The sequence below is a fragment of the Acipenser ruthenus genome, chromosome 15 (genome assembly GCF_902713425.1).
Source record: "Acipenser ruthenus chromosome 15, fAciRut3.2 maternal haplotype, whole genome shotgun sequence".
NCBI lineage: Eukaryota > Metazoa > Chordata > Actinopteri > Acipenseriformes > Acipenseridae > Acipenser > Acipenser ruthenus.
This window is the reverse complement of record NC_081203.1, coordinates 7,373,511-7,597,005: the sequence shown is the minus strand read 5'-3', so window position 1 is coordinate 7,597,005 and position 223,495 is coordinate 7,373,511. Positions and strand designations below refer to the sequence as shown.

Here is a 223,495-nt window from a genome sequence, read left to right as displayed (position 1 = left end):
AAGAAATATTTAGCACAGCGCTGTGAATAAGCAGATCACCCAGACCCCCGTCATTCATACACAGGTCATGATAAAACCCTAATAAAGTATCAGACATTGAGCCTTCAATAGCTCAGACAAACCCATATATAAGCAGAGTGGTTTAGTGGGAGTTTTTTTGGAGGTGCTCAGTTTGTCTGCTCGTCAGGAGCGGTGACTTATGCAGTTCAAACATCTTAACTAGTAGGATCATTTAGAGAGCTTCCATGTTCCGAAGCCAGTGTGACACAGTAAATAAGTGTTGGTACTAGTAGTGCTAGGGGAAAGTGAAACTGATAGCTTGTACCTCTGTGCCTGAAGCGGTTTGCCTGCAGTTTGTATCCTGTGAAGCTGTGCTATGAACTGGTTGTATCCTGTGAAGCTGTGCTATGAACTGGTTGTATCCTGTGAAGCTGTGCTATGAACTGGTTGTATCCTGTGAAGCTGTGCTATGAACTGGTTGTATCCTGTGAAGCTGTGCTATGAACTGGTTGTATCCTGTGAAGCTGTGCTATGAACTGGTTGTATCATGTGCTACAGAATAAACATTCTAGTTATCTACTTACAACACCAATGTGCGAGTCTCCACTGGTTTCCATCCTCCAGTTGACGTGACTGTGGTGGAGAGCAGGTTGCAGGCGTTTCCACTTCTTCACACTGACAAGCAATTCTGAACATATACTGCAGCCTTTACTACAAAATAAGGGTCAGAGAGTGGCTTGCACTTGCTAAAGCAGGGCTTCTAAAACTCAGTCCTGGGGACCCCCTGTGTCTGCTGGTTTTCATTCCAACAAAGCTCTCAATTTCTGAAAACAAGTAAAAAGCTTGAATTAAGCAAATTATCTGTTCAATTAAGGGTCTAATTAAGTAATTGAGAGTTCGGTTGGAATGAAAACCAGCAGACACAGGGGGTCCCCAGGACCGAGTTTGAGAAGCCTTGTTAAAGAACATAAGAACATAAGAACATAAGAAGGTTTACAAACGAGAGGAGGCCATTCAGCCCATCTTGCTCGTTTGGTTGTTAGTAGCTTATTGATCCCAGAATCTCATCAAGCAGCTTCATGAAGGATCCCAGGGTGTCAGCTTCAACAACATTACTGGGGAGTTGGTTCCATATCTTCACAATTCTCTGTGTAAAAAAGTGCCTCCTATTTTCTGTTCTGAATGCCCCTTTATCTAATCTCCATTTGTGACCCCTGGTCCTTGTTTCTTCTTTCAGGTCAAAAAAGTCCCCTGGGTCGGGGGCTCCCGAGTGGCGCATCCAGTAAAAGCATTTGCTTAGTGTGCAGGATTCACCCTATAGTCTGAACATCGCGAGTTCGAGTCCAGGCTATTCCTTTGCCGACCGAGGACGGGAGCATCCAGGGGATGGTGCTCAATTGGCCAAGCGCCGCCCGGGGGGAGCCAGGGTGTCCTCAGCTCACCGTGCACCAGCGACCCCTGTAGTCTGGCCGGGCGCCTGCGGGCTGGCCTGCAAGCTGCCCGAGAGCTGCGTTGTCCTCCGACGCTGTAACTCTTGGGTGGCTGCATGGTGAGTCCGCAGTGTGAAAAAAAGCGTTCGGCTGACAGCACACGCTTTGGAGGACAGCGTGTGTTCGTCTTCGCCTCCCGAGTCAGCGCGGGGGTGGTAGCGGTTAGCTGAGCATAATAAAATAATTGGCCATTCCAAATTGGGAGAAAATAATAAAAAATAATTGGCAACAACTAAATTAAAAAAAAAAGTCCCCTGGGTCGACATTGTCTATACCTTTTAGGATTTTGAACGCTTGAATCAGATCACCGCGTAGTCTTCTTTGTTCAAGACTGAATAGATTCAGTTCTTTTAGCCTGTCTGCATACAACATGCCTTTTAAACCCGGGATAATTCTGGTTGCTCTTCTTTGCACTCTTTCTAGAGCAGCAATATCCTTTTTGTAACGAGGTGACCAGAACAAAACACAATATTCTAGGTGAGGTCTTACTAATGCATTGTAAAGTTTTAACATTACTTCCCTTGATTTAAATTCAACACTTCTCACAATATATCCGAGCATCTTGTTGGCCTTTTTTATAGCTTCCCCAAACTAGATGAAGACATTTCTGAGTCAACATAAACTCCCAGGTCTTTTTCATAGATTCCTCCTTCAATTTCAGTATCTCCCATATGATATTTATAATGCACATTTTTATTGCCTGCGTGCAATACTTTACACTTTGGATGTAAAGGAATGCCCGTGTGGTGTGCAGGGTGGTTCACACAGTCCTGGGGACAAAGAGGCAATTGGCTTGGTCGTGGGATTGGAGGATTCCCACTGACCATCAGTTCTCCTGAGCTGTGTGGGGAGGAAGCTTAATTGGTCATTCTAAATTGGGAAGAAAATCAGGGGTAAAACAGTTGGGCACAAAGTATGTAAAATAAAGAAATAAAGAAATAAAATAGGTCACCACAGACTCAAGAACTTGCTCTTGAATGTCCATAGCAAGACAAAGCTGCAATTGGATCAGTGGTTCTCAGGATGTGGCAGAATAGCATATTCTGTCTCTGAAGAAGCAACCTGAGCTCTCAATACTATTATCTCACTGCGGCTGCCACTGGTTCTAGCTGCAATCTGAATTCATCTAAAGTCAGAGATCACCTGTATATAATCACAGCCTTCTGTTTTTTTTCTGTAGGCTGTGATTTAAAACCAGTCATTACACAACTTCCCCCATCAGTGTGGAAAGATGAACCTCTTCTATAAGCCCACAGTTGTCGTGTAGGATTGCCTGGACTCCTGGTATAAACAATCCAGTCTCGCTCAGTAGTCTAGTGGCAATATCTTGCTGTAAAGTTGACTAGTGCCAGTAGGTAGGGTGACCAGACATCCCAGTTTAGCCAGGACAGTTCCAGCTTTCCATCAAATGTCCCGGTGTCCTGACATTTTGCTCAGATTCTTATTTCAGCTACTTCATGAAGCACGACACACTAATACCTTTTGTCAAAATAACGTAAACAAGTGCTTTTAGTTTATGGCACCTGCAGTAAAAAAAGAAAGAAAGAAAAATGCCAACACGTAAATGTATTTAATATATTATTATTATTATTATTATTATTATTATTATTATTATTATTACACAATGTAACACAATTTTTGTTCCTGGGTAGCAAGTGTTATTTCCTAATTGCTTATGCCTCAAAAGTATAGAAAATGGCTATTATTCCCCACAAACTTTGCTTTTGTGACCAGGACAGTGATATTTTGAAATGTACCTATTTCCAATGAGAAAACGGGCGAATTTGTGTCTTTTCGTTCACATAAAGTCAGAAAAAAACAACATATGAATCCAAATTAACATGTATTCATACTAAAGTAATACACAAATGACTACAAAAGATTTAGAAGTGAGTAGTTTTTCGAGATTTACGATTATGCTGTAAATCACTTTCACGAATCAGCCCCAAAATGTAGTCTCCCATCATGTTCTCGTTATACTGTCCTTCATTGACAGCTCATCCAGGAGCCTCAAAGCCGTGCTGCTCCATAATGGTAACAAGTACCCGTCTCTTCCCCTGGCTCACTCGGTGCACCTCAAAGAGGATTACAACAGCATCAAGACCTTGCTGGACGCCTTGAAGTATGATGAGTACGGCTGGGACCCCCGGAAGGTGCTGATGCCACCACTGCACATCAAATTGGGCCTTATGAAACAATTTGTCAGAGCTCTAGATAAGGAGTCGGCAGCCTTCAAGTACCTTCAAGACTTCTTCCCTAAGCTGTCTGAGGCAAAGGTCAAAGCCGATGTCTTCGTCGGACCACAGATAAAGAAGATCCTGGAGTGCAATGAATTCCCCAAGAAGCTCACTAGTAAGGAGAAAGCGGCTTGGAACAGCTTTGTCGCAGTGGTTCGGGGCTTCCTGGGCAATCACAAGGCAGAAAACTATGTGGAGCTGGTTGAGACTCTGGTGAAGAACTACGGCACAGTGGGCTGTAGGATGTCCCTCAAAGTCCATATCCTTGATGCTCATCTTGATAAATTCAAGGAGAACATGGGAGCGTACTCGGAGGAGCAAGGCGAGCGCTTCCACCAGGATATACTGGACTTTGAACGCCGCTACCAAGGACAGTATAACGAGAACATGATGGGAGACTACATTTGGGGGCTGATTCGTGAAAGTGATTTACAGTATAATTGTAAATCTCGAAAAACTACTCACTTCTAAATCTTTTGTAGTCATTTTTGTATTACTTTAGTATAAATACATGTTAATTTGGATTCATATGTTGTTTTTTTCTGACTTTATGTGAACGAAAAGACACCACCCCGTTTTCGCCCGTTTTCTCATTGGAAATAGGTAAATTTCAAAATATCACTGTCCTGGTCACAAAAGCAAAGTTTGTGGGGAATAATAGCCATTTTCTATACTTTTGAGGCATAAGCAATTAGATAATAACACTTACTACCCAGGAACAAAAATTGTGTTACATAGTGTAATAATAATAATAATAATAATAATAATAATAATAATAATAATAATAATAATAATAATAAACTTAATATAAAAGTACGCAATACGTATACACAATGTGGCTACTTAAACTAGAAAGCCACAAATTATACATCCGGGAGTGTTCTGAAATTAGCTAGCTGCTTCAAAAAAAGAAAGTGAATACTAAGAGGGAGAGGATGGCTATTTAAATAACCATTAATATAGCTTACATTTAAATGGTTTAATTAGTCTCATTAATTATTTAACAATGTGACCTGGTTTTGAGCTTTGAAAATCTGGTCACCTTACCAGTAGGCCAAATCAGTTCATTATTCACCGGCTCAACACTCGTTGACTTTTCTCTTCCTTCGATGGCGATCCAGTTGGTCGAGTTTCTCTTTATGTCCTTTTTTATTATTTAAGTGTCTTACAATTTAATCAAATTATTGGGGTTCCTTTTCAATATTGCGAACAGCTATAGGTTAGGCTGTTGTCCTGACTGACTGGAAGATAGGCTGTCCTCCCAGGACAAGTTATTATTCATTTTCAACATCTCACCTTGAAGTTCAGATGCACACTAGCTCCCTTTCACTTGTTTATTTAGGGCCTCCAAAACTAAGGAATTTGGCTTATCGGTGTTACTATGGTGACCAGGCCATTTCATTCATTTATCATTCTGAAGTCCTTATTCCTCCCTGTTCTATAATGTTAAAATTCCTTAACTTCTGTTACATTTGCAGGTGCTATACAAGTATACCGAAGTTAAACTTTGTAACTTCTCTTACGGTCCTACAAGTAAGTCCCAGAGTCAGATGGAAACGTAGTATTCTTGAGAGTGAGTGAAGCTAGGACAGATAGGAAAGAGTTGTGCCTGAAATGCAGTTAAAAACTCAATGGAAATCAATGCTTTTGACAGGAGTCCTGCAGATCTGACTGCATTGTGGAGATGTGATCCTGTAAGAAGACATGCGGACGCTGCAGTTCACTCCAGAACAGAGGGCAAGCCTGGGCAGAACAGAGCCAAGGATCGATACTGCACACAACACTGCTGTTCACAGTAATAGGATTCCAGTTAATGTGCCATATGCAGTGTGAAGGACAGACACACAGGTGGACAGAAGGACAGCAGACAGATGCAATCCATCTTTTCAGTATACTACACAATAAAATCGCTAGGATCAAAGTTCAAGACATGCAAGACCATAAAATCCTAGTTTAAAACAAAAACTATGCAAGTATGACACAAGGAAGGATTGTATTCATCCCTTCCACAAAACGTGCATAACCCTTTCTAGCCTTGCACTATGCAAGATTAACACTTCCATTTTTATCCTCATGTCATCTTTGCATATCTATTGCATGTCGTGCATGAGTCCGTCATTGGTCGTGGTGTGGGTGGGCTTTGTTGATTTTTTTTCTCATGCACCACCAGGGGAATCTGCGGCAAACCCGCTTTGGCTTTGAAAACACTACCATCTAGTGTATCGATTTGGGTATTGCAGATAAGTCACTTAAAAAAAACTATTCGGAAAACTCTCCTTCAAGCAGTTATTGCTAAAACAAAGTAATTCCACACATTCCCCATGTCCTCTTCTACTCACTGCCGCTGTCTTTTCCCAATGGAATTCTGTTTTTCTATGTTCATTTATGTATTTAGTTATTTGTTTATATATATATTTTACTATTTTAATTTTTCTAAATGGCTTTGAGCTGTCTTCATTATTCCATTTATATCATGTGAACACGTGACCTTCCCGCCCTGAACTGTCGCAATGTCACAGCACACTGAATTCTCCACAAACTCAAATCACAAATTCCAAATTAGTTGGAGAGATTTAGAGAAAAGGGATTTGAACTCCGTATCGGAGCTGTAGAACCTAGAGCCACTCAGAAGGATTTCTAACACCGTAAATGAATGTTTAGACTCTATTAAAATGACCTTTGAAGTCATGTACCATGTACATTATTACAGGTCCTCCTTTTTTTTATTGTGCTGAGCACATTTTGGTCGTGTTTGTTATGATCATTGGGATATGCAGCTGTAAGGGTGGACCCTCAGTCAGACTGCCCTCCCGTGACTGTTCTGTGTGACGGGCAGCTGTCCGGTCATGTGACTTATTTATACATATGAAGTATTTCTATAGATAAATTAATCCAATTTAACAACTACGTCAGATATTGAAGCAGGTTATATATTTATAGTCTGCTGGTTATTTGAAGTTTGCAACAACAATACCACTACACTACTACTACTACAACGACTGTAGTAAGTTATTTAGTTCTGCAGTTTTACAGTTATTTACTGCTTCGGACACAAATTACATCAAATGGTAACAAATGTTTCAACATGGTTCAACTGTCTTCTATAGTGTTACACGATGACGAATGTAGAAACATGTACCTCTGTAGAAGCTGGCGGCACAGCTAGCGAAACGTTAGGATTTTGTCTAGCAGCACAGTTCGGTGTCGTCTTAATTTGTGGATTTATTTGACATTTTGATATTAAATGTCATAACCTGGTAAAATAAATACGAGAAAGATTTTGCTGTCCCTCCTTTAAAGTAGAAATGTCGTTCATCATTCTGTAGCAATCCACTCATGAGAAATCACTTTGGAACACAGTACTGCTGCATGTGATGTGCGCTAATGACACTATACATCCACCAGAGGGCACCATCGTCTGTCAATTCCATTCATACACTCTGTATGGTTTACTCATTGGGGATTTCGAAACCTGTTGACCTCAGTCAGAGCACATTGTCACGAATCATATTACAGGAGCTAACTAATGTATGAAAACAACGCCATCCACTGGACACATCTCATCGGTTGTCAGGCCAAATAGAAGAACGAAGCCCAAGAGGTCTTTTAAACCCCTTTCATACTGGCATGATCTACCCGGGTCAGAACCTACCCGGGCAGGACCCGATGTCATGCGGGTCGGGTGCGCGATTTCACACTGCTTTTGATAAAGCAGGGTTGACCAGGATGATAGACGCAAGTACAAAATGCGCGTATCAATGCCACAGAAGCAGCTTATTACTGACGTTATTACTGATCCAAACTTATCTGGATTGAACCGCCGGTCACATAGAGCAAATGTTTCTACATCCCTGCTGCAATCTGACTCATGCTGTCTCAATCAACACCTCACGAACAGCCGTCAGGCATTTTGTCTCACTCAAACCGGGTCAAAGCGTGTTAACCCACATCCTGAGGTGGGTCACTGGGACCCAGGTTAACCCTGGTCCGACTCAGGTACTGGTTTCACACTACGCAGGATTTTGACCCTGTTAGCCAGGCCCCGTGTCCGGACCCTGGGTAGGAGTGCCAGTGTGAAAGGGGCTTTAGAGAAATAGTGGATACATAACACAACTTTCGTAGAGTTGAGAAAGTTGTTACAGCACCTTAATTATAATGTGTTGTGGTATCAGCATTGCATCGGGGGTCATGTATGTAATGACTTCTTTTCATGCATTTACTTGAACAGTAAAGGTTTATACTCAACTTTGCAAGTGTACAAATCTTTATACACACTGGAATATCGGTTCGACTCATATTGAGGCCCATCAATGCTCATCCAGTTCTCAGTAGCTGATTGATCTCAACACTTTGTCAAGTCTGCTCTTAAAGGTTGATTCAGCATCACACTTCTCTTTGCTCAAAAGTGTCTACTGCCCTCCGTTCTAAGTCTGTGTCCACTTCATTTTCAACTTCTTCTGGTCCTGGTTTCTGTGCTGTGTTTAAAGTATTGGCTCAGTTTACGATTTAAAAAAACTTTAAACAAGTCCCCCCTAATTCTTCAACATTGGCCTGGAGGATGGAGAGACAGACGGATAGAGAGAAACCTAATTATTAGCCATTAGTGAAGTATAGCTTCCAAGACATTGAAAAGACTTCTAGTCGAAACTTTGTTATTGAATTTAAGTTTCTTTTAGTATTTCTATTAAGTGTTTAATAGTTATAAATGAACTAAAATGTGCTGTAGTGTTCTATGCACAGGATGCCATGTGTACACAGCACGTAGTGAAATTTCGACAAATCCGTAACTGATAGACGGATTTCTCTTGAAGTGATTTATAACATCTAATTGTTTTGCCAAAACTTTTTTTTCATGCCAATAAAACATATTGACGTGAATTGAGAGGGATTGAGGGCAGGTGGAGGACGAAGCGAGGGCAAGAGAGGCCTTCTGCGCCCTTACCAGAACAAACAATGGAGTCAGTGACATGGCTGTAGACAGGGGGCTCGTCTCAAAAGCCTCTCCATTCACTCCGACCCCCCAGCCCCCTGTGAGTAAACTCACCCCAGCATCAGGGCACTTTCCCAGCCAAGCAGCAGCAGAAAGGCTGTGAAAATTCAGCCTGGGATCCAATAACTTTACACAGCGGGGTCAGGGGTCAAGCACTCAGGGCAATGGCTGAGGCACGCTGGTTTGAGCAGAGAGAACGGGCCCGTTTTCAGCATTTATTTAGAAATAATTTCCCCTGGACAACCAGGCTGTGAGGTGCACACTCCCATGCCTGGTGGGGGGTCGCCCCTCGTGGGTTACAGATGTGCTGGACTGAAGAGACACAAAGAGAGCATGGGACTGGGAAACCTGTCCCCAACACAATGGAGTCAGACAACAGTATGCGTCCAGCTACTGAGCTGGGATTTGAACCCAGGACCTTTAATATAACATTACCTAGAATTTAAAATCATTCAGTCAGAATTCTTCGAAAAACTATAAGAAGCATGTGACGTAAATATGACATCACCTTGAGCAACATTTTGTTGAACTGTTCCCTTATAAATGTCTTTTAATTTGCGTGGTATCTTTTGTTTGTGTTTTCCTTGGTTATACTATGCATAGTTAACCATGGTTTGCCATGTTTTTGAATATGTGTTAGCATACTGTACCTCTCTGAGCTTTCTCACACGTCGCTATGCTTGTACTTGGGGAGTCTGTATAAGGGGGAGGATGCATTCGAAAGTTGAGTAGAGTAAGAGGGTATGAAGTTATTTTTCACACAGATAGGGTGGGTGTATGGAATGGCTTGCCAAGCCATGTAGATGCTGCCAACTAATCAGGATCCTTTAATAGCCAACACCTGAACTTAATCAATATCGAACTGGAAGCAAATATTCTGTAAATGAAAGTTCTGTGAATAGTGTCTGTAATTTCTATTTAAACTGCTTCCATTGAAGACTTTAATAAGTTGCCTTTGAACTCACTATAATAACCCTTAGAAAATATTTCACGTTGCAAAGGCATAGAAAAGTTTAATAAAGCATAGTGAAAACATACCAAAGTATAGGTAAGCACTGTCAATGTGAACAGGATAGGTCTCTTAAGCACTCTTTCTTTACCATGGAATTATTTTTTTCCTTTGAGGAAAACTTGGGTCAAGCAGACAAGCATTCATGCCTTAATCAGTGCTGACATTAGATGACACAACTATCTACCTGACTTACAGTTTTAACTCAGTATTGAAGTTACAGATGTGCTCAAATTTGTTGGTACCCCTCCACAAAAAACGAAGAATGCACAATTTTCTCTGAAATAACTTGAAACTGACAAAAGTAATTGGCATCCACCATTGTTTATTCCATTTTGATTTTTTTTTCAACATAATATTGTAAATAATAAAACAAATGAAAATGGCATGGACAAAAATGATGGGACCGCTAACCTAATATTTTGTTGCACAACCTTTAGAGGCAATCACTGCAATCAAACGTTTTCTGTAGCTCTCAATGAGACTTCTGCACCTGTTAACAGGTAGTTTGGCCCACTCTTCCTGAGCAAACTGCTCCAGCTGTCTCAGGTTTGATGGGTGCCTTCTCCAGACTGCAAGTTTCAGCTCTTTCCATAGATGTTCGATAGGATTCAGATCAGGACTCATAGAAGGCCACTTCAGAATAGTCGAATGTTTTGTTCTTATCCATTCTTGGGTGCTTTTAGCTGTGTGTTTTGGGTCATTATCCTGGTGGAGGACCCATGACCTGCGACTGAGACAGAGCTTTCTGACACTGGGCAGTACGTTTCGCTCCAGAATGCCTTGATAGTCTTGAGATTTCATTGTGCCCTGCACAGATTCAAGGCACCCTGTGCCAGGCGCAGCAAAGCAGCCCCAAAACATAACCGAGCCTCCTCCATGTTTCACTGTAGGTATGGTGTTCTTTTCTTTGAAAGCTTCATTTTTTCGTCTGTGAACATAGAGCTGATGTGACTTGCCAAAAAGCTCCAGTTTTGACTCATCTGTCCAAAGGACATTCTCCCAGAAGGATTGTGGCTTGTCAATATGCATTTTAGCAAATTCCAGTCTGGCTTTTTTATGTTTTTCTGTCAAAAGTGGAGTCCTCCTGGGTCTTCTTCCATGGAGCCCACTTTCGCTCAAAAAGCGACAGATGGTGCGATCAGAAACTGAAGTACCTTCACCTTGGAGTTCAGCTTGTATCTCTTTGGCAGTTATCCTTGGTTCTTTTTCTACCATTCGCACTATCCTTCTGTTCAATCTGGGGTCGATTTTCCTCTTGCGGCCGCACCCAGGGAGGTTGGCTACAGTTCCATGGACCTTAAACTTCTTAATAATATTTGCAACTGTTGTCACAGGAACATCAAGCTGCTTGGAGATGGTCTTGTAGCCTTTACCTTTACCATGCTTGTCTATTATTTTCTTTCTGATCTCCTCAGACAACTCTCTCCTTTGCTTTCTCTGGTCCATGTTCAGTGTGGTGCACACAATGATACCAAACAGCACAGTGACTACTTTTCTCCATTTAAATAGGCTGAATGACTGATTACAAGATTGGAGACATGTGTGATACTAATTAAAGAAACTAATTAGTTTGAAATATCACTATAATCCAATTATTTATTATCTTTTCTAAGGGGTACCAACAAATGTGTCCAGGCCATTTTAGAATATCTTTGTAGAATAAACAATAATTCATCTCTTTTCACAGCTTCTTTGCTTTATTCTATGACATACCAAAGGCATGCAAGTGTACATGATAAAATAGCTTTTAATTTCATCACTTTTCAGGAGGAATGAAGCATTATTTCAATGAGCTGTAAGGGTACCAACAAATTTGAGCACGTCTGTATATTGTCAGAGAAAGAATCTGTCAGTTATAATCTCAGAAACAAAACGTATTTTTAAGTTTCAAAACGTGGCACTTATCATGAACTTCCACAAAGATATACTGAAACAACATCTTGTAATAAATAACTTGTAACTGTACTAAAAATATGTTTATAATTGGAATAGAAGAAAGAAACATCAGAGTCTAGTTGACAACGTTTTGTCTTTCTGCCTTTCTTGTGTCATTTTGTATTGAGGTTTGAGGATTTGGATGATTCCTCATATAGATGTAATGAACAGAGCTGTGGTCGTGCTCCTGTCTCCCTCTTGTCTGTCTGTCTGTCAGTCCAGTGATGCTGGAATCAGGTCAGCCATCCCGGGATCCTCTCACCTCGGGGCACAGACTCCCCTCAGCTTCTGCTCGTCTCTGAATGGGGTTGCTGGGTAACTCCAGGACCCTGGTGAAGGAATGCTCTTTTTGTTTTAAGTCAAACAAACCGGGGAAAGCCGGAGAGAGTCAGGAGAGAAGGCAATTAAAGAGCCAGAGGATTCCCCAGGTTTATAAACTCCCTGTGCTATGGAATGCAGTTTGGGTCACCACAGACCAACTTAATAAAATAAGGGTTCCTTTGAACTTGAATACTGCAAAACAGGTGTAACATCTGAATGACAAACGAAAAGGAAAATAAGTAAACATTTTAAACAACATTTCTAGATCATAACCTTATTTTCAGTTTTTAATTTAAAATACAATTTTATTAAAAAAAAACCTGAGAATATAGTGTCTTGATTATGTTAAAAATGTTCTTTAGATATAAATGAATGGGTACTAACATGGGTACTGTTTTGAGTAACACAGTGTTCTTATGGTTTGTATTATATTAATATGGAACAGCTGTACTGCTGGACCCTGACTAAAGTCAGCTTCTCCTAGATGGAATCTGGAAGCGATTCCAGTGTTTATACTCACACAAAGTCTCTGAAAAGTCTTATAGAGATAAACATGAATCAGCCCCCATGGCAGGTTGTAATGTTTATATTCTGTCGGCTCTGCCTGCTCTATTGTATAGAACAGGAGCCGATGCAGTTACACGGGCACACACTCACACAAGACATGTATGCAATGTCACGTCATGTGAATCACTAGACATATATAAGCTGTGAGAATTGTGTGCAAATTTCAGCAACGCTCATAGAAAAGCAGACCGTGACTTCACAATGGCTAGTGAAGGGGGAGCCCGCGCCATTGGCTTGTCCCTCAGCGCAGTGAATGCAATGGCCAACCTGTCCATCAAGGCATTTCCTGGGTGCAGCGCTTGCAGAAAACTACAGCTCTGTTTGCAAACGGGTCATTGTGGATCGTAGGGTAGAACGACTAATTTGACAGTCGAATAGTTGAGGTTAAAATAGTCGAATAGGTCGACTATCGCATATTACTGGTTGCTCTACTGGTGCTCTGTTTGTGAACGTACTGTTTCATAATTCTTTGCTGTTTGTGCGCTATATTTTAAAACTTCTTTCTATTTATTAATGTTCTAAAATGTTACATGTTAATGGGTTGCAACCGCAACTGTACTTCCGTCCATCTGAAACCACACACTTCACAAGTACTTCACAGTCACGTGACCTGCGATTACTCGACTACCAGATTCTGAGGTTGACTGTCACTTTACTATACGACTAGGGGACATTCGGTGCTAACCCTAGTGGATTGAAACTGCTGAGGTGAGCTGTGTATTTGGTAGCATAGACCCACGCAGAGTGCATAATACATGCATCCGATACAGGGATCTGTCCCCCTCATATAACCAGCGCTTAAACTTGCAACAGCGCGTGACAGATATCAGAGTAGAAACCATCAAAGGAAGGACCGGAAGGAGCATGGCTGAAGATGCAAGGATGAGAGTTAAAACGTGATCTTGAAGAAGTACAGGTCCTTCTGGCTCTTTCCTTTTAGTATGTCCCTTAGGCCACAGAAGTTTTGGCTCCTGTTTTGACCTAATGCATGATTTCATACAAGAACATGTATCATTACTTGTTTGTAAATTTCAGGTGTGAGAAAAAACGTCCTTGGCAGCAAGTGACATATTGTCACAGTATAACAGCGCTCCACTGAGAAAATGTACTATTGATTAGTCTTCTGCCTGCAAGTCTGTAACTGCTTTTGATTGCTTATCCTGCCCACTACTTGTACAATTATCCCTGAAGTAATTTTACGATTCTCCACATATGCAAGTTTAGCTGAGGATCCAACCCCAGACTTCGAGGGGTCATTCTACGATTTGCACCTTGTAAAAACATTGAGAAGCAACATGTATTTTTTTCAATAAACTTTTTGTTATTAGAAAAACAACATTTAAAACATATTTAAAAATATGCTTTTGCTGAACTTAATGGCAGAAAACCTGTGAATAACAAACCATAAATCCCGGTCTAAACTATAGTTTGCATCAACTATGTTACTGACATATAAGTAACAATTTGACAAAGTGTTCAAGCTGTTTAAATTTGAAAAGAAACATTTGTAGACAGATACCATGTCTGTGAATGCAGTTCTTGAAACATACAATAACTGTTGTCAAAGACCTCACTTTTTAGTTGAAATAATATTGTAGAATCTACAAACTGCACTATGAAGCACTCTACATTTGTATAGAAAAGGGTCAGATATGAATATCACTTCCACAAAATATTTGGGATGGATCATTCTCTTTCCTTTTGTCAATCAACAAAGCAAGTTATGTTATTATAAAATATAAAATAAGATATTGTGGAATAATATATTTGCAAGTAACACAGCTGACCAAAGTAACAGACTTGACAGGACAATCAGTGCGATGGCTATTGTGTTCATTTTCAACATGTGTTCACATATATAAAGGTGTCGTAGTCACAAATGTCATTGTGATACAACCACTAGACACCTTTTGCCTTCAGATGGGTTACAGTAAACAGGATTTTGACACACTGTTTCAAGCTGAGCCAAGAGTTTTTGATTTTGCAACTGCTGTACAACAAAGACACTACAGTACAATTAACAATGTGTGTGTTTTTAATTAGTGAATTGTAATCTTTTCACAGCTTATTATTTTTAACACAGAGCTGTACTTTAATCTGATGTCTTATTATCAGTGTTGATGTAGAGCAAGAGCTTTACAATGTTAACACACAACAGCATTGAACACACCCGAATAGAAAACCTAACATTTTAAAGTTATCAAAGTGGAACAGCTCAATTACATTTTTCTATGCAATGTAGATTTTGCTTTTCCATAGTGTATATTTACACAGCTAATCTGGACCATATTTCTTTGGAGATCTCTACATGGTGGGCAGTCACAGACTGTGGAGGTGGAAACATACATATATTTTGTATTTATACCACAAGCGGGGGTACATCTAGTGTGGGATACATTTTAATAATATGCTTAATGAGACTAGTTTTAAATGTGTCTTTGCTTGAATTCCAATCCAGTGGTGTACTGTTGAAATTCAGGACAGAGCTGTGCTTCGTTAGTTCAAACAGTACGGTCACCGTGTTTTATAACTACTTTAAAATGTCTGAAATAATGTCTGATTTCAACTGGTGTTTTGATTTGGACTCCGATTTCCTTGAGAAGGAGTGTAGTCATGAAATGTCAGTTACTAATCTGCCAGTACATTATTTCAATTCCAGCAGATTTTGTCTCAGAGAGATGTGCACCTAGGCTGCAAATTGACAGTTCTCTACTGTATCTAAAAAGACGGTTGTGAAGAGGCCATAATTAGGGTTCCAACTTAATCCGCGTTCAGCACAAAGTTGAAAAAGTTTTTTAAAGTAAAGATCCACCAGGTAACATAATCCCTGAATTAATATATTGAACATATATTGCAAAGAGTTTGATATATACGTACAATACAAATACATTGATACATTTAAGATAAATAAATGAATAAATAACTACAGTCCATCCTAGATTGTGTATACTGATGCGCTGGGTAGGCCAGGTAGATCCTCAGAGCCAGCAACACATAAAAATATAGTGAGTTACTGTAGGTTAAATTTAATTCTAATAAATAGAACTTTAAAGATGCAAGTACAGATGATGTTGCAACCTATAGAACAGAATTACATCGGTAAGAACATTCCTTAGATTCAAATTTAAATCATCAAAAACCATTAAATATACCTCTGCTGTTTGGATTCGAAATGTTTGTGTCTTGTTATCCTGTTCGAGGGTAAAATACATACACCACATGTTTAAATGCCTGCTGTTCACACAGGTCCACTTCTGACAACAATTGTATATGTAATAAAACAATTAGCAACAACTGGTACATTTTTTATTTAAAAAGTCAACAATGTTACCTTCAGTCAACTCTGTTACTCTAAACACGTAACAGAACTGACCAGTAACACTAAAATGTGTCCTTTGTGTTCCATGAGGTCAGCAGAATGGGAGCACATGGTGTGCTTCTGGTAAAGGGCTCATGGGGTTTATAAAACAAATGGTATATTTCTGGAAAAATGTAGGTTTTCTGATTTACTTCATGTAACATGGTTTACACTTATAAAGTACCCTATGTGCCTCAAGACAAGTTAGCTTTAAAAAATATATGAACAATTGCTTAGACATGCCTGCAGGTGTTTACATGTACAGTAAACCGTCTCGTATCCGCCCGTCACATATCCGCCCGTCACATATCCGCCCTAACCATTTACCCGCTATGATCAATCTCTTCAGCAACGTTAGTTTACTATTCAACAGAGATTAGTTCAGAGATTGTAGATACCAAAGCTTCTGTACACTGTGTTGTATGTACTCTGTGCGATCCCATTGCTGGTAGTGCCATGTGAGCTTTTCTGAGCCAATAGAATGACTGGCTCAGTTGGGGGGCAGTACTTCACTTCCTATGGGAGTGTTCTAGGGAAGGAGAGGGGGAGGGGGGGGTGGGATTCTGGGACTGCTGCCAGCAATACATCCAACATTTCCAAACAGCAATTGTTTTAGTTCATTAGAAAGCAGGATAGAAATCAATACTTACAGTGCGTTTATGGCACAACTGTGTAATGGTCATGGAAACAATTAGCGGGTGCAATATCAGGATTGTTGGCCGATCAATCCCAGAGTTCTTTTCACTCCAGTGACATTTGGAAACGAGGCACGTTATGATGTCTTGAACTGATTCTTGAATTGATCAATCAGTCTATCGGGAATTCCATCTTGTTCACTAACAGATCTTTGCAGACATTCATAGCAACAGTTGCTACAGTAACAACTTGAATATGCATCATAAAATAAACTGTAATGCTCCCCATCACAAAAACTCTGTGTTTTATATACATGCGTGCAATATACAGTTTTCTTCATATTTACCCATGTTTCAGTTGTACAGTTTTATAGTCTCTCCTGCTGCTTTTTTCACACCTTGAAGGTTTTATTCCTAATGTAACCCCCTCATTTGGGATTACCATGTTACTCTGCAGCCTCACTGAATGAAATGTAGTGTCGGTTGATATGTGTTTAACATGAATTGCTTATAGAATGTTATCAAAATCATTCCATAAATCTGTTAGCTACATGGGGCTCAAATGGGCAGTTTTGACACATGCATGTATTTTGAAACATAATATCGGGTCTACATTTGGTTAGAGAAAGTTCTTAGTTTTATGTCGTATTCTCAGGAAGCCTGGCACTTCCCGGGTTTTCACCTCTTAGCTGTGTAATGTGATTCTCTTATTACCGGGGTGAATGAGGATGTCTCCAGAGATGATCAAAGACAGGTTTAGAGAGAAATTATTACAACTCAGTTTGGAGAAACAGAACCAGTGATTGCAATCACACCAAAATATATAAAAAGGGAAATGCTGAATAGAGCTAGAATACAAAGAAATAGGGAAGCAGGCAAGGTGACACATAGGAGGTGTCCTATCATCTTCACAATGAAGAGCACAGCAGAAAGCATGCACAGCAACTCTCATACACATTGCAATATCCACATGCTGTCAGTATTCACAGTACATCACAAGCTATTTTTTAACTGAATTTACAAGCAATAGCAGTTCATGAAACACAAAAACAATAAAATACTTCTGTGCTATACTCTTGGGTATAATCATAAGTAAGGGGTAAACTGATTCAACACTTTGAGTTGCTTATCATAGTTAAGACATTTTTAATTCAACTGATATTCATTCAAAACGCCATTGCAGTTGAGATTCCACCTCTTGGCAATTAACCCATGTTAGCATTCATAATTCAATTGACTGGAACCATTCATAAAACCTTCACAAATGCTGCATAACACTGTATAAGTCTTCATAATGTTTCACAAGTTGTGTTACTACAATTCTGCAAAAGTATATCATTTCATAGATCTCAAGAATGCCAATAGAGTTGAGGTCGATAGCTATTAGCCACATAAATAAACACAAGATGTTAAATGCTCAATTCCAGTATTTCTGGTTTGTAATAAGTGTTGTAGAAGCATGCTATGAATGATATGCATGTCAGTTTTCAGAGTGGTTCTGATGCTGGATTATGTACACAGCTATACAGTGTTATCAAGCCTTTATCAAGGTGTTAGAAATGCCTCATTTTACCCAGTTCAAATAAAGTGCTAACAGTTGACTTTCTCAGAGCTGAAAACTAGTAATTGACTACTGTGGAATCGGTGACTGTGGTTTCTTTGACAAATCTAGTTTTCCCACCAATCCACTTTTCTCTGTGTTCTCTTTGACTAATCCACAGTTCTCAGTTGAATTGGAAAGTTAATTAAGATCAAAGGATGGTGTCACGTTTTAAAGGGAAAAGCACGATAACATTGATTAACCCTCTCTTCTCACACTCCTTCCCAGGCACCGCTCCAGGAAAGGAGACATTGTGGGATGATGTTTCTTTAAGAAGTCACTTCCTAACCTGCAGCTGTGGCATTATTACATTATTGTTACACATGAAAAGACCACAAATAAATCCTGTTAAAACATTGCTTGAGCTGCAGGAAGGCCGAAAAATCAGAAATATTTTTTAAACAAATAGTCCCTTTTATAGAGAAGTGAAAACAATGTTAAAAAAACAATTACAGCTATATCATTTTCTGACAAACTTTCTATTGACAATTTCTAATTGGTTTCTACTAGTTAATTCCAAACTTGACAATTTTCCACCCCAGTGCAGACTGGAAATTATAAGTACAATTGTCATAAAATAATGTATTGTTATATATTTGCACTAAATATATGAAAACTCACTTGCTTCATTTTTAAGTGCTTGATATATTTTAATATTTTCAAACTTTGCAACTAATTTTATTACTTACACCTGCAAAACGGGTGTCTGATCTGCATCCATTTTACAAGGTATTCAGGGTGCAGCCTGGAATATTAATGGCATCTAAAATATCTGAATGTAACTAAATAACAATATAAGAGCATAAGAAACATTTGGGAACAAGAAGAGGTCGTTCGACCCCCATTGCCCCTATTAATGGGACCTAGTTTAATAGAACATACTCTAAATGTTCACAGTGTTTCAGGTTCTATACTTCACTTGGTAGACTATTGCATGCATTTATAATATTACAAAAATAATGGTCTGTTTAATGTGAATGTAAAAACAAAGAGTTCTATTCCCTCTATTCAGGGATTACAAATATGAAGTGTTGAATGCAGGAACCCCCAAATATTTTTAATATTCCAGTTTGGTTCCACACTGAGACCATTTAGCAAACCCCTCTTGTTCAGAATATAGAAAGTATATATTTTTTAGCCTCAATAAAATGTATAGAAAAAGGCATTTTTTCTAAGAGTACATACTGAAGTACATATACTCAGTTAAACTTAGCAGTCTAGATATTTGTGTATCATTGCATATGGACTGAATTAGCATTGTGTTTTTGTATGTGTAATTGAAATGTGTGTAGACACAGGTCAATGGTAATATGACAGGGGTTGAGGTTTGCTCATCCATTTGGATGAAACAAACAATTTTAGGAAAAATCTTTTGCAGAAAAAGTTTTGCTTTTGTGGATGAAGAAAAAATTATTTCAGCATTTTTTTTTGCAAAACTCCAAAAATGCTAATTCAAAAGTATTCATATCCTCTGATGTTATGATAGTATTGTCTACAAGGTGCTAGAAATTTCAATATGAAAATGCAGAACCTAATTCTAGAAAAGTATAGAAAATGCTGGATTGTAGGTGAACATTCTTAGAGAGTATAAAAGGGTTAGGCATAGGATGATTGCTGTCATTACCAATAAGTCAATATGGGGAAAAAGTAAAGAGCTATCTGAAGACCTTAGGCATAGTACAAGACTCGCTCCCTCGGTCTGGAAGAAAGAAGGTTCTTTCACCAAGAACAAGTAGAAGAAGTGTGAGGAAGGTTAATAACAATCCAAGATTGACTGCCAAAGATATTCAAAGTGAATTGGCTGCAAGTGGGACTGGGGTTTCCATTTCAACCATAGGTCGAGTATTGCATGGTGAAGGCCTCAATGGTCGCAGGCCAAGGAAAAAGCCACTCTTAGGAAAACGTCACAAAGACAATTGCTTAAAGTTTGCAAAATGATGCAAGATGGATATGAGTTCTGGTCAAAGGTTTTGTGGAGCGATGAAACAAAAATCCAGCTATTTGGTCACGCTGATAGTCGTTACGTTTGGAGAAAGTCTGGTGAGGCGTACAAAGAAAAGAACACCATACCTACTGTCAAGCATGGAGGTGGTAATATCCTTCTATGGGACTGTTTTTCCTCTAATGGCACAGGAAATTTAGTTCCAATACATGGTAAAATGGATTCTATAGCATATCAAAAGATATTGGCCAATCACCTGAAACCCTCTGCTACAAAACTTGGTTTAAAGCACAACTGGACGTTCCAACACAACAACGATCCAAAGCACACATCAAAATCTACTTCAGAATGGTTAAAAAAGAATAAAATCAAGGTTCTGGAATGGCCTAGTCAAAGTCCTGATCTAAATCCACAAAAGCAAAACTTTTGCTACAGAAGATTTTTCTTATAATTATTTGTTTGAGAAATTTCTATTGGGGTATGTAAACTTTTGACTGTATAATACATTGAACAGTGTTTCTGTTTAATAAATAATACCAATAAGTTTTTATTAACTTTACATTAAAAGAAAAAAAAAACTTTAAATATATATATATTTCAAGTTTATATATATATATATATATATATATATATATATATATATATATATATATATATATATATATTTGAGAACTATGGATAGGATGCTCTTGAAATAAAGTATACTGAATCATTTTACTCACACGTTATACAAAGACTATGGGCCATATTCACAAAACATCCCCCACCGTGAAACGTTTAAACGGAAAAAAAGAAAAAAGAAAAGAAAATGTTAACAAGCTTCAAATAAAAATCTGAACAAGTTAAATTAAGGGTTCCAGGATTCAAACACTTCTTGCTAGTACATTAGCAGTTTAATTGACGCTTCACAAAAAATGGTGCAAACTGTATTACCCTATAGTGAACGTTTACAAAACAAAAAAAGGATTCAAATATTAAACATCCTCTCCTGTTTCAAAACACTACAGTTGGAAATCAATTCAAATAAACGTATGGGTTAAATTTGACTGGAGCCCATGTACTGCTGTAATAAACACACCTCAGTCACTTCTGAGCTCCTAGTCTATCTAATGCATGTCTCACTAAATTATTTTGACACGGAGGTGAATACGCGGCAGCGGGCTGCCTCTGGGAGAGATGTACGCGCATGGGAAGCGGGTGGTGGGAACTTCTTTCCAGCAAAAGAAAGGTTAAAGTTACTCTTTCTTTTGGAGAAGCTCTGAGTAAAACCAGCGAGGTAGCTTTAAGTAGGAGGGGCTGGGCGATGGGACCGGCGGTGTAAAAATGATTTATTACAAAAGGGTTGTGCGGAGTGAAAGAAGAGCTCATTCCAGGGTTAGCGATAATATACGACGCACACACATGACATATCATTCCACCGTTTGATTAAATTAATCACGACTAATAGATAGCGCGGATGGCATAATGCTTGGTTAAATTCGCCCTCCTTAATGAGAACGGGTCTAGCGTTTATGGCAAGGGAACAGTCCGCAAGATTTAGTGCAAAAGGTTAAGCTGAGAGTCATATTGATCTAACTATTTGTATAATTGTGAACATTCGCAAAACATTAACGTCGTGTTCAGGCTAAATATTGTTGAGCAAGAAAGAGACATTTTAAACAATGTAGGCCTACCGGTAACTGCATTAGCGGGGCTGTACGATGGAGCGTTCCAAGGCTAAATGCATCCTAGTGCAAATATGAGAGAATCGCTGAATTATACAATGAGATTGTGTACAGCAAAGTGCATTCAGTTATTGTTATATAGAACAATTTATATGCAAGCATTGAAGTGTTTCCATCTTAAGTGAACAGTTTCACCTAAGTGTCTCTTTACAATCAAACGCACACCTACAGTATATGGGAATGCGGATTGGTAATTTGTGACACGGCTATAGATGCACCTTTTGAAACGGTGTTGTTCATTATGTAACGGTGTCCCCTGTACAGTACAATCTGTATGTAGCTGGCATTCCGTTTAGTCTTCTCGGTTGCATGTTATTTCCTTATAAAACTATACCTTAGCATTAAATAAACTTTAAACACACACATATATGTATATATATATATATATATATATATATATATATATATATATATATATATATATATATAACTTCTCGATGTAGCCTATCAGACATGCTAATTTGATGATGTAATCGTGACCCCGAAAACAGCTGCACTCTAACCGTACAGGGCTATAAATAACAGATAGGATAAGCTCCAGTGTGACCTGTCTGTCTGTCTGTCTGTCTGTCTGTCTGTCTGTCTGTTGTTGTTATTATTAGCACTAGTTTGGAATAGGACTACAGTAATTGTTGTTTAAAATGCAGTCGAAACATATTTGTGTGTTATGTGTGTTTTATTATCAGGGAGATAAGGCAGCGCCACAGCTATTATGAAGTATGTTGCCGCCATACACTCTGATTTAATTCAAGACGATCGTCGATACATTTTTATTGTAAACATATATAACCAACAACAGCGATGCATTAACATGGTCACACTTTAAAAAAACAAATTGAACCAAACTGAACAACCATCCTATTAGCATTTTGTGTTTTATTTACTTCTGGCCATAGATTTGGAATAGAGCAACACTGGCCAATTTAAAAATATAACTGCTAAACCGCAGTCATGATACGTCAAATACAGCCATTTCTCTGCTTGCACTGGCAGCATTATGTGAAATGAGTTACACATTACATTGCACGTATCTATTTGCTGTTAAGTGTGTGTGTGTGTGTGTGTGTGTGTGTGTGTGTGTGTGTGTGTGTCTGTGTGTACATAAACTGTCTTTCAGCTATACCGGCATCTTAAAACACCGAAATGGTGGCACAGCTCTCCTGAGACTGAAACTTATCAGCTGTAACGTTAAAAAAGATTACTGCAACGAAAAGAGCAGCCGTGTGAGGAATAGGCCAATGATAGCAGCACCGGGAAACAATATGAACATCTTTTAATCAAATATAAACAGCTCATCTTTGCTATTGAATGATAAGAGTTAATGTAAAGGTCAAGTAGTTTTTTAAGTGCATTATTTTCAAAGAAGATTAAAAAACCACATGATATGTATGTGCGTAATGAGGAGAAATTAAAGACCGCTGTGTCTTTAAGAAGGGCCTGGTTACAGCAGCACAAGTTTTGAAAAGAAAGAAAGGAAACAAGGGTCATGTAGTTTTTACAAGACGTTTACCGTGAAATAAACAGTATGTGAATTGTGAGTGCGTGGAGATAAGAAAAAATGAGTGTTGTATCTTTAAGAAGCGGTTTGCAGCTGCTGGCTTGTGTGCTGCTATAGAGACAGTGGAGATTCATTACTACTTCAAAAGCACAATGGACATTTATCACCCCGTGGTGTTATTCAAATTCAGTACCAATTGAAGACCATCCCCATTCCCTTTCTCCGTCCTCCTCAGCAACGCACTTATTGTTCGGGGGACTGAAGAAAAACCCCTCTGGAAGCGAGTGGCCGTTCAGAGCTATTCCAAAATAGACGTCCCATCAACGAACAGCAGCCTCCGCGTCGCAAGATCTCAATCTTTCGAATATATCCCGTGTACTCTGATCTTTTTCGAGCTTTCTTTGTGGAACCACCGGGGTGAGGATACGTGTTACCGGGATGGAGAACTGGAGAGAGGAACACACAGAACACAGATATGCAAAACGAGGAGATCAGCGTGACATTTTTCACCTTTATTTTCACCCTACAGAATTCCTTCTCTCTGACTCCAGTGACTGCGTTAATGTTGTTGTTGAAATAATGCAACCACGGGTATTTGTGTATTATAGGTCTGGAGCCACCTTCTCTTCTCAGTATTGAATGCCTGGGTGGAAATAGAAGTCTATTTATGTACAGGTGCTGAAATGGCGAGACGCGCTCTAACGAATTTGTCGGAGAAATCCAAGCCGATCTTTTCCGTAATTGTGTGTTTGCAAAGCAGTATTAATGCAAAGGCACTGATGGAGAGTTAGAGATATATTTCTAGCGCTGAAATAATGCAACTAGTTTTATGAGTTGTTTATATATTAATATAAAAAGGGCAAGTTGTTTTTGTGAAATTCTTGAAATACTGATTTCTTTTTTTTAAGAATGGGTTATGTATTTATTTACTAAGAAAAATTTTATTGAAACGAGATATGCAGGCATGGACGGGGGCACATACCAAATATGAATGAAAAGAGTTTAGCAGTAAAAATGCAACTTTTAAGAATGAATTATTATCAATATGAAGTTATTGGTTTCTATCTCGCTATATCTCAGCTGTATACATATTAGAAACCCGCATCTGGGTTAATAAGTCACGTCTCTTTAACATGGGGGACTGGGCGATGGTGCGTCCTCTGCAATTGATGCCAATTCATACTGTTTACATCATCCATATGTTACTGATAGTTAACCAGTTTGTATACGGCAGGTAGTTTGTTATATTTTTATTTTACAGAGGAATATTGGGTGCAATTTGGAAAACTAAAAGAAAAGATGACAGAGTTGTACATTAGAGTGGGCATTAGTGATTATTCTGTTTAAATGCATGATCAAAATGTTTTGTTATTTATTTATGTATTATTTTTTATATATATATATATATATATATATATATATATATATATATATATATATATATATATATAGTGTATATTTAGTTGCTTTGAGCTTTTTAAGGCTATTGCGCCATATACAGATTGCATTTGATGTTGTTGATGTTTAGTGAGATTTCGGAAATATTTCAAAAGCACAGTTTCTGTGCGTGTGGACGGATTCGTGGTTTATAATGCTTGGAAGCCTAGCCGCTGATTGTCCAAACGCAATTCTTGTGCATTTTTTAATGATAATCCAAGAATTGTGGCTGGACATCTGTTGCTGGAGTTTCACATTCATCGTGTTTTTTTTACGTTTCAATAAGAAAAAAAAATGTTATTTTGTTTAATCTGTTTTTCTCAAATGCGCAATATAGGTGGTCATAAATTTTTGCTGTCAGGTTGAGACAGGGAGAAAGCAAAAATGATATTTGGATCTGTTAAAATGGAACAATATTCAATGTTATTACACCCATCATTACTAAATATCCAGGCTTTTATAGGTGCGTGCAATTACAAGTATGTGTTTTGAAGAAGAAGAAAAAAAAAATCTGCCCATCTATACTTTTTACATAAATACTTTCTGAAGTGTAATTACTGGGCGTTATGTAATCAAATATTTATACATTTTTATACCTATTTTGTTTTCATAAATAATAGGTTTTGTTTATTTTTCACTACACGTCGATCACTACACATATTCCTTTTTTAAATTTGGATGTAATTGTATGTTTAATACATGCTTTAAGCCCTATATATATATATATATATATATATATATATATATATATATATATATTGCTCTTTACAAAATCACATATAAACTATATATATATATATATATATATATATATATATATATATTGCTCTTTACAAAATCACATATAAACTATATATATATATATATATATACACACACACAATTGGATACAATTATTGTTTTGTTTAAATGGAAAATCTATATATTTTTTAATTACTCAATTTATATTTAGTAAAATGTACGGCTTTAACCGATTTCCTTAATGTCATTTGAAATATTTGTAATTCACTTATTTGAACTATGTTTAGGGAAAGGGATGGAAAAATAGCATACTATGCTCAAACTCAAAAGCAAATCACTTTGACTTGCATGTTGTGGGAGGCCAGTAAAGTGCAGCGTGTTTGGCACACGAGAAAGGCTCTTTATCGATTCACTTCCGATTGAAAATTGAATATTCTCTGGGGTTATATTAAGCCTTGAATAAACTGTGGTTTCCATAAAAGAGAAGAACACGGAGTTTTCAACAAGTGTTTGTTTGGTAGACGCTTCTCGCCCCTGAGCAGTGTGATTGAAACTAAACCAGTCTGTTTGTAAAGTCAGGTCAATTGTAATTTAGTTTGCCATGTTTTAACGAAGCCTATAGCATGTTTTGTTTTGTTTGTGGTGTATAACATTATATTCAATATGTGTTGCGTTGTTAACTGTTTAATAATGCATTTTTTAAAGAGTAATCCAAACCATTTAGTGCTCTTTCTTAAGGTAAGGTTGCAATTAAATTCAGTTTGAGGTAAACCATGCAATCAATAGTCTGGAAAAAATAATCATAAACAATACAAAAACATCGGCAGATGGTTTTTATTTATTTTATTTTATTTTATTCAGTGCGTTGTGTAGTTCTGTCCTCGATGCTTAACTTGTAACTGATGTACAAAAAACTGATTGGATTGTGTTGTTATCTTTTTTTTAATGGTTTTAATAAAACTGATAATGGCAACCTTTTGTCAGCCTTTGTAATGCTTGCATTCTGAAGAGCTGGTTTTAAAATGAGGAAGAAGTAATGGGCGGTAAATCTGCGAAGGGCGCACTTGGCTGTGGACGTTACTTTGCTAACGAATGCTTGGGGATGAATAGCTTATTAAGCCACGTGGTCCCTAAAATGGTGGCTTACATAAGTTTTTGATGGCCACAGGCCACCACAAAATTGATTTGTTTTTTTTTAATTATTATTCTTAACGATTTGGCAAATAGAGATAATACAGTGTTTATTTTATAGTAGGGTATTCTTTTATTAGCTTTCTTTTGTTCATGTTTTATGTAAAATAACCGGGACACGCGTTTCGGAGTCCTTCTGAATTAGCAACATTAACATAGAATAATATATGATGTATGAATCTTGTATGTTTATTTATTCCCCTCATCCCCTCCTCGGTTCTAACACAATGCAGTGTAATTTAGCCCAAGAAACCAGTCAACCGTTGCCAGTGACGTTTGCAGATCTAAACCATATATGCGGTAGAATATCAATAGGAAAACAAACATGCTGCGTTGTGGAAATACTAGCTGTGTTTTGTGTGTAATGTTTATTCCGTTACAATAGAATGCTATGTATATTAGTCACACTGTTAAGGCGGTTTCTTTTTCACGGATAACTGCTTTGATGGCCGTGCACCATGCTGAACTGAAAGCGATACAAAATGGAGTCAAATATTACAACATGAACCGGAAACTGAATTATTATGGAAACGAAGTGCAGAAACAGAACATGCGTTCTGATAACAGGCAGTTCAGAATTAAATGTCTTGAACTGTCTATTATAAAAATAAATATCTACTTAATTGTCGACACAAAAATGCGTTTGTAGGTATCACCATTTTTCGCACTTGCGCGCAGCACGTACAAAAAAGATGATTTTGTGTACAGGCAATTGTACATTAGTATTCGGAACGCTCTCCCAGTGTTTGTACTAGACAAGTGAGCGGTACGCAGATAAGGCATGTGTCGAGTGAAGTCTGTTGAAGTCTGCTCGGCAGCCCTTACAGCGAATATTAGCGAAACAGGATTTGAAAACGGCCGTGGTTTGAGGTACAGTGTAACGTGCGCAGTACATCAGTCGTCCTCTATTTGTTGCCCTTTGTATTCTCTGCAAGTTTAAAATGTTAAATACAAAGTTTGGTATAATATAGTTACATAGGCTTTAGCGTTGTACTGTATTATTTACAGTAAAACCACGAATTAACTGTAAAAGTAGGCTACTCACATACTGGTAGTGAATATAAGAATACTCACAAACACAGCTTGCTCTCTTGTGGGCCAGACCTTGCCTGAGCGTTAAATCACATGCAATATAAACACGGGATGAAGCTAATTAAATAAAATTGCTAGTTTTTCGGACTCTTTGCACTTCAAACTTTATCTAGCAGAAGGTGTGAAATTTAACACATTGGACATGTGTGGCTCCAAACTGATGCGTTCCTTGAATAAATTTTTCTCTCAGTACCTGTACTGGGTCCATACTACAAAATCAGGTCAAACATCGAAATGCTGATCCGATTTTGGTAAACCAAGATTACCCTGTAGTTTTTGGCACGCAGCCAGCTTGTGCCCGCCGCCAATAACGCTCCATTCATTAATGCAAGCTTGGAGGCGCCCATTGCTGAATGTAGCAGCGCTTTGAAGAACAAAATTAGCAACTATGTAATCATCTATTTGTATTTATTTAGGCCTCTGCGTTAATTGTGCTCCACATAACAGGAAGTCACGATCAGATCAGTTAAAAGGAGTTTTTTTTTACTAAACGTTTCAGAAAAAAATAAAAGTGAGTAAAAAACGTTTAAAAGTACGACGTGCATGCTCGCGACCTAATCGACACACCCCACATAGCCTGCACTGCCTGTCTGCGGTGTAGACTAAGCTTCCGGCAGCAGACAACAGTTGTATAATTAGGATTATTATCTCAAAGTCTGTAAACTTTTCATAATTCAACATTCGATTATAAACACATTTTAGTATTAAAATATCGCAAATAATATTTATATTTGTAGCATTTTGTGTTTTTGAGCATCTAAAATAGCAAATTGCGTTAATAAGCTATTCATTGAGAGGTTTAATGTGGTGTCACTGTGTACAGTATACTTAATAAATCAGGCAAATTGTGCTTTGTGGTAATGTAGCCTTAAGTATTGCAATTTCAGAAATAATATACCCGACTGCTTATAATAATAATAATAATAGTAATAATAATAATAATAATAATAATAATAATAATAATAATTACACACATAAAATACGAATCAACATGAATCATAGACTAATAAAATTACGTTTTGCAAAATACATAAATACTGAACTTGTATATAGGCTATGGCTATTATGGGATAGCTGAGAATGCAGAAATGAGCAGTACCATAGAAACAGCAGGCAGGGCTGCTGTAAGAAGCAGATAGCTCGAAAATAATAGAATCTGGCCTTCAAGTGCACAATAAAGGCCTATCCAGCCATATAGGCAAGCAGAGCAACCCCACAGAAATATCACGCGTATTCTGAAAATAGTCTATATTAATAATAATAATAATAATAATAATAATAATAATAATAATAATAATAATAATAATAAATAGGCTGAGAATATAGAGAGTAGTTGCTAATATTTTTTTTTTGTGTGTATTTTATTTTATTAAATTGTACCTTGGTATTTATAGGAAATCGAGTAGCCTATGTCGTGTCGCGTCACAGTGTCCGCAACAATGTTGTGCTCATATTTGTTGTTTTGTGTGTGTAGAGTGATGATGTTATTTTGCTGTGCCCTGACATTTTTACTACGACAATGACCTTAAATAGAAAACTCCAGTTGAGCTCACACCTCGCATGTACGCGTCACCTTGTTTTTGTTTTAAATGTACATGGTATCAGATTTTTTACATACTGCTTCTGTGCGTTAATTTCGTTTCAACTGAATAGCAGGATGATCCATCACGGATAGGGCTAATTTCATCATACAGCAACCAAATGTTTAAAAAGATATATTAAAGAAAAATAGATTTTAATAAAAAATGGTATATACATCAATTTAAACATTACCAAAAATCTTACTGATTTGTATTTAAGAAGTATGTCACCCAGGCTGGCGTTTCCATTATTTCTCAAAGTAAATGGCATACACATACATTTTATATTTACGGTCTTATATCCCGTCTTACTATTGAACTCGATTTTCTTCTTCAGTTAATGTCTCGTTTGTTCAGCACAATTTTGCAATCCTTCCCGAGTTTAAAACTGAAGATGTCTTTTAATCACAGGATTGCGACTGCGTCACTTTATCTTTGCGGTGTGTGGTGTAGCCTATACCCGGACAACCCAGCAGGGACTGTTTACGGTCGAACAGTCACAGTCATATTGGTAATATCGTGCTTTTCGTTTGTGAGGGAAACACATTTCCAGAGGGTAGCACAGTCACAAGGCCAATGTCTAGTGAACGAAAATAAATATAATTTTTACCATTTGGCTTCATTTCCCCCAGTTTCAAGGTCTAACCCTCGCATAAATTGCCCGCTTGGGAAACTCAGTTACCACACATGGAATGAATGCACTTGACAGGCAAATAGAATCCTGCTTCTTCCCGTGGATATTAGCATTTGTATCATATCACTATCAATCCCTTCCCCGTTTCAAATCAAGTCCATTGCCTTGAAGAGGTCGCTCTGATCACTGACCGCTTGAACACAGTCAATGGCAGGCATCAAATAGCAAGGTCAGTGACCTCCCACCAGGTCGCCCACTTTTATTTTCATAATGAGTCTGAACCAGGAGATAAAACCGCTACAGTGCACCATGTTCAGCACAGGTCGCAGGGTCTGCTGGCGCACAACCATATGCAGTAGCCAATAAATCACAAAACACCCATTCCCTCAAAATGCAAAGGACGTCTACACTGTTAAATCACACGTTTAAAACGTACAAAAAAAACCAAAAAAACAAAAAAAACGTAGGCCTATAGCATATTATTATGAAAATGTGTTTAAATGGTCTGGTCCTTTAAACATTTGTTTTACAGGAGATATAGGCAACTACATATTTTCTATTAATACAGACTATGGAAAATGTATACATTTGTCCTGCTTATCAATTATAAATAATTAATAATCATTATAATATTAATAATTAAACAACTATCATTAACAACCTCACATTTACATTTAAAAAGTGACCTTGACAGCAAAAATGCAATTACATAACCGCTTCAGTGTTATCTGATGACTCTGTTAAAACAGTATCTTCTGCACGGCATCCTTGATAAAAACTATAATGGTGGACTCTAATAACAACATTACTACAGATCTCAGTAACATTGCATACACACACTCCTACTTGATAATCATAAGCTCATGGTACTTTGTGGTGAGTGTTATTGGGGGGCGGGCAGTGCGTTCTCTTCACTTGATATCATTATTCACCATGGGACTGAGGTGTTGATGCACACATTGTAACGGCTTACTAAAACCATTTGACATTATTCAGCCAGGCTCGGACAGGAATAGGGTAAGTATGTGTCTGCTTGATAGTTCTCAACTGTGAGGAAAGGATGTCATTTACAGGTACGGGTTAAAGATTTAGAACAAAAGGGTAATTTAGTCAAGAATAATAATAATAATAATAATAGTAATAATAATAATAATAATACAGTTAGCGCATTTTGCTGCAAGTCTGAATCCCATATTACAAAACACACATATGAAGACTATATAAAATATCAACACTGATGGTCATAGTAGAAATATGCATTATGCAGAAGATCATATTGTAGTTACTGTTACCTTTTTACTCGGGTTCCAATGATTTACAGGAAAATCATTTCTTTGTGTCTGTGCCTGTGCGTTTGTATCTTGCATGCATGACTTGTGTGTGCTGTGGTCATGCATACAGGGCTAACTCAACCTATAGACCTGACACAGCAAACGTGTTCAATCGACACTGAGGCAAATTTAAGCATATCTACTCCTCGAAGTGCAAAATAAACACTTTTTGCAGAGATCCCCCAAAAAACGATCATGGTGTTCTGCGAGAGTCATTCTGACTGTATTAAATTAACACTGTTAATAGTGAAGCTATAATAACATGTCAGCTTTAAAACAATTATAGTTTGCAAGCCCAGCGCTAGTCAGCTGAACACAATCTCCATAGGGCAGCCCCAAACAGAAACAATTCCTAATTCAAAAGCGAAACCCAAAATTAACATCCCAGTTTGCCTTCACTATTAATAATTTAAAAAAAGAATGAAGAAAAAAATTAATAAGCAACCTACTAATCCCAACAATAACACAAGCTAGCGTGCATCATGTGAGGTGTATGTAGCAATCAGACATACAGGTACACAGATACACTGATATGATACAGCAACTGGACTAATAGACAGGCACCTCACACATGCAAACAAGGCGTTTTTGTTATAGTACTTCATTAATAGAAAATAACAAAAATTATTCCAACCATTTTGGAGGTTTTAGATACTGGCTGATCAGATTCAGTATAAATATTGTCGTTAACGGAATCATTGATAGAGATTTTTTCATTGTGTCAATGACACTAAACAATACGATTGAATAATCTGTCAAGCTACCTATAAGGTCATTTTGAGGTGTGTAGTAGTAATCGCCAACAGATTTAGCAGATCCAGAAACAGCTTGGCACTTTGTTTTGAGCAATTCCTTGAGTTTTATACTGGGATTTTTGTGCTAAATAGGGCACAACTAGTTAACTTTTTAAAATGAATATACAGTATGTGTATATTAAACCAGCTATATTACAAATTCACTTCTACTTGGTTCTAAACATATGAATCAGGTATCATATAGAAACCAACACTAGCTGTTAACGTTGCAGTACTTGTTCTGTCCTCTTCAGTCTGGAGGGGACTGCTCTACATACAATGCAAACGTTTCCTATTTTTTTGCTTTGTGTGCAGCCGAGACCAGAGCTCATCTCAGAGAGAGGATGTTGATTGTTTTTAGATCATCAGTTAATTTTACATACCGTAGATGTTACTCTTGCGACAAAAAAAATCGATTGGAAAAATAATTCTCAAAATATAAATACATTTTTTTTTTTAATAAAAACTAAAATCATAAAAGATAATTGTTTTGTTTAAAGAAACAGAAAGAAAAAGGTACATCCAGTCTATTGCCTTACACGCATCCACAAATAAATATGAAATACTATTTTAGCATTATTTATTTTTTTATTTTTTAAAAAGCAACTTTGAGTGAGAATTCTATGATTTTATCACCTTAATTGTAACACACTTAAATCTAGAAATATTAGGGCTGCTCCGATTAACAGATTAATCGGAATGATTAATCAATTAAAGAGTTGGTTGCAGACAGATTTTTTTTTATAATTTAAATCAGCAGAATTGTATTTTTATATGTAAAATAAAATCAACCAATAGAAGATATGCATTTTCTCCACTGCAGTCCAATCATAAGTGAGCGAAGGCGGGACTAAACAGTTGAAGGTATTCTCTGCCTCGGCTGAAGGTCTTGAGTAAGTTTAACCAATGGCAATGTCAAAGATCTGCCCTGTTTTTGCAGCTGTCCAATCATTAGTGAGCAGAGGTGAGACAAATATGCTAGGGCAGGGCTTCTCAAACTCGGTCCTGGGGACCTCCTGTGTCTGCTGGTTTTCATTCCAACCGAGCTCTCAATTACTTAACTATACCCTTAATTGAACTGATAATTTGCACAATTAGACCTTTTTACTTGTTTTCAGCTCTTGAACAGTTGCATATTTCAAGTTAGCTGTAACATTTTATAAGTAACTTGAACTGCAACTGTTTAAGAGCTGAAAACAAGTAAATATGTCTAATTAAGCAAATTATTAGTTAAATTAAGAGTCTAGTTAAGTAATTGAGAGCATGGTTGGAATGAAAACCAGCAGCCACAGGGGGTCCCCAGGACCGAGTTTGAGAAGCCCTGTGCTGGGGTAAGCAAAGAATAGCAGAATTTTGCGCAGTTTTGCTTATTAAGGAGTGTTACTCAGAATTACAGTAAATTGAGAACACTGAAGTAATATTTTGAATTACTTTTTACAAATTAAAAAAAAAATGTCATCAGACAACGGAGTTGGTTACGAATACATTTTCAAGCAGAACTTTCTCAGATAAAATTGGAGATTGTTTAAAAAAGGAGGGATATACCACAAATACTCGAACCAACATAGGAAGGGGAGTGACATACTCACCACTTCCAAAATTTAAATTATTAAAAAGCTATCCGTGGCTTACCGGTAGCTGTCAATTAAAAAATAAAAAATACTGCTGGAATTGTGTTTTCTTCAGTACAGAAAAGAGATATGAACAGCACAGACTACAGCAATCTAAGGATATCGAACAAAGTCAGAACAAAAACATGAGCATTCCCAAAGTCACCTGCGAGCCACTGTAACACTCAAAACTTTTGGACAAACCTGGATTGATGTTCAAATGGATGAGCAGAAGCACAGGGATACAAGGCATCACAATAAGCAAGCAAGAACTGGCTTGATGAAGGTACCAATTCCTCAAATAGAGGTAATTATGTGGAATTACTTTTTCTGGTACTTTCTACGACAGCATGTTAAGCAATCACTTGTCAATAGCCACAGTATTCTCGGGTACCTCTAACAAGATTCAGAATGACTATCTCTTCGGTGTCTCAGGTTTTGCTAGATGCAATAAAAAGGAGAAGGAAGCCAAGTGCGTAGCTGTAATGAGAAACGCAGCTCAGCTGTCTCATGTTTTCAGGTATGTGACTGACAGTGGCCCGAATAAACAGTTCTGTGAAAATGTGTTACATTTACTAAAAAAAATAAAAATAAAAAATAATAATAATAAAAATGCTTTTAAAAAGACCACATTCCCATTGGATTTTTTTTTTTTTTAGATTCTATTCATTTAGAAGTATTACTATGCAGGACAGCTGCTATAAGATCGTTACCTGGACGGATTAATCTACCGATTAATCAACTAATGCCCATAAATTAAGCGATCAAAAATTGTAATCGAGTGACAGCCCTAATAAATATACTATTGGCTGAACATTTTAGAAATAATACAAAATAAATGCAACACCACCACCTGACAACCCTATGAAAACCCCTTCCATAACACAGTCACAATGAGGTACAGGGATACCAAGTCTGTTATGCAGAATGGAGACTGTTCCTATCAACAAAGCACCTGCCCACTGAGTATCTTTAGATCGGCCACTAGAATCTGTCAGTAGCGCCCAAGCAAAGGGCTTTCAAAATACAAGTGCCTGGTAATTAACCAATCCTCACCATTAAGCAAGAATATGTGTAACAAAGCAAGGAATGGCATGCATGGCAATAGAAGGAGAAGTATGAATCTTAAGAACATGACCTTGCAGACCTAATAAACAACAGATACCAAATTCCAAATAAAAGCAAGCTTTAATGACTTCATTCTTCCATTTAAAATCATCATAAGTTTATTTTATGTGCAGGCATATACACAATATCTTCCTATTGTTTTGAAGTAGAAGACAATTTGTTTTGTTTTTAAAGGCTGACACATATTTAAAAAGAAAAAGGTAAAAATGGCTACATGTTGCAGTAAAGAAAAGAGCAACTAGACCAGTGTCACTATCAGGTCACCTGTCTGAACTCCTTCACTGCAGAGCACAGTGATCCTCCAAGAATCCCATTCTCACTGCCTCCTTCCAACGGCAGAGTGTGGGGGCGGGGCGGTTATTACATTTAAAGATCACAATATGGGTTACTGTCCTTTAATCCTACAATACTCTCAAAACTAATTTCCCAAACTATGCCTGTAATCCCTGCGCTTAGTGGGTGAAATAATTTGTGAGAGGGGATGGATCATTCTGAAGAGCAGGGTGTTGCATTGAAAAGCATCTGCTTTAACTTGACACAAAGGGCCAGAGATGCCTTGAAGTAACTAGTGAGTTCAGTCCTTAGTGCACACTGTCTGGCTATCCTAGCCTCCATGCAGCGTGGAGATGAAAACCACGTTGTCCTGGTCTTCAAGCATGTAGTCCAGTTCGCCCTACAGTAGTAACAGAAAATACGGTTAATATTATGGATTACTTGATTGTCATGAGCAATAATATATTTTTAAATGCACTAGAATAAATGCCCTGGAAAAGGTGAGTCAGCAGTTGCTTGGTATGTTATCCAACAACCATAGCCATAGGCTGTACTTTAAAATCAAACAGTTTACATCTTTAATACTGTATAATGTAATGGACTAGTTTACTTTTATATCGATTTTGGCTGTCAGTGTGCAAGTCGAGGGCTGAGAAGTGAAAAACACAAGTCAGGGGTCAAGCTCTTCTATTGTTCTTCTAGCTGATAGTCACAGCAGTGGAAACAGAATGATCTTTGGAAGGTGTAGGCATGTTCCACAGCATCAACAACATGTACAGAGCGGCTGTATTTGCAATATCAATTTGGATTTGTTTCACTTTCCTCTTTTGACTTGGCATCTGCGATGGGTCTCAATAGAGTATTTTACACACATGCAAAAGAACATTAAATTCAACAGACTTGCTTCCAGGAGTTACTGAATGCAAATGAAAGGCAGATGAGGTGTATAAAAACACAGGGACTTTGACAGGGTAGATACAATTCGTGTAAAACTGTTAATTTCTGTGAATCCCACTGGAGATCAACCAAGTGAATGCAAATATTAAATAACAAATCAAATACTGGCCATGGGTATCTTTACCAGGGTCCAAAACTGGAAGACACTAACCTGCATGAAACTGCAGCGCGGGAATCCGCATGTGAAGAAGCTAACCTGCCTGAAACTGCAGTGCAGGAATCAGCATGTGAAGAAGCTAACCTGCCTGAAACTGCAGTGCAGGAATCAGCATGTGAAGAAGCTAACCTGCCTGAAACTGCAGCGCAGGAATCAGCATGTGAAGAAGCTAACCTGCATGAAACTGCAGCGCGGGAATCAGCATGTGAAGAAGCTAACCTGCCTGAAACTGCAGTGCAGGAATCAGCATGTGAAGAAGCTAACCTGCCTGAAACTGCAGTGCAGGAATCAGCATGTGAAGAAGCTAACCTGCATGAAACTGCAACACGGGAATCAGCATGTGAAGAAGCTAACCTGCATGAAACTGCAGTGCGGGAATCAGCATGTGAAGAAGCTAACCTGCATGAAACTGCAGCGCAGGAATCAGTATGTGAAGAAGCTAACCTGCATGAAACTGCAACACGGGAATCAGCATGTGAAGAAGCTAACCTGCATGAAACTGCAGTGCGGGAATCAGCATGTGAAGAAGCTAACCTGCATGAAACTGCAGCGCAGGAATCAGCATGTGAAGAAGCTAACATGCATGAAACTGCAGCACGGGAATCAGCTTGTGAAGAAGCTAACCTGCATGAAACTGCAGCGCGGGAATCAGCATGGGAAGAATATCATGAAGGGAAAGAGGTGTTTGTACATGTTTACTATTAAAAGCTTACACCCTCAAAAGACCTTTTAAAGAAGAGTCAGGGATTACTATTAAACATTGAGGCACAGTCAAAGCTTTCTGAGGAAGCCAACACTGGATGCTTGACTAGCATGTGCTATCAGATCACTGACATTCACAAAACAGTGCTTCCACACACCTTCAAAGGGGTCATGAAACAAAAAACAAAATTTCTGTATGAGAATCAATCTCATATTTCAACCAGTCACAGATTGATTGTAACAAGGCTAAAGTCTTTCAATCAACCAGGGCATCTGAAATTATAATTAAATATGAACTGTGCAGTACTAGGGCAGGTAGACGTGCACAAGTGGTACAAACCATGAGCTCCCAGTCTGCATCGTTGATCAGCACGAGAATTCCAGGTCTCCTGAAAAACACGAGCACGCTGTACGTCAGCACCATCATATCTTAATCCAATATCAAGGCACTGGGGATAATACATGGCACTTGTACAAGCTTTATAGAAACAAAAGGTCTTTAACAAAGTGATAATACTAATAAAGTAGACATCAGCAATTCAAATGTACTAACAAAAGAAACTCAATATATCCTATTTCCGTTCAATTTATATGCAGTAAAGAACCCATCAATCCATGACACATGATGATATTCAATACAAGCATAGTGATAACAGCACTTTACATCATTCACTTTGTACTGCATCAGCCTTGGTGTACTTATTTGGGCCAATACCCTTTAGTCACGGAAGGCTAAACAATTAAAGAATGTTATAAACAGACCCCAAGGCATTCTACTCCAGCGTAAAACTGCACACGACTGTGGGAAATCCTAGTTTGGCAAGCATTACCTTGTTTTTCTAACTTCACCTAATGCGATATTCCCTTCCCAGGGTGGTCATTTAGCACAAGGTAATGCCTGTTAATAGGGTCTAATGCTTACAGTAATTACATTGGGGAGGGAGTAAAGGGCTGGTCACATAAGCGTTAAAATATTATCAATATTATCAATTTAGAGCTGGTCTAGCTAAAGAGGCAGAGAACAAGAACAAACAATTGGATGAGGATATTAGCTAATGATTGGAGCTGGAGGAAGTCCCGTTTGATCTCCTGCAGGCTGTAATTGTCTCCATTTTAAACGAGATGGCACACTTGACAGCGTTGTGTGTCTGTGTTGAATCCTGAAGCCATTTGCCAGCCTTCACAATCAATGTGCTCTTATTTTCATTCCTTCCTGCATTTGAGTCTTTTAAAACCTGACAAACGCCTTCATATTTTTGACTTCATGCTGCCGAATAATATGGTTTGGGGGTGGGGGGGGGGGGGGGGCTGGGGAGTCGATCACTCAGGTGGACAGAGGAATTCCCGCAGCGCAGTGCTCCGGGCTGCTGCCTCTGCTTCCCCTGCTTTTGAAAAGGGAATCCCCTCTGTGATCAGACACAATCCGGGCCTCTCAGGAAAACCACCACTTAATCAGACACTGGGAACTCACACACAAACACACACAAGGCAAACCCGCACACAAAGACAAACAGCTCAAGAGTCTACAGAACACACACACATACAGCTTAATACTGACACACACATAGAGGATACTGTGGCAGGGTGGATGCCTGCATGGGTAAATAGTGTGTGGGGGGGGGGGGGGTTGGTTTGTGTATTTTGTTTGAATCTTTATTTTGGCCAAAAAACAAACAAACAAGCGTATACAAACACTGCTGTCTGGCTGGGCAATTTGCCTTCACTGAACAGATAGAAACAAAATGCAGTTTCACAGTTACACTCACATAACGCCCTCTCCCCCCCAAAGGATTTCTACTGCTTTTATACCATGTGGCTGAGACTTAATGATCAATCATTCAATCAAGACCCAGCCCCATTCCACATGTGTATTCAGCATGGATGGAATTAACCCCGTCCCTGCCAACAAATACCCCCCCCCCAACACGACTTACCCGTGCAGGATTCCACCCTGCCACAGATACATATGCAAAAGCAGGTGATTAAAACAAACATTCATTTTATATTACTGTTTTTATTTTAATCTAACAATAATTAGCAGTTCCCAAGCCCATGCTGCAATCATCAAGTATAAGGGGGTTTCTGGTAAAATATTGTCAGTAATCCCCTCTTAATTTTTGTTAATTTTTCCTGGACTATTAAACATTTTTAAGATGTGATTAAACCAGTTAAATAGGAACATGTCTATCTGGGTCACAGAGAGATGAACAGGAAACTAGTGGGACAGTTATGAAAAAGTATAACTATGTAAAAATAAAAAATAAAACACCCAGTTTTCCACTCTCATAAAATTGCCCAGCATTCCTGGTATGATTTAATACATTTCCATTGCATCTTTTAAGAATACTGCCATGACAAAAGTAGCTTTATTTAGTTTAAAATAGAAAGGGGTTGACCATTCCCTTCTGCCTGCACTGACGAGGAGAAGGAGAGAGTGTGCTACTTCATGTGCTATGAAATGTAAAGAGGAAAACAGACAAGCAGGTAAATGCTATGATGAATGGCTAAGATAACCATGAACCTGACTGTGCACAGAATGCAAAGTTCCAGAAGCAGCTATAGGTGAAGGGGAGATCTGTCTCTCAACCTTCCATTTTACTGAGCAGAATGGGGGAATGGATTTCAATGTAACCCCCCTTTGGGGGGTCACCACACTGCACATTTTTTCTTTGTTTTTTTCTGCAGAGAACAGAACCTATGGCATGTTTTTTAAAGATGTACTAAATAATGGACATTTGGCCACTTTTACAACACACTCACTGACCAAATTTAATGAAAGGCTTTTTTTTTTTTATCCCGTGCAGAATGTGCACTAGCGAAAACCAACAACAAAAACAACTTTGTCAATGGTAGCAAAATATATATACAACACTTACACTGTGTCCCCCTGGATAAACAGTTCTGGTCTCTCTCTCAGCAGGTTAGTTTTAATCCAAGCCAGTAGCTGCTTCACATTCCCTAAAAAATATAAGTATTATTATAATTAACAAGAAAAACAATAGAACAGACAATTCTACTATTAACAAGACATGACAGTAGACACACATCCCCTTCCATATACTGCATACTAGTACTATCTAACAAATGCAGTGTCACCTCCATGACCTACACCCCAGTATATGAAACAGAAGGGTCCATTAAATTGACATACATCCCACAGCATTTTACCCTTTTAAAAGATGCAACCGCACCACTTTGAGTTTGCCCAGTCTTGGTAATTTAGAAAGACAGTACTTGCATGGGAGAACGCCTTGGAATACCAATACTGCAGGCACCCTATGTTAGCCTTTTAAAGCCATGCCACACTTGTGAGAGTCACCTGCATTGTTAAAGATGTCGGTTTTCTGAACCATGGTACATCTATTTGGTGGTGGTATTTACATCAATTATAAAGTTCAAAATCTCAAAACAAATGTCTATGCACACACAGGCTCAACTAAATCAGACAAGCGATTCCCAAGACAACGCCTTAAATAGCTAATCCAATATGTATGGTGAATTGCTTCATGTAACAAATGTAACAACTTGAAAGCTGGGCATGCCATTGTGAAGCTATAACCTTAACTATCACAAACCAATCAGATGCCATGGAATTGTGATATCACCAAGAATGTCCATACAAAGCTTAATCACAACAACGAGTGAGCGTCTCTCAAGTTACACATTTCACCTCTGATAATCTGGTCCTTGAAATGGAGAACTGAACAGAAATGATTTTATATCAGCGTTACAGGTTTGTGACGTCCGAGATACATAAATCATCAGTGGTGTTCATGTTAATGTACGAATTCATCTGAGATTAGCACACCATTCTGATCAGAATAATCAGGTCCTCAAAAAGCCAGGCAGCACAATCATTAGGTTCTGACATTTGGAGTCTATTGTTACCTCTTCATCAGGGATACTGCAATCTGAAGGACGGGTGATAATTAGTGGATTGTGTGCTTACTCAAGTGAATTCACTCAGGTATAGTAAAATGTAATAACCTGGAAATCCGTGCCAATAGTCTCATCAAAACTGGACAAATAGTTTCCAAGCTATAACCTTATCTTGCTCAACCAAGACCAGAACTGATCTAATAAATGGTCATGGTAATTTTAATTAAAACTGGATGAGTGAGTCTTATAAATGTGCTTGTGATTGAGTTTGCGTGTTGTAAATAAGAAGTTATATTTATAATTATTATGGGCAACATTTGTACAGGAGATAGCAGTGACTCACCTGTTGTTGTATTATAATCAATTTTGTAGCTCACGGAAGGTGCTGGATTAGCAGCAGTGGAGACTGCAGTCTTCTCCATCAACAGGGCAAAGTGGTGGCAATATGAGTGTCCCCGCACCCCAGCAAACACTTTGAATGTTAACTGCATGTTTGCATTATACACAGTCGAGAAGATGGAATAGCTGTTATATAAATAGTAACAGATCCATTTGCTGATAAACAGAATAAGTTAAAATACACAATCTCAAATATGACAGACTTTGGTTACTGGGAAAATGCATGTACAAGTGTCATTGTTACTTATGGAATATTTTTAAGAATAAATAAATAAGTAGTGGATTTCTTGGCTATTCCCCCCCACTGATTGGGTATTTTGTTCCATGCTCATCCTGTTAGAAACACTAAAAGAAATGTGTTCTGTTTTGAGTTTTGGTTCACCTAGCGGTACATGCTGAAGGATCCTCTAATGGGCCCATGTGCTAATTTTGCATGTATTAGATTAACCTTGCATAGATACAATTGGTCAAGTAGGCAAGGAAGCTAGAAAAGGTAGAAGGCAGAGAAAAGATAATTTCATATTTTGAGGGACAAATAATTCAGAAAACAGAAAGGGGGGGGGGGGGGGAGGAGGAGGCAGTGGGACCAACACAACCCCAAACCACCAGAAGAATACAAACATGAATCAGATGTTTTATTTGTTGTGAGCAGTAATAAACTGCTACCATCATCATAACATTTAATTGTGCCAGCTGATGATTTTCTGGCAGTTAGTTATGCCATCTGTTTTGTATTTTATACGTATTACTGGTTTACTTGTTTAGATTCTCCTTGTTTTTTATATGTATGTGACAGGATGACATGGGGGGCGACGTCAGACCAGACGAGGAGATACACACGACACAAGTACTGTGGGGCGAGACGCAAATGCGCTCTTTTTTAAATTTAACACAAAACACTAAACACAAAAATAAAAGTTACCTTGAACAAAACAAATAGTAAACAGACAAATAAAACAAATAAATTGTCCGGAATGCATAAATAAATTGCTCTCTCTCTCTCGTTCCTCCTAACTCAAACAGCCTGCTGTTTATAGTGATGTGGCTGTCCTCAAATTGGCAAACAATTAGCCACATTTCACACAAGTTTTTCTGGCAGGGAAGGTTTTTAACTCCTTCCCTGCCAAACAAAACAACAATAATAATAAAACAGGTTATTCGCACAATACATTGAAATAAATAAATAAATAAATAAATAATGACAAAAATAGTACAAATAAACATAGGGGCGGGCGTACCCTGCAACACGTATTATTGGGTTTCGTGTATAGGTTCTTGTTTTTTATGCGTATGTGGCAAAGTGGTGAGTGGATACAGGTGAGTGCAGTGCAGGTACAAATCACACGGACAATTACTAACAGGTGCAAGGGTGTTTATTGATAAATTACAATGTCCAGAGACTTAAAGCAAACGTCTGTAAATAATAATGATGGAGTGATACAGCGGCATGTATCACTCGGTATTTGTAAATCCTCGGGTTTGACCCGCAACCAAAAAGCCCAGTTTTACACACCAACACTAAACACAAAACACAAACACAGTTCTTAGTGATAGTGCAAGTGGTGTATTACAGTTCTCCGTGAAATGCAGGGGTGAAAGTGATGTCCGGGTTTATGCTGGCTTCTGCTACAGCTCCGGATCGTGTTATAGGAAGTCTAGTTTAAAACAAACAGACAATTATAACAAACACTAACAGACAAAACAAACTCACGGTTTACAGTACGGTAACACAGGTTCCTTGTAGGTTGTTTCTAACCATTTACCAAGGAACAGATCACATCAGCTATGACCCCTATTTATATCCTCGCTCATGACCCCTAGTTTAACAAGCGCATCCGCTCCTCCAATCCTCAGATGCCACACCGTTTAACGTCTGGGTCACTGAGTTTGGATACCGTAGCTGTGCCCCTTTCCTAAATGACCAACTTCCACCTACCCTACAGAATAAATTGTCATGCCATTTAGTTAAGGGTACTCTGTTCCCGTTAAACAGTGCCCTCACAGGTCGAGAGGGAGATCTAACACCAAGCACCATTCGATCTCTATCACAACATATTACTGGGTTACTTGTTTCGGGTGTTTTTTAGACGTATTACTGGGTTACTTGTTTCGGGTGTTTTTTAGACGTATTACTGGGTTACTTGTTTCGGGTGTTTTTTAGACGTATTATTGGGTTACTTGTTTCGGGTGTTTTTTAGACGTATTACTGGGTTACTTGTTTCGGGTGTTTTTTAGACGTATTATTGGGTTACTTGTTTCGGGTGTTTTTTAGACGTATTATTGGGTTACTTGTTTCGGGTGTTTTTTAGACGTATTATTGGGTTACTTGTTTCGGGTGTTTTTTATACATATTATTGGGTTACTTGTTTTGGGTGTTTTTTAGACGTATTATTGGGTTACTTGTTTCGGGTGTTTTTTAGACGTATTATTGGGTTACTTGTTTCGGGTGTTTTTTATACATATTATTGGGTTACTTGTTTCGGGTGTTTTTTAGACGTATTATTGGGTTACTTGTTTCGGGTGTTTTTTAGACGTATTATTGGGTTACTTGTTTCGGGTGTTTTTTATACATATTATTGGGTTACTTGTTTCGGGTGTTTTTTAGACGTATTATTGGGTTACTTGTTTCGGGTGTTTTTTAGACGTATTACTGGGTTACTTGTTTCGGGTGTTTTTTAGACAGATTTTTGGGTTACTTGTTTCGGGTGTTTTTTAGACGTATTATTGGGTTACTTGTTTCGGGTGTTTTTTATACGTATTATTGGGTTACTTGTTTCGGGTGTTTTTTATACATATTATTGGGTTACTTGTTTTGGGTGTTTTTTATATATATTATTGGGTTATTTGTTTCGGTTCTTGTTTTTTCACGTTGCTGTTTGGTCTTCATTATTCTTCAGGGTGTAATAGCTAATGAAATAATTCTACAGCTCTTACCTGCTCTGCATGTCCATTCACTTAGTAGGTCTCATTTAAACAGTTTTAAAGTATTTTCATGTCTGATTGGTTAATGGCAGGAAAAAAACGACGCTGTTGTGTAACAGACTACCTGAAAATAAGTTTTGCAGACTGAGAGCTGTCTTCGAACAGCTATTGCAGCAGACATGCTTTAACCTTGTATGGTCCAATATATTTTGTGAAATGAAAATCCAAAATGATGTTCTTTCTTAACTGCACATGTGAGCTCAACATAGCAAATGGAAGTGCACACAAGATCAGATTTATGCAATTATTTAGAAATGTAGGCTTAAAGAATTTTCTATATTCAAGCAGGTTGCTACCTTAAAAGTCTGTGTTGAAAATATCAGCTATACACAGCAAGCATATTTCAGGAAAGGGGGTCACATCGAACCTCAGGGAGCTGTAAACCTTGAATGCCGTAGAAAACGATGAAACTACTGAAGTATGTGGTAACCAAAGAAGGATCATTCACAATACATTGGAATTGATAGCTTGGTGATTTTTCCTAAATACCATAACAACAAGAAATGAAATAAAGGAACAGAATGTACTCATCGATGCAGTGCTCAATGCATGCACAATGCAAATGTAAATGTACTCATCGATGCAGTGCTCAATGCATGCACAATACACATGTAAATGTACTCATCGATGCAGTGCTCAATGCATGCACAATGCAAATGTAAATGTACTCATCGATGCAGTGCTCCATGCATGCACAATGCAAATGTTCTACTTCAATTCATTGTGCCGCCACCTTCTGGTCAAAAAAAGACCATATATAATGTAATTAACTTTTACCACATCAAGTAGACAAATTGTACCAGCTAATGCCATCATCAGTGTAATGATTTTGTATGCATGCACGAGTCTGCTAGCTGTGCACAAAGCCTCTGTGTATGAGAGCTGGCACTGGTTTTGCGAGTGCATATATCACCTGACACAATACACACAACTTCTATACATGTCTGTGTGCGAGTGTCAACCAGCACGGCATGTGAGCCAGAACTATACACAGCTTCTGTATGTGTGCGTCAGCACTGTACACAGCCTTGCACTGGAAGACAAGAGTGAAGCTGTAACTGCGGCTGCTCCCCCCGCCCCCACCCCAAGAGTTCTGCCTGCCAGTTCCAGCCAGTTTGTTCGTCTGTGCTGTGGACAGAGACGAGCACAGAGCGAGAGAGAGAGAGACACACAAAATATATCAAACGCAAGAGTATAAAAGACAGAAAGTGTTGCAGCCCACACCCTGTGCTGCCCTCCGTACAATTGCTTTCTGTTCTCGTGGGTGTGTGTGCGTTTGTGGTGCAGGCCGGTGGGTTGCACTAACCCCCAACACGACCACAATAGCCGTGATGAGCTCCAATCTCAGAGCTGGCTGGTGCTATCCGAGGCTGGCCACTCAAAGGCGAAACATCTGGCTGTTTTCTGGCCTCTGCTGTCCAGAATTCGAAAAATTAAGGTCTGCTCCCATCTGGAAAATGCATATTCAGTTTCAATAGAAAATAACCGCACACCAAACATTACCGTAACTCAAGCTGCAGCCTGTTATATGGGTGACTACCTTTAACATGTGTCCTTTAACACTGGTTTAGGCATACCTTCTACTGTCAAGCTGTTATTCTTTGTTATTAGTCTTTTTTATTTTTTTATATATATACACAGAACTGAAATAAGACCATACCGCACAGTATAGTATGGATACTGCAAACGTCTGAATCATTTCTGGTGCTACAGACAAGTTTGCACAATGCTGTTTCATTACAATCTTTCTTTACCACCTAAAGGAACACAATCACAACTGAAATAGGTGGTCTGACTTTCAATGTGATGAATAATATTGTTTATTAAAATCTTTGTCTATTTATTTATTTAATTTATTAAGATTACACTTATTTATTCAGGGACACCAAGATATTAAGTGAATGAGTGGTTTGGTTTGATTAGGGTTAAATGGGCAACAAATCCCCCCCAAATAAAAGGAAATGCTACAGTGGTTTTATTTGAACTTACTTTTTTGCCCAAGTGAATAATTTTAGGAACCCACCCTGCACACAAGTATGGTATCAAGTCTTCCTATGCTCTACCACCACAGACGGGCTTAAAAAACAGCACAATGATCAGGAGATGAGTGGAAATGGTACGAATGAAAGGTGTTTTGACTTAATAGGGATTTAAATAGGGAAGTGTGTGTTTTTTTTGTTTTTTTTTTAAACAGCAAAAATCTGTTAGGGTAGTTTAAAGTTTATTTTCCACAGGGAACATTTTATACAGTATATGGGAACAATGCAGAATCTCAACAGTAATACAAATGCATGTATGTCTATTTGAGATTTTCAAATTCCACTTAACAGTGAAGCTGTAGGCCAACAACAGTACCTTGGGCCCTGCGGTAAATTAATCTATAGGTTATGTCTTAAAAAAATAAAAAATAAAACACAATGTGCTGAACTGCGATTTATTATTACAACCACTCAAAAAGATTATTTTCTTCAGTTAAGAAAACTATTAGGCGAGAGAATCTAATAGACCATCAACAAAGAGGGACAGGAACCCAGTTCAGCATCGATCTACTGCTCTGCTGAACACTCTGGTGAATGGAGAGTGCATAGCTGTAATCAAAAAATGAGCATGTTCTAATGCTGCACAAAACGATTACCCTTGCTCCCCTGTAATGGTTAGATGACGTGTCTGCCACAGTTAATTATCAGGGCATGGTTCATGTTTTCTAGTCTAAATGTCAGTATCAATCTGCAATTTAAATTGCTTTATTACTTCAAATAATAATTGACAAATGGGGACATAATTTGGTCATGTGTGCAGGCTTTTGAAAACGTATTATTGTATGATCTAACTAAAACTGGATTTCCCTTTACACTCCTGACAGATCAGATAACATAGGCTACAGGCTGCACAGAGCTGGCTTTTTTGGATTACTGATTATGAAAATAATCTATTAACCGTAATTAGCAGTTATCTGCTAGTGTTACCTTACATAAGGCAACACTAGGTATTCCACGATTAGTGTATATAGTTTCAGTGTCATACACAGAAAATAAATTAAATGGGATATTATATATTGTATATATTTATATATGACAGTACGCAACAGTACCTATAATGTAATGCTCTGAGTGGAGTTAGCTTGCATACACTGCAGTGTTGAGAGAGTTAATCATTGCACTACAGTATAACTATGCATTTATATTCTGTTAATACAATGCAATATTGATGGCCCTGACAATGCAGCGTGGAGGAGGAGCTGAAATGTCCCGGAAGTTGTTCCTTGTAACACTGAAGACAGCATGAATAATCCCCCTGGTAATCCAGACACTGCTAATTCTCCAGGGACCAAGGACATCACTTTCACTTAGAAATCTCTCTCTTACTGGAGACAGGGAGAGGGGTTAACAAAGGGCCCTATGTTATAACCCTGTGTGGCACTGCACCCAGTGTACTGGATATTTAAAGAGGAGGGGCTTCGAAATGCGCTAGAAAACACAGAATTTCCCATCTGTTTATAAATACGAAGATTTAGCAAGGATTGATATGCTTTGATTCCAAAACTAAATGTGGTCATTTAGGATAGGAGGGGTGTGTGTGTTTAGAGAAAGTGGGAGTGGATTCGAGATCCGCTCATATTCCCTAGACAGAGCTCGTGCAGATTTTAAAAAGGAGCTCTGCACTTAAGACAGACCGAAACTAGCCTAACCCTTAAAAAAACTAGGTTTATATTAAATAGTGTGCTTGTATGACGACAATGTTTTCTGTACTGAGAGGTTGTTTGTTTGATTGTAATACAAATATGAGAAACTAAATTATCTCTATATATAATGCATGACAAAAAAAATTGGGTAGGGGTGTAAATTATAGGTAGAGTGGTAACTATGATAAAAGGGTCCAGTTACAATACACAGTTAAACAGAAAGGAAAACCAGGCTGTTGCCTTAGCGCTACTGGCTGAGAAGTTGTACAAGTATTTTAGCTGGGACTTTTTAATGCATTGAAGTGTGTGCTTTAGAACACGTCTGATATTTTTTACAATCTAACTAACATTATATTCCCAAAACATTATTTCTAAGCATCTTGGTGGTACAATGTACAGTCATCATGGCTAATCCTCTGTTAACAGAATATGTGAACTACTGAAAGTTTCTTGTTAAGATGGAATCCTTTACAAGCACATGTTGTTTTTCAATAATAAAGAGTAAAATGCTGACAGCTAACATCAAGGTGAAACACAGACACACACAGTATATAAAAAAAATAAATAAATAAAAACTCCTAATCTTTTTATAGAGACTCCTCAATTAAGAAAACACATGATTTACCAATTTCTAAGACACAGCTCTACAGGGGGCCATGTCTTTCTTACAATACTTTTTTTAAACGTGATTGCATTCCCTACAGCTACAGTGTTTAGAATGTGTCAGAGCACAGTTTCAAACACTGAAGAGTATGCTGGGGCACACAAGGTTGTTTTACTATTAATATTATTGCTGTGTGTGTGTTTTCTTGAGATTGGGAAACTGATTATTTTCTCTAGAAGGAGGGGGGGGGGGTACTGTCATTAATCATAAAGAGGTTTAGAATAAATATCATGGCTCTCTCCTTGTTGATTATTCATGCAGCCTCTCTTCATGTCTCATCATCTGACCAGGATGCTAAGCGCTACACACCAATAGTCTGTCATTTATCACTGACCATTCTGTCCACCAGTCGGCCAAGGTCATACTCTCAGACCGTCCCTCAATACCCCTTCCCACATTCCCCATAGCGGTCACCTATTGTGGACAGGTTGCTGTGGAGACCTCATCGCTACAGCAGAGGCAACCCTTTGTTCTGCACTCGGGTTTGGGAAGGAGGGGGGAGGGGGCAGGAGGTAAAATGTCAACTAATCCCTTTCACCCTCCCGTTCCCACCAGGTTACAAGGGTAGAGGTTGCAAAGAATGGACTTATAGCACATTGTGGATCTAAAAAAGCACACATTCTATAACCTTCTAGTTAAGTCGCTCTCTTTGTAGCAACTGGCTAAATATTTCAATACACTACTTTAGCTAAATACTTTTTACAACAAGACTTTTTTTTGCCTTGCCTGTTACAGTAGAAAACATTAAATAAATAAGTAAAATGCAGAGGCCAGCTAGCATTGTTTTATGTTTTTAATCAATATTTAAAAAAAAAAAAAAAAAAAAAAAAAAAACACAAAATACTAGGTCATGCTGGTTGGGCAAAAAACTGTGCACTGCCGAAAGTGTTTTCTGGAAATATTTTACATCTATACCAGCAGGATAAAGTCACCCCTTGCAAATGTGCACAGTATTTTGCATTCCAAGTATTTGGTATTTATGCTTACCACAGCAACTACTACCATGACACATGCATATACCCTTACTGGAGGCAAAGCCCACTTCAGATCCCTCTCTCCAGTTCAATCATATCAGTGAAATGAAGCAATTCATAAAAAAGAATGAATTGTTTCTTAGTCATGTGAAAGACCACGGTTATGGAAACTACCCATTAGTGCCAAGATACGCACTGGGGACTGTTTATTAAAGCTGATACCTGGACGTGGAATTTTAGATAAATTGTTTGCCCACAGGACAGTCTTCAGATAAATTGTTTGCCCACACCAGGGTTGGCTGATTTAAATCAAGTCGATTTAAAATCAATGACTTAATTTGTTCTTGTACTACCTATTTTATATAGTTTCTCAAAGAAAATACATGAAGTATGTTTTAAAAACCTTTCATTAATTCACTAACACCCTAAACTCTTACTGTCTATGAACTAAAATGTGCACCAAAGTTTATATTAAGGCCTAATTTAATTTAAATTCTTAAGCACCTGTAGTTAAAGTGATCAAGTAATTAAAGTGAATACACATGGTTCAGTTTTGTATTTTACCCGTCTGCTAAGGATCTTTCTGGAACCTATTTACTTTGGATTTAATGCTTTGAAAAGGAAAACCAACTTTGACTGCAACAGAGTCCACCTGATGAAAACACGCTCCACACCAGCAGAGGAAGCTACTGCTGACAAAAGCTGGTACACTGCAGTGAGAATTTCACCATCTACCATGTCTTCATGCATCTTCCACCACTCAGCAGCTGACACACTTTTCGTCACCTCCTCTGTAAACTTGAAGGCTTAAAATGCACGGGACTTGGCTTGAAACTTTATGATGACTGGGATGACGGGAATTTTTCACTGCCATACTCCATCGCTAAATTCTTCTCCTCTTCAGTGAGGGGTTTCCCTGAAGAAATGGATGATCAGATTGGTGAGTAGGTGAGATGGTGTTATCACTGAAGAGATGGATGATCAGATTGGCTAGTAGGTGAGCTGGTGTTATCACTACTGTGCTGGATGGCTAAGCAGTTTACCAGCAAACAAACACACTTTCATGATACCTTTTTCAACCACACAGGTCTCTTCAGCAGCTGGCTTGTGCTTCATCAGCCTGGCTGCATATGGTTGCCTTTCCATCAGCCTCGACTGCAGGGTTTCACTTTCCTTTATGCAGGCTTTAATCAGCCTCAGGTGCTTCTTATTTCCTGCAGTCCCGTGGCATTCTGGGAAATGCAGTCCTTGTTTTCTCTCGGTCTACATTTTCTCCTCTTCCTCCCCCTACTCTGCCATATATATATATATATATATATATATATATATATATATATATATATATATATATATACATACATATATATATATATATATATATATATATATATATATATATATATATATATATATATATATATATATATATATATATATATACACACATACAGACACACACACACTGCTGTGCAAAAGTCTTAGACTTGTTGCATTTTTCTACTCTGATGCATTATGAGCATCAACAATTTACTCAAAGCCTCCACTAGTGTTTTCTACTATTATAACAACCTTGGCTTGCATAAAGGAAAAACATTGAGTGAAATAGCTCACATCACTCGATTTCACAAAGCATAATCAACAAGTACAGAGAAACATCATCTGTAATTGACAAACCCAGGACTGGAAGACCCAAAAAGCTGTCTAACAAGGATGAGCAATACTTGAAGATAATATCCTTAAGGAATAGAAAGAAGACAAGCGTTGAATTGACAACAGAACTGGCAGAAGGCACAGGTGTCATTGTCCATCAAATCAACAGTACAAAGGTCACTCATGAAATCAGGACTTAAAGGATGTGTTGCAGTAAGAATACCTCTGTTAAGAAAGGGGAACAAGACTAAAAGACGCACAATAACACAAAAATTGGAACAATGGTCAAAAGGTGCTTTGGACTGTTGATGGATGGACAAAGATGTAATAATAATGACCTTGATGAAACTCCAGAAAGCCTTTTAGAAGGCAAAATATATTATAGTTCACATTTAGGAGGATGTCACAATGATAAATAATTTGCTTTATTTATGTATTCATTTAAGATTGAGTAATTTGGTTTGGTATGTAACTATTCACAAACTACCATTTGCCTTAGCGTTTTTGTCCATGCGCAGGACAGTCTTCAGATATATGGTACTATAATGTTTCCATAAATTTGAAAGAAATTGACTTAAATAAAAAAAAAATCTGATTAAAAAATAAAAAACGCAACCCTGGCTCACGCTCAGGACAGTCTTCAGATAAATTGTTTGCCCTTGCGCAGGAGTCTTCAGATAAATTGTTTGCTCACGCTCAGGACAGACTTCAGATAAATTGTTTGCCCACGAACGGGAGTCTTTTTGTCCAAAGACTACTTTTTTATGGTGAAGTCACACCAAGGGTTCAATTGTCAAAACAAGGTGCTCTATTTAGCTCAATTAAATTATGTTGTTGAAGTAGGCCTTAATATGCAAAAAGGTGACTTGCTTTTTTACTTTCAGAGCTTTATTAAATCAAGGTTTACTCAACATAAGTTACCAAACTTTTAACATCAGGCTCTTACTGTATGGAGTTGAAAGATACATTATTGTATTAAATCCTACAAAAAGCAAATAAAAACATGCCAAACACCAGGTCAGAAGGGCTGCCAGACATGTTTTTTTTCTTTTGTACTGTTCATCTAGACTTGCATTAAGGCTAAGCTTTACAAGTAAGCCAAAAACGTACATACAGTACTGTGTATACATATTAACAAATAACGCATACTGACTTTACTCTTGTACATTAAAGTGAGAAATGATGATTACAAATGGATGCTTATTTCTTATTAACATTAGCAACATTATCAGTTATTTGTTGTTTTTTACTTTAATGCAGATTATTTTTTAAATACAACCCTTCAATTCCTGTGCTGTAATGTTAGGTACCAAGAATCAGCAGTTTACTTTGAATCTAGCAGGCAAAGAACCAAAATATCTGCAGCACATCGGGAGGGGCCAGCGATCATGCAAACAAGTATGTTAGCAGCACAGTAAATAATAACACATCTTTTTTTATTTAGGTGTGTCCAATTGATTTTCTCCCAATTTGGATTGCTCCCTTTTCCCCACATGGCTCAGGAGACCCAAAGATTCAGTCAGTGTCCTCGGATCCCACGACAAAAGCCAGCTTCCTTTTTCACCCAGGAACTCGAGAGCGGATGTCAACGAGCTACCGACTTCTAGAGCACAAAGGCCAGCCCTGCAGGACTTCACTGGGCGTCTGGCCAACAGGGTTTGCTGTAGCGCGATGAGGAGAAACAGTCCCTGCCGGTTTTGGTTCCTTAACCCACAGGAGCACCGCAGCCAGTGCAACTCTCCGTTCACAGTCCCCAGGAAGCAAACCTGCACTGTATCACCCGAGGACCCCCAATAAATCTGTTTTAATCAACTTGCTGGAAAATCTGTTTGCAAAGGATTTTTTTGCATCATACAGAAAATTAATTAAGAATTCATAAAACCTCCCTGTATCCATTACTTTTTTTCTCCAGGACCTAAACATGCCTTCACACTACCTATTGAATAAAGGAAATGTAACACGAAGAAATCGCTGGGAGGAATTTTCTTGAGTCTTTGCTGGTGGAATGTGAAGAGTGGTCGGGGGGTGGGGGGGTCACAGTTCTTCGCTTGCCCTTGCAACGGTCCAAAATGATTGCACACAAAAAGGATTTTATTCTTTGACACAATTGTCCCTGCAGCACCCCCAGCCCTACCTTTCCTCTGACCCCAGAGCTGTGTATAAAAGGCCCATCAGCAGTATCAGTGACTCCATTTACAAGTGAATACCCGGCCATAATGGAGCAGTTAGGAAAAGAATGGGGAGGCAGAAGGGGGATCACAGATGTTGGGAGGGAGTTGCAGCCTATTGTTTAATTGGGTGGAAATGGAGGGTGGGGGGGCCAGCTTCTTTTTAACTACGATTTGTGACGGAGTTCTGAGATCGGCAAACAGTGGCTGTGTTGGGCTGTCACCGAAAGGAACAGCTGGCGCTGAGGAGCGTGTGAAAAGCATCTTAATGAGGTTAAAGAAGCTGAGGGAGGGAGGGAGGTTTGGAGGGTTTTTTTGTGTTATTTCCCTTGTATTGCATTACAGCGCTCCCTTCCCTTTTCACTGCTGTATACAGAAATCCAGAAGTGAATCTTTCAAAGGGACACTCATACTCCTTTCACACACCTACTTTAGCTTGAATTTACACAGGGAGACAACGATAGCCTTTTTTTTTATTATTTGGTTCTATATTTATAGATGCCAATTAAGAGACAGGAATTTGTTCTAGACTACCTAAATAATTGGGAGTACAGTACAAATTCAATAACAGGTATTTTTAAAACTATACCTAGGCTATTTAAGTAAAATTTAAAAAAAGTTACACCTTAAAATCACTTTAGATTTAGAATGTATTGAAAAAGCTGCTTTTGTTCTGGTATTACAGGGCTTAGTTTCAATAAGATGACTTTTACATCTTATTGATATGTTTGTAAACAGAAAATGTACTGCAAGATACCTTACTATAATCAACTCAAGAGAGTTTAAGAGAGCAGGTTGATGAGCACATGTGTGTAAGCTGTGTGCAACATGCTGGCCACTGTGACTGGCGTCCTGAAGGCCTGCGTTTCATTTCACGGATGGTGCGGATCAGCTGAGGAAGGCTTGGGATAACAGAAGGGTGATGCAAACTCCCAGCCTAGATTAAACCTGAACACAGGAGGGTGATGCAAACTCCCAGGCTAGAATAAACCTGAACACAGGAGGGTGATGCAAACTCCCAGGCTAGAATAAACCTGAACACAGGAGGGTGATGCAAACTCCCAGGCTAGAATAAACCTGAACACAGGAGGGTGATGCAAACTCCCAGGCTAGAATAAACCTGAACACAGGAGGGTGATGCAAACTCCCAGCCTAGAATAAACCTGAACACAGGAGGGTGATGCAAACTCCCAGCCTAGAATAAACCTGAAAACAGGAGGGTGATGCAAACTCCCAGGCTAGAATAAACAGCACAGAACCAGGAAATCAAACTCCACTACTTTAGATAGGCTGTTTCAGAACAAACCACTTTGCCCCTTAATTTGTAAACTAAAGGTAAAGGGTTGGGTCAGAGAAAACTGGCTCACTATAGGCTATTTGGCCATGGCAGTACTGTCACAAAAAACGGAAACACAAACACTTAAATTGTAGAGTTCATTGCTTTTTGTCATAACAAAAATAAAATAGTTCAATTAAACAATATAATATATTTTTTTAGAACACTGATCTTGTTTTTTCAGTGGAGCATTAGAGTATGTGAACAACATTAATTAGATATTTCCACAAACTAATACTTTCAGAACAAAACTACACAAGTGTTTTCTCCTGTCTAAAATGTCTACCACCTTGCTAATCTATTATTCTCATATATTTGCAATAATTGAATTACACTTTAATGTATTAATCTGCATCTTCCATTAAATCCACTGGAGAGAACTGCAATCAATACACTCACATTTTAATTTAAGCTCCACACAGTTTAATGTTATGAAGTTAAAAACAAGTGCAAGTTCCTTATACTGCTACAAAGCTTAACATTAAGGTTGATTCAATTGACTGGACTAATGTTATTACCATTGATGATCCTAACTTCAGCATACCAAAAGTGGATTACAGCTCATTGGGATCAGCAGTTAAACTAGAGTAATTCCGGTCCTGATTGCAGTGCACTAACCAGACCCTTGCTGACACAAATGGGTAGTTTCACAGATCTCGAGCAGCACTAATCTTTTACTATCTTATCTAAGGTAACATTAGGTAAGGTATGCTACAGTCTGGTGCATCCCAATGTTAGGTTGTTTGGTAGTATACAGCATCTGCTAGAAAAAGAAGAAAAAATGGAAGGTGCTGCAGAATACTTTGGATGTTGGCAAAATAAACAGAAACAGCATTGCCATTTACATTGTCAATTGTGAGCATACCCAGGTTTTGCAAGATCTTTACTAGCTGCGACCTTTTTAAAACACCTTTTCTATTGAGTTTTCAATCTATGTAGTAATCAAAAGCCATACTGAGGATAATGTCTTTATTCGGACAGGAAAGAAGCCTTCATTTGTTAGTGAATGCTAAGTCTCTCCACACCGGTCAATAAATCTTACTAACTACCAAAATTCTGTGTTTTGGTTATTGTGCACATTGATTGATGCTTTTTACAGTCAATGCCGCAGTCCCCTTGCAGGCGTAATCTTTCCCTACCAGTCAATATCCACAACCAACTTCCCTGAAGGAATCCAAGGCAGTTACAGTCACCTATGCAATCCATCCTATGCAAGTGTAATGGCCACTGTAGACCGGAGCAGTTGCAATCTGGGATACAGATGCACCAACTAGTCGGCACACACTATGATGCCATTGCTTGTTACAAACAGGAATACATCTTTCTCCCCATTTTACATTTAAATAATGAATGTACCTACTTTTATTCCTAAATAGCTCCCAATAAATTGTCTGCACACTGTGCACTCCACACCACTGGGCTGAGAAAGCAATACTTACAGGGCTCAGACTGGCTTGGTAACTTCACATGGTGGTCCTTAACACCTCCAAACAGCAGTTCAGCTCCACCTCTGCAAGAGAAAGCATTAATTACATCACTATAAGAATTGGTAATGTCTTCACATTTCTAGGCATCATTCATCAAGGCATTAGAGAATGCAGAAGACAGCTTATGGCATCATGGATAATTTTTATAAAGCATTGCCATGCAGTATGTAAATGTAACGCAGTCCTATATATTTATTGACACACTAATGCTTCATGAACAGGTCACCCCACATCTGGTGTTCCTTGGAGGTCTACCATCCATGCACTGACCAATCCAAATCTCTTGAGATCAAAGAAGATCTGATTCCAAGGTGGCATGGATTATAAAACACTCAGTGGTACTATATATACTACTACTGAAAGAAACATATACAATTCTTTGATAGATGTTTCGACTAGAAGTCTTTCTCAATGTCTTTGTTGTATGGTTGTAGACTAAAATGATTACATCATGGCAAAGCACTGTGTATCCAAGTTGTTGGGTTCATCCCATCTTCCCCCAAAGACGTCCCTGACCTTTGGTGACAGTGATGCACAATGAATGCCTGGGTTCCACTTAACCCAATAGATCTCCATGACTGCTGGATTTCCACTGAACCCTCCCAGCTTGTGTGTGTCCATTTATCCCACATCAACATGCAATGCATTGGTCTGCATTTAGGGGTGACCTGGGGTCAGGGGCTGAGATCAATCCCCCTTTGCCAGCTATGCAATAATCTCCATTGATGCTCAAACGTGGGAGAGAAGGATGCTGGGATTAAGAGGAATAAAGAGCAAATAAAGACTGCATCGTAACTGAAGCCCACAACGAAAGCCCAATCCCAGGATTTCCATTAATGAACATGTTGAATGGTCGCTGCGGTACAAACCTTTATGTGCAGTTGCTTTACTGTGACACGGCTCATTCTAGGCAGGGTGGCTGGACCAACCATACAATAAAGTGAATGACCGTCTGAACAGCATAGAAGTAATGGATCATTTTGTCATGCAAAACATAATCAAACCCTGGTATGATTATAGATGTAGGTGTATAATGAAATGAACTTGTTTTGATCTACAGTATATACCAGCTATAATCAGTAACTTGTACACAACAAATATACAAAATAGATATTGGTAAACATAGAGAATCCATTGTGGGTTGGGGGTTTGTTTTCACTATGCAAGGCTTAGTCAGAAATAGAATTTAAAACTAAACGTGACTGAAAATAACAACAAAAAAATCAAATTTAAATCAGTAAATAAACATTCTCTTTGCCATACTAGACACCTCCCTTTGGTTTTAGTTTGAGTGTCTTTCAACTATGCTTGAAGTCTTTAATATTGACCTTCCTTATTGCTATACATTATACAAAATATGTGTTTTTTCAAGCGATTATAAACTGTAGTAGGCCTATCCAATTCAATGGCTACAGATTGTCTATTGAGAACCCCCATCCCCTCACAGATGCACATTAAGGCACAGCATGCAGCGGTTTGCTAAACTATCAATTATTAACACTCATCAGCTGTAAATTTAAACGGCTTACTATTAGTTACTGGAGAAATGTGGCTTCTAGAATGAACGAGTTGAAAGAACAAAGGGACAGCATAATCATTAAAAAACATCCTGTTTTTATAACAAAAGACAGCAGCATGCCATTGGTGCCTTCATCACAGGAGGTATGGGAGTCTGCTATGGATTTAGCCATGGCAGGGGTGAGGCTTACCTTCCTAAAGGGGTTACAGCAAGTAAAATAATGACATAAATCTAGCCTGGGGTGCACTTTAATGTGCTACATTTGTATGTCTCTCATGTCCAGTTTTAATAGAAACACAGGCTTTAGCAATCATGCATTTTTACTTAAAAATAGAATGTGCATTTCCTATAACCATACTAAGACAGCACAGTTTGTATGCTTTACTTTTAGGTAGCAGTACACTTCCTAGGTCATTTTGCTCAGACAGTGAAATTGTCCACATCCCTTCAACGCCTTCTTTCCTGTCATTAACCAACTGGCTGGTTTCCCTAAAATAACTAACACACCTTGATCCAGAACACACTGAAGGTGAAATGACTCAAGACGTGAAACAGTAACACGCTACATAAAGTAAGGCATGCAAACTGGAAGCTTTCTAGCATGGTGGAAAACAGAATTTTCTCAAATGGAATTATTGAAATACTTGTTTGCTTAAACAGGTGCTTCTGTCTTATTTGGCACAAAGAAGAGCTACATACTGTAGCATGACAGGAAAGACAGAGAATTATTTCGTAAGCCTTACTTGATTCTTCAGTCATAAGCTTTTAAAATTTAATTTTATCAAAATAAATTAAAACAGTACCATAAACATACCAATTTTAAAAATGGTTCACCTCGATATCTTCAAGGGGTCAACTATCTATTTATAAGTCAGTCCTAGGTATGAAAGTTCCTGGTATTGCTGGCATAATTGACTTCTTGCCCTTTCATGTATTCACTTAAAATTCGATACCCAAATAATTAATACTGTATTTAAAGAAGGAATTAGGCTGACACTTAAAGGATTATGTTAAATCCCTCAATGGATAGACCCCAGTAATAGCCGAATAAACAATACAGAATATCCATGGACGGTTCCTCCCCATTTTGCACAGTCTCTTCAAAGGGAGGGACCTCCCTCGATCTTCCTTAAACCTACTTTTCTGTAACAAAGCCTTGTAAAATAACAGGTTTGCCCTTTAACTGCAGGAGGTGGGGGTTTCATAGAACATGTTGAGGAATCCTAAAGCTCCCTCCCCACACATACACACAAGCGGCTGTCGTTTGCTGTGATGTATTGGGTTTAATTAGTAAAAGTGAAAGCTGTTTCTCAGTCAGCATTGATTTCTAAAGAATGCTAAAGTACCTTCTTTGAAACGATCAGCTTTGGAATAGCAATCAGGACAACTGTGGCTTTCACTTGTGTGCACAACAAGCACTCCTCAGATTAGAACGGCTAGTGATATTATTAGCAGTAGTAGTCGTAGTATTATTACGGTCATTCCAGCTCAAGTGGTCCACATTCTGGGTAGGTGTTTCCTCCATTGGTGGTTGATGATATATACCTAGCTTACATGTGAATTTTGCATGGGTAGGTGTTTTGTTTAGGAGCTGCCCCTCTATAAATATCCACAGAGAAATTACAAGCCCAAAGTGATTCTAACACCTTAAATACACTGTTACTTATTCAATTACAATACATACATTGGCATGTGTGCCAACTGTTCTGACCCTGAAATCAGTGTTGGGCTGAGCAAAAAACAAATGAACACTGTATAGGAGCTGCCCCTCTACAAATATCCACGAGAAATTAGCAGCTCAACGTGATTTAACCTCTTACATACAAAGCCAATCATTCAGTTTGGAGCAGATCAAAGTCTGAATATGAAACGACCAATAAGAAACAAGCGAATAAGAAGCCAACATCAGCCTCATATTACCGGGATCATCTGATTGGTGCGCTGCATTCAGGATTAAGTTAGTACTGATTTGAAGTATTTTCTAGTTCGCATTTTAGTCTACTTGATCATGTGGACTGAATCACTGGCACGCTGCAATTGACCCTCGGTGTTTACCTTTTAAATTATGACGGTGTTATTATATACAGTTATTTTAACTTCTTAAGAGTCCCCACAGCTTCAATTCATTTAAGAAAATGTCCCTTTTTTCCATCTGGGAATCTGGTAACCCTAGGCACATACCTATTTGTAACTCAAACGTAGCAACGGTGTTCCAGATCCATGTAGGTTTTTTAAATTTTTTTATATGTAAATTATTTTAAAAGTGTACTAATTAATTAGCTTTTTGTTTTCTTGTTTTAAACACAGACAATTAAGAACTCTCTCCTGAACCAAAACCAAAACGTGATGTAGAATTCAATGGGATATCGGTTGTTGGGATACTTTCTTATTGTATACCTTAATATATTTCATCTCGAAAGTTTCTTCACTGTCAGCAAGCATCCGCGAATTCGCTGAAAAAAGCTCTATATATTAGCGGTAACTACACGTGCAACAAAACAGCAGTTTCCTGTCGTGTTTTCTAAAGCAACGATGACATCATTAAACAAAAATTGATCTTTTTGCGAAAAAAATGTTTACTCACCCAAATTCCAGGTGCAGGTCTATGGGCGCAGCCATCTTTGCTCGGTATCTAGGAGGCCTCCTCTCAGCAACATTACAGAAGCGAGGTTCCTCTTCCGTCTCCTGGCAAGATGTCATTCTCATGGGCAACTGCCAGGGTGTTTACATTTAAAGCGGCAGTGTCCCACAATAAAATGTAATTTTAAAACAAATATAATTCACTCCTCTCTTGGTATGTACGTCAGACTAAAATCGGCCACCCTATTATGGTGTTCTGTGTATTCCTAATAGAAGGAAGTTGCCCTGTTGACAGGCCACTTTGTTTACATTCCCTATTGGTGTAGCTGTAGGGACACTTTATTTATCTTAAACCTGTCATTATACCCCTCTGTTATACTCCTGTTATCACTTGCTGGAGCAGCAGCATATACAAGTTATCTTATAACTCACAAAGAAAATCATTCATAAATAAATTTAAACAATGTATAGAGTGTTAGCATCAAATACTTGCAGTTATTAAAGTTTGTGTTGTTTGGTATTTCTTGAAAAAGGGCAGCGGCACCATAATTAAAAATTTAACCTTTTAGTTTATGGAAAACTACCTCCCTTCTCCCCTTCAACATTCCTCTATTTCCTCTTCCCCTATCACTATCCTTCAACCCCCTCCTTCCTTTCTCCCCGTCTTTTTCAAGCGCATTCCTCTCCCTCTCTCCTAGCCTGGCGTGAGTGTTTTCTTGAGCGCTTTTTGAATTGCAAATCTCTTGCCTTCTGTCGGGATGGAGCGTACAGCGCCGCTGCCCTTTGCAGGCGTCCATTCATGTGGTAATAGGGTGTCAAGGCAAGATCAGTGAGCGTCCGACCCCGGGGGCACTGCCCGGGTTAAACTCAATGAAAATAAAGGATTAGCCGGGCCCCCAAAGCCACGGCCGACAGAACGGCACGCAGGAAGCCCCCCTATCCGATAGAGCCACTTGCTCGTCGTCGGAGAATTGTGTTTTAATTAAAACTGCAGTTAAACGGTAGCAATAATAGAAGGTGTGAGGGGGATGGTAACAGAGTTTAGGAGTTTAGAGTTCACACAGCAGCCAGCTTTCACGAGCTTGTTTCAGCTAAGAAGACAGCCACACAAGTGTGAATCATGCTGTGTCAGGATTTTGTTTTGTGTATTTTTTCTGCATCCATAGTTGAAGGTATGCTTTACGTTATGTATTTGACTTGCTTGTAAGTTAATTGTATTATTGACTTTGCAATGTATGTGAGTAAAAATCACTTGCAACAGGGCGCTGCAGCTTTTATTTAAACAAATTATTAGGAAACTAGGTGAAGTTTCTACAGGAAGCAGTGATGTATTTCTATTGGAGAAAAGTATTTTCTCTTTTAATGATCTTTCTTGTAAATTATAGTGTTCAATGATATTCAGATGGAAACAATCTTTCTCATTTCTAAATCAGCATGGTCAGACTTAACTAAAGCGTAGAATTCATCACTCAGTTGAAACATAATTAAAAAGGTGCAGTTTATTTAAATAGGACATCTGTACAGATTTTTAAAAAGCTACAAAACACAAAAGCCTAAACAGAAACACTACAATACTATTGTCCAGGACACTAACACAAGCTATAAGAATGACAGGACTTCCAATACAATAGGTATGTTTTAGTGCATTTCATAAAAAGGACCCAGTTATAACAAAAGAAAAAACACCCTATTTCGACAAAAAATATCTTTAATGTTGACTAAACTTTTCTTTATTCTGTGTAAGTCATTTTAACTAAGCCATCATATGCTTTTAATAGTTATTTTCAGTATAAAAATGACAAAGTATCGCCATAGTATTTGGGTTGTGAATTAAACCAACAACCATCATGTAACATGGTATTCTGGGCTATACTCGCAGATCCAAGTGGAGGACTGAAATACTGAGTTCTAATGCATGTTCCACCTGAATTTTTGTATACAAACAATTTTCACCATATTTATATTAAAAAAAAGGTTTTAAATGGTTTATACCAACATTTTTAAACGCAATACAACTGCTCTTCATGTGTAAAATGTTCTTTTCTCCCATAGTCTCGCATGATTTTGCTTTGAATAAGATAGTATGGCAAGTGCTCCATTAAGCCTGGAACTTGCTGGAATTCAAATTTCCAGAAACGTATGCACATATCACATAGCATATGTAAAATGCATGTTTTGAGGTAATTCCTTATTCTTCATGATAATGAAGAATGATAACCAAGGCTTCGGAATCAATGACCTCATTGACCAATGGACAATTTTTTGTTTAAATTGTGGATATGATTTTTTATTTTTTTAAATCAAGAGCCACTTTATAGTTTTGTAAAATTTAAACTGTTTCCTGGTACACTTTTACTTACTTTGTCACATGGCACATTGGTCACAGGAAGTGTTATGGTACCAGGAAAAAGGAAGTCTAAACTTTCATTTTTAACAATGTGAAGCTGCATAGTCCCAATTAAAATGAAAGAAAAAACACACAAAAAGAGCACAATAAAGATCTGTGATAATGATGTGAATGCTAACAAGAACTTGTTTATGAATGGCGTTTATGAGCTGGTAAATCTATAATTATTACAGCACTTTTAACCGTCTCCTTCAAATGGTACAGAATAAATGTTACGGACGAACAAATATCATTGAAGGACCCCTCCCCCCAAACAAGGGTGATCTCACAGACTGGCACACAGCTGGCACCACAGCTGCCTGGCCCTCTCCTCTCTGCCACACAGAGACACGCACAAACCAACAGGCACACAGAGAGCCCACTCAGAGCTGAGAGAGATAGCCTCACATTGATAATGACAACCGGACACATCTTTTTTTGTTCTGGGTTTCATTGTTTGGGAAGCTTACATTCCACGGTCTTATAAAACACAAAAGCACACATTCAAATCCACATACAATGTGTGTGTACTAAATACATACACACACACACACACACACACACACATATTAATGCATACACCAATGGTCATGCAACAATGCTTATTAATTGCATAAAAAGCATATGCATACATTAAAAGTGGGAATTACATTACAAATCTTATAAAATGTATCAATATAACTTAATATAAAATAAAATATATTTCCACACTGCTTCCCAGTCCACTAACCACTGGGCTGCACAACAGGGATGGAAATAAGACTCCTATTGCATAGCAGTTCCTGGTTTAATAAGACACTCCTGAGCTTGTTACCTAAACACTGGGGCTAATCTAGCTCCTAGTAAAACCCAGAATGGGTGAAACTGCTATGCATTATGCATCTCATTTCCATCCCTGCACATTTCTATCCCTGTCACTCTACAGCCCAGTGTAAAATGAAAAAAAGGAAGCATCAATCTGAAATAGATAGATAGATAGATAGATAGATAGATAGATAGATAGATAGATAGATAGAGATAGATAGATAGATAGATACACACTTGATATAACACGTCAGGGCTATATGTAAAATATATTTCTAAATATGAATTTACATTTAATATACTACAGAACCAAATATCTATATTTGAATTATAAAAGCAGGAGGTACCCCCTGGATTTGAGACATCAAACATCGCCTCATACCTAATGCACATGTGCCTCTATAAGACAACTGCACCACCTGCTGGCAAAACCCTAACAGGAGTTGTATTAACCTTAATTTTTCCATAACGCACCCATGCAAATCAAGCCGAGTAGATTGCAATTCTAAAGCGCTCACAAGAGTTTCAAATAACTAGTTTTAATGCTGCATTAAAAACAGCTGTAACCCTACGACTAAATTAGATTCCATACCCTATTTCACTTCCCCCTGACCATTCAGTAAGTTTATATGCATTGTACATCCTGTCGGGGCATGTTGACAATAATCCTCCACAGACACACTGGATATGACTGGATATACTTTATGAAGTAGCAATGTGTTACAAGCAAGTATTAAAATACAACCATTCCCTTGCTACTGTACATTGTGAGCAATAGGGGGACTTTCTACTGAAACCAAAATAAAGTGCTCCTCCTTTATATAGCTCTCTAGTCTGGAGCTATAGGTAAGAGACTGTGCAATCTGTGTTCCGCCTAAGAACGATAATACAAGTGCTAGTGTAATGGCATTATGGGGCATTACACTAGCCATACTGCTTTATAATGTGGAAGCACAGTACAGTGTACACCCATCAATATCATCAAATAACCCACAGTATTTTGCAGTTTAATTTAAAATAAAACCACCACTTTGCTCCCGTTAGGTGATATTCTCACAGTACTGGGTTCAGGAGCAAAGCTTAACATAATTTATTTCAAACCATTTATTAACAAAATGTTATCCATTTAATGCAACACATCTGCTCCTCATCCACTTACATGAAACATGTCTAGGGCTGTCTGCATGTGGCATTCTCGCACAGCGTTGCATGATTTCTGCATTGATAAAGATGTCAATGCTGATGAACTGGTTCTGCGGCAGTTAAAATAGTACTCAGGCTACTAAAATAGACTTCAAACCCTTAGGAATTACACATTTAATACTGAAGCATTCACTTGTTTGTTCTTGCAGCAGCTTTGATTGGCTGTAGTTTTATATAGGTTATTTTTACCATTCTTATTGATTAGCTATAAATCCCCTTTGAGAAGACAGTCTTAAAAGGCACTATACAAAATGATGTTACCTTTGTATTAGATCCCAGAGAAGCACTGTTTTGCATGGGTTTTCATATCTAGAAAAGGTGAAGCAGAGTCGTTTTTCAATTTTAGAAAAAGCTAGTTAACCATTTTAATTATGTCTACATCTGCAGGCACAGTTGGTTACAAAGATTATTTTGTAGCAAACACGATTGCCTTAGTAGTTCTACTTTATTAAAGGAATACTTTAGACCTCTGAATTAGCTTTTTCTTTTTATTAGTCAGACATATGTTCTTAATCATCACTTATTACTGTTTCTGCACTTGTTCATATTTGGCATGTTTAAGTCATCATCATATTTTATGTATAAAGTAGAACGAAGGTAATTATTTGTTAAAAAGATTTGCAATGAAAAATATTAAATATTAAATATGCTGGGGATTTTATTAAACATGCCAAATATTGTGCGGAAAAACAGTAATAAATGATGATTAACAATGTATATCATAGGGTCATAAAAGCATAACAAATATTTTGCAGAATTGTGCTTTGCTGGAGAGCACAGCTGACATGGGGAGGCAAAACCATGACCCCAAACTCTGTGACTGGGGTACTGTCTTTCAAATTCCAGTTTACATGCAAAGTTTCAGCTCAGTGATTCACAGGCTGTTATGCACCAATAACAGTATTCCCTGGCTCTATTCTGGGGGGACTGAACTGCGATGCACGCTGGTGTGCTGAAATTACTGTGCTTTACCCTCCATTTGGAGACCACCATTCACAGGCACTGAATTCATCCCGGAATGCAAGCCCAGTGGACGGACAAGGCTCTTTTGCTGCTCTCAGGTTCTTCCAAGCTTCTTGTTGCTGTTGCAGACTCTCAGAGGTAGTAGTTGACCTTGGCGGGTACAGTCTTGCAGCCGCTGTGTGAGAAGAGCCGCTCTCTCTCGGGGGAGAAGGTCATGGCCCCCGTGATTGCCTCGATGATGTCATGACGGTGGCATTGCCCACGCAGGCACAGCTCACGGCGTACGCAGCGCTCCACGTGACGGCGAGTCAGGGGCAGGAAGGGCACAAAGCAGTCGACCAGCTTCTCCTGGATAATCTCCGAGTGATAGAACCCGTCTGCAAGGCAAGAGAGGAGTCACAGCCCAGCCCAGCGGCCCACTCAAAGCACAGGAACGCTAAAATATGTTCTTAACAGAGCAACATTCTCACAAGGTGTCCTCAACTATGGGCCTTATTTTCCACAAAAATATTCTTAGAAGAATTAAACAATTATAAAAGGTACTGTATAAAAACAGGTTTAAATGATAGTTCAGAGAAGATTCTGCTTCAGTTTCAAAACAGTTTGGTTCCTGTGTTTCATGAAATGGACCCTACCGCAGCCCGATCTATGGGGCACATAGGTAACCATGTGCGGTTAGGTAGGATCCTTTTACTTGTAACACAGGAAGTGAATGGAGAGAGAAAAACAAGGACTTCCATCAATGTGTTGCACTGAGGCAGGAGAAATGGACTTCAGTCTTCATTGGACCTTTTGATTCTTACTACATGATTTCTATGTTTTAAGTATAGCAATACTGGGGTCTGACTAACTTCAGAAGAAAATTGTGAGCCAAGATCGCCATCTAGGTAACTCACAATGGTATTGCTGCGATGAAGCATCCTGCAAACACATCCAACCTCCTAATACATCTGTATTGGGTCAATTACCATGAACTACACCCACGATATACAAATGTACGTGTGAAATACAGTCAATTGCCTTCATATACCCCAAGATTCAAGTTCCACTCTGCTCTCAATGCATTGTGCTAAAGATTGTCCTCAGAGCGTTTCATTAGAACTGGATTATCTGGATGTATGTTAAACTCTCCTTGTTGCCAGGAATATGCAGCTCCAGCTGGGATATTTATACAGTTATTTCCTTACAAAACATGAATTTTAACAGTGGAATTGTCTACTTATGTATTCAGAAACTGGATTGGCAAGTCTGGAACCAGAGGCAGATTAATCAGACTTGGAGGGTAGGCTTTGCAGAGCTGAAGCACTAGTGTGTCTGGATTAGATAGTTTATTACAAGCCTGACAGTGGAGGGGAGCAGAACAAAAATACAAGCCAAGGAGATTTTACACTGCTAACAATTTACAGACAACACTAAGGGGCAGAGATTAAAACTGAGTCAGTAAAATAAAACTTTGAATGTTACAATGTTTCTTAATAAAAAGATGCAAATACTTAGATCTGGCCCTAATATTTAATAACGGATAACTTAAAATAGTTGATGCAAACAAAATACATAAATCTTACCAATTTTGCTACATCTCAAATGTGCAGCAAATAGATATCTGGTACTCTACTAGGTTAAAGAAAGTTTTCAGCTTGCTTTGCTGTGCCTTCCAGGACGTCTCTTACTGCTTTACATCCCTGGTCACTTCAACTAAGCCGTGACTTTTGGGTCAAAGCATGTTACTGGATGAAAGCATGTCAGTGGATAGGGCACCAGCTGATTACTGGCTGGAAAGACGCCAGTGAAGGGGTGAGGACCCTCCAGGTGAAAAAGACCCAGGTTTGTTATGACAAATGTTTCTTTAATAACTGCACAATGAGACCTACATAATGAATGGAGGTGCATGGTGGAGAACATTGATGGAACTCTATTTTGTTAGCGAGAAGTACTTTAAACATGTATATAAAAACGTAAGGGGCTCTACACCTTTAAACTGGGTTCCCTCCCTGCTCTAGTCTCTAGTACACAGTCCAAGTGGGAACGTTGTCTTACTGCAGCTCTTGTTGAAGACTGCCTGTGCAATGGCGTCCTCTAGCTCCTCCAATCGGATTTCCTCCCGGTCGCGGCCGGCCCGCCTCGCCTCCAGAGCCAATCGGTTTATCTGCTCCTCACCGGCGGTGCTGAGAAAGGGTGAATCAACACGAACCAGCCCCCAATCAGATGCTGTCTACATATCACTGGGTCTGTATTAGAAGTATTCATATACAACAATTTGTGACAGGGTCAAATGTTTATTGCCCATTAACGCCACTAAATATCTTCCTCTGAATACATAATAGTCCCCTCTTCAAAAAAAAGCACAATTTAAATAAGATGTACAATTGCAGTGGCATCCCTGAATGTTATCCACTTAACCAATGCAGAACTGGCTGGGATGTCTATTGCTTTCCCCAATGAAATGACTGATCCAGCACTGTCCAGTGCGATACCTGTCTTGCAGTCACCATTGCAGAAACACTCTGTTGTTTTGCTTTGGTAGTAAATGCCATTGTGGGACGTCTTGCCTATTAAAATCCATTGCCTAGTTTTTGAAGAGAGATTGATTATCTGTTCTGTATTCCATGAAACCGCATTACATTTAATCTTTAAACAGTAGATTATTATCTATTTAGTGATACCAGGATATGGATAAGTAATGGATCTGAGTGGAGTACAAGGGGTGGTAAAATCCCCACCCACAGCCAAAAAGGCTGACAATCCATAATTTAGCAGGGCAAGAACAGCCTAGAAACAGCCATGTGAATGAATTCAACCTTGAATTGGGTTGAATTGAGTTCTAATAAAAACAATGCTTTTTACTCAGCCAATCGCCAGCTCTTGATAAAATACTGGGATCTGCAAGACTTCACCAGCCAAGAGCACCATCTAGGGGACTTTCAAAGATATTACAACTACTGTACAAATCAAGCAAACACAGAACAATGCACATCCACTGTGGTTGTGTATAGGGTTAACATGGAAAGCACATATTTATTTTGGTGCTAGATTGCAATACAACACTTGTGCTTGAAGAGTCTCAGGAAGATCTTTGTTTGCTCTCCACTGTGTTGTAGGGGTGTCTAAATGACAAGGGAGCAAATAAAGGGCCTGCTGCATCCCTTTCTTGAAGGGTACAAGCAGGGTAGCAAATACTTATAGAGTCCAAGCGAAGATAAAGTCAACATATAGCATGGAATCTGGAATGACTAATAAAATTTGTGGGGTTTTCTATAATGTGTCAATATAGAAGAACAAATAGCTGCATTTGGCATTCAACAGCAAAAAAATATATTTCTATTCAATAAAGTCTATTAAAATAATTATATCTTGTACAGACATTATTTTCAAAGGGTAAGATGTAAACAAAAGTGACATTCTTCCTCCACAAAATTAAGGGGTTTCAGTAACATGAAAAAGTAGATCCATTATCCTACATATATCCACTATATACAATGTAAAAAAGTGACAGACTGACAGACTGGTAGATGCTTTCAACTAGAACTATATCAGTTTTGTGACCTGAACTAGCTTTAAATGTTCTTCGTTCTTTTCTTTTTCAGATGTTTGCAATCATTCAGGGTGGTTCTTATTGCAATGATCAGATGCTGACATACGTACATGGCAGGCAGCTAGAACAAAGCGAAGCCCCTCAAAGTGATTCTAACAATACAATTCCATCAATCTCACCTGTCATGCATGTTTGTTCACTATCCAGGTCTCAAATGTGCAGTTTCCAAAGAAACTCATATCACAGCAGACATGTATTTGAATTTTAAAACAGGTATCTGGTACTACATTAGATTAAAGAAGGTTCTCAGTTTGCTTGCCTCGACTTCTAGAAAGTCTGCTACACTTGAACTTCCTGGGTCCTTTCACCTCAGCAGTGTATTTTAGGTCAAAGCATGTTACTCCTGCATAGGAGTTTTGCCCATTTGAGGATCTACTACGAGCTAACCACAGTGTATAGGTAACTAACAAGCGTAGGGTTGTGTTAGTAAACTCATAGTAAAACCAGGGAATCGTATTAACATCCCTGCTGAAAGCAGGTCAGTCATTAAGGGAACTAGCCAGTTGCCCACTGACAGGAAAGAAAGCCCTGAAAGGTTTAGGGACAATTTCACCCTCCAGGTGAATGACCAAGAAAGTGCCAGACAATCTGAAAGCAAGGCTTGCAAATTTTCTTTAACTGCACATTTGAGACCTATGTAGTGAATGAATGCACATGGCATTGAACTTCATTATCTCAAAGCCATACCTGATGAAGACGTAGATAGCCTTGCGGTAGTTGGTCTGGTAGACCACGTGGGACGACCCCAGGAAGGGGACGAGGACGTCAATGAGACCAGGGGGCATCTTATCCATCTCATCGAAGACAAACACGGAGCGGGCACAAGCCGTGAGGTTCCCCTCCACCCAGGCCTTCAGCTCCTTCTGCAGTGCAGAGACGTACAAGCGGCTACATTAACAGAACTGTGGGGACTGTCCAGATCAATCTGCTCATTCCAGCAGGAGGACTATGCTCTACACTACAACTGAGGAATGACCAGATACTATAACGGGAAGTAATTAAAGCTCACTCTTCTAGTGTTTAATAAAAGTGGTAGTTTCAATATTCCTATACGGTAATCAGATGTTTTTTTTTTTAGTGATTTATTTATTATTTTAGGAAAGACTTCACATTGTACAGTTCAAATATAACAATAATACACAGTAATGTGACATTAAGTGTGTCACAGAAAAATAATCCATTGCCATTCTGCATTGTAGCTAAGCTCTCAGTGAAATCTGGAACGACTCAAACTGACTTGCAAGGGAAACTAATTCTAGTATTAAAAGAAAGGCTCCATCCAGGAAGTACCTTGTATTGCGGCACCCTGTGTGGGTAAGGGAAGTGCAGGGTGGGTATGAACCGGTGCACGTGGGGGATGATCATGGCTGAGCCGTACAGGTACCTCCCCAGCAGCCAGCTCACCATGGTCTTCCCTGTGCCAGAGGAGCCATGGAAGGACAGCACCAGCGGCTTCTCCGGGCTCGCATCGTTGATGAACTCAGCCAGCCTCTCCGACACGGCCTCCTGAGCGAGGTGCTGCCCGTACACATTGCGGTACAGCTCCCACTCCAGCCCTGCTGACACAGACAGCTACACTCAACTCAGCTAGAAATCTCTCTGTATACCAATACAAACTCCACTGTCTATAAGAAACCTCAAAGACTGCGGATAGTAGTTTATCATGAGGGCAGGTGAAAGAGAAACTTTTTTTTTTTTTTTTAACTGGGCAAAAGTTTAAAGAAAAGGTAAAGGGTAGTTATTTTAAGAATGTGTGTAGCTACTGCCAGCTGCAAAATTAGCTGCCTTAGTGCCAGGGAAAAACACACTGCCAGTGTGGAGTAGTGGTTAGGGCTCTGGACTCTTGACCGGAGGGTTGTGGGTTCAGTTCCAGATGGGGGACACTGCTGCTGTACCCTTGAGCAAGGTACTTTACCTAGACTGCTCCAGTAAAAACCCAACTGTATAAATGGGTAATTGTATGTAAAAATAATGTGCTATCTTGTAACAATTGTAAGTCGCCCTGGATAAGGGCATCGGCTAAGAAATAAATAATAATAATTTGAAGTGAATTATAAAGTAAAAATGATTACTGAGGCTGCGCTGTCCCACAGTCATGTTAAACATGACAGTAAAACAGCCTAGTACTTGGGTGCCTGCAGACTACATCCTGTGTGTACTTCTTCTAAAAGCAGACCTGTTGACAGCCCAGTTTGTTTACATTGTCTAACTATGTGCATCAAAAGGAGGCTACCTGGAGGATAAACGAGGGCTTTGTTCATTAGCCTCCATTAGATGACTTGTTCTCATTGGCTTATATATAACTGTAGGGCTGTGCACCTTTACACTGCAGGATGGTCAAAAGTACCTTCGATTACAATGACAGTATGGAATTTCAATTTATCAACACCCCTATTGCACTTTTAGATTTACCTTCAATTAGTACTTTATAAAGTTTCTTACATTTATAAAGTCAACAGAGAAAAAAAGACACACAGTGACTAAGCCCATAAATGAAAATGAAATTGCACGGTATGTGTTATCGGAGTGATTAGAATAAGCAGAGAATCTACCGGCAGTAGTCTTTTAGATGGTTCTTCTTAATAAGGATACTGCCCGTATGAATTGAAACCCCACAAAGACTGCTGCCAGCAGTTTAACATCAGAGCAGAAGAAAGAGAACGGTTTCTGTTTCATTGTAAGTTTAGAGAAAGGGGAGTGGGTAGATATTAAGTTTAGTTTTGTGCAGCTACTGGCAGCAGAGAAATCAACTGCCATGGTCAAAATCCAACAAAATCCGCCATTGGTTAATGTTGTGTGTGTGTGTGTGTGTGTGTGTATATATATATATATATATATATATATATATATATATATATATATATATATATATATATAGATAGATAGATAGATAGATATACACACAGAAGTAGGACTAGTAGGTTATAGTTTGTTTGTCAACTTACCTTGAAGGTCCGGGTGGAAGTCACAGTCGCAGTTGTTAGATATCGTGCAATAAACAGCCTTGAACTTAAAAGCAGAAGCCACTGAGCTGAGAGAGTTCGAGAATAAAACAGACAATGCTAGAAACACCGCTGTCATTTTCTCTAGCACCTCCATGTCAAGCAGAACGCTGCGGTCTGGATGACTGTACACAGAGATTCCGTAAGAAATACCGCGCACTGGGAGTTGTAGTCTTTGGGGCGCGCTTTGCGTTCTGAACGCGCATTTGGTTTCTTTCAAGGACACTATCTCCCATAAAGCACTGCATAGAGCAGTTTTAAAGAGGCAGTACTAAATCCAATTTTGCTAATTCCTAACAAAAATACAGACATTGTTCTATTAAATGTATACTTAAAAAATACCAAAAATAAATAAATACGTGTTTTCAGCCATACTAATATTAATAGGAAAAACTACTGCATAAGGGAATTAATTTACTTAACACCCGTGGATAGGTTGCGGTTGTGATGTATTTAAACACTCGAACTAACCTGCTTAATATAGCTCGTACTTTATTAAGCCAGCATGCAGACTCTCAGCTGAAGTGTCCTATAAGGCTATATTCAGTTCACCACAGTTCATAGCAACAATAAAATGATGCAACAAAACAGTTTTGAAATACCGTAAGCTATTTAGCCAGCTGTGCAATAGGCAAGTTACTCCAGTTCAAGTTTTAGCGCAAGGAAAAAAACTAAATGCCAATGGTACAAAACTTTAAAAACCCGGTATGTGAACTTAAAAAGGTCCTTACAGACACATCTTCTAATGCATTTCTGACCCGTTCTGTAACGCTACTAAAATACAGAAAACAATGTGAAGTAAAGCATAATTAGGCATATCCAGAACGAGCTGAGAGAGTTCGAGAATTGTACGTCGCCATGGCAGAAAAAACATTTTTTGGGAGTAAAATGCATTACACATGACCATCCAGTAATTAGTCAATAAGTGGTCCGAGTGGTGGGCAGCCCCCTAGCCATTCCATTCATTCATCTGTTTCAAATGTCATAGACATGTACATGTCCCGGTTCCTCATTGTGAGTGGTCTGGGTTCCTTGAGCCCCACTTTCCAACTTATCTAGCCTCACCTACTCCGATTACACAGAGAGAGTAGGTGGGCTGACTGAATTCAAAGTTCACGTTGTCACATGATTTGAATGGAACGAGGAAGGCTGTTCAATCCTGGCACTTCGAATTCTCTGGACAAGCTTAAAGCAGCTCAAAGCCAGGTAAAGGGCAAACATGGACTCGGTATTGCAGCAACAAAACGCACACATACACTATTGATTGCAATAAAATAGTACACGAACAAAAGTAATCTAAAATGATATTTGATGATACTTATTCTATCTTTTTCTATTGGTAATTCTTAGTAGAACTGTGTGATGTAACTGCCTCAATATCCTGGCTATTGTACTGAAATTAGCTTGGACTTTGAGGTCAATGATTAACAGAAGTTCCAGGAGTAGGCATGAGACACGCCAGCGTGTTTACAATGGCTTTCAATGGGCAGAGATCTTCATTATCTCAGCCAGGTAGTGTTTGGGTGGAATGAACTATAAAAGGTCTCAGCTGTAGAAAATGCACTTTGAGAGTCTAGACTGCACTTTCTAGCAGACCTTTACTCCATCACATCACCACCGTGGTTGGAAGGTTAACTCCTCACATGGGACAAAGGTTGATGATGATCACCATATGTTATAATAACTGTAGAAATCCAGGTTTGATCAGCCTGAACCCTTGCAGGATAAGCACAGCTGGGTTTTGTTAGCACGTTATACACTTTTATCTGACGACGGGAGCGAAGGTCTTGAAAGCTTATACATTTCCAATGTAGGTCTGATAAAAGGTATAGTGTTCCACAGTGTTTCTTCACTTTAAAGGAGTAATAACATGTTTGTGTCACCTTGTGGGAGAATGGTCTTATCGTTTCGCTGGAGTTTGTTTTGTTTTCTATACTTTATTATCACTTTGACTCTGGGGAAATTCATTCATCTTGCCACCACGTTATAAATGTGCTTCCTGTGCAACAGGTATAAGAGTCCTAGACCATGACTGTGGGCCCAATTCACTGTAACATACGAAGCTAATGGAGAGAAAAAAAGGCCTATTCTATAACACTACGTAACACAATTTTTGTTCCTGGGTAGTAAGTGTTATTTCCTAATTGCTTATGCCTCAAAAGTATAGAAAATGGCTATTATTCCCCACAAACTTTGCTTTTGTGACCAGGAGTGATATTTTGAAATTTACCTATTTCCAATGAGAAAACGGGCAGATTTGTGTCTTTTTGTTCACATAAAGTCAGAAAAAAACAACATATGAATCCAAATTAACATGTATTTATACTAAAGTAATACAAAAATGACTACAAAAGATTTAGAAGTGAGTAGTTTTTCGAGATTTACGATTATACTGTAAATCACTTTCACGAATCAGCCCCCAATGTAGTCTCCCATCATGTTCTCGTTATACTGTCCTTGGTAGCGGCGTTCAAAGTCCAGTATATCCTGGTGGAAGCACTTGCCTTGCTCCTCCGAGTACGCTCCCATGTTCTCCTTGAATTTATCAAGATGAGCATCAAGGATATGGACTTTGAGGGACATCCTACAGCCCATTGTGCCGTAGTTCTTTACCAGAGTCTCAACCAGCTCCACATAGTTTTCGGCCTTGTGATTGCCCAGGAAGCCCCAAACCACTGCGACAAAGCTGTTCCAAGCCACTTTCTCCTTACTAGTGAGCTTCTTGGGGAATTCATTGCACTCCAGGATCTTCTTTATCTGTGGTCCAACGAAGACACCGGCTTTGACCTTTGCCTCAGACAGCTTAGGGAAGAAGTCTTGAAGTTACTTTAAGGCTGCCGACTCCTTATCTAGAGCTCTGACAAATTGTTTCATAAGGCCCAATTTGATGTGCAGTGGTGGCATCAGCACCTTCGGGGGGTCCACCAGTGGCTCCCACTTGACGTTGTTCCTCCCCACAGAGAACTCGGTCCGCTGTGGCCAGTCCCGCCTGTGGTAGTGCGCCTTGGTGTCCCTGCTGTCCCAAAGGCAAAGATAGCAGGGAAACTTGGTAAAACCGCCTTGGAGACCCATCAGGAATGCCACCATTTGGAAGTCACCTATGACCTCCCAGCCGTACTCATCATACTTCAACGCGTCCAGCAAGGTCTTGATGCTGTTGTAATCCTCTTTGAGGTGCACCGAGTGAGCCAGGGGAAGAGACGGGTACTTGTTACCATTATGGAGCAGCACGGCTTTGAGGCTCCTGGATGAGCTGTCAATGAAGAGGCGCCACTCATTCTGGTTACAGGCGATTCCGATTGCCTCGAACAGACTGGTCACATTGTGGCAGAAGCAGAGCCCATCTTGACGCAGATATGTATCTACTTAGGCAGCTGGAACTAAACTGAACTGGTGGGCTTAAGGCCCCTGTATTTATACTACTATTTATATTACTGGAAAGTTCTAGAAAGTTCTAGAAGTTACTCCAAGGTTACTCAGCACTGAATCTATCTGGAATGTTCTGGAAAATAGGTAAATTTCAAAATATCACTGTCCTGGTCACAAAAGCAACAAAAGTTTGTGAGGAATAATAGCCATTTTCTATACTTTTGAGTCATAAGCAATTAGGAAATAACACTTACTACCCAGGAACCAAAAAAAAAAAAAAAGTGTTACACAGTGTAATATGCACAGCAGTACATGCAGTTCCAGTAACTAGAGTTCCTAATTGTATGTTGCACTGGGGACAGGTTTAATTGCAAGACCGCAGCTCAGTTGTATGTTCTTGTCTCGGTTCACTGTTATTAAACACAGTTCAATGTAATCCCAGCTAGTGTATTTTAAAGCAACGAATGGAGTCCATTCAGGGGGTAATGCAATATAACACCAGCAGCTCTGATCTTATAATCAGCTTGTATACGTTCTGCTGGCACGTCTCTAATAAAACTACTGCTCTAGCACTCTCAGCCAAGCATGTTAACAAGATTAACAAAGAAAACCAATCAAGACCCGCATCAACACAAGCTTACTAGATTTTATATCTCTTAGCAAAAAAAAAAAAAACAAGGAAAAAATGACATATGTACATAAGAAAATTATGTAATCATGTTTTTTTTTTACAAGTACGAAATGATGTAAGAATGACTATGTACAACAGGAAATGACACAGAATTCTGTACAACAGGAAGTGAGGCAGATAACGCTTTGTACAAAAAAGGAAATGATGTTGTTGTTGGCGATGGACCCTCCCAGTAGGCAATGCTGATTTCCGTCAGCGATGGGCTTTGAGCGCAGTGAGAAGTGACTGAAGGGTTTGAAGGTGTTATGTTGACTTTATTCCTGGCATGTTGAAATGTGTAAAACACTACAGTTGGGGGTATATAGTAACTAAACCTGCAACACTTGCAGTAGCAGTTCATTCTTCATTTTGATTCAGTTCATACATTATAAAGCAGACACTATATGCAGAGGATCCACTCGCTGAATCAATCATGCATGACTGAAAGAGAGGCTCAGCACTTCATTCCTCTAATCATTCTGTTTTAGGTGCTGCTGCTCCCTCAAGCATGGCTTGATATCACCCCTAGTGGAAGGAGAGAGAGCTAGAGCATAAAACAATGGGGAACTTTGTTGGCAATATCTGCATTTTGTTTAATAACCTACTGCGCCTGCACTAATGTTAGCTGAACCTGAAACAGAGCGTAGCAAGCCTACTTTCTCTTTTACAGAGAATACACCCTCTGCTGTTTGAAAATAGCATTGCAGTCTTGAGCTGTCTGTTGTGATTCAGAACTAATCAATTTGAAGGGAAAATTAAAAAGCCTTGGTGAAAGAGCAACTTTAGATTCTGGTAAACTCAGGTTATAGTTGAAACATTTGGTTACTTGACTCATTAAAAAAAAAATTAAAAAAATTAAGTCACTTTTGAAAAGAAAATTCCCCTTTTGCAACAAAATGCTATCTCCAGGTAATCAATCAACCAATTGCAATTCATATAGGAAATCAAAGTATCATAATAATTTCACATTCAGAAAAGAAGAAAGTTAATAAAAGCAGTCCCAGCTAGATTTGATCAGATACCCAGACTTATAAAAACAATCACTGTACACATAAATTTACACAGACAGAAAGGCAAGGAGACACATCACCCCTATTCTCATGTTACCAATCTGTCTGGGAAAAATAAACAACTCTTATTAAACTCTTTCTAAAAGATACACCAGCGGCTGGACTCATTTCTAGGATACACCCTTACCCAAAAGTACTGCTCAATCACTGTACCCAGTAGTATTAGCAGACTGGATCTATTTCAGCACTACTTAAACTGCTTCTATATTACTGAATGGTCACTACTTACCTCAATCAGTAAATGCTGCAGAACATAGAAGTACCATTCTATAAACTTGGTGCTACTAACCCGGTCATTTTAATGAGGCGCACTATATATTTGTAATTTCAAAAGGGCATAAAGAAATGTGAGGCTATTATTTCATCCATGACTCAACAGTGCTGAATTTAGAAATATTAAAGGAAACTCAAAACATTTTGAGGAATTTCTTCAAGTTCCTTTTAGTATTTCTAAACTTATTTCTGCAGGCAAAACAAGTACAAAAATACACATCAAGTGGTATGACGACATTTTACTGTAGTTCAGAAACTGAAACGGTGGTCCTCGCATTTTTTGGCATTTTTGAATTTATAATACAAATATCTTAAATTCTTAAAGTATGTTCTGATTTTTAATATTCTTTAAAATGAATTCTCCTCCACAGTACATTTTTGTAAGGGTGTCTCCATTTGCTGTAATGATATCATCATGCCAGCTTTGTGTGTAGCCATCTTGAGAAGGCCTTGCATACTGAGTGTTGTCATGACAACAGTTAAACCCCCTGGATACAACATCAGCTAAGATTCCTGTTGAATGAAAAGTGTTTCTGTTCAGTTTCCTTGTATCAAAGTTGTCCATTTGAAAGTGAAACACATTGTGGTTTATATGAGCTACTGCAGCTGGTTTGGGGGGGGGGTGTTAATCTTCATGAAACCCCTCCGCAGGTCTGCACGCCCCCCAGGTCCAAGAGTGCTGCCTCCTTGTCCAGTGCACAGTCCCTGCAGGGGGCGCTATAACTCGCTGTGTCTCACCGGAGGCTCCAGCTTGTTAGACAGCGCTGTCAGGACCTTGTCGAATTTCTCGTAGCGCTCTCCCTGGCTGCCCTCGGCCCCCCGGCTCCCCCACAGCAAGCGCATCTGAAACTCTGTGCAGAAAACCTCCAGCACTTCAGCTCGCGCCTGGAACCCTGCAGGACAGAGAGAGAGAGAGAGAGAGAGGGGTGTCAGGATGCAGTACCACCAAACTACCACCGGATGGCAGCAAAACCATTCTCAAACACCCCTACACAGGCATATCTGTTTCTTTCCGGGGAGATTATATTGACTCCCATTATACACCCTGTAAACCAGGCATCATTTATCTGGATTCATTCCTCTTTGCTTACACAATTTACACCTAAAACAGAGACAACCAATATAAATAAATGCCTATGATGGCTTCCTTATGAGACACCTTGTATTCTTTTGTATGATTCCTTCCTACATAAAAACTCGCCACAGGTTGAAGTATAGGGGGAATGAAAGATGTTCGAACTTTTAGTTTGTTTCCTAAGCAAAGCAACATTTTTGGGGATATACACATAGAACTTCTATAGAGAGAGAGAAAGAGAGAGAAGTCAAGCCTCCTGCTTATGAAACTTCACCACAGTAAATCTGCACTGTAACTGTACAGTTTTCCCATGCTTTTCCCATGATTATACTATGCCTTTACCATAGTTTAATATGGCTTGCCATGTTTTTAATATGCTTTACCATACCTCTGGGCTCTACATGCTTCACCATGCTTTATTACACTTTGCTAAGCTTTTACTATGGGACTTTGGTGGCTAGTCCCTAATCTCTAAACTTGAGGTCTATATATTTTAAAAAGCAGTATTTAAAAAAAGAACAAGAATATTTCTAACACGCTACAGCATAATGCATCCACGATTAAAAGTAAAAACACAACAGGATCTTCTGCACAGCAATGCCTAGAGATAATGCTGCAAGTGCCAGTAAGGTTTTAAAGTCTTGGTTAGAACACTCTAAGGTGTAAAACCAGAACTAGAGATTAATTTGCTGTTAAACCAAATCACAGAACTATGGCTGGTGTTGGTAGGGGGGTGGCAGTCACCTACCTTGCAGTTTGGTCTCTGCATTGGTGTGGTAGATCCCCCCATGGTGAGCGATGGTTCGAGCCGCCTCCAGGTGGCTCATCACCACGTCCACTCCGGCGTCGACACTCTCCCAGGACTCCGCCCCCTCCACCACGGCCACGCCCCTCTCCAGCAGAGACAGCAGAGGAATCATATGAGGGAAGGAGGTGTTCGAGAGAGGGCAGCTTTCTGAAAGAGGGAGGAGAGTGTGAGGGAGAGAGAGAGAGATAGGGGGCTCCCGAGTGGCGCATCCAGTAAAGGCGCTCCTCGCAGGATGTGCTCTATAGCCTGGAGATCGCTGGTTCGAATCCAGGCTATGTCACAGCTGACCGTGACCGAGAGTTCCTAGGGGGCGGCGCACAATTGGCTGAGCGCTGCCCGGGTAGGGAGGGCTTAGGTCGGCAGGGGAATCCACGGCTCACCGCGCATCAGCGACCCCTGTGGCCGATAGGGCGCCTGTGGCTCTGCAGCGGAGCCGTCAGATCTGTGTTGTCCTCCGGCACTATAGGTCTGGTAGCATTGCTGTGGATCTGCAGTGCGAAAAATGACGGCTTGGAAGGAGCACGTTTCGGAGGACGCGTGTTTCAGCCTCCGTTTCCTGAGTCGGCGGGGGGGTTGCGAGCGGTGAGCCGGGGATACAGATAATAATTGGGCATGCTAAATTGGGGTGAAAACCGGGGTAAAAATAATTGCCGACGACTAAATTTATAAAAAAAAATAAAAAAAAAAGAGAGAGAGAGATAGGAGAGACAGCAGAAGAACCACGTGAAGGGAGAGGGAGTGTGAGGAGGAGGGAAGAGAAAATACTATATAAGGGCAGAATGGTAACGGAAAGGGAGAGAGAGAGAGAGAGAGAGAGAGAGAGAGAGAGAGAGAGAGAGAGAGAGAGGACAGGAGGGCTGTACCTTTGCCGTCATTCATGCTCTTCATAAAAGGCTTGAGTTTTTTCTCGTAGAGAATGGCGCCTTCTGTGTGTCGCTGGCGGAGTGTCATCCAGGTCTGCTCCAGCCGAGAGATCTGAGGAGGAGAAAGCAGGAGTGAGGAGGATACACTTCAGTGGAGTGAGGAGGATACACTTCAGTGGAGTGAGGAGGATACACTTCAGTGACCAGGTGCACAAAACACCTTACTTACATTCCAGGTTCATTTTTAAATGTGAGGGTGCTGTAGGAAGCAACGTAATGCATTTCAAGAGTAAGTAGCGGGGTTCCGAAAAATGTAGCGTTCTATGTCCCCATGTGCTGCTACAACTATTTAAATAACTTACCTGTCAGTTTTCTTTTCGTTGTTAACATCCTGACAAGTTTTTACACTTCTAAATTTGAAGTCTCTCTCAAAGGTATTTTCAAGATGACTCGTGTTTGAGATCAGAGATGTGTCCTCTCTCCAATCACTGCCAGTAGGCGTACATTTTTACTGGTACTCCTGCAGAGACGAGGGTGTGCTTTTTCTTTATCTATCTTTCTATATAAGGACCCCAAGCTGAAATACGACCCCACCAGGATGCAGAAAACACACTTTACCCAAAGCCGATCAGAAGATCAATTTTTGTACTTTTGAAATGTAAATAAATAAAATAAAATAGGATGATTTGATCATTTTATTTAAACGCACATAGGTCGGCAATGTAATTATTAGGCTACCACATTAACTTTTTTTTAAAATTTATTTATTTTTGAACAATTATTTTTATTCATTTTCCAATTTTTTCTCCCAATTTTGGAATTTCCAATTATTATTCAACCCAGCTCACCGCTGCAACCCTCGAACTAACTCGGGAGAGACGAAGAAGAGTACTCGTGTCCTCCGAAATGAGCCGTCCCCTTTTTTCACTCTGCAAGCCCGCCGTGCAGCCATATTCAGAATTTACAGTGTCGGAGGACCACGCAGTTCTGAATTGCGTATAGGCCAGCCTGCAGGCGCCCAGCCTGCCACAGGGGGCGCTGGTTGGCAGTGGCATAGCTTGGATTCGAACTGGCGATCGCCAAGCTATAGGGCGCATCCTGCACTCTGGGCAGATGCGCCACTCGGGAGCCCCAAATTCTTTTTTAAAATAGTTTGACACAATTGGGGCTACCCTGGATAATAATTCCAACGAGTCTTGTTTTTACATGAAGAGATGAAAACAAAATTAACATGGTCTATTGGTAGAATTGTACACAGTTGTTGTTTTTTTCATAGTTTAAGTAAGATGTATAATTGCGTGTTTAAAGCTGTGGATGAACATACCAAATACAATACAGCACGTCCCTTTCTTAAGCTCATTTCTCTTCATACAGGATCTTCTTCAGTTTCATACATTATTAATACATAAATAAGTACATTCCTTCATGTCAAAGTGAGACTACTTTGAATTACCGATCGGGGTAATTGTGTCAAACTAGGCTAATTAATGCGGTAGTAAATTGGTATATTGCATGCCTATGCTTTTAAATATAATTATCTGATTTATTTATTTAGGTATTAATATTGTATGACACTGAAGATGATCCTGCATGAAGAGAAATTAAAGCTATCTTAAGGGAACTGTATTGTATTTTGTATGTTCAACTTTAAACACTCAATTATAAATCTTATGTAAAACTATAAAACCCATAGACCATGTTTATTTAGTTTCCATCCCTTCATGTAGACTAGCTGGAATTATTCTCCAGGGTAGCCCCAATTGTGTCAAACTATTTGAAAAAAAAAGAGAGAGAGAGAGACATTGAAACCACACCGTCATCACTGCTCAAGCTTCATTGTGTCTCTTCAGGAATTCACCTCCCAGCATGATCAGAGAGAGGACACACCTCTGTTAACAATGAAAAGAAAAATGACTGGTACATTATGTAAATAGTTGTAGCAACACGTGGGGACGTAGAATGCTCTAGTTTTCGGAACCCCTCTACTTAATTTAAGTCAATACCTTAGACAAGGGAAAGTGTTATACTTAAGCTGAGGGAATACAAACCACTTTTTCAGGAACAGTGACTAGAAACCTGGTTCCAGGGGATTGGGAGACCTAGTTTGAGGCAACTTTGCTGTATCAAACTCCAAGTCTCCCCTTGTGCTCATAGCCTGAAACCTAGCCTCTTGAAACCAAGTTCCAAGCCACAAAGCTCCTGGTTTCACAGACCCCTTGGTCGCCAAGTAGTTCTTGAAAGATTAACAAGGTATGCAAGCATTATACATATCCTGCCATGGACATATCTCATTACAGGTGTCAGCACAAATAAAACGTGGGCTATCATGTCGTACATCTGCAGCATGTGGAATACAATCTCAAAGCAAATCCCTAGCTGGACAGTCTCAGATTCATGACAGTGGGACCGTCGTACCTGTGGCAGCTCTAGGGCCTTCATCACAGCAGCAAAGCCGAACATGTTGCCCAGGTTGCTCTTGAGCTCAGCTGCCAGCTGGATGGTCTTGTGTAGCAGGGCGGCACGCTCCTCTGTACTGCCAGTGCAGCCAAGCAGATCCACCGCCATCATGATCGACATGGTGTGGAACCTGGGGGGCAATGACATCATCGTTAGAGACACGGAGAGCAATGACATCATCGTTAGAGATGAAGAGCAATGACATCATCGTTAGAGACACGGAGAGCAATGACATCATCGTTAGAGACACGGAGAGCAATGACATAACCACCTCACTCAAAAAATCAGCTTCTGAGGGGTTCTTTCTGAAGCCGTCCTCATGGTTGAAAAGTCCTAGCCTAGCAAATACCTAGACCCTGAAGCATGGGCAACATGCACACTCATACTGCAATGGGCAACTGAACAGGACTGAGCTGGCATGTGACCAGCGATCAGACCACTGCAGCTTCCCTGGTAGGTTAGTTCACTCAGGCTGAAATGATTTTTGCAAGCTTCACCTTTATGCATCACAGCAAACATTTTTTATATGAAACACAACTCAGTACCGTAACCACAAATACTTCTTTCATCTCCAGCCAGAGAAGACTATTATTCAAGTCACATATTTGAAGTGTTAAGCCCAAACCCCTTTTCAGCACAGTAAATGAGAATTCTGGGCTTTAATGGCATTGGAAGTGACTGCCTCTTTGCAGTGCTGTATTGGGTCTGTTCATAGACAGACTGCAGCCCTCTCACCTCTCCAGCAGGTCCAGTCTCAGCTGTCTCCCGTGGGGGAGGGTCAGTAACTCCAGCCCTGAGCTGACCCCCATCATCCTCTGCATCTCCTTGGTGACACCCAGGATTCTAGCAACCTGGAGACAGAGAATATGAGGACCATTAATCAGCTATCCATGCTGTAGGAGAGAGAGACAGAGACAACACTGGAGAGCGTCTATCTGTCTAATTCCTTATGGGTTTTAAAAAAGTGCAAATCAAGGAACAATTTCCTTCATTATGTAATATGCATTTTTGAGTTTCAGAAACTAGCAGAAAATTTCACCCTCCTAACATATCTACACAAACATAATGTTCCTTTTTTTTGGCCATTCATTTTTCATCACCACCCAATCCACACTAATTCTTAAGATATCTGTGTTCTGACAAAATGTTCTGCCACAACAAAGGTAGTTCACTTCCTGTTTCACAGGAAATAAGACCCCAACTGACCGTTCTATGTTTTACAGTAAGCTACTCATAGAAAACGATCAGGTGGGGTCAGGTGGTTTGGGCTGTAATACAAGAAGAGAATCAATTACAAGAATCAGTCCAGAGCAAACCCAGTTATGACTAAAAATCCTTGCAGAAACTAAATTGGTAATAGTAAACTATGCAATTAAAATCTATAAATCACATCACCGTAAATTGGCAGTGAAGTCATTTGAATGCATAAACTCTTGATAAATGTGTAAAGTGTGGTGTGACAGGGCCGAGACCCTGCACATGTCTTGTGTCGAGTTGGCAGGGAAGGAGTTCATCTCTCCTTACCAACTCCATGTGAGAACGTGGCTGGAAGTGAATAATTAATGATTAATTAGGCTCCAGCCACCAGTCCTTTGTTAGGGAGAGCGAGTTTGGGTGAGCTGCCTGGGTGCTTTTGTAAAACGTTAGTGAAGGCAAAGGCCCAAGCTATATTGTATTGTTTTGTTTAAACCTTTTATTTTGGCCCTTGTGCCATTTTGTGTTTGTTTGTTAACATGTATTCATTTGTGTAATAAATGTGTGCAACAGCACCTTTAAACTACAGCTTCTGTCGGGTCTGCTTCCTGACATTTACCAGCCTTGGCTGTGACGCTATCCTTTCACATATGGCTTTTTACCATACCATACGGAAACAATATGGGCCATATTTTGAAAGTGTGTACTCCAGTCTTTAATTAACCCCTATTTTTTGACAAAACACCATGAAAATGCTTAAGAGACCTTTAGTCACATTTCTTAGATGTTTGGTACTAGTTTTGTAAAGTAAATGGGTGTTTCTCTCATTTAAAAAAATAGGCGTTAATTAAAGACTGGAGTAAACTCCAGTAGAATATAGTCCATGTGTCCTCAAAGGTAATGCAGTACCCAGCCATATACCCAGATATCTGTACTCTGTAACATGTTCTACCTGTTTCAAAGTTGCTATAACAAGCTTGAAACAAGCACAGAAGCAGGATTTGTATTAAAGATTATACATGTAGTTTCATTCGCATTCACAGACGCACCGTGCAGTCGGCCTGGGTGAGGTGCATGGCAGTGGTCTTGGCGTCCACCTCGGCCAGCAGCTCCTTCACCCTCTTGAGCACGCCCATCTCCAGAGGCTTGTTCTCAGCGGGCATCAGTAGGGAGGGGTAAGCGTTGGGCTGGAATGCAGAGGCTGTCTCAACCATGGGCACAGTGAAGCTCTCCTCCACAGACTCTCCCCTCGGCCACCTGCCCGCCTCCTCCACTTGCAGACGCTCGACATAGCTCTTGGCGGGCAGCGGGAAGGGCATGGTGGGGCCAGGGGGCTGGCTGTACCCATGGGCGGGGGTGGAGTGGGTGCTGGGCAGAATCTCAGGGCAGGGCACGTTGTTGTTGGAGGACGGGCAGAGCTGCGGTTCACTGGAGCGACGCGTCACTGGGGAACTAGGCACCATGCCCACTACCCGCCCCACTGCTGGGCTCTTGTGTCGGGTAACTGGGAGGGGAAAAAGAGAGAGAAACCCAGTTAGTGCTGGGCCTTTAGTATAACTCTGGTGCAAATAAACAACTAATGAAGTCGTCTTTTATTAAGGGTTTTGCTTTAAATCTTGTGGTTAAAGTATTCTAGGCAAAACCTAGAAAGCTCCAGTGAAAAGTCTGCATCACTTTTTAAAACTGAAACTAGAAATACACTCAGAAGTGTTCATTTAAGGGCTTCTGTATACACCTCAGTTTTGTATTCCTAAATGGTAGAGCACACAGAAGTATGTTAAAGCATGGTGAACTGCAAAGGTACATAGCACATGTATTAGGGTAGAAAGAAGCTTGGTCATTCTGTCCCAGTATTGAGAGGGGTTATGTGAATGGACTCACTGGTGCTGTAGGCAGGGGAGAGCGGCGACTCACTGACTGGAGACATTGGGCAGCGGTAGTCCTGGATCTGATCCATGCTGAGAGCGCAGTTCCGGATCGCCTCCTTGTGGTGAGGGACGGAAGGGCTGTGTTTGAAGAAAAAGGGGAAAGTTAGAACAGACTGACACTTTCTGTTGTACTGTATTACTCGAGTGGAGTTCAGCACCTGTGTCTGTGTGTCTGTCCAGGTACAGCACAGGCAGTGATCTAGAGTCTGTGAAAGGGAAGGGACAGCAGACTGAAGCCCCTGTGTTAAACTGGATGGGCACAGCACAGTTTTTCACATATTAAAGTGATTATAGCAAACAAAATAATTCCAGCAATCTTCTGTGTCATGCATTTCCATCCCCATGTAGGTCTCACAAGTGCAGTTATGAAAGAAGTGCGTGTAATTACATGCATTTTAATTGTAACCATGCTAAAAGGTTAAAGCAAGCTCTATTTGCCTGTCTTACTTTCAGGTAGTCTTCCTAGGTCCTTTCACCTGGAGAGTAAAACTGACCCCCCCCCCCCCCCCCCCCCACCCCCCCTTTCAATGGCTGCCTTTTCATTAACCAGCCAGCTGCTTTATCTCTGTATGGGTGCCTTAAACTTAACAAATTGCCTGTTAAAGTAAGGGAGTGAATGCTGAAAACAGATGTATGTTTCTAATTATTACTCATGCACTCAAACATCTCAGTTTACGAAGCGAGAGAACAACAGTACAAGGTGCAGTGACTGAACCAGGCGTGACAGCCGCTGCTTGCTCAATATAGTCCACAAACAGCTGTGACATGTGCCGTGTCAGTGGCGATTGTAATGCTCTGTGATATTTGTGATCTATGGTATAAGCCAGTGTCCACTCTGAACTCGTTTCACCTGGTCCCCTCACCGGACTCCACCTTGCTTGCAGAGGAGATGACCGCTGTCCTGAGCAATGACATTTCTACTTCACCACCCAAGCTATGTGCCCTATTGGAACACAAGTCATTGGAAATGAGTTCCTGCCTGCAAAGGAACTTCTACAAACTGCTGATTTGTAACTGTCTGTACTGAATGTAGGTAGGAAGTTAGTAGGGGGTATAGCTCCCCTGTAAGAAAGAAAGACCCCCTTTAGCACATAAAAATAGGATCTTAGGGGGGCTTTGATCAAAATGATAGACAATGAGATAATTTGCCATGATTTTATTTGTTTTACGAGTCATCACATTTTGCATGATTCAGTTTGATTATCCAAAAAGCCTAATAAAAGTGTGTATTTTGTGGGTTTAGCTGGTGAACAGATGAAAAGAAAAGAAAAAAAATGAATCCTTTAAAATGTGAAGTTCCAATATCAACTAAAGGATTAAGGAGAAAAAATTAGATTTGAGGGAGAACAAATTTAACAGATTAAGAACAAAAGTTGAAAAAATACAGTTCAATTAATACAAATAATACATTTCAGTTTTGTACCTGTGTGGTAGTTTCTCTGTCGTCAGCCCGTCTGTCATGGTGACGCTCCGCCTCTTGATGTACGCCCCCCTCTGATTGGCTGGGGAGTGGCAGAGACCGTGCTTGCCATTGACCAGGGAGAAGCTGGCCTCCAGGTAGCGCAGGGGCAGTGTGCGGTTGATGGGGAAGTGGATTTGGGCGCCGCCCTGCTGGGAGAGCGGACGCCGGTTGCCCGTGTAGAACAGCACAAGGGCGGGCAAGGTATCAAAGCTCTCGCGCTCCAGCAGGTACTGCACCCGGGAGGACGAGTCGCTCGTCTTCACCAGCACCTTGCTGATCTTGAAGTGCAGCGCCTCCTGATTCCAGCGGCTCGTCAGCACGTAGTCCCCCACGCTGGTGAGGGAGTCCCGGACCAGGAAGTCTCCATTGCGAACGACCAGTGTCTCTGAAACCTGCCCAGAACGACAAATACAACCTTTATTTTCAATCACCGGTCAGTATAGGTACCATGGTTAATAGAAAGCTTTAATTTTGAATGCCTTAATTTCAGGTACTCTGTTACTGTTTCACTTCCTAGCCCACTGGCTGCAAAGTATGTCAGACATTTAAGGGGTGGGGTGGGGTGGGGATGGGGGCACAATTTTTTCTCCAGGGGAAATTACCCAGTTGAAATCTACCTGAAAGTTAGGCAGCAAATACAGCTTCCTTGAGCTAGATATACAATTAAAATATCTGTTTGCTATAACATGCGGTTCTCTCAAAACTGCAGATGTGAGACCTGCATAGCTAGTTGAAATGATCTACAGTTAAGAGATGTGGAAGAATTTCATTAGCTATAACCCCTCTAAGTGATATTAATTTTGTAATGTAAATCATAATTGCTGACAATTCCCCTTTGAGGGGGCATATAAGGTTTATAATTCATTTCATGACTCTGATGAAGGCATTAGGCAGACTGCTGAGTATATGCTGCAATAGAGAACTGCAAAGTAGTGAATACAAACTGTGGCACAACAATTCAATTAACTTTCTCATGTGAGTCAGATTTGAGCTTAATCTCATTAGCGTTGTGAACACGCAGTCAGGGTTATCTAGATTAGATGAACATATCACTCAGTGAACATTGGAGTGGACAGTTAATGGAAAGAACACTGCGGTCAGTTTGGAGAGGTGACCATCCCTTCCTACCCGGGGCTCAACAATAGCAGCGAATTCAGAAGCCCCTTCAGATTGTACAAATCTAAAGCAATCTATAGAAACACTGTGATGGTGTACCTTTTGGAAAAATGCTATGATTTTCCTATAGTAATATATATGGTTTTATTGAAAGGGAGAATACAGTGGTACAGACACGTGGGGAAGCACAATGACAGTTAAATGGTCCAGTTTTGACTGCATCCTTTATTAAAATGGAACAGAAGTACCCTACAACATAAAGGAAAAGTGGGGTTAGAACTTAGAAAACAGAAAACAAAGTGTTCTTTGAAAGAACTAGCTACCCTAACTGTAGGCAGGGAAAAAAAATCCATTTGATTCCATTTGATACAATCTAGATTTTGTGAATATTTCTCGGTGACCTTCCTAATATCCTGTGATGTATGGTTTGTATGATGTTATATTGATGTGTCTGCCGAGATCATTGATTCCCAGCTTTTATGTGTTCTTTCAGCCATGGGGACTGAAAGGATTTCTTGAAGCTTAAGCTTCATTTCTTGACAGACGGGCTGACGACAGAGAAGCATATCCTTTGTGTTTAGCCTCTACTGTAATTCTATTAAAAGACTTTGACGATCTGGAGCTGAGAATCTGAGAATCAAGTGTCAGATCATGAGATGGGGCAATCTCTTACTGCAGCTGACCTAGCCTGTTACATGCATCCATAGCAGACCACTTTTATAAGTAATTTTAATACGAACGGATCAGAAAGATTGCAGAAAAGGGACAGTAAAAATATAAATGGAAATTCAATTTGAAGCTATTCACTCTTTTATCATTTAAACAGGATCAATATTGTTGACTAGTAATACATTATAAATGAGTCATTTGAAAAAGAAATGCCACTTTTTAAAGAACATGTTGTGAAAAAGAACAGGCTGTTCAGCCCATCAGGACCCATTCCAGTTTTTCTTTAATTATATGGAAACTACAAAGCGGTATGTAATTCAATATGTTCACGTAACATTATTCAGCAGGTTTCATTCGACTTTACAAAGCAGAATGAATGAATTCTATAGGGTGATGCTTTTGGCCAGAGCTGTATATCCCTGGAATATAAAGTATGATTGAGCGTTGGAAAAGCATGGAAAAGTTCGACAGGCATACATGCATGTGTTCTTTTTGTTTGTATATATATTTTTAAATAAGAAAATCTATTAATTTAAGTTGCTGTAATATTTAAATGTATTCCACTAGTTTAATTTCACCTTTTACCAGCAGAGGGGGCAGCATATAAAACAGTTGTAAAACTAGAAAAGAGGGGATGGGTAACCATGGTAACCTCATACATTGTTTAGACACGATGCAGATTTTCTTGTTTATCTCTGCTAAGTATCCATATTAGAATACATTATGATAATATGCAGTAAAATAGGATTAAATGCAGCTTGATAGACACTAATTGCAGAGGTTCTAGGGAAGCTTTACTGGGGAAGTTGCTGATGTTGAATGCAGGCTACTTCATCTCAAACTGCTCTCTGTTCCCAGAAGGAATTCAATTGAATTCCTAATGCATTCTTTTTGCTGTTTTGTCAGCGCATTCCACTGCTGTCAAACCATAATGCACAGTTCTGATCTCAACCATGAATTATGAGTCAGAACTGTGAAGTCATGTTTAAGAGAGTGTGGGTTGCAGAGTTTCACAGCCATGAAACCAGAGGATGCCACATCAGAATTGTACTCTTATACTCTTGGTGCCCTGCCATTATGTATACTGTCCCGTGTCGCTGAGATGACATGAGGTTAAAGCTCTACGACCACAAATGCAGACGAGCCTGGCTCTTTTGAATAGCGGTTCAGACGCTTGCTTGCAGGGTCGCTGGTTTGACGAGCCCAGCTCTTTTGAATAGCGGTTCAGACGCTTGCTTGCAGGGTCGCTGGTTTGACGAGCCCGGCTCTTTTGAATAGCGGTTCAGACGCTTGCTTGCAGGGTCGCTGGTTTGACGAGCCCGGCTCTTTTGAATAGCGGTTCAGACAGTTGCTTGCTTGCAGGGTCGCTGGTTTGACGAGCCCGGCTCTTTTGAATAGCGGTTCAGACGCTTGCTTGTAGGGTCGCTGGTTTGACGAGCCCGGCTCTTTTGAATAGCGGTTCAGACGCTTGCTTGCAGGGTCGCTGGTTTGACGAGCCCGGCTCTTTTGAATAGCGGTTCAGACGCTTGCTTGCAGGGTCGCTGGTTTGACGAGCCCGGCTCTTTTGAATAGCGGTTCAGACGCCTGCTTGCAGGGTCGCTGGTTTGACGAGCCAGGCTCTTTTGAATAGCGGTTCAGATGGTTGCTTGCTTGCAGGGTCGCTGGTTTGACGAGCCCGGCTCTTTTGAATAGCGGTTCAGACGCTTGCTTGCAGGGTCGCTGGTTTGATGAGCCTGGCTCTTTTGAATAGCAGTTCAGACGCTTGCTTGCAGGGTCGCTGATTTGATGAGCCCAGTTCTTTTGAACAGCGGTTCAGACACTTGCTTGCAGGGTCACTGGTTTGATGAGCCTGGCTCTTTTGAATAGCGGTTCAGACGCTTGCTTGTGTTTGGTCTTTGACAAATGGAGGAAATGTACCAACACACACACAAAAAAACAACATATTACATATTGTGGGCTGTTTATTCCAATTCGTAGGGAAATAAAACGAGATGTATAAACTTTGGAATAACTAAAGATGTACTGTGTGTTTCACCCATAGTAACAGACCACATTTTCAAGTGTATAGTTAGGGTTCTTTCTTTTTGGTTTTTATTTTTTGATCACATGATTCTGTTTCATTGATAATGTAATAAAAAAGGCAGCTCCCTGTTTGTAATTCAAACCAAACACAAAAAGCGAGTGAAGTTAAATAGATTTTCCCCGATTCAAAATCTTAATGACTCATTGCAAATAATAGTTTTTCTCAATTACGACTTACTTAAATCAACTTAATTAGCTTTTTGTGCATGGTTGGAATTAAAAACAAGGAGTTGGCTTTTTTTGTACATTGTTATCAGCGAAACAGAATCAGTCGCATTCAAGTTACAGAGAAAAAAACTAAAGTGGTCAATATAATACAATCAACATTTATCCTAGAGAAACAGAGTCGGCTCAAAGACCCTCAGCTATAGTGTGTGGAGGTACGTCTCACCTCTCTGGGGATGCGCCCGTGGTACCAGCCGTGGCTGCGTGGGTCGCTGCTGCTCAGCTTGAGCTCCTCCTCCAGCTCACGACGCAGCTTCTCAGGGGGCGAGTCGATCAGGTACTTCTCCTTCGAGAACTGGGGGAAGAGAGAAGGAGGACACAGCTTAGTCAACAGGAGACTCTCACTAGCAGTTTATACATCATATTGTTCCATTTCTCACAGTTTGTTATTTTAACCTGGAGTGGTTGTAGTAGAAATGATATCCTGTGCATGGCGTAGTTGTGAGGGGATCTTTATTAAGTTACTTTTATTACAAGTAGAATCAATCCCACGAACACAAATGAGTTTAGACCTGCCAAGAAATCCAGGTTAAAAAGGGTAAAAGGCTCTATAATGACATCATGTAGTAATGCCTGGAAGTGATATGAAACCTGGAATACTTGCTAGTGTCCTTCAGAATGCCCTGATATCCAGTATAAACCCCTCCTTGTTAGTCCCTTGCTCAGGTTCTTGGAACTGCCCACTCAGTAACGTCTCCTTGAATTTATGAGCAGTGTTGTGGTTCCTACTGTACCACCACAGAACAAGCAGACACAAAGCAGAAGCTACATTCAATCAATTCCCTTGCCTGGGGTCTTTTTTTTTGGTTTTACTTGCAAAGATAAATTGATTAAGTTGTTCCCTTTCTCCCTAGAGGGAAGGGGCTATGAAATTGCTGTTGTTTGTTCTCAAAGTTAATTTGATGCGTTTCGTTAGCGCGGCAGGCGTGAAGAACAAAAAAGTGAAACGGGGTCAAGCGGTGAGCTAGCGGTGTACTCACGTCTCCGAGCAGAGCGAGAACAAGATCTGCTTCACAGGCCGTGAAGCCCGGAAGGCTCAATTGTTCAATTCTACGGTTCTACCCTTAAGTGAGTGACCATTTCTTTAAAATACATTTCCCTACCTCTTACTAGCTTTAGAAACGTCATTGCCTCCCTCTTTGTTCTGCTAAAGATTGTGTTTGTTCTTGTCGTATTTCAAACCTGCTACTTCCTGGTACACTGTCACGTCCTGTGTTGTAGGTGTCACAGTCTAACTGAAGACTAGATATGCGCATGTGTGTTCCAGCATCGTGTTGCCAGCAAGGCTGCTTTTGGTACCAGAGAATCAGCACACTTCTCGAGGAACAGCTGCCCTGAATATCAAAGCTTTTCCGACCGTCGGGAGAACTTTTGTGGTGGGGTTTTAACTCTCCGACTGTTTCATGTTCCGAGCAAAAATCAAAACTGGCCAAGAAGAATGAGAACAGTCGCAAAACCCCAATTCCACCAGTATGAGGAATGTTATGCAAATGAAGTGGGTACCTAATTAAAATCCCCCCCCCCCCCCGGTGAAAAAATCAAAAGGTTTGATGTGGTTGGAATGAGTAGCTTCCGTCTAAAATAGTTCCACCTGTTTTAAAGAATTCTAATGGAGATGAGAAACTATTTCAAACAGCTCTGTTTAAAATAAACCACCTGCTTGGACCAGAAGAGCACATGCTATGAAGATATCAAATGCAAAAGGCTATGATATTGTGTTTATGTGATGAAGCACCCTGAAGGGTCATGCATTGCCAGTATCACTCACAGCCCTGGCATTCTTTGCCACAGTTGTTTGTATCCTATTCACGTGTTATTAATTTTCATGTGTGCAACTGGGTATGGAGGATATTTTATGCCAACATGAAAAATAAATAAATAAATAAATAAACAAATAAATAAACACCTGTCTATATATTTCTATATTTATATGTCGTTAATTCGTTTATTTTTCATTTTGGCATCAAATATCTGCCAAAACCAGGTACATGAAACTATAATTGAATTAATACAGAACATACATTCAAAATTAGGCTACATTAAACTTACCTATCTAAGTTTATTTTTTCTCTGTCCTGAAGCACTTGCTTTATTGTTATGTTCTATTAAATGTTTCAGCATATCTCCTGAAACACATGTCTGTTCTGTTTTTCTCTGTCTTTACTACATTTCAATCCCACCTGTCCATTGATCAAATCCTGAAATGACGTAAAAACTGTCATTTGCATTATTAACATACAGGTTTCTCATTTAAATACTGACAAGTTATTCCGCCACCTTCATGTAAATTGCATCCACTCCACCTGTCTAGGTCCCCTGCGTAGTGTTTCTACGGCCATATATAGTTTACACTTTTGGGACTGCACTCATTATAGGGAAAGCTATTGGGTCAGATCCGGGTCTATTTTATGAGTTTTACTTCCATTCGGATTGGGTCGGGTAAAAATGATGACGGTTCTGGGCTGGGTTTGTTATTTTTGACCCGTGAAGACCTCTACACTAGAGTACACATGACCTACAGGCCAGGAAGCCACAATAAGTAAAATAAACCAACAAAGCAAGAAACAGAATGTGATAATGTTTTAAAAAGATGTCAGGGAATTAATTTTAAGGCCCTGGTTACAACTCAATAAAGGATGGGAATGTCCATTATATTACACACTGTTTTCATTTAAATTTGAGCTTATTTTGTTTTATTATTTATATCCTACTCAAGCATTGGCTTTGTTAGGAAAGGAGCTTTATAAAAGTGAGTTGGGGTGGAGCGTTTACTAATATCACAGTTGAATAGTTAAGGTAAAAATATTCAAATAGGTCAGTTACATTTTTTGTTGATAAATCATGCATTTGTGAACGCATGGTTAAACAGTTTGCTGTTTTGTGCACTATATTTTAAAACTGAGTGGAAAATAAGTTGTTAATGGATTACAACCAATCCATCCATCTGAAACTGCACACTTCACAATTACGTGATGTGCGATTAGTCGACTATTCGATGCTATCCCTACAGCTACCTACACTCACACATAGCACCTCAATAAACAAGCACACTTGTCCCTAATTGCTAGGTATTATGAATTATTAGCAATCAATTAATCAATCTTTATTTTATATAGCGCCTTTCATAGTGGACCACCATCACAAAGCGCTTTACAAGATAGTGAGGAACAATGCGTAATACATTAAATTCAGTGAAATACAGGGCATAGTACATTAAATACAAACAGTAAAAAACAATGCAAATACATTAAATACAGGCATATTACAATGCAAATACACTAACTGCAGGCATATTACATTAAATAAAAGGCTAGGATGTGAGTTCTAGACATTGTGGATGCGTGTGTCATACAGAATCATACGAATAAGATGGAGTGAAAAACCTGAAATAGCAATTTAGACAACAGCTAATAACAGATATCAAGCTTGAAGCGCATTGAAAGCAAGAGAGAACAAGTGGGTCTTGAGAGTTTATTTGACGCGAGCGACTGTGGGAGCTACACTCACTAAAGCTGGGAGAGAGTTCCAGAGTCAGTGCCATGAAGCTAAAAGAGCGCTCTCCCAGTGTGGTGCACTTCTGCTTGGGTATAACAAGCAGGCCAGAGTCAGAGGACCTCAGCTTGCGTGCAGGGACATAGCGGGTCAGCAGGTTGGAGAGATACTCTGGACTTGTGTGATGAAGGGCCTTGTAGGCAAGCAGGAGAATTTTTAAAGTAATCATGAACTTTACAGGTAGCCAGTGCAGCTGGGCAAGATGGGGTAATGTGATCATGATTTTTACATCTGGTAAGGATCCTAGCAGCGGCATTTTGAACCAGCTGCAATCGGTTTATGGCGCGTGACGGAAGACCACCATAGAGAGAGTTGCAGTAGTCGAGTCGAGAGGAGATGAATGCATGACAGAGTATCACTGCATCCGGGAGGCAAAGGTAGGGAAGCACCTTTGAGATGTTTCGGAGGTGGTAGAAGGAGGATTTGGGCATCAAAGGAGAGGTTACTATCCAGAAGTACACCAAGGCTTTGTACAGTGGGGGAAGGCAGCAGCAGACAGTTCAAGGAAGCAATATTGAGATTCTTGAGTTGAGTTTTAGATCCTATTAGAAGTTCAGATTTGTTAGTGTTGAGCTGAAGAAAATTGGCAGACATCCAGGCCTTGATGTCTTGGATGCAAGCTGAGAGCTGAACCATGGCAGAGGGACATCCAGGGTCTAGTTTTAGGTAGAGCTGGGTGTCATCTGCATAGACCAAGGATACAGAGTGTGGCATGCAGAAATACACTGCTAACATTCTTGAAAAAGTAGAAAAAAAACGAACAGTTGAAGCAGTTCATTTTAGTTTTCTGTGTGTTTGTGTTCAGGATGTATATTTTGCATTTGTGTGGGAGCGCCAAAGCCAATGAGACACTCCCTCCAGAATCCCCAGCAAAGACCAGGACTTAGCACAGCGAGGTCTCAAAATTACCTTTATCCTTTTCTAGAATTGCAGTTTGCAAAGTACATTGTTAAGCTATTTGGTGAAGGCAGGGGGTAATCAATACCGCTACAGTTTATATCATTACAACAGGCCCTGATGTATACGGTATATGTGTGCGTCATTATCTGTATGAACTCCTGCATCAACTATGCACATCTCCTAGAAAAACAGGAGTAAAAACTGCTCCCAGAGACCAGACCAAGACAACCCAGTGCTGTATATCTTTACATCTGTAATATAAGAGCAACACTAGAAATAGGATTTCAGTTGATTACAGAGGTACAGAAATACTGCACGGCCCATCTCCCCGGGGACTGCTAAACAAATTCTGCGGTTCAAGCAGAAGCAGGCCACTCTGTAATCTCTGTCTCGCAGCTTCACTTCAACACAGAACTCTGCCAGCCAGGCTTCACAGAGACTCCCACTGAAAGACAGGGCCAGTATAGACATGCAGCATTCAGAGGTATGCCCTATCAGAAACTAAAGACTCTCTGTTAAATTTCACTAAGCTGGAGGGAATTCAGCAGGGCCACAATTTATGAATAATTAGAAGGTTTTTCACTGTGTTCCTGCATTTAAACAAAACTTGAACCACGTTTCAGCAATGCGGCTGCCCAGGTCCTCTGCTTTAAAAAAAGTCACATCTGAGGCATCTCTCAATACTCCCTTCAACTACAAAATGGTGACATCACAATCAGTCACGTATCTCAGCCACTTAATTGTATCCTCTTCATCTTCATCGATCGTTTCCCTCTTTTCAATGAAAACTGACTAAAGAAAGGTTGGTAATAAATAGAAAGCAGTATGGATATAAACAACAAAGTAGTGTGGAATAGAGTTACAGGACTACACGAGTCTGTGTAGGTTAATCAGCACCTTGGCTTTCAGCCTCAGTCTGTTCACTTCTACTTGTGTCGATATTCCCTGCCACACAGACGCTCAGCGTCCTACTATATCTGCTATTTAGGATCACAATACAGCAATGCCATTGCATCAGACAACAGCTCTATTAAGTTGATCCTGTACTCGCACAACCTTAATTGACCCACTATTAACTAACCCGTTTGAACTGCAAACAACAATCGCACACTTACCGTTATTTACTGCCTGTGACGTTAATTGCCGTTTTCACTGAATTAAGACCCGGTTTTAATTAGCATAAGCATAACTGCTTCATATATTTATTGCTATGCAAATGAGCCTGCTTCTACCGAAAGACTGTTCCTTACACAGTGTGTTTGTGCCCGGAGAATGTGTGTTTGTGTGTGGGGGTGGTGCATTGTGTCATTTGTGTGTCTGTGAGTAATTGTGTGAGAAATTTTAATTGATTGATAAGTGGGGACCATGCTACAGGGTTAGGAACTAAAGTTAGTAATCATAAACGCCCCAGTGCTATGCTGTATTGTCCGAATCTATATGCTATACCAGACTGTTTTCTCTTAGATTCATTTAACAATTTGATGTGTGTTTGTAAAATGCTGTGACAAAAATTGTATACAGAATGATGCAAAAGTGCTATTTTTACAGCAATAATTGGTTATGTCAATTTTTAAATTGCCGTAGTCCCCATTTTACCTCTTAAGACAGAACTAGGGAGTCAGCAGAAAAAATGATTTTCTGTTCAAATTCAAACTAAATAAGATGCCCAGGTCAGTAACCTGTCGACCCGGCATCAATATATTTTCATTAATGATGTGGAATAATGCCTACTTCGGCTGTTGTCATAGAAACAGCCCATTGTGTGTAAGATGCTGATGAACCCTGCAATGTATAACAAGCTTCCAGTAGGTAATGGTAGAAACTGGGTATATTGGGTGATTTTTAATATTTTGCTTGTTGTTTTTTATTAAGATAATTCCAGTGGGGCCTATGCAGTGAATGGTGCTGAGAGTGCACTGTTATATCAATTGTAATCCATTACAGAAGTTGTGAAAAAAATCTAGAACTCACAATTTATAATTTGCAATGGTTTAAATCAAGAAATGTAGCATCCGGGTTATTTACCTAGTCTATAAACTGGAAAAAATGCCGGCCGTAACGCAAATCCACTCTTCCAGAAATATCCTGTCGGGACACCATTATAATCCCAGTGAATTACCCTGAAGAAACATTAGCAAACGACAGCATTACCTGCAATGGCAACACAATATCATTGGAACAAATATTCCAAGCCAGTAACACGCTGGGGCTTAATCATTGATCTGAATGGTGGTAGAGCTTGGTTCAGATTTGTTCAGACAGAAATGCACCCAAGAGAACACGCCCTGTTAGTTGATGCTCAGAGCTACACAGTCGATTGCTAGCAGTGTTGGTTCATACCGTTGTGATTCTATTAGCACGTCTCTATATGAAAACCTTACCACAGTGGTACCATTTTACCACTGGCTGATACCATAGTAACTGCGCTGGTGATACTACTGGCCCAGATCCATTGCAAACTAAATTAGTACAGAACCATCGCATTTAACTGAATGCAATGCCATTGAAGAACATTGTTTTATTTTTTTCAGCATTGTGAGGTAAATACCTTGGATCCTTACTGAGGAAATGAAACTGTGGTGCCGACATCTGGTTACTGGTTTTCCATAATACACCTGCTACACCAGTGAGATTCAGCTTTTGTATATTACAGAATCCATGTCAGTCCGGTTAACAAATGAATCGATCATGGGAAAGACAGCGTATTTACCCCCCCTGTACTGAAGCTGCAATTCATAACACTAGCTTGCAGAGGACCCAGGCCCCAGCCAGGAAAGAGTTAACCCCGCTGAGAAGCTGCACCTTGTTGTTTTGCCCCCTGCTGGTGCTATGAATATTAATGAGGGTCATTATAGAGATTATGAATGAGTGTTCACTCAGGCACCTGAGACTAGCAGAGACCAGTTGGAATCACTCATATCAACACAGCCAAACCCCCGTCCTTCCTCCCGACCACACAATCCCTGTGCTCTCTGGCACCTGCCCTGCTTCTGTCACCCAATCAGAGCACATCCTACCATGGGCCCTCATGCCAGTGCCTGTATGTGATAACAATAATCTTTTAAACATGCTTCAATCTAATCCTCATCTAATCCTTTTTTAATGCAGAACACGGTGTTGAAAATGCAAGTCCTGATCTAAGAAAAGTGGCAACATTAACAATTGCTTTTATTGCACCTCTTCATATTTAAAAAGAGCTGGCCATTGCTGTGTGATTCCTACACCAGTGTACATTGCATTACACCCCCAATACACAATGTAAAGTGTAAAGAGCAGGTTCAACTTCCTGTTTTTTTCTGTCATTGCTAGCTCATGTTTCAGCAGATGGCTGCAGTTTAGTTGCAATATAAAAAATTACTTGTGAGTAATACCAGAAAGCAGCATTACAATCACTTTTGAATTTAAATAAAAGCCCTCACAATCTCAGACTTTTATGAGAGGGGACTATAAAAAATAAATAAATTACATCATTTAAACTAACTGCAGCACCTAAATACAATTATGAATATTGAAACTTTGTGTCTCAATAATATGAGGTGGTGGTACCACTATATTTCTAGGTTCTGGGGTTTAATTAAAACAATTAATATTTGGAACACTAATCTATTTTTTCCAAGCTACAGCATTTGAACTTCAAAAGTAACATCCAGCACGCTACAGGCCCCACATGTCAACACCCCCAATCCCAGAAACCTAGGGACTCTTCGAAGGAAAGACAAGAGTGCAGACCTCCTGCTGAGTGCCTGGCTTAATTGGCCTCTCTGATCAGCACAGAAGGGTGGAGAAGGTCCTGGGGTTAGGGGGTGAAAGTGCCTGGAAGCTGCTATCTGAAATTCCCCTCCGCTCAGCTGAGTTCCACATCTCTGGGATCCCCCAAGGGAGCCCTCCGCACCTGCTAGACTCTTCCAAACAAATCTCTGTGTTCACACAATGTTTAGCGGCACAGATTAGGATGTAAGCCAGTCAGATCCCCCTATCTCATCACAACCGTTAGCCTAAGCCTATCGACTCAGCACCTCTTCCCAAATGAGGGCCGTATGCCTCAATGGGAAACCCCAGCCGCTGGCCTCTCCTTAGGGCTATCGGTCATTGTAATCTGGTCAGTCAGAGCCTGTGCATCAAAAGAACCGTCTGTCTGTTTATCTAGCCACATGGGCAGGTACAGCACAGGGATGGGATCGGTGAAGGGTAAGGAGACTGAAGCCTGCTATCGTTGTCACGGTCTCTGTCTCTCTCTCTGTACAGGAGCTATGAGTCACAGCTCAAATACCACCTTCATTATATTGACTGTTTTGTTATAGATATGATTTTTTTCTTCAGTAACCTCACCCCACCATACATTCTGAAAACAGTTCTAAATCATACCATACAGCACAGGGAGGGATTCAATGGCTGTAATGGCTATTTTGATGAATTGACAAATTCTTTATAGTAATGCCAAGTGATTTCCATGTTATTTTAAAAGTGAAAAATGACAAAAGATTTTTAAGAAGGTAACCACAGCATTATTTCACTGTATTTTTGCAGTTTTACCATGTATTTTCCATTATTATTATTATTTATTTCTTAGCAGACACCCTTATCCAGGGCAACGTACAATTGTTACAAGATATTTTTTCATACAATTACCCATTTATACAGTTGGGTTTTTTTACTGGAGCAATCTAGGTAAAGTACCTTGCTCAAGGGTACAACAGCAGTGTCTCCCACTGGGGATTGAACTCACAACCCTCCGGTCAAGAGTCCAGAGCCCTAACCACTACTCCACACTGCTGCCCATGACTATACAATGCATTTACCATATTTTCTCCTGGTTTGTCATGTTCGTGAATATGCTTTGCTATACTTCGCTGGTCTTTACAATGCTAACCTATGCTTTAACTATGCTTTATTACAATTTACTGTGCTTTCACAATGGGAAGTTTTTAGAAGGGAAACACTGGCAGAGATCCATCACCACTTTTGCTTACAATTAAACAGAAAGGTTTTGAAATTTCAACAGCAATGAGCTTGATCAATGGCAGCCTCTGTGTTTTTGTCCAGCTCTGTGACACACAGATTCTCAGCGTATTAATGCAGCCTGCAGGGCCCGTCTATTCCACAGCAGATGCTATGACAGTCGGCAGCTTGATCAGGTCTCCTCTGCAATCCATTCCTCAGTCCCAGTAGGAACTCTCCAGACAGGCTGCAAGGCTGCCTCAGTGCAGATTTTAGGCACCGCCACTTCAGAGGGCCACAGCATACAGCTCTGCTTCTGTAGACGCAGTTTAAACTGTGACACGGCTCAGTGACATAAAAGAAAAGAGAAAAGACTGCTGAAGCAAATCTCCGGGACTGCAGCTTTTAATCTACATTGCTTTCCAACTGTAATGCTTTATATAGCGTTATGATAAACCACATATACAGTATATAACATCATTTCAGTTGTAAAATGGCAGGCTTCCATATACCACAATAAAAAGGACAAAACACAAAAGCATAATATTTGCTGATAATATCTAAATGTCCCTATTCATTCACATTGCCCATTAAGGGAACTGACTCAAAATGCATAAAGTACTAAACCTGTAACACTCACACTGCACTCTGCAAAAAAATATATGAATGATTACTGTGTTGAATTTTTACTGTTTTCTGATGGACACTTTTGAAACACAGTCATGGACTATGTTTTAGGCATTTTAGGTAAATGAGAAGTTTTATTCTCGGCATCGCCACCGAGATCTTGTCTTCATGTACGCTGTGCAGCTGGCCAGCGAGGGGAGGTCTCATCAGTCAATCTTCAGTTCATGCTTACAAACTCAATGACTTATTATAACAACATAACAGAATTGCACAGAGAACCATACGCTCGTAAGACAAATTGCCAAGCATAATAAAAAAAGCATGCGGCAAAGAGTGGCTAGCTGCTACATCATTGTCAGGAGTGAAGTAATCAGTGGGGTTATAGATGAGCCTCCAAGAAATTATACAAAAGATCACTAGGCAAACTGACTGGGAGCTTTTAGCGAGACTAGGAGAGACACACTGTCCTAATGTATGGCTGACTACAATTGTGTCTGGTGGAAGACATTTCCAGTCTCTCGACAATAAAAGCATTTATTTTCTTTTTTAAAGATAACCAATTGTGTATAAGTGTTGAGCTAGAATAAGTGTTCCTAAGGGGTTTGGGCAAGCTGTAGTTCTGGAAGGCACAGTAATTGAGTTAATATTCAGGCAGAATTAGTTCAGATCAGCAAGGCCATGTTAACCTGTGGGAAGGGTTGTGTTTTTCTGGGATTGTAGGTGAAATATCTCAGAATTTTTTTCCGATTTATTTTATCTTTTAGAAATTTGAGTGTGCCAAATTTACTCCAGTTTTACTCCCCGACTTAAAATGCCCACTTATGCTCCCTCACTGTAGCAATTCCCCACAACAGTTTAGGAGAACTGAAGGTCAGTGGGCGTCCTACAATCCCTATGAAAGCCAATTGCTGATTTACAACTGGGATACATTTTGCTCTCCTAACTGCGCGAGCGACAGAGCTAGTGCACCATAGAAGATCGTTAATTGGACCAGCCTGGACGCAAACCTGTGCTCACCTGACTGTACGACTCCCTCAGCAAGCCACTCAGTGGTGCATTTACAAGGTGAGCCACTAAGGAACCCATATCTCAGATTTCCAACAAACTAAAATATTCTAAAAGCACCCTTAACGAGACATGCATTAATGACATGCATTGTTAAACAGGACACAGAACACACAAAGATATTAAACTGCTAGGAAAGTGAATGAAATTTGCAGCTGTTGTGGTTGGTATCTATATCGATTGGGGGTTTGTTTTTGCACAAGAAACACACTGGCAAGCGAGGTCATTGTCTCCTGAAGCTCTCCCAAATAATCCAGCTAAAACCTTATTTTACTGCTGCCTCTGATTAATTTGGCAGATAAATGATCCAATTCATGAGGTTAATGGCGTCACACCGCTGGCTGACTCAGCACACCTCTGATCTCTGCTGTCAAGTGACCAGGCCTCGGATTTAACCCTTCATTGCACGGCCATGTATTGAAACTGTTTAAATGCTGGCAAGATCTGCTAGAGGCAAACATCACCGCCAACCCATCCCACCCATCCCAAGAGTCAAACAGTGGGATCAAATATCTACTGTAATTATCTGCCTGTAACCTAAAGGACAGCTTGCAGAACATACAGTAAGAAGTAATTTAAAGGAATCACTGACACTTTAAAATCAATTTTCCTTACATATGTAACATTATCGCCACTTTACTGTGCTAAATATCGAATTGTGCTTGCTGATTTTACTGTAATGCAGATATATAGATTTCTTCTTAAATACAATATGACAGATTCAAAGTTGCTGTTGCTTCCTGGAATTTCAGATTCGTGCCAATAGACTTACTCAGATCAGATCATGTAACGGAGAGAAGAAGAAGGGATTAGGTACTTGGAAGCAGGAGTTAAACGTCTATTAGTTTGTATTTGAAAAATCTACATAAACTGAGAAAAGCAAGCAAAAAGCCAAAGGGATACAGGCAGGCAGGTGGGCTTGTGTATGTATACGACACATTTAACATAAACTTGCTCAGGATATTCTTTAGCACAAGTTATTGATTGATATGAGGGTATAAGGCTGTCTGATTGGCTGACTTCAATTGTTCTATCTAGACAACTGCTTACAGAGTTACGATGAAACTTGAAAAGGGCATTCTTTCGCTCAACTTATTAGGCGTATCAGAATGTGGGGCCGTAAGGAGACGTCTTTCATGATACTGATGGCTTTTATTTTGTATTTACAGTATGGCAGGGGGTGTGTGTCACAGCACGCTTGTGTTAATCACTTGAATCGGACGTTCATTCTCTTCTCTTTTTCACTTTGCGGAACGTAAATAAATGCAATACATTCAGCAACATCCCCCGAAGCTGTTTGTTATTTCCTCATCTGTATACATGTATGGGCTCAGATCTGGTACGATGGTCCCTCAGGTCTCATCATTCATTTGAATTCCCAGCAGCAGATACAGTACTGTAGCTGGAACGTGCAGAAAGAGTTGCTTTTGGGTGACATATACCATTCGTCAGCTAATTAAAAATGAAAGATCCATGTTTGCCTCAGCGCTCATTATATTTTATTATACAGCGATTGAGAAGTTTCACCACTACAAAGAAACCTTGCATAAATCTCAGCATCTCATGAAAAACCTTGGCATAATGATCTTCTTTCATCTGTTGCACCAAAAAAAATCATTCTGCTGAGACTAAATACAGAGGCATCAAGAGCCGCCTGGTTTATTTGTGGCATAATGTTCAGGACTCAATGAAGACACAACCTTGATTTATTATGACATATTAAGTGATTTTATACTGTAAAATCATACGTTGTATAGGATTTTAAAAACGAAATATAAAGTTTTTGACACAAAGAGAAGGAGAGGTGATACCTTTTTATTAGCCTAACTAAACAAGAATTCATCACCATTATGTTTTTAACAAATGTAACTCAAGTATTAATCTGTTTTTTTTGCTATTTCTTTAAATGTTTCAAATTGAATCCTGTTCTGCATGACGGTTTCATGTTGTACTGCTGTGTTGATCATTCAGACGCTTTTGTGACCTTATTTGGCTGGGTCACCATTGTAAATGAAAACTTGCACTAAATGGTTAAATAAAGGAATTGATTTCTTGACTGGGCGTTGGAGAGAAGGGAAGAATGTATTGGATTTAAATTTGCCAGGTCGGGGAGAAATTTCTCCAGTCCTACGTTTGATATGTACAGGAATTTAGAAGGCAGATGGCACCTCCAGCACCAGCACCAAATAGCAGCGTGGTCTGTGTTCCTTTGAGGTCCTTTACAAGTATAAGCAGGCAGGGCTGAATTGAACCCAGGTTTATTCAGATGTCAATCAATATTGTGATTAATCCCTGTAGCACAACTCAAAACTCAAAACTGAGGAAATAGCAAATGACAAACAAGATGCTGTACTGAAGCAAAAGCAGGTGTGTAATGTGTCTGTAAGTTTCACAAGGGCAATCTCTCCCCACAACAGTGAAAGAAAATGTTTCTGTATATTACATTTCCTGGGCAATCAAATGGGAGATTATGCGAGGCTAGGTTTTTATGGAAGCCATTTTGCATCCAGTTGAATATTGTGAAACAGCCACTCACTCACATGCTCACAATCTCGTATGCACATAACTGCATACTACAGTACAGATCAGTTCAATCCAAAATGGTGCCAGATGAAAGGCTTAGTACGTTCAGGATGACGTTTCTAATCTCCTCATTCTATGAACCTTGGGCCACATTTATCTACATTTTCACTCCAAAAAAAGAATAACTAGTAAACAATCTAGACACACTTTTGAAACCTTAAACTAAGCTTACAAGTTGGGGCGTTACTTGCTTTTTAAGTGTAATATTTCTACTTGGTAAATTCTCTAATTGAATTGTAAGCGGTGGTTTATATTTGAAGTCACAGGTGCACCAAAGGACTTGACAAGCCCATTCTTTGATAGCGAGACATTGTGATGGACAGCGTCTCTGACAGGCCGTGATTGTAACAGGAGGTTACATCTTTTTGCTCTGACTTGGCACCATAAATACTGCAACTCAAAGGGGTTTGGTTCTTGACACATAAAACTGCTGCCTATCATTTGAGCTGTTTACTGGTAGAATAAGATAACATGTACCTGTACTGACGGCTTCATTCATCTTCATTTCTTAGAATTTGTATTACAGTGTGGAAAGTCGCCTGTGTTAATTTGCTCTGGAGTACTGATGTACGTTATCCTGTTCATCGACAGTCTGTTAATAAATATGTATGCTGGATTTTACCTTTTATTTATTAGTGTGCACGTCCATTCAGATTATTTTGTTAGTACTAAAATGTAACACAATCAGATTAATAAGTGTGACACACCCCTAATGCTTGGGCTTATCTCTGCTTCTTAGATCTGAACTCTGAATCCACGTGGTTCTGGCTGTTCACAGGGTGGTTAATACTGCGAGGTTTATGGTGGGATAAACACTGATTATTAAGTTAACTACATCATGTTTTTGGCAGTCAAAAACACACAAGCTTCATTTTCAGGATGCTGATTACAGTCCAAAAAATTCAGGATGGCTGATTACCCTTTGAGGTTTTGACTGGTCTGCATTACATAGTGTAAAATCTGGAAACTCTGAAGTAATACTGACCAAAACTTTAGGTAAAAAGGTTTTGACAAGTAAACGCTAATAACATGTCTGGCGGTTAGATTTACAAAATGGGGACTGCCTTTATTATAGTTTACCACGGTAAATTGGCAGTTTTCCCATGCTTTTCCCATGGTTATACTATGCATTTACCATAGTTTACCATGTTTTTTTTTTTTAATATGTGTTACCATACCTTTTCTTTACCATGGTTTTACTATGCTTTAGTACACTTTTACTATGAGTAAAGCAACACCAGCACATTATACTAATTGTCCAGGTTGTAAAGTCACAGCTACACAACTGTCATTGCTCTTGTTAGAAGCAGTTAGAAGCAGTTTACCAAGCAGGCTTTATAAGTAGGTTATCTTCTTTGGCTTCCTAGCAGAAGGAATCCACACAATGCCATAAAAGAAGGGGGAAGCGGGTTGAACTTTTGATAATAAACTAATCAAATGGCTATTTCGATCATGAACCCCCCCTCCCCCCCAAAATCAAAGCACCACCCTGGGGCCACTTTAGACTCTTCCTGACCCACTCCAGAGGGTCAAAAAAAAGCAATGAATAATGATGAAGCCAGGCTTCCAATAAAGCTGGCTTCATCAGCCATCCAATAAAGCTTGGATGCTGCCAGCAGGAACCAGGAAAGGCCTAGACTCCGCTTCCTCCCAGAGGAGTTCGCTAGGCCTCACCTGGGGATGCTGTTTCCACGGCAACCCCCTCTCGTCGCTGGCTGGTGGAGGTTGGGTGAAGGAAGCAGTAGCATGAATGTTTTATTTACAAGGGCGATGCAGGCAGTAAAATAAAAACAACTTTAAAGTTCATCGAGGGGGTGAAATACAGCCTAGGTGATGATGATTTCTTGACGTTTACAAAGGGTTTTAACCTTGAAGGAACTGCCGTAAAATCAACTCAGTGATTGCCTTGGGGAGAGGCCAGCAGGGTATGTGGATAGGTTTATAATGGTCAAAACCTAGATCTTAATGGATATAAAAAACCTGAATAGTTTCTACACCTTCCCCTCAATTAACAGTTCAGACCAATTATGTAGAATGTACATACAGTACACATTTGTATTGCATTAGGAATTGCAAAAACAAGAAAAACAATTGATATCTTTATAAATATAGAGACATTGTATTTACCTATACATCCATGTTAACGCTAGGGTAAATTTTCAAGTTAAGATGCAACTGGAAATGCAATTTTGAAGTTTACATACAGAATACAATTTTTTAAGCATAACCCAAGAGCCTTGAGTTCTAATCCCATTTCAGTTTCTTTAGAAAATTGGGACCACTGGACTAAACCTCAAGCTTGCTGCCTTAGTTTACGATGTAACACTGTCCACTGACAGATACAGCCGGTTTCATGGTGAGGTAATGGAATCTTACGTGAGTAATTTCTACCGTGTTTTTTTTTCCAGCTGGGATCCCATTATCAGACAATTTCAAAGGTCGTGAGGTGGCAAAGGTGAAAGGTCAAGGCTGTAATGGATTGTGTGCTTTAAAGTGCACGTCAATGCTAACCTGTTTGTAGTGGGGGGGGGGGAGTGGTCATTTGGCCAGAAAACTGCTGGCTATGTGTTGCAATGCCTCCCCCTATGTAGCCAGCACCCAGTTCTAGATGTGTGACTGTTAATGTCTGCCAATAACAATATACTATACACACTGAGCAGCTTTTCTATCTGTAGCTCTTACAAACAAACCACTACCATTTTCTTCACTTGTGTTTAAAGCTCAGTACTAGAAAAAATAAAAAGACATGGAAATTCAACCAAGGAATGAATGATAGAGACTCTGAACGGTTTATACAAATAATGATAAAATTCAGAGACGCTTAAAAAGAAACAGAAAAAAGAAACTGCATAACTGCGCATAACCACCTCGAGACATATATTATAGTGTTATAATATATTATGAACCATATATTATTACAGTTATACTATATGATTGAATACAAATAATTAAACAGTGTAGCTAATTTTAATATTACAGAATTTCCATCCGATACAAACTATCTGATTCAAAGAAATTTCAAGAAATGAATATCAGGGTCTACTATATAATATACATCCTCACAGGCATACATACATACATACAGTACTTCTACACAAGGTTTTATCTAAGCTGACAATTTGAAAAGGACATATAGTCTATGTATGTCTCTATATAAACTTCTTTTAAGATCGCTTAGGCAAACATGAATAACACAGAGCGTTTATGGTTACTCTACAGACACAATGTTGCCTGTTAACGTCTTCTGTCCTTTCCAGTTTTTAAACATGCAAACAAACCCTAACCTTGCTCTGTCTGCATCATGAATGCCGACGCATCACCTCCCTCGTCCTTAAATGACATACTTGAATGCACAGATAAACACAGACAAATAAGCAGGACAGAAACATAAGATTCATCGATGTACTGAGGATCAATAAGGCACATAGACAGATCAATCACTACGGTTTGTAGACAGGTTAGTCAATACAGTTGATAGATAGATATCATTATCTTACTTTGGGTACTTCTCTGTCTACCTGAGCCATTAAAATGAAACTCAGCTTCAGGGATATGAACTATGTGAAGCTGTGAAAAAAACACTCTTAACCCTGGATATCTAATAGGACATCCTGCCCCTCCATGGCGGTACATACACAATACAGCTATCTGTATACTGAGTCACCACAACCTCCAGCCCCTCTTATGCAGATGTTAAATATCAAGCAATTCTGATGTTTCTCCATAACTGCTTAAGAGTTTCCTAATAAATCGTACTTGGATAAGCGGTTCCTTATACAGTATATATAAAAAGTGTGCATACATACATAGAGATATACATATGGGCGTGTGCGCTATAACTCATAACTCACTGTGGGTTATCTTTTCCAAGTTTAAAAATAGATTCACTTTCTTTGTACATTAGGCACACAGTAAAGAGGTTACAATAGTTTAGTTTCTCAAAAAACAGCTGTACTTCAAGCTAACTGTATGTACTATGTAAGACCAAATTTAACACAGAGCATCCTCTTCCAAACCACTGTAGGACTGCTCTCCTATACTTTACACTGCAGCTTCAGGAGTCTCCCCCCTCCCTCTTCCCTGCCAAGGCTGCTGCAGAGTCTTTCTCTCGAGTGCTGCAATTGGCTAGAAATTATGTCATTGTTTCAGGCTGTCAGAGTGGCCTCTATTGGCTGCTTCTGCAGATGCTATCGTCAGCTCTGAAATGTCATTTTCATTCATGCAGGGGTTTGCTTTGTGTCAGCCGGGATGCTAATAAAAAGAAAAGCGATAGTGATAACACAGACATTAACCCGTTGGGGACCTATTTCACACCTCTTCTCTCAGCAGCTGGCACTGTGAAGAAGAGTGGTGCACTGAATATGCTCTGAGCTCGCACTACAAAATATTTAACATTACAAAAGAAATATCTGGCTTTTTTAAATCCTCCCACACCTTCCAAACTAATCACTGAGCTACTCAAACCCACTACCTTCCACACTGCAGCCCTGCACTCTATACACTGAGCTACTCAAACCCACTCCCTTCCACACTGCAGCCCTGCACTCTATACACTGAGCTACTCAAACCCACTCCCTTCCACACTGCAGCCCTGCACTCTATACACTGAGCTACTCAAACCCACTCCCTTCCACACTGCAGCCCTGCACTCTACACTGAGCTACTCAAACCCACTACCTTCCACACTGCTGCCCTGCACTCTATACACTGAGCTACTCAAACCCACTCCCTTCCACACTGCAGCCCTGCACTCTATACACTGAGCTACTCAAACCCACTCCCTTCCACACTGCAGCCCTGCACTCTACACTGAGCTACTCAAACCCACTCCCTTCCACACTGCAGCCCTGCACTCTATACACTGAGCTACTCAAACCCACTCCCTTCCACACTGCAGCCCTGCACTCTATACACTGAGCTACTCAAACCCACTCCCTTCCACACTGCAGCCCTGCACTCTACACTGAGCTACTCAAACCCACTCCCTTCCACACTGCAGCCCTGCACTCTATACACTGAGCTACTCAAACCCACTCCCTTCCACACTGCAGCCCTGCACTCTATACACTGAGCTACTCAAACCCACTCCCTTCCACACTGCAGCCCTGCACTCTATACACTGAGCTACTCAAACCCACTCCCTTCCACACTGCAGCCCTGCACTCTATACACTGAGCTACTCAAACCCACTGCCTTCCACACTGCAGCCCTGCACTCTATACACTGAGCTACTCAAACCCACTGCCTTCCACACTGCAGCCCTGCACTCTATACACTGAGCTACTCAAACCCACTGCCTTCCACACTGCAGCCCTGCACTCTATACACTGAGCTACTCAAACCCACTGCCTTCCACACTGCAGCCCTGCACTCTATACACTGAGCTACTCAAACCCACTGCCTTCCACACTGCAGCCCTGCACTCTATACACTGAGCTACTCAAACCCACTGCCTTCCACACTGCTGCCCTGCCCACCTGAAGGATATTTTCTTTGTCTTCATTCATTTTACAATATATGAAAGCATGTACAGCACACACGGTAGAACAGAACAAAGCCCCTGTAATACCCTGTAAATTACTATGACACAGTGAACCTGCAAAACAGCAGTGTGGGCAAAATCTCAGCGGGACACGTTCTATAAACCCTAACCCTCTAAAACACAGAGGCGTACTCTTGCAGGTCAGTGCAGTGTGTGCCCGCTCCATTTTCAGAATGGGATGTTTGTTTACCCTCAAGCCATTTTGCTTCAGAAAAACAGAAATGATGTATATAGAACAGCATACAGGGTGCTGTGCGATGCACGCTGACACCCACTCCACAGGTGGTCAGAGCAGCTACTGGCCGCTTTCACCCTGAGTGGATGAAAATCAGCTTGTACGTACATCCAAAGTATGTGCCTGTAATAATGAGTAATGTATGTAATAAATGTATGTATGTAAGTACAGTATAATCAACATACCATGTATGTCTCTTTTCTTTATTCTGCTGTGAAATGTGTCTGTCTACCATGTACAGGTGAGTTAGGACCTCTGCCCTTTACCCTGCCTGTAAACATCCCTGTCAATACCCTCCCTGAGGCTCCAACTTCAAGCCCTGTGAGTACCCAAAGCACTGAGAAAAGAGCTGAGTAAGACACTTGCTTCTGACTGAAATAACAATCAATAGAGCCCTGACCACTGTCAATAGAGCCCTCTGCTATTCCACAGTTTAACAAGGTTAAGGAACTGCTGGTAAGGTACATCCTGAACATAATACAACGTTTTAGTGCCAATAAGACACACAGAATATGAGTAAAACTAAAGCTACTACAAGTCATCTGTTACAAAGGTGTGTCAGTACCTGCAGGATATAAAGATCACATTACACATGTCATTACCTAGAACACATAGATCACCGGGACCTAGACACATGTCTAATCTCATACAAATCTGAAAGTGGCTCCCAAGATATAGCCTTGATTAGCCCAACCAATGCGAGGCCAGGGCTCGTTCTGATCCCATCATGGTCTTTGGAACTTACTTGAATAACAATCAGATGAGATTTGAGCTTTCATCCATAACTACAGAACACTACACTGGTTGAAGATGCAGTGATACTGCAGTAGCTTTGTAAAGATTCTTTGACAAATGTTCTTGACTAGAAGGAACACAATGAGAAAGCCTTCTAACACTTACTTTAGTAGAACGCCTGTGGAGGAGTGGACAGCAACCTGGACAAACACATCAGGACAGTCCCCCGGACACCCCTGCCATGGTCAGTTGGTGCTTGTCTGAGATACGACTCTATTGGTAGCTCTGAACCTTGCCCTTTGTTTGTATGGTTCTCAAGTCCCCTCTTTATACCTACACACTAACAAAGGAAGAGGCTGGTTTTGTATCTGGGATACAAGTTCTACTAAAGGCATGAAACCAGCTTTTACTGTACAGCTCCAGGATAGAACGGGTTCCATTATTTGAGAAAAAGAGATGTGTCCCTTGCGGGTTGTATACACTTTCCTCGCTCACAGGGTTATTTTTTGCCTTGCTCATCACATTTCCTCCAGGTCTGTTCTGTGAATTGAGGAGAACTGGTGCTGATGGCATGTGGCTCCAGCGCGCAGAGGTCAGCTAGCCCCTCAGTCACACACTCATGAATGAATGGAGGGGTTTAACTTGACAAACAATGACCACATTAGAAAGGGATTAGACCGTAGCTCTCACTGGGTCTGTAACGCTAAGACAGGACAGCTAGCACAGGCTGCGCACTTTGTTCAGTTTCTTTAACTGGCATTTTTTATTTTATTTAGTGTAAAGTCAGAGTGATTTTAGAAATATAACAGTTATAACTGCTAAGAATGAATATGGCATCCTACTGTCTGTCTGAATAACAGAGTGGCATGAGGAAAGCAATCTCTGCAGCTGTCAGCATATGTACATTGCAATCACTGTGAGCAGCTCTGGGTTCTGTTGCTCCAATATGGAGTTATTATCATTGTTCTCTAATTCTGCCTTTACCATCTTTGAACTGCTTTGAGCTCGTCTGGAGCATTCTAAGTACCAGGACTAAACTGCCTTACTCATTCCATTCAAATCATGGGACACTATGTATTTCAAAGCTGTCAGTCACACCTAACTTCCATTTATATATCCAGAGAGAGTAGGAAATAAGGAGTAATATTTGTTCCAAAACTAAAGTACATAAAAGGTTTAAAAAAATAAATAAACAAATGGGCAGCCAGAGATACAGATGGATAAGAGGCAGATAGATAAGAGGCAGATGCTTTGATGACAAAAAGACAGATTCCTCCAGACAACGAGACTGAGAGGCAGATTGAGAGTGGCAGACCGCACGACTCAAACAGAGAAACGGGTAGACATAAAAAAAAAATAGAAAAACAGAACGCTAGATATATTTAAAGAGACAGACAGACAAACAAATCCGTCGACAGAGACAATAAACGAAACAGATAAACAAACAGCCAGGCAGTTATTGGGGGGCAGTCTGGCGGATGGATAGTTCAGCACAGACATGCTGTGGAGATACAGCCTATACAATCAGTTTCCTTACACCCTAGCCAGGCTCTGAATGACTCAGTCGAGTGCGCAAGAGTAAAGCAGATGTCCCTTTGCACACACACACACAAACTCCTCGTAAATGCTAAAACCTCAGGTCACCACTATGACCGTTGTTTAGTGCAATTCGTGTTACAGACCGTGTGTAGTTTACCCAGGATTGTATTTGCCCCAGCAACATTATCACTGGCCCCTTTTTTTCTTAAGTTGAAGATCTTCTGCTTCATATGCAGATATCTCAAACACAACGCTGTTGCTCAAGTTTCTTCCTGCTACTTAATGAATTCCTGCGCTACGGTCTAGCTGCAATTAGATCATGTGACCTACAGCACAGAATGGGTTTAAGTACCAGGAAGCAGTAGTTATTTTAATAATGTAAGCATAAATGGAGAAGAAAAGAAGACCTGTTGTGGTCAAGCATGTGAGCGTCCTTTTCCACAGCCTTGGTGATCAGGCAGTGCAATGCATTGTGGATGGAACCCTTGAGTTCTTCTGTCACCGTGGCATTCCTGTCTCTTTAATGAGACTCCAGAGACTGCTGTGTGGTGGCTCTGGAATATTATTCTGCTGTTAAAGCACTGTAGATACCTCCACTCCAAGTAAAAATCTGACCACTGTACCACCTGTGCCACTTGCAACATAAAATATCAGCATAACAGGTATAACACTCAAACAGCAATGTCATTATATTAAACTTCGAGAGATTTTATTTTATTTTAATAATGTTGTTCGGATAAAACTATTTGTGCGATCATTTAATTGGGGAAGGCAGTACAATTACACAGTGCAATTACACATTCCCCCAGGCATACGGTACATCATAAAACAAATCATTAAAATGGAAAATATCAGTATTCAAAATGGACTATTAGGCACAATGTATCAGTAAAGCTATTCACAAAACCATTCAAATCTCTAACTGAAGCAGAGCTATTTACAGAGCACATCAGCGTGTCCCTGAATGCAAAGGAATAGTTGACAAGCCTTTACTTACAGTGGAAGGAACATGCTTGGGGTGGAGGAGACACACAGCTTGCTGGTCAGGTAATCAGAAGACTGCTCAGTAACCCAGTTAAAGACAATGGCACTTTGAAGGATAAGCTGTCACAAGCAATAGTTAACCACCACACATCCAGTTTGGGAATGATCGTATGAAAATGAACCGAAACTATTAAACACCTGCATTAACGAAATTACAGACACTGCCTAAAAACGCAATATTTCAAAATGAACGACAGATCCTAAACAAGCACAGATTGCAGGAGTTTTGAATTCTTGCCTCTCAATTAATTCACTCCCAAGAAATTTAAACTTTACGGTGCACCATCTCGTTTATAACAGGGTCCCATGGGACAGCAGGATTCACTCACAATCAATTACTTTCATACTGTGCAATTTAAAAAATACATTTTCAAATATATTTTACAATCCAACTCAAACTAAAAGACTCCTGACATACGTGTACACATCCAGATTTTGCAGGGCCAATACAATCCTCTCATTATTTTTGCTTGCTTCGTTTACTTCTTATATTCTCTGGTGCGCTACTGTATATGAAGATGAAAGCTCACGGCACACCTGAATCGATCTCATTGCGTAGTGTTGGCTGTAGCTTCTTATGTCTGTTAGCTTAAACTGGCGAAGGCATTTCCGAAACATAGGTCAACTTGACTTAGTTTCTTATAAGTTTTGGAGGAATTGGCTTCAAGATAAACTGGAACTTTACAGTCACGCACTCAAAGAGAAACATATACCAGGGAAATGTCTGTCTGAAACATGCACTCATCTAGTCTATTGTATTCAATGGAAGAGCAAACCTGCAGACAGCAATATTGTGCACTACATCTAGTCTTAGCATTGCTGTCTTCGAAGCATACAAAAAACACAAGATACACGAAGATCAGCAAATTGATTTGCAAGTTTTAATTAATTGTAGGATGTGACATAAGATAAAATAACAATTTTGTTTAAGGTAAAACTTTAATAAGATATTGCAGTGGAACTGTTCATACCAATTCTCTAAAACACCTCATCAAGGAACTGGTTCTCTTACAGCGCATGTACTGTGGACCCCACTGGTTCTCTATACAGCATGTGCTGTGGACCCCACTGGTTCTCTATACAGCATGTGCTGTGGACCCCACTGGTTTTCTATAATGTGCTGTGGACCCCACTGGTTCTCTATAATGTACTGTGGACCCCACTGGTTCTCTATAGAGCATGTGCTGTGGACCCCACTGGTTCTCTATAGAGCATGTGCTGTGGACTGCTTTTGCACCATTTTAAGGCATTCCTCTCACTCTTAGTTCAAGTTGCTTATGTGCACAGAGCAACAACTTGCCAATACATACGATGAACTGTCACAGAGGGCCATGTTATATATCTCAATTACCAGGAATTAAAGCTAGGCTAACCCTAAAAGTTTGCTGATCATTTGTCCATTATCCTACAAATACTTAATTTCCACAATGAAGACTATGCTTCCCAGGTCCTAAGAAAGTCATGCTGTTATATCTGAATTAAATATAGTTAGAGGTTTTTCACCTACTCTTATACCTCTTAGACAAAATGGTCTAAAATAATCCATACTTTTCAACAGGAAGATAATACGATCTTAATACCCTGGCCCACTGGCAGATAATATTACTGAAAATCCAGTTCAAAGAAATATAGTCCTCTAAAGGGTGGAAGGTATCTATCATATCATTTTTCTCACTTAAAAAAAATTTTTTTTACTTGTGATCCTTTATCCTAGTGCATGCACACACATGCACACACACACACACACGCTCCAGATCCCAGTACTCAGTGGTAGCTGGTTACTAGCTAGTTTGCTTGCTGGTTGTTATGCCGGTAGGCTGGCATACAGGCACCTCTCTTACCTGCACCTGCATGAACGATCCCCGGTAGAAACAGCAAGCTGCTGCTGAGATGGCACTCCACAGGCTGCAGCGCTCCGTCATGATGCTGGGGGGAAACGGGGAGCTCAGCCAGCTAGAGGGGGTCGAATCCGCTCTCTATCGAATAATCCCGCTTCTGTCCACAGCTTGGGGTTCAGTAAAATCCCTGGCAAATACCCTCACAAAAAGAGTGCTACTGTTTCTACTGCTCTTGCTGCTGCTGCTGCTGTCATCATAGGCAACTGAGATCTTTGATTCCCGGCTCCTGCTCACTCCCCTCCCTCTCCCTCTCCCTCTCGCACGCTTGCTCGCTCGCTCGCTTCAGAGGGGATGGGAGGAGGATTACCTCATCTTTTTCTGTTGAAAGGGAGGGGGGGGTGGGAGGGAGATGGAGGGGGAGAGATGCTGAGAGGCAGCAGTGGTCTCCTAGATAGTAAAGACAGTCCCTCCCCCCTCTCTTTACAGAACAGCAAGACAATGCTGTAGTTCTATAGAGCTCCAGTGCTGAGCCAGGGAGCTGGGGGGGAAAGGGGTATTCACAGTTTCAGCACCTTCTCCGAGGAGCCTGGCTGTTTACAGCACAGCCAGAGCAGCTACAGGGAGCAAATACAGCACAGAGAGGCAGGAGGCGTAGGAGTAGTGTGTGTGTGTGGTTGAGACAGATAGACAGGTACATAGCAAAGCAATACTGTAAATAAAAGTACATTTAAAATACTGTATAATCATGACTGTGTGTGGGAGAAACGTCTATACAGATCTGTGCTGGGGCTTATTTATTTCGAGTGGAAGAGAATGGAGGAATGGGGGCGTCAGTAGAAATGCATCTACATGGCTTTTTGGTCTTTCAGCCTTGAAAACAATTCCTCTGTCACAAAATATCATGTCATAGAGTAATACAAATGTCTAAACATCTAGTAGTCTTTTGCATTTGCACCGATCCATAGCCAGGCAAGTGCTCCTGTCAATGTCAGTGAGATTTGCTCATACACGGATGTTGACGCATGGGCGGCTATGCAGTAGGAAGCCAAAAGAGTAGAAAACACAGAAAACACAGAGTTTTCCAATATAAGTTAATGCATGTAGCATGATTATAAAGTACCTGTTTACGTGTGTGGTCACAAATGTCACAAAAAGATCATAAGTCAGTTCATATCAGTTAGAAACACTGAGTGCACAATACTGCATTGTACTTGCAATTTAAACTCACTGATACAATTCAACTTTTGTCAGCCCTGCACCTAGCCCTGTTTAAAGAATTTCATTGAGATGTGCCACAAAGACCATCCTAGAAATCTGAATTATACGTCTCCTGCTCTGAACAGACCAGTACAGTAAGAAGTCTCATGCGAGTCTGCAGGTCTTCAATTCAATAATTGGAAGAGATCAAGACAACACCAGGAAGGGGGTCTACCTTAACCAGTTCAGAGCAGATTTAGCATGATCCTGAATGCTTGGATCATTCCCAGCTGATCATTTCAGTAACAAATCTGAAAAGACCCATCCCTCACTGTGCAATTGTGTATTCGCTAGGAGAGCCAAACCTTAAAGCAATGTAATCAATAGGAGACAGCAGGGTTATGTTACAGTAAGTGCTGTGCAGCCCCTCTCCTCTCACACACCCCTCCCCCTCCCTCTCCGGGACGCCCCTCTCTCCCGCACGCACCAGCTGGGTTTGCAGTTCCTTATTCCCCTGGGCCCCTGGCCCACAGCGCTGTAATTAATGTTGCTGAGCAGGCAGTCAGCCGTTTGCAAGCGGTCCGTTAATTATCACAAAATAAACCAGCCATCGACCACCACCCCCCACCCCGTAACAATGCAAATATAGGTCAGCTGCTGCTTAACCCCATTCCAAAAGTGAAAGGAAACAGTGGACTAATGAGGACCTCGCAGACCTGCTTGCTTCTGAAGCCGTCCCAGGATGAATCCAGTGCAGTGCATAAGAATGTGTGGAGGAGCACGCAGGAAGCTCCCTTCATCCCTTAAAGTGATTGCAGCAAACAAAAAAAAACCTTTATAAATCTCACTAACTGGAGCACTTCCCCATTCATTATATAGAGAATATGATGACAATATGGCATATATTTTCATTTTAAAACATGACACCTGGTACTACTGTACACTGGCTAAAATAAATCTTAGTTTGCTGCCTTGCCGTCCAGGAAGTCTGTTACACTTGCACTTCCTAGGTCATTTGACCCCAGCAGTGTCTTTGGGGTCAAAGCCTCTTACTGGCTGCAAAGCATGTCATTAGGGAAAGCAGCTGGGTGGCTGCAGGATAGAAGGCCCTGAAGGAGTGGGAACAATTTCACTCAGCAGGTGAAATGACCAAGTAAGTGCTAGACTATCTGAAAGCTTTATCTGTAGTATCAGATATCATGTTTTAATAGGATTTTTGATAAAATATAGTGATATATTTATCCAGCAGCAAGTCTCATCAATCTACAAATCCTCCAGCTAGTGTTGAGTGGTTTTAATCTTTTATAGGCCCAGGTGAATGAACACTTTCCAAACATGTTTCATTTCTATAATCTTTTACAATAGGATGTGTATTGAATTTTATTTGTTTAATACTATGGATAAAACTTTTTTTTTAAAGAAATGTACCTAGATAAGGTACATCATAAGACTGTGTCAAATAATTCACATAAAAATATCTTACACAAACTACCGACACCACTTCATACTCCGTGACCTCTTATTCACTGGAGCTCTTCGCTCTCGTTTCTGACCAGGCTCCAAATGAAACCGTAGTGCAGGTAGTCACATGTCTTTGTTAGCTCCAGATATTGCAGACCCAACATTCCCTGTAGATCCCTGTCCTCACCTCACACACAGCGGGCCCCTCCATCAGCACATTTCATTCCACAGCTTCAACTAGATTGTCTGGGGTTGAAGAAATCTGAAGGACAAGAAGTCCTTTTGAAGATCTGGCCCACAGCTCCTCTATATCCTCTGTGAGGTAATCTCTCCCCCCTGCATTCCACAAGACTAACATTTGTAAGTGACACAGTTATGGTTTATAACATTGTGATATCACAGGTCTGTTAAAACATGCTACCACTGTGGTGGCATTTTACCAATGGGTCCCTATAGTGTCCAACAACTGCACTGTCCGTGTATATTTGATCAGAGTGCAGAAATGAATTAATGACAGGGAATGGATTTTAAAACCTTAGTTAGAACACCTTTAAGCGACCTGAAACTATCAGATTCTCCACAAGTCTGACCTTTTAAATCCCTTGAGAAACAATCAGACTGGCCTATCGGAATTACAGCAACACCCTCTCGCATCATTCCTTTCTCATGATTCTTATTGATCTGCTAAAGAATACAATACAGCAATGCAGTGCCACTTAAAATACATATACTGATACATCTTTAAATATATTTATTTTATTTTAAATACCAATAAGAATTGAGTCAAGCATGTTCGGAATACACGTATATTTGCAACAAAGTTCTGATAACCAAGGCTTTAAAATCATTAAGGCTGGGTTGATGCATCAATCCAACATATTGTTTGATCACCATCGATGGTCGCGCATGTGCAGCATTTTTGTGTGTGTTTCTTTTGACACTGCTTCCTCTGCCTTTTTTTGAGTATTTTTTAGAAGAGTTATGCATAACCTGATGTCATTTAATTGATGTAATAGTTTTCAATTATTAATAGCTATTCGGTATATTATCAGCAGCTCTAAATGTATTCTCTTAGGTTTGGTGACTTTTTTTAAGGACAGCAATGCATCGGCTGTTTTGGAAAACAATGCATTGATGGTAAAAAAGGAGACATTTACAGACATTTGCTCAAGAAAGGACTTCTATGGTTCCAGGTATTCCTTTCAAAGAGAATCATTTATAATTAGTGTCCTGCTACCCTGTAAAATGAGTTGTGTACACAGCGCAGTCTGGTTCACTTGCTAACAGGGCTAGTTGTGTGGCTGGTGGTGCTGTGTATCAGTGTGCAGCTTCTCTTCTCAATGTGCATGCCTGTCTCCCCCAGGGCCTTCCTGAAGAGGAGATGCAGGATCTTATTTACTAGACTCCAGGTTCAACACGTTGTAAATAATTAAACACAGGGTTATTATTAGCTCCACACAGCGGTTCCTGCCTGTGTGACAATCTACCAGACTGTACTGAATGTGAAAATTCAGAGGAAAACTGCAGTAGCTTGTCATTTAAATTGAGGTTTTTTTTCTTTTGTATGATTTAAATTAAATGAAATGATGGTTCAATGTCCGGCAGTTAGAACTGTCCAAACAAGCGTGCCCTTTCACATAGTAAAAGCATAGCAAAGTGTAATAAAGCACAGTGGAAGCATGCTAACGTATACTTAAGCACTGTAAAACTCAGAGGTATATTTAAAGCATATAAAAAAACATGGTAAGCATGGGAAAACTGCAAAATTACTTACAAATTACTGCTTATAAGTGTGGTAATTGAGAACAAATCTAATAACCCACACTGGACCAACAGACTGATTACAAACAAAACAAAATGAAAATGTGAAATGATAATCAATTAAAATATTCCATAAGATGTTGGTTTATTGGTGGAGCATTGTTATACTCGACACACAGGGAGTGTTGCCTTTTCAAACTATGTGTATAAACTCTGCAACTCAATCCTAAACAGTATTGAGACCTGTGACAGGCTGGCTGGTGGTGGTGGTGATGTCAGCGCTCCGGAAGCAGTACTCAAACACAGGAACACAGGGCAAAATGGCACTGCTGCGCGTATATTTACTTAATACAAAAATCAATTAACAAAAGGCCTTTAAATAATAAAAGAAAACAGCTTGGTGGCCATAATAAACAAACACAAATAAACAAACGATACAAGTACCTTTAGGATGGTTCAAAGTAAGTAGCAATCATTTTGTTCCTTTACACGTTACACGTTACACTTTACAGTTTACATACAACTCAGACTCACACACTCTGAGAGCGAGACCTTATATAGCAGGTGGTCAGGAGCTAATGAGACAATTGGCGATCATTTATCTCCTGACCACCTGCATTCCACACATGAAGGCAGGGGAAGGAAGTTAACCCTCTCCCTGCTAAATCAACACAATATTACATAGCGGACGGCTTTCGTCAAAACAGGGCTTTTCACTGTCATATTTTAAATATGATTATTATTATTATTATTATTATTATTATTATTATTATTATTATTATTATTATTATTATTATTATTATTATTATTAATAATAATAATAATAATAATAATAATAATAATAATAATAATAATAATAATAATAATAATAAATATTATGCACAGGGTCGGGGAGTACCCCGTCACAGGACCCCTTAAAATCCTTCAAAATGGACTTCCCCTATTTTCATAGTCTGACCTTGGGCCTGTGTTTTATAATTGTGTTTCTATACAACGGTCTTGACATTAAAGTTCTTTAAGCGCTGTCATTTGCTGCTGTTGTCTGAAGCAGTGTGAATGGAGCGACTCTTTCAGCACAGAGACAGCACATTGGTTTCTAAACCTGAATTACGGGATACAATCCTTGATGACATAATTCCCCCCAATTCCTTACAATTCAGACCTTTTTTTTTTGGAGAAGGCCTCTAAAAGTGCTGTAAGTGGGAATAACACATCACTAAGTCAAAAAACAAATCAATACTAAGTCTGGTCAGATAAACTCCCTGTGCAAACATCTGAAAGGAAGCCCTGAAACACTAAACAAGATCAAAGGCTTTCCAAAACACCGTTCATTGTTTTTCATACAGAGCACAAATGAAAAGTGCATCGCTCCAGGGGAAAATCCTGATATTATTGTAATATTTTTCTCTATTAAGCATTTAAGCGTGGTCTATTCATTTATCTAAATAGTGATGGATCATGTTTGATTTACAAAGGCTTGATTCACAGACAGCTGGATTTCAATGTAAGCTGTGATCAGAGCGATTCAGTAGACCCAGGTGTGTTTTATTTTTCTTTATGAAATGGGGAGGGGGAGGAGTCCCCGCCATGCAGTGAATGTGAGACGTCTTCATTTCCCAGCCCGGTGGAAAGACCACTGTCTTTATTCAGGTTTTAACTGTTATTTTTCACAAGGTCAGAAAACAGTTTCCTTTTACGAGATTGCCTATTACAGTATTGTTAATCGCAGTGCTCTGAATGAAACTTATTGTGGGCATTTGCTTACTAAGAAGTATTTTCATTTTGTATTGTTCTTTAACCACTTAGTATGGACACATAGGTTGCTTTATGTGGGCAATTTGTTTAACCCAGGCACAGGATAGAAAATATGTGTGTGTGATGTGAGTAATGCTGCTATTTTTAAACCAATTTCAAGTGCTGTAAGGCTGTAAACCAACAAATACGGATCCCAGTTTGGTGATAAATTGGGTTCTTTAAAAACAGCCGTAAACGTTGAAACTGTTTTCCGTTTTAACTACCAAAATGCAGTATTTATAGTCCTCTTTATATCTTCATTTTGTATTTGTGTCAAATATTTTATTGATTTTCACATGCAGCATTCAGCTACAGTGGTTTACAATACTTCAAGATATTAAAAATATGAACCATTCTGAAAAAAAAATAAATTTAAATCAATGTGCAATTCCCATAATGGTTAAACATTTAGTAAAATACAATGGCGTTTACATGTTGCAATTATGATACAGTAAAAACTGATTACCCTGTTTGATTTGTGACGTGTGTGCATTTCTGCATGCAACATAAAAAATAAATTATTGTTGGATGTAATGCATTATTTCTTTCTTGCACTTTAGTTATTGTATAGGAGGCTGTGTGGTCCAGTGGTTAAAGAACAGGGCTTGTAACCAGGAGGTCCCCAGTTCAAATCCCACCTCAGCCACTGACTCATTGTGTGACCCTGAGCAAGTCACTTAACCTCCTTGTGCTCTGTCTTTCGGGTGAGACGTAATTGTAAGTGACTCTGCAGCTGATGCATAGTTCACACACCCAAGCAGTTTAATATGATCAAAGGTTTTTGTCCTGAGGTGTGGGAAAATGCTGTATTTTTTAGATGCAGCTCTGAACTGGAGTAATTAAACCCAGTCCCAGAGCGAGTGGGCTGGGGTCTGTGCAGATGCCCCCTGTTCACAGTATCTTTTCGACTTGCTGTTGCCACCTTCTGTGATTTGCATGTGAAAGACAGAGCGACTGGCAGACAGGAAATCAATCCCTGTTCCATTACCCTGTTTTGGAATAAGAAAACAGAGAATCTCATGGGACTCTACAGTGGGAATAAATGAAGCAGGGAAGCAGGGTCCTTCTGGAAGCGGGCGGCAGTCAGGCCGATGGTTATCAATTAGGGCTCAGCAACAGAGACCAGTGGCTGGGGAGAAACAGGAACAGGTGGGGAATCGACTTAGACACTAGCCTTCGGAGGCCCAGGTTTGAATACAGCAGCTCAGGTCACAATGAAATGAGTTTTGTGTTGCTGCCCCCAGTGGTTATTATCGACCTGGATATTGAAGATACTGCACAGTAAATCAGTACCCCCTAACTGCCATCTTTCTTCAAGAGTCTAAAGTGGCAGGAAGCCATTCCAAACACAGGCGCAGTCAAAAGGATTAGTATAAATGTGCAGTACTCAGGTAGTACATTCCACAAATATTCATTCCCTTCAGTTTTTAGAAATGTGATGACATCTAGAACATTAGATATTGGGACATTTTTCTGCTATCCAAAAACGTGTCTCAATGAAGTTATCTCTGCACATCAAAGTCATTTGCATAAAACTTCATTACTGACTTTAATAATTGACTTTTTAACAGCTGCAGTAGCTCTGATTGTGAAGCATCCACACTACAGTTTGACTGAGACTGAGAAAAAAAAAAGTATTTGCACTCTGCGGGACGTTTTCATGTTAGCCATTTTTTTAAAGTTTGATTTCAGGCAACATTTTTAACATCAGAGATCATTAATCACCTTTATCGCATAAAACCAAACCTGTTGCGAGGAGGGTGTGAGCACCTGCTCATTATACCCCTATGGGTGCTTGAGCCCCGGAGCACCACGGAGCCGACGCCTATGATTCCAAACACACCTTTATGCACACAACAAGCCGCTGTACAGCAAAAGCAGACTAACACCTTGGGGAAGCACTGCATCTCAACTAGTCGGATAGGAAAAGGGACAGCTGACCTTAGAAACTGGTAGTGATCTCATTGCATGTCACGTGATTGTGAAGTAATGGTGTTGAATATATACCTTGTGAACCTTATATCAGGTGCAGGACCCTGCTGCATCTTTTCTGCATCTCTGTGCCGAGTACTAAGAGCAGCCTCACCCACAATGGTTAACTGCTGAATGCTTTTGTGAAAAACACCCACCTGTATTCAGACACAAAGTCGAACCCTCCACGCCTACGCAAAGCCTAAACAGACAAACAGTGTGCTGTGCCTGCCTCGTTGTTAGACGGAACGAAGAAACCTTGAGTCCCCTGGGTTCAGTCCTCTTTTACAGACCCTGAACCCATCCCTGTGCTGTACCGTAACTGTGGACAGAGGGCTTCAGTCGCCAGTCTGTCCAGTACTAATGTACTGTATCACTTAACAATCCCCAGACACACTACTAAACCCGTTTAGTAAATGCGCCGAATAATAGAGGCGACCACTGTCTGCTGTGTGTTGGAGACACATCACCTGACATTCTTAGTTTGCAAACAACCCCAGTGCCTTGGAAACCACTCAGATCTGTTGCCTCAACTTGGATCTAGGAAGAAGGTCACTGACTCCTCCTTGTGGCATCTCAAGGTAATGTAGTTTTAAGTAGCTTCAAAATACATTTGCTTGATTTTCTTTACTCTCCTCTTTTTTATGTATTGCAATTACTCCAACGTTGTTCGGTTTTATTTTAAGTCCTGAAGTGGATTTCATTAAAATTCTCATTAGAGTTCTGTTAAATATCTGAAGGCAACTTTCTATGTTAAAAAAGTAAAATACACAAGTTCAAATGAAAAGTCATATTGGTATTGCAGCTGGTTAATGTAGTGTAAAGTAGGATAGCCATACAATAATGAGAAGATTTGTTTGCAAAATATTATTTTCTAAAATGTATCCTTCAATAGTGCAATCAATTAGGGGGACTGGTTAAAAATGTCCAGACTTTATATTGAAAGGTACTTGTGCAGTGATACTGTAGCAGTTTAAGCTATATTGAACTAGCGTATAAAGCTGTGGCCAGGAAGTCTAAAGCCACAGTCAAACTGCCTTATAACAATAATGTTAAGTGCAATTGCATTATGGGGCAAATGCAAGCCAAGACCCTAGTGCTTTCTAACCTGTTTAGTGTTAAAATGTGCTTCCTTATACTGAAGGTGCACTGCAGTTCCTGTGATCTCTAGAATGTACCTATAAGCTCAGGTGTATCTAATTAGGATCCTAGTAAAACCTGAAACGCTGTTCTGCTATGCAATGGGAGTTAGACCGCTGTACAAGAAAACAACCAATGCATCTAACACGAAGCTCGACTCCGCTCGTAATTATTGTATAGGAATACTGAAGTGCTCCAATATGACAAAACATTTCCCTCTGAAACTACAGTAAAATAAATATGGGAACCTGCATCAGCTTGCATTATTGTGCTTCCCTCTAGTGGTGACAAAAGATATAGCATACAATGTGAACTACACATTTTGTGGTATGCAAAGAAAAATGAATAAAAAAGAAAACGAGAAAAAGAACTAGAATGGTGGTTTGACTTTTCAGGGAACCCCCTTGTTCTATAGAAGCCATGCCTATTGAGTGTTTCGTTAACACAGAGAGTTTGAAAGCGATACAGGCACTGGCAGGTGTTCCAGGGATCTGCTTGGACAGGGGTTTTCCAACCCTGGGGGGCCGCAGCACATACACAAATACCACCCCAATGACCCTGACACCTGTTCCCCAGGCTGGGGGTGAAGATGTGGGCGATGTTATGAATGTAATACTTTCTACCTTGACTTCTGCAGAATTGTACCTTTCTATTGTTAATTTCCAATGCAGTAACAGGGGATTGTAGGGGGGAAACGTCACAAGTCTATTGTTTTATTTAGTGACGGTCAGGGAACTTTGGGCCTAGAACGTTCTGTGAAACCAATAACACATGTCAGGGAGTTCCAATATAGTCCAATAACCGCATGCCTACGGGTGCTGTTTGGCGCAAGGCCAAACCAACTGTACAGTTTTTTGCAGTCTTCTTTTTTATAGTATGAATGGGGGTGTTAAAAATCATGTATTCAGTTTTAGCAATCTGCCATTAAAGATGGATCTAACAACAGAATATAAAGGGCAGATCAGAAGATACTCGAATTGTTCCCTGCTGAGCATACCTGCAACTGCTTGGAATAGAACACACATTCTTTTAAATGTACCTTTACTGGTTACCCAGCTGGTCTATAAAACAGCACAGACTGACAGCAACTGAGTCTATTTAAGACACCAATAAATTCTCTTCACTGTTATTTTAAATACCATATTAAATAGATTATAAACATGTAGCCACTCAAAACAGAAGATTTTGGAATAATTCGGTACGTATTATTCTGCCATAATTTTCCAAAGACATAGATAACAGCATTATGTATTCCTCTTTTACAAGAAAACCATGATAAGTTAATATGTACAGATGAGCCTCTTGTGGTCTTCTCGTTTGGCACTTCAGGTGACAAAAGTGCTCATGAAAAGTCAGCTGTACAAAAATGTGTCTTCCAGTTTGATATTTATTCAAAGAGCTGTTCTAACAGTATTTGTGGTGCTGCCTTTGGCAAAAATACAGAGCATAACAAAGTTGTCCAGGAACACTTAATATTTTTTTCTAATGAGGAACAGTTCATTTTGAGCCTGCAGCACCCCACCCCCCTGCACTCGCCAAGGCTTTGACGCTGAAGGTTAGTTACCCAGGCAACTAGAAGCTGGACCAAACCAGATCACAAAAACAACAGCCCTCTCCTGACAGCAGCAATGACAAACAGCCAGGACTGCACACTATTCAGCAGTTTCAGCTCCAGCAGTGGGGGTCCTGCCATACGATCAAAGGCTATCAAATACAAATACAAATCATACTGCCATCGCAAGCCACATCACTTCTGGAGCAGGCTCACATTTCTGTATATACCACAAGAAATCTCGAGAAAACAAAGATTAAAAGGGTGGGTGGTGGTTTTAAAAATATGACTTGTATAAAAAAACAAAATTGTATTAAATGCTTGTCGCATTTGTGACTAGCAATATAAAACCTAGCAGAACTACCACAACTAAATGTATAATCTTCCTAGCATAAATAACATTAAGACTTTTAAAATTAGAAAACTCCTGTTAAAAGTTACAAAAATAGAAACAAACTCTGCAGGTATTCGATATAAGGTATTTAGTTTAATTCGGTAACTTCAAAGGGCTATATTATTCATTTTTTCTCTTTGTTAATAAAATGAAAAGATATCCGAACATCAAACATAATCTTCCCACCCCCACTAAATAGTATATTCTAACTATGACCTAAGAAACACGGAGCTGTGTTTTCATTGGTCTAAAATGAATGGGTAAAGTAAATATGGCCAGTAAAAACAAACACTATCACGTACTCCCCCACCCCCCTCGCTTCTCACTCTGTGTGCTGTCCTGATTAAAAGTATGAGCTCTCTCAGATCGGCCCATCAAAATGAGGGGACATGAATCAAGAATTAGAGAAACAATCGCCCAACTGTTTGCCGATCCAAAACCTCTTGTTTCTGTGGCGCTGACATCTAAAAGAGCTCCTCCCTTCCTCTCCCCCTCCTCTCTCATCCCCTCTTATTCAGGCCCCTGTCTGCTTTTCCAGCCCCGAAGCGGACCCAAAAAAGAGAGGATATGGGAACAAAGACGCCTTGTTCCGCTCTCAAGATGATGAAGCGCTCGCTAGCCTCTGCCTTCCGCAATTAAACCGATCCTCTGGGTGGCAACAGCTTCCTCCAGCCCTGTCAGTGCCTTTCATCACAGGCCTGGCAATCACAGTAGACAGCTAGCGACGCACTCAATGGTCTTGCTAAGGCAGCTCAGCCTTGGAAACAAGCTGGGAAACAAAAGTATGATTTGTACGGTAAAGAAATCTTTTAAAAATAAACATGGAACCCCATAAAATGACCTATTGAAGAAAGGAGAGGAAAGCTCTTCTGTGTAGTAGAATGTGTGTTGTTTATTTTAGAAGACAGTCATGCATTTTATTAATTTACATGATATAGTTCTTCTGTTATATGAATGAATACAAACAAGCGTGATATGTTAATGTGTTTGAAGGTATTGTAAGGATTTTGCTGCATTACTAGGCTGTGTGAGTCTGACACAGAAGGCTTCAGTCACTAATGTGGTCAGTCTTGCACTTTCACTGGCATAGGCGGCGTGTGAGTCTCGTTTGGGAAGGCTATTCCACACTTTCCCCTATGCATTTATTGAACCCAACGATGTACATTAAGATACACACACATTATATATATATATATATATATATATATATATATATATATATATATATATATATACAGACGTGCTCAAATTTGTTGGTACCCCTCCACAAAAAACGAAGAATGCACAATTTTCTCTGAAATAACTTGAAACTGACAAAAGTAATTGGCATCCACTATTGTTTATTCCATATTTAATAGAAATCAGACTTTGCTTTTGATTTTTTATTCAACATAATATTGTAAATAAGAAAACAAATGAAAATGGCATGGACAAAAATGATGGAACCGCTAACCTAATATTTTGTTGCACAACCTTTAGAGGCAATCACTGCAATCAAACGTTTTCTGTAGCTCTCAATGAGACTTCTGCACCTGTTAACAGGTAGTTTGGCCCACTCTTCCTGAGCAAACTGCTCCAGCTGTCTCAGGTTTGATGGGTGCCTTCTCCAGACTGCAAGTTTCAGCTCTTTCCATAGATGTTCGATAGGATTCAGAACAGGACTCATAGAAGGCCACTTCAGAATAGTCCAATGTTTTGTTCTTATCCATTCTTGGGTGCTTTTAGCTGTGTGTTTTGGGTCATTATCCTGTTGGAGGACCCATGACCTGCGACTGAGACAGAGCTTTCTGACACTGGGCAGTACGTTTCGCTCCAGAATGCCTTGATAGTCTTGAGATTTAATTGTGCCCTGCACAGATTCAAGGCACCCTGTGCCAGGCGCAGCAAAGCAGCCCCAAAACATAACCGAGCCTCCTCCATGTTTCACTGTAGGTATGGTGTTCTTTTCTTTGAAAGCTTCATTTTTTCGTCTGTGAACATAGAGCTGATGTGACTTGCCAAAAAGCTCCAGTTTTGACTCATCTGTCCAAAGGACATTCTCCCAGAAGGATTGTGGCGTGTCAATATGCATTTTAGCAAATTCCAGTCTGGCTTTTTTATGTTTTTCTGTCAAAAGTGGAGTCCTCCTGGGTCTTCTTCCATGGAGCCCACTTTCGCTCAAAAAGCGACGGATGGTGCGATCAGAAACTGACGTACCTTCACCTTGGAGTTCAGCTTGTATCTCTTTGGCAGTTATCCTTGGTTCTTTTTCTACCATTCGCACTATCCTTCTGTTCAATCTGGGGTCGATTTTCCTCTTGTGGCCGCGCCCAGGGAGGTTGGCTACAGTTCCATGGACCTTAAACTTCTTAATAATATTTGCAACTGTTGTCACAGGAACATCAAGCTGCTTGGAGATGGTCTTGTAGCCTTTACCTTTACCATGCTTGTCTATTATTTTCTTTCTGATCTCCTCAGACAACTCTCTCCTTTGCTTTCTCTGGTCCATGTTCCGTGTGGTGCACACAATGATACCAAACAGCACCGTGACTACTTTTCTCCATTTAAATAGGCTGAATGACTGATTACAAGATTGGAGACATGTGTGATACTAATTAAAGAAACTAATTAGTTTGAAATATCACTATAACCCAATTATTTATTATCTTTTCTAAGGGGTACCAACAAATGTGTCCAGGCCATTTTAGAATATCTTTGTAGAATAAGCAATAATTCATCTCTTTTCACAGCTTCTTTGCTTTATTCTATGACATACCAAAGGCATGCAAGTATACATGATAAAATAGCTTTTAATTTCATCACTTTTCAGGAGGAATGAAGCATTATTTCAATGAGCTGTAAGGGTACCAACAAATTTGAGCACGTCTGTATATATATATATATATAGACTTGCATTATTTTTTTATTACTCTGTTACTAGTGAGTCTGAAAAATAGTCAGACTGACAGACACAAATAAAAGCTGTAAACCGGATTCATTCTCCTGCGTCTTTTTGAGAACTTGTATAATAATTTATAGCACAAAACAGACCTCGAAACCACTCAGGGATGCTACATATATATTTGACATTGTTTTTTTTTCCAACATGAGGCAGCCAAATAAATGAAGTTTAATATAGCACTAGTTTGTAATTTAAAACATGTTATGCCTATTTAAGCAAATTAGAAAAACAGTAACAATAACCTGCTAAGCTGCAGTTTTTTAAAACCTTTAAATCTGTTAACCTGTTCTGCAGTCCTACAATACCTACACCAATTGTGAACACCATTTCCATCACTTCACATCAATTTAAATCAATTATTAATACTGACTATCCAAAAACTGTCTTTGGTAAACAAAGAATACCAGAATATTAAAATACGTTTTCATATTTAGAGTACGACAGTAAGCAGGCAGATGCGGTTTTCTGCTTTCCTTGAAGACACTTTGTGAAGGACTGGAAAATCTAAAAAAAAAAAAACTTCAGAAACATTCATAATCTGGCACCACAAACAGTGTTCTGAAAGGTTGAATTTGTTCAAACAGTCAAAAAAAGCATGTTCTGACTGTAGCGTCACAGTTATCACATTCTCACAAAATGGTGGTGCTTGAAAACAGACAGTATGCTACAAAAATATTTTGCCACAAGTTCTGTAAAATCAGATTCGGATCAAGCTGTTTCTATAGATGTATAAATTGTGAAAAGGATGTTCCAGACAAGGGAATGAGCGAAAAGGACTCAGAGTTTTCATTGGCTGCCTTCTGCAGCGGTATGGGGGGCTCAGATCGGCGGGAAGAATTGACGTTAAACCAGCCAAGCATTTTCTCCTCCAATGACATTGAAATATCCCAGCTACCCTAGCGGTCTGGCGGTTGCGCAGTAGGAAAACAAGAAATATTTTTTAGACCTGCTTTGCGTACTTGCGGGGAAAAACAATCAATCTTCTTCTCTTACAAATATTTTTTTGTGTTAGTCTGAACAATTTCTTGTGAGTGTTTGGGCAATTTATTTTGGGCAGGCCTAGCCTCCCCAAGCCTCTTATACACACCGCCTATGTTCACAGGCCCTGAAGCCATCCTGGTGCTGTGCTGTTTCTCTCCTCTCCTCTCTCTCAGCTGGCTTTGCCTGATTCAAGCACAACACGGAAAGCATTACCCATGGCAACTCAGCTCCCCAACAACTATTTTCAAGGAGCTTCCAGATATCAGAGCCATTTTATGTGTGTGACCCTAATCTAATTACAGCCTGGTCACTGTGCACTGAGGAGCTCAGCAATCCTCCTGAAGAAAGGAAACTTTCATAAACAACATTAGTGCAATCCTCACATTCCCTTCAGCAGGCAGGGGCACTCTACTTGTTGACAGAGAGAATCTGTTGGGTTTTAAAAAAACACTAAAGGGATTTTGTTTAATTTCTTCTGAAAGGTAATCGTGGTGGAAATTGATCAGAAGAGTTGATACTGTTGGTCCGATTAAGTATTGTATAAAAACACCAGCTTTGAACACCTCAAAAGTCTCTTCTTCAGGCTTTTGAAGTCTTGAAAGCTAGTGCTTAATTTCTTTTACATATTTGGAACCTATGCTGCCAACCAGAATAGTCTGATTGAGTTGAATGACTGCAAGATGAATGTGTAAAAGACTACATGATGAGTGTATATGACAAATGACTGCTGGCAATAGATACTGCATTTATATTAAAGAAAAATGTACATAAAACACGGCTACATTGACACTAGTTAAAGATTTAAGCTGTGATTCTATAATAAACGCATCTACTAGACGTGTGCTTGTGTGTGATGGGTAGATAGTTCAAGAACCAGAAGACCAAGCTTCACAAATCCTCTTGTAAAAACTTCAGTATTACAATGATAACTGCTTGATAGAATCACTGGTTAATTTAATCAACTGCTATTGTAATGTGAAATGACATTCCCTTTGCTATTCACCTGATACAAACCCTAGCGCTGCATTGAATTCACTGATGCATGTGATCACAATGAAGCTCTACAAAAACTGTACTCACATCAAGATCATCATCAAGAAAGACTGGCTTACCTTCACATACTCGCCTCTGGAATCCATATTGTCCAAGTGACTGGAACAAAAGAAAAGGAAGAAATTGAGACATATAATATATATATATATTATACCACCAGTGCTAGACTGCCGCATCTCACAACTATGTAATCGCACAGTATTTTCAAAGTGACTTTGGACCTTGGATAACATAGTGGAACTTGTTTCTGGTTAGCCCTTTGCGATCAATGAAAAGTCATAGAATGGTTACATACATAACCACATCAGGCCCAGTCAACTGATCTGCTGTGTTATTTTTAGAGGAGCAGTGTATAATTCACAAGCAAAATAGTTGAGAAACTCAGTTGCAACAAATAACAACATTAATGAATTGACCATCTCACTCTGTGTCTGTTGCAAGAAATGTTTTATTTTTATCTGGGAGTGTGAAAGAGGCTAGGAGTCTGTAATAAAAGTATGGAGAAGATTCAAGGCAGTTTTTCATCATGCACAATCCGTGCGTTAGGGTCAACCTTTTTTTTGGAAGGCTGCAAACGTTTAACCAAAAATGTACTGGTTTATATATGCAAAAGTCAAACATAAAGATTATCCATGACTATTAAACACTCAATTGTGCTGAATGTACAAATGCTTTGAAGACATTGAAAAAGACTTCTAGACTAGTCAAAACGTTTTCCATTGAATTTAAGTTTCTTTCAGTATTTGTAGAAATATAAAAAGGACTATAAAACTAAATCAAGTCAAGCTTTTTCACTGAAAACTTCTATGATTATTACAAAAAAGAAGAGCAAACAGACATTTACACAGAAGGTTTACGTAGATTTACAGCCTTCATTTTGAATGAAAATCCTAAACTGACCCAATTGGATTCTGTTTTAGTGTAATTGTGATTGGGAGACACTGCATTCTTTCCACATGCGTTTGATCAGCAACAAAAATATGCATAACTTTAGGAGGCATCCACTCACAGGGAATTCTGGGATTTGTAGTTTATAAGGGGAGATGCAGCAGGCAGGAGATCCCCTGGGGAGGCTTGACCGTCTGTTTGATCAGTGCAGGCTACAGAGGAAGTCATTGCACAGGCTGAATGTGTTGTGTGAGCACGTTCCCATGACCCCACCATCCGGAAGAATTCAATAGGTGGAAGCATTACATAATAACCCCCCCTCTCTCCAGACACTGCTCCCAACCCCCCCTCGCTGAAACCATCTAAGTGATACTGCTTGAATAGCTTTGTGTCAGCCCAGTCCCATTAGAAAAGGTTGTTAACCAAGTTTTTGGTTTCAGGCTGCTCTCCATTTCGCAAACCCTCACTCTCAGTGCCGCAACGGTGTATAAAATATAATAAGGCTGCTGTCCACTTCTCCCAGAACCCAGGTCTCCAGTGGTGAAAGTGTATCTATTGCCAATGACTTCTGGGCTACAGCACTTTTAATAGGTAGGTCTGAACAGCTTACAGAACATCGACTATTTATCCAAATATAACGGGCAGTGTTGTGTGGCACACTGCCATAGCGGATTCTGTCCCTTGTCCGTGAGAGGAGATGGGGTTAAAAGCTCTAACACCACGAATGCAGATGAGCCGGCTCTTTTTCATAGTGGTTGAGACACTCGCTTGCAGTGTGTGTGGTCGCCAGCCACCCAGTTGCCATCCTGATACACAAGGAAATTTGCATTGCACCATTTTTGTTAATGGGGAGATGTCACAAAACCAGTGAGAAACAATGCCGATGGTTAATTTAAAGATTCTGTCTTCTATTACACAAGAATATATTATAAAAACAGGACCATTGGCTTTTGAGTTCAGTGTGCAATTTGTGCTCTTTTTTCTGCAACAAAAAATGGACGAATGAGCAACAACTTCCAGTTCTGTACAGCCGTGCAAATGTGTGCATGTACAGTACTGGATTGTGTATAGCAGTTGTATTTCAAAACCACGGCAGCTATATGTAACAGGGCACAGGCAGGGTGCGAACTGACAACCCCACACACCGCCAGCAAACGTCTGAACCGCTATTCAAAATAGCATTCATGGTTATAGAGCTTTTACCCTCATCTCATCTCACACACGGGACAGGGTACAAGTTGTCAATTAGTTTCTTGTAAAAACGACACGCTGCTCTGCACTGTATCATTTTAAACGCTCCCTGATCCCAGCAAACCCAGGACATCTGGAATTCCTGTGCGAAGTCCCAGCTTTGTGGTGCTGTTTCCCACCACCTTTCCCCATACCAGAGGGATCCCTGGAACTGAGCCAAAGCAGTTGCTGTCTGCAGCCGACCCCTCCCTGCCAATCCCAAAAAATCCAGACCAGCATTCCCGAAAATCCGCACATATCAGCAGAAATATTCAAATAACCTCGTCTTCATCGCAAATAGCCCAGGAAATATATCAATTATTTTTAATGTTAGGAAAGTACACAGACAATTTATTTTAATAATGTCAGTACTTTAGCCAAACTGTTGTTGTACTATACATACTGTACTTATTAAATCATGTTTAATACAAAAAAAAATCCACACAGGCCATGTAGCTAAAGTGCACAGTACAAAGCTGTTGCCATTGTGGTTTAAAGATCTTTCATGGTCTTACCAGGATGATGGTACCATACAAACATGCCAGGCGTAGTGTTAACCCAATTTCACTTCCATTTACAGCACCGATTTAAAGGAAGCAGTTTCGGAGCAGTATAATTGTGTTATTAGTTTTAAAGCCCAAACTAACTAAATACAGGATATGAATGGTAAAAAAAATGTCCCGTTGTTTTTTTGTTTTACAACAGAGTAAAGACTAAAGGGATAATTCCCCTTGTCAATGGTGGCTTCACCTACCCTACAGTAAAGTAAAGATATCAAACTACAGGAGCTAAAATGAAGACCCCACCCAGTTATTCTGCATTGCTAGTGTAATGGATCACTTTTGGGATATAATTGCATTTATTATTAAAGCATTTTACCTATTTTTGAGGCATGATGATCTATTCAAGGATAAACAGGCAAAAGGTCTGTGGGGTAAAACGAAGACGCAAACGTTCTGCACCAAACATCTCCAAATGAATTTCAAGACTTTTGGAGCCTTGTATGATAACTATTAAACTTGTAACACTGATCAACAAAATATGAACAATGGAAACAGAAAGTTGAATTCCAAGGAATTTTAGCAAACCAGGATGGATGGTGTCCCAGTGAACTTGCCTCGTTGGTGCTGCATGTGGAGTGCAGGCTGTTCCCACACTGGGACACTCAGCACATTCCCGCACTGATTCCACACAGCTTTCAGAGGCATTCCTGAGGGACGGTTTCCATCTGGTTGTCAGTTGTTATAATAAATGGCAACCATCTTGCAGGAGCCGCATTCTAAACACTCACGGAATACCGGCTGGGGTTTACTGCAGCTCAAATGGCCCTGCTGTTTCAGCACACTTTCACTCATGGCATGGCACTGAACAGTGTGAACAAAGACACAGGCCAAAAGAGTTGAAAACGGACTTACTAGCCCACACTGCGTGACATAATGATTTGAGTGTCTGATCCAGTGTTTCTGTGGGCCACTCCAGCAGGTCGGTTTCTTGTAGGGTTGATCTGTCAAAATCCGCTTGCAACCAGAGCTTTCTTTCCAGTGCTGGCTTTATGCAAACCGTTGCAATAAGACTGTCTTGACTGACTCGTTGGGTTGACCGAAGGAGCTTGTTTATCATTGAGGAACAGTCACGTATCCCAATTTAAACACCTTGCAGATTCGTCACACCAACACAGTGCCGTCCACAGACCCTTCACCCTATTGACAATGTTGGGACAGATGTTTCTAATATCTTTTCTAGCCCTGTTTATAGCGCATGTATTGCTCTTCAGAGCACTTCACAGTCATTTTTTAGCATATGCATTACCCTATTACCTCCCCTGTTCTTTACTATCATAGTATACCACAGTAAACCTTTATAAAACATCCAAAAATAGAATCCATCTGACTTACAGTGCCCTATGAAACACAGTTAACACCCCTGGTAAATGCATCAAGTACAGTAGACATACTGTATATCCTTGCACAGAGCAAACATGCTCTTTAAGTTTACCTTTCACACAGAATGTATACCGAGCACACCTGCATGCGTAGTGAGAACTTCTCTCAAAGTCTTTTCCCATGTGAGTGCTCTGAGAACGTTTTCACGCTTGCAGTTCTTGTAACAGAAATTCTACACAATGATAGGATGTTCTCTTTGCAGTGCATGCAGAATAAAGCTTGGAGCAGCAGTACAGTCTCCAATGAGCAGTGCACTTGTGTTTGTCCTGCACCGAGTCCTGTGTACATCGGCTCTTAACTAGTAAAGGAATCGTTTCTCTGCACGATTGTCTGGATCTCTTCAAGTAGGTAACTGAATCTAAATGAACTGCAGACATGAATAAGGAGGCTCTGCTTGGCTGTCTTGAGGGCTCAGATTGCTGGTACCTAAATATACTGCAGTGCATGAATATTCAAATATTTGAAGAAACACAGCTTGAAATGTATTCAGTGGCATTGTGGACACAAATCTGTAAATGATGTCTGAAATAAAAAGCACCCATTCTACTGTACAGAAGAGTGTTTCTGTCCTTTCTTTAACAGGTCATTTTCTATCTAATGAAAAAATGTAAGAACAATGGGATAATCGTTTAACCATGAAAACTCCATGTTTGTCTAAGCTCTAGACTATAATCACCTTGTACAGTATGTTTCCTCTTTGATCACCTGGAGGGGTGGCGATTGCTTTTACAGCCCATACTGTAGAGCTCGGTACACCACAGATCCAATACCGCACTGATCCGACAGAAAAGGTGTACAATTTGGAATGCAGCAGTAGAGGGATACAGTGTACCATTCAATCGTTCTTTTTTTAATATTCCCTAAGTGTAGAAGTTTTAAGTTACACTGCCAACTCCAATAGAATGCTGATACCTATGCATTAGACCATGCCACTGTCTACATTCTTTCAATAGAAAATCCTGACTTGAAGGAAAATCAGGCAGAAAAGCCGTTTTGTGATGTGTTTCATTTCCTGGACTGCTGCTTGTGGTGTTTTGGGCTTGGCGTTGGAGGCTCTGTGGTTTCTTACTGTGGCTGGGTGATCAGCCGCTTGATTCCCTCAGGCTGTGCTTCTCTAGTTCACATGGCACCCCCACAATCCCTCTCTCTCGCTCTCAATCTCTCTCTCTCTCTCTCTCAATCCCTCTCTCTCTCTCGCTCTCTCTCTCAATCTCTCTCGCTCTCTCTCCCCCTCTCAATCTCTCTTGCTCTCTCTCTCGCTCTCTCCCTCTCTCTCTCTCTCTCATTCTCTCGCTCTCAATCCCTCTCTCTCTCTCTCTCGCTCTCTCTCACACTCTCTCACTCTCTCTCTCGCTCTCAATCTCTCCCCCTCTCAATCTCTCTCTCTCACTCACTCTCGCTCTCTCGCTCTCAATCTCTCTCCCCCTCTCAATCTCTCTCTCTCTTTCTCAATATATCTCTCTCTCTCGCTCTCTCTCTCTCTCTCTCATCCTGGCTGGGAGGATGATGGAATGCATCCCACAGTGAAGCAGCATCCTGGGGGGTGAGGAATGAACACAAAGCTACATCCAGCTTATTCAGGAAACAGAACTGAGTGGGGACAGCTGGAATGAAATCTAAACCATTCGTTAGCACTGGAGGGAGGGCTGATAAATTGTGTTGATCACAAACAGCCAGTCGCAGTTTACATTCATAATTTGAATTACATTTTATTGCTAAGTTAATCAATATACAGTACCAACGCAAATGACTGGGGGTGACAATTATATTGCCCTTTTTTCCTCACTCAGACCCTTTACTTACTAAATAGCTTGGTACCCCTGAATAGATAATCATGTCCTCTTTAAAAAATATGCTAAATATTGTAATGAGCAAGACATCTCACAAGCAGAACGGTAGCCAGAGATGTTCTCCCTTTTCTACTTTGGAAAGTTTTCAAAAGTATCTATTTGTACTTGTGAAATCCTTAAAGATGAGTACAGAGTAAACATGGTTTTGTTATTTAGGGACCCTGTTGTTACTTTTGTTATGCATGGAGCAAAACAAATGAACCTCTGACCACACTCCAGATTGCATTCCATTCATCCCACCACAGGTTTTCAAAAAACAAGATGAATATGTTTCCAGACGCATGTGTCAGATAGAAACCATGTGTTTCTACCTGTGGTATGCTCAATCGAGATTAGGTTTGTTGTTTTCATACGATTTGGATATGTGTTCAGTTCTGGCAATAAAAAATGAAGCTAGTGAGTAACGGGGCTGCTTCGCTGGTAGAATAATAATTAATTCAGTCCAGGGGTCGTGTAATCCTATTGTAAAATTCCTTTAAGATTTCTCACAGGAGAGTTTTATAAAGACATTCTTTATGATCCTTTGGGAAGTGGCCTCAAGACTTGTGTCATTGTTTAACATACCAATGGAAAAACATTGTACTTGGCAAACTACTACAGTGAAATGTCTTGGACCACAATGTTCTCTTCGTTAAAGGTATAGAAATCCAAACGATGCTTCTTGTATTTGAAAAATGCCACAAAGACCCACGTAAGGCATAGTACAGCATAACGTTTTACTGTTCTCTTAGGCCTGGTATATTTACACACATTAAGGAAATCTTTTTTTGTGCGAAACGTCTGATTAAGGCTTTCACAGCTTACGTTATTAACCACAAACTCAGTGATCCTTTAAATCTTTACAGCACATGCTTGGTCTACACAATAGAGTGTAGACTCTAGACTAGCTGAATCAAATCCAGCAGGTGCAGAATTGTGTGTGATAACAATAGCGCCCCAGTACAGCCTGCATCTCAAAGCATCTTTCAATCAAGGATTGAGTTCTTTTATTTATTTCTTTATTTTATTTTATTAAAATGTATTGCAGTTAGTTGTGCAATGCCTAAACAATATGCCCAATTGCCAGTTGCCCTGAAAGCCTTTTGTGATTCGGTTTTTCTGGGCAATATAGAATAGTCTTCAGTGCAGAAATTCCTACCTACCTATCTGTAAAGTAAAAATATAGTATATTAACTGTGCAACAATGAACAAAAAGAGTAGTTAACAAATGAAATATAAATGACAAAATGAAAAAGGCGTTTCTGACAATATACATCAGAATTGCCTATAGGTTCCTGCTAGTGAAACATTTTTTGTTTTGTTTTGTTTTTAACCAGTATCAAATTCTGAAATTCTGAAAAACTGACCCATGCAGGAGTATTTGCATCATGTACCCCTGTGGTTATGGGTTATGGGTTTGATCAAAGTAATCAGCAATTCGTACATGTCTTTCCAATCAGATTTCACATGCTTATGTCCAAATGTTGCTTTCTCCATGGATATTTAACTACCCAGCTTTTACTTAAGAACTTTACAAGTATGTCATTTTAATGAGAACTCAAACTGGAGTTCCATGACCCAATCAAAATGACCATAGGAAGCAGAATCCCATCAGTCTGTGCAGCAATACATTCAATTGAAATCCTCTGCAGCAGCCAGTGCACTAGCGTGCAGCTGGGAATGTTGCGTGTTCTGTTGTTATAAGTGTAATTGAACTGTGTAGTAAATCTTGGCGTTATTCCTGCGCATTCTTTGTAAAATTATCCTAGGCCACTCTCAAGTAAGATTAGAGTTTTATTTGTAATTACTGATTAACATGAAGGCTGAAGAAAGTGAAATACATACATTTTATTGGTCTTAAGGTTAGAGAAGGGAAAGGCTAGCTGTTGTAAACTGATATAGGTCACCCTCAGGTTTTGTTGCATTTTCCCTTAGCTTTTAACTGTGTAGTTATTTGTGCTACTAGATCATTGAGACACTACTATACAGCCATACAGTGTTTAAAAAGCTTCATTTTAAATTCACTCAGCTGCTGTCAAGTTCAAGCCACTTCATTTCAAGGACTACAGACAGCGGACGTACAAGCCCTGAGAATGTCCTGTGGAGCGAAAATAAATGCTCTCTCCCTGCTGTCCAGAATTGCACTAACAGGATTTCTATTGCAAATGCTCTCTTTCGAACGTTTGTGTTACTATATTGTGCATATGATATTTTGTATGCATGCTCACATTTTTTATATTTACGTTTACTTGGTACTGTTTTACTGTACTACACTGCGTGTGAATCCCAATTAAAATGGCACTCCGCGTCATAATATTTAATAACCTAAATTTGACTGTTTTTCTACACAAATATTGTGAAAACAGACAGAGCTATAAACGTGCATGTGTGAAAAGTAGCTCAATGCTTCTAGTTACATCGTACGGACTCTGAAACCCGCTAACATCAGCTCCTGCATTTATATCCAGCGCACTTTCGCAAGACGTCCATAAAGTTTCGCGAAGCATTTCTGCTTCTGCAAAATATATAAGGTGTATATATAGTAGATATAAGGTGAGGGACCATGGAGAGAGCACAATTTTCCCCGGGGAGACGTCTGTTGTAAAATAAGGCGTCTTATGAGAAACCGTTCATTGTAACTAGTTGACATCCAACAAATAGCATTCAAAATTCTGCCTATCCTCTTCCCCGTGAACCCACGCATCAGTCTTTGCATATCGGGAGCTCCCGACTTGCATTACGCATTGCACAGCAATACATTTAAAGTTTAAAAGATAAAGTTCTGTAACGCTCACCTCAGACCCATAGTACAAAATTCACGTTAGTTTTGTCCATCCTCCAAGTCCAACCTTTATGTCCAACCTCCCCAGAACCACACGCAAGGTACCGTACTCCGTTACTTTAATTCAACAGCAACAGTGCGGCAAATGATGTACTCCGATCCCGCCGTGAGGATCTGACAGCCTCCTGATCCCTCCCAGCTGAGGGAAAGGGAGTGGGAGGTGAGGCGAATCCCAGCCCAGACAGGGAGGGGCTTATTGGGAATGAATGAATACATCTTTGCAGTAGTACCTGCAAAACCATCAAGAAAGTGGATGATTCTCTGAGGGTTACCATTCAACCATGTGCACGGCTGCATTTTATCAATGTAGGTGAGTTTTGGCGATGAGCGGTTCTGAGTGATACATTAGTAACAGTGTCTCAAATGCATGTATGCACTTTATTATCGTGTTCATTAGGTGCTGGGTAAGTGCTGGAGAACTAAGAATGAACTGAGAGTGGTTTTTTAAGATCTGTGAACTTTAAGGAATACTTTATATACCCTTGCATTTTTTATCTTGTTATTTCCCCATGATACAGTATGAGTTACTATTAACAATGAATTACTATTTCTGTTCATTCTTAATAAAGTCCCCAAAATAGTTTTGGGCAGTCTGGGATCAAGCCTGAGCATACTGGCATGGTTGAGTCTCATAAGAGGACAGGACCTTGGGGAAAGGACGACGATGTGGTTCCAACCCAGGAGCTGCTGTGATACCAGCGATTCATGTCCCCTGCAAACCAACACCAATGTTAATATAACCAGCTCCAAGACAACATTAACTTTATCTCTTGTCTGAGGGGCTTTAGACAAGTCGAAGAGTTTAAAAAGACTAAAAAATCTGAGAAAATGTATCCAATCACAGCAGTTTCCATTCATTGCACATCTATAACAAACTATTTTAGATAGTCTTACACTTCCTAGGTTAGGCATTCCAGTCATTAGGGGACACCGCAGGTTGGTTAATGATAGGAGATAAAGGGCTGAAGTAGTGTAGAATTTTACTCTCCAGATGAAATTACCTATAACACTGGAAGTAAGACATGCAAACTGAGAGTTTTCTTTAACCTTCACCTAGTACCAAATATCACTTAAAAAAATGCTTGCTTTAGCATGTGTTTCTCTCTCCATGTTTGTATGTAGGCATTAGAGTCCCCCAAACACAGGACAGTGTGCATTCAGAGTAAATAGCCTGCTTATCTTATGTTGAGTGAATTTTCCAACTATTTTAAACCAGCTGTGAGTTAGCCCGTTGCGCCGCCTAGCCCTCCGCTTTTTAAAATAGGCTCAGCCTTTGTTAGTTGCAGCTGTGGATGACAAGCACACATATCCTGAGCTGAGCTCTGACTGTCTGTGAATCGGTAAAGGACAGGATCTGCACCCTTCCCATCCTCTGTTATTTCTTACCGTAAAATTGGGGCATCAGTTGTGCTTGTGACATTATGGGAGTAAGCCAGATGCTGATTCTGCCAAACTGCCTTTCTATTAATACTGTGTCTGTAGGAAACTGTTTATGAAAGGAGGAAACGTGTACTTGTCTTCAGATGCTTCTCTTGCTTTCGGATTGTTTATTGGGTAAATGGAAAGTAATATTAAGCTGTATTTTAGACCTATTTTTGTCTGCAGTCCACTGGAACCCACTGGCTTCCACATTGCAGCCCAGCACTATAACCACTGAGCTACTCAAACCCACTGCCTTCGACACTGTAGCCCAGCATTCTAAACACTGAGCTACTCAAACCCACTGCCTACCACACTGCAGCCCAGCACTCTAACCACTGAGCTACTCAAACCCACTGACCTCCACACTGCAGCCCAGCACTCTAACCTGTGAGCTACTCAAACCCACTGCCTTCCACACTGCAGCCCAGCTCTCTAACCAATGAGCTACTCAAACCCACTGCCTTCCACACTGCAGCCCAGCACTCTAACCTGTGAGCTACTCAAACCCACTGCCTTCCATGCTGCAGCCCATTGCACTAGCAAAGCTTTTTGTTGGATGTAGCTCTTACACACACACACACACTCTGAAACACACTCCAGATCATTTCAATTAGAACGCACTCCTACTCATTAGTGTGAGATTGTCTTACAGTAAACCCTACAGCCACTGGAGCTGATAAGAATGATTTATTGTGTAGAAGGTGGAGCAAGACCAATTGGATTAGCCTGACTGAATGAGATGCTTTTTCCTATCAGGCGCACAGTACAGTGTTGTTTATTAGACGGCATAATCCTATTTTCACCTTTTCATGTAATTAAGGGTCCTCGTTGTACGCTAATCCTATGTGTTTTACCCTGGGGGTACATTGGCTGGGAAGCATGCTATGGGCTGGGAGAGCGACTCTTCTATAATAAGCAAGTCTCCTGGGTGAGTCTATGAACTGGCAATGGCAGGGGTAGGGTAAAACTTTAATCCAGTTCTTTGTTTCAATCAATTAATAGTCTAGTTTACTTATTGTAACACAGTTGCAACGCATGCATTATCATTCCAGATTCCTGCAACAGCAGAATTAGGATTACATCATTGTTCCTCAAAATAATTGTAGCTAACAAAACAGTTCCATAAATATTACTCATTCTGCACTTAGCCCTTACCATTAGCTACATGTGCTCTCAAATGTGCAGATTTGAAAGAAACACATGCTACAGCACACATGTATTTTCATTTTAAAACCAGATATCTGGTACTACACAGGTTAAAGGAAGATCTCAGTTTCTATGCCTTATTCTTGGATTATCTGTTTGCACTTGCACTTCTTGGGTCATTTACTTCAGCAGTGTCTTCTGGTTCAAAGCATCTTTCTCCCTAAAACCATGTCAGTCAATAGGTACTTGACAGGAAAGAAGCCAGTGAAGGGCTGGGGACAATTTCACTCTCCAGGTGAAATGAATCAGGAAATGTAAGACAGTTTAAAAGCATGGCTTGCAACGATGTATTTTACCTAGTATAGTACTAGAAATGTTATGGAACTATTAAGTTAGCTACAATTGCTTTAAAGCAATACTAGCTTATAAACAACATCTTCAAATTACAGCTCCTGAAGCTAAACAGAAATTTAAAAAGGGACTGACTATTTTCAGAAAGTTGCTAAACATATAGCACATTGCTAAAAATATATATATGAATACAGCACACATTTTGTGGGCACTTACCTCTGGTCTGATTCTGACATCTCCTCACCCGCCTCCTCTACACTGATTGGTGTGGCCTGTTCCTCCCCTGCTTCAGTTTGCTCCAGAACGACACCTGAGTCAGTCTCTATGTCAGATTCTTCAGGCGTTGTCATGGCAGATTGTTTCTGTGGTGCTGCAGACTGTTTCTGTGGTGCAGCTGGTGTTTCTGTGGGGCAATATGGGGATACAGTTGACTGTGGTTTAGAGGTTGGTGTGCTGGGCTGGCTAGATCTGAGCTGGGACATAGTTTTATTTCTGTTGGGTAAAGCTGGTTTTCCTTGGTGGTCTGTATGTGGTTTATCTTGTGATTCTTCAGCAATATTTGGCATTAGAATAGATTCCACGTTACTGTTAGCTGCTGATTCTTCCGTTGTCTTTAGCGAAGCAGACTCTTTTGAATTCTCAGGTGCCGGTGGCGATTCTTTACTTTGGTTGGGTGGTGATTTTGGCTTATCCTGGGTTGTGCCAGACATGGCGCTTAAGAAAGGGGACTCAGCCACAGAATCGGGGCTGGTTCTCTGGCTCTGCTTTCGACTGAGCTCAGCTTTTCCCTTTGACTTTCGGGAGCCCTTGTCCTTGGACTTGTCCTTGCGTGGCATGGTGCCTGTGTGACTGTACATGTCACAGGACCGGGCGTATGTCTGGCCCCGGGTACAGGTGTCCATGTCGTCCATGGTCTTGTTAAAGTTGCCTTCCTCAGGCAGGCTCCCATGGTGCCGCAGGGTCTCTGAAGACTTGTTCTCAGACCCGGAGGAGGAGCGTCTGAAGGAGAGGTTGCCCAGACTCCCAAACCACTTAAAGCCTGGAAGACAGAAACACGATTCAGGAACTAGTTCCTCGCAAAAGGCTGATCACACAAGATTCTGGAAGAGCAGATCCTAAACTCTGGATACACATTTGGAGCATTGGAATGTAGTAAAACAAAAGTAGTAGTTTTATAAAGTAAATGCAGGTTTGTGCTTATAGGCAAGGTAAGTATTTGTTTCCAGCTATTATATTTAGAAATCTAAATACCTGTTTGCATGCTTTGTGTTGCTTTCAAACCCTAGAATGTCAGACCCAAGTAAGGATGCACTAATAGTAGAATTAAAATGTGTTCAGTAAAAACAAGACTAAGTGCTAATGTGGGGTTTGTTTTGAAATCCAGACTCCATGCTGTAAATATTTTGTTTTTGCGTGAGTGCGGTAGCGTGCTTTGACTGGGATGTTGACATCGCTGTCTCAGAAATCAGGAGCCAGACCTCAGGTATTCTAATGAGCTGGGAGGCTGTAAGCGTAGGTGTGCAAAGCAGGGTGGGAGCTGACTGCAGTGCAGGAACACAGAGAGAGGGAGAGAGTAATATAGATGATACCAGAGTCACGTGAAAATACAGGTACTGCCCAATGCCAAGGGGTAATTGAATTTCCTGTCCTCTACTCCAGTGCATGTTTAAAAATACCTACCAGAAAACATTATAACATCAAAGAGGGACTTTAGGCAACTTGCTCACTCCATAGTAAATGCATGACATGGGAAATGTGGCAGTGTAATAATGTAATTGAGAAAATCATAAAATACAGCTATGTACCAAATATTACAACATGACACAAAACATGTGTCTTGTGTCTATGCCATTACCTTAATATTTCAACCAGGTCAATGTCATGGTCAGCAATGCATTTAGCATACAGTGTTTATATAGTACTGCAATGCGAAGTACATTACTGAAATGATTCCTCAATGGCAGCCTTGTAAGATTCATGCTACAAAAGGGTTAATGTTTCTCTTTAAGTTCAGCTGGTACACCAGAGTGTAACCATTAACCTGCCCCCTTGAAACATTCTGTTCAATGTGGTATTTCTTACTGGTGTATTTTTTATACCCACAAGGTTGAAGCATTGCAGGGGGACCGGTTAATGGTTACACTCTGGTGTACTTGCTGTACTTAGAGAGGAGACATGTTTCAGAGCTCAATTGAGACCACAGGGGTGCTTTAAACTTCTGAGTTTTAGAAAGTCCTCAGGATGTGATGACTGAAACAGAAAATGATATACAAAGTGAATCTAAACAAGAAGGCATCTACATTAGTTTAGATAACTGCAATACCTCATGCCCTTGTCAAGCTGATCTTTAAAATGAAGAAAGAAAACAAAACATGGATGTATTAAAGTTTCTCCTCTACCCTTAGCACTTTGTTTTGCCTTTAACATAAAAAAAAAAAAATGGTGCAAACTTTTTACACAGTGGTAATTGCTATGCGAATATGGTCTTCTGTCTTACTAAATGCATGGGAGTCAAGACCGCAGTTGAGCTGCTGGATGAGAGTGGAATAGCAGTGTGATGAGTGAATGGCAATGACTCCCTCTGGGTTGCGGTTACCCGCAATGATGGCATTGCACTGGGAGAGGAATTCACGTGGCTGAGCTTCCCACTGAGTGATGTGAGAGAGGTTAAGAGGAGGGAAACTTGATAAGGGATCAGGTCAGTTAATTATTCCCACTGGAGGTGATGAAAAAACATTAAGTTACTGCAGCCAACTCAGGCTTGGCTCAGATTCCCTGTATAGACAGAACTCTACATTACACATTTTAAAGGAATTACTTAAGCACTGTCCAGCTCTTGAAACTTCGAAACTCTACATAGCTAAAACCAATTGTAAAATGGCAAGAATAGAGGGAGCAATCTCATTGGCTAACAAGTATTCCATCCTGTGCAGATATGTCACCATACCAGCACAGCTTAGAAACGCTGCCTGATTCACTTGACAACCAATTCATTTTGGGAGGGGTGGGGTAGGGTGGAGGTACCATATTATAAAGACAATAACACACTCCAAGGTGTTCAACTATATTGCATTTTTTTTCAACATGGTCACAAGGAATTATGGAAGCAGTTTCAGTGTTCTGTAGCCATTATATACACAATATACCATTCCTACCAACTTCATAAAGACTACATAACTCTACATAGTGTCTAATTCCAATAAAGTGTTTCCCATATTTCTTTCTTTTTAAAAGTCCCTGTAGGACCGGGGTGGCTAATCACCACCCTGGAGATCTATTCCACAGGGTTAACAGGTCCAATGAAATCATTACTACTTTAGGGTTGGATGGATGTGTAATTGGTTCAGTTAAACAATTTATAACAAGGTTTAAACAAAGAGCAGAACTGGAAGTGTTATAGTCATAAAAATAAAACAAAAAAGGATGCTTAACATGATTTATGTTGATTCACACATTCGTTTTTTGGGATTCTGACTTACAGATTGTCCAGCCTTCGCCTCTAAATCAAACAAGCCATTCTGTGGAACTCAGTGAGCCATATATGGCCCTGGTGCGTATTTGCCCATTTCACTTCGACTGCCCTCTCAGTCCCAGCTGCTCGTGTGGAATGCTTTCTCTGCTTATCACTTCCATGGTTGTGATTTTTGGAAGGCTGCAGATTCTCTGTGGGAATGAGTGCCTGGGGAGAGAGCGTGGCTGGCATCTCTGAAGTTAGAAAGCAAACTGCGCAACACTGTTGTTTACAGCTCCATAAGAAGATAAGCAAAAGCTGAGAACATGTGTGTCACAGAGATAGGAGATGCTGCGATACAGTATCTGCTCAAGTGCACAGGCTCATTTCTGCTTTGCACAGTGTAGTTGACACATAGCTGATAACCAAATCAAGCAACAGTTTTCATTAAAGTTTTTGCATATTTATAAAGTTATTGCTTTTGCAGTTTGTTTTGCATGTTTGGTCATTTTGTTGCTTTTTTGAATTTTTTGTGCAGAAATTAAATGTCAGCTCATCAGTTGCCCAAAAGTACACCCCAGAGCTGTCAGCGATGTGCGATGACTCAATGAATCAGACAGCTGTGCGGGTGATGTGAGTCATGTGATTTAGCTTGCCTACACCACTGGCCAGCTGTCTTGGCTGTCATGACTGATATTGCAACTTTCATATCTTACTGAACACATGTCGGGGATGCCATGTGTATAACATGTCATGTAACACACAAAAGTATGTGCTACATATCCCAGGTGTATCAGTATTTAATGTGGCTAGGAGTGTTTGAATTCCATCAAGAAAACTCATCATTAATAAATAAAAAACGGTTGTTTGTTCATGTGCTAAAAAGTCTAGGAAACATTTGTATGTATATTTCACCCAAATAAGCTAATTACTATAGATAACTCTGCAGACAAAAATAGAAATGGGAGTTTTTGTGAACTGAAAAGAACAGGTTCCCCCGGTAGCTTGATCTAATGAGTATGACATATCAAAATGAATGGTTTGATACATGGAAATGTGTCATTCATATAGTCAGTGGCAGAGAAATGGTTCATTTATGCTGGATTGCCACCTGTAATGGAACTTTTTTAGAGAATACAGCATAGCAGAATACCAAGACTTTCTGAAACTGAGTGGTCTGCATGACTAATATGGTCAGAGATTAAACAAATGTGGCACTGAAATGGTTAATGCTCACAGGACACCCCCTGTAATGGAACTTTATTGAGGTAATAATGGAATAGAAATGTGCACCAACGATAAAGGGGATTGTTAACATGACCACATTAGGGCTAAGAGACGATCCCCTAGTTAGAATGTAAGGCCTTGTCCTGGGGGATTGTGGTCAGGCTGAGCTGGAAAGCACACTGGAATGTAAACATCTTGACTGAAACATGTGGTGGTGATTATGCTGCCATCTCTGGATTGTCTTATGAAGTGGCTGCTTGAATATATAAATACCAGGTGCCTGCCTCAGGGTAGGATGATGTGATGCTGAAACAATGTCTATGGATTGCATTGTTTTATACCATGAAAACGATTTGATCCGTCTCTGGAAATGTGCCTTTTAAATAGGGCCCATAGTTTTGTGGGAGGATGAAATCGAAGTGAGAATAAAGCCAGTGAAATAATGAGTTTCTTTTCTACTGGAAATGTCTTTTTTCATTCTTATTATTATTCCTTAAGGTAATTGCAGCTAACAAAATAATTCCATACATCTTTTTCACTTTCAGAATATAGGTTCCAATGATGCAGTTCTGAAAGAAATGCGTCTTATGGCAATTAACATGATATATGGTACTACTTGAGGTTAAAGAAATGTCGCAGTTTCTATACCTTGTTCTCAAGTGGGCTGTGATGCTTGCACTTCGTGGATTATTTCACCTCAGTAGTGTCTTTTGTCCAAAGCATGGCTGAAAGCATGCTAAGTTCATGTGGATAGCATAGTTGGTTATAAGGACAGGAAAGAAACCAGTGAGGTGGACAGTTTCAACTCCTAAGTGAAATAACCAAGCAATTGTAACACTTACTGAAAGCATAGCTTGCAAACCGAGATTTCTTTCACCAAGTGTAGTACCATGTATCATGTTTTAACATGTTTACCACAACATTATGTTTCTTTCAGATCTGGACATTTGAGACCTACTGTATATAACAAATACACGTTCACAACAGGCACGAGTTTTGGAATAATTGCGTTAGCTCCAGTCACTTTAAACGAGTGCTAACTCAAGTGTTTAAATGTATTGTCTCATTATTAGCTTTAGAAATACTAAGAGAAGCAATGGGAAAGGTTTAGACAAGTCTTCCTTTATGTCTTCGACTTCACGACATTCATGTATTTGTTTCTTCTTCATTTCTAATTTGAGCACTGTTCAGTGTTTAACCCTTTCATTCATGGTGACCTCATACAGAGACGAATAGAAAAAGCTCTCTGCAAGTATGGGGAGATATAGAAGTCACAAATGCATTATAGCCCGAGATGAGGCTAGGGGATAGTGTGTTACCTTTGTTACATTATAGCCTCAGATGAGGCTAGGGGATAGTGTGTTACCTTTGTTACATGATAGCCTCAGGCGAGGCTAGGGGATAGTGTGTTACCTCTGTTGCATGATAACCTCACATGAGGCTAGGGGATAGTGTGTTACCTTTGTTGCATCCTCATAGGAGGATGCCATTTCCTCAGGAGGCTGTCTGGTCCAGTGGTTAAAGAACAGGGCTTGTAACCAGGAGGTCCCTGGTTCAAATCCCATCTCAGCCACTTACTCATTGTGTGACCCTGAGTAAGTCACTTAACCTCCTTGTGCTCCGTCTTTCGGGTGAGACGTAGTTGTAAGTGACAATGCTGCTGATGCATAGTTCACACACCCTAGTCTCTGTAAGTCACCTTGGATAAAGGCCTCTGCTAAATAAAATAATAATAATAAAGCAATGAAAAAGAATTAAAACCGTTTTCAATGAAAAATAAATTATTATTATTAATTTCTTAGCAGACACCCTTATCCAGGGCGACTTACAATTGTTACAAGATATCAAATTATTTTTACATACAATTACCCATTTATACAGTTGGGTTTTTACTGGAGCAATCTAGGTAAAGTACCTTGCTCAAGGGTACAGCAGCAGTGTCCTCCACCTGGGATTGAACCCACAACCCTCTGGTCAAGAGTCCAAAGCCCTAACCACTACTCCACACTGCTGCGTATATATTTGTAATAATCTGTGCATGAATTATTCTTCTTATTATTAGCTTTCTTAACATTATTACTGCTTCCTCTCATATTGTGCTGAGAATATTTTAGTACTTCACTTTTCGTAATGTGAATTCAAGATGCAAATATGTGTATGTAAATACAACACTGTACTGTGTCCTGGCTTGCTGTAGGTCACATGGTCTGAATGGGAGACCATTGTGGTGAGTTTAAACTACAACCCATGATTACAAGGAAGCAGGAGTCACGATATGTTTACAGCATTGTCTTTACCTGCATATTTCAAATCGATGTATACAATACAGTACAAGACTCTTCAACAGGAGGATATGGGAAGCAGAGGTAATATTGTTAGTGCTCCTTTAAATACACAGCAACAAAAAAGTAGTTTCCTGGAATGTCACATACTTATTAGTAACTGTCGAGTTATTTTTAGAAGATGTACTAAATTAGATTCTGCTCTCTTTATTGTGATTCCCTCCCTCTGGATCTCCGTGGCGTGACTGAAAGTGACGGCAGCTCTCACTGTTTTGATTGTGAAAGTCTGTGATGTCTTGAATTGGTGCAACACAACACATTAAGTCATGTCTCTGGTCACAATGCCATCCTTTCATATTGAAGCTGATTCATTCAACTGAAAACTCCTCAAAACTCCTGATAGAATGAATGTGCAATAGTTTTGTTGAATGTTTCACCTGTTTGTTTTGGCCACTGTGCCTATTTGTTTGTTTTGTGTGCTTGTTAGTTGTTTGTTTTTGTAAACAAATGTGCACACAAGCAGCAGCTTCTGTCTCTGGGTCTGCTTCCTGGGAATAACACGCCTTGCCACTGACGCTGCCCTTACCACAGACACTCTACACACAACGTATTCATTTATATATAAAAAAACAAAATGATGCCCTCCCTTATAAAGGGTTAGTAGGGGAATTTGTGCAGTGGTTTTGCAGCTTTGCCCATGGTTATACTATTTATTTACCATACCATACTTTTTAATATGCTTTACCTCTTCGGGCTTTAGAGCTCTTACCGGTTTCTAAAAGCTTATCTTTAGTGCTGACTGGTTAAACTTTAACATGTAACGCCTTGTTACTTACAGAGTAAAGAATGTCTTCTCAGACTCACATTCTGTGTTCCTCTTTATAAACTGACAGTGAGTAACAATAGCATGAGGGGAGGAGACTGGCTAGTATCTTTTGCAGAATATTGTTAACAAGCTGGAACTGTTTCCTGAAATCCGGCAGTTTCTGAGGGAGTTCAGACAGAGAGTCTGGCTTGGATAGCTCAGTGAATTACTTAATACCCCCATTCTACAGTTTCATACAAGTGCAGGGCTGCAGCGTGGGTGATAGGAGGGTTACATAGTGCAGTGGTTTAAGTGCTGGCGTGCAGTGTAGTAGATCAGGTTTGAGTAGCTCAGTGGTTATAGTGTTGGGCTGCAGTGTGGAAGGTAGTGGGTGTGAGTAGCTTAGTGGTTAAGAGTGCTGGGCTGCAGTTTGAAATGTAATGCAGCTATTTTTACCATTTGGTCAGGTATCATGAAAAAAACTCACCTACAATAAATACTACAACTAGTTAAATAAATGTTAATCGTATTATCAAGTCCAGACAGCAGTATCTCCTCTATATTCCTGAGACCAGAACGGAGAGGCACTTGTGATGCTTGTAAATGGTGGAGCCCATTGAATCCAGCACAGCTGCAGGTTGAAATAGAAGAACAAAACAACACGATGCAATCTTCACAGACCACTTCAGTTCAAACACCTGCCGCTGGCAAGAGGTAACAAGGATACAGAGTTGAAACAGATCACTGGATAAATCTGTGAGAGGACTGACCTGTTTGAAACAGCCCTCAGCTAAGAAGATCATAGTTAAGTTATCAATAACACTTCTAAATACAGTGCACTTACTGGGTATAACACTGTGTAACTGTTAATAAACAACAGGGTAAGTAGACAGGCTATTGTAGAGAGTGTATACCCACATCTATCGCCTAACATTTAATGCAACCCTGTTTATTTAAAAGGCTCTAACATATAATACAGTATTAGTACCACTATTAATGATTCTTATTTTCACTTTAATTTCAGATTTTAAGTAGATGGGAAGAAAGATTTGAAAGATAAATACATAATGAGCAAATAAGGAAGATTAAAGCAGGCTAATGCAGAGTGTGTTCTTTCTGTTGCAACAGGGCAGAAGAGTTTTACATGCCCCAGTTTAGATAAGAGAGATGTTGTAATCAAGAGTTTACTGTAATACTCCCGGAGGGGGGAAACCGAAACAGGTGGTGATTCAGATTTAGGGTGTTGCTGAAACACTGAAAACCAAGGTCCAAAATAGAATACAAAATAGCTTAAGAAAAACAGTAATCTTGTATTTGTATTAGTTCCTCAATGCTAAACAAAGCCACGCTGTGAGTATTATAACTTCACTGTGCTAGCGGTCTCCACTTGCAGGTTTCTTTTTAAACACAATTGTTGTTTTGATATTTGTTGTGGTCTCATTCAAAATGTGCACAGATCTTGTCCGTCAGTCACGCTCTGCATGGTAAACATGGTAACTGCTTGGAATCTTTCAAATAGACTGTGTGCTGCCTGCAGCAGGGGAAGCAAGCTGAGTTAACCACCCCTAAGAGTCACAAGACCCCCTTATAAGAAGTCCTTGCCCCTTCAATTTCTACCTCTGCAGAGAATGTGTATCACCATGGAGAAACATGGAAAAACATAGGCAAGGTACATAGAAACACTGCAAAAATGATTGGGTTTACATATTCAAAGCTTACTTCCTGCACTCTGGGCTGGCCCCTGTAGCAGCTGGCAGTTTGCAGACTTGGTTCCTGAGTTGCACGCCAGCTGTGAGATTAAGCCCCCCCCCCCCCCCCTCTAAACTGGCATTTCCTACAAAAACAAAGCGGCCAGCCAAGAACAGCCTTCCTCTGCATTTCCAGAGAGTCCCGGAGCTTCAGGGATCTTCCAGTGGCTGTATTTCCTGGTTACACACCTCTTTCCTTTTTCAAAGTTTGCCAAGGTAAATTACAAGCACAGCATGAGGAAAGCATGTTATACTACAGTATACAGTGCTGATTTATCTTGGTAAACTTTAATAAGGTTGGTGCTGATGTGTTGATCTTTTGGGGACAATGCATGTACAAAACAGCACATAGTTCCTTGAATTGATTTTTAGGAATTCCCTGTTACTATACAAAAAAAAAAAAACATTTTTATGAAGTTCAGATGAGCGAATATGAAGAATGAAGTATATGAATGTATAGGTACAAACATTTTTCTAAAATCAACAATTTATCAAACTATCCAAATACAATTGGAAACATCTATAGGAGGCTAGGAATGGATGATGAAGTTGTGGTGCAAGTTATCATGTTCACCTGGTAGAATGTGATATACAGACAGACGAATGGGAGAGTCAGACAGACAGGATCAGTGCATGTGGGTCCCCAATTTCTTTGAGGAGCCTATAAACAGGACCTAATTGAAGACAGAACAATCCTACAGGGCTGCTTACTGCGAAGGAGAACCGGAGATTCCAAATACAGTCATTCTTTTCAGTGGGTTTATCATATATTCATTAAATAGAGTCTAATAATATCTACTCAGCTGTCCTGTGGTGTGGTGTTGTTGCTCTGACAGGGCGTTCTCACAGGTTAGCAGCAGTCCTCACTTCTCACACTGAGATCTCAGCTAAATAAACCACACCACTGACTCGAGACCACATGTTCGAGCTGACAGAGATGATCACCAACCCCAGCCATGGACTGGCTTCTACTGGGGCTCGGCACAGCATGCAGCTTGTCACTCTCACACTCGGGTTCTTGCTAATAAAGGTGCTGGGGAGCGAGATTAAAGAGAACGAAACAACTGTTTCAGTGCAGACAGCCTGGCTGTGCTGAATATCTAAGAATAGCCTGTTTTATTGGTAGGTGAAGGGTGAAAGTGCTGGAGAGCTGAGAATAGAGTTTAGACAAGAGCTCATTATTAAGAAGCAGGGTAATGGCAGTGCTGGAGAGATGAGAATGGAGTGTTTAGACTAGGGGTCACTATTAAGAAGCAGGGTAATGGCAGTGCTGGAGAGATGAGAATGGAGTGTTTAGACTGGGTCATTATTGAGCTACAGGGTATTCATAGTACAAGGTGATCACAGAGAGAACACTGATGTAACGAGTTCCTGCAGTTAGACAATGCACTGGCACTTAGCATTTTTGCTCAAAACAGCTTATTAAAAAGATTTTAAGCTATTCACAAAAAAGGCATTTATAGATGTGACTTGTCTAGCTCTCTGTTTCCAGGACCCCAACAATAACTGAAGATTTCTTGAGTTAAGTCAGGGAGGATCTTGGTAACCATGGAAAGTATTTAAGTGAAGTCTCCCCTCCAGAATGGCTTATAGATTGATCTCTTTGAAGACTGTGCCTGCTGCTAGCAGACCGTATACTGTAACAGCACTGGCACTCCCTGCTGGAATAAACAACACACTCTGCCATGTTTTCAAAGCGTTTACTACAGTCTTTAATAACTCTTACTTTTTGGTATATATCTGTTAATTTTACAAAAACAAAATCCAACCACTCAGTTATATATTTCACGTTTTGTATTCCATTTTGTAACATTAACATGATGAAACATTTTGAGAACCAAGCCCTCCTGGTTTACACTTAATGCATCACCGCAGTAGGGTTTAACTTGCCTTGAGTTTACCACAGTCATTTATTTGCCTCAAAAACTATATACCAAAAAACGTATCCATTGATTCATTCAGCACTTTAACTGAGAAACTCCCATGATCACTGTGTTCTCTATACTGCAGAGCAGAAAAATAAATCATCACTCAATCCTAAATGAAATATCAATGTATATATCAAAAAGTGAAGGCAGACAAGTGTTTCAGCTAGAGTGGTTTTTCTTCAGAAAAGTAAATACATAATCATTGAAAAACAGAAGCCCTGTAAATAAGATTAGTTAAACTTCTGGTCCATATTTTTTGTCTGAACTGTAGCAGATCGTATTACCGCTTGTCTCAAATTGATAACCCTGATTATCTGCAGTCCTCGTTCCCCTGTATCATTTATCAGAACATAAGAACGTTTTCGAATGAGAGGATGCTATTCAGCCCCTCAGCCCATCCAGTTCCTAGTAGCTAATTGATCACAAATCTGTCAAGTCAGGTCTTAAAGAATCCCAGTAATGCAGCATCAACAACATGGCTAGGTAACCCTTTCCATACCCTCTGTCCTACTGTATGTCTGTCTCCACGTTGTCCTCTGGTACAGGTTTCTGCGCTGAGTTTAAAGGGTTTAGCTAGAGTTTGTCAACTCCTTTTAAGATTTGAAAATTCAATTGTATGTTGTAATGTTAATACATGGATTCATGTGGAGGACAACACCAGCAGGAATAACACAGTTTAACGTGTTCCAGAACTCCCTGCAGGGTTTACAGTAAGGAGCGTGTTAACATGCGTTGCAATTCCCTGTGAAATTGGGATTACCAGATTTCCCTAGCGAGCAAGAAGAAACAGCGCTGTGACAAGATGCTGACAGGGTTACACTATATTACTCTGTAGCCCATTACAAAGAAACACAAACCAATCAGCAGCCTGGATTCACAGAACAGAGATCAAGGTAGAAGTCCCCCAGGCTTGCTGCTATTTGACTAAATAGGACTACATGACTTTCTCTGAGACAAAATGAAACAGTAGAATGATTTGTTTTTCATGCCTTCCGATAAATAGAATTTATTTTGATTATTTCTGATTGAACTTTGTTTTGTTTTTAGTTTTTGTACTGAAAAGTGTCATTTTTAAATAAAAAACCAAACTTCTATTTTACTCGGTTCGATATGAAGTGTATAAACGGTATAGGGTTGAAGGCAGTTACCTCTAAATCGGTATATATAAGTTAAATGATGTACATATTCTTGTAATTATGAGACTGGGGCAGCAGTGTGGAGTAGTGGTTAGGGCTCTGGACTCCTGACCAGAGGGTCGTGAGTTCAATCCCCGGTGAGGGACACTGCTGCTGTACCCTTTAGTAAGGTACTTTACGTAGATTGCTCCAGTAAAAACCCAACTGTTTAAATGGGTAATTGTATGTGAAATAATGTATAATGTGATATCTTGTAACAATTATTAGTATTTATTTCTGCTAAGAAATAAATACTAATAATTGTATTACAGAACATCCTGCAAGAATCGCAATACGTCCGTATCGCAGCGTTATATTTTTAAACATATTATCGATGCTTTTGAAATTTCTAATCACACGTCATAAATCAACTGGTGAATTCACTTCTCAACATTTAATGCGGAGCGTTAGCCATATGAAAGCATTTCTCTTCTAAACATCGCAGTGTATCCACTGCTGGTTTCTGTTCCCACAATATGCCACTCGTTTCAATCAGGGCACCAGCACTGTTGTAGGAGGGAGCTTGATCTGGATACACTGCAGTGTTTAGAATAAAAATAAACCTCTTTCTCCTGGCGAACGATCCAGAGTAAAAATTGAACATGTAATTCCCCAGTTGATTTACTTATGATGTGTAAATAGTAAAATATTTAAACTTTTAGGAATATGTTGAAACAATATATTGCTATAGGATTTAGCGGATGATCCACCTGTGGTGATTAACTTCTGGTACGCTGCAATCGGGATTAACAAGTGTACTAACTTTAGTCCAAGCAAGTGGACTAAACCTGCTTAATCCACAAGTTAGACGAATCAAGTGGACTAACTTTGGTACGCAGCAATCGACCCCTAGCAGTCTTATCAGATCCCCGTTGTAATCAGTGACTATGTTAATAAATAATGGAAGGGACTTACTTAGTTTTCGAAAGCTCATGTTGCTGGTCAGTTTGGTTCCTTGGTACAGTTAGTAATCTTTAAAAACAGATCCTCTTCTCTTTCATTTTCAAAGTGACATGCTTAAAGTGTTTGCTCATAATTTGACATAAAACCCACATCCTGATGCACTTCTGCTAAAATGAAGGCGGTTCCAGTGGGTTTCGATATTATAGCTATGTAGAGACTAGTTGTTGTACAACCTTGCCCCCAAAAAACAACAAAAAAAACATGCAGTGGAGTTGGTAAACTGTAGACGTCCGAAAGCATTCATGAAGTTTGGGTGATTTCATGACTTCATGTCTTGGAAAGCTATTTTTTGTCCTCCATTTATACACTAGTCTGATGTCACGTTATAGTTTCAATTGGGTCTCCCCTTATATCAGGTTAAACTAGCATCATAATTTTATTGTTTGCAATGCTTTCTCCAGCATATAAGGGTCTCTCAAGCAGAAACTGCTACTTGTCACAAATTGTGTGTTGATTTTATGATGTGGACAGCTGTTTAGACAATTAAAATAGATTGAAGAACAAAGAAAAAAAACACCAGTCTCTTCCATACTATGATATCAGGCATCAATTTAGCAAAAAATAAAAAGATAACTGGTTATAAACAGTTTCCCTAGCTTCCCTTTAACTGTGCTGTCAGAAGGTCATAGTGGAGACATGGCAGCTAGTCTTTAGATTTCATTAGCACAGGGTTAGCTGAAGACCCCACAAGGAACATTGCATTAGCTCTGGTGCTTCTCAGGCTGGGGAGGCAGGGTCTGTTCCTCCTCAGCGCACTCCAATATTAGTTAAGTTTCACTAGTTTGGTTTTCCTTCCCCTTGGTTAAATTGCAGTTGGTGTAAAGACCTTAATACATCGCAAAACGTTCAGGAGTGTTTTGTGGAACATTTTGTTAATGACCAGTTTTCATTGAAACCCATTTCAACGATCCCATATAAAAGCGTACCATGGTAAATGCTCATGGTAATTCTGAATGGTTACCATGCTTTTTCCTTGTACATTTACCATGATTGATGTTGGTGTTTACCATGCTTACACTTTGCTATGCTTTTATCACAGTGTCCTCATGACGTTCTACTCATGGAAATGTATCACATGAAGACTGAGCTACACCGTCAAGCTTGACTACATTTAGAAATATTAAAAGAAACTTAATGACTTCAAGGACAGTCTTCTTTTAGAATTGTACTGTTGATATTTCAACTTAATACAGGCCTTATGCCTTCATACCAGTGTTGAAAATGTATTTCAATCACATTAATGCTCCGCAATTAATTATTTTTATCAAACAGATCACATGAATTTGCTCCACTCATCAGAGCCTCAGTGTTTAATAAGACTTTAGCATTAGCGGTTATTTTTTTCACTTGACAGCTTCCTGCCTGAACCCTCACCTACATGGCAGTGGTTGAGCATAAGGCAAGATGCTTCTGTCTGACGTCATATTTTCCGAATAGCATTTGTGGTTGACCTGCTTTCTACATATGCTTTTCCTGGTGTCGCGGAAATTGTGTCAACTAAAACACTTTATCTGCTAAGCAAATTGCATTGCGTAGGTGTCCTGATGCAACATACTCACTTTAACAACGCTGGATGAAAACACTTTCAAGTGAGGCTTTTAATTAGGAGTCACTGTAATTACTTAGGCCATGTTATAAAGGATGGAGAAAAACTACAGAAACTAGCTATAGAGGACCAGCATTTATGGGAGATCTAGGATATTAATAAAAAAAAGGTTGAAAAATGTCAAGCACTCACCAGACACCAGAGTTCATGCTTTCATGTTTTATTTACAAAAACTGAATTGTGCTAGAAGATTCATAACAAGAGGCGAATGCAGAAAAAGAGGCTTTTCTTCTTGTTTTGAATCTTCTAGCACAATTCCGTTTATGAATAAAATATGAAAGAATGATTGTTAGTGTTTGGTGAATGCTTGGCATTTTTCATTTGTATTGATGTCTTGTGCCTTTAGCACCACAAAAAAAAACCTTATATACAATTTGACAGTGTGCTCTATCTTTGAACTAATATCTAGGGTATTGCCAGAGCTATCGCAGCTGTTTCAGCACCTTTCAAATGGCTTTTCCGGACAGCTCTGAACAATCATACATACAAAACAATATTATAAAGTGTTGCAGAACACCTGCAGTGCTTATGAAACGCATTGCTTTGCTGCATCCTGTGTTGTCCGTATCGCAGCAATTTGTTTTTCAACAATTGTTTTGAAATTTTTTTATTCACACATCATAAACACAGTACATGAACTACTCAAGAACGTTCACCAGGAGAAAAAGAACATTTCTTCTGAACATCGCAGTGCATCCAGTTCATGCTCCCTCCTGGCGAACACTCCCGAGTGAATGCTGAGAAACGTATCGCCCGTTTATTTAAAAATGTCTAAAGAGTCGGAGTTATGTTTAAAACGGTAACGCCGCAATGTGGACAACACAGGGCACAGCAAAGCTAACCTAATGTCTTCCTTGTAAACACTGCAGGGTGTTCTGTAACACTTTCATAGCTGTGAATATATTAGGAGATTAGTCTTTATGTTGGTACAAGTTCCTACTACAATAAAAATGGGGGACCAGTGTTCCAGGATACTTTGCTGTCTACTTGACACAGTTCCTTATATGTTTTTACCTTATATCTTCTTTTTAAAAATTTTTTAATTGAATGTGTCCAGTTATAATTTTTCCCAATTTGGAATGCCCAATCGTTTTTCTTCACTGCAGCAATTCCCCACATGGCTCAGGAGACCTGAAGATTCAGTGGACGTCCTCTGATCTCACAACCAAGCCAGCTTCCTTTTTCACCCAGGAACTCGAGAGCGGATGTCAACGAGCTACCGACCTCTGTAGAGCAGGGGTCTCCATCCCTGGTCCTGGAGGGCTGGTGTCCATCCTGGTTTTTGTTCTCTGTACACTTATTAATTGGAGCAATTCAGCTTCTAATAGCACTTAATTGGTCTAATCAAGTAATTTAGCGTACAGTTGGAACAAAAACCATGAGGTACACTGGCCCTCCAGGACCAGGGTTGGAGACGGTGGAGCGATGAGGAGAAACAGTCCCTGCCGGTTTTACCTCCTTAACCCACGGGAGCGCCAACGCCAATGTGACGCTCCCTTCAGAGTCCCCAGTGAAGACCGGCCTACTTCGCACAGCTATGACTCAGCGCTACTACTAGGTGAGCCACTCGGGGACCCTTATCTTACATTGTGAGTGTTGAACTGGCACACCATGTACAAACATTTTAATACGGTCAGTCCACCCTTCCAATTGAATTTGACTGGGGCAAGGGCTTATCTGATATGCCCCCTGCCTGTGCAATTCAGTTCCAGTTGATATCAGAAAGGACAGCACATAACCTGCTGTTCACTTTCATTTGTTATATAGGTCTCAAATGCGTAATTTAGAAAGGAACACATGTTACACTAAACATGTATTTTTTTTTAAACATGATAGTTTGTACCACACTTATAACGTTGCACTTCCTTGGTCATTTCACCTGGAGGATGACATTGTCCCCACCCCTTCAACAGCTTCTTTCCTTAACCAACCAGCTGCTTCCCTAATCCACATTCTTCTAGCCAGTAACAAGCCTTGACCCAGAAGACACTGCTGAAGTGAAATGACCTAGGAAGTGATATTGTGGATGTCTCATTATGAAGAGCTTTGGTTAACTATATTCTGATTTATTCAGAATCTCTTTTATATAGTGTCCAGTATCTTTCCTATCATCATTGTTTCTGGGTTTTTTCTTGGTCATAAAAAGTAATGGCTTAATGTACAGAAATATTGTACTTATTTTGTCTCTCTCGGGTCCTATGTGTTTCATTACACTGAATGAACTCCCACCCTCCCCCAGACGGGACGGCCACCAAGCTTACATACTACTGTCAGTAGATACACTTACAGCATTCTCCATAGCAATGGTCTGATATCATAAATGTATAACAACAGCTCCCTCTGCTGGGGAGTTGATGTTATTGGAACTTATTGTTTCCCAGTCATTAGGAATTCAAGCAACTGCTGGTTTGCTGACTAATTTGGGTCACCTGTCACTGAAAAAGACACAACTGAGTTGGTGCGTCTCAGGCAAACTTGATGATATTTAGATTTTCATATATAGCCTTTATACAGCGTATGCATTTAGATACACAGGACTCAGGGTAAAAGTAGTTAAATTAACACACATTAAAAACGATGGCATTCATATTGATTCTCAATATGTGGCACAGTTGACCCAGTTTAACTGTATATGTAATACTGAACAGTGGACTAGATGGTGTCAGTGAAAACAATGGTATGTTGAAAGCTTTTTAATCTGATTAAACAAAAATGTTTTCTGAAAGGAAAAAAAAAACATCAACTTCAGAATACTTATAAGGATTATCTTCAAAGCACCACTCAGACATTTCATTTAAGCGCTTATAAGAGGCTTTACGTTTAAACTTATGTGTTTTATAATCACTGATTCACTTCACAAAATCAGAACCAAAATAAAGAATTTGAAAATATGCCCCAGTGTCATAGTGAATTCGTCAATAGGTGGCACTGTGGTATTGCATGCTACCATTATTATTATTATTATTATTATTATTATTATTATTATTATTATTATTATTATGAGTTTATTTGGCAGACGGCTTTATCCAAGGCGACTTACAGGTGTAACAGGGCAATACAAGGTTACAGTGCCAAAGCAATATTTAAATACAGTGTGGTTTACAATAAGTGCAAATACTACAAGAATACAATATGACATAACAGTGAGATAGGATTCAGACAATTTGTATCTACAATGACATAATAGTAGTACAGCAGTGCAAGGATAGTGCATCAGCTGAGCATCCAGTATATATAGCTTGCTTGAGACATGTTTTCATTGCTGAGACACATGGATGTTTCACCACAGTAACCGGTCTTTCCAGTTGCTCATGGGAGACAGCTATTGCAAAGCCAGTAATGTAAAACCTCAGTGCAATTAACCTTGCATTATATCTACATACTTTGCACCAGGAAGGTCTTGATCTGTCCAATGAAACAGATGCTTTTGGTTTCATTGAAATCTCTTTTTTCTCATAACAGCTTCCGCGTTGACTAGGAGAATTTTGAGCTTGTGTAACAGGGCGGTGACTGGGTGCAACCAGCGACCTGCACGCTGAAATCAAGCGTCTTCACCACTATGCAAAAGAGCTGAGCTTGTCTGCATTCGTGGTTATAGAACTTTTAACCTCATCTCACCAGCAGAAGACACTCATGTGGGTTAGAAAGAAAATCATCTGGGCATACTCAAACTTTTTCAATGACTTATTCAACTCTTATAACATGGCAAGAGCAGAGAAAGCAATCTCACTGGCTATCAAGTGTTCCAATATATGTCACCATACCAGCACAGCTTGGAACTTTCAGAACCATTCTGCCTGATTCACTTGACAACCAATTCCCTGTGGGAGGGGTGATATTTTATAAGCACAATAACACCAGGGTGTTCAGATATGATGACTGCCCTATGCAGGCTGTAGAGAGCTTCCTCTATTTCAAGATATTTCAGATTTGGTAATTCACGGTTAGGGCATGTTGCAAGTAAATTGCACTATATTTGAATGTAAAAGGCCCTGTCACTTGCTGTTTTCAATATTTTCTTTTTTTGATGTGCAGGACAGATAGGGACATTAAGAGGGAGCAGTGTAAATGGTGGGACCTGCTTCCAGAGCTGTAAAAAGGGAACATGTTGTTCCTGTTCCTCATTGCTGCCCTGCTGGAGCTCAGTGTTCTTCCAGTTCCAATTGGAAGAGTCAGCCTCCACGTCGGCTTGTCCATAAATTACACAACCAGGCTCTGACATAACATGCCGAGACACCCTTCCACTGGGAACAACAACAAATCCCACCCATTAGCCTCAAAACCGATTCTGTTGAATTGTAGGTTTAACCAGACTACCGGTGCTTTAAACTCCTCTAAAGCCACCAGGATGAGAGGAGTAACAGAAAATAACATACAACGTGAATCTAAACAAGAAGAAGAATACATTAGATCACACCCAAAGCAAGCTGCGTTTTCAGTGCAATGCAATGCAAGGGAAAGCTCTGGAAGGTCTGGTTTGTGATCAGTTTGTAGTTAATCATGCTTGTGGGACACTGTTGCTTTCAAGCACAAAGAGGGACACTCAGATAACTTGGAGTGCAGCACTGAATCAAAGTCAAAGAGGGCTGTGGAGGGTTTCTGTCAGCTGCAGGGAAACACAAAGAGCTCCTTGGCACTGCATACTGGAAGTGTTATCACAGAAACATGGGACATGCGGCTCTTTGTGTGCTGTCAGCAGGAACAGAGTGCTTTTAAATGTGTAAGGAAGCCTGTACTGGGAATGGTGAATGGTACACTTTCCACACAGACAGCTGTGTGGAAAGTGTAATGTGTGGAAAGCCACCCTGGCTTGCCTTTTCATGAATAACTTCTTCATTATCTGTCTGTCTCTAATGGGTCTGTGATGTTTGAACTCACCTGACACTGGCTAGAAGTTCTGGTGTTCAAGTAGAACAACAAAAAAAAAACTACAAATCATATTATCCAATGTAAAAGAAATCTTTGGTACGGGTATTAAATTCCACCATTATCTTGAATGAATATACTGTATTCTTGTTTATAATCACTTTATACTATATTATTTTCTGTTTAAGTCATCAATAACAGCAATTCAGATGGATCTTTAAAGGACACTGACAGTTTTCAGATTGATGTAACAATCCTTAGAGGTAGAATAAATAGGGTGTACAAAATGAAATCGTTTTCTTACTCACATATCATTCATTTTCAAATTCTTATATTTCTCCCTCATAAGGGTTCATAGCAATGAGTTCTCTACTAAAGACCATTAAAACAAGTTCATCTTAAGGCTTGTTTAAAAGCTCTTTTCAAAATGTCCGCTCTAGTGCACTGATAGTGTAAGGATTATTGCCCACATTGTCAAACAGGTAACACAACAATAATGATCCATGATGTGGTACATAACAGAAAAACCAGAGCACTTGTTGTTATGGTTTTTTTTTATCACTCTTAAACAGATCTCAAACCCCAGTACACTGGAGTGGCCATTTTGAAAATACCTTTGAAACAGACTTTAAAGTTATAAGTGTAAAAAGCTGTCAACAATGAAAAGAGAAATGACAGGTACATTATTTAAACAGTTTTAGCAACACGATGTGTAACGCTATATTTTTCGGAACCCAGCTACTTACTCTTTAAGAGACAAAAGATAGCACAGGACAGTTGTTCTCAAACTCTGTTCAGTTGTCCGTGTTTCCCTGGGTTGTCCTGGGATTGAGGAAGGTGCCCCGGGAATTGAATATGCCTTCCCAGGACACTAAATGCCAGTACCATGAATTGAGCACAAGTTAGAAAAATCATGATAAATTATTACTGCAATATACACACAATATGAATTGGTTGTCAATACTGAAGCAGTAGTATTATCAATGCTTCCTATTGGATGAATAGAAGATCTCTAAAGAGAGTTTAAACTTTTAACAGCCCCCTTCTGTTCAGCGGTCTCGTTTTCTGTACCTCAGAGGTGGCAACCCTACCAGTTGGTGGACCTTTTAAGTGAATTTTGTCTGGTGCAACGTCTCCTAAAGCTAGATTTTTCTTAAACAGGAAATATATTAAAAACAAAGCAAAAACACATCCTCTGATATGCTTCAGTTTCAAAATGCAATGTGTGTTCTATAGAAGACCTGTTGCTGCACTGTAGCCATTGCGTATAGCGCGTATAGTACGTTTGAACCGGGGACCTCCTGGTTACAAGGCCATTTCTTTAACCACTGGACCACACAACCCACACCCACACCCACACCCACACACACACACACACACACACACACACACACACACACACACACACACACACACACACACACACACACACACACACACACACACACCCACACCCACACACACACCCACACACACACACACCCACACCCACACCCACACCCACACACACACACCCACACCCACACCCACACCCACACCCACACCCACACCCACACCCACACACACACACACACACACACACACACACACACACACTTTTTGCTCAAAAGAGCCAACTTCCTAACGTTTCAGTATGTTTACATGCCTCTGTCAAGGGAAAGTGTGTTTGGAAACAAATAGTGGAGGTATTTATAGGCTTTTGATGCCATGGTAACCACACTCACTTATTTCTATTTAAATCTATTCATGTGTTTATGATGTAATTTACTACATAATTAATGATGTAATGATCTACTATTCCTTTCTATTTAAACCTTCAGGCATCATGGTATTGATTCGATGTATCCATTTATTTTCCTTTATTCTGCTGTATTGTACATTATCTAATTGTATTTCCTCTAAAGCTACAATTGTAGGTATTCGTGTACTGTTCATTTTTTGTAAAGTGTTGAACTAGACATATATTCAGTAATTATGGAAAGATTTTTTGCAGCTCTTCAGCTCCCCAGTACATTCACAGATTCTTATATTTCTTAAACACATTGTAACACTTAGTTGCCATTTCAAAACCAAAAAACTTCAACAAACTTAAATAAGTCTGTAATCAAAACAATAACACAAAGTTAATGCAAAAAGCTTTTATTAGGACAGTATAAAAAAGGATTATTACGCAGTATAAAGAAACAAGTGACACTATGCTAATATTATCACTGAGAAAGAAGTCAGTGCTGGGAAATGCCTACAATTATGGACTTTCAATTCCTTTAGTGGCCACAAGATGGCGGACAAATTAGTCTTTGAACATGCACTTTTCTCAGTGGCCACATAATGGCAGCGGCTCCTAACAGATGAACGAGGCTGAGCATTTTGAAGCGGACTAACTTAGCTATGCTTTACTACAGCTTGCTTTCTTTTAAAGATTTTTCAGGTGGTTTCTAATCAGGATACAGTAAAAAACCATTAAAGACAGCATTTCCATACAACCCTTCGTGGTCTGGCAACAACTCTAGATAAACTATGTCTCCACTTTTCAACTTCAAAAGTGAGGACCCAGAGGCGATATCTTCATCACGGCCATCAAATTGATCAAACCACTCAAGGACGGTTGAAGAATTGTGCTTCAGTTTGACATATAGCCTCTTATGATATATCTGCATCTGGAAAGAGAAGTAATACAGCCCCGGGACCTTGCAGGTGAACAGGCCGGTTTCACAGTCATAGTCCCCATCCTCATTGTAGATAACCTTTGGAAACTTGATGGGCGTATTGGCAGGGGGGTGTACCCTTACATTGTACTGGACAGTGAAAGCGGAGCGGGTTCTTCTCTCCTGATTGTTGGATTCTAATGCTGTTTCGTCTCCTCTTGTCGGATCTACAATTGAAACATTATGAATGAACAGTGAAACCTGTCGTTACAGCCCTTGTAAAAGATTACCATGATATTTTTACACAGTATTTTTACAGTTTTTCCTATACATTTACCAAAGTTACACATGTTCGCTGTGTTTATTAATATGCTTTAATAGCTCACTATTCTTTACAATGCTTACCTATGCCTTTCACACATTTTAATATTCAACATACTTGAGAAGGTTGTCATCTCGCAGGCTGTGTTTTAAATTTACACTGTTAAGGTTTTTGAGCACAGATAGCCGTTCATTTATTACTTAGCAACAGCACCAACCCTAACCCACACCATGTAAATATACACCATGCAGTTATATTACAGCCCTAACCCTAACCCTAACCCACACCATGTAAATATACACCATACAGTTATACTCTAGCTATGCATCTATATTACAGCCCCTGATCACAATTGAATTAGATGCAATTTTGAGCCCAGGTTCAGTTCCAACACAGCAGTTTATAACTGAAGGTATATACCTTCCTCGGCACGCCTTCTTTGACCGGTATCTGCATCGTTTCTAAAAGTGCACGGACAGAAGGAACCAGAATAAACCTGAATGTACAAAGCAGGTAAATAAGCAAGTATCATCCCCTGCTAACCTCAGGAATGACTGCCCTTGCTCAGCATCTAAATATTGACTCGCTGTCCAGCCGCTGCTACTTGACTATTCATATACCATTACGTTTGTGGTTTCTGTGTATTCACTCTTTATCGAAATGCTCTTTGTTTTATTTACACTTTGATTATATTTTACTTTGATAAAATAGATAGAAAAAGGTTTCCTTACCGCCGTTTCCGAGACTGAGTGTTTGCATACAGTAGATAAAAACAAGGAACAAGGTAAATGTAGACCGTGAAGACTCCATTTTTCACACTGAAACAGAAAGAAACACATTATAACTTCCTCCCTGAGTATTGTGGATCTTTGCCTTTCCCCCTTTCTGGTAGACTGTTTGCAATCATGCTGCTCCCACAGCTCTATGGTGCTGCAGGAATCACATGTCACATGATCAACCTCATTTTCACCTCTAATTCAGGGTGACACCAAATGTAATCAGGTGAGACAGGTCCAAGGTGGTCTGGCAGTTTATATGTAATTGTTTTATGTTGAAGGATATCAATAATTGATTTGCCTGTTCTCATGGTTTGAGGAGAACCATTGTGGGACAAACACACAGGCTTTTATGCATGGAATTTTGCAGTGGAAAGAAATCTATACTTCAGACTGCTGAAAAGTCCAGTTTCCAGGGATGTGTTTAAAATGTGCTGGTAGGCATTGCAAAGCACACTGGACAATTAAGAAGACCTTGCTTGAAAATATACCCTAATTCTGCACCCACTAAATAAAAGAAGGATTCAATACAAATATACAGCGTCATAAAGCATGTTCTATGATCTATGGTGTTTTTCAATCCAATCTTGCTTGATCTTGTCAGATCTCTGGATGAGTCTGGTTATGCTTGGATGGGAGAATTCAATGGACCAGCCACTGTTTGACATACAGACAGACAATTATAATTCTCTCAAAAACTAACCAAGTTGCATCACAACTGGACAAGTGTGCCTGTAGATACCACATACACATACAGACAAACAGTCAGACAGATATACAGACATACTCATACACCCCCAGATTATGATACACTCGATACCCAGGGTTAAAGAAGGTGCCTGCAAGTTGTATCAGAAATAGACAAGCAGTTCTGTAGATACATGTAAGCATTGTAACACGCTGACAGTCAGGAGAGGCAGACAGCCTCCATATACAGCTACCTCCATATTCTGATTATTAATCTTTATTAATGGACAAGTTATACTAGATGTATGCAAAACTGTGACATTTCTGTAGGCATTTCACTATATAAATGAATTACCATTTACTTAAATTTCAGTCGCAGCTGACATGTCAAATATTTTTATTATTATTATTTATTTCTTAGCAGACGCCCTTATCCAGGGCGACTTACAATTGTTACAAGATATCACATTATACATTATTTCACATTATACAGATAGCACATTATTTTACATACAATTACCCATTTATACAGTTGGGTTTTTACTGGAGCAATCTAGGTAAAGTACCTTGCTCAAGAGTACAACAGCAGTGTCCCCCACTGGGGATTGAACCCACAACCCTCCGGTCAAGAGTCCAGAGCCCTAACCACTACTCCACACTGCTGCCTAGGTGTTTTTAGGTCCCCCTAAAAACACCTAGAAAATAGATTTACAATGGTTTTTACAGTACTTCATAATGCTGACATGCACATAAAGGAGTTCCACAAACAAATACAACTTGAACTAAAGATAAAACAAACAGTAAACTGGGTCTATTAATAATCAATTTCTGCCACTATGCATGCAGTTTTATATTATGCTCATTTCATATTTTAATTAGAATTCTTCAACAAGAGTTTTATAGATCTTTCATAATGATATTAAAATAACATTTGCATTAAAACGTAAAAGCATATTTTGAACACATCTTTTGTTGTAAAATAGTGTACTTTACCTTAGCTGGTGCTTTCAAATGGTTCAAGGTTTCTGTTAGAGAATTCTGATCTATAGAGGTTTATATAGGTGCTAAATCTGCAAACTCTGCAATTTCTAAGAGCTAAAGAATGCTCTTATCAGAGAAAAATGAAGTGTTTAAAACATGTCAGTGATTTATGTTTTACATTATGTCAAAACACCCAGTGGAATTTAGTCCTTCAGAGTCCATGACCCAGCTAGTGGTTCAGGGAAGTGCTGTGGTTCTAGCATAAACACAGCGGGCTTGAACTATTGCGAATGAACCGAAAATAGTCAGTCGTATGTTAGGGATAGGTCTCATATTGAGAAGTACTTCCTTTTTTGCGTTCTACTTTTCCGCTCAGCAATAACATGGGATGGCTTTGTCCTCTCAGCCAGCACCGTTGGTCAGTTGTGTGTAGCGAGCAGTAAATTATAATATTATTATTATACATACATAGAGCAATGTAAAGGTGTAACACAGCAAAGCTCATAGAACACAGTACAGAACAGCATTAACCAAAAGTCCTTTTGTCCTCCAATCCCACGACCAAGTCAATCGCCTCTTTACACCCAGGAACTCGAGAGCCGATGTCGGCAAGCTACTGCCCTCTGGAGGACCAAGGCCAGCCCTGCAGGCGTCCGCTTGAGCTCCCGTGGTACCTGGTCAGTATGGTCCATTGTAACGTGATGAAGAGCAATAGTGAGTGCTGACTTAGTCTCCACAAACCAGGTGAGCGCCAGAGCCAATGAGACGCTTCCTCTGGAACCCCCAGTGAAAAACAGCAACTTTACCCTGGTGGGCAACTTAATAGAGCTTACAAGAGCTACACAGTAGTAGTACAGCTCTACTAAGGGTGGAATACAGCATACATCATTTGTATTTATTTTCAATTTTATGGTATGCTCCCTAGAACTCAGTTGTTTTATTGATAGTTTTATAATAAAAAAAAGGCCAACCAAGGGCCTACTATCTATCAATGTCTGTCATCTGAATTGCAAAAAACATGTTCATACATTTATGAGATTACAGAATACTGTTTTCATTTCAGGATATATATATATATATATATATATATATATATATATATATATATATATATATATATATATATATATATATATAAAAATAAGATGATGTGACAGAGAGCGAATGAATCCTAGTCAACAATCTCCCTCCTGATCTGTGAGGGCGCTGTATAACAGGAACAGTGTCACAATACCAGAAGTTATCACCCTAAAGCGGTACGCGATGTGTCAGTCATGGATTGGAGGAGATGTGATTGAACCAGCTATCGCAGGGGGCGTGGCTAAGGGTACAATTGGGGATGTGACGATGTAATCTGTTCCTTTGATGTGATTATGAGAATGACCGAGAAAGGAAACGGACTGTGATAAGCGTATCATGAGTGTTAAGTGTTTTGTTTATTTCTAAATGTCTGTGCTTGTCATTATAGAAGGCTAACCTCTGGAAGCTGTAGCTAAACCGACAGCAATTAAACCCAGACTCCACTTCACCATTGTACATGAATTAACCTGTAAATCACCACTTCCACTAAGAGCACTCACTCTGGACCTGTGACCGTGTTGTGTTTGTGTGTGTCTTGTTTAGTGGATTATTATTTCGGGACTGAACCCTGTGGTTTGCCTGAGCGACACACATTGTTGTGTAGAGCCAGGTATTATTATTTGTCAGCAAATAAAGAGCTGCTTTTTCACCGTAAACTGTCTTGTGTTTATCATTCCTGAGCACCTCATCACCAGTGCGCCTATGCACTACAAACCACTTTGCCACAGATGATTATATGGAAAAATATGGAAATGGATATAATATAAACACTCTCAATTTGACATGTCAAAGACTACATTCCAGTTGTATATTTATACTGTTTTCTAAATATTATTACAGTAAGGAACAGATTGTTTTGGAATCATAATTCCAAAGCATGCAAAATGATGACTGCAGTGTAGTCCTGAAATCAGCCCCAGGAAGTTGAAAGTGACAGTGAAGCATGTTGTTAGTCAGAGCCAGGGCAGGCTTCAGAGCGGATAGAGATCTGGGCAAGGAGGGCATCAGTAAGCTGGAGTCCCAGTGGCACTGCTGCTTCACTTCAAGATCAGCTTGCAAGGAAAGCATTGTCAACACAGGAACCTATATAGCCAAGACAGAATATGGATTCAACCTCTGACATGGCAATCGTGTGCTTTAAATGTGCATGATTTAGGTAGGGTGGATAGCTCACAGAATAATACCGGTACACTACATACCAGTCTTTGTATGCAGTGGCGACTCCAGGATTCTGGAAGAGGGGAGGCGAAGGGGTGGTAGACAGATTCATTTTTGTTTTAAAGGATAAGGGGAGGGAGACCCATGGAAGATAAATTAAGAAGCTCTAAAAAAGGACTGTAGCACTATTTTTGCTGCAGAATGTTTTCATGAATTTTTGTTTTTAGTAAACTAAAAATTACCAAGGTGACTGGCAATGTAATATTATATACTCACTGCCAATAAATTATATTCAAGAGATACCAATTGTTACCTTAGCTTATTGTGCTGTACACAGCAAACAGACAGGGAGAATGCCACACACACACACACACACACACACACACACACACACACACACACACACACGAAAGAAATAGGTGGAAAAAAAACACTTGACAAAAACATCTTTCTGTATGATACATAGCTCTATTACTTACTGTAATGTATACAATACAATCTAATATTAATGCAATAAGGTACACTTTAAACATAGTTTCACCTTACAGATAACAGATCAAAACATATCCAAATGTACAGCAGGCTCAAGTAGAACATTATCCATCCATGCCTTGCTTTTAAACTTGCAATCAAGGGTCATTCCACCGTTTTAAGAATAGACAGACCATAGCTCTTAATACCCCCTCCCCCTGTGCAAAAAGTACATCTCAAAATATTTCCAAATACGGAGGTGTAAGAGGGGCGTCATTTCAGAAACATTCTGGGGGTCAAAGTTGTGTCAGCATTGAACATTCTCTGTCCCAAATAGCATCATGAATGAGAAACCCCAGGTAGTAATTTACAACGAGATAGCGTGCTGAGCTTTATCAACATTGTTCGTATTCTTACAATAAATTATACAAAATGCGCAAGTATTTTGAAAGCACACAACTGGTTTACAACAAACTCGGAAATGTTGTTCCATCTAATTTTATGGTAATTAAGAACACTATATGATAATTTCTTGTTGACATCACACTTAACAAAAGCCCAAATTAACTTTGCCCTACTTATCAGCTCTAGGTTGAGTTTTTTTCAGTCATAACACAGTGTGGCTCTGGAATTATTACCCCATAGATGTTTGAATAGAACTGCAGGAAACGCTCATGTGCTCGCTGCACACACAGCAAACCCAGCCATTACCATGTAACCTTTCACAGTCAGTGAACGCAGAGAAGGGTTATAATACAGGGTGGGCAAGCAATCCATTAAAAAAAGTTTACCTTAGTGTGTAGCTATTCGAAGCAGCCTTTATCCAGTGCTTTCATTCTCTGCATGTTTATCCATTTAACCAGATGCTCCTGCACATTTCCAGTGGCCTAAAGCAAGATTAGCAGAACAGTGCTGCTGGCAATCCTCCAGGACTTGCTGGCAGCATTGAAGTAAGTATGTGGGAAGTGTTATTTGTCTCCCTTGCTGGGGATGCATATAGCTGTCAACAGACTTACGTTTTTAAATCTGGAGAACCTCATCACCAGTTGTGATAAACTTGGATACAGCATTCTTTACCACAAGTTCAGGAGATCAGAAAAAACACTCCACAACATAATTGAATTGATTTGTATTGATATTATGCTTGTTATTATACAGCCATTTTTTGCCTAGAGCCCGCTAGGCAGAGGGACCATTTCTTGGCCATGTGGATGAGACAATCAGAACCTTCCCATGAGAATGAATAAGCCAAGAGGTAGCTGCAAAGGTGGCGATTGGGGAGGTGGAGGGATTTGAAATTGTACGCAAAAGGAGGAGGGCATTGGCTGTTCATAGTCTCTAAGTGATGTGTGATCATGGTGGTCTTCTGCGTTTGTACTTAATGCTGTGGCAGGGGTGCATGTTAACTAATACCAAAGGGAGCCTTTATATTGTGGAATTTAACTTTCAAGGATTGTCTAACAGGTGGTTACTCAAGTCTCTGGCCTGTGGTACTGGAGAAGATCATGGGGTCTACTGTATAGGGGCTCGTGCAGCAAAAACACTTTCATGTGGATTGCAGGGTGTCATGCGATCAGGAGTTTCTGAGTTTGAATCCTGGTGATGCTGAGTTGCCACTGGGGACCCTCAGAGAGTGAATGTTCACCTCAACGCACTTCAGCCTCCCAGGCTGGGCCCTTGCCTCCAGGGTTCAGTAGCTTGGTGAAACCTGTTGCTTAGGCCTCCTGTTTTTTCCCTAATTAAGTCCTGCCTATGCATCAGCTTTTAATGGCTTTTAATGGCTTCAAATTCAACACGACTAGATATTATGGAGCAATTCTTCTTTGCTAGCCCAAGGGTATACATGGCTCAGAGTTGCTCATCCACTATTAGCCCTCCAATTGTTGATACCGTTATAACTGCTGTAATTATCCTTGACTCATCGAAGAGCAGATGAACATAACTTTCAGTAACGCATTATTAGGACATGTTTCTAAATATAAGTAAAATAGGAACATGCATGACCAAAATGAATGATATAATGCAACTTGATTAGTATAAAGATGAATGTGTGTGTATATATATTGTGACAGGGCCGAAGCCCTGCACTCTGGGGAATGTATGTTTCATGGCTGCTTTGCACAGCCACAGTTTAATTGTTTAATTGTTGTATTAATTTAATTAGGCACACCTGCTAGTAATTGAGGCAGGTGTATAAAACCAGGTCTGTAAGGTGCATCAGTGTCTGTGTGAAGGCTGAGGCCTGTAGAGACCTGTGTGGTTGGACCTGAGAAAAGGGGTTGTGTTGCAATACTTGTTTTGGTTACCAGTAAACAGCTTAGCCATCTGGCTGTAGATAAAACTGATACAAGTTTAGTTAGGCTTTTGTATTGTTTGTTTTGTGTTTGTAAATACAAATAAATATACAGGCACTGTCCTGTTTTCATTTAAATCTGCTGTGAGAGTTCTTCTTTAAACACAATAATTATGAACGGTCCCGAAAGTGGTAAAGAATACCCCACTTTGCCACAAATTATATATATATATAATATATACCAATAGATAGATAGATAGATGCACTAAATAAGGAATGCGTTAAAAATGTACACACAAATGTTGTACACGTCTATATACAAAAGGTGAGTTAATGCACTGATTCCAAACATACAAATATTACAAGATTTTTTTTTATTATTAAAAAAAGATGAAGTATCAAATGTATAATAATCTGCACAACATAACTACAAATACACATCAGACGCCTACTTTTGAATTCATATTTTTAACAGACATGTGCTGGGGTACACCCCACCCCCGTGTGTATTTTGTATTAAGATTGATTAATTTATTACTAATCTGGAGATGGTCACATGTATAAAAATCAGCAGCTTTGGCTGAATATAATATCGAAAACAATTGCTACCCATGCTGGTTTTACACCTGCATGATACTTGTTTGTTCTGTGTCTGTTTTATCTGTTTATTTTGGCCACTGTGCCGTTTTGTTAGTTTTGTGACAGTGTTTTGTTTAAATCATTTATTTACTTTATAATAAATCAGTGCATCAGTACTGTCTGTGTCCATTCTCTTCCTGGTCTGATGTCACCCACAAGCCACCCTGGTTACAAGACACCACAAACATGTTTATAAATCACAGAAAATCACTTTCTGCTTAAGCTGCATTTTAAACAATGAACACGTAAACCTGCAAAGCGTATATCAAACACCCACAGGGCAAATAAGACACAAGACAGCTTAGTTATACAAGACACAATTAAAGCTAGTGTAGCACCCAAACCATCTCATTGTAACATTTTACTAAGAAACAGCCCTTCAAGAAATATTAGACTCACTATCAGTTACTACAAGTGCTTAAGAATGATGGCAGGGAAAGATAAGCCTCAATTGTCTCTTGTTTAACTAATCCATTTAATACACGTTAATTATTTTATTTGTCCCTCTTTAAGCATGTTTAAAACTTGGCTTTCTGTATGTTTAATATTTTGGTCAGATACTATACAAAAGAAGCCCTGCTGGTTTGACCACAGCCTGCATCAAGTACCCATGGTAATTGTTATGTAATAGTAATCCTTAAACATAACTGCACATACCGGTAACTTTCTACAGCACATTTGGCAAATAAAACCCCAAACCATTCTACACCCCAGTAACAATGGTACACACTGTCAGATGTGGCAGACATGTCTGGGTTATGCATTCTCCAGTGCTGGGTGACGAGACATTTTCACAGCGACATGACCATACACACCAGAAGCGATACAGAGGCAATGTGACAGGTTTGAAAACTGCCAGATCTATACAACTGTTCAAAATTGCTATTGACAAAACTATGCTCAAGACTGGGACATATTCATCAACATAATGGTATTTCAACATATATGGTATAAATCATACACACCAAGCTTATCCAGTTCCTTCAAAATGGACTCCCATATATTATCTTTCAAATCTGTGTCTTTATAATTGTGATACCGGTCGTGTTGCTTGTGGTGTGAAAGATACTTCTCAGAAGTATAGGCTCTATTCATTGGGATGCATCGCTGCACAGTGCTGCTTGCCGTATCATGTCCGGTGGGTAGCAGCCTTTACTGTATTTTGGATTGTTATTGTTTCATTAATCTAAATGTATACTAATATATTTTAAATGTTCAGTTTGAACACATTTTCATGAAAAGAGATATTATCCATTATCTTACTCGGATAATGGATAACATATGAAAATATGTAGTAATTTGTATAAAACATTCACCAAATGAAGGGCATACATTTAGATTATTAAAAAAACAACAACAACATGTATTTAGATTATTAAAAAAAACATGTATTTAGATTAGAAAAAACACATACTTAGATTATAAATACATATATTTAGATTATTAAAAAAAACATATTTGGAGACTACTGTTTGTTACATATACTAACACATAAAATCCTTTTATGAAAAATACTGTACTATAAAATAGGACCAATTTTATAACCAATCTGCATATCATTTATATATGAACATATATGTATGCACATAAAAAACAAATGAAGAAAAATAAGAGGCACATGAATGTTACATATATTGCATTTAATACAGTATATGTAAAATATAAGTTATTTTTTATTGTGTGTCCTGTGGCCTGAAGCCTGCATTTGTCGATATATCCCAAGCAACTTTATGCCAGACCTGTGGTTTCCAACCATCTCAGACACTTGGTTGCTATTCTGTTCACTGCTTAACAAATACAAATCGGAATTGGAATACATATTTTAAGGTTATTTGAGACGCTTCCTGCTTCTATTAAAATTGGGATTATAACAGCAATACCTGATTTATTTATATTCATACCGAATATACTATAAGCCCTCAATCGAATTTCTATTCATTTACACCCTTCACTGAAAAAAGGCTTTTCTGTCAGAGATTCTGCTTTCTTAACAAATGTATCTATCATGAAAGGGACAGCCCATTACCCACAAGTGTGTGATGCACATATCACAGGTGCTTCTACTCTTTGTCCGAGGAAATGCCTTTTCATTGACAAAACTGTGGGGGGGTGGCACTTGGAGCTGCTAAATGGTGCTGAAGTCCCTTTTCACAGAAGAATGGGTTTCCTTCTCTACATAGCTGTAGATAATCTTTGGCACAGCATTTGTTAGTATCAGGGGTTTGCCCTGGGATAATGCTTGAGCATAGCGCTGTGTAGTAAAAACACTCTCTGGAGCAACTTCCCTTCACACAGTACAGAGAGGTTCCGTGCAACGTGTAGTGCCATAGGGTAACACAGTCTCTGGAGGAGTGTTGGCTGCTATACCCTGGAATCACACAACACTGTTTTCCAGAAAGGCAGATTTGACACTAGCTAAGGATGCATACTGGTTCATGTGGGGTAAAGCTGCCTTGAAGCAGTCTTCTACAAATCTCATGACAGGATTAGGAACATGGCTGTATTCTGCATGTATCTGGGCAGTAGGAAGGCACAGATAAACGTGTCTTAGATAAGACAACTCACATTTGTATGGGCATATCAGTGCTGTAATTAAGTGTGGATCTGACATCAACATTTTCATAAAAATGTATATAGTGATATTCATAGCTACCTGCTTGATGTTGCAGTGTTACCGTGCTGGTTAATCAGTGTGTTTTATGTTGCAGGCAGGACCTGCTCAGGCTGGGCTCATTTGAGGGTTGTTTCCAAATGGTTCGTTGGAGTGTAGCGTGAATAACCAGTGTTGGGCACGTTACTGAAAAAAAGTAACTTTTATTCCTCGTTACTCATTTCTTCAGAAAAAAATATAATGTCCTGACTTGTTACTTAATAATTAAGTAACGCGATATATTGCTCATTATATTACTCGTTATATTTCTTTCTCTTGTCCCGTGAAACAGTTGTTGTGACTGTTGTCTACTGTTTAACTATATGTCGGGTAATTAAAACGTTTGTAGTAAAACAAACGATCTTAGCAATTGACTGGATATAGCAAGTAAATGGTAATCATTACAATACATACAATATATGTATCATCTAGAATATTGTGTTCAGTTCTGGTCACCTCGTTACAAAAAGGATATTGCTGCTCTAGAAAGAGTGCAAAAAAGAGCGACCAGAATTATCTCAGGTTTAAAAGGCATGTCGTAAGCAGACAGGCTAAAAGAATTGAATATGTTCAGTCTTGAACAAAGAAGACTACGCGGCGATCTGATTCAAACATTCAAAATCCTAAAAGGTATAGACAATGTCGACCCAGGGGACTTTTTTGACCTGAAAAAAGAAACAAGGACCAGGGGTCACAAATGGAGATTAGATAAAGGGGCATTCAGAACAGAAAATAGGAGGGACTTTTTTTACAGAGAATTGTGAAGGTCTGGAACCAACTCCCCAGTAATGTTGTTGAAGCTGACACCCTGGGATCGTTCAAGAAGCTACTTGATGAGATTCTGGGATCAATAAGCTACTAACAACCAAACGAGCAAGATGGGCAGAATGGCCTCCTCTCGTTTGTAAACGTTCTTATGTTCTTATGTTCTTATGTTCTTAATATTGCGTAAGTCATAGAGAAAATAATAATAAAAAAAGAAACTTACTGGTAAGTTGCATAAAAGTTTTTTATAACAGTGAGCATTAGTTGGGAAAAAACAGACATATGGATATAAAACATTGTTAGATAAATTACTTCATGTATTAGATACACATGTATTTTGTAGATACATACATATGCATCCATTATACTGTAGTGTTTTTCTTATGCATGCAATTTGAGATCTTCAAATCGTACATTCAGTCAAAGTTTTTTAAAGTTTTGTTTATAAATCTAAATAGTCTTTGTTGTGTCACATCAAAAGCAGCTTAGGTTACTAAAGGAGAAGCTGTTATGTACCTGCCAGGATCTGTGTTCTTTATTATTAAACTCTGTGCTCAAGCCACTTAATCCTGGTTGTGCGCACGCAGCCAATGAAAGCTGTGTTCAGGGTTTCCACGTGCTCAATGAACATAGCAGGTACGCGTTTAGGGACTGCATTAAGCCGAGTTGTTAGTGTTTCCGGTTTGAAGGTGTGTGGTGCTGACTGAAAATACTATAAACCATTTAGATGTACTGTAGTTGGTTTTGTTGGTACAGTACTATATTTTCAACAGAAGTAGTATTTTAATTCAGAACGATATGATTCTGAAAATATCACTTCGCCAAAAGAGATGATACGTGGACTGTAATACAGTACATACTTTTAATCCAGTATGTATTGTAGCAGTATGTTAAATTTCCCATTCACGGCCCAACAGCAAAATGAAATTAAAAAATGTTACCCATTATTATTTAGCAGACACCTTTATCCAAGGCGACTTACCGAGACTAGGGTGTGTGAAATATGCATCAGCTGCAGAGTCACTTACAACTACGTCTCACTGAGGAGGTTAAGTGACTTGCTCAGGGTCACACAATGAGTCAGTGGCTCGGGTGGGATTTGAACCAGGGACCTCCTGGTTACAAGCCCCTTTTCTTTAACCATTGGACCACACAGCCTACCCATGCACATAACTGCATAAAATGTAAAAGGCAAATGATTAAAAAAAAAAAAAAAAGTTTCCAGAATTAAAACAGTATACAAAGTCAGAATTTAAAATTGCAGAATATAGTGCTCGATAAGGCCCTAATATCACAGTTCACACAGTGCACAAAAGCAACTAAGATCACTTTTTAAAAATGCATCACAGTATCTAAAACTGTTTAATGATTAACTGTTTTACACAGGGCTGGCCTTAGGCTGTGCAGGGCCCTAGGCGGTGATGATTAAGTGCAGGGTCCAGAACATCAAATGAATGCTACAGTAGCAACCATATCTTAAAGTGAGTATACAAGTGCATCATGTAATCATATGCACCTACATATGCTAAGTTAAGATAAGGTAAACAATATTAATGACATTAAAATGTTAATGAATACTTGTTTCCGTTCGTTTGTTAGACTATCATTTTATATAATTCATAACTTTAATACACTCAGAATTCCGAATTCAAACATATCACGCATTAATTTTCTCTAAAATGACCCTGCCCCCATAGGCCTATTGAAAAATACTGTAATACGCAACTATAAATGGGTTATGACCGGAGGCAACAATAACCAGGCAGAAATAAACACAAAAATAAATAATAATAATAACAAAAAAATCCTTCTGACACTTGACACACTGTGTGCAATGCCACGTTTTACAATTTTTAAAAAAAAAAAATTTTTTAACAAACGTACCCCTGGGCATTATCAAATAATTTTTTTTCATTTTTTTCTTGTAAATTACGTAAGAACATATATTACAAAGACATTTTCCTAGTACTCTTGGCAACTTCGCTTTCATTTGACAGTATTGTTTTGTGTTAAAGTAAATATTTTTAACAAAATGTACCCCATATCGAATCACACCCATATTTGTAATATTTTGTAAAAAATAAATGTCTCTCATCCATGGCAAGACTCATAGCAGCCTCTAATGTCATTAACAAAGTCCACTTAGCAAACAAATCAAACGGAGACCACCCAAAGAGGCAAATTAACTGAATTTGGTTCACTTGTTTAACTTTAATGAGAACAACAGGGAAACTCAAGCAAAATCACTATACACATTGACCTTTGTAGCTGTGAAGCAGAGGTGAGTAGCTGGCTGGTATGTAGCATGACGTAATGTTCCTCTCTTCTCACTCCTGAGTGTCAGTTCAAAAAGTTTTTGAGAAAGATATTTCTGCAGAAATAGATTGTACGCATGGTATATATGAATGACACAAACACACATAATAATAGCATATTCAACACTTAGTAAACGTAATATAATTAAACCATAGGATAAAATCCTGGATGAATTCAATAAAGGTCAATACAAGCCTATGCTGACTATTCCAATTCACAAAGGACACTCCATTACCGTACCTAAACCCCAGACGCCACTGTAAATGAGAACCTCACTTGGTCCCATGTGCTTCTTTAAAGAATTGGAATTGAAGAGCAACTCAGTTGAAAGCTGTGCCCTACAAATCCTACTGGGGAGTTCCCAAGCTCACCAGCCATTCACCACCAATTAGCCAAGGTGAGCCTCCATTCTGCCATTCAGTGTATGCCATACACAATCACTTCTCTGCATTCCAGAATAACATGAACATGGCTAGCAGTGAGGAGACCTGTATAATAGCTCTTCAAACTGACATTGTGCTACACATGTGGGGCTGAAGCTGAAGGGTGCTGAGCTGACTGTGGTGGAAAACAATCATGAACAGATCATTGAGGGCAATTGAAGAATGCCATTGATATAGAAAAGATACTGAGTGACACAACTATGGCTAGGGATTTATTTTTGTTCACAGTAATAAATTGCTTTTTTCACTGCATTTTCATGGTCTAAAAATAGGTATTTCAAGATATTTCACGATTAAACATAATGTTTATTAAAGCAGAAGAAAATATCATTGTCACTTTCAAAATGGACTGTTATACAAGAAATGTTCATAAATATTTAAATGCTTACCTGAAAAACAGTCAATGCTAAATTGTAAAATATTTAATTTTTTTATGTCCACCTTTTACAGCCATTCTATTTTCACTGTCAATGAACAAAATAAAAGCATAAATTAATGTAAAAATAGACACATGAAATGTCCCTGTCTTGTAGCAGACAGAGCGATCTTTAGCAGACATATTTCTGATCTTTAATGCAGCTCGTTTCTTTTTCGTGGAAGACATTTTGAAGAAATCATGTAGCTCTATGCAGGGAGTTCAATAATTTATCGGAAGCAAACTAAACCAGCTGCCAGGTTCCTAAATGCAGTTTAACGGGTAGTGTGTAAAAAATTCAGGATGGAGAATCCGCAATGTGGATGATTTAAATTGCAATTGAACAGATGAACTAATGACAGATGATTAATTTCGCTGGAGACCTTGTCCATGGGTGCTGACAGCTGTCCGATATGCTGGCTGACTAGCGAATACAAGATGACATGCAGGCTAGTGCCGTGGATAGGAAGTGGCTTGTAGGGCCACCTCCCCCCAAAAGACAAAGCCTCCAAACCATGACTGGATAAAATGAAGATGATGAATGGTTAACGCAACGGCAGTGCGCAATGCCACCTACCCCCAGAAAATAGAAAGGGATGAATGAAAAGTAAGCAGCTGAGACACAGGCCCGCCCCCCAGAGCATGAAGTGCATTGAGGGAGAACCTGGCCTCTCCAGCCTGCCACGCACCCTGCAGAAACTAAATACGAACCGCTCGGCACTCAGGTAAGGAAAAACCCCTACTCGCTGGTAGGAGGAAACCTTAGGGAATCCATGGCTGAGGGTAGCCCTTCCTCCAGGCTCTAAAGACAGCTGTCTCCCTGTTTGGCCTCACCACGCGTGACTGAGAGGCCAAACAAAAGAAGCGACATGAAGGAAAGCCACACAAGAGTTTTTATGGCGCTTGGATATGACGTGTTGATTAGTGGGTGGATTCTCCTTCCAGAAATACAACCAAGTTTTCCAGGCAAATGTTTGCTGTATTTATTTTTAAGTGATAATAAATGTGTATTTTTACACAGGAAATTTCACAGGGAACTGTATACAACAATGGGTACATTTCACAGAAATTGTGATAACCGTGATAACCATGAACAAAATACAGCCTTAACTATGGTCACTTTAAAATATCAAACAGGCAAAATTGGTCCTGAACATGTTGTGCTGTCAACGTTCTGTTTTTTATATATGTTATAATTGAGAATGTTATTTGGTGAACATGAACAGCAGAATATTTTCATTTCTGGGTTACTGATACATTTAGGGAATCACATTAAATGTTATATGTATTGCTGTTTAGAATTTTCTTTTTGCTGTCTGACAGATTAGTTTTATGGTTACAGCTAAAATATGGGTTTCTATACCTGTGCCAAAATACCCAGGGTTATTTATAAATGCTAAATTTTGATGCCATACTAAAATCTGGGTGTCATACTCTGAATAACACTGAGACTACAGTCATTTTTCACAACTCCAAATTATTATTATTTATTATTATTTTTTTTTAAATAAAGCAGTGTGTATTCATCTCGGGTCAGTGTCTGGAGCTGGGGAGGGGAGTATTTCTCTCCCCTAGTCTGATTCCATCAGTAAACTGCCACTCTGAGTATCCCACCAGCTCACAGCCAGCAGTGCAACAGCCCTTCTGTTATTATCCCCGCAGGCGATTAAAACCCTGGGGATCAGGGGTATGCTGGAGGCAGATGTCACACATTTTCCCATCTATCTGGATAACAACAGTGCTGAAGCTTGATATTAACATTATTCAGTACACATTATTGAGGGTTTTAGATTCTGGGTTTTATTGAGGTGCCTGTCTGTCCATACATTTGTCCATCTCTGTGCGACCCTTTTTTGCATATATCTGGAAAATTGCTTATTATATTGTGATTAAACTTGATGTTAACTACATTTAGCATAAGTTACTTGCAGTATCAGATTTGGGGATACAGGGAAGTTTCATTTTGTACATCTGTCTGTCTGTATATCAAATTTTTATTTATTCAGAAATTATTCCACATACTGTAAATCACTCATTTTAATGTACTTTATTGTGATACTAACACTTCATTTGCTTACCTAATGACATCTAGGTCTTAAATACTGACTATCTGATTTTCATCAAACTATTCCTTGTTATTCTTGTTCTATACTATTCTGTCCACACTGTTTATAGGTCATGGTTATCATACTGATACACAGCTCTACTTTCACATCTACAGCATAACAGCAGAATGTTTATTCAGTCTTCAAAATAGGGTTACATGCAGCACATATGACATTTACTGCCATACTTGTCACAAGTCCATACTGATATTATAATGGTATAAAGGGCAGAGTAGCACTGTAAGCTTCCAGTCCACATCAGGCTTAAATAATAATGATGAGCATGAGTCTTAATATGTTACCTTACTTGGTATTGTTTTATATTTAGAAACATCAAACGATTTTCAACTATTAAATATACTGTATATGTAAAGACTATTTTGTTGTATTTATTGCTCTTTTCTAAATTTTTTTGCCAACTTGTGTTAGGCTATGTGGCTTCTAATGAGCCTCAACAGCACTCCAGTTTAAATAAAGCTAAAATAGAAACAGTGCGTGCTTGGTTTGTTTTTCCATTGGGCTGTGAGCCTGCGACAGGCGCAGCTCTATACACTGTGTCGTACTGAAGCTCCGTCTCTGTGACACATGGGACCAGGGCCTTCCCTGAGGGGGTCCTGTGTGTGTTTTGTTTCTTCCTGTTGTTGTGGAGCCAGGTGAGAATACACAGTGCCGAAGAAAACGCACTGCTCTGTGTTTATCGTAAACCCAGTAGTATTAGTTGATTTTTGTTGAAAAAAGATCTCATATCCATGTAATTACGGTAGACACTGTTCCTGAAACCAAAGAAAAAATGCTAAAATGTCCACTTGCAAGTCATGTGACCTAGTTTTTGGGAATGTGCATTTAATGTCAGGTGTTTACAGTAGGCATGTTGAATGCCACTTCTAAAAGTGTACTATTGCACCGTGCTATTGTTTTCCAATGAATTTGCTGTGTTTTATCTTGGTTAACCACTGTTTTCACCACGTTGTACCATACCATGTATTTGCTTACGATTGTAAGTCGCCCTGGATAAGGGTGTCTGCTAAGAAATAAATAATAATAATAATAATAATAATAATAATAATAATAATACTTATCTGTGACTGGCCAGGCTTGTGTAACTGGCAGTGTTGTGTGATGCACTGCCGATACGGATTCTGTCCCCTGTCGGTGAGATGAGGTTAAAAGCTGTATAACCATGAATGCAGTGGAGTCCGGCTGTTTTTGTACAGTGCTTAAATCGCTCGTTTGCAGTGTGCAAGGTTGCTGGTTGCTGTTTATTTCTTTTTCAAGAGCCAAAGAGTGGTTAGTGCAGTTTAGCTGTGTGGAAAAGTCATACACTTGCATGCAAGAACCCTGGAAATAAGACTTGTAATGTCAGGGAGTAATTACCGCAGTTTAATGAAATCAATAAAAATAAGGAAATCATATAAAATCAATTTTTTAATAATAAAAAAAAAATCACTTGGAGGTATACTACACTGCATTTATACAGTATTTATGGAAACAGTTTCTAAAACAATTGATGGCAAAAAATTAAAATTGTGCATGCATACATATATACTGGGGTGTAGCTATTTGTATTTATTATTATTATTATTATTATTTCTTAGCAGACGCCCTTATCCAGGGCGACTTACAATCATAAGCAAATACATTTCAAGTGTTACAATACAAGTAATACAATAAGAGCAAGAAATACAATAACAATATTTATGGAAATGTTGTTTGTGCAGGGTTAAGCACTCGCAAGGGCATTGTCTCAATACTCCATATTCTCATACTCATGCTCATACAGTGTGACCTTCCCCAACCCTGGCACTAACCAGATGGAATAACTTCCTGAGGTCACAAGAGGGCTGATAGAGCCATCCTCACAGTACCGTATTCCTTTGAATTTAAGACGCAGCCCAAACTTAGCATCCTCAATTTGAGGAAAAAATAAAACATCAAATAAATATGAATTTACAAAGATACAACCTCAATTACGCTGTTGTAATGTACAAAACTGACCCGAAACAGTGTTATTGTAGATTAACCATGGAGCTTGTTTATTGTGCTGCGTACTGTATAATACTTAAGATGGCAGCTCTGTCGTACCCACACCATTCACTCACTTACGGCATCACACATCAAGGAAACAGCAAGCATGACATGAGCATTTCCGATCTGTCCAAGCTGGTATTTTTTGAAATTGTAAAAGTTTCTCTTGGTATTCCTCAGGAAGCTAATGACGCTTCTTTGAAAATGGCTGCCTGTATGTCATGGATGATTTGAGATCAGGCAGTAACATTTTGGTTTGTCTTTTCTCAGCAGTAAGTCACGTTGCTGCTTGTGTATTCAGGCAAACATCTTTTTCTTTTCTTGGCAGTCAGTCGCGTTGTTGTTTGCGTGCTCGGACAGTCACATCTTTTGTTGGCAATATTAATACACGCATCACTATACTGTACTCAAATTTAAGACGCAGGCTATTTTTGAGGCAAAAAATGTTTCAAAAAGTGCGTCTTAAATACGAAGGAATATGGTAAATGGTCTCAATGAGTTAAATGTGCCGTCTGAGTGGTTTTGTGACACAGACTATTCGAAGAGAAACCAGAATTATCCCAGGTTTAAAAGCATGTCGTATGCAGACAGGCTAAAATAATTGAATCTATTCAGTCTTGAACAAGGAAGACTATGCGGTGATCTGATTCAAGTATTCAAAATCCTAAAAGGTATAGACAATGTCGACCCAGGGGACTTTTTTGACCTGAAAAAAGAAACAAGGACCAGGGGTCACAAATGGAGATTAGATAAAAGGGCATTCAGAACAGAAAATAGGAGGCACTTTTTTACACAGAGAATTGTGAGGGTCTGGAACCAACTCCCCAGTAATGTTGTTGAAGCTGACACCCTGGGATCCTTCAAGAAGCTGCTTGATGAGATTCTGGGATCAATAAGCTACTAACAACCAAACGAGCAAGATGGGCTGAATGGCCTCCTCTTGTTTATAAACTTTCTTATGTTCTTAATTTTAACCTCTTTGAATCTCACAGCAAAAGATTTGTATATTTTGTTTGTTTGTTTAAAAAGTGGTTTTAAACCACGGTTAGAAGCCTAATAGTGTGCATAGGGAGTGCTGCTATGTCCATGGACGGAGTGTAGACATGGACTTAATGACTGTCTCCTGTCTTTAGGATCCTGTCAATGAAAGTTTAGGCTTGTCTCATTACTGTTAGCTGTGGGCAGAGCAGCTGTCTTGAAAAACACCCTGAAATGAAATGTGTGAAAAAAAGATCCTGACCCCACATTTACCCCCGTTTAGAATATCCAATTATCTTCCCTCACCATAGCAACTTCCCACAACAGCGCAGGAGAACTGAAGGTCAGTTGGTGTCCCTGATTCCACAACCAAGCCAGTCCCTCTTTACACCCAGGAGTTTAACAGCGGATGTCAGTGAGCTACCAGCCCCCCAAGGACAGAGGCCAGCCCTGTGTTCACTTTGAGCTTGTCTGTCCAGTAGGGTTTTCTGTAGTTCAGGGATGTGACTTAGTCCCTGTTGTGTGCCAGAGCCAATGCCACGCTCCCTCTGGAATCCCCAGGAAAGATGCAGCTTTGCACAGTCACGACATGAAGCTGCTCTTATTTGAGTGCATGACTCACCCTGCACACCTTTATCAGGTGAGCCACTTGGAGACCCCAATTTCAGAACCATATTCACTGCTGGAGCACTGGCTGGATTGACTGCTGAACTGAAGTTGAGTATTTCCTCTGAAAGACTCTATTCTAAATATGTTAAACCATGGTTTGGTCTGTCTTTCAAAGAGGAGTAGGTCGTATAGAAATCCCAATCGGGGTTAATTCTCTACACTACTTCCCTTGCTATATTCTCCAGGTGCCTAGTGTAAAATACAACATGTTATACAGTAGTTGCATTTCGGATGTACCTGGCAGTGTTAACATCACAGTTAAGCAAACATGTTTAAGACAGTGAAAACAGCACTACTGACAATTGTAGTAAGCCATTGTGCCACACAGTGGCAGAAGTGATGTATCCAATAGCAGTGCTCTTCTTCCTGAAGCACTGCTTAGTCTCTTTATGGAGCACAACATGCAGATAACAAGCTTATTGAGGTTTAATAATGTTAATTAAACACATGGGTCTGACCATTGGAAAACTCTTATGGACAAAGTAAAACCAAAGCCAATGCTAACAAATAAGCAACATCCTTGGTGTCATTAGATATCTTCCTGGGTGCTAAGTGAAAGGGTATTTAAGATTCATTGCTATTAAGATGTTAAGAGGTTTGAAATAATGCTTAGCCTGCTTAGTTTTAGAGATGGATCTCCAATTCTAGAACACCAAGCATTGCTGTACATAGAGTCTAATCCCGCCCTTATAAAGGTTTCCCATAGTAAAAGCAAAGCAAAGTGTTTGCAAGGTAAAGCATGTATTCCTATTTTAAAGCCCAAAGAGGTATTGTAAAGCATATTAAAAAAAGCATGGCAAACCGTGGTAAACTATACTAAATGCATCGTGTAACCATGGGAAAAGCATGGGAAAACTGCACAATTACTGTGCACATTTACCATGGTAAACTTTTATATGGGGGACACAATTTCAATTTAAAACGTTTTCAAAACTTAATAAAACCTAAAATCTTAATGTGCCATTATTGCACTTGAAAATAACACCATGTCCACTTAGTCTTCTGAGTAGTTAGATTGACTTATGCAATGTTTAGTACCAAAAGAAAAACACTTTTAGGTGGCCTAATTATACAGCGGAAACAGTTACAGTGGGGTATGGTCACAGCTGCCCCAGATTTCACTGGCATGAGAATTCTTGTTATCGGAAGTAACGCAAATAGCACGGTCTTCTGTTTAAAATAATGTGTACAAAATCCTAATTATTCATCTGGTGTTCCATTTGAATTCATTGTGAATCTTTGTGGTTATTTCTTAAAATAATATTCAGAGCTGTCAAAATACCTTCTGCTATATTTTACATGCACTGTCCTAAATTGTATATGTTCTTATATCTCTAGGATTAGGTTTTCTGGTATATTTTGTTTGTGTTATATAGAATTGGTCAATCAAATAAATAAATAAATAATATCACTAATAATAAATGTTTCTGCTGGAGGACCAGGCCTGGCTCTAAGGAGAGAGAGGCCCCTACCTGTTTTCAATGAGTTTTCAAGGGGGGACATGACCGTAAAAACACCAATACAGGCGTCTGGAATGGTGGGGTGTAGGGGTGATGCAATGCTCAAGACAAGGACAAACAAGAAAGTACTGGTGAAATGATGGTTTATTTATAAACTGATGACAACAGTAAACAATAAAGAGAACAGGCAATACGCAGCGATGCGTATTTCTCCGTTAAATCCATGGGTTCAGTCCCGAAATAATACAGACGGTATTTAAACACACACTAATACAAAAAACATGGTCACAAGTCTAAAATGAGTGCTGTAGTGCTCATGGTGCAAATACAATTTATTGTGATCAAGGTGCAGTGTTGTGCGGGTTTGTGCTGGCCTGTAGTGACAGCCATCTAATAATAACAAACAAGTAGATTTTAGACACACAAAACAAACAAAATACTCATGATATATTTTACCTTCTCCTTCCAGTTCAGCATTTAACATACAAAGGAACGGATCACCTCGCTACGTCCCATTATATACCGTCAATCACGCACCCTTGGTTAACGATTGCAACCACTCCTCCAATCCGCAGCTGCCACATCGTTTCCCTTCCGGGTCGATGATTTAGTGTACCGTAGCTCCGCCCCATGTCCGACTTCCACCTAACCCTAGGAATGAATTGTCTGGCCACCCAGTCCAGGGTACTCTGTTCCCTTTACACAGCGCCCTCACAGGTCAGGAGGGAGATTTATCACCAAGAATCATTCTGTCTCTGTCACAAAGCATTTCCATAATAAAAGGTTACCACAGTAAATTTGCACGGTATTTTTCCAGTTTTCCCATGGTTTGCCATACCTCTCTGGGCTTTACAATGCTTACCTATGTTTTATTATGCTTTCACTATGCTTTATTAAACTCTGCTATGGTTTTATTATGGTGAACTTTTATAAGGGTTATCACTTCTGAATTCCTTAACATACAGTACATAAATGTATAAAATACGGCAAATCCTATAATCTTGTTTGAATGTTTGTTCTCGGTACTTCTTCGACTGGCTAACTGGGGTTTTTGTCAAGCTGTGAATTTGTAGATCCACAGATTGCATCTTAAGATCCCTGTATTCGGACCCATTCTCAAGTAAGCACAGCTCTGCCTCTCCTTTCTGGGGTTGTTATTGAAGGAGTCCATGTGTAGTTTAAAATCTGAGGCGCTACAGTTGCATCAGGGTTGGGGGTAGGTTTGTTTTGAAGTAATCAGAGTTGTAAATGTCAATAGCACAACAGGGAATAGGATAGATAACAAAGCAGCGATCTGATAAAGTCATTTTCATACCACCAGCAAGCAATTGACTTCCACGCTGAAATTCTCCCTTTCTAATGTCACCATTTCGCTTAATGTTAAGCATGTCGTTAATTTTTTTTTTCTATTCTCGTCAGAATATGTGATTGATCATTTTAACGACCCTATCTGATTTGAAAAGGGGTTCTGAAATTAATTAAAATAGCAGCTGAACAGGCTAACAGAGCAACGCCATTCTAAATGGTTATGCATCGTTTATTCCATTACTTTGGGACAGTTCATGCTTTTCAGCTCACATCGCAATGCATTCTGGTGTGTTTTACCTGTTTCAGGTACCTTTCACAGCAGGACTACACTTACCACAATGCATTGGGGTGGGTGTTGAAAAGCCTGAACTGCCCAAACTGTCCTAGTCTCCATATGGTAACCCTATATGAAGATATGCTTACAAGAAGGAAGTTTGCAGCTTTAAATAGGGGTTGATTACACTAAGTTCAGTTTCCATTAATTAAGCATGTGTATACAGGACTGGAATTAGGTCCTCTGGGGTATATCCACACATACTGGTTTGGGGTTCTATATGTGGATCTGTCCGGGAGTTTAAACTCATTGTCACATTAAAAGTTGAAGCAAAACCTAAACTAACACATTGCACTGTTCTGCTGGATTCCGAATCACCACATCTGGTACTTATAAGACAGCAGATGGGTATTTAAGTTGATCCAAATTCCTAGTCCTTGTGCAGATGCAACGGGATTGTTTTAAGACACCGAAAGTGGAAGTGATTAAAAGACCCTTCTTGACATTTACCACATCTGTGAATTACTGTATTTTTGGCTAGAAAATCTATATTTAATAGACAAGCATTTGGGAAGTTGTTTTTTACCCATTAATCAAGTTGTATGTTGTCCAACTGATTTTAGAAGAACTATATATATACTGTATATATATATATATATATATATATTTCAGCAGGGGATGTTGGGAGACAGTCAGCATGGTTTTAGGAAAGGGAGATCGTGTCTAACTAACCTGCTTGATTTTTTTGAGGATGCAACATCGACAATGGATAACTGCAAAGCTTTTGACAAAGTCCCGCATAAAAGACTAATTCTCAAACTGAACGCAGCAGGGATTCAAGGAAATGCATGGTTTATGGAGTAGTTAACATGTAAACCTCAAAATGGAGCGAAGTAACCAGTGGAGTACCACAGGGATCTCTATTAGGTCCTCTGCTATTCCTAATCTACATTAATGATTTAGATTCTGGTATAGTAAGCAAACTTGCTAAATTTGCAGACGACACAAAAATAGGAGGAGTGGCAAATGCCGTTGCAGCAGCAAAAGGTCATTCAAAATGATATAAACAGCATTCAGAACTGGGCAGACACATGGCAAATGACATTTTATAGTGAAAAGTGTAAGGTATTGCACGCAGGCAATAAAAATGTGCATTATAAATATCACATGGGAGATACTGAAATTGAAGAAGGAATCTATGAAAAGCTATAAAAAGGCCAACAAGATGCTCGGATAAATAGTGAAAAGTGTTGAATTTAAATCAAGGGAAGTAATGTTAACTTCACAATGCATTAGTAAGACCTCATCTAGAATATTGTGTTCAGTTCTGGTCACCTCTCTACGAAAAGGATATTGCTACTCTAGAAAGAGTGCATAGAAGAGCGACCAGAATTATCCCGGGTTTAAAAGGCATGTTGTATGCAGACAGGCTTAAAGAATTGAATCTATTCAGTCTTGAACAAAGAAGACTACGCGGCGAACTGATTCAAGCATTCAAAATTCTAAAAGGTATTGACAATGTCGACCTAAGGGATTTTTTTTTTACCTGAAAAAAGAAACAAGGACCAGGGATCACAAATGGAGATAAGATAAAGGGGCATTCAGAACAGAAAACAGGAGGCACTTTTTTACACAGAAAATTGTGAGTGCCTGGAACCAACTCCCCAGTAATGTTGTTGGAGCTGACACCCTGGGATCCTTCAAGAAGCTGCTTGATGAGATTCTGGGATCAATAAGCTATGAAAGGTGCTATTGAAAGATTATTATATATGTTATATTCTAAATATATTTTTTCTTTAAACTGTTCTGTTTCTAAAATTTAATTCACAAAACCTGCTTTATTAATAACAGCTTTAAAGGCCATTTTGATTAACCAAATCCAATTAGCAGTTCACAAAACCTCTTTTAGCTGTTTTATACGTTTATATATATATAACTTTTTCCATCCAGCTGAAGAAGGACTTGTAGCCAAAACGTCCTGATATAATAGATTTTTTTAAATCAATTATTCACATTTCTGTGTAACTACATTACCTTTTTGATTTTGCACCTTTTGGTACACAGCAGTTTTCCTTTTTAAAATGATATACAGTTGTAGTCAAATGTTTGGATACCCCAATGGAAATGTATAATTTCTAGAAATTTCTTTAGGAAAAATCTTTTGTAGCAAATGTTTGGCTTTTGTGGATGAGGAAAATACGTTACAAGAAATAGATGTCTACAATTATTTATTTCAGCAATTTTCTTGCAAAACTCAAAAAAATGCTAATTCAAAAGTATTCATACCCTGACAAGGAAAATGAAATTAATAGCTAGTTGATGCTCCTTTAGCAATAATAACCTATTTTAAATGATTAAGATATTTGTCAATGAGCTTTTGGCATGATTCTTTTTTACAATTTTTTCGTGATTTTTTTTTACCATTCTTCAGCACAAAATTGTTCCAGTTCATTCAAATTCTGAGGACTTCTCTTGTGCACAGCCTTCTTCAACTCATACCAAAGATTCTCAATGGGATTTAGATCAGGACTTTGACTAGGCTATTCCAGAACCTTGATTTGATTCTTCTTTAACCATTCTGAAGTAGATTTTGATGTGTTCTTTGGATTGTTGTTGTGTTGGAACGTCCAGTTGCTCTTTAAACCTTTAAAGTTTTGTAGTGGAAGGTTTCAGATGATTGGCCAATATCTTTCAGTATGCTATGGAATCCATTTTACCATATATATATATATATATATATATATATATATATATATATATATATATATATATATATATATATATATCTTATTCTTGTTTTCCAAATAATTGTTTAGCCTAAGAACAGTTTATGAACAGTCCTTAAAAAAAAATATATGTTTTTATTCATTAATGTTATCATTTTATATTATGGAATGTAGTGTACTTACAAAGACCACTGTGTTCAGTGTGATTCATTTTCTAACTAGATGTGACTAAAACATACATACAGTTTTGCACTGAACTACTGTTCGTTCAGTTCAGCAGTGTGGAGTAGTGGACAGCAGTGTGGAGTAGTGGTTAGGGCTCTGGACTCTTGACCAGAAGGTTGTGGGTTCAATCCCAGGTGGGGGACACTGCTGCTGTACCCTTGAGCAAGGTACTTTACCTAGTTTGCTCCAGCAAAAACCCAACTGTATAAATGGGTAATTGTATGTAAAAATAATGCGATATCTTGTAACAATTGTAAGTCGCCCTGGATAAGGGCGTCAGCTAAGAAATAAATAATAATAATAATAATAATAATAATGTGATATCTTGTAACAATTCTAAGAAATAAATAATAATAAAAATAGTTGCTCATTGCCATGGAGAGATTCCTGTGCACTAAGAAGGCTTCTTACTACAGGGGCTGTTATTTAACAGAGGCCACACTATCCACATGGAAGCAATGATTCAACCCATCGCAGTGTGCTTGTTTACCTTACCTGATGAAGCCAGCCTGTAAAAGAGAAGACTTGCACTGAGACTGTCGGGCGCTGTCTGACCACCCCCTCCCCCTGGCTTTGTATTTGCAAGTCATTAACCTTGAGGAGGACAGTGTCTCTTTAAAATGTGCCACTCCCTTTGCCCTTGCTGGAAGTCACTGGCTCAGACAGCAATTAGCGATTGCAGGATACAGAAGCAGGGATGATCGCTGTCCCATGGGAGAGAGGCAGTGCTTCAAGGTAAAGAAATAGCAGAAGCCTGGGAAATCAGCTCCTGTCTGCTGTCCTGAGGGAGGATTGATGCAAAAATCATTTCTTGGCAATCTTTTTTTTTTTTTTAATGGAATATCCTTTATGTTTCCATTTAGGCCGATAGTAAAACAATACAATCTGACACAAAGCGACTAAGGTTTACAGACTAGTTGTGATCAGTATTATGCCAAAGCAGTATGTAACATGTAATTCAGTGTGGTGTTATTGCTATTAGGTTATTAATGTTATTATATGTCAGGGTATCGTTGCTATTATATGTCATTTTTTTTAAGACATCTCACTGCTATTGCTAATATAGATGATTATTATTATTATTATTATTATTATTATTATTATTATTATTATTATTATTATTATTATTTATTTCTTAGCAAACACCCTTATTCAGGACGACTTACAATTGTTACAAGATATCACATTATTTTTACATACAATTACCCATTTATACAGTTGGGTTTTTACTGGAGAAATCTAGGTAAAGTACCTTGCTCAAGGGTACAGCAGCAGTGTCCGCCACCATGGGATTGAACCCATGACCCACCGGTCAAGAGTCCACAGCCCTAACTACTACTCCATAATGCTTGAATTTTTGCTACTTGAATTTCAAGGTTAATCTGTCTCATGTAAATATCAAAAGGCCAAGCCTGGGAAAAAAGAGGCTGTGTTATATACTGTGTTTTAGATTTTCTTGTTCCTACTTTGTTCTCCGTGTTGTGTGTGTGTGTGTGTGTGTGTGTGTGTGTGTGTGTGGCCTTGCTATTACTTCAATAGTGTGCATTCCCATCTGTATTGATGAACAATGATCATGTGCTTGAATGAAACTTCATTTCCCAAATGTTCCGTGGGTCTAATTCAATTACAGTTTTTTAGCTGGGAAAAGGTGTTTTGGGAAATAGGTAATTCATGCAAGAAATAACACATGTGGGGCCATGTTTATTTTGATTTGAGTAAGACATAAACATTGTAAACAAACAGAACTTGGAAAACTTTCCAAACATACTTTGCAATTACAGGTAACCTGTCTGAGACCTCTTCCCCATAACTCTGAGAGAGATACCCATATATGCAAACTGTACCAAATGACATCTCTTATACTGAGAGACACCCTAAACATGATGTGATAACTTATCATTAATCACAAAACGATGACTGTACTCATACAGAGGAGGATATCTGTATACAGGAATATTAATAAACCTGTAACAGTGACTACTTGATTTCACATACATGATTGATAATCACAGTAATACCCAGTGTTGGAGTATATAGTCCCATGCATTGCATTGGATGGCTAACCATTTCACTGTTATTATTGTACACTGTAACTCTTAATATTTTTATTTTTTTATTATGTGTAATTTTAGCAAGCTCAAAAGTGGACATATGCAGGGCTGGCCTTTGTGCTCCAGAAATCAGTTGCTCGCTGCAGTCCGCTCTCGAGTTCCTGGGTGTAAAAGAGGGTCAGTCGTGGGATCGGAGGACGTCCACTAAAACATCAGTCCTGAGCTGTGTGCGGAATTGCTGCGGTGAGGGGAAAAAAATGATTGGACATTCCAAATTTGGGCAAAAATCTGGGGTAAAATAATTGGGCACAAAAAAAAAACATGGGGGCATTTTTAATTGTCAGGCTACTGGGTTGGGAAAATCTTGTATATATTTCCCAAGTTTACGACAATTAGGTCTGTCTTAGTCTAATACAGGGAGGCTGAGACACCTGACAGTTAGTAATGTCTGTTACGAATGCTTAAACCACTGCATATTTTTCCAAAAATAATAACATCTGGGTCTTTAGTTTCCACTTGCACCTAACGAAGAAGCTTTTAGGGTCTTGAAACCTGAAGTTTAGTATATAACAGTTAATCGAATCAACTCTTCAAATAATGTATTACCATTACTGTGCAGAATTGCAAGACAAGCACCTCTAGTGTTTGTAGGTTTTAACCAGCAGCTGAAAACGGGTCATCTGATATTTTGGGGAAAGTGCTTTTCAGCCTAATTAATAATTTAGGGCGATATTTCCAAATGTCCTTGTTCTATTATTTGCCAATGGTGTATAGATCTTGATCATGTTTACGCGTTAAATGATCTCTAAATGGGTTTTAGAAACCTTGGAATGAAAAATCTATTAAGAGGGATACAGAGATGTAGCTCTATATATAAGTAATCTTTGATAACATTAATACAGGTATTGTACCATAAAAGGACTTGCAAATAGCTGCAACTAATGGAATAAGTTATAAGTAATGAGACAAATGTCAAAGTTGCATAATGATTGGATTTATCTTCAGCACAATCCAAGATCTCCCTTATAAAAGTTTCCCATAAATCATATTGAAAGAATGGTAAAGCATAAGTAAGCATTGTGAAGCCAACGGAGGTATGGTAAAGAATATTAAAAAACATGGTAAACTGCAAAAGGTACCATGCAAATTTACTGTGTTAAACTTTTATAAGGGTTCTTACTAAATGTAAGAGGATAAAGACCAGTCTGTCCATAAAATAACAATAAAAAAGAAGAAATTATTTACTGGGGTACAATAGATTTCTTATGGAATATATTTTAAATGGTGATAGCTAATGAAATAATTCCACAAAGCTTACCTATCATGTACTTTTGTTATGCAGATCTGCATTTTTCAACTGTGCACGTAATCTAGTTTTTAGTATTTTTGTTCCAATATAAATGTGTACCTTTATCTATAATACCATAATAGGCTAAAAATATCGAAAAGTCAACATAGTATGTGATAACTGAAACATAAAATAACACATCAAATGTGTGGATTTAAACTACAAGAATAATAAAATGTTAAAATGTAAAAGTCCTTATTTTTCAATATACCCTCTCAAGCATAACATATTGGACATAGGGGGGCATACTGTATTATTAAAACATTTGAGTCTCTAATTTACCGATCATGTTTGTGTTACTGTAAACCTTCATTTTCTTTTTTAAACCTGCATTTATTGACAATTTTTGCTTTTAACATTTCAAACAGATCATACAAAACATTTGCAATGGAATACAGTGAATTAAAGAAAAGCAATAATAATAATAATAATAATAATAATAATAATAATAATAATAATAATAATAATAATAAAGTTAACAAAAAAAACAGAAAAACACTGAGACAAAAGGAAAATAAACAAACATCATTGGGATTAAAAAAAAAAAAAAAAAAGATCCTTATTGAGTGCCTCTCAAGTTATTCAAACTGTTTGGACCGCAGGGCAATTTCTGATCACCATTATTATTTTTTTCAATATCAGCATCATTTCCATAGCTCAAAAATTGTATGAAGGGATCCCAAATATTCCGAAAGTCATCTGGTTTCCCCTTCACTATATATGTTAACTTTTCCGTTGCAAGACATGAGGTCAGTTCCTTTAGCCATCGGCCCACTCTTGAGTCAACTTAGTTTACCATGGGATTCTTGCATTTACCATAGTTTACCCTGGTTTGCCATGCTTCTTCCTATGCTTTACCGTACCTCGCAGGTCTTTTCAAAGCTTAGCTATGCATTACTATGCTTTCTATATTCTGTATTACACTTTGCTATCATAAACCTTTATAAGGTTCCACTCCACTTAGGCTTTCAGATCTCTTTCAATGTTGTCATACATAAAGATATATGGGAACTATTTCCTAATAATAATTTCCTAAGTTTGGCTTGCCATTTTCCAAAACAGCCACAGACACTAGTTTGAAACAATATATATATATATATATATATATATATATATATATATATATATATATATATATATATATATATATATATATATATATTGGCATCCAGGAGTAATGCATGGAATGGTTTTAAGATTAGCTAAAGTAAAAGCTCTGGTGTATTGAAGTATTGCAAACATTGTTTTCTCTAGCCTTCGACTTTGTGTCTTTCCATAAAGAATTATAAACTGTTCTGTAATGAGTTTATCTCAGATTGGTACTTCATTAGTAAATAGCTCTCTCCATTCTGCTGGGTGAAAGCTGACACATTCCTGTGTGGGTAGCTCTGTACTCTGAGTTCCTGTGACCACCTGGGAACATACTGAATGTAAATGAGGAAAGGACTGATTTCATATTTTAGCAGCAAAAGATTAACTACAGGAAAAGAAACACAAATCTAGTGATTATATATTTAAAGGGTTAAATATCCCAACTACAGTTATCTGGGGCTTATTTATATCTATGGAAAATTACACAACTTCTGTGCACAGCGAGGACCAGGGATCAAATTAAAGTGATGCTTTTATCACAGATATTTTGTAAAGAACATCTAACAGACTTGATAGGTAATACTGTTACTGTTGTGTAGATTGGGTTTCTTCACGTAGTTGGTTTCTATATAACAGGCAGCAGTGTAGAGTAGTGGTTAGGGTTCTGGACTCTTGACCGGAGGGTAGTGGGTTCAATCCCAGGTGGGGGACACTGCTGCATGTACCCTTGAGCAAGGTACTTTACATAGATTTCTCCAGTAAAAACCCAACTATATAAATGGGTAATTGTATGTAAAAAGAATGTGATATCTTGTAACAATTGTAAGTCGTCCTGGATAAGGGTGTCTGCTAAGAAATAAATAATAATAATATGTGCAGGGTGAGTCATATACTTACAGGAGGTGTGTGTCCTGGCTGTGCCAAGTTGCTCATCTTTGCTGGGGATTCCACAGGGAGCAGGGCCTGTTTCTCCTCGTTGTGCTAAAGCAGCCCTCCTGGCTAGACAGTGACTGCCGGCCAGGTGAAAATGAACACGGTTGTATGCAATATGCAGTACTTTATTTTGAGTTTCACAGCACGACATACAGACATAGATGATTCTTCTGCGTATGTTTCCCACTTGCAAAACGAATCAATAGCTGAGATCAGATTTTCTGTACAGCTCTCTTTTTGTGTTTTTTTAGCAATATATTTTAATTAGGCAGTCCACTAAAGACTATAGTCTTCAAATAAATCTTATGCACAAACGACTTTGACAAGCACTTCTTAAAATGATTACTGCTGTAACATGTATAGGTTATATTATATATGGTGAAGGAACGATGCCTGCTGAGTTGAGTTGAGTTGAGTGATGTTTGTTGTTTTTGTGTAATTGTAAATAAATGTGCGTGAGCATTTGAACTGCAGCATTGTGGTCTTTGAGTCTCCTTGCTGTCGGTACCTGGTCAGAAAGAGACAAAATAACAGTAAAGCCACAACTGAAGGATAACACATTGGTTGAAAATATTTCAGTGAAGTCATCTTTTGATCTTTTGTATTACTTGGTCGAAAACTTCCATGAAACCAATCACAAAGCCACCGAAGCCAACTGCACCAAATTGAAAGTCAGCCAATTACCTTTCAGAACTGGGACACACTACAAAATACAGCTACATTAACTACAGTAGTTTCACTGTAATTAAGCATGCACTTCTGTGATTGTGAGGGTGGAACACAAAGTTATTTTGGAGTGATTTTTTCATATTTTTATATATAAATAGTACTTTCGCACCAAGGTCAAGAGATACTCTTCAGTTCTATTTGCCTGCCATAGTCGCAGTGGTATAGTCGAGCCAGAATTCACATACTAGCCAAGCTTAGTCACATGACTCACATCTGCAGCAAAACTATGATTCAATCAGTAGTCCTGATGCAATGAAAAACGCATTACGATGTTCTTCTATTACAAACTGCAACAGTGCATCGACTATGATAAATGCATTACCTATTATGTGTGTTACTAGAAGTTTAGTACACAAACAGAATGTATCTATGTCTAAATCTGTATTTTATTGGTGTTCCAGTACCTTCAGATTTAGGACTATACCACTGCATAGACTAGATCACCCAAAGTAAGCTCCATTTTGTGATCTTTGGATGAAGTTTCTTATTGCTTTACTGGCAATACACTGCGGTGCATTTTACACACTGTATGTCTATGGCAGTCAGCTAGAACTGACGAGCTCCTGGACTCATAGTCAAAACACATTTATATATATATATATATATATATATATATATATATATATATATATTTATCAGAAAATACAAAGACAACAGCATTTGAGTAATTGGAATGCGAACCACTGAGAATGAGTGACAACATTGTTAAAATGCACAGGGGACAGTAACATAAAACTGTGAAAATGTCATTTGAAATTGCTTTCTGTTTAAAAAATGTAACACAAATAGAAAAAAGCTGCCGTGAATTTTGAAGAATGTTAACTCATTCCACCCACATTGTTTCTGCAGTGCCTCACAGTGCAGAGTTAAAACATCACTTATGCCCTTTCTTGTTTGAATACATGTATTGCCTTTCCATTCCAGTACCTTTATTTCTATAGCAGAGTCTAAACTTGATCTTTTACTGAAATCTGTCCACAGTTCACTGAAGTGCCCTCATACAGCTATTGAGTTCCCACACTGAAAGAATAAAAAGAGAGAACGTCTTTGTTCCTCCAAGTGGATAACATCGAAGAAAACATTCCTCTAAATAATTACAGTGGTTTGAAACAGAAAAATTGCTGATGCCATCTGCCTGGTGTAAAGATTGTGAAGTCAGCTGGGAAGTATGGTGCTGTGGAAAACAAAACTGGTATCAGTTTACATTACAGGGCATGAATAACTGTAATTACATTGTACTGACTGGGTAATTAACAGAGGGTTCTGCTCTGCTGTTTAATTACATGCTCTGTTGTGTAATTACATTGTATTGACTGTGTAATTAACAGTGGGTTCTGCTCTGCTGTGTAATTACATTGTACTGACTGGGTAATCAACAGTGGGTTCTGCTCTGTTGTGCAATTACATAGACATGTCCATGTAATTACACACTTACTACACCATCGATTTTGACCATGTTATTACATGGTTACCGTATTTCTTTGAATTTAAGATGTCCTCGAATTCAAGACGCAGCCCAAATTTACCACCCTCAATTTGAGGAAAAAAATAAAACATCAAATAAATATGCATTTACAAAGATACAACTTCAATTACGCTGTTGTAGCGTACAAAAATGACCCAAAACAGTGTTATTGTAGATTAACCATGGAGCTTGTTTATTGTGCTGCGTACTGTATAATACTTAAGATGGCTTCTCTATCGTACACACACCATTCACTCACTTACGGCATCACACATCCCGGCAACAGCAAGCACGACACAACACTCCACTACATCAGGCAACATGTAACCCAGCAACCACAACAGCACTGATCGCATTGCAAACACAACTGTCAAAATGGTATGCACTGTACCAGCAGAACATAACATAACATACGCATATGGAGATTACTCACATCTGTTTTTCTCCCAATTTGTGCACTGTGGTATTGCTTGGCATGTCGAAAAATAGGGGAGTCTGATCAGCATCCAAGCTGGTACTGTTTGTTTGAAACACTGAAATTGTAAAAGCTTCTTTGAATTCCTCAGGAAGCTAATGACTCTACTTTGAAAATGGCTACCTGTATGTAATGGATGATTCGAGATCAGGCAGTAATGTTTTGGTTCATCTTTTCTCTGCAGTAAGTCACGCTGCTGCTTGTATATTCGGGCAATGACCCCTTTGTTCGTCTTTTCTTGGCAGTCAGTCACATTGCTGTTTCTGTACTCGGGTAGTCAGGTCTTTTGTTGGTGATTTTAACACACGCATCACTATACTGTACTCGAATTTAAGATGCAGGATATTTTTGAGAAGCAAAAATGGATAAAAAAGTGCATCTTAAATTCGAAGGAATACGGTATGTAGAATTTAGGTCAGCAGATTTTTTTTGTGCAGAACAGGACAAGCTGACAAAAAAAATCAACAGATAGCATCTTCAAATCTCAGCTCAATGTTATTCTATTTCTTCTATGTTTCAAGTACAGTACAGTTACAGAAAATAGCTGATTATTTTCTACAGCAAATTTACTGGCCAGGTGCCCAAGCTTAAAGAGGACATCTGTAGGGCTGGCCTTTGTCCTCCAGGAGACATCCGCTGTAGCGCTCCACAGTTAAAGCACTAATTGGTTTAGTTGTGGAATCAGAGGACGCCAGTGACCTTCAGTTCACCTGTTTTGGGGAGTTGCTTTGGCGAGGGAAGGCAATTAGGATAAAAAAAGGAGTTAAATAATTGGACTTTAAAAAAATGTGGCAACCCTCACCAAATACTCTTCAGTGGTAACACAGTGGCACAACAATGGCAAAGCAAGGGCTCTCTACCCAGGGGTTCCGTAACACAATGGTATGAGCCACTGTTCAAACAGTGGCCCTGTCCACACCACATAACTGATCTCGAGAACCATACTCGAAACTGCTCTAAACAAAGCGTCCACACTGAAGTACCGTTTCATGTTTAGTCAGGCTTAATGTGTCCACACACCATTAGAATAGTTCAGTTACAATTCCCAGCAGCTCAACGAACCGTGGAAATTAATTCGATAGTATCCCACCATGCAATATTTTATTTTAAAATGATGTGTTATGCCCCATATTAACAGAGGTCCATATTGCAGAAATGAAATATAACAAGTATTGTGGAAAAAGTAAATCTGAACACACACACACACACACACACACACACACACACACACAAGTAGGGCTTGAAGTTTTCAGGTTTTATTTTTAATCAGATGAAGTCCCTTTAAACGAATTGAGCTGATTCTGTTTTATAATTAAACTCAGAAAAAGCTGTTAATTACTGTGGCAAAGTGCCCCGCCCCTGTGTGCATTTGTGTGTTTTGTGTACTGTTTAAAACCTTTTATTTTCTGTTGATTAAATACTGAGCGTGATCACGCGCTCAGCTTAAACAAACCACATCTCTCTGTCGTTTGTGTTCCTGTTTCTGGTCTGACGCCACCCACTCCGGCCGTCTTTGTGACACGTGGTGTCCTGCGTGGGATCGACAGCGCCTCCAGGACTCAGGCCAGAGCAGGAACCGCAGTTTGGATTTAAAAAAAAGAAAAAAAAAAAAAAAAAAAAATGGCAGAAGACGCCATCAAAGTGCGGGACTGGATGCTGGAGAATGCTGGGCTGGAGGCCCAGTCTCTGCCCATAGTCGTCCAGGCCCTGTGGATGATGGACTGTGAGAGATGGGAGGCCTATCAGGAGGAACACACCCCAAACACCTTGGAGGAAGGTGTGGAGTTTGTCCTCAGCTACCTGGAGGCAACCATAAACGGAACAGCAGCCCAGGTAGCAGGACCACCAGCAGAGGAGTACCTGCTGTCCCCATCTCCACCAGCAGAGGGTGAGTACCTGCTGTCCCCATCTCCACCAGCAGAGGGTGAATGCCTGCTGGTTTTGCCTCCACAGCCCAAATGGGAGGAGCCTGAGCATCCACAGCCCAAATGGGAGGAGCCCAAGCGGAAGGAGCCCGAATGTCCTACGCCTGAGTGGGAGGAGCCCGAATGTCCTACGCCTGAGTGGGAGGAGCCCGAATGTCCTACGCCTGAGTGGGAGGAGCCCGAACGTCCTACGCCTGAGTGGGAGGAGCCCGAACGTCCTACGCCTGAGTGGGAGGAGCCCGAACGTCCTACGCCTGAGTGGGAGGAGCCCGAACGTCCTACGCCTGAGTGGGAGGAGCCCGAACGTCCTACGCCTGAGTGGGGGGAGCCCGAACGTCCACGGCCCAACAGGGAGGAGTCGGGGCGTCCACGGCCCAACAGGGAGGAGTCGGGGCGTCCACGGCCCAACAGGGAGGAGTCGGGGCGTCCACGGCCCAACAGGGAGGAGTCGGGGCGTCCACAGCCCAAAAGGGAGGAGTCGGTGCGTCCACAGCCCAAAGGGAGGCAAGTCGGGGCTTCCACAGCCCTGGGACCCAAGCCACCAGCAGAGGGAAAATGCCTGCTGGTTCAGCCCCAAGAGCCAGAAGGGGAGGAGTTACAGGCTCAACCCCCTGAAAATTTTTGGGGGGGAGAAGGGCAGGATGCTGGTGTCCCCCAGCAGCCTCTCGCTATGCTGCTGAAGGCAGCACGGCGTGCACATGCCCAGCCGCCACAGCAGAGGGAGCCAGCACCGCCAGGAGCAGAGGAGCTGGAGCTGCCTCTACCTCCACCACCTCCAGGAGCAGAGGAGCAGGAGCTGCCTCTGCCTCCACCACCTCCAGGAGCAGAGGAGCAGGAGCTGCCTCTGCCTCCGCCACCACCACCGCAAGGAGCAGAGGAGCAGGAGCTGCCTCTGCCTCCACCACCTCCAGGAGCAGAGGAGCAGGAGCTGCCTCTGCCTCCGCCACCACCACCGCAAGGAGCAGAGGAGCTGGAGCTGCCTCTGCCTCCACCACCGCCAGGAGCAGAGGAGCTGGAGCTGCCTCTGCCTCCACCACCGCCAGGAGCAGAGGAGCTGGAGCTGCCTCTGCCTCCGCCACCGCCCGGAGCAGAGGAGCAGGAGCTGCCTCTGCTGCCCGTACCTCCGCAGGGAGTACGGTGGCCGGAGCCCCAGAAAGGGGAGCTGCCGGCCACGAAGGGGGACGAGGTCTGGAGACCACTTTCCCCAGCAGCAGTTTCGCTGCAGGAGTTCTTGTGGCCGGAGCCCCACAGGAGGGAGCTGCCGGCTACGAAGAAGGGGGAGGTCGGGGGACCACCTGCCCCCGCAGCTTTTTCGCTGCAGGACAGGACCAACAGGCTGTCAGCCGTGCCACTACCGGCAGGGGTGCTGACAGCATGGCCAGCCATGGGCCCACTGGAGCCTCCCTTCCCAGCCCGAGACTTTGTCCTGGACTGCTGGATTTTTAAGGGGGGAGGTGGCCGTTGAGGCCATGTGTGCTGCGCACAAGGGGGGGTATATGTGGCAAAGTGCCCCGCCCCTGTGTGCATTTGTGTGTTTTGTGTACTGTTTAAAACCTTTTATTTTCTGTTGATTAAATACTGAGCGTGATCACGCGCTCAGCTTAAACAAACCACATCTCTCTGTCGTTTGTGTTCCTGTTTCTGGTCTGACGTCACCCACTCCGGCCGTCTTTGTGACAATTACAAAACAATCTTTGTTTTTAACTTCATATCTTGCCTGAGCCTAATTTTGGTCCTCTTAATTTTATTTCAAAGAGAGCTGACAAATTACTTCATTTGTTCATTTAATGTTGTGTTTTTGTTATTTTCCCCACTAGTTTAACAGAGATGTCCTGACAGATTTTTTTGAAACATAAAAATGAATACCTAGTGCGGAGTGCACACTGATAGCAAGTCCTTCGGGCGCCTGCTCTGAGTATTTCACCAAACATACCACAAAGCATTTTGGGATATTGGAGGATACACAAAAAATGTAGTTTGGTATTACAGCGTCCACACTTCTGATAAACCGCACTACCTGATGCGATCTAATTAGAACCGGACTCGAGACTACCTCCTGAGGTGGTCTCGAGTCCGGTTCTCGAGTACGGTATTAAATGCTGCGTAGTGTGGACGCAAACCGTATTTAGCACTTTTAAGCCGTCTTAAATGCAACTAATACGGTTTAAAGGCATAGTGTGGACAAGGCCAGTACCACAGTTCTAACGTTTTAATACAGTGACATGGTATCACAATGGTATTAACCAATATACGCTGGTAATCTATAGCTGTACAATAGCACTACATTAGCACCATTGTGCAACTCTTTCATGCACTCATTGCTGGTAATTCTGTGATTTGCAAATGGTTCTAGAAACTAGAGTTTCTCCAGTTTAATAAACTGAAATGCTAATAGAATTGTAATGATCTTTTTTTCTGCAAGGAAAGTCTGATTTATTCTCTTGTTTGGGGAGAATTAGAAGCACAGTATAAAAATACATATTATGTTAATTATGCAGAGTTAGAACCTCAATTTTTTTTTCATGTAGATTGAGACCTCAGAAATTAAGTCTTTGACAACACATAGTGATGACACAGTCCAGGGTTAATTATACTGATGGACACTTAAACTCATTTGTTTCAAGTATAGTTTTGCTTATATTGTTTATTGATAATACTGAGTGTTGCATCCTCACTCTCTCAGGCTACCGAGTAGTGGAGAGGGGGGTTGAATAAGTGAAGTGCTTTTAGAATCCCATTATGTTGGTTTCAACAAGAAAGATTGTTAAGTGTATCATCAACTGCTTAGTTATACTGAAGTTAAACAGAATGGTGCTTCAGTTCAGAAAAGGACAATATTGTACTGAAGTGCACATTTTCAAATATTCAAAAGCAACTCGGTTCTTATTAGCCCTTTATTTATTTGATCCCAGATTTAGCAGTGTTTTAAATACAATACATTTATATATCTAATTTGCAGTTCTCAATGAAAGCTGCTGTCCACTGATCAAGAGGACTGAAGATTAACAAGCGATCTATGCTGTTCCTGCTCTCAGGCCCATCGCCTCTTTTCACCTGACCAAGTGATGGATGTTGCCAAGCCACAGAACCAATGAGACAAGGTCCAGCCTATATTCATTGTGTGCCTGACCAGCAGTGGCCACTGTAGCTTGGTCAGGCAAACCTTCCCCATCTTAGTTTCCTGTGGGCCTCCAGCCAAGGTCAGCAACTCAGTGTGAATGGGAACCAATACACTCCAGATTGCTCAACTCACCCTGCACTCATACATAGTGCCTTTACCAAGTGAGCCATTGGGACCCAAAGGAAGTATATTAAAGACAATCCCCTCACAGCCACATTGAATTTCATCCCTTGCCAAAGCTGTCTTTTTTTTATAAGTATGTTAAAATGGTGGTCAGCATTTTTTAAACTATTCATTTAAATAAAGAATAAAAATGAATTCTGTCAGTGTGCGTTTCTTCAGGACATTCTCTAAATAAAATGGCAAACTGCATGGCACATTTAGATGGTGGTAATCATATCAGTTAAAGCTAATATTGCAATACCCACTTACCTCACAGTAAACCATTGAATAAACCAAGAATTAAGTCTTGTTAGCTATTCCAGCAAACAAGACTTAATTCTTAAGACTTATTTTCTGAAGTCAGATAGGGTAGCATTTTAGGGTTGCGCTGTGCTCTGAAGCCTGAAGCATTGTGCTCTGAAATCAGTGCAACACTGGTATGTCATCACCTCAGAGATCTTCCTTGGGGAGCCTTTTCAGAGCAATTTGTACTGATGTTAATAAGTGTAACAGGCAGTGTTACAGATCCTGACCCCTCTCAGTGTGATGGTTGCAAGTTATCACCCAACTTCTGCTCCGTGTTACATTGGTGTCATTACCTTGGCTGTAACCAGTTACCAAGGTTAAAGGGAGAGGAGTGTGCGGTGTGCATGGTCACCAGTTCACACACTGTCTCTGCCTGTAACAGCAGAACTTAATAATATATAAAGCAGATAAGAAATGTAATATTACAAAAAGGTAGGTGTATTGCTGTGACAGAAATACAATGAATTTTGGTTGTAAGTCTCCCTCCCGACCTGTGAGGGCGCTAAGCAGCGAAAGGGAAAGTCTTTGGACGGGTTGGCCTGACAGTTCTTTCCCTGGTACGGGAAGTCAGTCAGCCTGGAAGAAGACGAGACTCAGTTGCAGGAACGTATTGACCCGGAAAGGAAACAAGGTAGCAGCTGCAGACAGTAAAGGCAGCTGCAATCGTTTACCAAGGGGTCATGCGGAATGGCATAAAGGGGCCGGAGAATTGGGTTCAGAGAAGCACGTAACTGGAAGGACCAGGAGAGTTCCCAAAAATGAATAAAAAGTATTCATGAGTGTTTTGTTTGTTTGTAGCACTGTTAGTAATTGTCTTTTGTTTGTAAATTCACTAGATGACTAACATGTCTCCGGAGCTGTCGCCGTGGGCCAGCACTACCCGGAACAACAACACCACAGTCACTGTTTATTTGTTATCACCCACCTTGAGCACTGCTGCACGCACCCGGACTGTTGATTTGTGTTAGTAGTATTGTGGGAGCGGATAACACGTTATTATTTGTTTTGTTGTACAAATCATTATTATCATTTTCCTGCCGAGCTTTACACCAGGTGTGTATTGCCGGAGGATTATTGTTTGGTCGCCAGACCAGGATTTGTATTAAAAATAACATTTCCAAATTGGATTACAGTTTTCACTTGTGGTTATTTCTGCACTGCATCACCTCTGCACCTGTTCATCTCAGCAGCCACTTTGTCACAAATCCTTTCATGAAAAAACTAAATAAGTGAATATTTTTATTAAACCTTTATTTTACTAGGAAATCACACTGAGATTAAAACCTCTTTTTCAAGTGAGGCCTAGCCAAGAAAGGTATGAATATGACTATGAGAATCAACTTTCATCAATTGAAAAAGAAGGCAACAAGAATCTACTTTGACTAAAAAAGTATTTTGCTAAATGAAAAATAAATCAATTTTGATTCTGAAATGAAGCCAAAAATTGCAAAGAACAAAGACTATAAAAATAAATGGGTTATAGACTACAAAATAAACGATTTATAAAATAAAAAAGCAGGATTGATAGTCTCTTAATATCAACATTATAAAGTGTGTAGTGCGCTGTGCTTTGGGCGTTCTGGTTTGTGCTGAGCTCTGTACAAATGCTGCATCCTTCTCCTGGGCAGCTGTTGGTGTTTAATGTATTGGATTATCATCCCCTCAGATTGATGTATACCTGTTTATCGGTTAGTATAATCTGCCAACATCAATTTGACATGCATGTCTCTGTTTACTGCAGGGAGTCTGACATGACTCAAGACAGCTGCTATGAAATGACATGCAGGGAGTTGTCAGTCTGAAGTAGGATTGTCTGTCGTGGTAATACAGGGTGAGTCTGAAGTTGCACATCTTGGGGCTTGGTTTTGGTTGGTGGAAGGATTTCTCACATTTCTTAAGCATTTCCTACCAGTTTATACAGGACACACTCGATAAAGGGATTTACTAGTAGCATCTGAGACTGGATTATAATTAGAACTTGCATCTTTCAACTGTTCCAGTGGTGGTGGTCACAAAATACTGTAATAATTCACCTCTTAGAGTACATATTTGACTGGAGTTCAATTAAACATCATCAAACCTGTTAATTATACAGTGGGTTTTGCCACTTTCAGTTTATGAGTTGTTTCTGACCAGCTGAGCTGACAACACGCAGCGATTGGGTGGGGTGAACATACTGGTATCCACAGGCTAACATATGAAAGTAATGATTGACATTGTCGTAATGGGATTACATAATACCTTTTCCATTACTGGGTACCTGTACATGGACATAACTCTCCTTCTCCACAGGGGGGTTCCAGTTGTTTTTAGATCTCTGAAGCAAGGAGCGGAGCTGTAACTGGGTTATGTCCTGAGTCTGTTAATAAAGAGTTTAAGTATATATGCCTACTTGAAAGTTATTACAGACACCTGCTTCATTTCCTGTGATTTTCCTTAGCTTGGATATCTCCAGCCACATTTGGTCAGCTGCTATCAGCAGCAAAGAATACATTAAACATTATTGCATTAAGTTGCAAAGCCCTGCAGTCTGTTGCACAGTTACAGGTTTCAATAAATATTACTCCAGAAAGTGAGTGATTTATTACAGTATTTTGTATATTTAAAACCCACTTTGTGTATTTGTTTGAGCCATTCCAAATTTCAGAGAAAGTTTAATCTTATTCCATTTGTTAGACACATATTTTAAGTACAGGTAATTTACAATAAGGTCTCACAGGAAAACCTGGAATGGCTCAAACTGTTATTCAATGGGAGTGTTTTCGTATATTAATTTGAAAAATGTTATGACAATCCTCTTTTTCATTTGTGTCTGCAGGAATTTGCAGGAGAACTGTTCAGTTCAGAGAGTGACGTAGCTGTGACAGAGCGCTTGCGTGGATGAAGGTAGTTTATGTAAACAACCTAGTTAGTCAACAAGGTATGTAACCCAAGAGTGCAGAACCTTTGAATGAGTGTTGTGAACACTCACCTAAAAAACATATTTTACTATAAAATTGAACATGATTGTGGGAGTTTCTGTCGAATATTTCCAATGTATTTGTTACATTTTGTCGACAGTTTAGTTGTCAAGTTTATTCCCAAACAAGTTATCAAGGTATTATTTCCATTGCATTTCTCCTTGATACAGTCTGCTTCCCTCTTTCAACTGCATTAGCTGAGAGTGTGTCTCCCCCTCCCCCTTCACAGTAAAGCAGCGGTGTCTCACATTCTGAGGACTGTGGCTTTTAATGAGTCCCTCTTGGGAGCCAGCAAGACCTTGAACGAAATCTGAAGGTGAACTTGTTGACCGTCAGACAAAAAAATAACAGTTAAATGATGTGGTTAAGCAGAACTCTGAGGTCTTTAAGAAAGGAGTTCTGCTTTACAGCCTCACTAATTCATAATCGCAAAATAGAAAGCTACCACCACAAGCCTCTGTTTAATTAATGGCAACAACATCCCATTTAATTGCTGCCAGTTAGGCCGCAGCCACCACAGTAAATTTGGAAGGATTACTGGAGAGATGTCATGGTTAAGCACTTCACAGAGAAGCTGGGTGTTCTAATGATGTAGATGCTACTTTTCTGTGAAATGATTGATGTTCAGGGTCAACTAGATACCTTTAAGCCAGAGAAACAATCATTACTGGCTTGTTAAAGCCTCAGGAACAAGACACGGATTCAAACTTTTTTAATGCCTTTCTTCCAGAAAATCCTGCCTTTTAAAAAAACTTATTTTGTCAATAGCAAGCAACCGGTCAAATGAGCCCTGAGGTGCCACTTGGTGAAGCAACCTCAACATGAATATTGAAAGAGATTTCACTGTCCAGAAGAGTACTTCAAGTGCTTTGTGACCTCAGTTTTCAGGTAATCTAGCAGAACAGTACTTCAAGTGCTTTGTGACCTCAGTTTTCAGGTAATCTAGTATCCGACTGACACCTGACTTCCTGCCTGTTGAGTTGCTTGGGTTTTTATACAAGGCTATTTAATAGATCTAAACAGCGGCTGATCTAAGCACTGCTAATGTTTCAATAATACAATAGGACCAAATCGATTGTTTTCCTTTACTTTTAAAAACAAAAATAGGTTATTTTGAGGCAGTGACCGAAACAAAAAATTATTTACAAAGTGATTCTAAACCAGAAGAAGTTTTTAGAGCACCCCGAACCATCACAGAACCCATCTCTCTTGGCACATTGCGGGGTGGAGACTAAGAGGATATTGCCTATACCCGTCCATCATATATGCCGTTGTTCCTGACCAGATAACCTATTGCAATTGATCATGCTTCCAGGGTTTTATTATTGTCAGAAATGACACGCCGTTCCGTGCCAGCTGTTGAGGATGACACTGCTCTTTCCAAGGTTGTATTGAATGTAATGTTTTTTTTTTTTCTATTATAAGATGAGTGCGGTCAGGCTGGGATAATGGTCTATTGCTCAGCAGAATGGGTCTTCCCTGATGCTTTCAGATATTGGATGCTGTGGATTTTGACCGTCCATCTAATTGACATCCCTTGCCTACATTTGCTAGAAAATAACGTACCTCAATAATGAGGCCTCTATTGAATCACTGACATCTGTCTGCTTACCCATTTTGACCAAGGGGCTTTCTTTACATGAGTTATATACAGGGCAAAGATGACTTATTTTAAGGTCTAAGAATAGGTATTTAAGATTCAATATACAGACGTGCTCAGATTTGTTGGTACCCTTACAGCTCATTGAAATAATGCTTCATTCCTCCTGAAAAGTGATGAAATTAAAAGCTATTTTATCATGTATACTTGCATGCCTTTGGTATGTCATAGAATAAAGCAAAGAAGCTGTGAAAAGAGATGAATTATTGCTTATTCTACAAAGATATTCTCAAATGGCCTGGACACATTTGTTGGTACCCCTTAGAAAAGATAATAAATATCTGGATTATAGTGATATTTCAAACTAATTAGTTTCTTTAATTAGTATCACACATGTCTCCAATCTTGTAATCAGTCATTCAGCCTATTTAAATGGAGAAAAGTAGTCACTGTGCTGTTTGGTATCATTGTGTGCACCACACAGAACATGGACCAGAGAAAGCAAAGGAGAGAGTTGTCTGAGGAGATAAGAAAGAAAATAATAGACAAGCATGGTAAAGGTAAAGGCTACAAGACCATCTCCAAGCAGCTTGATGTTCCTGTGACAACAGTTGCAAATAATATTAAGAAGTTTAAGGTCCATGGAACTGTAGCCAACCTCCCTGGGCGTGGCCGCAAGAGGAAAATCGACCCCAGATTGAACAGAAGGATAGTGCGAATGGTAGAAAAAGAACCAAGGATAACTGCCAAAGAGATACAAGCTGAACTCCAAGGTGAAGGTACGTCAGTTTCTGATCGCACCATCCGTCGCTTTTTGAGCGAAAGTGGGCTCCATGGAAGAAGACCCAGGAGGACTCCACTTTTGAAAGAAAAACATAAAAAAGCCAGACTGGAATTTGCTAAAATGCATATTGACAAGCCACAATCCTTCTGGGAGAATGTCCTTTGGACAGATGAGTCAAAACTGGAGCTTTTTGGCAAGTCACATCAGCTCTATGTTCACAGACGAAAAAATGAAGCTTTCAAAGAAAAGAACACCATACCTACAGTGAAACATGGAGGAGGCTCGGTTATGTTATGGGGCTGCTTTGCAGCACCTGGCACAGGGTGACTTGAATCTGTGCAGGGCACAATGTAATCTCAAGACTATCAAGGCATTCTGGAGCGAAACGTACTGCCCAGTGTCAGAAAGCTCTGTCTCAGTCGCAGGTCATGGGTCCTCCAACAGGATAATGACCCAAAACACACAGCTAAAAGCACCCAAGAATGGATAAGAACAAAACATTGGACTATTCTGAAGTGGCCTTCTATGAGTCCTGATCTGAATCCTATCGAACATCTATGGAAAGAGCTGAAACTTGCAGTCTGGAGAAGGCACCCATCAAACCTGAGACAGCTGGAGCAGTTTGCTCAGGAAGAGTGGGCCAAACTACCTGTTAACAGGTGCAGAAGTCTCATTGAGAGCTACAGAAAACATTTGATTGCAGTGATTGCCTCTAAAGGTTGTGCAACAAAATATTAGGTTAGCGGTCCCATCATTTTTGTCCATGCCATTTTCATTTGTTTTATTATTTACAATATTATGTTGAATAAAAAATCTAAAGCAAAGTCTGATTTCTATTAAATATGGAATAAACAATGGTGGATGCCAATTACTTTTATCAGTTTCAAGTTATTTCAGAGCAAATTGTGCATTCTTTGTTTTTTGTGGAGGGGTACCAACAAATTTGAGCACGTCTGTATATATGTATATAATTGTATAGGACTGAGTAAAATTCCAATTGAATAAAAAACAAAACAACTAAACCCCCTACAAGAAGATATCTTCAGCCAGCTTTCGGATAGCACTTAGAGTGAACGTCAAAGCTCTAAGTTCCTCTGAGTTTAAGATTTCACCATCCAAGCTGACGACGAGGTAAACAGTCAGCCTTTGTTTTATCCCCTGCTGTGTTGGCACTGAACTCTACTGGAAAAAAAAAGTGACGTGAAGGACTGCTGTGCTGTAAGTAGTTCATCTTGGGTTGTCTGTCGGGACTGTACTATAAAATAAAATTTGCTTACTAAGGTGGGTGTACATTAGTTTGTATTACATGCTGGATTGAGGTTGCAGTCTCTTCGGGGGTATCATGTACAGAGGCAGAGTTGCTCATTTCTTTCTTTATTTTTTGAGCAGGGGTAGAAAAAAATACCTTTACGTTTCTTTATTGAGAGCGGCGTTTATTCAAGGGCAGCGTCTATTAAAAAACTGATATCTGAGTGAGGCGTTAATTAATTTGAAGTAATACGGTACTTTGAATTGGTTTAAGGAAATATTGTAGGATTTTATGTATATATATATTATTTTGTAAAGTCCAGTATGACAGTAAAAAATAAGTATTATAGAGTCTGTGTAATTCTGTGTAAAGAGAGCTCACTGGCTTTACCCAAAAACACCTGTGAAATGAGCAAAGCTTTCCCTTGGTTAAGAGCTGCTGGTGCAGAAGCCTGTAAACTTGGCTGGCATCCAGGCATCTCATTTAATTAACTTGAAAATGAAGCCATCATTTTTAAAGAATTAAACACAGAGGCTAAATATTGCAAATTAGCAAAAACAAAAACAGAACGATATTTGAAACTAAAAAGACCTGTTAAGTTTGAATATGACACAATAAAGTGCAAACTGGATTTAATAACTTTAGTGCACAGTGGACTTACTAAAGAATAATAATTAATTTGGTGACCTCGCATTTACCTGCTTGTAGCAGAGAGGTGCTGGGCATGGAAAGTGCTTTTGACAGCTGAAGCAAGACTTGCTGGTAATCAGCAGTTTGGAATCCAAGGCCTTTCTATAATGAGCGATCTTTTTAAAATGAACTACCACAATACTTTTTGGTACCAGAATAAGGGAGAATATGGTGTAATGTCCGTTCTCTTCATTATCTTGTAAAATTAATGAAAACTTGGCAGCCAAAGCGAGCATTTCATTTAAATTAGAAAAGTTTGTCTACAGTATCAGTTCTTATCAGAAAGGTAGCGACTTTAATTGGGATGATGTTTGTGAGCCAAAAATGACTTCATGCGGTGAATTTGGAAAAGCGCTTGCAGTTTCATATTAATTAAAAATAGCCTTGAAAGGTAAACAGGGTGTCTGAAAACCGCTTGCGCAGGAGATTTTTTTAGAAACAGAGAGAGGTCAGGCTTAGTCCAAGCATGGTACAGTTAATATGAGGCTATTATATTTAACATGTTCATTATAGCCTAAATTTAAATGAAAATAACTGGACTGGCCACTGTATTGTTAGTGGTTTTATTCAAAGGCTTGTGATAAACCCCTACAGTCTTTGTCCAATATTTTCTAGACCCAAGTTAATATAATCAAACAAGTTGATGTTTTCTATATACTGTATATACCTGTTTTATATATAACTATATATATATATATATATATATATATATATATATATATATATTTTATATATAACTGTATATATACTGTATATACCAATTAGTTTTAAAAAAGAGTTGACTGGATCCTTCTAGAATATATCATTAACTCAAATATAAGAACTGTCAAGATCAGATTTAATTGAGACTCCTGATGTATTCAATGAAGGGAAAATCATATATAAGCCCAGAGCAAAACCGCATTTGATACCATTGAACTTGATCTTGCAAGCTGACATGGCCCATGCTCTGAGGGTCTCTGAAAAACGGATTGCTATTTGGTTGTATTCAGAAGTCTCTGCCTTTTGAAGACACTTCTTATTTTTCATATATCCTACACTACACTTCCATTTTCTGGAAGGTAAGCATATATTTGAATTTATATCTCGTTTATATAGTGGTTAGGGCTCTGGACTCTTGACCAGAGGGTCGTGGGTTCAATCCCTGGTTGGGGACACTGCAGCTGTACCCTTGAGCAAGGTACTTTACCTAGATTGCTCCAGTAAAAACCCAACTGTATAAATGGGTAATTGTATGTAAAAATAAATAAATAAATAAATAAATAAATAATGTGATATCTTGTAACAATTGTAAGTCGCCCTGGATAAGGGTGTCTGCTAATAAATAATAATAATTATTTTTTAGTTTTAAGAGAGTGATATATTTAATGTTTTAGAACGTAGCTGTGGGTGCTCTAGCTTTTTGCATGGCTAGCCTGAAGGCTATGCATTTAATAACCATATCTGTATTACTGTATTGAAGTACTAATGCTGTTAAACCTGTAAAGGCACTGGATCACCCAGATTGCTTATTACTTGGGATTTACGGTGGTCTGTGCAACCAATCCATTTTTTAAAGCATTTAATAAACCGAAAAGGCACTACTGCTGCTCTGATTCATTAAGACTTCAAATTAAATGATTCTGGGAGATTTTCTTAATTATTAAAAAGTTGTGTGACACAAACAAAACCACTTACAGGAGTTTAAAACATCTCTGTCCTCCTTAAACATCTCCCCTGAGTTTAAGAGTGTGCTCAGAGCATATATATAAATAAAAAGAAGAATGTGTGCATTCTGACAATGTGAAATAGAAGTTACTGATAGCATGCTCTATTTAGCAATGTTATTTCTATAGCACGATTCTGGAAGTTGTGTACTCCTGCAGTATCCTTGCATATAAACTGTCCAGGGAGGAAAATCATTAAAAACAGAAAAGGTGAAAGAATCTCTCCTTAAATCAATACCAGGGCAGGTGTAATACTGGGTTTTATGATGGTGTTAAGAGCAACATGGAAAAACCTTTTGTTCCCTGCATAGTAACCGCAGTGTACTGTAACTTACAAGTGAGTGGGCTGGTTGGGGTGTGAAAGCTAAATATAGCTCTGTGGCAGAATGAGGGTACTGGCCTGTGTATTTGTGTGTTTTGTAGTGGTGGTGGGTAATTAATGGGTTAATTCACCAGCACTTTAAAAACATGTGAGAATGTGGTGGAGGGTTTAATTGATTAAGTAGGTGTAAATTGCTGCACAGGTGTGTATATAAGGGAGCACTGAGAGCACAGGTTCTCTCTCTCTCTCTCTCTCTCTCTCTCTCTCTCTCTCTCTCTCTCTCTCTCTCTCTCTCTCTCTCTCTCTCTCTCTCTCTCTCTCTCTCTCTCTCTCTCTCTCTCTCTCTCTCTCTCTCTCTCTCTCTCTCTCTCTCTCTCTCTCTCTCTCTCTCTCTCTCTCTCTCTCTCTCTCTCTCTCTCCTTTAATAAATATGTGCTGTAGCGCTTTTCCCTGCACATCCTGACTCTGAGTCTCCTTATCCCGGTCAGCCTGTCACAAGCTCTCAGCCTAGAAATAGAAAGCTTTTGTGCCTCAGTGTGAAACCTTGTGCTCCCTCCTATACTTTGAGCTATGCTAATAATGTTTGTTTTTCCCATAAGCTCCCACAGATTGATCCTGTTGTATAGATAACAGATATCCTTGCATGTCAGTTAAGCAACACTACCCCCACTTGGCAGGGATATTGGACCGGGTTGGGGAGTACTTTACAAAACCGTCTGTATTCTCTGGTAATCCCAGATGTAGAAGGGTCATTGCCTACCAAGAATGTAAGAACGCCACTCCAATTTGTACCAGGACGGATCCTCCCTATGACTTTCAACAGACAGCAGTAGGGTGTCAGGGACCTGTATATAACTAAGGCTACATTTTTTCACAGTTATCACGGATTTCACAATGTACCTATTGAACACATTGCATAGAGCTCTACGATTTGTTTAAAATGACACACAGCTGCTAAAGATCACTCTGTCCAGCACAAGAAGGGGACATTTCACATGTCTGTTATTATTTTTACTTTTATTCATGTTTTTATTTTGTTTGATAATTCACAGATTGGTGGACATAAAAAAAGAAATATGCTATAGTTTAGCCTTTACTGTTTTTGTAAGCATTTTAATATATAGGAACATTTGTTGTATAATAACTGTAGAGAAAATGATACATTTTTAATTATTTAGCAGACACCTTTATCCAAGGTGACTTACAGAGACTAGGGTGTGTGAACTATGCATCAGCTGCAGAGTCACTTACAAGTGTGTTTATGTAAATGTGCAGCACATGCTTTTGTAATATACAGACATGCTCAAATTTGTTGGTACCCCTCCACAAAATGCACAATTTTCTCTGAAATAACTTAAAACTGATAAAGGTAATTGGCATCCACCATTGTTTATTCCATATTTAATAGAAATCAGACTTTGCTTTTGATTTTTTATTCAACATAATATTGTAAATAATAAAACAAATGAAAATGGCATGGACAAAAATGATGGGACCGCTAACCTAATATTTTGTTGCACAACCTTTAGAGGCAATCACTGCAATCAAACGTTTTCTGTAGCTCTCAATGAGACTTCTGCACCTGGTAACAGGTAGTTTGGCCCACTCTTCCTGAGCAAACTGCTCCAGCTGTCTCAGGTTTGATGGGTGCCTTCTCCAGACTGCAAGTTTCAGTTCTTTCCATAGATGTTCGATAGGATTCAGATCAGGACTCATTGAAGGCCACTTCAGAATAGTCCAATGTTTTTTTCTTATCCATTCTTGGGTGCTTTTAGCTGTGTGTTTTGGGTCATTATCCTGTTGGAGGACCCATGACCTGCGACTGAGACAGAGCTTTCTGACACTGGGCAGTACGTTTCACTCCAGAATGCCTTGATAGTCTTGAGATTTCATTGTGCCCTGCACAGATTCAAGGCACCCTGTGCCAGGCGCAGCAAAGCAGCCCCAAAACATAACCGAGCCTCCTCCATGTTTCACTGTAGGTATGGTGTTCTTTTCTTTGAAAGCTTCATTTTTTCATCTGTGAACATAGAGCTGATGTGACTTGCCAAAAAGCTCCAGTTTTGACTCATCTGTCCAAAGGACATTCTCCCGGAAGGATTGTGGCTTGTCAATATGCATTTTAGCAAATTCCAGTCTGGCTTTTTTATGTTTTTCTTTCAAAAGTGGAGTCCTCCTGGGTCTTCTTCCATGGAGCCCACTTTCGCTCAAAAAGTGACGGATGGTGCAATCAGAAACTGACGTACCTTCACCTTGGAGTTCAGCTTGTATCTCTTTGGCAGTTATCCTTGGTTCTTTTTCTACCATTCTCACTATCCTTCTGTTCAATCTGGGGTCGATTTTCCTCTTGCGGCCGCGCCCAGGGAGGTTGGCTACAGTTCCATGGACCTTAAACTTCTTAATATTATTTGCAACTGTTGTCACAGGAACATCAAGCTGCTTGGAGATGGTCTTGTAGCCTTTACCTTTACCATGCTTGTCTATTATTTTCTTTCTGATCTCCTCAGACAACTCTCTCCTTTGCTTTCTCTGGTCCATGTTCAGTGTGGTGCACACAATGGTACCAAACAGCACAGTGACTACTTTTCTCCATTTAAATAGCTGAATGACTGATTACAAGATTGGAGACATGTGTGATACTAATTAAAGAAACTAATTAGTTTGAAATATCACTATAATCCAATTATTTATTATCTTTTCTAAGGGGTACCAACAAATGTGTCCAGGCCATTTTAGAATATCTTTGTAGAATAAGCAATAATTCATCTCTTTTCACAGCTTCTTTGCTTTATTCTATGACATACCAAAGGCATGCAAGTATACATGATAAAATAGCTTTTAATTTCATCACTTTTCAGGAGGAATGAAGCATTATTTCAATGAGCTGTAAGGGTACCAACAAATCTGAGCACGTCTGTATATATATATATATATATATATATATGTATATATATATATATATATATATATATTGTGAGCGGGTGGGTGCACACAGAGAAAACAGACAGGAGTTTCCAAAACAAAGCACGTTTTTATTTCAGTATTTTATAAGGCTTCCTCCTATACTGCAATGTCGGCTGCGTTATCGAGCCGTGTCCATAACAAAAGTAAACAGTTCAAACAAGAGTTCAAACAAAACAAAACCACCAAAACAAAAATGCCGACGTAAACCAACTGGACCAATAACCACGTCCAGTTGGTGAATAGGTCATTCCACCGGGGGTTTGGGCTTCTTCTACCCGTACTCTGCAGTCCAGTCTTTCATGGATCCCAGCAGCGGACCGGCCGTTCCCCGTAGCCCCTGTAGAGAACAGGGAATTGCAGAGGCAAAGGACCACAACGTTATCCGGCACTGATTCCTGTTCTTCTATTCCAGTCTTGTGGTAGATAAGCCCCAGAGGTTCTCAGGCAGGAAAACAAAACAAACAGCCCACCAGACTGCCGGCACATGCTCCCTTTTACCAGCCAGGCATTTGGCTGTTACAGGCTACAGGTGTGGGCCAATTAAGGCCAATGATAGTCTAACAATAGTCAAGCCAAAATTGCCTACCTAACCACACCTGCAGCCTGTTGGCCCGTTAACTCCTGGTGTTAAACTTGTGAGCTGGCTCACATTCCCTCCCCCTTTGCAGCTGCATATCCCTGGAAAAGAAAACAGAGTCATCATGCAGCCTTGATAGCACATCAGCATTTACATGTTCCTTACCAGCCCGGTGTTTTATATCGAAACAGTAAGGCTGGAGGGTCAAGAACCAGCGTGTAAGACGTGGGTTGCTATCCTTCTGGCTATACAGCCACTTAATAGGGGAATGGTCGGTGACGAGTGTGAAACGGCGGCCCCACAAGTAATACCTAAGACTTTCCACGGCCCATCTTATGGCCAAGCACTCTTTTTCAATAGTGGCATAATTACGCTCTCGGGGAAGGAGCTTCCTACTTAAGTACATAATCGGATGCTCCTCACCCCCAACTTCTTGCGCTAAAACCGCACCCAAGCCGACATCTGACGCATCAGTCTGTAAAACAAATGGCTTAGAAAAATCTGGGTTACGCAACACGGGGCTAGAGGACAAAGCCTGTTTTAAATCCTGAAACGCCGCTTCACATTGGTCTGACCAGAAAATAGGTTGATTCCTTCTCCCTTTTGTGAGCTCTGTGAGGGGTGTAGCACGAGTGGAGAACTGCGGGATAAACCTCCTATAATACCCCGCCAGTCCCAAGAATGCCCTAACCTGTTTCTGGGTTTTTGGACGAGGGTAATTGCGAAGGACCTCCACCTTTTTTTCCTGGGGCTTCAACCACCCCTGCCCCATAGTATATCCTAGATATTGGGTCTCGGAGAAGGCTAACTTGCACTTCTTTGGATTCGCGGTTAAACCCGCCTCCCTGATCGAGTCTAGCACTGCCTGCAGTCTTTGTAAGTGGGTCCGCCAGTCATCACTGAATATAACAACATCATCTAAATACGCCCCGGCATAGGAGGTGTGAGGACGTAGTACCTGATCCATTAACCTCTGGAAAGTTGCGGGTGCCCCGTGTAGACCAAAAGGCAGAACCACAAATTCAAACAAGCCATCTGGGGTGGCAAAAGCTGTCTTTTCGCAGGAGCTCGGGGTCAACGGCACCTGCCAGTATCCTTTAGTTAAATCCAGGGTGGAGATATATTTGGCAGTTCCCAACCGCTCCAGTAACTCATCTACCCTGGGCATAGGATAAGCATCAAACTTAGACACAGTATTTAATTTCCTGAAATCTATACAGAATCGAATTGACCCGTCTGGTTTAGCCACCATAACCACCGGGCTACACCACTCACTGCGTGACTCCCGGATAACCCCCAACTCCAACATTTTACGTACCTCCTCACGCATGACTTCCCTTCTAGCCTCTGGCACCCTAATGTATCTTTGCTGTACTTTAACTCCTGGTTCGGTTTCGATTTGGTGTTGTGTAAGGTGTGTGGACCCTGGGAGGTCTGAGAAGACTGCTCCATTTCCCTGGATAAGTCGGTCTAACTCGGCTTGCTGTTGCTTACTCAGCTGACTGCCCATAGCTACTGTCAGGGAACTCCCTGGTCGATTCTCCCTCCCTTCTAGGTCCGGCTGCCTGAAAAAAAAACAATCCCGGTCTTTCCAGGGCTTCAACAAATTAATATGATAAATCTGGTGGGTCTTCCGCCTCCCTGGTTGGTGTACCTTGTAGTTAACCGGGCCCATTTTCTCTATAATTTCTACGGGTCCTCTCCACTGGGCTAAAAACTTATGGGGGTCGGATGGGACAAGCACCATTACCCTATCCCCCACCTGAAACTCTCGGACTCGAGCCCCTTGGTTATACTGGCGCTGCTGTACTCCCTGGACCTCCTGGAGATTGCTGGACACCAGGTCCGCCATCTCTGCTAGCCTATTCTGGAGTAGCGTAATGTACTCAGGAACCGCTCGGCCCCGGGCTGGTTCTGCCTCCCATGCTTCCCGCAATACATCAAGAAGGCCCCGAGGTTGTCGTCCAAACAAAAGTTCAAATGGGCTAAACCCGGTGGACGCCTGTGGAACTTCGCGATATGCGAACATCAGGTACGGTAAAAATACATCCCACTCGCGGGGCTGGTTAATAGTGACCCTTCGCAACATCTGTTTTAGTGTTTTATTGAAACGTTCCACCAGCCCATCCGTCTGTGGATGGTAAATGGAAGTGCGCAGGGTTTTAACCTTCAGGAGCGCGCAGAGCTCTTTGAAGACCAGTGACATAAAAGGGGTACCCTGGTCGGTCAGGACCTCCTTAGGTAACCCCACCCTACAAAAGATATGCAGCAATGACTGGGCTATAACTTTGGCCGAGGTATTTCTCAGTGCCACCACCTCGGGGTACCGAGTGGCATAATCTACTACCACTAACACATGTTCAAATCCAGACTTAGTTTTTGGCAGGGGCCCCACTAAATCAATCCCAATCCTTTCAAACGGGACCTCGATGATGGGCATGGGAACCAGCGGGGCTTTAGGGGGCTTCTTACTGGTCACTCGCTGACACTCAGGACAGGACTCACAAAACTCCACCACATCACGCCACACCCCTAACCAGTAAAACCTATGCAAAATCCTGGCCCTCGTTTTATCTGCCCCCAGATGTCCCCCAAGCAAGTGTACATGTGCTAGATTTAATACAGTCTTTCTCTGGGAGCGCGGTATTACTAGCTGATGGATGTGTTCCCCCGGAATAGTCCCACGTATTACCCGATACAGTAACCCTTGGTTTAATAAAAAATGGGGTGTATGCCTTTCTTCTGCATTTTTCCAGTACTCCTCATCCGCCACCACTGCCTGTTCAAAAGCTGTTTTTAAGTTGCCGTCCTCAATTTGCGCTTGTTTAAAGTTTTCTCTGTCTAACTCGACAGCCTGACTAAGAAAATCTTCTGGTTGGCTTAATTCTGGCAAGATGGGGCTCCTCTGAGGAGTACTGGCCTGTGTGGACGGTCGATCTGCATGTTTCTGTTTAGCTAAAAACTTTCCCCCCTCCTTTTTTTTCTGAGATCTAGTTTTCCTCTCTCCCACAGAGGGCGCTATATCCTCATTATGAAAGGGAAACAGTTCTGTCTCAGCTTCCGGTTTCTGCAACGAGGTGGAAGGTTGGGGTTCCTCCTCCCTCTCTACCTCTGTATTTGGATTGGAGGTGGACGGCTGCGTCCCCTCACCCTGTCCCCATAGGCCCGCCCCAACTTTAACCAACTCTAAAAACTGTGGGCAGTTTTTCCCTATGATCATCGCAAAGGGCAGGGCAGGAACTACACCAACCTTGACAAAAAAATTCTGGCCCACTACCTCCACCCCGATCACTACTGTGGGATATGGTTTAATGTCCCCATGAATACATCGTATGTACACATCCTTACTATCTTGCGTGTACTTCTCCAATGGTACCAAGTCCCTGGTAACTAAAGTCTCTGAACTCCCCGAATCTATCAGAGCAACCACTTCTTGACCCTCCACCCTCACTTTAACAATAAAGGGATCGGTACTCACCGAGCTGGTTTGGAGACATGGTATACTTTGGCTGTGTCCAACATCCATTCTCTCCGGTGACTGCCGCCTGCACTGCCTGGCGATATGCCCCCTAGTGCCACATCGGAAACACTGGATAGATTCCTGCTGATTGGT

The 223,495-nt window shown here is 39.8% G+C and overlaps 4 protein-coding genes and 1 long non-coding RNA gene across 12 annotated transcripts; all 5 read right to left on the bottom strand.

Annotated features, from left to right (window-relative positions):
• Positions 1-34,888: 34,888 nt before the first annotated feature.
• LOC117396734 (ubiquitin-related modifier 1) lies at positions 34,889-60,876 on the bottom strand. 2 transcript variants are annotated; one of them, XM_033994884.3, is made up of 5 exons: positions 60,261-60,795; positions 56,110-56,180; positions 39,813-39,894; positions 37,277-37,325; positions 34,889-35,520 (listed from the first exon to the last, which is right to left on the bottom strand). In XM_033994884.3, the coding sequence occupies exons 1-5, from the start codon at positions 60,380-60,382 to the stop codon at positions 35,452-35,454; spliced, it is 393 nt and encodes a 130-aa protein (XP_033850775.3). In that variant the 5' UTR covers positions 60,383-60,795; the 3' UTR covers positions 34,889-35,451. The 2 variants fall into 2 exon arrangements, with proteins under 2 accessions (XP_033850775.3, XP_058843078.1); XM_058987095.1 differs by lacking the exon at positions 37,277-37,325 and having other exon boundaries at positions 60,261-60,876.
• An 864-nt stretch (positions 60,877-61,740) lies between these two features.
• Positions 61,741-73,305, bottom strand: LOC117422624 (torsin-2A). 5 transcript variants are annotated; one of them, XM_058987094.1, is made up of 5 exons: positions 72,150-73,305; positions 70,609-70,763; positions 69,892-70,067; positions 67,650-67,777; positions 61,741-65,989 (listed from the first exon to the last, which is right to left on the bottom strand). In XM_058987094.1, exons 1-5 carry the CDS (start codon positions 72,301-72,303, stop codon positions 65,745-65,747), a joined length of 858 nt encoding a protein of 285 aa, XP_058843077.1. In that variant the 5' UTR covers positions 72,304-73,305; the 3' UTR covers positions 61,741-65,744. The 5 variants fall into 5 exon arrangements, with proteins under 5 accessions (XP_058843077.1, XP_058843076.1, XP_033893719.3 ...); XM_058987093.1 differs by having other exon boundaries at positions 70,495-70,763; positions 72,150-73,304; XM_034037828.3 differs by having other exon boundaries at positions 70,495-70,760; positions 72,150-73,303.
• Positions 73,306-76,201: 2,896 nt separating this feature from the next.
• LOC131697534 (SH2 domain-containing protein 3C-like) lies at positions 76,202-144,622 on the bottom strand. Of its 3 annotated transcripts, XM_058987092.1 has the most exons (12): positions 140,996-141,187; positions 132,370-132,409; positions 91,634-91,762; positions 87,337-87,767; positions 86,764-86,856; positions 85,867-85,991; positions 85,035-85,489; positions 83,527-83,642; positions 82,750-82,921; positions 80,335-80,446; positions 79,412-79,618; positions 76,202-78,481 (listed from the first exon to the last, which is right to left on the bottom strand). In XM_058987092.1, exons 1-12 carry the CDS (start codon positions 141,004-141,006, stop codon positions 78,306-78,308), a joined length of 2,067 nt encoding a protein of 688 aa, XP_058843075.1. In that variant the 5' UTR covers positions 141,007-141,187; the 3' UTR covers positions 76,202-78,305. The 3 variants fall into 3 exon arrangements, with proteins under 3 accessions (XP_058843075.1, XP_058843073.1, XP_058843074.1); XM_058987090.1 differs by lacking the exons at positions 86,764-86,856; positions 140,996-141,187 and adding an exon at positions 144,178-144,622; XM_058987091.1 differs by lacking the exons at positions 132,370-132,409; positions 140,996-141,187 and adding an exon at positions 116,069-116,343.
• LOC117964716 (SH2 domain-containing protein 3C-like) lies at positions 144,550-157,620 on the bottom strand. Its single transcript, XM_058987230.1, has 3 exons — positions 157,493-157,620; positions 144,626-145,000; positions 144,550-144,572 (listed from the first exon to the last, which is right to left on the bottom strand). Exons 1-3 carry the CDS (start codon positions 157,509-157,511, stop codon positions 144,550-144,552), a joined length of 417 nt encoding a protein of 138 aa, XP_058843213.1. The 5' UTR covers positions 157,512-157,620.
• Positions 157,621-166,135: 8,515 nt separating this feature from the next.
• On the bottom strand, positions 166,136-169,484 carry LOC117964672 (uncharacterized). The gene is made up of 3 exons (XR_004661162.2): positions 169,436-169,484; positions 167,711-167,797; positions 166,136-166,884 (listed from the first exon to the last, which is right to left on the bottom strand). It is a non-coding gene; the product is annotated as an uncharacterized LOC117964672 (long non-coding RNA).
• Between the last annotated feature and the right edge of the window lie 54,011 nt (positions 169,485-223,495).

Bases quoted from the DNA above. Each gene is read 5' to 3' on its own strand.
- LOC117396734 (XM_058987095.1), bottom strand. From the start codon at position 60,382: ATGAGAATGACATCTTGCCAGGAGACGGAAGAGGAACCTCGCTTCTGT. The intron at 56,181-60,260 runs GTGAGTAAACAT...TTTCTCTTGCAG, and splicing joins GACCTGCACCTGGAATTTGG to AGGTGGAGCTGAACTGCTGT. The intron at 39,895-56,109 runs GTAAGTATTGCT...TATATTTTTTAG, and splicing joins ACCAAGCCAGTCTGAGCCCT to GGAATGTGAAGCAGCTACTG.
- LOC117422624 (XM_058987093.1), bottom strand. From the start codon at position 72,303: ATGGAGGTGCTAGAGAAAATGACAGCGGTGTTTCTAGCATTGTCTGTT. The intron at 70,764-72,149 runs GTAAGTTGACAA...TGTCTGTGTCAG, and splicing joins CTTCCACCCGGACCTTCAAG to CAGGGCTGGAGTGGGAGCTG. The intron at 67,778-69,891 runs GTATGGCTTTGA...ACCCTTTCTCAG, and splicing joins GCTATCTACGTCTTCATCAG to CACCGCCGGTGAGGAGCAGA.
- LOC131697534 (XM_058987090.1), bottom strand. From the start codon at position 144,527: ATGCCAAATATTGCTGAAGAATCACAAGATAAACCACATACAGACCAC. The intron at 132,410-144,177 runs GTAAGTGCCCAC...CTTTTGTTCCAG, and splicing joins ATGTCAGAATCAGACCAGAG to TCACTTGGACAATATGGATT. The intron at 85,992-87,336 runs GTACAAAACTGA...CTTCAAACACAG, and splicing joins ACAGAGAAACTACCACACAG to CCCTTCCGTCCCTCACCACA.
- LOC117964716 (XM_058987230.1), bottom strand. The intron at 144,573-144,625 runs GTAAAGAATCGC...GCTTCGCTAAAG, and splicing joins AAAATCACCACCCAACCAAA to ACAACGGAAGAATCAGCAGC.